This window comes from Mirounga angustirostris, unplaced genomic scaffold, assembly GCF_029215605.1.
Source record: "Mirounga angustirostris isolate CCGP_5_RB_7025 unplaced genomic scaffold, mMirAng1.0.hap1 SCAF_1, whole genome shotgun sequence".
NCBI classification, from domain to species: Eukaryota; Metazoa; Chordata; class Mammalia; order Carnivora; family Phocidae; genus Mirounga; species Mirounga angustirostris.
This window is the reverse complement of record NW_026991709.1, coordinates 202114727-202340613: the sequence shown is the minus strand read 5'-3', so window position 1 is coordinate 202340613 and position 225887 is coordinate 202114727. Positions and strand designations below refer to the sequence as shown.

At 52.5% G+C, this 225887-nt stretch overlaps 9 protein-coding genes across 40 annotated transcripts; 4 read left to right on the top strand and 5 right to left on the bottom strand.

The window, feature by feature from the left end:
- Window positions 1–41829: 41829 nt before the first annotated feature.
- Window positions 41830–75772, bottom strand: SUGP2 (SURP and G-patch domain containing 2). 12 transcript variants are annotated; one of them, XR_008505152.2, is made up of 12 exons: window positions 75652–75772; window positions 74128–74259; window positions 68746–70350; window positions 64959–65079; window positions 57516–58003; window positions 56355–56466; window positions 51558–52078; window positions 49321–49382; window positions 45378–45514; window positions 44561–44681; window positions 43926–44027; window positions 41830–43340 (listed from the first exon to the last, which is right to left on the bottom strand). XR_008505152.2 is itself a non-coding variant. In XM_045862657.2 (11 exons), the coding sequence occupies exons 1-10, from the start codon at window positions 75692–75694 to the stop codon at window positions 44561–44563; spliced, it is 3342 nt and encodes a 1113-aa protein (XP_045718613.1). In that variant the 5' UTR covers window positions 75695–75772; the 3' UTR covers window positions 41830–44027. The 12 variants fall into 12 exon arrangements, 9 of the variants coding, with proteins under 9 accessions (XP_045718613.1, XP_045718614.1, XP_045718612.1 ...); XR_010413584.1 differs by having other exon boundaries at window positions 43935–44027; XR_006788371.2 differs by having other exon boundaries at window positions 41830–42092; window positions 43156–44681.
- A 196-nt stretch (window positions 75773–75968) lies between these two features.
- ARMC6 (armadillo repeat containing 6) lies at window positions 75969–98121 on the top strand. 6 transcript variants are annotated; one of them, XM_064597474.1, is made up of 9 exons: window positions 75969–76109; window positions 82241–82414; window positions 83529–83611; window positions 87712–88285; window positions 89927–90072; window positions 91134–91265; window positions 91604–91741; window positions 92725–92967; window positions 97977–98121. In XM_064597474.1, the coding sequence occupies exons 2-8, from the start codon at window positions 82288–82290 to the stop codon at window positions 92935–92937; spliced, it is 1413 nt and encodes a 470-aa protein (XP_064453544.1). In that variant the 5' UTR covers window positions 75969–76109; window positions 82241–82287; the 3' UTR covers window positions 92938–92967; window positions 97977–98121. The 6 variants fall into 6 exon arrangements, with proteins under 6 accessions (XP_064453544.1, XP_045718622.1, XP_064453537.1 ...); XM_045862666.3 differs by lacking the exon at window positions 97977–98121 and adding an exon at window positions 95426–95640; XM_064597467.1 differs by lacking the exon at window positions 97977–98121 and adding an exon at window positions 93384–93489.
- Window positions 98122–98368: 247 nt separating this feature from the next.
- Window positions 98369–126847, top strand: SLC25A42 (solute carrier family 25 member 42). 2 transcript variants are annotated; one of them, XR_010413601.1, is made up of 9 exons: window positions 98369–98690; window positions 115481–115595; window positions 119221–119326; window positions 120916–120941; window positions 121748–121914; window positions 122299–122415; window positions 123015–123166; window positions 124583–125970; window positions 126191–126847. XR_010413601.1 is itself a non-coding variant. In XM_045862655.2 (8 exons), the coding sequence occupies exons 1-8, from the start codon at window positions 98521–98523 to the stop codon at window positions 124888–124890; spliced, it is 1161 nt and encodes a 386-aa protein (XP_045718611.2). In that variant the 5' UTR covers window positions 98369–98520; the 3' UTR covers window positions 124891–126847. The 2 variants fall into 2 exon arrangements, 1 of the variants encoding a protein (XP_045718611.2); XM_045862655.2 differs by having other exon boundaries at window positions 124583–126847.
- A 4927-nt stretch (window positions 126848–131774) lies between these two features.
- On the bottom strand, window positions 131775–148485 carry TMEM161A (transmembrane protein 161A). 5 transcript variants are annotated; one of them, XM_064597451.1, is made up of 12 exons: window positions 148380–148485; window positions 145435–145538; window positions 144680–144760; window positions 144209–144306; window positions 143942–144098; window positions 142328–142479; window positions 133611–133671; window positions 133341–133511; window positions 133145–133258; window positions 132823–132997; window positions 132647–132743; window positions 131775–132334 (listed from the first exon to the last, which is right to left on the bottom strand). In XM_064597451.1, exons 1-12 carry the CDS (start codon window positions 148380–148382, stop codon window positions 132081–132083), a joined length of 1467 nt encoding a protein of 488 aa, XP_064453521.1. In that variant the 5' UTR covers window positions 148383–148485; the 3' UTR covers window positions 131775–132080. The 5 variants fall into 5 exon arrangements, with proteins under 5 accessions (XP_064453521.1, XP_045718609.1, XP_045718610.1 ...); XM_045862653.2 differs by having other exon boundaries at window positions 133368–133511; XM_045862654.3 differs by lacking the exon at window positions 133341–133511.
- Window positions 148486–152357: 3872 nt separating this feature from the next.
- MEF2B (myocyte enhancer factor 2B) lies at window positions 152358–176245 on the bottom strand. Its single transcript, XM_064597334.1, has 11 exons — window positions 176202–176245; window positions 160285–160354; window positions 159512–159624; window positions 156334–156416; window positions 155606–155809; window positions 154531–154665; window positions 153910–154057; window positions 153607–153740; window positions 153420–153513; window positions 153122–153233; window positions 152358–152810 (listed from the first exon to the last, which is right to left on the bottom strand). Coding segments are annotated over exons 2-11 (1251 nt in total). The 5' UTR covers window positions 160287–160354; window positions 176202–176245; the 3' UTR covers window positions 152358–152584.
- BORCS8 (BLOC-1 related complex subunit 8) lies at window positions 174681–184890 on the bottom strand. Of its 3 annotated transcripts, none has more exons than XM_045862650.3 (6): window positions 184686–184890; window positions 182100–182212; window positions 181566–181630; window positions 177613–177723; window positions 176202–176277; window positions 174681–175894 (listed from the first exon to the last, which is right to left on the bottom strand). In XM_045862650.3, the coding sequence occupies exons 1-5, from the start codon at window positions 184720–184722 to the stop codon at window positions 176244–176246; spliced, it is 360 nt and encodes a 119-aa protein (XP_045718606.1). In that variant the 5' UTR covers window positions 184723–184890; the 3' UTR covers window positions 174681–175894; window positions 176202–176243. The 3 variants fall into 3 exon arrangements, with proteins under 3 accessions (XP_045718606.1, XP_045718608.1, XP_045718605.1); XM_045862652.3 differs by having other exon boundaries at window positions 174681–175844; window positions 184686–184889; XM_045862649.3 differs by having other exon boundaries at window positions 174681–175848; window positions 184686–184886.
- Window positions 184819–190800, top strand: RFXANK (regulatory factor X associated ankyrin containing protein). 9 transcript variants are annotated; one of them, XM_064597347.1, is made up of 10 exons: window positions 184819–184915; window positions 185602–185741; window positions 186231–186425; window positions 187784–187867; window positions 188036–188101; window positions 188349–188449; window positions 188626–188751; window positions 189138–189204; window positions 189579–189659; window positions 190127–190800. In XM_064597347.1, the coding sequence occupies exons 3-10, from the start codon at window positions 186239–186241 to the stop codon at window positions 190345–190347; spliced, it is 933 nt and encodes a 310-aa protein (XP_064453417.1). In that variant the 5' UTR covers window positions 184819–184915; window positions 185602–185741; window positions 186231–186238; the 3' UTR covers window positions 190348–190800. The 9 variants fall into 9 exon arrangements, with proteins under 9 accessions (XP_064453417.1, XP_064453413.1, XP_064453429.1 ...); XM_064597343.1 differs by having other exon boundaries at window positions 184833–184923; XM_064597359.1 differs by lacking the exon at window positions 185602–185741 and having other exon boundaries at window positions 184835–184915.
- Window positions 190801–190837: 37 nt separating this feature from the next.
- Window positions 190838–192291, bottom strand: NR2C2AP (nuclear receptor 2C2 associated protein). Its single transcript, XM_045862647.3, has 5 exons — window positions 191975–192291; window positions 191716–191806; window positions 191384–191489; window positions 191240–191307; window positions 190838–190978 (listed from the first exon to the last, which is right to left on the bottom strand). Exons 1-5 carry the CDS (start codon window positions 192010–192012, stop codon window positions 190862–190864), a joined length of 420 nt encoding a protein of 139 aa, XP_045718603.1. The 5' UTR covers window positions 192013–192291; the 3' UTR covers window positions 190838–190861.
- Window positions 192292–202868: 10577 nt separating this feature from the next.
- Window positions 202869–223421, top strand: NCAN (neurocan). The gene is made up of 15 exons (XM_045863834.2): window positions 202869–202941; window positions 203844–204257; window positions 207099–207273; window positions 207384–207511; window positions 208062–208355; window positions 209226–209816; window positions 210016–210501; window positions 210562–211494; window positions 215355–215471; window positions 216515–216628; window positions 217943–218101; window positions 219109–219191; window positions 221322–221466; window positions 222212–222394; window positions 222633–223421. Exons 1-15 carry the CDS (start codon window positions 202869–202871, stop codon window positions 222776–222778), a joined length of 4041 nt encoding a protein of 1346 aa, XP_045719790.2. The 3' UTR covers window positions 222779–223421.
- Window positions 223422–225887: the final 2466 nt, after the last annotated feature.

The following is a 225887-nucleotide window of genomic DNA, read 5'->3' as shown; positions in this document are numbered from 1 at the left end:
CTTCATCGTCCTGTCAGGGGTGGCCCTGACCCTCCAGGTCACTGCTGCCCGGGCTCTCACTGCCTGAGGTCATGACCTTCTGCTTTTGATGGGAGTCCCTGTCCACCTGACAGGGATTTGGGGCAGGGGCACCTCTACCGCACAGAGGTGGGTGCCTGCCCACAGTAGGTGCTCCGTGGGTGTTACCAGGAAATGAAAGAGACACAGGCTGGGAGAGAGCTAGAAGAGGCTGAGAGAGGCAAAGAGTAGGCACTTAATGAGGCTTGATCAGCGGTGCCCCGTTCAGAATCCTTCCTGACTTCCCCCCAGCTCTGATCGCCAGTTGGGGAGGGCCTTCTGCCCACCTTGTCTCCCAAGAGAGCGAAGGTAAGGATGCCACCCATGGTGGAATTATCAGTATTGCTATGTTATAGGGTCCCAAGAACCTAGGGAAGATGGAATGTTGGGGCCCAGTTCCCACCAAATGAGTGAATCCCCTGGAGGTCCTCAGGCCTGGGTTTGCCATCTCTGATCAGGGAGAGCCCTTCTTACACTTGCCAAGAGAGGGTCCTTCTCGAGATGAGCCAGGATCAGCCTCCCCAGGCCTGAGTCTACCTGTGGGACCCACTTGTCCATCTGTGGCTGTCCTTTCTCTGGACTCCTCCAAAGTCACGCAGGGCCATCGGGTTCATGGACAAAGGCGCTGCAGCTCTCCCGAACCAAGGCCTGCAGATCCCTAACGCTCGGAACCTCATGTTTGAACTTTCCGACCACCTCAGAGATTTTGCTTCTCGTCTCCTCTGTCCCATCTCCTTTCCCTCTTTTCGTTCTGTTTCCCCCTGACAAGAATCATCCATCTGGGCTGGGAGCTATCTTCAAATTACCTTTAGGTGAATTCCAGGTCATGTCGTTTCTGGAGATTTATTCCCAGGCCAAGATGGAGTTACCTTTGCCCAAGTTCTTCCCTCCACCTGGAAAGCCCTTTCTGCCGGCGTAAATTCTGCCTTGTCCTTCCAGGCTCAGCTCCACTGGCCCCTCTCTGCCTGGAAGCTTCTCTGACTATCTGGGGCTTGGAAGGGATCTCGCCGTGTTCTGCCCTGGGCCCCCATCACTTTCTCTGGGATCCCTGATCTGTATTATCTGTGTATTACTTCCATCACGGCCAGGTCTGAGCACTCTTTGGAGGGCTAGCCTATCCTGGAACCCCAAGCCCCAGTATGAGAGGAACTGCTCACCCCTGCTGGGGAAACTGAGGTTCAGGCTCAGTTTCCCCAGCTGCTTCCAACTTCATAAGGCATCTGCACAAGCAAAGGATTTGGCTTGGCTTTCAGGCCTGAAGCCACAAAACGCTTTGAACATTGTGGGGAACAAAGAAAATACCGTCTGTTCTGTGCAAAGAGTGACTTTTCCTTATTACCAAAAAAATAATTAAATAAAAAAAAAAGTAACTGGGAAAGTTGCCCACAGGACCGAGGCTTCTGGAAGCCACTCAGGGTGTGCTGAGTGCTGGCCGGCTGCAGAGCCAGGGCCAGGCAGCCATTCTGTGAGGGTGGCCAGGAGAGGGGCCCAGGCATTCTTTACTCCTTTGTGGGCAGAAGGCAACAACATGAGGGAGAGTGGGGAGTTGAATCACTTCCCTGGGCCCCCTTCAGGCCTCCAGGAGGAGTTGGGTTGGGGCTCGTCTTGAGCAGCCCTGACCTGAAGTTGGATTACTCAAGTACAAATTGAGAGAGTGGCTTTATCAGTGTGGACTTCACTTTTTTCACCTGGAGAATGGGCTGATGCTTGCAGGGCTGGGGATAGAGGGAGGAGGCAGGAGAATCCAGGTAACATGAGCAGCTCTTCACCCTCCTCTGGGTAGAGACAGGTAGGGGCCTGCCCCAAGCTGCCATTCCCACTCCAGCCTGAATCCTCTTCTGCCTAGGGATGTCCTTACAGGGTGGACAGAGGCCACCACGCCAGAGTGGCTGATAAGAAGTGACAACTTTCCCTTGGGCCTGAGAGAGGATATAAGAAAATGAACTTCCTGTCACAGAAGGGACCGAGCAGAGACTCTACAGTTTATTTGGCTCTGGGAAAGCTGCATTTGCAGAGTCGCTCTTATGCGTTAGACTCTGGCCTCTGCCTAGTTAAAGCTGACCCACCTCTGGACTGAAGCTAAATTGTCTCTCTTCCCTGGAGGGTTCCTGTCCCACCAGATCAGGGGGAGTCTGTCACTCTTTCCCAAAGCCACATGCCCAACCCTGTGGTGTGGATGACAGTGGCCACTCAGATCTGTTTATGACATGATTTGGTTACTGTCCACCTCTTCCATGGGTCTGCACCTAGAGCAAGCCTGACCTGCAGCAGCAACTCTTTAAATGTTTCAAGAAGGAGAGGATCCCCAAGCCTCAGTCTTGGTCCTTGGTGGTCTCCAGAGTCATATGACCAGCGAGTGACTCCCAGCCCTGCCTCTTACTAGCAGTGTGACCTTAAAGAAGCCTTTTCCCTCTCTGTGCCTTAGTTACCCCATCTATAAAATGGGCATAAAAATGGTACCCATTTCTGAAGTTTCCTTTAAGGATCCAACAAGTCCTTGTGTGAAAAGGGCATGACCCTGAGAGCTTAATAAATTCTGGTTGTCATAAACATTATATTTATTCTTGGCTGTCTGGGCATATGGTTTTGATCCTGAGCCAAATTCTCAAGATTTTCTTTCAGGGTTTGAAGGATCCCAACTAGGCATGAGCTTTCAAGGACAGAAATAGGTCCAACTTGGCATGATAACCTCTAAATCTTTAGCTAGGGGACCCTTATATGCTCCTCTAGCCACATTCCTCCTCTTTCTCCATGTTCCCCCAGACATGGCCAGTCACCAGACCTTAGCATCCTGAGAAGCTCCTATTCATCCCTCAAAGTCCCACCTCCAATGCCCTCTTCTCTGAGAAGCCCTCCCATGTCTCCCTCTAGACTCTCCCCAACACCCTCCCTCCTCTGACCCAACCCTGATCCTAAGGACTAGGGGGGTGTGTGTCTAGCTCTCACTCCCCCAGCCTGAAGGCACCTCAAGGGCTGGGCTGTGGCTTCTCTTGGACTTGGCATCTCCCAGCATGGAGTGGATGCATGGGGGTCATGGCATAGGAGAATTTGATGACTCAATATTGGTGATTTTTCATCACTTGAGAGACCCCACCTTAAATTCAGATCCACCTTAACTTCTGCACAAGGCCAAGGTTAATTCATTAAATAAGGAGTCCCCAGGAAGGTGTGAAGGGGCTGGGTGGGAGGGCAAGTGACACTGGGTTATAGACTTGAGCTCCCAGGAGCAGGGATAGGTGGGGGGTGGGGTTAAGCAGCACTTGAGCCCCCTCCAAACCCAAACCTGGATCTGTGGTTTGGTTCCCACAGACCTAATTACCCTCATTTGCCACATGCACTAATTACCTCTGCGGTGCCAGGTGGCTAGGCAGGGCTGCCCCACTTTTGGGAGGTAGGTCGGGGACTGATTATTTTTGGCTGTGTCGTCCTTGAAGGCTCCGCCATCCTTCTGCGTGAAGGACAGAAAGTGGGGCAGAGGGGCGCCTGGGTGGCTCAGTCGTTAAACGTCTGCGTTTGGCTCAGGTCATGATCCCGGGGTCCTGGGATCGAGCCCCGCATCGGTCTCCCTGCTCGGCGGGAAGCCTGCTTCTCCCTCTCCTAATCCCCCTGCTTGTGTTCCCTCTCTCGCTGTGTCTCTCTCTGTCAAATAAATAAATAAAATCTTAAAAAAAAAAAAGAAAAGAAAAAAGAAAGTGGGGCAGAAAAATTGTGGCCACATCAGGAGGGATAGTAGGAGATTTAGGGGTCAGGTTGGCCCAGGAGCTCCCTGAGCAGGGGGGTTTGGGCCCCAAGTCTCAGAGTCTTTGGCACCCAGCTGGACACAGCAAGACCTGGAGGGACTGAGAATCATTCAGCTCTAAGGTGCACTGCTCTGGAGGCCTGTTTTAAATGTGGCACCACTGGTGGGAGAAGGCTTGGGCGGATAGTCGGACAGGCCTGGGTGCAAATTCCGACTCCCATCAATTTGATGCATGTTACTGAACATGTGAGCTCCTCTCTTTGCACCTTTCCTGAGGGGTCAGATGGGGATAACAATTCACAAAGAATACTCTGGGCAGAAGGCACAGCATATGCAAAGGCCCTGAGGGGGGGGATGGGCTGAGTGTGTTGGAGGAACAGTGGGGGCCCAGGGGAGTCAGGAGTGAATGGGAAGAGACTAGGGGTCACTGAGGGCTAAGAAGGTCACAGGAGCCAGGTGAAATCTCATAAGTGGTGGTGCAATGTGTGAGTTTTGTCCCAGGGGTACTGGGGAGCCACGGGAGAGTTTGAAGACAGAGAGGGAGGGACATGATCAGATTTACATTGCAAGTTCCAGGGAAGGGTTTCGTTTCAGCTCTTGAGAGACAATCAGGTATCCGTACATGTGCAGAATGGGGCAGACCCTCCCTTTCTTCGAGCCTTTCCGTTTTCCCATCTGAGACAGAGTTCTGAGGTCCAGACAGCCCCAGGACACACTGGACCCTCAGCCAGGGAAACTCCCTTCCCCCCAAGCTCCCAAATTCCTACTTGGCCTCCTCTCTGCCTGCCCTCTCCTCCTACTCTCCTTCTGTGGCCTTAAAGGAACAGCTGTGGGAACAGAGAGCGGGAAGCCGTGGGGAAAGCAACATGGAGGGGCTCCGGGGGCCGTGTTCCCACTTGGTGACAGCCCACATGGGGCCGCTGGGTGCCGAATGTTCTTACAGGAACTAGGTGACTCAGATGCTGCAGCCTCCTCCCTCGGTCTGCTAGGGGAGGCCAGTCCTGGTCTGTAGGCACAGGCGAGAATCAGCATGTGTCCCTCTGTGTGGCCCCCAAACCAGCTCCAGCCTCCGCTGCAGGGATCCCCTTAACTGGATGCATTGTTCACTTCCCTCCTCTGGTACCCTCTATGGCTCTGCTGGAGGCTTCAGAGGGAGAATCTGGCTCCTCATTGCTACTGTCCTAGCAGCTGAACCCCATCTCTGAACGCTTGCCCTTAGCCCCACCACCGAGCCTTTGCACTCAGCCCCACCTATGGCCTGAAATGCCAGCTCTGACACCTTCTCCTCCAGGAAGCCTTCCCAGACTCCCTCTACCGCCCCAACCCTGACCCCACAGGATTGGGTGTGTCTGTATCCAGCTCTGTCCCCACCACAGACTGGGGGCTCCTTGGAGTCCCAGCTCAGGGCAAGGCCTCTCAGGGACCCTATTATTGCCCAGTGCAGGGAGGAACAAAGGGACCCTAGGGGATTAGGAATCTCCTTGGTCCTACCTTTAATTCCTTTTTTCCCCCACCGCAGAGAGAGCGAGCGAGCAGGGGAGCAGCAGAGGGAGAGGGAGAATCTCAATCAGGCTCGATGGCCAGCGCAGCGCCCGACACAGGGCTCGATCTCATGACCCGAGCCAAAATCAAGAGTCGGATGCTTAACCAACTAAGCCACCCAGGCTCCATTTTTATAGAAAGGGAAACTGAGGCTAAGGAGGCTTAAGCCAATTTCCCAAATTAAAAGCTGGCTAAGTGGAAAAGCCTGGCCTCAAACCTAGGTCTGAGAGACCAGACTCTGTTCTCTGCTGCTTTTGGAGGCTTATTTACCCACAGGAGGGGACAGGGAGCATTCACTTGCCTGCGGGCAGATTTGGTACAATCTGGGCTCAGCCTCCCGGGATCTGACAGCCTATCTCCATGGACGCAGCGGGGGCCTCCCTGGGGGTTTCCTTCTCTGTAAGATGGGGGTTCATCAGTTAACTCATGTTTATTGAGCACCTACTATGTGTCAGCACCGCAGAAGGCCCTGACCTCAGGGTGCTTCAGCTATCTGGTGAACAAGACAAATAGAAGACTAGGTAGGATGACTTCTGACAGCAATTTGCAAAGGAAAGAAAACCAGGCAAAGCAATAAGCAGTAAAGGCTCCTCTGATGTGGTAGTGATTCAGGGGGAACAGCATGTGCAAAGGCCCTGAGGTGGGGATGCACTCAGCTCCTTGGAGCGGCAGCCTCAAGGAAGTGGGTGTGGCTGGAACAGGGTGAGTTGGGGGGACAGGCAAGGGGTGGGCAGACCCATAGGCTGCATCACAAGGGGCCCCATGGGCCCCAGCAAAGAGTATGGACTTTATGGAGAGCCACGGGAGGCTTTTGACAGATGGACTGATTTTAAAACTTTCCTCCTCCATTGTCACGATGGAGAAGGTATCCTGGGGCTGTGCTTGACAAACAAATGACATTGTTATTAGCACTATCATTATTTCTTTGGGGATGCCCACAGGCTCTGAGTTTATATTCCTCCCAGGGCCTCAGGGAGGAAGTCCATCTCAATAACCCTCTTTCCGCCTTGTCCAGCCTTCCTTTCTCTCCCATGCATTAGCCCTGATGCTGGCCCTGGACTTATCGCTGAGATCCCAGGCCTCCAACTGGACGGAAACACCTGCTTCCCTGAGCGGCCCCATAGGAGGTCACAGAGAAGCCTGCTGCCCCCGGGCTGGGGGAGGGGGACCACTGAGGGGAAGAGAAAAGATCACACACTGGGCACCAACTGCATACACGGGGAGACACTAAGTCCAGGCTACAATCGGGGGCCTTCTACAAGGGTCTGGGGCGCCTGGGAGCACATGACCCCCGGGAGGCTCCAGGTGAGGAGGGTGAGGGACAAGAAGGCAAATGCGCACCTACAGACCTGGGAGAATGGCCACTCCCAGGGATTGCCCCGGGGGCTGGCCTGTCTCCTGGGGGCGCCTCTGAGCCCAGCTGGGAAACTGCAGTGGAGCCCCGCATCCAAGACAGGGTGCAGCTGGACACAGGGACCTGCAGGTGACACCCGCCAGCGCCCTCCACCAACTGGCAGTCATAGTGACCAGCCTCGGTCTCAGTCTCTGTGGTGTTGAGCAACATCAGGCTGGTTCAAGGGCAGGTGTCCAGGAGTCACGTGAGTGACTTGAAGGACCCTTCAAGAGCCCCCTGTAGGGGCCAAGTGGGAGAAGGGGCTGCAGGGCAGGCGGCGCTGTGACCTGCCACCACTGTGACATTTTACATTGGGGTCTCTGGGAGGTAGGTGCTGGGGGGGTGCTTACAGAGTGTGGAGGACCAAGGCCAAGTGCCTCCTCTCCACTCCCATACCTCTTTGTCCACCTGCCCACCCACCCACCCATCCATTCAGCCATTCACCACCCACCCTCCCACCCATTCACCCTCCCACCCATCCCCCCATCGGCCTGCCCTCCCACAGATGCAGGCATCATCCATGATTTACCCCCCAGCTTCTCCATCTGTGCATCTGTGCAGCTATTCTCAGTCTAGCACACTCATTCTTCAAGCCCCAACTCTGTGTCCCCTCCTCCATGCAGTCCTCCATTCTCTTCAGACAGAGCACCTGGCTCATGCCTGACCCAATGGAGCTGAGAGTGAATGTGTCTCACTTGGCCTCCCCAGACTGGGGGCTCTTTGAGGGCCTGGGGCTGAGGCTCCTTGGGAGCCCAGCAACCCCAGTGGGAGGTGGGTACTGAGGAGAAGACCAGTGATCTCTGCCCAAAGCTCATTGAGGAATCAACCAGGACTCCATGGCGGCGGCGGGGGGGGGTTCCTTTGTTATTATATATACACATGATTTGCCAGTCAAGGACCACGTTCCACACTGTTGGACACCAATCTACCCTCCTGTGTTGACAGTTTTATTTTCTGTGATTAAATTAAAAAAAAAATCAGAGGCCCCAAACTGGCATCTCTGGCTTCCAGAAAGTCCTCAAAACTCTGCTCAAATGCCACCTCCTCTAGAAGCTTCCCCTTATTACCACTCCCAATCCCCCCCCCCATACATCTTCTAGCACTTTCCATTTGTCCTCTTACTGTCTTCATAACTCCCATCACTCCCTGGCATTGTTTCATTCATATATGTATTCACTCATTCACTAGCCTTGCTGGGCGCACAGTAGGTCCTCAGTAAAGATTTGTTGAACACATGAATGTTTATGAAACTGTCACAATCCAATTATTGCTGTCATGTTTAGCAGAAAGGCCAGGCACAGGGCACCTGGGTGGCTCAGGTGGTTAAGCGTCTGCTTTCCGCTCGGGTCATGATCCCGGGGTCCTGGGATCGAGTCCCGCGTTGGGCTCCCTGCTCAGCGAAGTCTGCTTCTCTCTCTCCCTCTGCTTCTCCCCCTGCTTGTGCTCTCTCTCTCTCTCTCTCTCTCTCTGACAAATAAACAAATAAATAAAATCTTTAAAAAAAGAAAGAAAGAAAGAAAGGCCCGGCACAATATACCACAGAGAGCGGGATCAGGGCCAAGGAAGAAAAAGCAAAACCCACCCCGGAGAAGGCATTCTGGCAAGGTGAAGCGTGGGGCTCTGGGGGGTGGAGGCAGAGCACACAGCTCCTGACCTCTCTCCACGTGTGTGCATTTCCCTCGATGTCTAGCTTTATGAACAGCCGGAGGGCAAATGAACGGGAGGTGGACAGAAACTTTTCCAAGGAGTGACTCCCCAAGGTAAGGGAAAGAAGGTATCCCGGGAGGTGACAAACTGGGGTCTCTGGCCCTAGGGAAGGACCTCTGGGCCTTGCATGGCTGGGCAGTAGGGCTTGGCTGGGGCACTGGGCCAGGGGGAGAAGGGTCGCCCTCTCCCATGGCTTGAACTGACATCTATAGTTGTCCCCAAACATAAAAACGTGAGCCCTGGGGCCCCATTGGTTACATTTCCTGGTTCCTGGTCAGCATTAACACTCTCTGGACAGAGCTTTTTAAAAAAACAAAAAACAAAAACAACCCAACCTAAGCCCCTGGTGGGGACTTGTGTGGAGGTAGCAGGGGCTCCCCAGTTGTGTCCACCTACCAGCCAGGGAACAGCCAGACATGCTTCCCTGCTGGACGCTCTGAACTAATCACCCCCAAACAGGGAGGAAACCCGCTGAGGGCCATAGTCCTGTCTCCATCCTACCCTCACAAGCTGAGGGACTTGGTGCTTTTGGCCTCGGGTTGCTTGTGTGAAAAATGGGAATGAGCACAGTCTTCCAATGGCTGTGTGAAGAGTCATCATAGACAAGCAGGACTTAGCGCCGGACAGCTTGCATGCAGTAGGTGCTCAATAAATGCTGGAAACGGCTATGGTTCTTCCGGGTGTCCAAGCCCCCTGTGACCCAGCTCAGCCTTCTCTCCCGCTGTTCCCTATAGTGCATGACACCAGGTAAAGCACTGACCTCAAAACCCCCTCCCACCCCTTCCTGCCCCCACACCTTGTCGGAGCAGTGCCCTCAGTCGGAATGCCCCTTCTCCTTCCCCTCTTGCAAAACTGCTCCCCCTTTGAGGCCACTCGGTGCCTGCTCCTGAAACAGGACTGTTCTGAGCCTACTTTGAGGCTACTGGACACATCAATTATGGTAACCGTCGTCGGTTCCTAGAAGAGTGGTTCCCTCTCCTGTGAAATGGGAGTGAGAGATGCCCTCAGTCCCCGCCTCCGTGGGCTGGCCAGGACTCCGGTCGGGCTGCGTGTCCAGGGGGCTGGGCCTGGGGGGGGGCGGGGAATGCAGCAGGTGAGGGGCGGGGCCCAGGAGCAGTAGGGTGGGGTCTCAGGCCAGGGCTTGGTCAAAGCAGAGCGGGCAGTAGCCTCAGGCCATTAGCGGAAGCCGCACTACTCAGCTCTGCAAGGCTGTAAGTGGGAGGCGTTGTGGGACGGGCTGAGGGGCTGCTGAGCGGCAGGCTGCCTCTGACCTGCAAAAACAGGCTCCCTCTGTGGCCCGGCAGCCTTTGGGTGAAGTGGGCAAGGGGTAAGTACAGGGATCTTCAGCCTCTTCTCTGGTTTCCTCCCAGGCCTCCTGGCCTCCAGTGGGCCCTGCACACCAGGGCAGGGCCTCCAGGCCGGCAGGGCTGCAACGGGGCCCTCCTTCTAGCACCTGAGGGTGCTGGGGAGCCATGAAGGTGTATGAGCAGGGGAGGGGACCAGGCATGACCCTCTGGGGTGAGCCAGACCCGGGGTCTAGGGAGGAGTCCAGGTGGGGTCTGGGTGGGAACCTGGGAAACATGGGGACAGCAAACGGGATGAGCTGAAAAGTTGAGGACGAGGGACCTGAAGGAATATGGGTTTGGGACTGAGAAGCATCAGGGGCACCCCTGGTTTCAGGCTCAGGGGCCTGGAGTAGGTGAGGAGGATGGCCTGAGACCAGGGATAATTTGGGGACATGTGACACTGAGAGAGGGACATTCAGGGAACTTCAGGGCTGAGATGCTGGGTCATTTCCTGGCCTGCAGTCCTGTGGATCACATGGGGCACACAGTCAATAACTGTTTGCCGGAGGTCCTGGCCTGGGTGGGGAGGGGGAGGTGATGGCAGAGGTTTATTCAGCATTCATTGAGTCCTACTGTGTGCCAGCCCTGGGCTGAGCCTGGGATGCTACTGGGAACAGGTAGAGACCTGGGCCTGTCCCCATGGAGCAATGATCCAGTGCAGAAGATACAGTCAGAGAAATGAATGCCTAAGTATGAACAGAGCTATTTGGAAAGAAAAGAATTTGTTCTGGGGCGCCTGGGTGGCTCAGTCGTTAAGTGTCTGCCTTCCACTCAGGTCATGATCCCGGGGTCCTGGGATCGAGCCCCGCATCGAGCCCCGCATCGGGCTCCCTGCTCTGCGGAAAGCCTGCTTCTCCCTCCCCCACTCCCCCTACTTGTGTTCCCTCTCTCGCTGTGTCTCTCTCTGTCCAATAAATAAATAAAATCTTTAAAAAAAAAAAAAAAAGAAAAGAAAAGAAAAAAAATTTGTTCTATGAGAGCTTATGTCAGGGACCCAGACCTGGGCTGGGGGAGTTGGAAAAAGGGTGGCTAGAGCTAAGGGATGGAGGAACTCAGGGAAAGGGGCAGATACAGGAGAAGGTGTTCCTGTAGAGGGCGTTGCATATGCAAAGGGCCAGCGGTGGGAATGATGTACATGGCAGTGTGAACAGAGGGAGGCTTGTGTGGGGCTTGGAATGTGAGTTGGGGGTGAGGTGTCTTTGCAGGGGCAGATGTGAGGAGAGCCAGGCGAACTCCAGGCCAGGACTCAGTACCTGGAGTTGGCTTCTCAGCCCCTCCTTCTGCTACAGACCCCATTGAACTGCACGAAGGTCAGTCACACTCTCCCCTCCCATCAGCTCAAGCCTGGGTGGAGAGGGATCCTCCTTGGCTTCAGATGCCCAGTACCTGCCCCTCTCAGCTCCTCCCCACTCCAGCCAGGCTCAGAAATCTTGTCCTTGAAAGTGCCAAGCACATGCCCGCCTCCAGGCCTTTGGAGTGCCTTAGGTCTGCTTGAGACCGTGGCCAACAAGAAATGTTTCTAGAATGAGGGTGGACCAACTGGGGATGGCTGTTACTGACACGACCAGAGGGAAAACTCTCTTTTCTAAAGCTGTCACCAAGCTCCCATGGGTGAATCCCCTTTGACCTCACCACAACCTCATGGGCCCATTTTGCAGATAAAGAAACTGAGGTTCAGTATTGCCCTGGGACCTCAATCTGCTGGCTTCTCCCTCAGCCAGCCCCCTCCAACCACAGCCTGTTTCAGTATCTCCTTTCCTGGACCAACTGAGTGAACAACTCAAACATTTATTGAGTCCCTGCTCTATGTTGAGCGACCAACCTGCAGGCCCGAAGCTTGCCCTCCCAGCAGCCCACTAGAGGTGAGTAACCCGAGGCAAAAAGCAGTTTAGTGCTTGCCAAAGCGAAAACGGCTGGGAAACCAGGGGCAGGGTTTCGAAGAGGGAGTTCAACCCACACCCATTGTACAGAAGGGTAAGCTGAGGTTTGGAGAGCTGAAATGACACACCTGAGGTCACAAGCAAGACGTGCAGGGGCAGTTTTGGGGGCAAGGCTAGTCCCGTGTTCACTGCATGGAGGGGAGGGGAGGCACAGAGATCAGCGGGGCGCCGGAGGCCACAGAGCGGCAGGCAGCGAGGAATGGACTTGAACCCGGACGCGCCTGGCGGGTTCTGGTTGGCTAGACGCGGCGCACCTAGGCTGAGGATGCGCGCAGCTTGGTGTCCGGATTTCCAGGGGGCGGGTGGCGAGGTTGCGCCCGGCGGTGCAGGGCTACTCGCGTCGGGTCGGCAGAGCCACAGGGCTGGGGGAGGGGTTACCCCTTGGTGGCGGGTTAGGTGGAGCCGTACCTGGTGGGCGGGGTCTGGGCGGGGCGGAGGAAGTCTATGCGGTTGAGAATGAACTGGCGGCCAGGTTAGGCGAGCGGGTAGCGGGTGGTAGCTCGCGGATTGCGGTGTCCCCTCTGGCAACTCGAGGGAGCGGGTGTAGACGAGGCTGCCGGCCCACGTGATCCACGCACTAGGAGAGGGGGGAGGCCGCTGCCCTAAGCTCCTCTTCAGGAAAATGAGGTCGCGATCCTCATCCCCTGTCTGCCCTCCATTCCCCCTGGCCGCTCTAAGCCTGACTCCGCCTCTGACAAATAGCACGCCACGCCATGCCCAAGCCAGACGGAACCTTTGGTGCACCAGAGCTGGACCTTTCTCTGCGCCCCGGAGGCTTCAGAATAGTCAGACCACTCTCCTCTCCACCTCCTCTTCCCTCCACTCTTCCTCATTCGCTCCGCTCCAGCCACAAGCATCCCTGTTGGTCCTCGCACAGGGCAACAACATTCCCACCTCAGGACCTTTGCACGTGCTGGGCCCTCTGCCTGCAGCTCCTTCCCTCAGCTCTTCCTCCTGACTGGCTGTTCCTTCAGGTCACTCAGCTCAAATGCTGCCACCCTGGCCAAAGTAGCTCCCTCCGCCCAGTTTCAAATCTATGAGAAGAAAAAGGTTGTTGGGACAACTGGAGAGTAATACAAAAATGTATAAAGTTGGGTCCATACCTCACCGGGTATACTAGGATAATTCCTAATGGATCAGAGATGTACTTGTAAACATACATCCTACAAACACTAGAAGACAATGTGTGTGCACTCCTTTACTGTTTGGGAATGAAGAGAGCTTTCCTAATGGTTTTTCAGAGCCCAGAAGTAATAAGGGAAAGGATGTATGTGTTCGTGAATATGTAAAACAGAACAAAAGTTTTGTATGTCACCATACGTCATTATCAATGTAATATAATAGACGATGAAGTGGGAAAAATACTTGCAACTTATATTACAAAGAGTTAATATTCCTAATATATAGTTTCCAAAAACAAATAAGAAAATCAATTATACTATGTCAAAAAAAAATGGGCAAGAAATCACAGTAAATAAATGCAATTGCCTTGAAAACATGCTCTAATGAGAAATGCAAATTAAAATTACACGGAGGGCGCCTCTTTGCACCTTCTCTATCCATTCCTCCTTCCTGCTACCTGGAATGCAAATGATGGCTGGAGCTGAAGCAGCCACCTTGAGCTAAGAGACATTGGGCATGGAGGTCAAGATGGATGGATCCTGAATCTCAGAGGACTTTGTGGAACAGTCACCAGACCATCTACCTCTGAACTTTTACAAGAAAGAAATTAAATTTCCATTTTGTTTTGGGAAAAAAAATACATGGAGATAGAAGTGTGACCCTACATCCTTGGTGAGGCTGCAGAGAAACAGGTACTTTCATTCATTGCAGGTAGGAATGTAAAATAGTATAATGGCATGGTGATGGAGGGGAATGTGAAAGTATGTAACAAATCTGCACGTTCATTTACCCTTTGAACTAGCAACTCTACTTCTAGGGATCTTTCCCAAAGAGATGTGCATGAAATGCTTAGTAATAACAGAGACTGTAAACAATTTAGAGGGGATGGTGGGGTGAACGACCCATACGTCCACCCAGTGGAACACACAACTGTAAGCAACCAGAATAAGTATTCAGTATGTTATAAAGTGCAAAAAGCAAAGTAGTGAAAAGTGCACAGAATATGCTATCATTTATTGTTTATATTTTAAATGGAAATTCCATTTTTCATTTCATTCATTTCATTCATTTATTCATTTAATGAAATAAATGAGGATTTCATTAATCCTCAAAATTTAAGAGTAAGAAACAGGATGAAAGGGGCAGTCTAAAAGCTGTTTTCTCTGAGTTTACCTTGTTTTCTAAATGCAATTTTGGGATCATGCCAATGTTTTGTATGGTTATAAAACAAAATTAAGGGCGCCTGGGTGGCTCAGTCAGTTAATCGTTTGCCTTTGGCTCAGGTCATGATTCCAGGGTCCCGGGATCGTGTCCCACATCGGGCTCCCTGCTCAGCGGGGAGTCTGCTTCTCCCTCTGCCTGCCACTCTCCCTGCTTGTGCACTTTCTCTCTCTTTCTGTGTCAAATAAATAAATAAAATCTTTAAAAAATTTAAATGAGAGAGAGAAAGAAAAAAAAAAAACCAACAAAACAAAACCCTGAAATCAAAATGAGACAAATGAAACTAACTCTGGTTTTGAGTTGGTGGTTTAATGCCACAAATAGGAATTACTTCAGATGACTTTAAAATGCAGTCATCTGAACACCGTACATTCCCTGGTGAGCTTTACTCCAAGGACAAACAGAATCACTAAGAAAGCTTAAACTGTTTTTGACAATCATAGTGTTAGTAATAATATTGGTGTTGCTATTCTGAAACTATTATATTTTTTTGATAAAGCAAATAAGTAATTTTGTGAATGTCAGCAACCAAGGTTTTCAATGTTACAGGAAAGATGTACACATATAAAAGCAAGGAAGTTAAATAAAATTCTGCTATCCTAAATAACTGAATGGGAAAATCAGTAGGAACACAGAATGTATTATCTTCTAAAAAGAAAAAGCATGCTTTGTCTCAGTCCACTGAAAAGGCCTAGAAGCAATAACCAGACCTGTAGCAATGAGCCCCTTCATGCCTACTCTGGTCTTGCTTCCCGTAAAAGAAGCCAGGGCTCCTGGAAGAAGGGCCAGAAGAGCCAGGAGTATATTGTGAGACCAGAAAGCAAGGAAGCTTCTAAAGATCATCGAGGTCCTGCCGAAGGAGCAAACACTGAGGGGCTCCTGCAAGCTAAATATGGGATGAGTAAACAAGAATGAGACTGAGGACCCAAGGGATTAAAGCACATCAGATGTGATAAAAATCCATGAGTTCGTCTTGATGCTTAGAGGAAGGAGGGAGGAGGGAGGGAACAAGACAGGGAGGGAAGGAGGGATTTCCTGGGTGTCTGATGGGAGATGCTCAGAATCATCTCACGTTTCTACAGCCTGGGCCCGCGTGTGCCCGGCACTCATCAGCATTCGGAAGCAGGAGTGTTTGGTCGCTTTTGTTGTCATCCTGCAGCGTGCACAGCCAGCCTGGACCCCCTTGTATCCAGAGGACCCTGGCTTTGTCCCTCCCCACCCTGTGCCTCCAGGTGGACAAAGCAGCCTCCCGGAGCCTGAGCCCCAGGGCCCCTCCTCAGCCTGTACTGGAGAGGCCCAGAGAAGCATTGCTGGGAAGACCTTGACAAGGTCTTCCTTCTCAGGCTGAACAGGTAGAGAAGCATCTCTGAGCCTCAGTTTCCCCATCTAGGCTGGCATGACACTCAGGGTACTATGGATGTTTCCTCATTGGGGTGAGGTGGGGGTGGGGACCCCCAATGCCCCATCTTCTCCTAAATCCGGGGGTTCAGGGAGGGCCAGAGAGAAGAAGCATTCCCTTCCCTCCCCCCGGGGCAGGGGGAGGAGAGGCAGAGAGAACCACTAGGAGCTCCACAAACTAAGACCCAAAAGGAGGCATGGAGTATAACTATGACTCCCCTCAGCATTGATTAGGCACCAACCATGGCTCCCAGGCCTCCCGGCTCCCCCCACCATCCCAGTGATGACAGCAGCTGGTGTGCCTGGACCCTGCCCTGGCCCAAACCAGGTGGAGGGAGGAGGGCGGGACAGGTCACAGTGTACTATGCCTATTTTTCCAAGAAGGAAACTGAGGCTCAGAGCGGCTGGCATTGCCCCAGGGCACCATGCCAGGTGAGCGCAAGGCTAAATCCAGTGGCGGCGGGGGGAGGGGGTCTGGGCTGCACCCTCACCTTCCACCCCTACCTGCTGCTTCCCCAGGGACCCATCTCCAAACTGGGGAAGATATAAGCAGTCCACCCTGTAGCTGGGCCTCAGAAGGGGATTCTTGTCATTTCTGGTCGCTTAACTGTATCTGTCCCTCCATTCACTCTTCCATTCTACAAACATGTATCAAGGCGTCTTTACATCACAGGTTCTGGGCGGGGTGTGGGGGATATAAACATAAAAGGCAAATATATAAACAAGGAGAGGTCACATGGCAATATGTACTGAGAAGGGAATCAAACAGGAAATGGGAGATGGCCTGGAGAGCATGGGGGGGGGGCTGTTCTGAGGAAGTGACCTTTGAGCTGAGAACTGAAAGAGGGGAAAGAGTCAGACACGTCGAGAAGGGGGGAAGGGCATCCCAGCTGGAGGGACAGCACATGCAAAGGTCCTGAGGTGGAAAGGAGTTGGGCATATTTGAGGAAAGGAGCTGGGTGTGTTTGTGGAGCATCGAGGAGGGTGCTGGGGCTGGAGCAGGGTGAGCAAGGGGGAGAAGGAGGGAGAGAAGGCCAGGGAGATGGGCAGGGACTGGGCCTCCTGGCAGGGCTACAGGGAGTAGGGGGGCTCCATTCTAGGATGATGGGAGCCACAGGCGACTTTTAAGGGGTGACTTGGTGTATTTTTCAAGTTCTGAAAAGCTCCCTATGCCTGCTGAATGGAGGAGGAACTGGGTGGTGGCAGGAGGCATGAAGTGTAACTGTGGCTCCGTTCAGCATTGATTAGGCACCAACTGTGGCCCCTGGACCTTCTGGCTCCCTGACCATCCCCAGACCAAAGATGAGCTGGAGCAGCCTCTGTGGGAGAGACAGCCTGCCCGAGGGGGGATTAGGGAGTGATCCTGAGAAGTTGGCCAGGATGGGGAATGTTCAGCAGGGTGAGGGAGGAGAGGAGTCTAGGGAGACTCCTGGATGTCTGGGTGTTTGACGAAGACTGTCCTTGATTTGGGGAGACTTGGGGGGCACTGGGCGGGTTTGGGGGTGGCCTGGGAGCCTCACATCCACAAATCCCAATGGACGAAGGAAGGTGCTGGACACGGGCATGATCTTGAACATCCCCTTGGTGAAGACGTGCTGGATCTCCTGCACGGGGAATGGACACACAGCCAAGACATGCACCTTTCCCCTTGGAAGAAGGCAGAAAAGAGGAAAAAATAAAAATAGGTGGGGTCAGAGCAGGCAGGAGGCCGAGTGAGATGTTTCATCGTCCCTGCAGGAAGGAAGCGAGTTAGAGCTGGCCTGTGCCTCCCCGCCCTGCATCCTTTGGCAATGCTCTAGAAAGTCATTGCATTTTGCTGACAGGGCAAAGCTTGCTCAGCTGGCTGGCCGTTAAGACAGGCCCCCAGGGAATGTGGAGACTGTTCCGGAGTTGAGCGCTGAGTCAGACGGATCTGGTTTGGAATCCCTGTTCCTTCCCTGGTTACCTGTGTGAGCTTAGACACGGATGGCCTTTTCAAAAAATTGTTCTGGGGCAACCGGATATCCATTTGGGACAAATCGGACCTCAATCCCTACCTCGTGCTGTATACAAAATTTCAACCTTAGGCAAAGCCCTTTCTCACTGTGAGTCTCCTCGGGGAGATGGTCCCCACCTTGCAGAGCTGTTGTGCTCTTGGATCCAGTAGGCCTGTTGTGTGGTTGGAACTCAAGCAACCACTGCCATTATTATTATTATTATTAATTATTTCTTTAAAATTCTACAAGGCACACATGAGTACATGTAAAACTAGAGAAATCTGAATAAGGTCTCTTGACTGTATGAATATCAACTTCCTGGTTGTGATAATGTACGAATCACACAGGATGTTAGCGTCGGGGGAAGTGACGTGAAAGGTAACCCGGATCTCTCTGTATTCTTTTTATTTTTTTAAATAGCTTTATTGAAATATGACTCACATGCCATAAAATTCACTCTTTTAAAGGGTTCAATTCATTGTTTTTTAGTATATTCACAAAGTTATACAACCATCACCACTGTCTAATTCCAGAATATTTTCGTCACCCACAGAAACTCCATGCCCATTAGCTGTCACTTCTCATCCTCCCCTCCCCCCACCTCGTGCTAGCCACTAATCTACTTTCTGTCTCTATAGATTTGTCCATTTTGGACCTTTCCTAGAAAGGGACTCATATAATATGTGGTCTTTTATGTCTGGCTTTTTTCACTCGGCGCCATGTTTAAGATTCCTCCACATTTAGCGCGTTTCAATATTTCATTCCTTTTTTGTGGCTGAGTAATATTCCACTGCGTAGAGAGTTCACATTTTATGTGTCCATTCATTGGTTGGTAGACATTTGAATGGTTTCTACTTTTGACTTTTCTAAATAACACTGCTATGAATATTTATCTATAAGTTTTTGTGTGAGCATGTGCTTTCGTCTGTCTTAGTTTTTACAACTGCACAGGAATCTAGAATTATTTCAAAATAAAAAGTTTAATGAAAGGGAAAAAAAGAGATTTGCTGGGGCACCTGACTGGCTCAGCATGAGACTCTTGATCTCAAGGTCGTGAGTTCAAGCCCCATGTTGGGTATAGAGCTTACTTAAAAAACAAAAACAAACAGACAAAAAACAAACAAACAAAAACTTGCAACGCTGAGGGATTAAGATCCCCTATCAAAAAGAACAGAAAACAATAAATATTATTTTGTAAAGTGGGAGACAACCTTTGTGAAAATAGTAGAACACAAACAGCTATTTGAAATAGGATGATGTATGGGAGGGACCCAAGGGAACCTTCTAGGTTGACCTGGGTGGTGGTTACCCACGTGTGCCCATATAAAAAATTAACCAAACTCCACATCTAAGATTAATGCACTTTATGCATGTTCCTGGGTGTACGTCCTACCGTAATAATAGAGAAAAGATGAAAAATATAAATTTACATTTCACAACAAATTTGAAAAAATATTACAAAAAATACGAGTGGGGGCTTATGTGGTCCATTTAAGGGGAAAAAAAAAGAGGTAGATCCATAAGGATAGATGTGCACATACATTCACAACACAGTTGGTGAGCCAAACAATTTGCAGATAATATGTAAAGTAGAATCACATTTTGGTGAAATTAAAAGTATACACACATACACATTTCTGCATCTGTGTATTTATTCCTGGCAGGATACATGTCAAACTGCTCTCCAAAGGGCATAGTTGGGGTTTTCTCTTTATTCCACAGGATTCTGTAAATTTGAATTTTTCACACTGAGTATATATCATTTTTTATTGAGATGTAATTGACATGTAACATTACATTAGTTTCAGATGTACACATGATTTAATATTTGTGTATATTGTGAAATGATCACCCTAACAAGTCTAGTTAACATCCATGACCACACAGAGTTACAAAGTATTTTTACTTGTGATGAGAAACTTTAAGATCTACTCTCAGCAACTTTCAAGTGTACAATAGAGTGTTATTAACGCTAGTCACCCTGCTGGACATTCCATCCCAGGATTTCTTTATTTATAACTGGAAGCTTATACTTTTTGACTACTTTCACCCATGTTGCCCACCCCCCATTCTTGTATTTAAAATAAAATAACAAAAGGAAGCTTGGTTTGAAGAATTACCTTTTGTGGCTCCTGGGTGGTTCAGTCGATTAAGCACCTGCCTTCAGCTCAGGTCATGATCCCTGGGTCCTGAGTAAAGCCCTTCGTCGGGCTCCCTGCTCAGCGGGGAGTCTGCTTCTCCCTGCTAGTGCTTTCTCTCTCGTTCTCTCTCCCTCAAATAAATAAGCTAATTAATTGAAAAAAAAAAGAATTACCTTTTTTCCTTATAACTTGGTTCTTTCATCCACATCATGGATCAAATCTGGACCTTGGACAAGTCACCTACCCCTTTCTGGGCCTCAATTTCCTCTTCTGTAAAATGGAGAGAGATAATAGATCCTGGGAAGGCAGATTTGGATGTATTAGCCCAGCTCCTCGCCTCAAGGCTACACAAACTTTGGGGGGCTATTCCTGCTCCTTGGCTCCATCTAGGATCAGGCTGGGCTCTGCTGCATGGGACTACCAGCCTTGCCCTTCCTACATCAGGTATTGTGGGTGTGGTACGCACGTCTTATTTTTGTAAGCAGAGGAAGGAAGTATAAAAATTAAGTTTTTAAAAATGTCTTAGGTACAGCAGCTGCATGATCTCAATTTTCACTGTGCCCTCGGAGGAAGTCAGCAAGATTATCATCCTTCCTGGTGGACAGACAAGGAAACTGGGGCTCAGAGAGGTGAAGCTACTTGTCCAAACTCACACGGCCAGGGGGAGGAGCTGGGATCTGAACCTGAGCTGTCTGGGTCCAAGAGTCTGCTCAAAACCGCTTGCTATCCTTCATCTCATGAGCATTCATAGTCTGGAAAACCATCTAACTAGAGTTTAACTGGACTTGTCTCTGAGTAGAGGAATGAAAAAGCAACTGCTCTGCTTTTGGTTATTCTGCATTTCCTAAATCGTCTGCAGTAGATGTGAAGGGTTGCCTACAAGGAAAAATAAATACTTGAAAGCATTAGCAATTCTTGTCTTGGAAATGATAGGTAATTTCAGTTTATTTTTTCTTTCTGCTTATCTCATCGGTTACTTTTTCTGCAGTAGAGTCACATTACTTGGATAACAACAACAACAAAATAATGAGACCATTTTTTAGAGGCTGGAACGCAGTGCATGAAAATACCAACAGAGATTATCTCCGTGCTGAGCGATTATGGGAGAGGTTGTGACTTTTTTGGTTTGTTTTCTTTTCTGCTTCTTTGATTCTCTATCAGGAAATTGCCTAACATTTTTATAATCAGGGGAAAATGGTCACTGGGGTGGGGCAGTTACCCTGGGTGCACCCTCTTGCAGGGACCAGTCTTGAGGGTGGGTCTTGGTCCCATGCCCAGTTTGAGCTCCTGAGAGCTGATGGGTGCAGGTGGGGGTCACAGGCGCTGCAATTCCTTGGAATTGCACTGTGGATCCTGGAGCAGGAATGCTCTTTTGGAGGCTCACTACATGGAGATCAGACTCTCTCTGTCGCCACCGCCTCCCTGTGTTGGGGTGACGAAATGAAGTGATGCAGGATCCAGGAGAGGGATGTCTCCACCGGGTCCAGGGAACAGGTCAGAGTCACCCCTCCCTGCAGGCTGGGGTTCAAATCCAAAACCAAGAACCTCCCTGAGTGGCTGTTTTAGCCTCTGACAACAGAGGCTGACATGTGGCCAGCATGCAGTGGGTGTCACATTATTGCTCTCCAGAGGTGCAGAGATGGTGCCCACTTACCGCTGCAGCATAAGGATCCTGGGAAGAGCAAGTTTCTCTCTTGCAGGACATTGAAGTGGGAGCTGGTCTCAGGATGGAGCAGAAGAGGCAGACCTCGAGGAAGACATGGCCATTGTTTCTGCAGGAGCCGCTTTCCCTGCCCCGAGGTTGTTCTGCAACCAGGGATCCCTGAGCGGCGTCCCTGGCCTCGGTATGTGCACCTGCTCATGGCTTCCCATGTTTGCTCAATGTTCCTGCCCTCATGCTCTTGCAGATTCCCCTTGTCAGGGTCACCCCCACTACCTTGCCACCTACCGAACTCCTATTCATCCCTTAATACCCAGTACCTTTTTCCCGGGAAACCCTGTCTAAGCCCCCAGGCAGGGCCCAGCCCCCTACTCTGGGGGCCCCCCAGCCTCAATTCCTCCCTTTGCCTAGCCCTGACCCTGTGGGGCTGGGAGTATCTGGGTTTGATTCTGCTCTTCAGCGAGGGGGGAATCTTCAGGACTGAGGCCTTTCATGGGTCCAGAATCACTGGGCCTGGGGGCCATGCACAGAGCAGAGGCATCTGTAATATTTGTAAACAAATGATGTGAACATGAGCATAGTGGCACCAGTTCCTGGAACGACCTTTTTTTTTATTTTTATTTTTTATTATTTTTTTAAGATTTTATTTCTTTATTTGACAAAGAGAGACACATACACCCAACATGGGGCTCGAACTCACAACCTGGAGATCCAGTGACAGGCTCCACCTACTGAGCCAGCCAGGAGCCCCTCTTCAACCCATCTTTTTTTTTAATTTTTAAAAGATTTTATTTATTTGAGAGAAAGAGAGAGAGAGAGCATGCGCGCAAGAGTGGGGGAGGGGAGGGGAAAGGGCAAGGGGAGGGGCAGGGGGAGAAGGAGAAGCAGACTCCGGGCTGAGCAGGGAGCCCTGCACAGGGCTCCATTCCAGGACCCAGAGACCATGACCCAGGCTGAAGGCAGACGCTTAGCAGACTAAGCCACCTGGGTGCCCAGAACTACCTTTTTTTTTCGGGAGAAGTTCAGAACATTCATCGGTTCCAGGATCAACCTGGAGCCCTGGTGGCTCTTCCTTTTGGAGCCCAAGGGGAAAGATTTGAAGGGGAACCAGCCTGCAGACACCGTGCGTGCAGGACTGGCTGTTGGCGACTGCCCCGAGGGAAGGCCAGATGGCGGGGGCATCAAGTACCCTCCCCGACGCTGTCGTTCTGTGAGAGGCCGCTGAAGCTCTGGATCAGCACTGCCCAGCTCGGCGAAATTTCTAGGACTGAGGGCAACTGGGATCAGACCCCAACCCCAGCCCAAAGGGCCTGGTTGAGTGAATGTCTCCACGACGGTGACATAGCAAGGGGAGAGTGGGGATCCGAACAGTCCTCACATGGGGTGCCTGGGTGACTCAGTCGTTAGATGTCTGCCTTCCGCTCAGGTCATGATCCCGGGGTCCTGGGATCGAGCCCCGTGTCGGACTCCCTGCTTGGCAGGGAGCCTGCTTCTCCCTCTCCCACTCCCCCTGCTTGTGTTCCCTCTCTTGCTGTGTCTTGCTCTGTCAAATAAATAAATGAAATCTTAAAAAACAAAAAAATAAAAAAAACAGTCCTCATGCATAGGAGACCATGCCCACACCAGCAACCCCACTGCTGGGACGTGCCCCCCAGAAATGCGACACCAATGTGCCCCACAGTACCACCACTAGTCACCCTGACCAGAGACCCCCCCAAAATGCCCCTCCACGGGAGGATGGAGATACTGTCCTCCAGGCATGCCGTGAGATACTACACAGCCAGGAAAAGAGCTGGCTGCCAGCCCGCAGTCACATGGAAGGACCTAGCTGCAAAGCTACTCCCACTTATGTGAGATTCTACCCCAGGCCAAACTAATCTATGTACAACAATCAATGTGATACACCACCTGAACATCGCATGATCGCACAGCTGATGCAGAAAAAGTGCTTGACAAAATCCAACGCCCATTCAGGGTAAAAAAAAAAATTCAACAAGTAAGAGAAGGGGACTTCCTCAATATGATAAAGTGACAAGGCAAAACTCACAGGTCACATCATACTCAGTGATGAAAGACAGAAAACTTTTCCTCTAAGATCAGGAACAAGACAAGTGTCTTAGTTCATTCAGGCTGCAATAATAAAGTAGCATAGACTAGGTGGCTTATAAAAACCAGAAATTTATTTCTCATGACCTGAGCGGAAGGCAGACATCTAACGACTGAGTCACCCAGGCACCCCACGTGAGGACTGTTCGGATCCCCACTCTCCCCTTGCTATGTCACCGTCGTGGAGACATTCACTCAACCAGGCCCTTTGGGCTGGGGTTGGGGTCTGATCCCAGTTGCCCTCAGTCCTAGAAATTTCGCCGAGCTGGGCAGTGCTGATCCAGAGCTTCAGCGGCCTCTCGCAGAACGACAGCGTCGGGGGACTGGGGGGTACTTGATGCCCCCGCCATCTGGCCTTCCCTCGGGGCAGTCGCCAACAGCCAGTCCTGCACGCACGGTGTCTGCAGGCTGGTTCCCCTTCAAATCTTTCCCCTTGGGCTCCAAAAGGAAGAGCCACCAGGGCTCCAGGTTGAGCCTGGAACCGATGAATGTTCTGAACTTCTCCCGAAAAAAAAAAAAAAGGTGGTTCTGGAGGTTGGAATTCTGAGATCAGGGTACCCACACGCTCAGGTGCTGGTGACAACCCTCTTCTGGGCTGTGGACGGCCACCTTCTCGTTATATACTCACATGGCAGAAAGAGGGCAAGAGAGCCCTCTGGGACTCTTTTATAAGCCTCCGTTGGGGCTCCACCCTCATGACCACATCACCTCCCAAAGCCCTCAACTTCTCATACCAACCCATTGGGGGTTAGGATTTCAACATATGAATTTTGGGGGGACACACTCAGTCTAGAACAGGATTGTCCACTTTCCACAATTCTATTCAACTTAGTTCTAGAAGCCTTCTCCAGAGCAATTAGGCTAGAAAAAGAAATACAAGGCATCCAAGTTGGAAAAGAAGAATTATCTGTTTGCAGATGGCATGCTCTTAATGTAGAAACCCCCAAAGATTTCACCACAAAAAACCCTGGGAGAGCCAATAAACAAATTCAGCAAAGTAGCAGGATACAAGATCAACATGTAACAATCAGTTGCATTTCTATACACTAACAATGACAATCCAGGAAGGGAATTAAGAAACTAATTCTATTTATAATAGCCTCAAAAGAATGAAATACTTAGTAATGAACCTCAGAGGTGAAAGACTACACTGGAAACTACAAAATGTTGTGGAAAGAAATTAAAGAAGACATAAATAGATGGACAGACATCCCAAGTTCATAGATTGGAAAATTTAATATCATTAAGATGATAATATTACCCAAAGAGATCTACAGATTCAATGCCACCCCTATCAAAATCAAAATGACATTTTTGTTTTTTTGCAGAAATAGAAAAACCCATTCTAAAACTTATACGGAGTATATCTCAAGGGGCCTTGCATAATCAAAACACTCAAAAAGAAGAACAAAGTTGGAGGACTCAAACTTCCTGATTTCAAAACTTACTCCAGGGGCACCTGGTGGCTTAGTCGGTTAAGTGTCTGCCTTCAGCTCAGGTCATGATCCCTGGGTCCTGGGATCGAGCCCCGCATTGGGCTCCCTGCTCCACGGGGAGTCTCCCTCTGCCTGACGCTTCCCCCCCATCCCCCCACCCCACCTCATGCTCTCTCTCTGTCAAATAAATAAAATCTTTTTTTTTTAAGATTTTATTTATTTATTTGACAGAGAGAGACTCAGCGAGAAGGAACACAAGCACGGGGAGAGGGAGAGGGAGAAGCCGCCCCTAATAAAATCTTTTAAAAAACTTATTACAGGGGGGCGCCTGGGTGGCTCAGTCATTAAGCGTCTGCCTTCCGCTCAGGTCATGATCCCAGGGTCCTGGGATCGAGCCCCACATCGGGCTCCCTGCTTGGCAGGAAGCCTGCTTCTCCCTCTCCTCCCCGCTCATGCTCTTTTCTCACTATCTCTGCTATCTCTGTCTCTCTCTCTCAAATAAATATTTTATTTATTTATTTGAGACAGAGAGAATGAGAGACAGCATGAGAGGGAGGAGGGTCAGAGGGAGAAGCAGACTCCCTGCTGAGCAGGGAGCCTGATGCGGGACTCGATCCCGGGACTCCAGGATCATGACCTGAGCCGAAGGCAGTCGCTTAACCAACTGAGCCACCCAGGCGCCCTCTCTCAAATAAATAAAATCTTTATTTTATTTATTTATTTTTAAAAGATTTTATTTATTTATTTATTTGAGAGAGAGAGACTGAGAGAGAGAGCACATGAGAGGAGGGAGGGTTGGGAGGGTCAGAGGGAGAAGCAGACTCCCTGCCGAGCAGGGAGCCCGATGCAGGACTCGATCCAGGGACTCCAGGATCATGACCTGAGCCGAAGGCAGTCGCTTAACCAACTGAGCCACCCAGGTGCCCTAAATAAAATCTTTAAATAAAACAAAAAAACTTACTACAAAGCTTTAGTAATCAAAACAGTATGGTACTGACGTAAGAACAGATATGTAGACCGGTAGAATAGAATAGAGAGCCCAGAAATAAACCTTCAAATATATATTAAAATGATTTTTGATAGAGATACCAAGACTGTACAGTTCAGGGAAAAAAAGTCTTTCCAACAAATGGTGCTGGGAAAACTGGACCCCCACATGCAAAAAAAAAAAAAAGAGGGCAACCCTCTCGTGTCCCCTCCCTCTTCGGAAGCTTTGTACTATGGCTCAATAAACTTTGCTGCCCACCAAAAAAGAAAGGAAGAAGAAGAAGAAGAAGAAGAAGAAGAAGAAGAAGGAGAAGGAGAAGGAGAAGGAGAAGGAGAAGGAGAAGGAGAAGGAGAAGGAGAAGGAGAAGGAGAAGGAGAAGGAGAAGGAGAAGGAGAAGGAGAAGGAGAAGGAGAAGGAGAAGGAGAAGGAGAAGGAGAAGGAGAAGGAGAAGGAGGAGAAGGAGAAGGAGAAGGAGAAGGAGAAGGAGAAGGAGGAGAAGGAGAAGGAGAAGGAGAAGGAGAAGGAGAAGAAGAAGAAGAAGAAGAAGAAGAAGAAGAAGAAGAAGAAGAAGAAGAAGAAGGAGAAGAAGTTGTTGAACCCTTACCTCACACCATGTTTAAAAATTAACTTGAAATGAAAAAAAAAATGAACTCAAAATGGATCAGAGACCTGAACATAAGAGCTAAAAATCAGAAAACATAGGGCAAAAGCTTCACAACTTTGGATTTGGCAATGGTTCATTGGACATGAACACCAAAAGCACAGACAATAAAAGAAAAAAATATATATATATGGAATTTATCAAAACTAAGACCTTTTTTGTTTTGTTTTTTAAACATTTTTTTAAAGATTTTATTTATTTGACAGAGAGAGTGAGAGAGCACAAACAGGGGGAGCAGGAGGAGAGGGAGAAGCAGGCTCCCCGCTGAGCAGGGACCCCCCAACACAGAGCTCGATCCCATAATTTTGAATATGCAAGGCCCCTTGAGATATATTCCGTATAAGTTTTAGAATGGGTTTTTCTATTTCTGCAAAAAAAGCAAAAATGTCATTTCGATTTTGATAGGGGTGGCATTGAATCTGTAGATCCCTTTGGGTAATATTATCATCTTAATGATATTAAGGGGATGGAGGGGACTCGACACGCCCAAGCAGGGGGAGCAGCAGGCAGAGGGTGAAGCAGACTCCCTGCTGAGCAAGCACCCTGGGATCATGACCCAAGCTGAAGGCAGACACATAACCGACTGAGCCACCCACGCACCCCTAAACTAAGACCTTTTTTCCATCATAGGAAACAATCAAGCCTAAAAAGGCAACCCACAGAACGAGAGAAAATATTTGTCAATTATATATCTGATAACGGATTAATATCCAGAATATATAAGAACTCTTACAATTCAACAACAACAAGACAAACAGCCCAATTTTTAAACGGGCAAAGACACTTTTGTCAAAGCAGATGTACAAATGGCCAATAAACCCAAGAAAAGATGCGCCACATCATTAGTCATCAGGGAGATGCAAATCAAAGCCACATCACTTCACACTCATTAGGATGGTTATCATGAAAACCAAAGGGAAAACAAGCGTTAGTGAGGATGTGGAGAAATCAGAACCCTCGGGCGCTGCTGGTGGGGATGTGAAACGTACTATCATGCAGCTGCTGTGGAAAACTGTCTGGTGCTTACTGGAAGAATTAAATGTAGAATCGCTGCATGATCCAGCAACTCCATTTCTGGGTGTATCCCCAAACGAACTGACAACAGGGACTTAAAGAGAGATTTGTACTCCGGGCTCATGGCAGCATTATTTACAACAGACAAAAGGTAAAGACAACCCAAGTGTTCATTTATGGATGAATGGATAAACAAAATGTGGTGTGTATATACAGTAGAATATTAGCCTTGGAAAGGAATAAAGTTTTGATTTGGATGAATCAATATGGATGAACCTTGAGGACATTAGGCTGAGTGAAATAAACCAGCCAAAGAGGACAAATACTGTATGATCCCACTTATATAAGGTCCCTGGACTGGTCGGATTCATAGAGACAGAAAGTGGAACAGTGGTGCCAGGGCCTGGGGGATGGAAAATGGGAGTTAGTGTTCAATGGGAACAGAGTTTCAGTTTGGGAAGATGGAAAATTCTTGTGGGGGGGGGTTGCGCTTGGGTGGCTCAGTCAATTAAGCACCTGCCTTCGGCTCAGGTCATGATCCCAGGGTCCTGCTTGGGGGTAGTTTTCTTCTCCCTCTGTCTCTCCCTCTGCCTCTCACTTGTGCTCTCTCTCTCAAATAAATAATATCTTTTTTAAAAGTTCTGGGGATCGATGGTGGTGATGGTTTGTACAACCATACTTAATACCACTGAAATGTACACTTAAATGCGGTTAAGGTGGTGAATTTTATGTTCTATGTATATTTTAGCACCAAACAAAAACCTGAAAAAAGTAATAAAGAAAATAAAAAATTTAAATTTAAAAGGCAGTCACAATAATACTAGCACGCTGCGTGCTACCTGATGTGGACCTCCCAAGGCATCTTGTTACCAAGTGGGAGCACGGTCCCCTTTACTCAAGTGACAAATGCAAGGCTCAGTGACGTCCTGTGTCCTACAGTGGGTATGGGCAGTCCAGGCTAGCATGCCTCCCATGGGGGCATCATGAGGTGTCCGAGTTGTCCCCTGGCCTCCCAGAGTCTCCAACTTCTCATCTGTAAGATGAGTGCCCAGTGAGGCTGCTCAGAGGCTCAGGAGCCCAACACCTTAGGCAAGATTCTTCCATTAAATCAGTCCAACTTCTTGCAAGAAGTGTGGTTTTCCAATTTTCATCAGGCTTACAGAGCAACTAAATATCATAAAGACAGAACATTCCTAAGAGGGACTGAACTCTCTAAGACACTACCGATGCTCCTCTTTCACCCATGTGGGACTTTTAAGCTTTTTCCCATTCCTTAGGGGAGAGTTGACAAATTGCCAAAAAAAAAAAAAAAAAAAAAAAGACTGGAGAAGAATCACAACTCCTAGAAGAATCTGGAAACACCTTGAATCTAGTCTCCACTGGAAAAGGGAAGGATGCGCTTGGCAGTAGCAGGTGAAAGATTTGCACTCTCTTGTCCAAGTAGAAATGTAAGAAAGCCTTATAGAAAAAGATGGCATGCTGTACTGAGGTGTAGGGTCCAAGGGGCATCTGCTGCGGACATTCAGGGTCAGGTCCTTGACCTTGTGCAGCCCAAGGAGGTATTTCTGGCACTGCGCCCACAGCTCAGGGCTCAGAATGATGGTTTCGCAACATGTATTAGTACGTCCCAGGCTGACTCAGTCTACCCCCAGAACTTCTTGAATCTGCCCCCCCCCCCCCACAGCCCTTGGCCCAGGCCTTGCCATTTCTTGCCTGGACTGGTGCCCTGACCCCTGCTCTCCCCCGCCCCCAACTCAGGGTGCTAACAGACCCATAATAGCTGGTGAAACATCTTGCAATAGTTAGTGTATCTAACTCTACCCTTGCCCTGCCCCCATGCCTGCAAGGGCTCCCCATCACCTGAGCTCCCTGGCTGGCCTTGGAGCTCTTGCCTCTGCTGAAATATCCCCTGCTCCTTCACAGGCATCCCTCATGCCTGCCCTGCCCGCTCTCCTTCTGGCCCCCTCTGCCCAGATGCTCCCAGTCACACACCTCCGTGTTCTCCCTTTTGTGGTGGGGCACATCACAGAAGGCTTCACAGTGGAGATGGCATTCTAGGAGTGGTGTGTAGGGGTGGGGAACAGGGGAGCAGCATATTGATGATTAAAATTTATGTGTCAACTTGGTCAGGCTATGGTGCCAAGTTGTTCAGTCAAACACTAGTCTAGATGTTGCTGTGAAAACATTTACTAGATGTAGTTAACGTATCTGATCAATTGACCTTAAGGAAAAGAGGTTATCCGCCACACTCTGGGTGGGCCTTATCTAATCAGTTGAAGGACACAAGAGCAAAATCGGAGGTTTCCTAGGGAAAAAGGCATTCTCTTCAAGACTGCAACATAGAAATCCTCCCGGAGTTTCCAGCTTATTGGAAACAGATTTCAGATTTATTAGCTCCCACAATCACATGAACCAATTCCTTAAAACGAACCTCTTCATATGTATGATTTACATATACCATGTTGATTCCATCTCTCTGGAGAGCCCTGATGTAGACACCCAGGTGCCTGGCACTGGGGGGAGGTAGGGCTTGCTTTTCAGAGACAGGATTCTCTTGACAAACTGAGAGCGTCCAGAGGCAGACCTCAGCCACTTACCTTGACCTTTCCCCGGCTGGACGCAGACCAGACTTTCAGCCTCGGACGCTACCCAAGACACCTGCAGGCCAAGGACACCCATTAGAGGCCTCAGGTTTCACAGTCCCGGGCGGAGGCTGCCCCCAGGGTGCTGACCCAGCCCGCCACTCTTGACCAAAATAAACCCCGGGGAAGGTGCTTAGATCAGCCACCCCCCAAACCCCATGGCCTGATCTGGGCTGCAGATCTAGCTATTGCTGGCCCCATGGAAAGGGCCATCTGTGGCCCCAAAAGGCCTGAAACTTAGACCAATTGACTTAGAAGAACAAAAATTTCATTCTGGGGAGATCCAGGCATGAGGAAGTGATTATAGCAGCTGATAACTTTCTGCTCAGGGGGTCCTCGGGCCCCTTACGATTGGTGTAATCTCGGGCCCACGTGGTACCCTTCACAGATGAATCAGCGGGGGCAGATTCCAGCCCACTTTGCTGATTTCTAAGCCTGCGAGGTTGGATCTTTCCTCTACCCAACCCAGGTGACAATTGAGTACAGTTTAACAGGGTTCAAAATAACTAGTAAAAATTTACTGATCTCAGTCCATACCAGAGATGAGTGAAAATAAACATCCACGCAAACACCAGGACATACATGGTCATAGCAGCACTATTCACAATAGCCAGAAGGTGGAAATTAACCCAAGTGTCCACCAACAGATGAATAGATGAACACAGTGTGGCCCATCCATGCGTGGAATATTACATGGTCATGAAAAGGAATGAAGCTCGAACACACACCACCTTGTGGATGAACCTTGAAAACACTGTGCTAAGTGAGAGAAGCTGGACACAAGAGGCCACCTGTTGGAGGATCCTATTTCTGTGACATGTCCAGAACAGGCAAATCTGTGGAGACAGAAAGTAAATTAGTGATTGCCAGGGGCTGGGGCGGGGAGGGGGGGGCGGGGAGGGAGATGAGAAGTGACCGCTAATAGGGGCAGGGTTTGTCTGGGGGATAATTTAGTTTTCTAAAATTGACTGTGGTGGTGGTTGATCAAATCTGTGAATAGCCTAAAAACCACTGAATTGTATACTTTAATGGATGAATTGAATGGTATATGAATTATATCTCAATGAAGCTGTTTTTAAAAATGTTCCCCCAAATCCCCACGTTTACTGAGTATCCACTTTATACCAGGCACTGAATTGGGTGCTAGAAAAGGGCTCAGGTGGGGAGAGTCAGAAACAGATGACCACAGTGCTGGGGGGAGTTCCTCTCTTATAGCATAGAGAGGGGAAAGATGGAACATTTGTGTGGACATGTGAAGGATGGAGGAGGGCATGTGTGTGTTGGGTTTTGAAGGATGAATAGGAGTTTGCCAAGTTGAAGCTGGGGGCTGATCATGAACGCAGCTCTATCAAACCTAATAAAGAGAAGAAAATAATATAATTGAAATAATGAAAATAAAAATGAGTGCATCCTCATTCGTCTACACAAACTGAAGGAGTACATATATTGAGACATTTAGATACTTACCCGAACCACACCTCACTCATCCAGGCCAATTCCCGTGATGTTTTTCATGTCCACCACAAAGACAGTGCTATAAACAGCATTTCAATCTCTTCCTTCATTAGGAGTGTGACGAAATCAGAAATTTGGGGCCACCCACATGCCTACTTGCTGCCTATGAGGATAAACAGAAGGTCAAAGGCAGGCCTGACCTAGAACCGTCCCTAAGACCCCGCGTCCTCTCAGCTAGGCTAGATTCTTTCTGGCCTCCTTTCTCCTGGTGTGGCCAGTGCACGGCTCTGGCAGGTGGCCACAGACAGTGAGGAGGACAGACGTTCTGGTCCGAAAATAAATCGTGGCCCTGAATGGGTAAACAAGAAAGTAGGGCGGAGGAGGGGACCGGGAGGGGCCGAGGGGAAAGAAAGAATCGTGCCTTTCCCGGGAAGATGAATGCAGCCTTCAGAGGCTGGCCTCCCAGGGCTGAGCCGACAGCCACGTGCTCCGCCTCTGCTCCCAAGCGTCTGGTACCCACTGTACCTTTCCTGCTGAGTCCTGACCCCTGGACCTGACACCTCTCCCAGCGTGGATCCTGTCCTCACTCCAAGAAGCCCTTTCCTTGCACTCTCAATGTGGGCTTTGTTTTCTGCAACCTCAGGGTGGCCTTTGACCGTTCACTGAGTGCAAGGTGCTTCCTCCCTGTGACCCATTTTGCAGATGAGGAAACTGAGGAGGGGGAGAGCGGGTATTGGGGTTCGGTGTTGGGGGACTCCCGGGGTCCTCCCCAGGCCTGATGATGACGATTTTGAAGCGGGAGGTGTGTGCAAGGGTGAATGTGCCAGGACAAAAGCAGCTGAGATGACTCTATCTCAGGGACGAAGTTCCGGGTTTGGATCCTGGCTCTACCCACTCGCAGGGGATGTTCTGTTCCCTCTGGGATCAACATCTTAGCGTGTATAGGCTTCTCCCTTCTCAGCTACGTTACCCAGGCCCTGCCAATCGGTCTACTGTGGCCCTTTGGTCACTGCGATCGGTTCAGAGACAGTCATATGCCGTAGGCTGGGTCAAAAAGATGCAATCCTGGTGCTTGCACTAAAGCTATCAGAAAACAGAGCTTTTGCAATGTTGCTTGAGTAGATAAGGGTCAATTCAGAGTTGCAGGCTGCCATCTCGCCTGTGAATGGAGCTGACACAAGGACAGCAGAGCCAAGAGATGGAGAAAGATGCTGCCCCGTGAGGTCGGTTAAGTCCCTTGATCCAGCTGAGCCTGAAGCCATCATTTTCAATTCCATTAACCAGTTAGTTCCCTGTTGGTTTTATGCAGCCAAGAGTTTGCATGGATATAACCCTTATTAGTGGTGTGAGAAAGATTGTTAAACAACCTCTCTGGGCTTCAGTTTCCCATCTGTAAACAGGTTATGATTGTCTAAGATGAAAGGAGCATGTGTGGCGAGTGCCCTGTGCTGTGCCTGATGTTATAAAACTCCGATGGTATTAACAACACTCCCAGCTCAACTAGGCTCCTGTTTACTCAGACACGGGAAAGTTTTCTGAGGGACACAGTTGAGCCCAGCCATCCCCACCCACTGCAATAATCCACCAAGAACGCTGAAGACCAGAAGGATGGAGTGAGTGGACATCTCAGGTCTGGGCTCTGGGGCAATGGTCACACAATGGCTGTTCTGACACAGCTTCATTGAGACAGAGGCACCGAGGCACCGACAGAACTGCTCGGAAAATCCTTCCTGGTGAACGCACTGGGTCATTTTGCCAAGCAGCTCTCCGGTACACAGGGTCTGCGGCTCTGTTTCTCTTGGCCCACTTTGGGGCAGGAGTGGTTGTACATGGGACTGGAGGACATGACACCCTCCACCCTGGCCCCCAGCACCTGTGGCCTGCCCCTGGAGCAGAACCTGAGAGAGGATTTGCAGGTGAGTGATTTTGAAAGAAAGCTCCCAGGCAGACAGGGGCGGGGAGTTTGTGAAGTCGGTGGAGAGAGGGGAGACTAAGGAAGGTGGTGCGTCCAGTGGAGTTCCTTCGGCTCTGTCCTGCTGGGTGGTCTGGAAATGCTTCCTGCTTGAGGGGAAGGCAGCTGGGGTATTCATACCCCCACACCAACTGGCCAGGGCTGCCCTGGGGATGTCAATTCCAGCCTAGGGCAACCCTCCCACCCATTCGCACAGAGCTTGAGAGAGGATGTGTGGGTGAGTGATTTCTAAAGAGAGCTCCCAGGCAGACTGGGGCAGGGAGTTAGTGAAGTTGGTGGAGGGAGGGGAGACTAGGAAAGGGGGTGCATCCACGCATCCAGTGGAGTTCCCTGGGCTGTTGTTAAGTGGGGTTGGGGCAGCACAGTGCCCGCTTCCATTCCTGCCCTTCCACGTTGTTCTTTTAAAAGTATAAATTGAGGAAGCCAGACACAAAATGTCACATAGCGTGTGATCCTATTGATCTGAAATATCCAGAACAGGCGAATCCATAGAGACAGAAGGCAGATTAGTGGTTGCCGGGGGCTGGGGGAGGAGGGATGGGGAGTGATAGCTCATGGGCACAGGGGTTCTTTTGGGGGTGATAAAAATGTTGGGGGAGGAACTACATAGAGGTGATGATTGTACAATATTGTGACTGTCCTAAATGCCATGGGATTGTTCACTTCAAAATGGTTAATTTTAATGTTATGTGAATTTTACCACAATAAAAAAAGTATAAATAGGGCTCCACCCCTGCTGTGCTCTGAAGCCTCCCATGGCTCCCCATTGCCTCAAAACAAAATATATACTTGTCTCCCACCCCCAAACCCCCCAACCTTGACACTCTCCTGCCTCTCCCCACAGCCAGGCTCATTTGTACCTCAGGGCCTTTGCACATGCCATTCCCTTTGCCCAGCGTGCTCTTATTCATCATTCAGATCTCTCATGAAATGTCACGTCCCAGACTGGGCCCCATTACTACCCTTTCTTTGTACCTTGGATGTTTCCTTCAAATTGCTGACTGTAGTTGTGGTTTTAGATGTTAGGTAGAAAGTTCCATCAGTTAGGTGTTCCTCAAACATGTGGCAAATGAATGAATGAATGAATGAATGAATGAATGAGTGAATCAACAGATAGATGGAGGAAGGCAACAGAGAGACTCTGCCAGGGAGAAGCTGGAGAGACTTTCATGGCAGCCTGCAGACAGAGGTCCTAAAAGGAAGCGACGCTTTATCACCCAGTTGACATGGAAAGAGACTGTCTCCATCCAAATCTGGTGCTTTTCTTCCTCAGAAAAGCACAGCTGTCTCCACAACAAAGACCCACAATTGCTGCCAGTACGTGCTTCGTCATTTTTACTTCCTTTGAATACTCTTCAATGGATTTTCTTTCCAAACTGCACAGGCATGACAGGGGAGTGGGGGTGGGGAGCAGGAAGAGCCCCTGTCCTGCCCTCACCCATTTTCCCAGGTTAGAAGCCCAGTGTTCTGGTCTTCTCGGTGCTCAAACACAGCTGAGCCTCCTTGTATATGGGGGATCTGTCCACATTGTACAAAATTTCTACAAAAATCACATCACACTTTATAATGGGATTTTCTCTCCCAGGGTCTAACTGCTCTCGGTTAAATGCTCCATCCCATTTCACATCTGAAGTTCCCTTCATTTTTCCTTCCTTCCCTCTGTTTGCTTTGTCCCTAGGAGTCCGCCAGCCCAAGCAAGGCTCCTGGAAGATCTGTGGATAGGCCTCATGCTCCGGGCTGCCCTCAGTGGGTTTGCCCTCGTGAGGGAGAAGAACGAGGCTTTTAAAGACACCGGCGCAGATGGGTTGGCTGGAGTAGGGTACCACCGCTGTGGAAAATGACTTGGCACCTCCTCAAAATGTATAGAGGTACCTCATGATCCAGCAATTCCACTCCTAGGTATAGACCCCAAAGAAGTGAAAACAGATGCACTGTTCACAATCGCCAAAAGGTAGAAACTGCTCACGTGTCCATCAGTGGATGAGTGGATAAACAAAATGTGGTCCATCTATGAAGTGGAATATTATTCAGCCATAGAAAGGAATGAAACTCGGACACACACTACAACGTGGATAAACCTTGAAAACATTGGGCGCCTGGGTGGCTCAGTTGGTTGAGCGACTGCCTTCGGCTCAGGTCATGATCCTGGAGTCCCAGGATCGAGTCCTGCATCAGGCTCCCTGCTCGGCAGGGAGTCTGCTTCTCCCTCTGACCCTCCTCCCTCTCATGCTCTCTGTCTCTCATTCTCTCTGTCTCAAATAAATAAATAAATAAATAAATAAATAAATAAAAATAAAATCTTTAAAAAAAAAACAAAAAACCTTGAAAACATTATGCTCAAAGAAGCCAGACACAAAAAACCCACATGGTGTGTGATTCTATCTATATGAAATATCCGGAGCAGGCAAATCCATGGATTTAGGAAGGAGATTAGTGGTTGCCAGGGGCTGGAGAGGTTAGGAGAAATAGGGAGTGATGGCTAATGGGCACAGGGTGTCCTTTTGGGGTGATGGGAATGTTCTGGAACTGGACAGTGCTGCTGGTTGCACAACATGGGGAATGTACTACCTGCCACTGAATTGTTCCCTTTAAAATGGTTAATTTTATGTTATGTTTACATGAATTAGAAACCAAAAAATTGGGGTGATGCCCACAGAAGCCAGCAGGGAGGGGGCGTCATCCTCACCAACACAGGCAAGCGCTGGGTGTTAGCAATTCTAACATTTAGCTGGGCTTGTGGTCAGTGGGAGGGCACTTCTTCTCGGGCACTTCTCGGCTGCCTGCATTGCTGTCCTGTGAATCCCTTACACAGAAACTCTTCTAGGCTGATGCTCCAGGATGGGAGGAATATCCTCATTCTACAAATGAAGAAATCGAGGCACTAAGGGGTGAAGGGACTTTTCCAAGGTCCCCCATTGTGGCCCTTCCAGCAGATCACAGGGATTAGGTAGAGGCTTGGGACCGTTATCTGTAGCAGGAGGAGCGAGCCAATGGTAAAGCTCAGTGATAGGTCCACAGTGACTCAGGACAGTCCTCCTGGGCAGCTGACAACCGGGAGCTTTGCAGTGTCCTGCCATGGGTTCTCAGAGCCCTGGCAGGAGATACTACTATTTTCCCATTTTTTTTTTTTTAAGATTTTATTTATTTATTTGAGAGAGAGAATGAGAAAGAGAGAGCACATGAGAGGGGGGAGGGTCAGAAGGAGAAGCAGACTCCCTGCTGAGCAGGAAGCCCGATGCGGGACTCGATCCTGAGACTCCAGGATCATGACCTGAGCCGAAGGCAGTCGCTTAACCAACTGAGCCACCCAGGCGCCCTCTATTTTCCCATTTTATAAACGGGGAGATTGAGGCTCAGAGAGGCGGGTCACTCGCCGCCCGTGACACAGTACAGTGAGGACATGTTAAGACAGAGTATTCCAAACCTCAAGTTCCGCTTTGCTCTGAGCTGCCTCCGGGCAAAAAGGCAAGTCACCGAGACGTGAATGTTGAAATCTCGAAGCGGAAACCTCACTGCTCACAACAGACTTGGAACTCCAGGAACCGAGGGCAGCACTCCCACAAGTCCGACCTGAGAAATCTCTGGAGAAAACTGGAGCAAAGCAAAGCTCAGCTCATGAGGTCCCCCTCCTGGGGTCTGAGGGAAGTGGCTGGTGCCAGGTTCAGAGTGGAGCTGCGATTCCTGGGAATGTCCAAGTTCCCAGGGCCCTGAGCGTGGGCTTGGTGGGAAATAGAAACGTGCCTGTGTGTACGTCTGCCCGTGTCTGCATATGCGCACGTCTTTGAGCTTGCACAAGCACACATGTGTCTTTGGGTACGTGCACGCACGTGTGCATATGCGGCCGTGCATTTGGGCACACGTGTGTGTGTGTGCAGGGAGCTTCAAAACCAGGTAAGACCAAGTGGAAATCCTGGCGTTGAGTGTGGGTCTGGAGTCTGTCCAGGGCCTCAGTTTCTCCACTGAGAAATGGACCAGCTTCTGCTGGATGCAAGGATTAGACTCCACCAAGACCAGCAACTATCAGATGTTACGGTATACAGTCTGTGCTATGGGCTCTGAAGAGGACGCCCGTGATATCCTTTGACTCTCAAAGCAAATCCAACGCTGAGTTTATCATCCACATTTTCATAGACACTTAAATTTTTTGTCATTCTAAAATGATACAAGCAGGGGCGCCTGGGTGGCTCAGATGGTTAAGCGTCTGCCTTCGGCTCAGGTCATGATCCCAGGGTCCTGGGATCGAGTCCCGCATCAGGCTCCCGGCTCAGCGGGGAGCCTGCTTCTCCCTCTGACCCTCTCCCCTCTCATGCTGTTTCTCTCTCACTCGCTCTCTAAAAAATAAATAAAATCTTTAAAAAAAAATAAAATGATACAAGCAAAGACTTCAAACCACACAGAAATGTCTGCAGTAAATAGTGACTATTCTCACCCACGACCCAGCCCTCTTCCCAAAGGAACATCTGTTAATAGGTGGGTGTGGAGTTTTCCAGAATTCGTGACCACGAATGTACAGATTTGAGTTTGTATTTCTATTTCTATAGAGTCCAATACAGTATATTAAAATGGTGATGTAAATACTGTAGAAAAGTGGATTTTCAATTAATGGGGCCTCCTTGACTCCTCTAGCTCATACCTCATTATCCAATGTTACGGACGCAGGAAATGGAGTCCCAGAGGGCATGGAGCTTGCTCAAGGTCACCTGTCGTTACACCCCCCCAAGCTGAGACATGACTAGAGTCTACCTGTCCATCCCAAGGCAGGTCCCTTCTGTAAGGATGAGACTTTAGACATTGAACACACAGTTCACTTGTTCATGGTCCTTTCATTGAACATTCATTCGATGCAGTGCCGTGGAGGAGGCCCCGGCCCAGGTGCGACAGAGCCGGGCAACCTTAGCTCAGGGGGTCAGGGACAGGCCTCCGGAAGCCAGAGGGGCAGCCAGGCCTCTGTCTGGAGAGAGCAGGGTGGCAAGTGGGCCTTGGAGGTTGAATGGAGGTCCCACAGGCATGGTGGGGCCTGGGCGCAGGGTGAAGCGTCACCCCCATTGTTGGCCAGCTAGGTGGCTTAGGAGCCTCCTCAGTACTTGACATTCATGAGTAGGAGCTGATACCTGACTCCGGGGCTAAACTGTAAGTCCCCACCACTGGCTGGAAAGGTTGCTGCCTGCTGCAACACGGTGCCAGTCCCAGCCAGATGGGGAAACTGAGGCTGGAACAGGTGTGGAGATTTGGAAGGCTTCGAAGAACTAGTGCAGCCTGGGGCCAGGCTCTTCCTCTTTCTGGGCCTCAGTTTCCCCATGTGTACAATGGGGGGGCAGCTGGCAGAGTGATAGCTGGGCAAGAATCTGGCTCCAGCTCCAGCATTGTCACTCTCCCTCCACCCTGCAACTCTCAACCCCCCACACATGGGAGTTCCACAATTTACCCCTCTCTGGCTGACCCTAGGCCTCAACCCTTCCTCTATCAAAGGGGGTTAATCTGGGGGTGTGACCCCACCCTCCAGCTGGCAGGGGAGTGGGGCCTCGGTGCACCGTGACTGGGCTTGGGGATCCTCATGTACAAGGTCTGCTTCCCAGGAGGGGAAACAGGCTCAAAATCAGGACCAGCCCCTCCTAAACCCTCTCTCCATGAGCAGTCCTGAATTACTGCTTTTAACCCTGCAAGCCCAAGGCCTCATTTCCCTGGAAGGCAACCAAGGCTTAGAAAGTCCTACTGTTGGGCGCCTGGATGGCTCAGTCGGTTAAGCGACTGCCTTCGGCTCAGGTCATGATCCTGGAGTCCCGGGATCGAGTCCCGCATTGGGCTCCCTGCTCGGCAGGGAGCCTGCTTCTCCCTCTGACCCTCCCCCCTCTCATGTGCTCTCTCTCTCTCAAATAAATAAATAAAATCTTAAAAAAAAAAAAAAAAAAGAAAGTCCTACTGTTCCACCTGTGGAAGGTTGGCTGTGGCCTCCTCCCTGCTGGCCCATCTCTGGCCTTCAAGACCCACACCCGTGGGTGGACACCAGACAGTTCTTGGACAGAAGGGGACATCAAGACCTAGAGAGACAGGATCCCCTCTGCCCAGGCCAAACAAGGTCACCCGCAGGAAGGTCAAGGTTGGAGGGAGCTCAGAGTGGGGGAATCTGGAGGAAGCAGAGGGGTGGCAGCTGGGTCCTCATCTGAAGCAGAGCATGGGGACTGGGTCTGGAGGGGTCAGGGCCCATGCTCTGTGGTTCAGTCCACCCTGAGGGCAGAGCCTGCCTCTTCCGGGGACCACAGCCCCCCACATCGTGGAGAGACAGGCACAGCTAGAAAAACTGGGGTGCTAACAGGGTCCCCCCAAAAAACGCATGGCACAGGAATGCTGTGGAGGGAGACAGTGAGGTGGGAGATGTCAGGAGCACCGCCTTGGTCCCAGAAATTCCATTTCTAAGGCTTTATCCACAGAGAGTGTGCTGGGATGTAGGAGCCAAGGCTTGGGAACAACTTGAATGCCTCTGGGTGGGGAACTTAAATGACAGTCCATTACATATATATGTAAATTTTCTGGGGAAAATTTTTAAGTGGAAAAAAGCAACAGGCAGATGAGAATGTGCAGAATTTGCATTTTAAAGAAAGGTTACACCTAAAATATGCCTATGTATCTACACGTAAGGGATCTGAGACCTGGGCGTTGGGGGTCGGGGAGACATTTTCCCACAGAACACACTTCTGTACCTTTTGCTTTGGGCCAGGTGTTACTTATTCACAAACAGTACTAGAAATTTTTATTCCCGTGAAAAAACCGTGGAGCCCTCCAGTTGCGTGAAGACACAAGTCTCCAAGCAGCATACCGGGTGTCTTATGTTAAAAAGTTTTTATTTGAGATTATTTTCTATTTCATTTTTATGTGGGAGGGGAGAGGGGCAACTTCATGCCTCACTCTGCACATATCTGCTTTCATCATTTACAAAGAAAATGTACACGTGTTGCTTGAACGTGCATGTTTGCAAGTATTACGGACCCACGTTACGTACATGCAGAGCAAAAGCTTGCCTTAAAACCACAAGCTGCTTTCAATGTCCAGGGCGCCTTCTGCTTCTCAGGGCCCTGCGAAGGCTTCCAGGAAAGGGTGCTGGGGAGAAGGAAAGGGGAGGGGCCCTCCAGGCCCAGAAAGGCATATTTAGGTCCCAGTCCACTCTAAACAGCAAGAGAGCAGAGGAAATCTTACCTGCCAAACTAGAAGAAATCCTTCCCGGATTGCAGAACAGAAATAGAGCCTCAGGTCAAAGCCTAGATGGGTGTCCCAGGCCGAAGACTCTCGCCCCATGTGTCATCTATATGACCTTCACCGGCCCGCAGAGGTGACAAAAGGAGGTGTCGGCCAGTTAGGGGCAGCTGCTGGAGAGCCATTCCGCTCACACCCTACCTCCAGTCTCCCGAGAAGGGGTGGGAGATGAGGTGGGGTAGCTGTGGGTTCTGAGCGACTTTCTCAGGGAGGGCGCTGAAGCCCGCAGTCAGACCCCACCCCCTCGGGCTCTCATGAAAATGAAGGCAAGAGGAGGAGGTACTTGACTGGCCATAGCTCCCATCATGGTCAAATGGGTCCCTGCCACTCCTGAGCATTGTCCAGCACACAGCAGGGAAAACGGAGGCTTGGGTTCCCACATCAGCTCCTAGGGGGCCCTGTTTCATCTGCCCCTAACTGGCTGACACTCCAAACCCTTCCTGGGCCCCCTCCGCCCTGCGTCCAACAGCAGCCTGGCTCCTCCGCATCACTCTGTTCTCACGTGGAAGCCCCTGCAGGTCTGGTACGTGCCTGCTGTAGCCTTTGTCCTCATCCCTTCCCCAAAGGGCCAGAAGCTGTCGGTGGAGGAATCAGATGCAGAGTGGGCAGCACACGGGAACAGCAGGGAGCTGTGAAGATGCCCCACAGGCAGGCCCCTTCAGTCAGGGGGAGGCCCGGGTGGCCCCGGTTTAACGCTTGACAGCTGGAGCCCCGACCCTGGGAGCGGGTAAAGCCTTGAGGGGGGCATCATCAGCAGTAGGGCAGGTATCCCTGATGCTCTCAAAGGTGGGTTTTATACCCAGCAATAACCCCCTACTCAGAAGAGGACATGCTCACACCCCACGGTTGGCACGGGTCCCTGCCTGCTCTCTGGCACCCTCCAGGCTTTCCCAGCAACTGAACAGGCCCCCTGGCTGGGGAGATCAGGCAGAGAGGCCCTGGCAGGCAGAGGGCATGCCTGGGAGGCCACAGTGTGTCCAACCTTCTTCCCTGGAGGTACTTCAACATCTGTCACGTGGTCCCCGACCCGCCGCATTTTCAAAACACATCACCAGAGACGGGAAATTGGGTTTCCTCTACATTTATTGCAACTGCTAAATGATTAACAACATTCACAACTTCTTAGATTTAAAAAACAAAAACAAAACAAACAAAAAACTTCCGTTTTGTAACATCACAAATGTCTTCTAGGTTTTACCAAGGACCAAAAATGCTAAAATTCTCTATATGATTTCCAGTGTTGGAAACAAGCCAGAGACAGTAAGCACCCAAAGTGGCGAGTTAGCACTTTCCGGATGCCTGTCGTCCTCATGGAAGAGACCCTGGAACTAGAATGACAGAAAAGACACTGTGACTTTGACAAGGCTATGCAACTGCACATCGCGCTCGCACGCACACTCCCTGAGAGCAGCCTCTGCCAGGGAGCGCAAGGGCGAGCGCGGAGGGCCCGTGTGCCCTGGTCCCTGGCCAACAGCCGGTGCGAGGACGCACCACCAGGCTCCGCCCCGGCTCCCATGACGCCAGCCCCACAGGAAAAGCATCACCTGAGTGCTCACAGGACTTTCCAGGATCAAGAAGGAGGTGTTCCCTTTGACATGTGCCAAAGGCTCCCAGGGTCAGCTCAAAGTGGGATGTCCCCAGGAGGAAGAGTGGCAGGAGGCTGCGGGGACAGGGCTTATACCCTGGGAATTCTTAAAGCATTTTACTTACAGATAGAAGCGGAGAGAGCCAAGAACGAATATACTAGCACAACGTGCATATGATGGTCAGAGCTATCTATGCTGCAGAGAAAGAGCGAGAACCTACTGGGGGAGTCCACATCTTGCTCGGGGCCAATGGGGCACTCTGTCAAAGGCAGTCTGCCAAAGGGGTGTCTTTTGGCTCAGAGTTCCATCCATGCGCTCAACCCATGGCCAGCAAGGAAAGCTACTGGAAGGATTAGGAAAGAAAGGAGATGAACCTGAACCCCTACAGCTGTGGTTCCCCTATACCACACGGCCCCTGCAGGCTGCTTCGACTTTGCTGAGGCACCTCCATCATCTCCCTGGCCATAAAGATCTGCCGGGCGCCCACGCAACAGGAGCAACCAGGGGCAAGGAGAGCCTGGAGGCTCCACCGGACACGAAGAGACACAGCACAGGCCTGTGACGGTGGGTGTGGGCCCCACAAGACAAAGGGAAGATTGGCCAACACGGTAACTCACGGCTGGGGGCCCCCCCACCCGAGCTCACAGTGTCAGCAGGATCCCAAGGTCCCCAGATCTGAGTAAAGATTTAAAACTTCCACACTGCTGCTTTATGAGAAAGGCCCGAGACCCCCACGACCTGAGAACTTCGCACGTAGCTGCAAGGAGGGTGCGCCGGGGGAAGATGAAGGGCAGCCGTCACGCACCTAGAAACAGCAAGTAGCTGCCGGCCCGCCCTGCTTCTGTTCTGTACAAAGGCCCTGATAACACAATTCTTCACGCTGCCGCGCAGGCCAGGAATGAAGCCTCTTGAAGAGTTCACACCCCCAGCCGTTGGTAGAAGAGACTCCATATGTGGTTTTTAAAGAAAGCAAACTGCAGTTTGTGGATTCTAGGGAGACATGTGAATTTGAGAGAAGTTTCATCAACGTAATGATTCCTCCCCACTGAATACTGCTCTATTATCCTGTCGCTAAACTTCTATCACGTCTCTTGGGAGGCATTTAAGAGCCGAGCCTCCATAAATACCACGTTCGTGGAATCAAGTATCTCCACTTGTTCAAAGAGTTCCCATGCCCCAACCTGCAGGCTGTGGACCAGAGCGGACTTCACTAATACCGGATTACATCCCCTATTTACAGCCTGGAAGCAACGAAAAGCCACCATCTGTCATCATTTGGGCACCAAGTTTGCTAAGAGAGCACCTCTGAGAGCAAGGTTCTCTGCGACGGGAGACCCGCCCAGAGCTGGTTCCTGAGCACAAACAGGGCCCCGGTGCTTCCAAGGGCAGCACCACCTTCCTAGGGGGAGCCAGGAAAGACTTGCAGGGGACTGGCTGCCATAAGCATTTGGAAGAGGGGGAAAGGCAAAAGCAGATCGGAAATGGCGCTTTCTTTTTTCCTTTAAGAAGAAGAAAAGCCAGCGTTCGGACCCTCCACACCAGAGCTGCAGAGATGCTCGCCTCTCGTGTACACACCGAACCTACTTGGCCACTGGCTCCAGGGCAGATCCGGGGCAGAGGTGGCGCTTTAAGAGCAATTGCTGCTTCGAGCCTTAGTTTTCTCACCAATGGTTTCATCTATTCAGGGAGAGAACGATTTTGTTCATAACTGAGTTGGAAATTACAGGTGGGGAAGGCAACTAAAAAGAGGAGAAAGAAGGGGATGTTTATATGGGCCCAAGGCCCTTGAGAATGAAACGGATTTGAAGATGCTCAGAAAAAGGATGTGGCAAAGCAGCTGGCCTGTGCAGCTCCGGCTTCAGATCGCCCTCACCCTCGCAGGACACCAGGCCACTCCCTGGGCGACCTCTCTCCCCAGGACGGCCGCGGGCAGTCGAACCCAGGAGCCCCGCACCAAGGCCCGCTGTCGGGCTGCATGCTTGCGAGCTCGGGGCTCACTCCTTCAACCAAACCTGGAAGGTGAGGGGTGGGACACATCCACATCCAAACACTCTGTTACCCTCACAGAATGTTTTCGTGTGTGTGTGTGTGTTTGGTTTCATGTTTGGTTTTGGGGGGATGGGGAACTCTGACTTTTCTGGAGAAATTGTCTCTACATACCAGCACGTCAGCTTAGGCAGAATGCCCCATGCACTAGCTCACACACATACCTATTTGTTGGCCCGTTTGTGTCTGTACATCTGCATCATCCTCTGACGGAACACGTCAAATGTGTCTTCCTTGTGCTCCTGCCCGTCAGCACCTAACCCCTCCCCTTCCGACGCAGTTCCCCTAGGAGCAAAATGGAGAGTTAGCCACACCGAGCACAGAGCCTGGCCGCCAGGGGACTGGAAACGGCACAAGGCGTCAGAGTGGGACAGAGGCACGTGGGACACACAACAGGGAAAAGGAGAGGGAAAGTGAAGACACAATTCACAGCGCGGAACAAGGGGTACTCACCTGCGCAGGTGTGCGGACTTTCTGAGGCGCGTGCTCAGAAGCCCGATTACAGCAGAAAACCTCCCCCAGCAGGTGGTAAGCTCAGTTTTAAATGAAATGCCTGCTGAATGTTAATGGGGCCTAACAAACTCTGGGCCATGTTCTCCCACGCTGGCTAGCTGGCGTATGGGTTCTCAGAAAAAGGAAAGTGATTTTTATCATAACTACCTAGAATTACCACTCAGCTTTTAGGACAATAAGGAATGTGGCTGAAATGCCAGGGCCCAGAAGCCACTTAAATCGTCTGTGTGAGTGCAGCAAGGAGCCAGTATGAACACCTGCATATATAAATGATCTGCTTCTCACCTCATTTGAAGACTCCCTTTGTCAGGAAAAAAACCCTGCCAACTTTAAGCCATGTTTAACATGAGGGGAGCCAAGAAATCAGGCTGCAGATCAAAGGACTCAGAACCAGAATCCCAAAGAGAGCCTCATCTCCCCGAGCACGCTGCCCATCCCCACCCCTGGCCCCAAGCGCCTGCTGCGTACACGCTGACGGGCTCCCTGATGCCCTTCCCACAGGAGCCCAGGCCGTGGCCCTCCTTCCAGCCCATCTTCTGCAGCATCTGGAACCCCAGGTTCTTGTCAGTCAGCTTCTGCTGGGCAAAGTCAAAGTCCTTGGGTTTCTGAGGAGAGATAAGATTATGGCAAGTGGTTTGCAGCAAAGTGCCTGGAGCAAGGGTCGGCCCATGCTGCACCTGACACAGTCCAGTACCCCCACCCCCCCACTGTCTCCAATTCCTCAGACACTGGGATAAAGCCACAGGCTGCTTCCTAGCTCCCAGCAACATTCCCTGGGTAGGCTGGGGCTTCTAAAAGTGGGGAGTAGGGGCGCATGGGTGGCTCAGTCGTTAAGCATCTGCCTTTAGCTCAGGTCATGATCCCAGTGTCTTAGGATCGAGTCCCGCATCGGGCTCTCTGCTCAGCGGGGAGCCTGCTTCTCCCTCTCCCACTCCCCCTGCTTGTGTTCCCTCTCTCGCTGTGTGTCTCTGTCAAATAAATAAAATCTTAAAAAAAAAAAAAAAGGTGGGGAGTAAAGAGATGCCCCCACAGAACCAAGCCAGACCAGCCTCTCAGGCCCCAGTGTGACCACTCCCACCGTGGTGCTAAGACCATGAGGAAAACCCCATGAGGGGCTGGGGGGTCTTGGGGCCAAGGGGTTAGCAGGAAGAGCCCTAAGCGGTGGTGACCTGTGATGGCCAGAGGGTACACTCTAGGCTGGGGGTAACCAGGGCACAGGCTTGAGGCAGGAAGGCCCCTGGTGTGCAGGAGTCAGATGGGAGGCAGGGCTGACGCAGGAGGGGGCTGAACAGGCCATGAACCTGCTGTGTAGAGAGACTGTGTGAAAAACTGGCTTGCAGGGTCCTCCCTACTCCCCCACTCCATTTGGAACAAGCCTATGGGCTTCCAGAACTCTGAGCAGTGACCCCATCCTGGAAGCCTCTCTGGCAGCCCTCAGACATTGCTCAGCAAACCTGAATGACTTGTCTGTCTGTCCAACTGCCCCTTCCCAGGTCTGGGAGCTCCCCAAGGGCAGAGACTGGGTTTTTTTGTTTTGTTTTTTTTAAAGATTTTATTCATTTTTTTTTTTTTAAGATTTTATTTATTTATTTATTTATTTATTTGAGAGAGAGAGAATGAGAGACAGAGAGCATGAAGGAGGGTCAGAGGGAGAAGCAGACTCCCCGCCAAGCAGGGAGCCTGATGCGGGACTCGATCCCGGGACTCCAGGATCATGACCTGAGCCGAAGGCAGTCGCTCAACCAACTGAGCCACCCAGGCACCCAAGATTTTATTCATTTATTTGACAGAGAGAGACACAGAGAGAGCAGGAACACAAGCATGGGGAGTGGGAGAGGGAGAAGCAGGCTTCCCACGGAGCAGGGAGCCCGATGCGGGGCTTGATCCCAGGACCCTGGGATCATGACCTGAGCCGAAGGCAGAGGCTTAGCGACTGAACCACCCAGGCGCCCCCAGAGACTGGGTTTTACTGGGACTCTGGGGTCCATGTCTAGCACAAAGCAGACCTCACTGAGAGCTGGTATAGCTGGGAAGACCCTCCAGGTAGAGGAGCAAGAAGCCCTGGATAAGACGTGGGCTCAGAACCGGCTGTGGAAAGACAGGTTAAAAGGCCTGGGGGCCTCTGGAGAGCCTGCCCAGTGTGGGCAGAAAATATTTCCATTTATGGGGCGCCTGGGTGACTCAGTTAAGTGTCTGCCTTCAGCTCAGGTCATGATCCCAGGGTCCTAGGATCGAGCCCCACATCAGGTTCCCTGCTCAACAGGGAGCCTGCTTCTCCCTTTCCCTCTGCTTGCCACTTCCCTTGCTTATGTGCGCATGCTCTCTCTCTGTCAAATAAATAAATAAAACCTTAAAAATAGAAAGAAAATATTTCTATTTACTCATGCATATTCATCAGTACCCATGTCCCTACCACCTGAGCCTATTTTTAAAAGACATTTACTCAACACCGAGGACAACCTGGGTAGGCTGAGAAGGCCGCATATACTTCTGGGGAAAGGGCTCCTCCATCCTGATCAAGGCAGCTCGTGCTGGGGGGTAATGGTGAGGGTCTGAGGGTCTGAGCAGGGAACAAGTATGGGAAGGGAAGAGGGTGGGGAAGGCAAGGGAAAGGCTGGCCACAGGTCCCCAAAGGGCAGATCCGCACCCCTCCGGGAAAGCTGCTTAGCTGGAGAAAGCTGGAAGCTCTCGGCCTACAGTCACCTCATGGAGAGACTGGAGCTCGCAGGACACGGCTGCACAGCCAGTTAACATGCATTTAGTTTCATTCGTAAGGCACCTCTGAACCACAGGGTAGGAGAGACTGTCCCACGTCACAGATGTACAAATGGGAGACTCAGGAGTTACATGCCAAGATTAGGTGGCCAGGCTGAGACTGAGCCTGGCTGCCCCCTCACCCAGATCACCAGACGGGCAGCCGGGTGCCAGCACAAATTCAAACTGAGCACGTCAGTTAGGACCACGGGCTTTGGGCCCAGGCAAGTCCCCCCTCCCTGCTGTAACTGGGCTTACGCCGACCCCTCCTCTAGCCACTGAGACGACAGTGTACTTGAACAGTCTGCCACACAGGCTTTCCTCACCACGCCACGCCAGCAGAGACCTCACCTGGTTCCCGGCTCACCTCCCTGACCTCTAAGGAGCTGGGATGTCCCCACATATGTCCGAGGTGACCTCGCCCAGCCTTACCTGTCCCCACATGTTCACCTAGCTGTCTGGAGAGCACTCCATCTGCCTGATGACCTGCCCCCCACAGGGTCTCTCCATTTCAGTCAGTGGCAGCTCCGTCCTCCCAGCTGCCCGGGCAGACAACCGTGGAGGTGCCCTGGACTCGGCCTGGCCATTCCACACGTAGTCCATCGGCAAGTCCCACCGACTGCGTCCTCACCCGCCCGGCCCCTGGCTCTCCCCGGCCCCGCCGCCGATAGGCTGCTCTGAGCACCGCAGCCAAAGTGGCCACATCTTCCCCCCAAATGACCACCGCGGGTCCCCGAGGGCCTCCCCCCGAGAAGGAGCCTCACTGTGACATCTGTCTACAGGCCCCTTGTAACCCGGGGCCTCACCGCCATTACCGCCTCATCTCCCCAGCCCCGTGTGGGTGCCACAGAGGGCCACCTGTTGACACAGGACCACCCTGGGGCCTCTCCCAGGCCTCCCTGAATAAATGGCACCCCCAACCCCACATTCGCCATCTCCCCTCGACCTGCTTCTCCGTACCCAGGGCACACAGGCCACAGGAGTCTCACACAAACCTGTCCCTGTTGGAGGCTGCTGCCTCCAGGTGGGCAGACGGGGCCTGGCGCAGAGGAAGTGACCGCCAGTTAACGCGCTCGTGTGTGTGTGCACCCATCCGCGCACGGCCTTGGCTTACTAGCCAGTTAGTGTGCTCTTTTTTTTTTTTTTAAAGATTTTATTTATTTATTTGAGAGAGAGAGAATGAGAGAGAACACATGAGAGGGGGGAGGGCCAGAGGGAGAAGCAGACTCCCTGCCGAGCAGGGAGCCTGATGCGGGACTCGATCCCGGGACTCCAGGATCATGACCTGAGCCGAAGGCAGTCGCTTAACCAACTGAGCCACCCAGGCGCCCAGTTAGTGTGCTCCTTAACCATCATTACAGGCCCCTAAATCTGAACTTCTCAAGGGCCAGGACATCACCTTGTTCACCTCTCCCAACACACTGCGAGTATCAGGCCTCACCCATTTGTTAAACTAATTACTACCCTCCTGCGCTTCAGGCAACGCAAAACAGTTTCAAGAAATCCCTGAGAAGAAAGGCTGTTCCATAGGCTTTGTACATCGTGCCGGTCGGAAGTACGAGTATACTGAGTATACTGCAGTTACGAGCCACCGTGCCCTTTAAAACTCTGGCAAATTCCAACTGACTATGCCACGCGTGAGAACTGTCATGCTCACCTTCTTTTTGGACACGGGACGACCCCGAGGTCTGTCGTAGGCGATGCGAACTGGTTCATGAACTGAAAAACACAAGAAACATATCCGTACCCACACACGTCACTCAGAAGACGTGAGTGCCGCAGTTCAGGCTCGGCCGCCGGAAGGGAGCCACGGCCTGCACCACGGCCCACCGGCCTGCCTCCCAGGAATCACGGGCCCGCGGACAGAGGCGGGAACACGCGGGCCCAACTGAGGGCTGCTCGGTGGGGAAGAGCCTACTTTAACGTAGGACTTCCCGCGTGTATGACGAAGGGCTCCATGCGTGGATCGTTTTCCGTGGCTGCAAGACCCCGTTTTGTTTCAATAAACTATCTGCCATCTCCTGCCCTCCTAGTGTCTCTGCAGCAACTGATCCACTGATAAAGAGTTAAAGTCTGCAGAGAATTTTCCAGTAAAGCAACCATGCTTCTCATACAGAGCACTGAATCACATTACAGCCTTATTTTTTTTTTTTTTATTTGCGAGAGAGAGAATGAGAGACAGAGAGCATGAGAGGGCGGAGGGTCAGAGGGAGAAGCAGACTCCCCGCCGAGCAGGGAGCCCGATGCGGGACTCGATCCTGGGACTCCAGGATCATGACCTGAGCCGAAGGCAGTCGCTCAACCAACTGAGCCACCCAGGCGCCCCAGCCTTATTTTTGATGGAGAGATCAGCAGGGCTGCTTTTTTTCTCATCAACCACCCAAGGAACTGAGAGCTTCCAAAATAGAAGAAGCTCCACTTCTCCCCCTCGCGGGACATGAGGCATTCGGAGAGGCTGCCGCCATCAGCAGGAAGTTGTGATGGACGTCCGAATTGGGTACAAGAGCTGGCAACCGTGGTAACGCCAAGGTTCCCAGACACAAACCACAGGACCATTCCATCGGCAGGGGAAACGAAACTGATGCTCCTGGGTGAGTGACAGTGTCAACAATGCAGAGCAGCCAGGTGACACTAGACGGGGCACTGTTCGCCACAGCCACCTCAGAGGAAGCTGTGGTGGCAGGAAGCACAGCCCAGGCCTGGCTTTGTGGCGACACTGGGGCGGGGGGGGGGGGGGGCCATGAGGAACAACCTGGGCCATGGCCGGCCCGTCAAAAGGCCGCACATGATGCCATTCTGCCTACTGACAGTCTAGAAAATTTTGGCAGAACCACGAGGCCAGAAAACGGGGCGGGGACCACAGACAGACACAGACGTTTCTGGAAAAAGGCTCTAGCTCCGCCGCACTGGAGGAGTTTATGCCTGTACACGATCTCGCCAGAACTCCTCCAACTGTCCCCTTAAAAAGGATGCGTGTTGGGCGCCTGGGTGGCTCAGTCGTTAAGCGTCTGCCTTCAGCTCAGGTCATGGTCCCAGGGTCCTGGGATCGAGCCCCGCATCGGGCTCCCTGCTCTCCCTCTCCCACTCCCCCTACTTGTGTTCCCTCTCTTGCTGTGTCTCTCTCTGTCAAATAAATAAATAAAATCTTAAAAAAAAAAAAAGGATGCGTGCTACTGCCATTAACCGTACCTCAGGAACCTGAACCCTCCCCACAGAAGAACAGGGGATGACCTCCCATAGCCTGGGCAGTGGAGTACAGAGCACGTGGCTCCCACTAACCACTGCCCAAGACCACTGCCGCCTGTGTCCTCCCTCCTCGTCATCGCTAAGCAGGCATCAGTGCCCTGGGTCTTCTAGGGGCTCAGAAGGCTGGGTCCTCCCCAAGGTCACGGGTGGGAAACAGCGGAGATGACCAAGGCCCGTGCCCTCCACAGCCGGGGCTCCCCCACCGGACCGTGACGGAAACACCAAGCAGCATCCGACGCTAACACGCGGCTGCCACACTGACGCAGCGCGCGCCCTCGGACTGCCAGCCTCACGCCAGCCGTGAGGTGAGCTTCACGGAGCACGTGGGAGGGGTATGCAAAACCACCAGAACTAGTTTAGGTTAAAAACACAAGACCGAAGAACCTCGTGTTCTGTTGGCCCTGGGGGGATTTGGGGAGGTAACGTCCAGGTTGGTAGGTGCAGTCAGAGGCGGGAAGGGGGACAGGGACTGGCTGGTCATCTTGTGGCTAAGCCTGGGCTAAGGGCCAGTAAATTCTTCCACACAGTCAGGTGACATCAGCTGGTCTCCACAACTTTTCCTGGTCCACAACTGAGCAGCACAGTTCCTCCTTCAGTGCTAAACGGAAGCCCGTGCTCGGGAAGCCATGATGAATGTCTGGCACTCACCTTTGGGCTCCTGGATGAGGCACAGCCTCTTGGGAGCTGGAATCATGCCGACCTTTAAGGACTTGCTGCTGACTCTCTTCCGGGGGAAGCAGGCCCCCGAGGAGGCCTGTGACAGGGCAGGTGCACCAGCTGGGCCATCTTCAGCTGCCTCGCTCGGGAGGCCATCGGTGGGGGGGCTGCCCTCAGAGCCCTCGGACTTGGCCGCCCCTCCTGCTGACCTGGAGGCCCCTCTAGGAGTGGAGCCCTCTTCGCCCCCCTCCTCATCCTCCTCCTCATCCTCCTCGTCCTCCTCATCCTCCTCAGGCATCACCTCTGGGCTTTCCAGCTCAGCCTCGTGCTGCGGGGGCTCATCTTCAAACTCTCCTTCCCCTTCCATGGGATCAAGGGGGCTTTCCTGAGAATCAGCGCTCTCACCGGCGTGGAGGTTCAGTGGAGAGGATGTAAAACAAATCGATGGGCATAACTCAAATACTTTCTTTCGATAGAACTTGAAGGCTGAACTATTTTGGTCATGGAGAAACCTGGGGCAAGGATGAAAAACACTGGTGAATCAGAGTCCTCTGAACATTCATATTTACTAAATTATCCGGAAGAGATCCAACAAAGCTGGGAGTGGAACCAACAAATAACCTGACCTCTTTCTACCAACTATGGCTGATGGTGCAGCTTCACAATGAGACAGAGAAGTCCGAGGAGTAGCAGCAATTTAACAAAGGAGCCAGAACGTTAAGAGGCCCCACTGCTTTTCAGGGGAGGGCAGGAGAGGAACAAGGTATGCAGAAATGACCAAGGAATGTGCTGGAAAAAGCTCCAACACTGCAGCCAGAGATCTAACCCGGCCCTCTCCTCATCCCCTTCTAGTCTGTCACCAGCCACTCTGGGACTCCCGTGCGCTCAGGGTAACTGCCCGGTTCCTCTCACACTGCCAGGTAGGAGACTGAGGAAGGCGCGTCCCTTCTGCCCCTCATTCTGCAGTGAAGCTGAGTCAATGTGGTGGCAATACTGCCTCTCGAAGCCTCACAGTCCCACGGCCACCCTGACCCAGGGCTGTGGCTAATGTGAGAAACTGAAAACATGCACGAAGACACAAAATACATTTGGACCCAAGGAAAGAAGCCCTTGTTCTTGGCTAGAACAACAACCTCATAACGATGTCAAGTCTTCCCTAATTAAAATATTAATGCATAAGCCTCTCTCAATAAGTGCATCTTTTTTTTCTGGGTTTGAACATGATTCTAGACTTCACAGAGAAAAATAAATAGGTAAGGGTATTTGGGAGAACTCTAAACAAAATCTGTGAAGGGTTCCGGCCTTACCAGACATTACAAGGTGTATGAAGCCTCTAAGGCACAACAGTGTGGGACCAGTCCTTGGACACACGGACAGAAACACCAAGACAAAGGCCAGAAACATGGTATCTGATGAAGTCAGGGATAGAGACTGCTTAAAAATAAAAACTTAGAAAAAAAAAAAAGAAAAAAACAAAACTAAGTAATCTCTACACCCAATGTGGGGCTCCATAACCCCAAGATCAAGAGTTGTATGCCCTTCCAACTGAGCCTCTCAGGCACCCCAAAAATAAAAATCTTCAAAAAAAAAAAATTTTTTTTGAGAAAGAAAAAGTCCAAAAAACCCAATAGAAAAAAGGGCAAAGATTAAGAACTTGAGCCCTCCAAAAGACAACTAGAATGAGAAAACCAGTCATAGACCAGGAGAAGGTATCTGCAAATCATACATCTGACAAAGGACTCCTATAAACAATGTATAAAGAACCCTCAAAATTGATTAGTAAGTAAATAAATGACCCAATCAAAAAATGGACCCAAGATCCAAATGAACACTTAAGTATGGGAAGCACCCAAGTACAGTTGAAGACACTCTGCACCACTAGTCCTTGGAGAAATGAGGACCACAGTGCGACACCGCCCCCCCGCCGACCCCGCATTGGGATGCTAACATGAAAAAGCTGACACCAGCAAGTGCTGTGTGGGGAGGAACTGGAACTCTCGTCCAGGCTGCTAAAAATGCAAAATGGCACTACCACGTGGAAAGGCAACTTGGCAGTTTCTTCAAAAGTTAACGGTGGGCCCACCATGGAGCCAGCCTTTCCTCTCCTTGGTATTTCCTGGAAAGAAATAAAGACCTTATCCACAACGGCTCACAGCAGCTTTACCTATAATCGCCCCAGACTGGAAACATCTCAATGCCATCAACAGGTGATGGGTAAACAACTGGTCCAGCCACACAGTGGGATACACTCAGCAGCAAAGAGGAATGAATTGGGGATACACGCAACAAACATGGCTGATCCGAGAACTGTGCTGAATAAAGGGGCCAGACAAAAAGCAAGAAAAAGCTGCATTTACACAAAATTCAAAAAATTGCAAACTATTTACAACAAAGCTTTTTTAAAGGACAAACCTTTTTTTAAGAGACAAATGAACAGTTCACATGAAAATAAAGGACACAAGTTTATGAAAAGATGTTCAATTTCACTCGTAAGAAAAATGGAAACTAAAATTTCATGGTGGAAATAAGAAATTTCTCATGAATCCTACTGACTCTAAGACATGCCAAAAGGTGAGGGATGGGGACAGGTACTCTGGACACTGCTTTGGGAGGGGCTCTCGGGGAGGGGTATTTCCATTATTTAACAAAATTACATGTGCAATGACCTTGGACCCCACAGTCCCCCTTCTGGAAGATACATGAAGATTCTCTCCACAGAGTCATTGTGCGTAAGGCCACTGGTGGGGCCGTAAGAACAACGTGAATGCCGATAGCTGGGGAGTGACCCTGATGTGGCTGCATGTGGAGAATGACAGTGGACAAGAGAACGAGGGGACAGGTGGGACAGGCACAGGGGACTTCTGGATAGGTGGTGAAGGGAAAAAAGCAAGGTGCAAAAGTGTCTATTACATATAAAAAGTTACATGTAAGAACAAAAGGGGAAATGCACATACCCACTAGAATTGAATGAAATGGTTTCCTGTTGATGGGTGAGGGGATTCCCACTCAGAGACTTCTCTGAGCCTACCTTTTGTAATTTTTATTTTAGAACCATGCAAATGCTGAACTTATTTTTAAAATTAAATTTGAAAGGATAGAAAAAAATAGCCCTAAAACTGAATCTCTGTAGAAAAAATGAACCTGACTATACGTCAAATCGATGACATAACCACAGACAAAAACAGAATCAACTCAAACAGCATTAGAGGTATACTCTTTCTAAAGGAAAAGAAACACAAAGTCACCTTGACCTTTATTAAATACGTGTGCTGTTGGATGCAGCCATTCTCAAACTGCTCTATGAGCACTGGGCTGGGGGACAGAGTGAATCACTCCACCTAACATTACTGTACAATAATGGGGGACTCTGTGTGGGGAGGGAAGGGACAGGGCCTCCTAAGGAACATTGCTCAGAAAAGGCTGTCAGAAACGGTGACGGATAAACCCAAACCACAGCAGTGCCAGGATAATGCAGAATTCTCCTTTGGGGGAAAAAACAACAACAAAAAACCCACAATTGATGAAATGTTCCTGGCTGCCCTTAGTGGAGCTGTCCCCTTCACCGGGTCTGCCCAACTCTGAGGTGTGCTAGGCCCAGCTGGCCCCAAGGTCACCAGGCCTGTAAAAGGCAAAACCGGGCTGAGCCCCCATGAAGCTGTCAGTGCTCCCCGAGGCTGGTCTGGGTCTCATAGGAAGCAGGAGGCATGCCCAGTGCAGAACCTACTCAAGGTCCCCAACAAGCTGGAAGAACATGCTGGGTCACACCACTGGGTCCCAGAAATGCTCTAGGAAATGTGTAGTTTTCAACCGTAGTCTTAATTAGACTTAATTAGGCATGGCTCTCCAGCATGGTAGGAGCAGGGCAAGGGTCCAGAGTTCCCAGCCAACAGGAGGATACAATTTTTTTTTTTTTTTTTAAGATTTTACTTATTTATCTGAGAGAGGGAGACTGAGAGAGAGAGCACATGAGAGGGGGGAGGGTCGGGAGGGTCACAGGGAGAAGCAGATTCCCCGCCAAGCAGGGAGCCTGATGCGGGACTCGATCCAGGGACTCCAGGATCATGACCTGAGCCGAAGGCAGCCGCTTAACCAACTGAGCCACCCAGGCGCCCGGGAGGATACAATTTAAACAGCATGGGAACCCCACCTGGTTATGGCTCAGTATCAGGAACACGGGGCTCCCAGGTAGCCTCCCCCTGAAGGAGGTGAACCTGTGCCCCACAAGGCAGAGCAGGCTCCTGGTTCTGTCACCTGCAGGCTGTGTGGTGCTGACTAGGCACCCCATCTGAGGAATGGCAAGGGTAACAGCACCCCCTCCTGGCAAAAGGATGCCAGGCCCCCACTACATGGAAGTGCTTGCTGCCCACAGCTGGACCAGGACCCCATCCATCACTGCCCGGAGCACTGGTGTGACCAGGGACAGTGCACCGCCCTCCTCCTCCCCCTACCCCACACCACTCGGCATCTGCAGAGGTTCTAGGGAACCGATTAGCCTCTCTGGCTGGGTGCTCTCTCCCCCTTCCCCTGATCAAAGCCCACTTGACCTTCAAATACAGCTTAAACTTCCCTCCAGGGCAGGTTTTTTCTGATGCCCCAGAGGAGGGCAGCACCGCCCAACACCCCTAAGCAGACGCTTTCCCCTCACAGCCCTGAGCTTGGCAGAAGCGAAGCCATGACTTTTCCTCGGGTGCCTCCTGGGGCAGAAGTGTGTCTGCCAGGCCACCCCACAGGCTCTCTCTCAGGACACTCATAGAGTAAACAAATTCAAAGGGCACGATGGCTACATACCACAAGTCAGGGTTGTCAGTGCTGTTTTCTATGCTGAACTGTTCAATCTCTGGTCCCACCTGAGCAACAAATCTGGCCAGTTTCTCTGCAGTTTCCATGGTCTTCATGTCAACTACAAAACAAAGTGACTGTCACATGTCAGTTCTGAGCGGCTGCTTCCAATTTCAACTTTGGGGGGGTGGTTATGGAGACTAATTATAAAGACAACTCCTCATGTCCCCTCACTGCATCCTTGCCCTTTGCCATGGGACTCTGTAGCTCTGTCCAGCAGAAGGAGATTCTCTTCTCTCCCCCCAAAACTGGGGCTGGCCCTGGGACTCCTGCTGACTGATAGAAGGTGGCATCAGTGTGGAACCTGGGCTTCAGAGGCCTTGAGCACCTCCGCTGCCCTCCTGGAGGCCCAACCCTGTCAGGTGAACAAATCCAGGCTGGCTGCTAGGGGGCGAAAGGCATGTGGCCCAGACATCCCTGTTACCTCAGCCGATGGCCCCACACAACCAGCTGCTGCCTACCAACACATGGGTGGGCCCAGCCCAGTTCAGCAGACTTGGAGCACTGGATACCCCGTTGGAAGGCATAGCTCAGAACGGCTCTTTATACAGCAAAAGCTAGAGAATGTAGCAGTGGTGGAGACTTTGTTTCCCCTCTCCATTCCCACCTAGTGGTAAGTGCGAAGTACTGGTCGGGGGCAGGCCTGTCGCAGAGAAAAGGTAATGGCCAGAAGAAACTGCAGGTCAGCTAACCCTAAGAAAGGAAACAGACCTTGGGAAAGAAAAGGCAGAACGAGAGACGAGGGCAGCCCTACAGAAGGTATAGAGGAGCAAGAACAGAGGGAGAAATGGATGGAGGTGCTCAAAGCCCCAAGCATGGGCCCAGGGCACAACCGGGTGGCCAGCAGGAGGACCTGGTAGGGGAGCATGGTGAGTCAGCTTGACCCCTGGACAGGAGGAAGCCGGCTACAGGACTCGAGGGCCAGCCCCTCTAGGAAATAAGAGGAGAGTGCCTCCACGTGCACCTGTCCTGGCCAGGTCCCTGTTGCTCCTGCCTGCTGCACAGATGGCTCAGACCACCCAGGTCTCCCACCCCCAACCCTGAGGGACCCCTGGAGGTTGGAGAGTCGGGGCTGGGGCCCAGAAGAGGGGGATGGGAGTGAGTACCCACCGTCAGCAGATGGGCAGGGAGAGGAGGTCTGAGGGGCTTCAGAGACTCCCACTCCTGCTGGCTTGGGGGATGGGCCCGAGGCTTCTGGGCTGGGGTCCCCAGGAGAGGGTCCGGCCGGGTCAGGCGGGCAGTCCTTGGCAGTTTCATTTCCATCTGGCTGGGACAGCTTTCCCTGCAATGAACCTGGAGCCTGCCGGCCATGGTGTTTCAGTCTGGTGCCCGAGGAGAGGAGGGTCTGGGTCCCAGTGGTTGCTCTCCTCACCTTCCAGCCCCGGAGCCCTTGGGTGCGGAGCAGCCCCCGCCGCCGGCCTGGGAGGAGCCTCTTCTTGAGGCTCCGGATCGCCCGAGCATACAGCATGGCCCGGACCGCACACTCTGCCGCTGTTGGCTTTTGATCTGCTCCTGGCAAGGTGTGGCTCATCCGCTGCATTTCTGCCAGCTTCAGTTTGTAATATTTGTATTCCAGACTACTGTCATCAGACAAAAACCTACATAACAAAACAGGCACAGAAGGACATTGGTTAAAACAACACCACGTACCGAATTGTTGCTACGATCCCATTTCTCACACCCTTTCCAAGTGGCAGCCTCCCTGCCATCCGAGAGGCTCTGATCCATGGACCCCCCGGGTCCCCGTCCTGCCCACAGTAACTGCAGGGCAGTGGCAGCTCTGGTCCAGCACTGGTCAGTTCCTCCTTGGGTTTCGCCATCCCCAGCGGTGAAGGTGCTCACAACTCCTAGTAGCCTCGTAACATAATCACTGCCACAGAGACACTGCCACTCTGTCGCTTGTGGGTGCCGTTTTTGGGAGGTGACACCCTTCAAAGAGCCCAGTGAGGCGGAGTACTCAGAGACCCTGGCTTCAACTGCACCACCGAGGCCAGAGTGCCATGGCTGTGAAATCATGTGCCAGAGTCATAACGAGAACAGTACAGAGGCGCCTGGGTGGCTCAGTCGGTGGAGTGTCTGCCTTCAGCTCAGGTCATGATCCCGGGGCCCTAGGATTGAGCCCCGCATTGGGCTCCCTGCTCAGCGGGGAGCCTGCTTCTCCCCCTCCCTGCCGCTCCCCCTGCTTGTGCATGCTCTGTCAAACAAATAAATAAATAAAATCTTAAAAAAAGACCAAAAAAACAGTATAGGAAAGAGGAGGTTGAGTCCCGAGTGCCGACACAGAAAGACATCCACAATACAGCCAGAGAGGACAGCAAGCTACAGAAGAACACCAACACTGATGTGGACCACATGAATCTGCTTTGTGTACATAGATCCACGTGCATTCGCTTTTCTCAGAGTCGACATTGAAAGAATATAAAGCTAACTTAATTAGCCCTGGGGAATGGACAGTAAGGGGCATGGAGGGAACTCACACACTCTAGTCTGTTTTCCACTTCGTTAGCACCTTCTTTCAGCTCTATTAATCCTCCCCTTCTAGGGTCTGGACTTTTCTTGCCATTTCCTTCTGGCCTCATGTGGTGAATGCTTACATTCACTCCATTTCTGACAAACGTGTCCTGCGTTGCACTTTCCTCTATGTATGGCTGCAGCCGCATCCAGTGTGCAGGGCGCCCCCTGCTAGCTCCTTCTGAGAAGTTCCTAAAGTCAGTTCTCATTCCCCTTCACTCAAAAGTTACTTAGAAGCAAGTTTTATTTTGGCTGTTGTGCTAGTTTTGACTTTTATGCATCGTGGCAATCGTGTAATGTGGCCCATGTGGTTTTCCTTTCCTGGGATGTGCGGAGAGTCTCTCTGGGACCTCACACATAACAGGAGTTCGTGAATGTTCAATTTCAGTTTGTGTTCAAGAAGAAGGACTACTGTTTGGTGGGCAGGGCAGCATTTCAGGCGGCCTTCAGTCTGCCTGACGTTAAGAGGCCGCTTTCCTAGGTGCAGTTCCCGATCACCAGTGACAGGAGCCAGCTGGCTGCGTGAAGCAGGGTGCCGGCAGCACGGCGTACCGCAGGGGGCCCCTGGGGGGTAGCTCCGTGTGCAGCTCTCGATGCTGCCATCTGCGGTTAAGGTCCGGCTGGGTCTGAGGACACAGGCTGCACGCCGGCTCCGCTGCTGCCCCACGCACTCTGCCGGGCCAGCAGCAGCGTCCTGCACCCTAACGAGCAAGGGTTCCCACATAAAGGAACAGATGGTCTGGTTCTCCTGTGAAACGCAGCCCCAGCAAGGGTACCCCTCACCCAGGGCAGAAAGCGGAGTCAGCACCCAGGTGACCCAGAGCCCCAGGATACAAGCCCCTTTCCCCTGGAGAGTTCTGATGCGAAGTGCAGTCTGAGGATGTCAGTCTCCCCAAGTTCTAATGGAACACAACATTAAGAGCACAGAACATTCCCAAGCCAGCCTGCTGGGTTCAAATCCCAGCATGGCCACTTATTAGCCATGAGATTTACTGAACTTTTCTGTGCCTCAGTTCCTCTATCTGTAAGAGGGACAGACAGTAATAAATTACTTCATCATGTTGTTGTGAGGCTTGAGTTACACACTTTCCATTGTAAGAAAAATGCTTTAAATACTGTGTGGCATTCACTAACTGCTCAACAAACATTAGCACATCATCTTTACCTGTTTATGCCCATTCACTGTGTTCTAAATATTCTCTTATTTGGATGACATCTACCCATTTCAGAGAATTATATTCATGCCATGATATAGATCGATCAATTCCTCTTATATTTCTAAGTGTTGTTTATTTACACAGCTCTAAGCTACGTAGTTCAGGCATCAAGATTCCCAACTATTGGGGTGCCTGGCTGGCTCAGTTGGCTAAGCGTATGACTCGATTTCTGTTCAGGTCTTGATCTCAGGGTTGTGAGTTCGAGACCTGTGTTGGGCTCCATGATGACTGTGCCTGGTCAGTAGCCTACTCTGCCCCCTTTTATGCTTTTCTCTGTTTTGTCTGAAACGACTTTTACATACCTTTTTTTTTTTTGATAGCCTTTGCTTGGTATGTCATTTTCCATTTCTTCCCCCACTCTGTTTTATTTATCTCTGAGAGGAAGCAATAGTTGGTACTTTTAAACCCAAGTCCCTGGTAAAGGTGGCACCATTGTACTCGTTTCCTATTTGCCCTCCTTTTTTATTTTTTTTTCCCTTCCTTGCTTTTCATTGGGATGAATACATTTTCTTTTTGGCTTCACCCTCTATAGTAGTGTGGAAGTTATAAATCCCACTTCTATGTCTTTACTGGCTAATCAAATTAATATACACTTAAACTATTATTTTCTGTGTTCAGAACTAGTCACTAGCTATATCCTCACACTTTTTTTTTTGTCAGAGAGAGAGGGAGAGGGAGAGAGAGCACAAGCAGGGGGAGCGGCAGGCAGAGAGGGAGAAGCAGGCTCCCTGCTGAGCAAGAAGCCTGAATCGGAATTTGATCCCAGGACCCTAGGATCATGACCTGAGCCAAAGGCAGATACTTTAACTGACTGAGCCACGCAGGCGTCCCTATAGCCTCACTTTTAACAGGACAAGAACCTTAGTATCCATCTCTTTCCTGCTACTTACCACCTTACATTGTCTAGATTATCTGGGGTTTTAGGGTCCATGTCTGCCCCTCCACCCCAGCATCAATTATTTAGATCTTGTATTTGCTTTGAGGCCCTTGGACAATCCTGCTGGGGCCAGCCAAGAGGGATTCAAGCCCACATGCTTTCTCCTCAGTCTGTAAACATGTGGACATGGTGGGCTGTCCCTGTAGGGCATAGTCCAGCAAGGGTCAGGACCATCCCACTCTGAAGGGACAACTTAGAAGATGGGAAAAACAAAGTGACATATTCTTTCACTTCTACATCTTACATCCTTGGGACCATTCTATGGGCCTGCTGCTTTGCAATCTCTCTCATAGAGATTGGAGGAAGCTTTGCGAACGGGTGCTCCTGACAAGGAAGCAAAGCTGCAGTGGGTGTCTGCACTACTACTGTTATTTTAGGGCACCAGAAGGTGCAGGCCGCCTCAGTGAGCGGCAATGGCCAGTTCTGTCCACAAGGCCCGGCTGTGAACAAACCAGTGTTTGCTCCTCCTTGTAGGGAGGTAGAAGTCGCAAATCTCTGCTGTTCCTTGAAGGGCTGAGATAACGCAAAGCCTTCTTACGTGTTTCCTAAGGTCTGAACTTTTACTAACTAATAAAAAGAACCTAACACAGCACTGGAGCCTAGCAAGAAGGTGGTTTTCTGATGAGTGACTGAGAGGAGAGAGAGCTAAATCCTCACTTATCTTCATAGGATTTCAACAGTGATGGCTAAAACTGATAGATCAAGGAAGAGCAACACAGGCTTATCATCAAGAGATAATTTAGAAGTTTAAAATACCAAAAGAGACTGACTGCGAGGAGTAGAACTGGCATGGGAACTGGTCAAAGCGGAAACATTTTGCGTTTCTTAATTCAACTGATTTTTATAAACTACATACACGGACTCCTTTAAGAATTCTAATGTACACACCAAAGCCCTAACCTTACTAGCTTCTTATCATTCTTTCTTGGCACCACATCTTTTCCTCTGATAGTCTCTGGTAATTTCTTCTGAAGGAGTTTTCCAGGAGTCAAGTCTGAGTCCAGCTCCCTAATCTCTTCTTCATCTGGGTCTATTCTAGTCAACCGCTGGGATTTTTATTTCAACAATCAGACTTCATTTCCCAGATCTTTTTTTTTTTAATAAATGTTTTATTTATTTATTCATGAGAGTCAGAGAGGCAGAGGCAGAGGGAGAAGCAGGCTCCCTGCCTAGCAGGGAGCCCAATGCGGGACTCGATCCCAGGACCCTGGGATCATGACCTGAGCCGAAGGCAGACGCTTAACCATCTGAGCCACCCAGGCGCCCAATTTCCAAGATCTTTAACAGGTTCTTTTCCAAAAACAAAAAGCTCCTGTTTCATGGATACAATATACTATTATCCACCGAAGACTGTTAACCTCACACATATATTTTTACACTTTTTTTCTTATGTAACTCAGTCTTCTCCAGTGTCAGCTCTATTTGTTGAGTATGGTGACTTTCCTTCATGATGTTCATTTTTCTCAAATATTTGATTTCTAATTCAATGCTTATTTCTGATTTTGTACCCCACCTCCCATATGTACAACTCTGGTTATGGTTTTGTCTGTTACCACTGGCCATCAGTGATCATGAGCCTGGTTGGTCATGATGCAGAGGCACATGTCCCTCTTCTCGGGGTCCCCTTTCCCTCCAGCCCAATCACCTGGAAATTGCCCGAGCCTTTCAAGTCTGGAGAGTACTTTACCCAAGAGGGTTTGGTCTCTGCTTTCACCTGTCAATCTGAGGCTATCTAGCTTCCTTCCTTCAGCACGCACACAGATTGAGAGCAAGAACCTGGATGAGAATCTCAACTCTATCTTACTAGCTTTGCACTCTTTAGGTAAGAGGCCTCTTTGAGCCTCAAGTCTCCTATCTGTAAAATAAGGATGACAACATACCTGCCTCACAAGGTTTATGAGGATTCAGTCAGCTAGTGCTTAAATCAGAAAAGCGCCGACAATAGTACCAAGTGCAGAGAAAGCAAAAAGTGTTTGATAATAAAGTTTTCAATAAATTATGATGGAACAATTTGCTTATTGGGCTGTTTTTTTTTTTAACTTTTAAGTTATATGCCCACTCATTCTAAATATGAAAATAATACAAATGAGTCTGAGAATTCTGTAAAAATAAAACCATATAAGCTCCAACCCTTCCCCCTGGTAAATCACGCTGGTTAAGACCAAAACTCTAGTCCTGTTACGTGGCAATTTATGCCTTTCAAGCATTTTGTCAACTGGGACAGATAACCCACAGAAAGTAACCTGATGATAAAGAACGATGGCTTCCACCAGGGGCAACTCCTGCCCCCAGTGGCCAGCTTCTGGGATGGAGGATTCTACTGGCATCCAGTGTAAGGGGGAAGGCAAAGGATGCTAATAAATATCCTGCAAAGCACAGGACAGTCCCCACCAGAGGATTATCCAGTCTCAAAGGTCAATCATGCTGCAGCTGAGAAAAAGCGACAGAGATCAAAGGCCTGTAAAGTTAATTTTCTTCTTAACCCAGCAATTTCACTCCCAGATACTACCCTAATAAATGCCAGAAATGTAGACAGAAATAAACAGAAAACATTGTTCATCATAATGGTATTTACAGTAGGGAAAAACTGGAAAGAATCTAAGAACTCATCAATGGGCAATGGTTGAGTATGCTAGGGTACCTGTGTACAAAGGAAGAGCATGTACCCACTGCTAAAGGGACAGTGATGTTAGGTTTGAAACCTAGGACACACTGAGAGGGAGAACTGGTGGAGCTCTGACAGTATCTTTACCTTATTACTTTTTTCTATTTTTACAAAGAACATATGCCACTTTTATGATTTAAAAAAAAGTCAGGGGCACCTGGGTGGCTCAGCTGGTTGAGCATCTGACTCTTCGTTTTGGCTCAGGTCATGATCTCGGGGTCCTGGGATCGAGCCCTGCATTGGGCTCTGCGCTCAGTGCGGAGTCTGCTGGAAATTGTCTCCCTCTCCCTCTGTTCCTCCCCTGCTCACATGCTCTCTCTCTCTCAAATAAATAATAAAATCTTTAAAAATAAATAAATAAATCTTTAAAAAAAGTTAAAGTATGAACATTTTCCACTTGCAGCAAACCTAAACACACAAGAAAATAGGCTGCACTAAGCCATTCGCTGAAGCAGTTTGAAACAGTATACAATCAAAATCATTCTGAAAGTCTAACCAGAGAGGGATGGCTAACTAAACTCTGGCCACCTCCTCTATGGACTAATAAATGCAGCTGTCTGAAAATGTTTATGAAAGATAAAGAATACGAGCATTTTCTGGTGTTATCTAAAATGAGCAGAAAAAATAAATACATAAACCCCAAAAGAGCAGGATATATTATATCATAGTAAAATCACAGCTATATTAAACAAAAACCCAAATAGCCCTCAGTGGGCAGAGAGACTGGAAGCAAACAGGCAAAACTGGCAGTAGATGTCGGTGGGCATACAAGGGGCTTCACCCTTGTTCTCAACTTCCTCTAATAAACAAGTACTGCATTTATGCTGAAAACTTTAATTTTAAAAACTTGCTCCATTCGTGTGAAGAGGCAGTAAGGCAAAAGGAGAAGAGAGTTGAACAAACAGTAGCAGTAAGTCACGAACAACTGCTGTGACCCATCCCTTATCTTCACGTGCTCTCTGCATGCACCTCTCACCTCATCCTTAAGCCAGCACAGAGGCACGAGGGGCTCCTGGACCGGACAAGAGAAGGCCACATGGCAGGGTGGCAGCAGGGCTGGGAATTGAATGTCAGTGAACCCAACCCTCTCTCATGCTGTTCCCATTGGCTAACACCACTCCTCAAAATTAATACCTCACCCTCTGTGTTGGACACCATCAAGACACAAATTTTGCCGTGTGTTCTATGGGAGGGATTCGGAGGGCCAACATTTAAAGACCTACCAGTAAGCAGGGTCCTCCTTGAGAAGAGCTCTCTCTTTGGGAGATAGGCTGCCTCCAACAACACGAGTGACCAGCTGGTCGATTGTGTCCACCACCTTGTGATCCGCTCGCTGGGGGACTGCTGGAACACACAAGAGGGCTTTTCTGAGAAACACACTGGACCACATGGGGCTGGGATGACCAGGACGGAGTCAGAGGCTTAGGATGGAACCTAAGCAGGCACCAGTGACCAAAATCCTCATTCAAGAGAAATCAGCATTGAAAAGAGGAGAGCAGCATGGTATCCTAAAAACCAATACCCCAAATATCATCCCAAAAGACAGAACAGCATAACCACTAGAAGAGAAAGTCACAAGCTTATAGTGACTGTACAGAACAATATATGCATATATTCTACAGAAGGAAATGATATGTAGCAACTCTATTCTGCTTGTCAGGTATTGCTTAACTGGAATGTTCATATTAAGTGAAAAACATATAAAGATATAAAATGTAACTCAGTAGGGCGCCTGGGTGGCTCAGTCATTAAGCGTCTGCCTTCGGCTCAGGTCATGATCCCAGCGTCCTGGGATCGAGCCCCACATGGGGCTCCCTGCTCTGCGGGAAGCCTGCTTCTCCCTCTCCCACTCCCCCTGCTTGTGTTCCCTCTCTCGCTGTGTCTCTCTCTGTCAAATAAAGAAATAAAATCTTTAAAAAAAAAAAAGGTAACTCAGTATAAAATACATAAAAAAAAAATCTAGATTATGATTCCCAATATGAAGGAGCGAAAAAAAGATACACAAATACGGACACGTGGAGAAAAAAAGAAGGAAATATGTCAGAATGTTAATAGATATTATCTACGGGTAGATTTACCAGAGACTTCATTTTCTTTGTGCTTTATCTATAAAAAATAAATATGCATGTGTTTTATAATCAGAAAACATACATAGAGATTTGCAAAGAAAAATTCCCTAATCAAAAAAGTCAGTGGCCCTAGGATAGGTGTTCACAGAAAATATTTGCTGAATACATGAAAAGAAAAACATTTCTTGGGCGCCTGGGTGGCTCAGTTGGTTAAGCGACTGCCTTCGGCTCGGGTCATGATCCTGGAGTCCCTGGATCGAGTCCCGCATTGGGCTCCCTGCTCGGCAGGGAGCCTGCTTCTGCCTCTGACCCTCCCCCCTCTCATGTGCTCTCTCTCTCTCATTCAGTCTCAAATAAATAAATAAATAAACAAACAAACAAACAAACATTTCTTAAAGTGTAAATTTCCTTCAATATGAAGTGTGTGTTTTTTGTTTTTGTTTTTAAGTAGGGTCCAGGCCCAGTGTGGAGCCCAACAGGGGGCTTGAACTCAGGACCCTGAGATCAAGACCTGAGGCTGAGATCAAAAGTCTGATGTTTGAATGAGCCACCCAGGTGCGCCCCTCCTTAATGAGTTTCAATTTACAACGCCACTGGCAACACAGAAGAGCAGCTGGCCCTCAATTAATAAGACTGTTTAGTTTTCTGATATTTGCTAGTTTTAATTGCACAGAATGGTCTGTTTATTTAGTCATTCGATAAAAACCACTCCTGAACTGGAGAGGTCTTCCAGTTTGTTCTGTGGAGTAACTGCACTGTCCAGTCCTTGCTTATGTCTCAGTTGCAGCTTTAAACTTATTTTATTATTTTTTTTAAAGATTTTATTTATTTATTTGACAGAGAGAGACACAGCGAGAGAGGGAACACAAGCAGGGGGAGTGGGAGAGGGAGAAGCAGGCTTCCTGCAGAGCAGGGAGCCCGATGCGGGGCTCGATCCCAGGACCCTGGGATCATGACCTGAGCCGAAGGCAGACGCTTAACGACCGAGCCACCCAGGCGCCCCTTTTTAAACTTATTTTAAACCTTCAGTGTGAGCTCTTTACACCGGCTAAATGCATTCTTCAATTGTCATGCTACTGCAATTATTTCCCCTTTGAAATTCCTTTCCTTTTTTTTTTTTTTTTGTTATTGGCTCTCATCCTACAGAATTGCTGGTTTTACACAATGCTACCAAAGAATAAAAGGTTCAGAGTTGGAAGCTTTGAAAAACAACGTAATTTGTGGGTCACTGCAACCATCTCTCGAGAAGGTAACCATAAGCAAGCGTCCCAGCTTTGGCCCCACAATCCTCTTCCCCTGACCATATTCTATAGGGGGGAACTAAAAAATAAAAAATAACAATAGTGGTAACCAAAACATTCAACTGAAGATGTCATCTCCGCATTTCTGACAGTAATGCGAGCACTGGCGGGACATACCCCATGAGACACGGGCGCTCCTGCCATCTACCTGCTGTCCAGACAGCCCAGGCTTGCAGACGTCAATTACAAGGGAACCCAGCTCTGCTCAGCCTCAGAGGCCTCTAGTAAAAGGCAGCACAGTCCCACATGCAGGGAAGGGTGAGGTAATTTACGTTAGGTCAGTATCATGATGCAGCAAATGCTGCTGAAACACAGAAAAAGGCCTTTGATGATCCTATAAAAGAATAGACTGTAGTGTTTTCAGCACAGCAATACTGGTGCTATGGGTGCACCCGCATAGCAACCAAACCAGAAAATAGTGGTGGGCAACTTTAGGTTATGGGTGTTTTTCTCCTCCTTCAAACAAAGTGCTTCAGTATCATCATGACACTGACTTTCCACTCCACTATGAGGGGTGTGGGGAGGAGGGGTCCTGCTTCAGCCCTGAGCCCACTTCTGAAGGCTCCCTCTCCAGGAGTAGCTGTGGCTGCCCATCCATGGTGGGACCTACCCAGTGCCTGATGTAATCAGGGCTGCATAAGGGCGTAGAGGAGTAAAGAGATTCAAGGACAAACAAGGCTTTCCCACTTGGCTGGGGCAATGGAAGCTGAAACCTGCCTTCTGGGGAAAGGGACTTCCTCCTGAGGTAAACGGGGGGTAAGTGCTTCATCGTGAGTCACATGGGCACCACATATGCTCATGACCTCTGGGATGTCTGGGCTAGGACATGACCTCTAGGATGTCTGGGTGCTAAGAGGGAGAGAGGACACCAAACAGCCAAATGTTTATAATACTTCTGTTGTTGTTGTTTTTTTCTTAGTATTACCTCTTTCTTGGCCTTTCTGGAACCTCCCCAAAGCGGACTCCTTAACTGCAGGTTACCAGATGTACCTAATTGATCTATCGACTTTTAGCTGTTCTAGAAAAGTGAGTGGGTAGAAAGGTGCTTCTACTACCTGGGCTGACGCGGCTAATCTCTGCTGGTCCCTCAACACAGCTCAAACATGGCCTCCCCAACTCCCCTGGGCTAGGGTCTCTTCCATCCCCCTAATCCTGGCACGGGAGGAGCTGGGTTTTGAGACTTCTGTCGCTTAGGAGCCTGGGGACTCCCCAGAGACAGTGCCCAGTGTTTACTTTCCCCTCTACTAATACCTTAGGGTGGGGGGAGGGAGATGCTGTAACAAGGGCTTCTTAACCTTGGCTGCAGGATGGTACAAACCCCCCAGAAAGCACAGGCAGAATTGTGTACAAATATGTGTGCATTTTTCCTGGCAAGGGCCACAGCTTTTGATCAGATTCCCAAAGGAATCTGTGACCCAGAAATGTCTAAGGACTTCTGTGGTAGACAGAAGATTCCTAATATACGCTTTCAGAATGAATAGCAGACATGCACCCTGGCCAATATGAGTTTTCTACTAAAACTGTTCCCAGTTGGCTAAAAAACTATTGTGCAAAAATCTCAAAGAAAATAAGAAACATTACAAGAAAACATGAAAAACAAACTAATCACAATAAATAGGAACTTTCAGTGCTTTCCTTACCATCACTCAGACCACTCGGAGCCTTGGCCTGAATTTCCAGTTTGGTAGGAGGAACCATTTTCTCCTCCTCTTGGGTTGGCTCAGGTTCAGCTTTCTTGACCTGGAGCGGACACCCACTGCTGACCAGCCAGGCCTTCAGGTGATCGATGTATTCTCTCCCAAACAGAGTAGAGTCTTCGAAATTTGGAAATGCAGCAGGAGAAGGAGCTATATCTTGGAGGCCCACGGCTTCTAAGATTTTCTCCTGCCGGAAAGAAGACGCCAAGGAGAACGTCTGTCCCAAAAGGGCTAAAGATTTCCGGCAGAGAGAATTGGTGGTCTCCAGGGCAATAGCCAAGTCCAGGGGGTTACTGAGGGTCTTCATCTTGACACTCAGCTCATAGGCATTGCACGCCATGAGCAGGGGTGTTACACTCTTCAGGAGCCGGTCTTGAAGCCTCATTATGTACTTGTCAAAGGGCTTTATGATTTCAAAAAAGCAATTTTTGGTCTTCACAGCACCTTTGTCTAAAAGCATGTTTAAAAACTCGTTATCAACTCTGGGTGTTTTCAAAGCAGAGTGCTTTAAAAATTTGATAGTAAAAAAGCAAAAATCTCTGTGCTCTGGTTTTAAGGAACATTTGAACGAAGCGAGCATTTTAGCACAGGTTTCGGTTTCGAGTTCAAAGAGAGTCTGGAAAAGCTGGGAAAATTTAACATCATCTTTTATGGTATGGAATCCTGCCCATTTGATTATTTCTATCCCAAATCTTGAAAAAACGTCAGACTTATCTATGAGGTCAAAGCTCATCTTTCTTCTGGGGAGCCGAATATCCTTCAAATTGAGCCCCAAAGGGATCTGAGTGGGAAACTGGATATCTTCTGTCCCTGGGTTTGTCCCCAGGGTCACATCAGGACTTGAGGTGGTTTTCTGGATTTGGTTGGTGCCCTGAGTTTTGGGAGTAATACGATTTACAGTGGGTACTTTCTTTGTGCTCACACTTCTTAGTGTGACAAGTTTCCCGACTCCCCCTTTAGTTGGGAGTAGGCCCTGAGTCTCTCCCTTCCCTAAAAGGGCCCCTTCCTGGTCAACGATGTTTAGACCTCGGCCTCTGCCCTGGACTTGGGCACTGCCCCTGAGCACAGAGTCTGCCTCCCCTGGACGGTCCACGTCGTAATCCCGACTCTCTTTCTCCAAACACTCTTTCTCAATCAGCCTGGAGGAACCAAAGTCCCCCAGTAGTGCAGAAGGACCAAAATTATACTCCTGTGACCAAGGGGATTCTTGAGAAATGGAGTGGGCAAAGTCTTGTTCCCAAGAGCCACGGAGTGCAAATTTCCAGTCCTGAGAACGGAAATGTCCCAATTTCCGGTGGCCAAAAACCTGGTCTCGGGAATCAGGGTGGGAAAATTCCAAATCCCGGCCACACTCTTTGCGAAAGTAGTTGTCTTCACTTACAGAAGGATTGCTTGATCTGAAGGAAGGTCCTGGAAATACATCACCTCTCAGGCTTTCTCTTCCAGTGTCTCGAGGGTGGGCTACAGATCCAGCCAGAGTATATCTGCTGTCACTAGGAATGTCATCATACATATCTGCTCTGGCTCTTGGGACTGTCCTTAGAAGATCTGAAATAGATGATCCAAAGAGGAACAAAAAGGTAATTTAGACCAGAGGTTGCAAAAAGACAGTCCACACACCACCAGCCAGCAGGGGTCCTTTATTTGCCAGAATGCATTTAAAAAATTTGTGTTTGTTTCTAACATTTAAAATGTGTGTGGCTTTACTTAAAAATCTGGATTTACAAATTCTAAAAACAGAATACCTACAAGCACTGGGCCTGCATGTGCCTGGATGACAGTGCACAGAGGCTGGGCAGTGGTGCTCCTAATTCACTTGGCCTTCTTGTCCTGGCTCTGCAGGCATCTGTTTTATAAGCCCTCTTTTTGACTCAGGAAAGGGTGTCTGGTCCCCAAATAACCTGGGCTTCTTCACTACAACTGGAACACTTGTACATTTCTACTTCTAGCACACAGTAGACAGTTTCTCTGGAGGCTGCCTGCCCTCCCTCCCTCGGAGGAGAAAGTGTTAGGTCACAGTGCCACTGAGGCAGGAGCCATGTCGGACACTACACCCACCACAGCCAACCACAGCTGAGCATCTGACCCAAAGGTGGCAGACAGGCTCCCTGCAAAGGTCCACTGGGCCAACCAATCCTCTGAAAAAACAGAGACTAAAACAGATAAGAGAGAACACAGAAGCTAAACAAGCCGCAGCAAGAGAGGCCACAGTGAAAATTGAACAGTAGTAGAAATGAGAAAATAGAAATGAGAAAAATAGGAACCTGAATTTGCATTTGCTTATTCACACATAAAGAAACTCTGTAAGAAACCAGGAACATGGGAACAGCAGGCCTCAGGGAGACTTTGCAGAGTAGCTTTCTAACTTTCTAGCTTATGAATCAAAATATTACCTAGTCAAGACGTCAAATAAAAGGGAGAGAGATGCCAGGGAGTAGTAATGGGCGAAGAGACCACAAGAAGCTAAAGCTTTATATAAACCCAAATTTATTTGTTCAACAAGTACTTGCTGAGCAACTACTGTGTGTGGGCACTGCTCTAGGCAATGGAGTTATATAGCAGGGAAAGGAGACAACAAAATCCCTACTCCCCTGGATTTATCAGTTGAGGGAGCCAAACAATAAACAAAAATCCATCACATGTACAAAAGTGCCAATAAGAAATATCAAGCAGGCAAGAACATGAAGAGGGAGAGACGTTTTCAGACAGGCTGGCCAAGGAAAGCTGCTCTGACAACAATGTATTTGTGCAGAGAGGCCTGGTGTCGGGGGCCAGACTGCGCAGTTATGGGGGAAGGCTTCCAGGCAGAGGGAGCATCAGGACAAAGCCCTGAGGTAAGACTAGCAGGGAACAAGTGTAGCCAGAATGGAAGAGAGTAACAGTGGCAAAGTGGTAAGAAGGTGGCTCCTAAACTCTACTGCACACTGGAGTCCTTGGGGATCCCCAGGCATTCTGATTTAGTTAATTGGGATGGGGTGTGGCCTGGGCATTAGGGTTTTTAAAGGGTCCCCAGGGGGCTGTCTAGGTGGCTCAGTCGGCTGAGTGTCAGACTCTTGATTTTGGTTCATGATCTTAGGTTCATGAGACTGAACTCCACGTTGGGCTCCACGCTCATTGTGGATTCTGCTTGTCCCTCCCCTTCCCCCTCTGACCCTCCCCATACACATGAGCGTGCTCTCTAGCTTGCGCGCGTTCTCCCTCTCTCTCTCATAATAAATAAAAAAAAAAAAAAAAAAAAAAAAATCTTAAAGGGTCCCCAGATGATTCTAACAAGCAGCAAAGTTAAGGAACCACTATGCTAGAGGATGTGAACAGAATGGGGGTAACAGATCAAGTCAGGCCCTCAATGGGACTCTATAGTTTACTCTGAACAAGATGGAAAGCCATGAAGGGGTTCAGAGCAAAGGGGCGACCGCACAGGCTAGTGCAGGGAATTGACCACCAGGTACAAGAGTGGATATGGATGTTCCAGCAAAAAGTCCACTGGGATAATCCAGGTATTGATGGCTATTGCTGGCACGGTTAGGGCAGTAGCATTAGGAAGAGTGGTGGATGGAGTCTGCACAACGGGATTTTCAGATGCCTTGTAAAGCAATACAGACTAGAACAGACACAGTGAAAGGCCAATCGATGGACCTAGCTCTGTGACAAAGTGGTGGTTCCAGAACCATCTAGCATCCTGCTGGTTTCCTAGTACAGCTCCTACCCCCCATCTTTCTTGAGGAGACTAAGATACATATTGACATTTGAGTTTCTACATAAAAATAAACCAAGATTTAAATCTCCAGATATATATGTGTGTGTGTGTGTGTGTATATATATATACGCATAAACATATACACATAAATGTGTGTATACAAATATATCAATACGTAAGTATTTAGGATTACATAAACATATCATAGAAGAACTGAAGGATTCACAAAACACCACAGATATGATTACCTCTGAGGAGTAAGAAAGCACCTAAAGACTTTTACATTATACTCCTAACTACTGTTTTGTTTTGTTTTGTTTTTATTTATTTGCCAGAGTGCACGTGTGTGCACACAAGCAGGGGGAGCAGCAGGAGAAGCAGGCTCGCCGCTGAGCAGAGCCTGATGTGGGATCCCAGGACCCTGGGATCATGAACTGAGCTGAATGAAGGCAGATGCTTAACTGACTGAGCCACTCAGGTGCCCCATACTCCTAACTACTTCTTAATTCTTCTAATCCCTTATAATGGGAAGGTTTTTGTGTAAAAATACTCAAGCATTTTTAAAAATTCAGAATCTGAAGACAGCTTCTAGGCTTTGGTTTCTCCACATCCAAAGTACACAAGTTATCCCTGCCCCAAGCACTTAGACTCACTCAGTCAACACTGAGGAAGTTTCCTCAGTGGAAACTGGCTCAGGGGCTGGTGCAGGGAGCAGCACAGGCCCAAAAGAAGCCTGGAGGAGGCTGGCCCACCTCAAAAAAGGGAGTGCTCAGGGGCCTGGAAGAGCAATCAAATCAACCTCAAAGCCTGCAGGAGCTTCCTGGAGGAAGGCATGTGCAAGCTGGGTCTTAGTGCCCGAAAGACTTAACCAGGCTAGGCTGGGCTGGGCTGGGGAGGGATTCAAAGCACAAACAGGCAGCACAGTGTCACTGAAACATGAGCCCCAAAGGCAGGACATGAAGGCTGGGAGCCTTATGTGGCACGGTGAGGGACCTCCCTGTCATCCTGCAAACAGTGTGTGCACCATTTTTGATTCTGCCGGCGTGACATTTCAAAACTTTCCAAGGGGAATGTTTTCAGGCAAGGCCTACACCTGGCAACCTCCCATGCCCTCGTCTTGTACACATCACTATTAATTATTACCAGGTTGCTCCTGCACTTGTCTGAGGATATAACCCCGAAATGGGGAGCCTCAAGAGTCCAAGTAGGGCCTTGACCCAGCAAGGGAGGCATTAATAGATCTGTTGGGGACGCCCATTTGAGGGGAATGGAGCCAGAAGCTGAGAGACCGTTCAGGAGATTACTGCCATAATCCAGGCGAGAACTAGTAAAAGCTCAAATCTGGGAAGGGGTGGTGGGGATGGAGCCAGGAGATTGATTCAAGAACGCTTCTTTAGGTGGGGGAGGATGCCTGGGGCAGAGAAGCTTCAGATAATTACAATATCCCCTTCTGCATAATGATTTGACAGGAAGACCAAGAGATAACTTTATCTCTCCTTAACAAATAAGGAAGGTAGGATCCGAGGAGTTGAATAGTTTGCCCAAGGCATTGATATCCTCCAGCCCTTACTCTAAAAGAATGCCCAACAGCTACCCTCCCCCCAAAGAAACCAAGCGCTTTAATTCACCTTGAGCTTTAAACTGAAGAGCTTCACCTACGGCCTCACCACTGGGGTCCATGTGATATCGGTTAGCTTTTTCTTGCAATACAGCATCAAAAGTCTCCTGTGCAATTCGCCTAGCTGCCATGTTTGTCTGACCTGTAGTGAGAGGGGAAAAAAAGACACTAAGAACGACAACTAACGCTCACACAGCCTGCTCAATTTCACCTAATCCTCAACGTGATGAGACAGTAATCTATAATTCAACATGGTGCTTCAGAGGGAGGCCGCATTATTTTAAGGGGGCTTCTGCCCTCACGGAGCTCACAGGTGTGTTGGTTAGAAGGAGCACAGCAAGCACTGTGATCTTAGACAATCTATATTGCTTCTCTGAGCCCATTTCCTCAGAATCCCTATCTGTTGGGGTTTACTGGAGAACTGCAATGAAGCAACACACACAACTGAATGTAACAGCGTGGAGGGGAGGAGCATAACCCTCGCAAATGGTGGTTAGGAGAGATGCGATCTTTCCCATTTCTATTTTCCTATTTCACAGACTCGCAAAGAGGCTCTGAGAACTGACCTGCCCTCTGAGAACAGCCTCTCAACAAGTGAGCGTTGGAATCCCTGGCCAGTGACAGAGCTCGCTCTGTACCAGGTCCTCTTGTAGGAAAGGGACTCTCACAATCTCGTTTACTTCTTCTAACAACCCAGTGAAAAACGCGTTCTGTTATGAATGACATTATACAGAAGAAGAGAAAGACTCAGGCTAAGTGACCCACCCAAGGTCAGAGAGCCCAGACCGGAACCTGGAAAACAGGGCACTGGTAGTGGGGACAAAGCCCTGAAGACTGACTAGGAAACGACTGAAAGCAACGCTAAGGAACCCAGTGGCTGCGTCCTTAACCAAAATATCCCTTCCATCTTGAAACCTTCAACCTCAAGACCCAAACCTGCCCTTCCCTTCGAGCCATTTCTTATAACCATCACCCCTTTTTCTCATTCTTAAGCCCTTTTCCTGGGGCGCCCCTTGTTCTCCGCTATCGAAGGGCAGGGTCTCCCCGTCAGGCGGCTCCGGATCAAATCGAGTGACCTAACCTTTTTGCGTCTCCGTTTCCCCATCCATTGAACGGGCAGCTAATAGCGGGGGCTGCTGTGGGGACTGAACCAGGTAAAAAATGGTCAAGAGCCCAATACAGCGGTTGGCCGCAGTAATCCCCCTACGAACGGAGCCGCTCCGGGCTCGGGTGGAATGAATGAACGAATGGACCCTTTCGGGCGTGGCCCGCCTCCTACCCGCCTCCGAGAACGAAGACAAGGGGGCGTCGGGCCTGGGAGGCCGAAGACCGCCCCCCAGGCCGACCAGGCGGGGACGCGGCCGACGCACAGCCCGAGGGCCGAGCTCGCGGCGTCATCGCGGGGACCCGGGGCCCCCGGAGCGGAACCCGAGCTTCCCACCTGGGGCCCGCCCACAGACGACGCCCGGGCCCAGGCCTCACCCCGAACCCACCGCGCGCGGAGCCGCCCCCGCCGCCGCCTCAGGCTCCTCACCCGCCGCCGCCGCCGCCGCCGCCGCCGCGCGAGGCGGGGCCATGCAAATGAGCCAACGGTCTCCGCAGCGCCGCGCCGCGCAGGCGCAAGCTGCCGCCGAGCCCTGGTGCGCAGGCGCAGGCGGCCGCCGCCAAGTCCTCTTGCGCAGGCGCGTTGCTCGCTTCTCAGGGCAGACGCTCCCGAGGCGAAAGATTAATTTATTGAGGGCGGCGGAAACGGGGAGCGGCCGGAAAAAGGCGGCAAAGACGCCGCCTCTGCACACCTGTTGGCTCTCTCGGCTTTACCTGCGCTCGCGGTCACTCTTGATCACTCCGGGAGCGGTCCGTGGAGCTGAGGGAGGCCGAGGCGAGTTGGCGCCAGCGCACCTGCGCCCGTACGGTGGCCGGAAGGGACCAGAGGTGGTTCTGCCGGTGACAGTCGCGAGCCCCACCCTTTCCCCACGAGGCTGCGAAAACCGGGTGAGAAGCGGCGGCCGCGGAGTTCCCTCGCGCGGGGAGGGGAGTGGGCGCCGCGGGGTCGGGCTGGTGACTGTGGCGCCGCCCTCGGGGATTTGGTTTTGGGGAATGACTCTTACAGAAGCTGCCAGGGGACAAAATCCCCCATTTCCCTGGCCTCGGCTTTCTTTTCATTCATTTATTCATCCATTCATAACCTATGTACTGAGTGCCTGCTGCATATCTGGTTGCATCCTGGGCAGGGGGGAAGGTGGTGAACAAAGTTGACTGAGCCCCAGTTCTTGTGGAGGTTAAACTTAATTGGGGAGGAGGCTAGACAGTAAAAGGAGGTAAAATAGATGAACATGTCGCTCCAGGTAGATATAGTATTCAAAAAGGATTATGCGAAAGGAGGGGGGTCTGCTTTAACCATATGGTTATTAAGAGCATCCCTTGGGTGGCTGGGAAGGATGAGAAAGAGGTGGGAAAGCTCTGCTGAGAAGGTCTAGGTAAGAGACCTAGGTGAGGTCCACGTAGAAAAAGTGCTGGTAAGTAGACTGGATTTTGTTGAGAGGGTTGGGACGCCAGTGCAGGATTTTGAGCAGTGAGGTCTCTGTGATTTCGAGTTTCTCCCTGCCTGCTGAGTGGAGAATAGAGGTACAGTGTGTGGCAGGGAGGAAGCCACCTATAGGGAGGATTGTGCCTGAACCAGGGTGGGTGTGTCGGGTGGAGGAAGATGAGTCATTGGAGTCCCTGCCATGTCAGGGCACCGTTTTCTTGGTGAGTGGAACCCTGGCTTAGAAAGGGAAACCAGCTGTCATTTGGGGTCTTGCTAACTCCCTTTCTTTCCTCCAGCACACCTTCGACCCATCATGGGGACTGGTAATGCTGTTTTCCCCCTTTCCTAGCCTGGACTGTTCCCAGGTGGCTCCCAGATGACCATTCCTAGGCACCGTCCTTCTCATGAACTCCAGATATGTACTTTCATTCTGTCACCTAGCCCTATGCCCAACCTAAGGCCCAGCTTGCCTTAGAGGTAGTCCCAGAGCCGGACATTGATCTCCCGAGCTCAGGACTGGGCAGGGGGAGCCAAGGCCAGAGAGCGCATACAGGTTCTAAGTGGTCAGGGAAGGCACCCAGGAGGAGGTGGCCTGGAAGAGCTAGCAGGAACTCTACAGAGAACCCAGGTGGAGGGCAAGTGTTAATGAAGTAAAGTGGCATGATGACCAGGCCTCTTACTGCTTGTGTGATCTCTGACAGGTTCTTCCCCTCTCTGAGCTTCAGATTTCCCATCCGTAAAATAGGTATAATTGACATTCGCCTTTAGGACTGGGCCTCTGTGACAGGGTGGCCACTCACTGTTGACCCACTCAGATCTGAAGCATGGTCAGGGTGGTGGGAGCATCATTTGGTAGCAGGGTCAGGAACAGAGTCCCTCCGACAGTCCCAGCTGGGAAGTTCCTGCCCCTCAGAACTGGTCAGAAACACCTGCACACACATACCAGCCTGGGTGCCTCACTGAGAAGCTCTTAATTGACACAGAAAATCCTTACTCTTTTCCTTCACCTTTGACCATGGAAATCCTTAGCAACCCCTAAATGGATCCTTGTTGTTCTGGGGCAGAAAGAATTAGGGGAGCTACCTGCAAGGGAGCAAGGTATGGTGTTTGATGCCCTTATGCCTCTCCCCCAAATTGAACTGGTTGAATTACCTCTAAGCAACAAAAGGAACAATAGCTAATGTTTATTGAGCTCTTACTCTGTGCCAAATCCTATTTAAGCACTTTATAGGGATTAACTGGTTGAATTTTCACGACAGCCCTATGAGGTAGATTCTCTTTGTTTATCCCCATGTCACACAAGAGAGAGTTGACCAACAGGTTAAGTGGAGGGCCTGGGATTCAAGTCCCCCCTGCTGGCCCCAGAGCCTGTCCTCCTCCCTGAAAACATCTGCACAAACACAGATGGAATATTCACATCCTGTGCCACCTTCAGAAACAGAAGCGCAGGCTTGAGTGGCCTGTTGCCCATACAGCCCAAATTTGCCTTCGGATTTTTGCCACATTCCCCTCCCGCTGTCCTAGTACTCCCTGTGCCTTTGTTCCCCTAACATTTTCTGTGATGCACGATTCTATAACAGACCTGGGACCAGGAAAAATAATTGTTTTCAAAGACAGCATTAGGACAATGGAGAAAGTTGGTCATGGAGTGTATATTAGAAAATAGTAATGTATCATTGTTAAATTTCCTGTGTTAAATTTTAGTTGCACATTGGATGTGTGAGAATGTCCTTCGGAGATTCATGTTGACGTCTTTAGGAGGGAAGGATCTGATTCCTGGAGCATACTCTCACATGACGTGTGTGCAGGAACACATACTCTCACAGAGATTAACCTGGCAAAATGTTAACAACTGGCAAAGTTAGAAGGAAATAGGTGTTCTTTGTACTATTCCGAAACTTTATTATAAATTTAGAAAGTGATGTATTTTAATGGAAACGAAAAAGTATTACCGCAATAAACAAAATAGATATAATAAAAGAAGCAAAATGAAAATAGTTGTTAACCCCTGTTAGGCTCTGGGCCTGAGGCCTGTTTCCCTCTTCGTTAAAAAGAGAGAGTGGTACGGTTGCCGGGGGGGCTCAGTCGGTTAAGCAGCTGACTCTTGATTTCTGCTCAGGTCTTGATCTCAGGGTCGTGGGTTCAAGCCCCACGTTGGGCTCCACTCTGGGCATGGAGACTATTTAAAATAAAAATAAATAAATAAAATAAAAATAAATAAAAATAAATAAAAAGTACACGTTCAGTGCCTCAGTCACACTAGCTATATTTCAACTGCTAAAACCCACGTAGATGGCACAGATAGAGAATATTCCATCATCACAGAAAGTTCTATTGGATGCATGGTCAGATTGGGTTTGAGTTTTTGGGAAGATGATTTCACAGGTGCATTTCACTCTTGTCTGGAGGCAGGTGGTGTTGGCTTTCTATTCTGGTGATGTGAAATCACGCAGTGGACGAGGGTACTGTCCCCTCATTGTCAGGTTCCCCATCAGTTTTGCTCCTTACGGTTTTGCAGCCTGTGGGGATTGTCATCTAAATCTGCCCAGTTATGGATAATCAGTTGGAATTCATCTACAAAACAGAACTTTTCCTCTTCCCCTCTTTATAATCTGGTAATTATGTGAGGGAAGTAGAATGAATGCTGTATTCTTTATTTGCCAGTTTTCAGCAAAATGAGCAGGGTGTGTTTTAGTACTATTATGAACGCATAGATTTTGTTATTTATTGTGTTTTGTTTGGTTTTGTTGTTTTGTTTTAGTGCTCATCTGTCACTTGGGCCCATGGGCGTCTCTTAGGGTCTGCTCCAAGTCCTTTGACTTAACCCTGATGGTTTTTAGAAGCTTCCTTGCTTTCTGGTCTGAGCAGATGCTCCTGGCTCAGCTTCTCTGGCCTGTTTTCTTCTCAGTTGTAGAATCAGCCATTCCTCCAGGAGTCCTCTCTTCTTTGTTGGGAAAATGATACTTAGAGGCCATTGGTGGTGTTCGGGGTGTTCACTACTGCTGTGGTGTTATTTCCTCTAGGCATTTTCAGCTGATAGCATTAGAAAAATTGGTTCTTGGGGCGCCTGGGTGGCACAGTCGTTAAGCGTCTGCCTTCGGCTCAGGTCATGATCCCGGGGTCCTGGGATCGAGCCCCGCATCGGGCTCCCTGCTCTGCGGGAGGCCTGCCTCTCCCTCTCCCATTCCCCCTGCTTGTGTTCCCTCTCTCGCTGTGTCTCTCTCTGTCAAATAAATAAATAAAATCTTTAAAAAAAAAAGAAAAGAAAAATTGGTTCTTTGTTTGACTAAGAAAAAATCCATCCATGAGTTTGTACGGATAATTCCAGTTCAAATTTAGTTCTGAGTTTTTACTTTTTGGATTTTTTTGTGTGTATTAGAATCTTTTTTTCTTTTGTGCTAGTTCCTAATGAGATAAACAATATTACTTATTTGCTATATCCACAGTGGCTTCCAAATAATATTACTATTATCATTTCCAATAACATGATTACTAAAAACTGTTGAAGATTTTCTTTTACAGTTCTTTCTATTCTTATTGTACATCCCAGTAGGAATATATGGTTCTATCACTGTATTTTATTTTATTTTATTTTTTAAAGATTTTATTTATTTATTTGACAGAGAGAGACAGCGACAGCAGGAACACAAGCAGGGGGAGTGGGAGAGGGAGAAGCAGGCTTCCCGCTGAGCAGGGAGCCCGATGCAGGGTTCGATCCCAGGACCCTGGGATCATGACCTGAGCCGAAGGCAGATGCTTAACGACTGAGCCACCCAGGTGCCCCTCTATCACTGTATTTTAAACTCTGCATAGATATATTGTTAGATTCATGGGTTTCATTTTACTCTTGATTTTTAGGGATTGCTTTCATTTTTATTTTCGTTTATGTTGATTTATTCCTTTTCCTAACCACATAAAGCATTTACATGGGTTCTAAACTTAAAACCATGGGGCGCCTGGGTAGCTCAGTTGGTTAAGCGACTGCCTTCGGCTCAGGTCATGATCCTGGAGTGCCAGGATCGAGTCCCGCATTGGGCTCCCTGCTCGGCAGGGAGTCTGCTTCTCCCTCTGACCCTCCTCCCTCTCATGCTCTCTGTCTCAAATAAATAAATAAAATCTTAAAAAAAAATAAAATAAAATAAAAATAAATAAACTTAAAACCATGAAACAGAGGGGGCGCCTGGGTGGCTCAGTTGGTTAATCGTCTGCCTTCGGCTCAGGTCATGATCCCAAAGTCCTAGGATCGAGCCCCACATCAGGCTCCCTTCTCAGTGGGGAGTCTGCTTCTCACTTCTCTTCCTCTGCCCCTCTCCCCCGACTTGTGTTTTGTTTTGTTTGTTTTTAAGATTTTATTTATTTATTCATAAGAGACAGAGAGAGAGAGAGGCAGAGGGAGAAGCAGGCTCCCCGCTGAGCAGGGAGCCCGATGCAGGACTCGATCCCAGGACCCTGGGATCATGACCTGAGCCGAAGGCAGATGCTTAACCATCTGAGCCACCCAGGCGCCCCCGGCTTGTGTTTTATATCTCTCTCTGTCTCAAATAAATAAATAAAATCTCCAAACAACAACAACAACATGGGATGCCTGGGTAACTCAGTCGGTTAAGCGTCTGCTTTCGGCTCAGGTTATGATCCCAGGGTCCTGGGATCGAGCCCTGTGCTCAGCGGGGAGCCTGCTTCTCCCTCTGCCTGCCGTCCCCCTGCTTGTTCTCTCTCTCTCTGACAAATAAATAAATAAAATCCTTTAAAAAAAAAAAAAAACAGCAACCATGAAACAAGTTATATTTGGAGAGAATAATCCAGCTTCTCGTCCTGTCCTCACCACCCTTTTCCCTACTTCCCCTCATGGTAAGTATTTCTATTAGTTTTTAATTTCGCTTACCATTTTATTTATTATTCTTTTTTTAAAGATTTTATTTATTTATTTGACAGAGAGAGACACAGCGAGAGAGGGAACACAAGCAGGGGGAGTGGGAGAGGGAGAAGCAGGCTTTCCGCTGTGCAGAGAGCCCGACGCGGGGCTCGATCCCAGGACTCTGGGATCATGACCTGAGCCGAAGGCAGATGCTTAACGACTGAGCCACCCAGGCGCCCCTATTAATTTTTATCTTAAAACTTTTATTGGTATAATAGCATACCACTGTAAGTAGTTTTATTACATAGTTAACTATGAAATACCTAACTATATGATAAAATACCATATAGTTATAGTATTACATGTTACAACAAATATTGCATGTTGTAAATAACACTTTACATAAAATGTGGCATTATAACCGTGTTTCATTATGGTCATGTAACAACATATAACATGTAATATTGTTAAAGTATTATTTTATCCTTTTTTTTTTTAACTAGAAGGACACATATTAACATCTTCTCTTTCTTAGATAAAATGTAAACCACCTGCCCTCTTCTACACTTTTAGAAGCTCTGCAGATGGTGGGGTATCAGCCTTCTCTGTGACCCAGGTTGTTAGAATTTTTCCTGGGAGGTCCTAGGCTTTGGCCCCTGGTAGCTCTTCCCTAAGTGATAGCCAGGCTCGCAGTTGTCCTCTCACCCTCAATGAAGCTTTCTTCCTACCTTGATTTCTCAGTTTGAGAGTGTCTCTCAGGCAGGCACCTGCCACCCCATGCACAGGAGATGGAAATGGCCTCCAAGCGTATCACCCAGGAGACTTTCGATGCAGCCGTTCGTGAAAACATTGAAGAGTTCGAGATGGGGTCAGAGGACGCAGTAAAAGAGGCCGTGGAACAGTTTGAATCACAAGGTAGGGCACTGTGGCTCTGTCCCAGCTCTGGTCTGACTCTTTGCCCAAAAGTCACTTCCAGTCCACAGCTCTTAACGTGCAAGAATGATTTCCTGCCATGGCTCTCTCTTGCCTGGCGTGGCAGCCCTGGGCCCCGTCGCCCTGTCTGCGTTCTGCCCTGAGCAGGCTGGCTACCTTCTCCCACTTTGTTCTTGTCCTCCCTCTACTTGCCTTGACCCCCCACCCAGACATCTGCAGGGCTGAATCCTTCAAGGTGGGTCTCATTTTAATTGCCACTTCCTTGAAGAGGTTTTCCTGACTACCTCCCAAGAAACAGGGCCACCTACCTCCCTGCCTCACCTACACTCCAGCTTGAGTTCATGGAGGCAGAAGGGGGTGTTGGTCACCAGCCTGTGGAAACACCAGCCTATGGGGGACAGTGGTTAAGAGGGGACTATTTATTTACAGTGGTGTGGGCAGGGTTAGGAGACCTCCCCGGCCCCACAACAGGCCATGGCTGGGGGTGGGGAGTCATCTGGCAGAGGCAGAGGCAGGGAGATGGGAATAAATATCCCACCCTCCCATTTCTTCTAATCTGAAGTCCTCTTCCCCATTGGTCAAGCCCGGTCAGACTTGAGAGGGCAAGGGAGCTCAGGGGCCCAGCCTCAGAGGTCAGAGGCTGGTGTCCCCGGCACAGAGTGGGATATAGGATATAGATACTGGCCAGGGACTGGAGGAGTACCCAGATGTGTCTTGTGCAGTGGAGGCTTCCCTAGGGGTGCCAGGGAGGGTGGGGGTGCAGCCAGGTGGTATGTGCAGCCAGGGTGGTATTCTACCTAGCCCACCAGGTAGAGTGTGTCTCGCCACAGTGATGACCTGCAGCCTCACTACTGCTCTGCTCCCAGTGGTTGGACAGGGCCAAGGGGCAAAGACAACCCCTCCATATCCTACATCCCTTGTATGAATGTGGCTGCTGGGCCCTGGCAGGGAAGGGTTGGGATGGGGAGCTGGGCAGACCCCCCAAAGGCCTCCAGAGTGGGGTGGTCCCAGGAGAAGGGATGTGAGGTATGTTCTGGCAGGCCTGTGGGGATGATGGCTGTCACTTGTTTCCTGACCTCTCCCCCGCCCCCCACAGGGGTTGATCTGACCAACATTATAAAGCTGGCACCCAGAGCCTCTGCAGATGGATCCCAGGAGCCTACACACGACATCCTACAGGTAGGAAGGGGTGGCCCATGTGGGCATGGCTGACCTTACACATGTCATTCCACGCACATCACTGTTTAACAGTCTGTTAGGGGCACCTTTCCACTGGTTCCCAGATGACAGATGCAGGTTCTGAAGGGCAGGCACCCAGCGTGTACATGGGAGCCTGAGCTTGCAGCCAGGGCTCCCTGAGTCCATATCTGAGAGCCCTTTTGGGATGGACAGTGCTCAGGTTGTCCCCGGTGTTGGCAGCCTTGGGACAGAGGGCACCATGGAGGAGCCTCCTAACCACTAAGTTTTCTCAGAGATGGACAGGAATTACAGAAAGAGAGTGGAATCACAATAAGGCTGTCACCTGTTGAGCACTGACTATTCACCAGCACATTATATAGCCTGCCCCTTTAGCACTAAAACTGGCCTGTGAGGTAGGTGGTGTCATCTCTTACTTACTGATGGGGTAACAGAGGCCCAGAGCCTACCCTCACTCTCCAGCACACAAACAAGGAAGGTAAAGGTCACAGGGGTTAAATGCTATTGGTAAAAAGGCAAAGGCTGTGGTGTTTATTGAGAATTGACTGTGGAGTCAGTTCTGGGCAAGGTGCTTTCTTTGTGCTATCTCAGTTATTCTCCCAAAGACCCCTGCAAGGTGGGGATTATTATTCCCATTTTACAGATGGGTAATCCAAAGAGAAAAAAATGATCTACCTGACAGCAAGAGAGAGTAAAGTGATAAAAGAGGAAGTTGGAGAACACAGCCCTAGGTATGAACCCAGCTCTGCCTAAGGCAAGGTATTTACTTCTCTCTGCTCTCAGGGTCCTCACCATCTCCTGCCTCATGGAGGTTTTGAGAAAATTATCTCCTTGTTTTAACTTATTTGCTAGTAAGAAAGGAGTTTGTTGTCTTGGCAGTTTTTTTATTGGGTTGTTCATCTTGTTTTTATTGATTTGTAGATGCTCTTTACATATGAAGGGTCTCAGTAACAATAGTCTTTCGTAACTGAGTACTTCTTAAGTGCTCAGCATTGTGTTAAATTCTTTTTTTTTTCTTTTTTAAGATTTTATTTATTTATTTGACAGAGAGAGACACAGCGAGAGAGGGAACACAAGCAGGGGGAGTGGGAGAGGGAGAAGCAGGCTTCCTGCAGAGCAGGGAGCCCGATGCGGGGCTCGATCCCAGGACCCTGGGGTCATAACCTGAGCCGAAGGCAGACGCTTAACGACTGAGCCACCCAGGCACCCCAGCATTGTGTTAAATTCTTAAAACATGGGACACCTGGGTGGCTCAGTCTAAGGTTAAGCATCTGCCTTCGGCTCAGGTCATGGTCCCAGGATCCTGAGATCAAGCCCCGCATCGGTTTCCTTGCTCAGCGGGGAGCCTGCTTCTCCCTCTGCCTGCCGCTCTCACTGCTTTTGCTCGTTCACTCTCTCTCTGACAAATAAATAAATAAAATCTTTAAAAAAATAAAAAAATAAATAAAACATATTATCTCAATCTGTTGTTAGCCCATTTTGCTGATCAGGAATCTGAGGCTCCCTAAAGATAAATGACTCACTTGTGGTCACAGCCAGTGAGGGGCAGAGCTGGGACCCAGACCCAGGTCCCTCTCCCAGGGAAATCAAGCTGGGAACAGCTCTGCTGTCTTCTACCAGCAGTACAGAAAACTCCTTTTGTTCACAACCTTTGCTTTTTTATTCTTCTTAATTCGACTTTTAAATTTTATTTTTCATTACTGAAGAACAACGTGAACATGTTCTTGGCATAAAAGATTCAAGCAATACTCAAGCATTTATAGCAAAATCTGAAAGTCCCTGTCTCGTCTCTCCCACCAAACACCTTCTTTCCCTTCCCGTGTGGGAGGCGCCACACACATTGGGTTTCACATCCTCCCAGCCTTACTCTCACCTTGCAGTTGAACCAGCCCCTTCTCATTCCACGGCGGCATTGACCTCTGCTGCCGTGGCTCCGACGTGTGAACAGTGCTTATCTGTAGGAGAAAGATTCAACTCTGTGATGCCTTTTGAAATGAGTCTACCAGAGTCAGGAAATTTGTTGCACACAGACTTGTAGAAAAAAAAAACAAAACAAGAAGTCTTGGAACTCTCTAAGGAGAAGGTGAGCTGGACTGGTTTTATGTGTGAGGAGTTTCAAATCCAAGCCGTCAGTCACAGAGAAAGTGACCCCCGGGTTGGTGGACAAAGCCCCCATCACCATGCTGAGTTGTCGCAGGTGGAACACAGCTGACTCTGCCACCTTCACTTTAGCGACTGTCCTCTCCTCAGCCACTCCTGGGGTCTGGGGTCTCAGGCAGCACCTAGGGACTGTGAAGACCACCATCTTAGCCAGCCAGCACAGAGACTTGCCTTCCTGATGCCATCCAGGACAAGAGGAGATTCCCCACAAACTGGATGGAGACGAGTGTGTGGATTGTGGCCATTATCTTTTCTTCTCTTACCTGACTAAACCCAGAGTGTTACAACTCCAGCACTGTGCGTCTTAACGGCACTTGGGCCATTTGGGCCAGCTTTTTAGGTTTCTTGCCAGGTTCCTGCTCAAATGCTACGTCCTCTGTTTTTGGTTTATGGTAAAATATAACACAAATTCACCATCTTAACCATTTCTAAGTGGATGGTTCAGTGACACGAAGTATATTCACGTTGTTGCGCAACCATCCCCATCATCCATTTCCAGGACTTTCTCATCTTCCCAAACTGAAACTCTGTGCCCATTAAACACTAACTTCCTATTCCCCTCCCCTAACCCCTTTCACCCACAGTTCTACTTCCTGCCTCTGTGAATGTGACTCCTCTAGGGACTCCTATAAGTGGAATCACAGAGTATTTGTCCTTTTGTGGCTGGCTTCTTTCACTCAGCATAATGTCCTCAGGCTTCATCCATGTTGGAGCTTGGGTCAGAATTGTGGTCCTTGTTGTGGCTGAATAATATTCCATCGCGTGGATGGACCCCATTCTGTTTATCCATTCATCCATGAATGGAAAGTTGGGTTGCTTCCAGCCTTTGTCTACTAGAATTAATGCTGCTGTGAACACGGATATACAGACATCTCTTTAAGACTGCTTTCAGTTCTTCTGGGTATATGCTTGGAAGTGGGATTGCTGGATCATGTGGTAATTCCATATTTACTTTTTCGAGCATTTCCCTAATGACTAGCAATGTGGACCATCCTTTTGTCTGCCTAGTGGCCACCAGTGTATTTTCTTTGGCAAATGTCCATTCAAGGCACATTCTCTGCTTTTAGCCTATTAATATTCTGTGTCATTGCAACATAGACTCAGTTAAGTCCAGCTCAGGGACGGTGAGCCAACAGGCATCCTTGCCATTCCGGGCAGTGGTGGCTAAATCACAGCCCTCTGGCTTGGGTTGATGGCATCTGTAGAGCTGCCCTCCCTGGGGCCTGGGACCAGTGATTTCGTAAGCCCCAGGAGGCTTGGGTTCATCTTGGGCCCATTGCTGAAGGCAGGTCTGGAGCATGGAATTGAACGGCAGCTAGACTTGGATGCCCTTTTCAAATTGTTTCCTCTCGTTATTACTGTTTTTCCCCCCAGGGACTTTGAATTGAATTTGGGTAGATCAATAGTGTGTGTGGTGTGATTTCATTTGGCAGATAAATATTTGTGGAATGAATGAGAGAGAAACAGGAGGCATCTGTATGGGCCGGTCTGGCAAAGGTAACTTTCACCTTCCTTGGAGAGGTGGCCACTGGAGGGTATGTCGATTAGTTTTAGTTGCATAGTAAGCAACCCAAAACAACAGCCATTTTCTTGTACCTTATGGTTCGGCTGGGTGAACTGAGCTCAGCCAGATGGTTCCGAGGGTCTGGCTTGGAGCATCTTGCCATGGCAGCTAGGGCTGGAGCGTTGACTGTGTCTGCACTCACGTGTGTGGCTCCATGGAGGGACCCTGAGAGAGCTGGGTCTCTCCATCTCTCTGTGGCCTCTGAAGCTCGAAGCTCCTAGTGTGGAAGCTACCACGGCTGGACTGAATTTCCACCACAGGCCTAAATCCCAGGAGAGGGAATGTCACGGGGGCAGCCCTGTCACTGTGGAACCTCTTTGGGCTGAGCTGACACTGAAGTTTCTCCCGTGTCCTCTAGGCCCTGGATGACCTGCAGGAGTCCGTGGCCCGCTCTCGCCCCCAGGAGGTGTCCGCGCACCTTGCCCGCTTTTTTGAGCAGTGCAAGCAGCATGAGGCTTGCCGCTTCCTGGCAGCCCAGAAGGGGGCCTACCCCATCCTTCTCGCCGCCTGGAGGCTTGCTATAGCAAGTGACCAGGGCCTCCTGCTCCAGGCCCTCAACGCCCTGTCAGCCCTGACCGATGGCCAGCCCGATCTCCTAGACACCCAGGGCCTGCAGCTGCTGGTGGTCACACTGGCCCAGAATGCTGACGCAGCCGATCTGACCTGTTCTGGGATCCGCTGTGTGTGCCATGCCAGCCTGAAGCACGAGCAGAATCGGCAGAGCCTGGTGAAGGCCGGTGTGCTGCCCCTGCTGACCGGTGCCATCACCCGGCATGGTCACTGTGCTGACGTGGTCACGGAGGCCTGCTGGGCCCTCCGAGTCATGACCTTCGACGATGATATCCGTGTGCCCTTTGGCCATGCCCACGACCATGCCAAGATGATTGTGCAGGAGAATGGAGGCTTGAAGGTGCTCATTGAGGCCACCAAAGGTAGGAGCAGGTGTGAGAATGAGAGTTGGGTTTTAGGACTGCTTCAGGCATGGCTGGCTCCAGGCTCCACTTGCCTCTTTTGGCTTACTACCACCCACATGGCAGCCCTGGTGGAATAGTGTCCTTACTTCTGGTTGCTCTAGGAGAGTTCCAAGCCAGGGCTCATTGGCCAAGACCAGATCTTGTGCCCATCTCTAAAGCCATTTGAGGAAGGGGCTTGGCTCTGTGCACCCACACAGACTGAGAGCACACGGAAAGGAGAGCTCCCCAAAGGGACAAATAAGGGTGTTTCCCAAAGATGGGGGAGTGTGGCTGGTCCCCGGTAGAGGTTTACACTTTGGTTCATACTTAGCCTCAAATTGTTATGCACGTACATGTTCCTGACTGGGATGACCAAGGCAAGCCAGCCATAGGAGCTCACAGCGCTGATGTTCAGACCTGAAATTCCCTGCCCCCTGTCCACTGTACCCACCAGAAAAGGCCTGACTCTGGTCTGGTGCACAGAAGGTGCTAGAAGAATGAGTTCTTCCCAGCCTGCCTGTGGCTCTGGCTCTATAGCTAGGCTTGTTTGTGTGACTCTGGCCCTGTCTTCCGGAGAGGCAGGCCTGCCTCAGTCTCATACCTCTGGAGAGGGTGAAAACAGGCCCAGCCATCTGCGAAGTCGAGCTGCTTCTCTGAGGGGGAGTTTACATCTTTCTCGTTTGTTGACAGAGCTCCTGTCCATCAGGGTTCTACCAGAGAAGCAGAACCGGGGGTGGGGGGGGTGGGGTGTGTGTGTGTGTGTGTGTGTGTGTGTCAAGGAATTGGCTCATGTGCCCAAGGGGCTGGTGAGTCTGAAATCCATGGAGCAGGCTTGGGCAGGAGCCAACACCACAGTCCTCAGGTGAGCTTCTTCCTCTTCAGGAAGACCTCAGTTTCCCTCTTAAGGCCTTCAGCTGACTGGATGAGGCCCACACTCAGACCATCAAGGGTCATCTTGAAGTTAGCTGATCATAGATGTCACTACATCTAGAGAATACCTCCCCCCAGTATTAGTGCTCATGGCATTGCTGGGGGCTGCACTCTGACCAGGGGGCCATACCAGCTGACTGTCACAGAGCTCTGTATAAATTAGGGTTGTTCACTCCCCCCCACCCTTCCACCCCGGCCACCCCCCATGTGAGCCTCAGTGCAGGCCTCTCCTCCCTGGGGCCTCTAAGCTTCGTCTTCGGCATCTGTGTTCAATTTTGCCCAGGTCAACTCTATCCATATGTCCCTCTACGGTTTCTGGGTTTCCCGTTGCACTTAGAAAGGTCATTCCCACCCCAAGAACATAAAAATAGTTTGGATGTTTTATTATAGCACTATTATGGTTTTCTTTTTTTAGTTGAGCTCATCAGTTGGTCTGGAATTTATCTGGGACACCGCGTGGGGGAGGGCGAGTTCGCGTGTCTTCTCCTGCGGCCAGCAGGGAGCACTGCAGGCCCGGGCGGCCCTGGTGTTCAGTGGGGCTCTCCTGGTGCGTGTGGCCGCCCTGCCTGGCAGAAGGGCCCCGCTTCCCAGGTGGAACAGGATTTGTACCAGGACCGCTGGCTTCTGGTTCCAAGCTGGGACTGGTTCTCTCCCTGTCCTGCCCCCAGTGGTTCCTCTCCCTCTCCACAGCATTCTCTGACAACCCCAGTGTCCTGAGTGAGCTCTGCAGCACCCTATCCCGCCTGGCCGTCCGCAACGAGTTCTGCCAGGAGGTCGTCGACCTTGGGGGCCTCGGTGTCCTGGTGGCCCTACTGGCCACCTGCAGTGACCACCAGGTGGGTGTCCAGAGCCGTCTTAGGGTGTGAAGCGCCCCTCACTTGGATTTCGATTTGTCATTTCTCTCAATGCCACAGGAAGGTTCCAGACTTCCCAGTGAACTCTGCCCCCTTGAGCCCCAGCCACCCAGACAAGCTTGAATCAGAACATACCGGCCCTGTCTGCTGACCCTGGAAGCAAAGTGCAGTTTTCACTCCTCATTGACCCCAGGGCAGGAAGTAAAGTTTTGGGAGAAAACAAATCCACCCACCCTGTCTTACTATCCTTTAACACCTTTGTATTTTCTACCAGCAGTGGGAGGAACGTGAGTGGGTGTTGACAGGGGCTGGCCCAGCCCCCAGCTCAGGGGTGTGACGCTTGAGTGAGACAAATCCTTAGTGCCTTGGTTTCCCCATCCATAAAATGGGGCAGGGACCCCTATTCATTATTCTTTCATTTAACAGCCACTTAATCCCCTCTCTACATGCCTGACTTAGGGCGGGAGTACCTCCCCGTCCTTTGGCAGCAATGGTCCTATTGCCCCCAACCCCAGAAAGCTGTATTTGAACCGGCTTAAGCTCATGAGGGAATGCATTTTGTTTGTACTCCTGGACAGTCGGGGGTGGGTGGAGGCTTGGTTTCCCTCCCACCGCTTTCTCTTTCTCTTTCACAGCTCTGCCCCTCACTGGGGCGGTCAGCAGTCCCAGCAGCATCTGGTCAGCTGTCCTCAGCTCAGGACCTGGGGACTCAGCTATGGCCAGGGGACCCTGGGCTTTGATTCCTGGCCTGAGTCGCATGCCCCCTCCGTGTGTGAGGGGTGGGTGTCAAGGCTGTCCAAATGCCTGGGCTGGGCACAGGTGGACTAATCCACAGGGTCCACCTCCCTGAGCCTCTCCTGCCATCACAGGCTGCCCGCATGCCCCAGGGTGGCCCCACCTGTTGTTCAGACAGCGGAACAACAGACCCTCCCTCAAGACTCGGCCCCCCCCCCCCTTACAAACCAGCAACCAAGCAGTTAGTGTCTGGCACAGCGCAGGAGGACGAGCTAGCCAGAGCTGACCCCCACCTTACCCTCCTGTAGGACCTTGTGAAGCAAGTGTTGAGTGCCCTGTGGGCCATTGCAGGCAACGATGATGTGAAGGACGCCATTATCCGTGCTGGCGGGACAGAGTCCATCATAGCCGCCATGACCCAGCACCTGGCCAGCCCCCAGGTACCTACCCCAGGCAGGGGGCGCAAGAGGTGGGGCACAGTGGCTGGAGTCCCAAATCAGTATCTGGGTTCACCTGGTGCTCTTCCCCATTTCCTCAAGCAGGGCTAGGGCTGGGGTGGGGCCCGCGAGAGGCCTCGGTGGAGACCGTCCCCCCTAAGAGCGTGGTTGAGGTTTTTATCATTCCTCTTATTACTGATCTGGTATATACACGGGCTGGCAGCGGTCTCTCCAGGGGAAACTGCAGGGCACTCACCTGGGGAATTAACAGTGGCAGCCACGGCAGGCCCTCTGGGTGATGGGCATCTGACTGTCTCCGCCATCCCTGTGACCCCCCACAGGTCTGCGAGCAGAGCTGTGCGGCCCTGTGCGTCCTAGCCCTGCGAAAGCCAGAGAACAGCCGGGTCATCATGGAGGGCGGCGGGGCCCTGGTCGCACTGCAGGCCATGAAGGCGCACCCGCGAGAGGCTAGAGTACAGGTGGGCCTGTGGGCAGGAGGGCGGGGCAGGACCCAGGCCCTCCCTGTCCCCATCCCCATCCCAGCCCTCTCAAAGTCTTTTTCCTTCCCAGCCCCCGAAGGTATCTACTTCCCATCCGTGAAAATGCACCCAGTTCTCTCCATAGCTGTCTTCCTCTTCCTTTGCTCTTCCAGTGTTGATTTTTTTCCTCTCCTAACAGTTCCTTCAGAAGGATAGGAAGAGGAGGAGGAGATGGGAGGAGAGCAGGTGGAGATCTGCTGGGACTTTTGGAAGATTCCCTGCTATCCATGGGCTGCCTCCCCCACTCCCACCTCGCACACCCTCCCAGCACAGGGGCCTCCTTGCTGGTCCTCAGACACACCAGGCTCTGTCCCACTAGGGGTCTTCGCTCCTGATGGTGTCTCCTCTGGAACACTGCTCTTGGCTCACCCATCACCTTACCCATTCCTCACCACCCTGGCTGGGCAGTCCCTCACACCCTCACACCTCACCTACTATTTGTCTTCTAGTCTCCCAATGGTGGGGTGCTTTGTGGCACCCACACATGGCAGATAAACAGGGCACAGATGTTGGTGAACGAGTGATGATGTAATTGACAGGTGGGCCCTGTGCACAACCCCCTCTTCCCCACTGTCTCTCTGCCCTCCTTTCCTGGGGCCCCTGCCCAGGCTCTTGCCAGCCACAGGGGAATCTTGCTCTGAGACTGAGGGTCCCACACTTGAGGGATTAGCCACACCTGCCAAGCACTTGACTGCCTGAGCTTCAGTTTCCTCGCCTGGGAGTTGGGGGAATTAGCCCTGCTTCCCAGGGTGACTGAGAGGATAAAGTGGGGAGATGAATCTAGCCTCATGAGTCACAGTGTAAGCACCTACCGTATGTTGGTTGTGATCACCTTTGCCCGTTATGTTATGATGGGGGCCCTGAGGTCAGAGTGGACCCCACCCACCAGTGCACAGCCCCTCACCTTCAGTTCTTCCTCCCAGAAACAGGCCTGCATGCTGATCCGTAACCTGGTGGCCCGCAGCCAGGCCTTCTCACAGCCCATCCTGGACCTGGGGGCTGAGGCACTCATCTTGCGGGCCCGTGCCACCCACCGTGACTGCGAGGACGTGGCCAAGGCTGCCCTGCGGGACCTTGGCTGCCATGTCGAGCTGCGAGAGCTGTGGACTGGCCAGAAGGGCAACCTGGCGCCGTGACCTCAGGTTCAGTCTGGGCCATGGCTCTGGGTGAGTTATGTGACTCAGGAACAGGGAGGAGGTCCGTGTCCTGCTACTCTAGTCCCTGGATTCCAACCCCACTCAGTGAGGGGTGTTTTCTGATGGGTACCAGGTACAGGCTAGGGTGGGAAGGGAGCATTGGTGAAACATTTACACAGCAGAAAGCAGCCCCTGGGTCCTGGCCTCCCTTCACCTTATTCTCCGGGCCGGCTGACAGCATTGGCGTTACCCATCCTGCCCTCCCACCACCACCCCGTGCCCTTTCCTACCAGAAGGGCCTCCTTAGTATTGCTTGGGGGCAAAGTGCTAACTGAAATGTGGGGTCCACGCCGGCCGGTCTCACAGGAGGTTGGGTCCACCCCGCTTCGGCTCCTACAAGTCTGTTTTCTCCCCTGCTCATCTCTCACTTGTAATATGGCTTGTAGGTGCCTTGCTCTGCTGGACGGAGGGCAGGGACCAAGCTCTTCTGCCTCCAGGGGTCCCAGGCCCGCCAGTACTGCCCAGTAATAAAAGACTCTGTTAGTTGAACAATGGAGGGATCTCTTCCATAGCGCGGTGGAGTATGGGTGCTGCCTCCAGTGGCCTCAGAGAATGGGAGAGGGGCAGACGTCTGGGGAGGCCATGGGGTCGCTGAGGAAAGCAAAGGGGTTTTGAGAACAGCCTGGGATATATGATCTGCTGTTACTCCCAGACAGCCAGTCTGCTGGGGCCATGGTTCACACCTGGGGCCTTGGCCCCAAGGCCATTGTTTCTGATTATATCTCACTCAGCTCTGTGGCCTTGAGCTAGTGATGTAATCTCTCTGAGCCTTGATTTGATCCTCTGTGAAATGGGGAGAGGGGAAATAGAACCCGCTCTGAGGGGTGTGCAAGCAGAGCTGGGCACATGGGAGGCACCCGATTGTCTTAGCTTCACCACCTCCATTCACCCTAGAAGGACTATCCTGTACTTGTCTGCCTGGCTGCTTGAGGTCATAGCTCGCCAGGTGGCTTGGGCAGCCTGCCTTCCTTCTTGAGCCTCAGTTTCCCATCTATAGTATGGACATCACTGTTGCTGCCCCAAATACCCCCACTGTCCCCCCAAAGTGTTCTGGGGGTCCCTAGGCAGCTGTGCCTGGCAAACCCCAGTGCTCCTCTGCATTACACTGCATTTACATGACTTGGGGGTCATGTCGGGGTCACCTGCCAGCTTGTGCATCCCATGTGGCCCAGTCAGGGTTGGGTAACTTCAAGAGTCCTGGTGGGCTCCAGGCACGGTACCTGACCTCTCCAGCCCACACACTGGGAGCCCCTCACCTCTTTTGGAACACCCAGCCCACTGCTTGTCATTCATCTCCCCTAGCTTGAGGAGGGCCTGAATTTTGTCCTTGATATCAGCTCAAGCCCTTTCCTAGAAGCCTCCTAATTTCCATGGCTAATGTGAATAGCTGGCGGGGGTGGTAGCATCACCCTGGTCCTAACTCCCTGTGGTGGCAAATTGTTCCCTACTCCTGGCTGGGAGGGCCTTGCCAGCTCAGGGGGGCTGACATGAACCTCTGACCCGGTCATCCCCCACCGGGAACTCACCCAGTATGTAGAAGGATCTTGCACCTGCTTCAGGCTGCCTTGCCTTGACTTCTGCCACCCATGTGACCTCAGGGTAGTCTGTACGCCCTGTGAGCCTCATGTATCATCATCTGTCTTGTGGGAGGTGGGTGGTGCCAGCCCATTTCTGGGGAAGCCTGAGGTGTTCTTCCTGTAATTCCTGCCCCAGCTCTGCTCTCGATCTGCCCAAGGCTCCCCATTGCCCTCTCCATAAAACCAACTGTCCTCCAGGCCCTGCCCACCTCCCAGCCTCATGTTCCCTACATTGTCTTCTAGTTGTCTTTCTAGCCACATCAGCTTCCCCCCCGTAAGGCCTTTGCACATGCTGTCCTTGCCTGAAGCACCTCTCCCCCAGCCCTCCCCATGGCTGGTTCCTCCCTGGCACAAGGTTCTAGCTCACATGTTGCCTCCATGGGGGAGATCCCCTTCTGTTGCCCTTCACTGGTGCCCTGGTCCCATCACCTCTGTGCTGTGTCACTGAGCTCTGAGCCTATGCTGGTGTGCTTTTGTGTTTGTCCTCTACTGCCCATGAGTTGCATGTAGGCAGGCTCCTGTCTCCCTGCTCTGCTCCAGGTTCCTGTAAATGTTTTTGAATATACACCTAAATAATAAAGGGGTGGTTTGGAGGGAAGGCCTAGTGCTCTGCTCCCCTGAGCTCCTGGCCAGCCTTCCTACAGCTGCAGGCTGCTCTGGGGAGGCAGGGCTCCAGCTTATCAGTCCTTTCCACCTTAATCCGAAGAATGGGGCTTCGTCAGTGGGCGTGGCTCAGGGGCTGTTTGGAAATCCACAGGGTTTGCAGGCATATCATTGAGGTTGGCCAAGCCTGGGTTCCAGTCCCTGCTCTGCCACCTCAGGTGAACCTCAGCCTCCTCTCCTGAAAACAGATTAAGTGGATTGCTACACAGGACCACAGCCCCCAGCAAGGCCCACGGCCCCTCTCTGAGTGCTTGCCATCCTCGTTGATGACATGGAAACCGGCGCCCGGGAGAAAACCGCTGCAAGGGAGGGGCCCGCACATTCAGGCTGTGCCCGTACCGTGCAGCCTCTCTGAGTCTCTGGGAGGCTGAGTAAAACTGCCTTGAAACCAGCTGGGCGTGGTTGACATCACTGTTGCCTTCAGCAGGTATCCCTCCAGCCAGGGAAGGACCCAGGGTCCTGGCTTATGAACACATCTTTGAGAGGCAGGGCCTACAAACCCCATTTTCCAGATGAGAAATAGACTCGCCAGCCTTTGAGGGGCCTCCGTGGGATGAGAACCCAGCTTGGCCTGCCTCCACGCCCCTCCTCTCTTGCCAGCGTTGCTAACCTGACCTTGGGCAAATGGCTCTCTGGCCTCTGTTGATTAAGCCCTGTCACTCTGCCCAGGCCTGGCTCATAGCCATCATGTCAGATGATTCCAGGGATCCCCGAGAGGTAGAGGAGACTGGGGGGCAGAGAGACAGTGTCCTGCCCAGAGCCAGCCAGGCTGACACGGAAGAGCTGGGATCCCAGGCACCCTGGCCAGGCACAGCTGAAGTGCCCACAGTGGGAGTGTCAGTTGCTGATGCCAAGGGGCATTACTGGCCATTGTTGGAAAGGCAGCAGGGAGCTTGGCCGGCGCCAGCATGCTGACAAGCAAACAGAGGCCAGAGCCCAGGCATTGCCTTTGGCACCCTCAGGAAAGGCAGCCTGGTGTTGGGCTGCTGCCTGACCCTTGCCTCAGTTGGCACTGTCCCTAGGGGTACCCTGGGACCTTCCAGGAGCTTGCTGCCTCCCTCCCAGGGCCTGGCAGGTGGGTGCTGTGAGTAGGGACTTCTGTAGCATAAATATCTCCCTCTCTGGGTGGCAAACCCCACCCATAGTTGGTCTATGTCCACATCCCATGAAGCGCTATTTACAGAAAGGGAAACAGGCCCGGAGAACAGTTTATCCATCACCAACACTCAGCAAGTGCTGGCTGTGGACCAGCGAAGTTGTGAGTGTTTTAACTTCCATTCATCTCGTTAGTGCTGCCTTCAACCCTGGGAGGTAGTTGGAGAAACTAAGTCAGAGAACTTGAGTCACTTGCTGAAGGTCTGGTGGCCAGCAAGTAAAAAACAGCAGAGATTCAAACCCGGCTTCCGGCCCTTTCAGCAAGGAACACTTGTAGTATGAGGATCAGTTTTCTCATCTGCAGAGTAGGTGCTGTCCCCTACCCCCACCACCTGGAAATTCGGTCCTGAGATGGTATTTGGCCCAGTAAGGACCTGACACCCATTGTGTGTTTAGTGGACCTCAGTGTCCTCTTGTCCAGAGAGCAGAATGGAGACCAGGGCCTGGAAGTTGGCTGGGGAGCAAACCTGGGAAGCGGGGAGGTACGGGAGAGAGGCCCAGGTGGGAATATCATGGGAATATTGTGAGTCAGATGGTGGCCTCAGGCTAGTGACATCAACAGTGTGAGCCTCAGTGTTTTCCCTGTCCTCCATAGTCCTCCATATAGTCCTCCATACCGGGAGCCCTTCGAGATGTTGTGGATTAAGCACAGGGGGCTTGCCCAGCCCTGAAATGTGAACCCTTATTAAGGCCTAGCTTCGGTTTGCTCCCTCCCAGCATTCCCTGGTTCTGAACTTGATCTCCACCAACCCTAGCCAGTGCCTAGAGGAAATAAGAGCCAGTATCTGGGAACATTTGTAACCCTCTCCGCGCTGGAGATTAAGAGAGTGCACTTGGTGAGTCAGAGTCAGTGAGTGGACTTGGGAGGAGTGCCAGTGACACAGAGGGGCACTGGATGGCAGGTGTCTTCTCTAAACTGCTGGCATCTGTCTGCAAAGAATCCCATGAACTTCACCTCACGGAGAAGCTGAGGCTCACAGGTCAGATGGTCCCGCAGAGAGTCAAATGCTTTCACCAGAAGGTCAAGGCAAGGGCTAGGATATAAGTTCTCCCAGGGGAGCAGCCCAAAAGAGGAAAGATCAAGGTGTAGGGATCATTGTCCCTGAGGAAACCGATCCACAACCATTGCCCAAGGTTATGTAGTGGGCCAGTGGCTGGACATGGATTTGACCCAGATCACTCAGGCCCCTGGTGGCTCTTTTCTGACACTGTCTTACCCCACTTCCAAACAGCAGGCTGCTCTAAATGCACCTCCAGATTCAGCCACTTGAAGCGCTGTGGGCGAGGAGCTAGACCTCTCTGCACTCTGGTTTCTGTAAAATATGGCCAGTGGTCGCTTTGACCTCATGAGATAGTGGTTAGTTTTCGGTTGATTCACAAAAGGCTTATCCGGGAGGAGGCCGGTTGGGGATGTCACTGGATCCCGTAAAGGAGAAAGCTTGAAATCAGAAAAGTCCAACACTTCCAGAAAGCCACAAAGCTCATGGGTAGGATTCCACCTGTTTCCACATCTTCACAACCTGGAGCTTCAGAGGACGAGCCTGAGTGACCTCAGAGAGTCTGCCTTCTCCGTGTCTTTGGCAGGGAAATAGCGGGGAGTGAAGGAATGTAAAATTATCCGGGAGTCTTTCAGCTGCGATGGCCCATGTTCACAGCCAGAGTTGGAGGTCCTGTTTCTACGCGGCGAGGTCCAAGGGCCAGCCTCTACGACACAGCACCAGAGTACCCCGCCCGGGGCGTCTGCGGCCGCCTTGGGCCGCCGCACTCCCGGCCAAACTCAGCACCTTGCGCTCTCCTGCCTTGCCCGGAGGCACACCGCTCACGGCCCCTGCGACCGGCCGCAGGGCCTGTCCGTCTTCGGCGTCGCAGCCAATCCTCATCGCCCTCTAGGCTACGCCCTCCGTTCTCGCGCCAGCCGCGCCAGCCACTTCGGAGCCCTGCCCTTGCCCCCCAGGGATTGGTCGTCAGGGCTGCTCGTCTTCTGCCAGAGCTCCAATCCTCGCCTACCTCCCGGCCCTCGCCTCCCAGCACCTCGCACCCCGCGGGACCGCCTCTGGGATGAAAAACCTCACCCAATAGCCCGCCTCTACCCTTCAGTGATTGGCTCTAGGGGCTGCCCGTCTGTTTCATGCCAATCAATCTCTGTGTTCCCCAACGCCGATTGGCCAGCGTGCAGCCAATCGGAGCGTGGCGTGAACCCCTCCCGCAGCGCGCGCTGGGGGTGCGCGAGGCGGGGCCGTGGTGGCCCGAGGCGGCAGCAGCGGCGGTGGTGGTGGTGAGGGCGACGCGTCCTAGCTGGTAAGGGGGAGCAGAGGGCGCGGGGTGGCGCAGGCGTCCGGGGGCCCGCGCCCCTCGGGCCGAGCCAGGGCGAGGCACGGTCTTGTCGTGGGTCCTGGGGCGGGGGCGGGCGAGGCAGGGCGTGACAGCTGCGTCGCAGGGGTAGGGAGAGGTTAAAGCCCTCCCGTACACCCCGCGTCTGGTGCTCCTTGGGGACCCTCCCAGCCGGATCTGAACCCTCACGGTCAGTCCACACACGCCTGACACCACGTCCCTTCTTGTTGACAACACCCCCCACCCATACACCTGAGACTGTCCACCTCGCTGACATCCCCCACACCTCTGGGGCCGTGTCCCCAGGCGCTCGGCACAATTGGATCTTCACACCCACACGCACTTGAGTCCATGTCCCCACCAATATTCTCCCCCACACACCTGCCACCGCCCCCGCACTCATGGATACCCCCCACATCACCTAAAATTGTTCCTCTTGATGAAACCTCCACACCCAGAGCCATGCACCCCCACCTCTGCCACTGGGCGTACACCCCCTCCACCCATGCCTGAGCCTATGATGCCGAACTCGTGGCCCCCCACTCACACCTGGGCCGGGTTATATCCCCTCACTGATTTTGCTCACATCCAGGTCTGTTCCCCTCTCTTGCTTCCTCCCTTCAGCCACTTGGGTCAGGGCCCTCAGGGCTCTCCCCCACCCCTCCACCTGCCCTGTGCCTTTCCAGGCCCTCTCTCCATGACACACCCCCAGTCTGTCCCCCACCCGTACTTTCTTACATGTGTACCTATATTTGTGCCTCTCTGTTATCCTTGAACCGCACCCCCCCCCCAGGTTCCCCAACATTCACCCGAGCCTAGCTCTCTCAGGATAACTGCACCCTCCCCCACCCAAAAGAAAAGCCCACCCAGAGGTTATCTTTTCATTTATGACAGTCTGTAAAGTGATTTCCAGGCTTACAATAATCCCTTTGGCCAGGCGAAACCAGAATTATCTCCATTTTACCAGCAACAAAACCTAAAGAGACTTGAACTGGGGAGGCAGAGCCCATCCCTCCCTGAGCATTGCTGACCCTTCTCTGTAGACCTTCCCCATTTTTGCCCATCTGTTGTGCTTATCTCTGAGGGGCTGGCAGGAGAGGGGACCCCCTCCTTCCCTGCAGCTGTTCCTCAGGAGTCACGACTAAAGTCCGGAAAGACTGAGCTGGAAGGGGCGGCCCCTGAACGTTGCTGTAGCACGTGTCTCTGTGTCCTGGGGCTGGGTGGGGGTGGGGACACTGCAGGAGCGGGACTTCAACACCTTGGGTGCCTCCAGTGGCACCCAAGGGAGGTGCCAGCTCCCAGCCTCTGGCCCCAGCTCTTGCAGACCGAAGCCCCTTGCTGACCCTCAAGAACTCCTGGTGCCCTTAAAGCCGATAAACCTAGAGAGTAAGGAAACACTCTTCAGAGTGAGGAGAGCTAATGTTAACAGCCACCTAGAGCCAAACTGTAAAACTGGAGCCTGGTGAGGTGCTGGGAATAATAATTTTTCTGGAACTTCAGAAGTTCCCTGGAGTATGATTTGCAAGTGTGCAGCATAGAAGAAGACGGTAGCTTTGTTGTGGAAAAGTAATAACGTGGTGCGGTTTCCTGTAAGGTTTGCATAGCACCTCTTACCCCCCTCTGTCTCTCCCACCAGAATGTGCCAAAGGGTCATGTCACCGTCACCTTCTCCTGTAGAAACTAAAGCCAATGGGGTTTTCTGCCCACATTCAAAAGGAGTCATTTAAAATGTGTGTGTTTATGTATGTGCCTGTGTATGTAGATGTAGGTGTATACATACACACGTTCATATGTACACGTACTCACGTTTTATATACTACAAATGTATACACGTTACATATATATACATATGCAAATATGTAAACTTTGATAAGGTAATTGATGTACATGGTAAAAAAAAAAAGTACAAAAGGACATACAGTGAAAACCAAGCAGGTTTGTCTGCACCCAGTACCCTTCTGGAAGCATCCATTGTTAACTTGCCCCATTTCCTTCCAGAGATAGTCTATGGCTTGGGGGGAGGGGATGTATATCCCCCACCTCTTTTAAGCCCCTGTTAAATTTACATGAGATTTTTATCAAATGGGTGTGCCAGAGTTACAGCCAGTCCCTTACTGACGACTGCTGAAGTTGTCACTCATATTTTCTCCTACAAACTGAGGTGAAATGAATAGATGGTCGCATGCATGAGCAAATATGCAATGAACGTGTGTGGGGCTGGAGCCCAGATACTTACGAAACCTGGTCTTCGGGGAGTTTCCTAGGAGTGGCCAGGCCAAAGGGTATGTCCATTGAAATGGTTAATGTTCCTCCAGAGAGTTTGTGCTGCCATCAGTTTTCTCTCAGCTGTGAAACTGGATTGCTTATTTCCTCTCCCAGCGGCCAGAACAGTTACTATCAAGTGTCCTGGTTTCTCCAATCTGATAGGTAAAGCGCAGCCCGAGAGATCTTTTGAACACCACTTCTGGGCTTTCTATTCAACTCTTGTGTTCTGGCCTGTGCAGTGGTGATTAAACATTGTATCTCTGTTTCTCTTCCCCAGTTGGACTAAAGTTCAGTCCAAGGAATATTTGAGTCCCTCCTCTGTGGAGCTCTGGAGGAAACCTTGGGTTTGGGGGGCGGGGGCGTTCCTTGCAAGAGAGAGACATGGGCATTGGCCATAGTCCTGGGAGGGGAGGTTTAAAAAGTTGGCTGTTACTAAGTTTTTGTTTTTCCACTTGGATCCGGCAAAAGAATTTGACTGTCAGTTGAGATTGTGATAAATCAGATGTTAAATCTTTTGGGGAAGTTGTCCGCTATTTCCCACTATTGGTGCCAGGTGGAGGGCATCATCAGACTGAGGTCAGGCCTTTTCCTACCTGTCATCCTGTTCTGGTTCTTCTGTTTTGGCACTTGGTTAGACACTAGAGGAATACTGAGATGATCGGAACTATTAGCTTGATTGGGTTTTGCAAACCAGCTCTTTTAAAAATGCATTATATTCTTTATTTGAAGTGCGAGATACTTGTTAATAAAAAGTTTATAATGTGCACGTGAGAAGAGAGTGTAAAGGATAACAAAGCTAACACTTAGCTGAAGAAGTAGAACATGGCCCCCAGCAGCCCCTCCCTGGTCACTGCGCTATTTTAAAAATATGCTTGTCAACGTTTGTTTTCTTCCCTGAGTACCTTTTGCTGCAGCTGAGTGCTTGGATTCCAGGGTCTCAGCAAAGATCAGCAGAAGCCGGGTTTTCTGTCAGAGCTGTGTCAGTAGGGCGGCCTGAGAGGTCCGGGGCGGGGAGGGGGGGAGGGGGGTGACCTCAGGGCCATGGGCAGGTCACCAGCCAGTACCAGGAGCGTTGTCTTAGACTCCAAGTCCTGTTAGTGTCCTGGGGCTGCTGTAACAATCAAGGCGTTAGCAGGTGCTAGAGATGGAATGTCTCTATCCCCTTAAAATTCGTATGTTGAGAGCTAATCCCCAACGTGATGGCATTAGGAGGTGGAGCCTTGAGGAGGTGATTAGGTCATGAAGGTGGAGCCCTCCTGAATGGGATTAATGCCCCTATAAAAGAGGCCCTCACCCCTTCTGCTTTGTGAGCCACAGCAAGAAGGCATCTGTGGACCAGGGAGAGGGCTCTCACCAGACACCCAGTCTGCTGGCGCCTTGATCATGGACTTCCCAGCCTCCAGAACCGTGAGACATAGGTTTCTGTTGTCTAGACGCCACCCGGTCTACAGTCTTCTGTCACTGGCCAAAACGGTCTAAGACTGCAGGGTCATTTCCTACTGGGGGTCTGAGGGAGAATCTTACTGGGCCCTCTCCTGCTTTGGTAGCTGTTGGCAGTCCTTGGGGTTTGGGCTTTTGCAGCCACATCGTCCCATTCTCTGCCTCCATCTTCACACCCACGTCCTTCCCGGTGTGTTTTTCTTCTTACAAGGACACCCATCATGGGATTTAGGGCCCACCATAAATTCAGTATGATCTCATCTCAATATCCTTAACTCATTTCGCCTGCAGAGACCCTCTTTCCAAATATGGTGACCTTCTGAGGTTCTGGAGGGCCATGAACTTTGGTGGGGGACACCATTTAACCCCTCCAGCTGTGAAGCCAGAAATTCTGCCAGGATGTTATTCAAAGAAGTGCTTGTCTAGCCACCTCTGCTGTTTCAGGCAAAACAGGGCTGGTAGTGTTGGAGAGTGCAGCGCCTCATTCACCTGCCGTCCTACTGGAAGGTGGAGGCATCTACCCAGAGCTAGCAAGGACCCAGGCAAGTGAATGTATGTGTATGTTTTGCTCTTTGCCCTCCCTTGGCATGTGCTTACCGAACTGTGAGCTTGGTCCTAGATCATCCCAGTTTATAGAGGGTCACCAAGGGGAGAACATAAGGGGAGCCAAGATGGATGTAGGTCAGCCAGAATCCAGACCCCTGTCCCTTAAGCAAGTCACTGGTGGCACTCATGCTTTCTGCCACTGCTAGACGTGGGCGTCTGTAAGCCACAGCGAAACACCACCACGGTGCCTGGAGCCTGGGTGACCATACCGTTCTTCTACAGTCTGTAAACACCTGTGGGACAGGGACAGGTGCAGAGGAGGCAGAAACACTGGGGCTCAGAAGGGTAGGGGACGCAGATCTCACCAAGTGATTGGGGCTCTGTAATTGATGAGTTCTAGCAGAGGATTGGGATGCTAACTCAGGGAGGGGAAGGTTCTTAGAGATCTGAAGCCAGCAAGGAGTTAGCTAGATGGCAAAGAATTATAAGCAAAGGGAACAAGAGAGCCTGGGTATTTTTAGGCCCAAGGCACTGAGCTTGAGAGGAGATTGAGGGACCTGGTCCATGGAGCCCATGACAGGCACAGGAGGGGACTCACCTCGAGGCTGCTGCCAGCAAGGCATGGTCACCATGCCTGAGCTTAGAGCCCATAGCAGCCTGTGCTTGCTTCCCCAGCACAGGGGACCAGGACCAGGACAGGAGACACCTTGTGACCAGTTGCAAGCCTTCCCTGATGAAATGTGCCCGTGGAGCGCTCCCGACAGATAACAGTCATCACTGTTATTCCATCTCTAGGTCACGTGCCTTTGCCATGGGATGAGTGGAAAAAGAGAATATATGTTTCTTTTTTTTTTTAAGATTTTATTTATTTGTCAGAGAGAGAGAGCACAGGCAGGGGGAGCGGCAGGCAGAGGGAGAAGCAGACTCCCCACTGAGCAGGGAGCAGGGCTGGCGGGCCTGGCTTCTGGCGCCACAGGCAGACAGGACCCATTACTGGTCAGGCCTTAGCCAGTGGCTGGTCTAGCCTTGGGCTGGCAAGGGGGCATGTAGGAGCCAGGCCTTGAAGAAGGGATAGGTTTGGGGGCTGTGAGCAGCCCCTTTGGCCTGGAGCACACGGGTCAAAGCCAGGCGTCGGCTAGCCTGAATATCAGAGTGGGAGACATCGCCGCCCGCTGTCCCGGACAGGGGCGCTCGCATCGGCAGGCGCTTGGCCCCGTTGTCAGGTGGGGGCAGCAGGGCGCCGCCAGCCGGCTTCTGTTTAACACTCTGGGGAGATGAACCTGGAGAAAGCGGGTGGAGGGATGCTAGACACCCAAGACCAATGCTTAGCTCTTTCAGAGGCCCTGGCGTGGGGGATGCAGGCTGAACGGTGAGATCTAGGAACTGGTGAGGCCTGCTCAGTAGGGCCGGGTGGTGTGAGATGGGCTCCATCCCAGCTCCGTCTGACTCCTTCTTATAAGGCAGAATGATACTTACCCACACCCATGACCCACTTGAGCATTGCCACCCCGGGAATATAGTAACGGATGGAAACGGAGGCCTGGGGAGGTTTAGTAACATGGCCAAGGTCACAAGCTGGACCCCATCTTCCCATAACACCAGCATGGTGTGACTGGGAGCCTGTACATGCTCCTACTTGGGGAATTAGGCAGACAGGCTAGAAGTACGTTTCTGCTGCCATGGGAAGGGTGCTTGAAGGGCCAAAAGACAGATGGCAAAAGCCCCTGTTGGCAGTTATATGTCTCTGACTGCTTGCTAAGCAAGGACCCTGAGCATAGCCCAGGCCATTGCCCTCCACGGACACCCGCGCCCCCCAGCCCAGCAGGGGAAGCCAGTGGAAAGTGGCCCCGTCTCGTGCAGCAGGGAACCATAGAGTGCTCAATATAGGGCAGAGCAACTAAGTTTTGGGAGGGGAGGCCAGGACATTTAGGAAGGGCTTTGAAGAATGCGGAGGAGTTTGCCAGGCACAGGGTGGACAGACTACAGCCAAAGCAAAACTTGGTATGTCCAAAAAATTAATTACCTCATCCAGCAAATAACTGAGTAGATGCAAGCACTGTGCTAGGCTCCCCGTGGCGAAAACACAAGACTTTTGGGGTGAGGGCTTTACACAAGTGCACCCTCTTATCAGAGGGCTGTGAGTAGTGTTGAGGGCCTTGGTTTGTTGTAGGTCACCCAAGTGCAGTTGGTAACAGGTGTCAGCAGCCCTGTGTTGCAAGAACCCGGGACAGTGATTGACAGTAGGATGTTCTGCATCTTGCAGGACGCGAATGCCTGAGTGTCTGACCCGTAGAGACGGCAGCACAAGGTTGCAGAGGCCAGTTGGTCTGAAAGGCCCAAGTAGAAGGGAGTGCAGCAGGGAGAGACGCGCAACAGCTGGTCGGGTCTGGGTTAACCGGCACAGCCATTATGTAAGATGCTACCGCTCTCTTAATAGCAGAAGTTAATGCCCATTAACTGGAAAAGAAAACAGCCTTTATCAACAGGCAGATAGGATGTTAATTGGCTTCCGTTTACTGAGAGATTACAGGATCTGTTCCGGGACTGCTTGTAAACTCCATCAACTGAGAAACGCCCCCGTTTGTGCAAACATTTCCTCCGTCCCGCGGGCTGGCACATGCAGCACTCACCAGCAGGAATGGTGGCCCCGGCCAGGGAGCTTCTGAGGGAGTCAGGCGTGTGTGTGTGTATCAGGATGGATGCACACGGGGAGCTGCTGCAGCGGGGGTGCTCACAGACTGGGCTACTTAAGATCCCAGAACCGCAGGTGCCCGTTTCCTAGACAATGCTGTTCAGTATGTTAGGTTGTGGAATTGCCCTCCATCCTGCTTTGCTTTGCTTCGCTTCGCTTTTTGATGAGTGGAAAGATTGCTTGAACAGAAATATGATATGAAAAAATGAATTTTTGTTCATTGGGGCTGGTCTGTGACTGCTGCCTGCTGGTGGCATGTGGGGCAGAGATAGCCCACTGCACTTGACCCCTCGTTCTTAACCCTGCTGCTGGGGAAGACTCTGGCACCTGAATCCCAGTTCATGGGTACCTGTTAAAGGTACCTCCAGAGAACATACTGGGGCTGGGCCCACTGCGGCCATTGTCCATGGTTGGAAATGCAGCCCAGGGCTGGAAGAATGTTCGGGAAACACATGGGTCAGGGCTCTGGGGGAGGTGCAGGGGACAGAAACCCATCTCAAACTGGCTGAACTGGAATGGGAACTTTGTGGGCTCCGGGGTGGGAAAAGTCTAAGTGCTTCTGGCACCTTCCATGTTCTTTGGTAGCTCCCAGGTTCTTCTAGCACCACTGGGCCTCAGGACACCCCAGCTCAGCAGACATCCATCCCCCCCTCCCCCTGGTCTTGGCTCTGTGTCACTGCCCTCAGGGCCTACCTGCTTTCCCTCCTGAGAGAAAGAGGACTTCTCTGGCCCAGTGGCTCCTTCAAAACTCCCAGTCTTTGGGTCTGGTGCACCAAACTGAGGGCCACCTGGGTCACCCTGGAGTCAAGGGAAGGGTCAGCTCCCCCTTCTCCAAGGTGGCAGAGGCAGAGTGTGTGGCTGCCCAGTGTGCTATCTCCAGAAGGGGCCAGATGTCCACTGCACGTGTGGCCTGCCTTCTAGGAGCTTAGACATCTCCTCTGGGCTTTTGGTCATTGCCAAAATCATCAGCAGGTGTTCTTCACAGGTGAGGAGGAAGGTGAGCAATAGTGAGCAGTGTGTCTTGTCCCTCTGGTGCCAGTAGGGTCCCCTGGGAGTTAAGAAGACAGTGCTCAGGCTCACGGTCAGCTGGCCTGGGAGAGGCTGGCAGCTTTGGGGTTTTTCTTTTTTAATGTTTAAACTTGTTTTGTTGTGGTATAAGTTTTGTACAGTAAAGTGAGTGACTCCTGTACAGCTCAAGGAACTTTTCCACGTGTGTTCACATGTGAGACCAGATCAAGATACAGAGCGTTTCAAGCCCCCAGCTGGCTCCTCCACGACCCTTCCCTCTCCTACCTCCCAAAGCTAACCCTGGTCTGGTCTTTATCACTGCTGATGCTTTATTGTCTGTGCTGGATTTTTTTTTTTTTTTTTAAGATTTTATTTATTTATTTGACAGAGACATAGCGAGAGCAGGAACACAAGCCAGGGGAGTGGGAGAGGGAGAAGCAGGCTTCCTGCAGAGCAGGGAGCCCGATGTGGGGCTCAATCCCAGGACCCTGGGATCATGACCTGAGCCGAAGGCAGACGCTTAACGACTGAGCCACCCAGGCGCCCTGTGCTGGATTTTTTTTTTTTTTAAGATTTTATTTATTTATTCATGAGAGACCGAGAGAGAGACAGAGGCAGAGGGAGAAGCAGGCTCCCCGCGGAGCAGGGAGCCCGATGCGGGACTCAATCCCAGGACCCTGGGATCATGACCTGAGTGGAAGGCAGATGCTTAACCGACTGAGCCACCCAGGCGTCCCTGGATTTTTTTTTAATTGTGATAAAATATATATAATGTAAAAGGTACCGTCTTCAACTTTGCTTTGTGTGTAGTTCATTGACGTTAAGTGCATTCACATTGGTGTGCAACCATCACCACCATCCCTCTCCAGAACTTTTCCATCTTCCCAAACTGAAACTCGGTCCCCATTAAACCCTAACTCCCCGCTCCCCTCCCTCAGTCCCTGGCACCCACTGTTCTGGTTTCTGTCTCTATGAATATGAGGACTCTAGAGACCTCATATAAGCGGAATTAAATATCCGTCTTTTTGTGACTCGTTCATTTCACTTAGCATGATGTCCTCAAGGTTCATCCATGGTGTAGCATGTGTCAGAATGTCCTTCCTCCTTAAAGCTCAGTGACATGCCACTGTATGGACAGACCAGGTTGTGTTACTGTGTTTGGATTAGACTCATTCGGTACACAGTCTTTCACGTTGGCTTCTCGTTCTCCACTATTATGTCTGAGGCTTGTCCCTGTCGTTGCATGTGGCAGCAGCTTGTCCTTCTCTGTTGTTGTGTGGCACCCGGTCGTGTGACTGTACCACGTGCGAGAACTCATTCTGTGGGTGGCCGTCTGGGTGGTGTTCACAGAAGGTGCTCGACACCACTGTGAGATAGGACGTTCAGAGTTCCCAGATGAGGTCTCAGGGTCTCCAACACTGAGAGGCACTAGGGGAGACGTGGGGGGATCATCCTGGCTGGGGTCCAGAGGTGGAAGCACCAGCAGGGGTGTTGTGGGGTGGGGGTGTTTTTGCTCTCCCATGAGCAGAGCCTTAGATGGCCTGCCGTGCACTCAGCCTGAGCTGGCTCCAGCCTTGGGGGTCCCCTTTCTCACTGCTCTGGCCACCCGGGGTGCTCCTTCCCACCACTCCCACCCTGTGCATTCCTCAGGAAGCCTTCCCAGACCCCAGGACAGACCCTGCCCTGCATCTCTCCACCACAGAGCCCCACTCAGCAGCATCCCTGTGGGCCATTTGCCCACACTCCCCAGGCCATCTCCCCCACCCACCGCGGTGCCACCTCCCCAGAGTGTGTACTCAGCAGGCACACAGTTCATCGGACTCAACCCCAGAGGGGTGTAAATACTGGACCAGAGCAGGCCGGTCCTTAAGGCTCCCCTTTCTAGAACCATCCCTCCAAGTGTCAGGACAAGAGGATTCTAGAACCTTTAGCCCCCACTCACAGGCTCCCAGTCTGGCCAAGCCCTGGCCCTGCCCAGCAGCACCATTCCAACTTGTGTGGCCTCCTCTTACTGGGAACAAAGGAGTGAATTCCCTTTGGTGCCCCCTGCCCAGTCACTGGGTAACCCAGGGTGCCCTGGGGGAGACTAGGGCCGGGGGTGGGTCCCACAAGCCAGAGCAACATGGTGAGCAAGTGGAGTGGAGAGAAGACATGGGAGCAACAAGGACCAGGATGATGAGCAGCAGAGCTGGGCCTCAGACAGGAGCTTGCACCTGGCCCTGCACCACCTGCCCGTGTACCACCCTGCCTCACCTTTGCGTCTGCTGAATCGGTCTTGGGGCCCTCAGGCACACATTAACACCTGTCCTTTAGCACACCTGGTCCAGCTCCTGCAGCTGCTGGGATCCTTTGGACTACCCCTTGTCATCTGCGTGGGGTCAGTCCCCCCATTGCCCTCCTCCCCTCCCCCACTCCCCTACCAAACCTGCCCCCCCACCTGCGGTAGGCAGAGGACATCTCAGCCTGTGGCCCGCGTTGGAAGATTGGAGCAGCAAGGAAGTAACAGAACATCTTGTTTTAACCCAGAGCATAAAGTGGTCATCCACAGGGTCATTACTGATCTGAATTAATGGCTGAAGAAGTAAATCAGTTGGGGAGAAGAGACCATAGTTCTTGTGTAAGAATTCCTAGTCATGTATGTCAATTCTCCCACTCTGGGAGGGGAGCTTAACTCCTGTCACACACACACACACCCCCATCCCAGGGGGCACTGGTTCCAAGAGAAGAGTCTGGAACAGGGTTGCTCAGCAGGGGGACAGACAGCTGGCCGACCCCACCTTAACCCAGAGGTCCAAGTCAGTCTCACCTGGATTAAGTCTGTGCTCTCAGGTATAATGTCATGAGGAGGGCTCACCTCTCCTCACCTCTGACATCTTCCCGAGCCCACACAACCCCAAGCTCATGGTGAGAAAACACCTCAGACAGATGCGCTCGGGGCACGAGGGGGTGGGATTCTGGGGCAGAAAAGGGTGACTGGGGGAATAACTGGCCAAACCGAACGAAGCCTGGAGTTCTGTGGACAGTCATGTTGGAACAGGCGTAATAACAGTCGCCGACCAGGCCAGCCCAGGCCCTTCACGGCCAACACCTCAGGCCAGGCTCCCTTTTCGTGGTCGCCCTTCTTGACTCTTCAGGCCGTGGCACTGGAGGGTCTCAAGAGGCCCTTGCTTCTTATTTTTCTGTTTTATCAGGTACCACCGCATGTCACTATTCTCTGCCCCTAATTCACCTCCACTGCCAGGGAACCAGAGCCTCGGAGGCCCTGAGCAACGTTTCATGTGAGTCCCCACGTGCAGAAGGTGGGGCAGCCGGGGTTCGTCCCAGTCAGACCTTCTGTCTGCGTTTCAAAATGCGTTTCAAATGCCCAGCCTGCTCGTGTGCCTCATTATCTTAGGTTGTGTCCAGGATACTAGATTTTTCAAATTATGCAAGTCCCAGGGTATCAACTCCCAGACATGATTTATGCTGGCTTCTTCCAGGCTTGTGGGAACCAGCAGACCAGGGCTATCTTCCAAGTTCAAGACTGGAAGTTCTCAGGCCTCCAGACATCAGGCCTTGGTTCCTCAGGGACCTCTTCCCATACCTTCCTTCTGCCAGGTGCCGGCCCACAGCAGGAACTGCTTACCCAGGGCCCCACCTTGGTGATGCGGACTCTGACTTCTGTCCCTGCAGAATGCCCTGCCGGCCCTTGGCTGCCTCTTCCAGGCTCACGTCCCATGGTCAGAGCCTTGGGCCCCTTGGATTGCAGCCCAGGAACCCATGCTGTCCCTTTAGGTCTGGGACGCTTCTCTGAACAGGTTGTCCATGTTCTGTGTTAAAAGTTGCCCTCGGGGGACGATTGGGGCAGCCAGACCTTCCACTCTGCCTTCCCTACCCTGCTGTTCCTTCAGGTTAAGCAAAGTCTTAAGGGGCATGTGGTTCTCTAGGAGAACCGTTCAGGATGAAAGGGGTCCAGGGCTCCATGGAGAAGGATATGGCCATGACTTTGGAGTCCTGCGTCAAGGTTGGAGTTCCCTCTGCCCTTGGTCTGACCCAAGTTTTTCCGTGTTGCATCAGCAAAGTGAAGAGATAAACCAGTGACCATGACACCCCTAATGGGTAGTGGCAGCGATGATCACCATAGTGGTCTCCAGCAGAGGACTCGTGCTACCGTAACTTCCCCATCGGTAAAGCAGCACCCATATCGGTGGTGAAGGCTGGCTGGATTAGCAAGCACGGTGGCAGAGGGATTTAATAAAACCGCCATGGTGTCATTGTGTGTAGCGTCTGCCTTCACCCTGTCTCAGCCCGTGTGCAGAGCCACAGATGGGCCCTTGGTGAAGGCCTCAGCCTGACGTCCCTCTCCCTGCCAAGAAGGGCACTAGTCTCCCCCACAAACCAGAAGCCCCACTCCCTTGCACAGGGCTCCCATGGCTGCCAGCGCCCTTCCCCAGCCCAAGACACTATGCCCCTGGCTTGGAGGCCCCAAGTGGACAAGGAGGAGCCAGATCAGCCCACCAGCCCGCCCCTCAACAGCCACAGACATCTGAAATGTGTTTCTCCGAAACCTCTGGCACATCCAGAAGCTCGTGGTTTTCATAAGGCATTTTTTTTCTTTAGCCTTTTTTTTTTTTTTGTAAAGATTTTTCATTTATTTATTTGACAGAGAGAGACACAGCGAGAGAGGGAACACAAACAGGGGGAGTGGAAGAGGGAGAAGCAGGCTCCCCCCCACCCCCACCCCCCAAGGAAGGAGCCCGATGCGGGGCTCGATCCCAGGACCCTGGGACCATGACCTGAGCTGAAGGTAGACGCTTAACAACTGAGCCACCCAGGCGCCCCTTTCTTTAGCTTTTTATTTTGAAATAATTTTAGGCTTACAGAACAGTGGTAGAAATCCTAAGAGTTCCAGTAGACACTTCGTCCAGCTGCCCCCCATGTTAGCATCATTCAGGATACAGTCATGTGGCCTAGAAAATAGGCACTGACGCCATGGGGCGGCTCCCCTCCAGCCTGGACCGTGGCCCCCCCCAGAGCTTCCCCTAACGTGCTCCTTCTGGTCCAGGCCCTCACGTTGCACTCGTCATCCTATGTGCCTCGTGTCCCCTGACCCATGATGGCTCCTCGGCCTTTCCATCATCGTCCACAGCCTCTGGACTTGTGCTGAGAACTGCTGGGTCTGGCGTTGTGGAGCATCCCTCCGGGTGGTCTGTGCGCTGCTTCCTCATTAGCCTGAAGCCTGCACCTTTGGGAGGAATCCCGCTGAAGGCACGTGTCCGTCCTGGGGCACCATGTGGGGGGAGGCGAGCTGCCGGTGGGCCCTGTCGCCGGTGGTGTTGACCTTAATCACTTCGTCAAGATGGGGTCTGCTCATTAGTGACAGGCTGAGTGGCCTTCCCCCGTGGGGATGTGAGTCACGTGCTCCCTCTGTCCCTTCGCTGGGAGCCTCAGCGGCCCCTGAGTCCTCATGTTCATGTATTGGGGAGCACACGTTCCAAGGCATTTGCCAGACCCCCCCCAAGAGGTGCCACCCCCAGCCTCCCTCCTTGCCCCTCCCACCTCATGCACACTTCATTACTGCCTCCGTACTTGCAAACAGCCCTTCACTCAGGGTTCCACCTGCCTTTCTCCATTACGAGCACAGTCGGGCATCTGTCTTCTTTTTTTTTTTTTGTCATATTTTAAAGTAGTCTCCTGGTCACCTGGCTGCTTCTTTGCCCTTTTTTTTGGCTTGAGTTGGTTTTGTTTTGTTACTGATTTGAAAGAGCGAAGAGCTCTTTGTTACTTAGAGAACTTAGCATTTGGCCTGAGGGACAAACACCAGGTCCTCCCCCCCCCCCCCCAGCTCCCCCAGGGCGAGGATCTCCTCTCCACCCTGTGAGCCTTGGAGCGCTGCCAGGAGGCGCTGGACCCAGGTGAGTGGCTGGCAGCCTGAGACTGCCCACTCTCCGGCGCTGGGGGGCCCTAGGCCCCCCTTCCCTAAAAAGGGCCCTTAGCCTTAGTGTCCCGTGGCTGCCTTGACAAGTCCCCACAGACCAGAGGCCTGAGGCAACACAATTTTAGTCTCTGAATTCTGGAGGTTAAAAGGTCAAAACTGAGGTGTGGGTGGCCAGCAGTCTCTGAAGGCTCCAGGGCAGGCTCCTGTCTGTACCAGCTACTGACTCCCGGGGGTCCCCGGCTTGTGGCCACATCACCCCAGTCTCTGCCTCCGGTCACATGGCCGTCCTGTCTGTCTCCTCTTCTGTCTGATCAGATCGAGTTGGATGGCGGGATGATCCAGGACTGTCTCATGTCGCGATCCCTTCCTTAATTACATCTGCAAAGACCCTTTTGCAGTCGCACTGGAATCCAATCATAAGTTGTGGGTGGAGACGTCTCTGGGGGGCTCCCGTGACTTGCTCTGGGCACTTTGTCTCCTGCAGTGACACGGTGTCGTAGGTGTGACGGCTCTGTGTGGCGACGTCATTTCTGTCCGCATCCACCACGCCGAGGCCCCCTCGTGAATGGTCTGCATTGAGTTCCCGCAGCAGGTCCCGGAGCCAAACAGCTGAGGGAAGAAAGGTCCACCAGGCTGGACAGGCAGCCCCCTCTGCACCTGCACAGTCTGCCCAACGCAGAGCACCGCCCGCCGGTCTCAAACCGGCTCTTGTCTCTTGGGGAGCTCGGAGCAGGAGTTGGAGGGAGGGTGAGGCCACAGAGCAGAGCCGCGTGAGGCTGGGACCAAAGGGTTGGATGCTTTCTCAGGAAGGCACTTTTCACAGAATGTGTCCACATTCAACGTGCCCACGCCCCCAACACAGCCCTGAGGAAGGCTGCACCATCCGTCTGCATGCCTGGATGTGGGGACTGTCCCCTGGGGCCCATAGCATTGGGGATGGTGCTGAGTCACAGCTGTCCACGCTGCGGGTGGGGTGAAACAGTCTCCGTGCCCCCCACAAGCTGATACCCCAGCAGCTGGCTCGGAAAGTTCCCTAGGGCCTAGTTTCTCATTGTGGGTTTGTGAACAGTTTGGCATTTATATAAAAATTGGCAAAGGTAACATTTCCCCTACACCCCACACACCTAATTTCCCCTGCTAATAACACTTCACTTTGGTACGTTCGTCACAACTAATGAGCAAATACTGATAGATGACTAATTAAAGGCCATAGTTTATTCAGATTTCCTCAGTTTTCCCTAATATCCCTTTCTCGTCGCCAAATCCCACCTGACATCTAGTCGTCACGTCTCCTTAGGCTCTTCTGGGCTGAGACTGTTTCTCGGACTTTCTTGTTTTCGATGACCCTGACAGTTTTGAGAACTCCCCCTATTCCAGAGCAAAGCAGCTACACAAATTATTTGGGATTCTTCTGCCTGGGAGATTGCCTCTTCCCATTTATTTATGAATTCAATCATGTCTTTTTTTTTTTTTTAAGATTTTTTTTTTTTTAAAGATTTATTTTTTATTTACTTGACAGAGAGAGACACAGTGAGAGAGGGAACACAAGCAGGGGGAGTGGGAGAGGGAGAAGCAGGCTTCCCGCGGAGCAGGGAGCCCGATGTAGGGCTCTATCCCAGGACCCTGGGATCATGACCTGAGCCGAAGGCAGACACCTAACAACTGAGCCACCCAGGTGCCCCAGATTTTAAGTAATCTCCACACCTAACGTGTGGCTCAAACTCACAACCCTGAGCTCAAGAGTCACATGCTCCACTGACTGAGCCAGCCAGGCTCCCCTAATCATTTATTTCTAACTGTGGACTTGTGGATATTTATTTTATACCTTGGGCTATAATCCAGTGCTTGTTGCTCAGAGCGTTCCGGCTTTGGCCACTGGCAGCTCTGTGATTCTCCTCCCTCTCCCATTGTCACACCCGCATTGGTTTGGTTCCTCCCTGGCACCTCAGGGTGCTCTGGGCTCATTCCTCCCCTGTCTTAGAAGCAGCCATTCCTCCTGGAGCCAGGGCCCAGTTGAGATGGGAAACAGCAGCAGAGGACAAGTGGAGGGGAATCCTGTTTGTGCTTTCTAGGGCCTTCTGCCCCGGCATTGACGTGGGGTCCCCAGGAGGACCTGGAGGGCAGGAGGGGCCTTCACAGACCGCTCAGGGGATGTCTGCATCATTTGCATCATTTTACAGGAAAGTGCATCGATTTATTGGATAATCTTAAAGCACGGGAACCGAGACCCCCAGGAACCCCAGTGCACAGTTGGCATCTTGGTGACACTCGTCCTTCATCCTTTTTTCTGTCTATTCTCCTCACTGTGGTTTGCTGAGCTTTCCTGAGCTTTGTGGGTACTTCCACCTAGAGATTAAATGGAGGTTTCCAGGGAGGAATCCTCAAATATTAGGACTCTTTACTGTAAGCTTGGCCAGAAAGATTGGGCAAACTTGCAGTAGGAAAGAGAGTAATTTTCTAAGTGTTTCTTTGGATAGATATTCAGGTCCAAGCTGACAAAAGCCCAGTGGGTGCTTGGGTCCAGGCAGGTGGGGCCACCTCTGCCTCCTGCTGTGTGACCTTCAGAGGTGGCTTCACCTCTCTGAGCCCATCTGCCAGGTGGTACTGGGTTAAAAAAAAAACAACAGACAACTCAGAGACCTGTTTGTGATGATCAAGTCAGAGAGCCGATGAGAAGGGCTTTTGGCAGTGATTAAGCGATCTGCGCTGGGGACTGCCATTCGGATGCAGGTGCCCGCGTCCTTCCCCTGCAGGGAAACAAGCCAGGCTGGGAAGAGCACCCTGCTAGGGCAGTTCTGGCTTCGGGTGACTCAGGGATGAGTCACAGGCCTGAGGCGGGTCGGGTTGGCCCTCCTCTCGCCAGGTCTCACCGTACCCCCTCTCTCCCAGGACTGAGTCTCCTGCCGCCCAGAGCTGGCCTGGAATGGGTAATGGTGTGAAGGAGAGTACGGCGCGTGTGCGTGAGGATGCCGAGGCCATCCTGCCCTCACCCGTCAATTCCAAGGCAAGTACCCTGCCTCCCCGATGGGTGTTTTCCTGAGGTCCCTTTTCTGTGTTCCTGCACCCCATGGCAAATTGCCCCCCCACACACACACACACACTGGGTGGAGCTGTGTTGGTGTGAGGCCATTGGCAGAGGGGGGTGCAGGAGGTTGGCCTCCTTCTGTTCCATTTAAAGTCCCGTTTGTGATGTGGATCCAGTCTGCCCAGCCACTTGGTAAGAAGCCAGAACCTTGCCCAAATTTGGCTAGGAAGTCAAAAGGTGTCCTTGAACTCCTTTTCTCGCTGGGATTTGTGAGCACGTCACGGGCGGGCGCTTGCATGCAGGGTGTGCTCTCGGCTCCCAGTCTCCTCTCTCAGGTTCATCTCTGATTCCACCCTTCTCTCGGAGAAAAGGTATATTCCCTTTGAAAGAAATGGGGTCAGCCCTGTCCTCGTTCACCGAAGAAGCCGGTAGAAGCTCTTCTGGCTGAACCTGGAGCACAGACTGACCCAGCCCCACGCAGAAACCCCGCGCCGGGGCCCACGGGCCATTCTCAAAGTCCACGGGGTCAAAGGCCGAAGCGGCATCATTCTCCGGCCTTCCCCAGCTTTCCTCAAATTCTGGGGCACCCTGGGAAGCACCAGATGGGCAGGAGGACTGGTTTGTAGGGTCAGCGTGTGGGGCCACCGTCGCCATGCTGGGGGTGGATGCGCGGGAGCAAGGCCAAACCCCAGAGCGCGCACATCTGTCCCTCATGGTGTAGCGAACTCCCCAGCCCCTGGCGGGCGGGCTGAATCCCACCGAGCGGACGTGCCCAGCCACGGACCCGGTGCCCGTCGTGCTCTGGGACGCAGCCAGTGCTGGTTTTCCGCTACACTGGCCCGCGCGGCCGCCATCAGTCTTGGTTCGCTCAGCCAGCCTGATGGGGGGAGCCTACTGTGTCAGGTCCCATGTCTTTGGTGAAGGAGCTGAGCATCTTCTCGTGGCGTTCACAGCCCGCGGGGCTCCTGTCTGTGGATCGCCCGCTCGCTCTCTACTGGGCCATCTGGCTCGTTCTGCGCTTGCGCGCGCTCTCCATCTAACACATATGGCGCACCTGGCCGTTCCGTGACGCTGGCGTCGAGCTCTTCAAAGAATCAGCCGGCCCTGGTCACTTAAGAGTCACTGGGAGCGTTGGCCAAAGGCGGCGGCCGCCTCGTCCGGCGAGCACAGGGGTTGGGCTCGCGGCACATCCCCGGAGTGCCACATCCTGAGTGAGGTTTAAGGACACGAGTGCCCGGCCCGTGAGCGCGAGCACCGCAGGCTGCCCGGAAAGCTGCCTAGTAAAGGCCGTGGAAGGGGCGCCTCGGCTTCGCCTCTAGAGCAGCAGGGACCGTCCGTGGGGTGCGCCCTCGCCTCCCAGCGGTGCACAAGGTGAACCGTCATCACGCTGACCCCCAGAGGAGGTTGGGACCCGGTTGGGCCTCGGAGCTGGTGCCGGGAACACCGCCGAACCTTTTGGCGCCTGACATCCACACTTCACAAAGCGGGTGGAGCCAGACCTCCAGAACCTTGCTGTGCGATCCAGAAAAGGCAGGGGTCCCCCAGTGACAGGCTTCCGTGCAGGAAGAAGCTGGAATCCAGAGGTGAAGCTCCACTTCAGAAACTTAGGAGGGAAAACACTGCCATGGGAAATCGCTTCTCTGGGGAGGGGAGGGCCCGGCTGCTGGAGGAAGTCCTGGGGACATTAAGGGAAAGGAGCTGAAGCCCCCCAGGGACAGGGCCGGGTTGTAGGGCATCACAGCCCCAGGGAGCACCTAGACCCAGCCAGGAGACAGCACGTCAGTGTGTCAGAGGCGAGGAAAGGAGGATCAGAGAGGCCATCAGTCACTGCAAGCAATCGGGACAGAGCCCAAATTCAGGCCAGGTGTGCGGACGGGCTTGGAGCCCAGCCCTTCACCCCTGATCCACCCGCTGAGCTGAGCAAACCTGGGGAGTGGCCCTGGACCCCATCATGCCCACTCAGACCCAGGCTGCCAGTTGTACCCCCCAAATGCCCCTTATCCGTCCCCTAGTCCTAGCCCCCATCTCTCCACCCTGAGCTTCTGCATGCACTGCCTCCTCTCTGGTTACAGTTAAAATGGCCTGTCTACTTTCTGTGCGTTTCCATTTCTCTTTGGGTAAACACCAGCCTGCTTGCTGAGCCCCCAGGTTCCTTGGAGTCCAGCCCCCACCCTCCTTTCATCTCCTCTCTCCTCCCTATGCCCCCTTCCTTTTGCTGTGTCAACCACCCTGCCTTTCTTGTGGTCCCCCAGGACTCCCGGCTTTTTCTCACCTGGGCTGCTGGGTTTTCCATTCCTCCCCTTCTTATATGATCTCTCTCTCTCTCTCTCTCTCTCACACGTGCACACACACACACACACACACAAACATATCCCAGTTAGCTGCACCTCATCTTTCAACCTCAGCCCCTCACCCCCGACCCCATGTTCTCCCAGGACCCTAAGGCCCCTCCTTACAGCCATCCTGGATTGGTGACTCGACACATTTTAATGTAATGTAATTTAATTTATTTATTTATTTGAGAGCGAGAGCTTGAGCAGGAGGAAGATCAGAGGGAGAGGGACAAGCAGACTCTGTACTGAGTGCGGAGCCCGATGTGGGGCTTGATCTCAGGACCCTGAGATCATGACCTGAGCCAAAATCAAGGTCAACACTTAACCGCCTGAGCCACCCCGGTGCCCCTACATGTTTGTCTAAAGCTTTAGTTCATGTCTGGCTCTCCCTGTGGACTGGCAGCCCCAGGGGCAGGGAGGTGTTGTACCCACTTCCCTACCCACACACACTGTGTCCCAAGGCCCCTCAGGGCACCTGGTTCCTGTCAGACTCTAGGGACTCCTGGGATCACTGACCTGCCCCTCACCGTCCTTCCTCACTGTGGAGCCAGGGAAGATGGGAGCCCCTCCCGTCCCCAGTGCTCCCCGTGATTGCTTGGCGAGAGTTCTGTGGCTGAGTCAGCTGGGGAAACAGAGACTCCAGCCTGATGAATAGGTGACTTCTTGTGTGACTCCTCACGGGGAGCGTCGAGAAGACTCGGGAAAGTGCTGGCTCCGAGGCTGGCCTCGTGATGCAGGCCGGCCACCATCACCGCCACCCTCACCTTGGTGGGATAAAGAACCACAGATGCCGGCCACCGCGGGCCTGATGGAAAGTTGTGGAATGGGGTCACACGGACACAGGGTCTGCTTGCTCGACACCGGCCTGATCCCCAGACCACAGGGGCCCTTGTCCAGTGCACACAGGCAGTGGGCACAGCCAGAGTCTGCACTTGGTGGGGGGGTGACCCTTCTGTTTGGGGTCAGTCCTGCCCTAGGCTGTCTCTGAGAAGTTGGAAACTCATGGGACAGCCCCGCCAGTGGGTCACCTCTCATGCGGATGGTCCCTGTCCCCCAGGAAGGTTTTCACTATGTCCCACCCAGGTTCTGTGGCTGGTGGACTCATGACAGCCTGCCCTGGGCCCAGCAGAGCTGTGATGCTTGCACAGTTTTGCCTTTTACAGCCCTCGAGGGGACAGAAGGAAGATGCTCCTCCTGGGGGCGGTCGCCAGCAGAGCCGACCCCTGTCCCTGTCTCTCTCCTGACAGACTGTATTCTGTGTTTTCTTGCAGAGTGATCACAGGCAAGTTCTCAGCTCCCTCCTGTCTGGGGCCCTGGCCGGTGCTCTTGCTAAAACGGCGGTAGCTCCCCTGGACCGAACCAAAATCATCTTCCAAGGTAAATGCTCTCTGTCCGTCTGTCCTGTGTGATGGAGATGCTTCCTGGCAGTCCCCCCTCCTCCACAGCCGCCAATCTGCACTGCAAATTGGCTTTAAAAAATGCCTCTTTAAAATCGACTTAGAAACTCTGTTAGCATCCCAGGGCTGCCATCACAAAGTACCACAAACCAAGCAGCTTACTTTCTAGAGGCCAGAAGTCTGAAATCGAGGTGCCAGCTGGGTCGGTTCATTTTGCAGACTCTAGGGGAGGAGCCCTCCTTGCCTCTTCCAGCGCCCCGGGCTCCAGGCATCTCTGGCTTATGGTCACAGCGCCCCAGTCTCTGCTTTCCCCTCCGTGTCTGTGTCTTCTCCTCTTAGAAGGACACTTGTCATTGGATTTAGGGCCCACTCCACTCCAGTATGACCTCATCTTAATTTAATTACATCTGCAAAGACCTGTTTCCCAATAAAGTCACCTTCACTTGTACTGGGCTCAAGGACACAGACATATCCTTTGGGGACCATCACGCTCCCTCCTTCGGTTGAGCAGCCACAGGGTCCCCTGAGATGAGGCCTTTCTGTCCCACGGACAGTGACCAGTGCCTACAAGAGGGCAGTCACAAGCTGGGACCCCTGCCCCTCCACTGTTTGGGAGGAAGGGACTGCAGATTCAAGCCAGGCCGTCCCCCTTGCACGAGCTGGTCCCTTAGCCTCCCTGTGCCTCCGTTTCCCCATCCACAAAACAGGATGTTAATATCAACCTCTGTAAGGAGCGAGCCGGCGTGGGAAAGGGCGTGCGGCTGGGCACCCGCCTCCCCATGTGTCGGCAGCCTTGTCACCTGGAGCGAATGCAAAGCGTAGTACCCTGCAGGGAGCTGGGCTTAGCTCTGGTGGCCTCAGTGTGTATACACGTCCGCACAGATGCGGGTGCGAGGGTGTCCTGGGAGCGCGGCAGACACTCCGCAACGCTGCGGGAGCGAGGAGAGGGAGGCTGCAAGACCACGATCCCTGCTGGCCGCAGCGGCTCGGGGGGTGGGGGGGCTGCCAGCGGAGCGCGCGTGGCATCGGGGAGCGAGGTGGCCGCCAGCGAGGGTGGGAGAGGCTGGTCGGGGCGCCACTCCCACACCTGTGGGAAGAAAGGGCGGGCTCTCGGCGGCGAACACGCCTGGGCCTTGTTCTGAGAGGCCCAGGCCCTTCAGTTCCTCTGCACGGCTGGTGGCTAGGAGGCCTTTCTCGAAGGGGTTTGGTTGAATTGGGGTCCAGCCGGGTGCGGGGTGCTGAGTGTCAACCCCAAGAGGCACAGGCCTCTGCAGAGACCCTCACTTTTCCCGGGAGGGAGGTGGCAGCTCAGCTCCCCTGCCTGGGGATAAGTTGACGTACTGGGGGCCCTGGGCCCCGGGGTGCGGGGTGCAGCAGGTGAGGAGGTTCCCTAGAGGAGGGCAACCGTGATCGGGAATGCCCTGCACGTCGGCCCCTGGCGGGGGAGCCTCCACAGTGCCTGTTCTCACTCCCCGTGCTCAGACCCGACCCCTGCATTAGGGCTCCCATAGACCCAGGTCCCGTCCTTCACATCTAATGGTCTCTGTTGTGTTTGTTTGTTTTTTGCAGTGTCTTCAAAAAGATTTTCTGCCAAGGTAAGCCACTAGGTCACCAACTCCTGGCTCTGGGGCCATCACCATGTGCCCTGCTAGGCTGACAGGAGGTGGTGGAGGCACACGGCCCAGGGGTGGAGGGAGAGGCTTTTCAACGTGTTTTTTCCCTCTGGTTCCCCCACAAGCCAGTTCCCCGAGCTGCCAGGGGACCGAGGCCTCCCGCACCAGGCCCCTTGGCACCCCAAGCTCTGCCTGGATGTAGTCCACTCTGGCCTCATCCTTGGGGTGGGGAGAGGACTTGGAGTTATAAACCCATGATTTCACATTTGATTCATTTCTTTTAAAGATTTTATTTATTTGTTAGAGAGAGAGAAAGTGCAAATGCAAGAGCAGGGGGAGGGGGAGGGACGGAGGGAGAAACAGGCTTCCCGCTGAGCAGGGAGCCTGATGCGGGGCTTGATCCCAGGACCCTGGGATCATGACCTGCGCCAAAGGCAGACACTTAACCAACTGAGCCACCCAGACGTCCCACATTTGATTCATTTTTAAACAGAGAGCAGGCATTACCTTCTTGGGAAAAGATAAAGAATATCTTTAGAAGCTAGACTACCAGACAGACCAATCAAACACCCTCTGTGTGGGGCTGTCACCTGCAAACCTGGTTTGCCCTGGCTCACTTTACTGTTCGTAAGGTTAGGGGACTAGGGAGAGAGGGGTCCCCACATGGGGCCCAGAGAATATGGGGGAGGCAAGGTGTGGTGGGATCGATAATGTGGGCCCCAGTCACAGTTCACCGCGGAGCAGGGAGAGGGGCAGGCAAGGGCATTGACCGTGCCCCTCCCCCCCAGGAGGCCTTTAGGCTCCTCTACTTCACCTACCTCAACGAGGGCTTCTTCAGCCTGTGGCGCGGGAACTCGGCCACCATGGTGCGCGTGGTGCCCTACGCCGCCATCCAGTTCAGCGCCCACGAGGAGTACAAGCGCATCCTAGGCCGCTACTACGGCTTCCGCGGAGAGTGAGTGCCCGCCCCCAGCCGCCCCCCAAAACCCTCTCGGCTCTACCCCATCACCTGCCCTCCTGTCTTCCGTACGCTCACCATGGCAGAAGTCCTGTCCTTTGCCTGCTCTTCCCTCAGAACCTAAGTCCCAGCAGGACCCGTGATCCCAGCCGTGCCCCCCAGAGTCTGAGGGAAGGAGCGCTTCATTCACTCACCCACACAAGCCGACGGGAAGGAAAGGCAGCCATGGGAACCTCAAAATGACATCCACTCAAGAGACCCCATCGCTCGGCCATGAGGAAGCCAGCCCCTGGCCATTCCTTGGTTCTCCCCACTGGCCGAGACCTGTGGGCACCCCAAATCTTGAGGGGGGTCTCACTTTCTCTCCGCCCCCTCTTTCAGAGCCCTGCCGCCTGGGCCCCGCCTCCTTGCGGGCGCACTGGCTGGAACGACCGCTGCTTCTCTGACCTACCCCCTGGACCTGGTCCGAGCCAGGATGGCCGTGACCCCAAAAGAAATGTGAGTTCCTGGGCCAGGCGTGCCATTCTGCAGCTGCCCCAGAAAAGCAGTAATTGTTCTTTCACCCTAAGGGTCAGCTTCTACTTATATCGAACCGAAAGTCTTCCTTTTTTTTTTTAAGATTTATCCATCCATTTTTAGAGAGAGATTAGGGTGGGGGCAGGGGCTGAGGGAGAGGGAGAGAGAATCCCAGGCAGACTCCACACTGAGCGGGGAGCCTGACGCGGGTCTGATCCCGACCCCGAGATCATGACCGGAGCCGAAACCAAGAGTCGGATGTTTAACCGACTGCGCCCCCCAGGCGCCCCCCAAAGTCTTCATTTTGAATTAGCACAGATAGGTTACAAATGCCTGTGGTTAAGACAAGGGCCTTTCCCCCAGTGATCTGGCAGCGAAGGTGGGATACGGCCTGAGGCACGCATTGCCCCCCCTCTCCGGTGCCAAGGCTTTTGCGACGCGGTTGTGTTCCTTAAAGCAAGCACCCGCATCTAGTCCCCAGCCCGCCGGACTCCGGGAGGGGGCTGAGCTTCAGTTGAGGCCGGCAACCCCTCTTCGTGCCCACGGCCCACGGCCCACCCGCTCGTCCCTCTGCCCTGCAGGTACAGCAACATCTTTCATGTCTTCATCCGTATCTCCCGAGAAGAGGGCCTGAAGACCCTCTACCACGGATTCACGCCCACCGTGCTGGGGGTCATTCCCTACGCGGGGCTGAGTTTCTTCACCTATGAGACGCTCAAGAGCCTGCACAGAGGTAAGGAGCCGGGAGCGCGGGCCGCATAGACTCAGAGGCGGGCCACTGAGGTCCCTGCGCTGGGAGGGACGGGCTCCCGGCCAAGGTCCAAATCAGAATGAGACAGACACCGAGCCGCCACGGAGGCAGCTGGACTCCCAACCTCCCGTGCCGAGTTTTAAGACCAGCTTGGTGAAGTCCTGAGTGTCACCAAGCACAGTGGCAGCCCCTTGTGCCCAGAGCAGCCCGGTACAGCCTAGCTGGAAGAGGAAGAGCCCTCTCCGGTGGTAGTAATTTTGAGAAACTCAGTGCAGGAAAGCACAGAGAACCGTATACTGCTGCCCGAACCTGCTGCCCCGGGCGACCAGGTGTCAACAGTGTTCCAAGATGGTTTTTGTTAAAGAAAGCACATGTTCCAGGTGACTCTGAGGTCCTGTGTTCCCCGCCTCCAGCCCCACTCCCTCTGCGGGGCCCCAGGCCGCCTCTGAGTCCATCCCACCGCCTTATCCAAGGTCTGTCCCATTGTCCTTTTTTTTTTTTTTAAAGATTTTATTTATTTACTTGAGAGAGAGAATGAGAGAGAGAGAGCGCACGAGAGGGGGGAGGGTCAGAGGCAGAAGCAGACTTCCCGCCAAGCAGGGAGCCCGATGCGGGACTCGATCCCGGGTCTCCAGGATCATGACCTGAGCCGAAGGCAGTCGCTTAACCGACTGAGCCACCCAGGCACCCTGTCCCATTGTCCTTTGAGCGGTGGAGTGGGCCTCCCCTGCTGGGGGGGCCCTTACGTGTTTCCAGGTTGTCAGTGATCCGCAGACACCCCGGAGCGCCTCCCTGCATGTTGGGTGTGAGTCCCAGGTTTTGGGATTTACTCCACTTGCTGCTCTCCCCAGCCCTGTGCCCACTCACCCACCCCACTCGGGTGCAGGTGGATTCCTTTGTGTTCGGCCGGTGTGCCGAGTGAAGAGTGCGGTCTCACTGGGGTCAGTGCCTCGCGTTAAATAGACAAGCACACATTTTTAAAGAACCCTGTTGTTTGGTTGCTGCGCCCTCCTCCATCCCGCCCACATGTCCTGTCCTGGCAGCTGCTTGCCTCACCACGCCCCTGCATCCCTGCAGAGGGTGCCCGCGGAGCAGGCTTGGGGGGGGCGGTGGAGAGGGCTGCAGACGGGAACAAGAGTGATTAGACGTGAGCTCGCTCTGGCTGGTGGGACTTGGTTAAATGACTATTAGTGCATTTCTGCCTTTTTAAAAACTTCTCTTCTCAAAAGGAATGGCAGGGAGGTGAGGAGGCGGGGGCGGGAAGGCCCCGGGGAGCCAGGGGGTCTGGATCCAAAGCAGTGAAGGAGTGTGAGCAGCAGGTGCGGGGCGGATTCAGCACGGGGTGCGTGCCTGCCCCCGGCCACATGCTTACGCGGCCCCTCTGTCCCTCGCCCGCAGAGTACAGCGGCCGCCCGCAGCCCTACCCCTTCGAGCGCATGATATTTGGGGCCTGTGCCGGCCTCATCGGGCAGTCGGCCTCGTACCCGCTGGACGTGGTGCGGCGGCGCATGCAGACGGCTGGGGTCATGGGTCACCCGCACGCCTCCATCATGCACACGCTGCGTGCCATCGTGCGGGAGGAGGGCGCCGTGCGTGGCCTCTACAAGGGCCTGAGCATGAACTGGCTCAAGGGCCCCATCGCCGTGGGCATCAGCTTCACCACCTTCGACCTCATGCAGATCCTGCTGCGGCACCTGCAGAGCTAGGGCCTCTGAGGGCCGGCAGCTCTCGAGACGGGGAACCGAGCGTCCACGTGCGGCCGGTGGACCACTGACCCCTTTTGTTTTCTGAGCCTGTGGAGTGACGGCGTAATCGGTTCCACCCTGGGAACCACGTCGTCGGAGCACCTTGTAGAACAAGCTGGGGGGCCTGGCCTCGGTCCCCAAAGCCAGCGGCCCTTGAAGTGCAATGTTGGGACTGGTGGGCGGGGCTCTCGCGCTCTCCCCAGCCCTCCTCCCCAGGGCTGGCCCTGCCTCCTGGAGAGCTTGCCCCAAATACCCTGAGCTGGGAGTGACCAGCGCCACCTCCTGGCGCTCTGTGACCTTGGACGTGCTCCTGGTTCTAGTGACCCCATGCCCACTGGGCCCAGAGCCCGACTCCGCCTGCCCCTGTGCCCACAGAGGGGAGGGAGCCCCACGGTGTACAGAGAGGCACCTCCGGGCCCTGGTGAGGTAGGGCTAGCCTCCTGCTCAGCTGCGGCTAGAAAAACAGCCTCTTGCCCCACCCCCACCCCCACCCCACCTGTCCTGCCTTTGTCACTTCCCAGGTGACATGACTCCTGTGTCACCAGAGCCTCCTGCTCGGGAACAGCCTTCTCCCAAGAGCATTATTTGGATCCTGGACTCCGTGGCCAAAGTAGGGCCCCAGGAGTGGGTCTTCCCCTCTGTTGCCTACCCACCCAGTGTGTAATGTTCCCAGGAGGGTCACGCCTCCTCCAGGCAGCAGGGTGTGAGGAATCGCCATGGGTTTGGGTGTGAGTCCTAACCTGGAGGCATCTGCTGAGAACTGGGGACCCAGGTCACCTCCTCTGGGCCAGGAAGCTCCCATCCCTGTCCACAGGCCGCACCAACAGAGGCCAGGCCTCAGGCCCTAACCCTCGGCGCCTAGGCACAGCGGCTCCTGGGGGGGCCTGTGGCATCTTGCATGTCCCTGGCTCCCCACCTGAGCAGGTGCTTGGCCAGGACTGAGGGCAGTTGAAGGCACAAAGGGTGGTCTGATTGCCGTGAAGAGAGTGCTTGGAGGCGACTGACAGCCTTGATCCTCCCAAAGTGGGAGCCCCTGAGACGGTATGTAGCCTGGGGGTGGGAATTGGGGTACCCTAGGGCACCCCCAGGGAGCGGATCTCATGGAGAAGTCCCCTGGGGTCTGCCAGGTGTCACAGGGACGCATAAACGCCCATTTCCGAATGACGTGTGGAATTTCTTGATTTCTTTTGGTTTTGCTTTTCAATCTGGCTGCCCCTGGGTCTCGTCACCGTAAACCCTGACCGGCCCCATCTGGTTCCAGGCGGAGAGTGACGGGGGGTGACCAGATCGCTCCACAGCCACCCTGCGTGAAAGGGTCTGAGAGGGCGTGTTTGCCCCACGCACATTTCCAGTCGTGACTTTCATTTCTCCCTTGCGTTCTGTCCCATTACTGTTCTTACCTTGGACCTGCGGGTGTGAAGATCCCTCTCTGTCCTTCCTTGCATGTGTCCACCGGCCGGCCTGAGGCTCGTCCCCAGGGTCCCATGGCTGTTCTGTTGGGGGGGCGTCCCACCTCCTCTGCCGGCCTTGCCCAGTGCCCAGGGCTCAGGGCCCAGAGAGGCAGGAGAGGCAGGGACCCCTCACAGGGAGATGGGCTGGGGGGCCACCCCCGGCAGGTGAGACCAAATGAATGGTTGGGCGGCACCCTTCTCTGAGCCGCAGAGCGGAGGGCCCCCAGGTCCTGCTGGCCCTGCTGTGCCTCCTCGAGGTGGCTCTCAGCCGAGTGAACCTCAGCAGCAACCCCCCCCAGCCCTGCACACAGTTGGGCGGTGCCCTCCACGGCTACACCCCTCCCACTGGTGTCCATCCTGATCTGGAGTTCCATTTTGATGCCATGAAGACACTTTGTTTATATATAATGTTTATATATTTTAAAGATTTGTGCCAAGAGAGTATATTTAATAAAAATTAAAATGACGTTTTTTTCTGTCCTTCTTCGGCTCTAACCCCCAACCTCCACCCCCTGTGAACCAAAAACAGGGTTAGGGTTGAGGTTATTTTGACAGATTTTTTAATATATTCTTGAATATACTTTTTTTTTTTTTAAGTAGGCCCCACGCCCAATGTGGGGTTGAGCTCAAGACCCTGAGGTCAAGAGTCGCTTGCTCAGAGTACCTGGATGACTCAGTCGGTTAAGCGTCCGGCTCTTGGTTTCGACTCTTGGTTCCGGCTCAGGTGGTGATCTCAAGGTTGTGGGATTGAGCCCTGTCTCAGGCTCTGTGCTGGGCCTGCAGCCTGCTTGGGAGGCTCTCTCTGCCCCACCCCTACCTCTCCCTCTCTGAGAATAAGAAAAAAGAGCCGCGTACTCTATGCACTGAGCCAGCCAGGCACCCCCCTTGAATAAGCCTTTTTAATGTGTTTCTTGTTTGAATTATTACTACATACAGGTCTTCTAGAAAACTCCAGCTGCACAAAAGGGTTGTGGTGAGAAGGTCGGCCTGCCAGTTCCCTCCGCCAAGGTGTCTTCTTTTACCAGTTTCTCACGTGTCCTTCTGGAGACATCCTGTGCATAAACACTTGTCCCTTCTGAGGACATACGGGGCGAGCCACGTCACCAGTCGGAATGGGTTGCATCCTGCCGCAGCGAGCAGGGCCGCCAAGTCCTGTTGTTTGTCTCCCGTGCCCTGCCCGCCTGTCGAGTGCCAGGGCCTCCCCACTTCGGCCGGTTGAGGCGTTAGGAGCGAGTGTGGCTGTCTGCGGGGGCCCGAGATCGAGGCCACCAGAGGTCTCACGGTGGCCATGCAGACTTGCTTCCGCCACAGCCCATCTCCTGGACCAACTTGTAGGGCCGCCCCAACCAGAGGCGGGAAGTGGGAGCCTCCACATGCCAGGGGAGGGGCGACTGGGTGAGCGCGTGCGCCTCGTGGGCGGGCGCTGTCTGCAGGGGGCGGTGCTTCAGTACGTTCTGCCCCGCGGGGCGGAGCCGCTTGCCTGCTGCTTTCATCCCACCGGATTCGTACACCTTGGCTCCTTGTGTGTATGGTTTGTCTCATTGTTTAGGAACAGTTGGGTGTTTCCCCGGGGTGGTGGCCTGTGATGACATCTACCCATCCTTTATTGATGGCCATCGGGATTATCAGTGATCTGTTGCCATGACAACGTGGTAGCGGCTCCCGGGGCCTGCCCAGCTTGCTCTCCCGTCCTACCGATTTCTGGGCAGTCCCAGCCCCTGAGCCTGGGAGGGTGGGGATCAACTCCCCATTTCCCCCCAATCACCATGGCATCCCGTAAAATATAGAGGTGGGCACGTGACTCCATTTGGGCCCAAGACAGCAGAGATGTTTGCTAAGCACTTCCAGGGAGAGCTTCTGGAAGCACCCTCCATCTCTCCCACTGGCCCTAAGGGAAGAAACACCAGCACAGGCAATTGTTGGGACTATCCTGTGTTCACAAGATAGGAAGCGATCCCAGGGTGAAGCTGACACCACAGAAAATGGAGCAGAGATGAAGAAAGGAGTTGGATTATTGGTGACATTGTCTGGGCTGCTGGATCCAGCTTTGCCTGAAGCTTTCAGCTGCCTCTCAACTTCCGGCAATAGGAGTGGCTTTATTCTGTTTATTGAAGACAATTAGGGTTGAGCTTCCTGGCACTTTCTGAAACAGATCTTGTATGTGCCTCTTTGCATTCATGCACGAGTGTGTGGTGTTCCAGGAACAAACTGCTAAGTAAAGATCAGGGACTGTGTTCGCTGCGCAGCCAGTGCCCCTCCCTAAGCCCAGCTGCTTTTGGCTGTAAGCCGCTCAACCCGGTCTGGGGGCCTCCCCCGAGGAGCGTGACCCGACACCCCAGGAGCGGCCCTCGGCCAATGGCTGTGGACAGCCCCTCACCACTGGAGTGGGTCACTCAAGTGAGATCCACACTGTCCCCCGAGGCCCCCAACAGGACCAAGCCCAGGTTTTCCGCTTAGTCACCTGTTCATTGGCACCCCCACAGGGCTCCTCCCTATTTCATGTCTCTGCCCCCAAAGAGTCTCCCTGGGGTGAGCTCCCAGGTAAACCATGGGCCCTGAGTCCTCATGACAGGGTCATCTTTGGGGGGGGGGGGAATCTATCCAGAGTAGAATACAAATGCCAGATATTCCTGTAAGGAGATGGTAGCATTTTTTAAAAAAGATTTATTCATTTATTTGAGAGAGAGAGAGCGTGCACATGCATGAGCAGGGCAAGGGGCTGAGGGAGAGAGAAAATCCTTGAGCGGACTCCCCGCTGAGCCGAGCCAGATCTCAGGACCCTGAGACCATGACCTGAGCCGAAACCAAGAGTTGGCCACTTCACCAACTGAGCCACCCAGGCGCCCCGACGGGAGCATTTATAGCGCATACCCTCGCTGTCTTGAGTTTCCTGCGGCCGCCATAACAGAGCACCGTCCTGGGGGCTGAAAACCAGTTTATTCCGTTTATAGTTCTGGAGACCAGAAGTGCAAAACCAAGGTGTCAGCAGGTTTGATTCCTTCCGAGGCCATGAGGGAAGGGTCTGTTCAGGCCTCTCGGCTTGCAGCTGGTCAGACGGCTGTCTTCACATTGTCTTCCCTCTGGGCATGTCTGTGTCCAATTTTCTTATAATGAAGAAAAAAAGAAAAAAAAAATTTCTTCCTGTAAGTCCTGCTGGATCAGGGCCCATCTTAATGACTTCATTTTAACCTAATCACCTCTTTAAAGACTCAGTATCCACATATAGTTCCATCCTGAGATCCCAGGGGTTAGGACCTCAACATAGAATTTGGGGAGAACATAATTCAGCATGGGAACGTAATTCCCCTCACCAACAGCCGGTCACCAGCCTTGTAGATCTTCACGATTCTGACAGGGAAGCAGCAGGGCGGCCAGGGGCTGGGTGGTGACCAGGCGGCCACAGGGGAAGAGACAGCAAGGTCAGGATGCCCGAGGGCTTGACCAGGTGGAGGTCCCAGGGACCTGGACGAGAGTGGATCTGAGGCGCGAGGTGTGTGGGTGCATCTTGGGTCCCGCTTATGGTTTGTGTCTTTTTTTCCACTGGTTTTTTCCTTTGCTCACTTCTCTGGAGTTGAAAGTTTGACTTGTCATTGGATTTTTTTTCTTTCTTTTTCTCTTTTTCTTTCTTTCTTTCTCTCTCCTTCCTTCCTTCTTTCTTTCTTTTCTTTTTCTCTTTCTTTCTTCTTTCTTTCTTTCTTTCTTCTTTCTTTCTTTCTTTCTTTCTTCTTTCTTTCTTTCTTTCTTTCTTTCTTTCTTTCTTTCTTTCTTTCTTTCTTTCTTTCTTTCTTTCTTTCTTTCTTTCTTTCTTTCTTTCCTCTCTCTCTCAAGATTTTATTTATTTATTAGAGAGAGAGCACAAACAGGGAGACCAGCAGAGGGACAAGCAGACTCCCCACTGAGCAGGGAGTGCGACGCATGGCTCCATCCCAGGAGCCCGGGATCACAACCTGAGCCCCCCCAGGCGCCCTGATACCTCTGTTTCTTGTAACACAGGGCTTCTGGGCCTGGGGACCGCTGACATCTGGGCACCTCAGGGTGCCCAGCAGCATTCTTGGCCTCCACCCCCCCCCCAGATGCAGTAGCGTCCCTGTCCCCCTCAGTCGTGACAACCAAAACTATCTCCAGAAAAATGTCTCCAGACACTGACTAGTGTTCCTTTGGGGCAGAATCATCCCCTCCTGTGCGGAAGCGCCCATGGGTGGTGATGATCACTGATGCCACTTAACGGAAATGTAATACTGCCCCTGAAAACACAGCACCCTGACCAGCCCCTTCTATCTTCCCGATTTTCTCTGATTGTGGTTCCACCTTGTTTCTCTCATTTTTTTTTTTTTTAACTGTGAAATGTGTCCCAAAGGGAACATGTAAGATGTCTGTGGTTTAAGCCACGGCAGTGAGAGCCAGTGGCCGTCCAGGGGGCGCCGCACCCCATCGCCTCCGCTGCGCCTGGCACGGTGCCACTCACACTCTTGCTTTTCTTTGCGCGTCTCCACCTTCCTCTGTGTCCCTGAACCCCAGGGTGTTGTGCTCTGAGAGCAGAGAGCACGCATGGCCCTGGCTGAGCAAGCAAAGGGCCAGGTGACCAGAGGCACCACCGCTGCGGCGGATGCCGGTGCAGGGGTGAGGGGGGCTCCGGTTTCAGGGATCCCTGGGGTACCGGCCACAGTGTGGAATGGGCAGAACTGGGAGACAACGCTCCGTCATCTCCTGATTCCAGGTGTGACCCGTTCTGTCCTGGCGGGGAGCTGGTCTTCATTGTGGAACTTCCCAGACACATGCCTTGGGATGGGGCTCTTGTCCTGCAGCGCCTGGAAGCTTGGGGTCCCTCTCTGCTCCAGTGCCTCTTCCCAGAACTCTCTTTCTTTGGAAGATTCTTCTGGGCCAGTTCTCTGATTTCCTTGGCACCCACCCCCACCCCTTTGTTTTCCATCTTTTATCATTTTGTTTGTCCTGCAAGATTTCTTTTTTTTTAAGATTTTATTCCTTTGACAGAGAGAGACCAAGCTAGAGAAGGGACACAAGCAGGGGGAGTGGGAGAGGGAGAAGCAGGCTTCCCGCGGAGCAGGGTTGGGATCATGACCTGAGCCAAAGGCAGACCCCCTACGGCTGAGCCACCCAGGCACCCCCTCCTGCAAGATTTCTACAACTTATCTGTCATTTCCATCTCCCTCCCTTCTCATCCTTGAGGCGCCTCCCTGCGCTCTTCCCCACCCTCTTCTCCTTACCACCCTCTCAGCCCGGAACCCCTCTTCCTCCTGCCCCCCCTTCACTTCTTGCTCCCAGGCCTTTGCTTACTGTCTGGATCGCCCTGTGCTCTTCTGGGTCATTCCCTTCACTCAGCACCAAACGCCAACATGCAGAAAGCCACCTCCCGAACCACTCCAATCCTGATAGTAGAAATCAGCCTGTTCTTTTATTTGTTCAGAAGAATGACCCGCGACCTCTGTCTCAAATGCGGGGGAGGCAGGGCATGCAATCCGAGAACAGTGGCTCTGGGTCCGGGGCAACAGTTTGGAGGCAGAAGCGTGGGATCCGAGGGGCCAGGGCTCAGGCACTGCGGTGAAGTGGGCGGGCCCAGCAGGTGCTGCGGGGGCTCCCGGGCCCACCTTGCACCTGAGGACACAGGCACACACGGAGGAGGCGGTCCTTAAGCCGCTAGCTCAGGCCGGGACCTTGGGGCCCAGGGACGTCTGCAGGCGGCTAGGAGCCCGCCAGCTGCCGGTGGAAGTAGAGGCCGAAGAGGCTGGAGAGCAGTTGGCAGGCTGCGGTCCACCAGATGAGGAAGGTGAGGACCGCGCGGAGGAAGAGGGGCGTGAGCAGGCTGCCCAGCGCCCCAGCGATCCGGGCCGCCGTCTGCTGGGCCTCATCCTCCCCGGGGCCCCCCAGGCGATCCTGGGCTGAGGACCGGGCGGGGGACAGCATGGGGACCGGGCCCGGGCCCCAGGAGTAGCCGCCTGTGGGAAGCGGAGGGTGGAGGGAGGGATGGGTAGAGGTGCAGGCGGGGTTTGACCTCTGGGACCCCCGCCTAGCCCTAGGCTCCACCTCCTACCCCCGCCACCACCCCAAACTCTATCTCCTGCCCCCACCCCAACTTCGGGCCCCGCCTCCTACTCTCCCTTCCTCCGGGCCCTCCAGGCTCCCCCCCCCCCCCCAGTATTACCAAGTCCCGCCCTGGCGCCACCTCGCTCGCCTCCATCCCCACCCGACGTCGCTCCCCGCCGCCCCGACCTCCCCGCACCAGGCCCCCGCCCCGTGCCGCTCCTCACCCAGCGTCTTGAGCAGCAGCGTGCAGCTGAGGGTGAGGATGAGCGGCGTCAGGTACTGGAGGCTCACCACTGTCACGTAGCAGTAGACTCGCACCACCTGGTAGGCCGGTAGCCGTGACTACGTGGGGGGGGGGGGGCTCCGCCCCATGTTCCCTCCCACCCTTCGGTGCCCATACCCGCCTCTGGATCTCACGGGCCTCTATGCGGCCGGCCTCCCGCCGCAGCTGCTCCACACGGGCCTTGGCCAGGCACAGGTAGGCCTGCAGGTGGGGCCTGGTCACCGCCAGCCTCAGCAGGCACAAGGCCACCAGCAGCCAGAGGCGCAATGAGTCGAAGGCTGAGTCAGACAGCCTGTTGGGGAGGGGAGTGAGGGGGCTAGGGAGGCCGCCCCTGCTGCAGGATCTCCCCCAGGATCCAAGGCTCCTCCCTGAGCCTCAGAGACTGGGGTACACAGAAGGGCCCCCACTGCTCTCCCTCCCACCCACCCCCCATGCGCACAGGGAGAAGGGCACCTCCCCCAGGGGTGCCTGGTGCAGGAAGTCCCGTGCAATGGGTTTGGTCCAGAGCCACAGGATGATCAGAGGGGAGAGGAAGCTGGTATGCAGAAGGAACCTAGGAACAAGGGCACAGAAGAGTGAGGCCCCGGGCACCCACCATCCCCCTAGCCTCTCCTTTAGAGTCCCACCCCCCGCACCACCACCCATCTGGCAGTCTGCATAACTGCAGCATGGGCCGGTCTTCCGACATGCTCAGTGCGTCCAGGTGTGTCTGAGCCAGCCGCAGGCCTGGAAAGGTGAGGAAGGCACCCAGCATGGATCCCACAAATGCCAACCCTATGCGGATGGCCAGCTTGACCAGAGGGAGCCTGGGGGAGAAGAGAAGGGCCAGGAGGCCCCAAAGCCCGTCAGCGAGCCCCCTACAAGTCCCAGACTGCCCTTGCCCCACCTCACTTCCCAGGACTCACGCCCAGTCCCAGCCCTGTGTCTTCAGAAGTGGCTGCAAGTTCTGGGTCAGACTGGCCAGGCCTGGGGAAGACAAGGAGAGCGCAGTGTTTAAGAGACCCCTGGAGCCTCAGCGTCTGCTCTGCCCCCCTACCAGATAGACTTTTGCTCCCCAGGTAGGAATACACCAGTGGGAGCCGGGCCCAGGGCCAGGCAAAAGGAAAACTTTTGTTGTGCTCTGATTACGTGTTTTTTTGTTTTGGTTACGTTTTTTTTGTTTTTTGTTTTAAAGAATAGGAAAATGTACCAGGCAGACACCCTTGATTGGACTGGGAGAAAGGGGCGGGGGGCGGTGGACCACTGCGTCTGAGCTTCCTGGATTATACCAGGATTCCAGAGGGGCATGAAGGACTCCCATAGGTTAAAGCCAAAGTCCTGGAAAGAATCCTCAGTTCAGGCCCTCGGATTTTCCATAGAGTAAAAGCAAATAAAAATGAGCTCACAACCCAAATCACCAAACACACCAGGGAACAAATCACCATAAAGCAGGGGGGAAAAAAAAAGACAAGTTTAGACCCTACTGACTACAGAAATTTTGCAGGTGTTATCATGTGTGAAATTATTGAGGAAAATAAAAGGTGGATCACAGAACAGGCAACATGAGGCTACCTCAGATGACCAGATATATTTGCAAAGGAACCAATGAAGCTCTTCCAAAGGGAAAATACAATTATTGAAATGATAGGTTGTTAAATGGCATATTCAAAACAGCAAAGGAGGAATGAATGAATTGGATCTGAAGAAATCACTCAGATTCCAACTCAGAAAGATAAAATGTAGGAAATATGAAGGGAGATTAAGAGATAAGGAGGACAGAATAGAAAGTCCAGCATAAGTCAAATAAGAGCCCCAGAGAGAGAAGGGAAGAGAGAATGAAGGAGGAGAGGAGATTTGGAATAGAATAGTTGAAAAGACTGTGGAATGAATGACACACACAAAGTATATCAAACCAGAATAATACAAAGAAATCCATACCTAGACACTGTAGCGAAACTGGAACACCAAAAACAAAGAGATCGTAAAGCAGCCAGGGATTTAAGATAGATCATCTATAGAGGAAAGACAATTAGACTGGCAGCCAATGTCAACAGTAATCACAGAAAAAGAACAAAAAGAAGGTGAAAAGGTAAGATGGTAGAAACAATGCCAAATATGTCGGTGATAATAAATGTAAGTGGGTTAAACTTTGAAGTTAAATGACAGAGACTGTCAGACTTGAAAATATCTAGCTGTGTGGTGGTTGTTTTTTTAAAGATTTTATTTGTTTATTTGACAGAGAGAAACACAGCGAGAGAGGGAACACAAGCAGGGGGAGCGGGAGAGGGAGAAGCAGGCTTCCCGCAGAGCAGGGAGCCCAGTGCGGGGCTCGATCCCAGGACCCCGAGCCGAAGGCAGATGCTCAATGACTGAGCCACCCAGGCGCCCCAGCTGTATGTTTTTTAAAGGAGACATACCTCAACACAAGGTTCCTGTATGGTTGAGAGAAAAGGGATGTTAAAAAGATATGACAGATACTAATCAAAAGAAAGGTGGTATTGTATATTTGAGAGTTGCTAAAAGTAGATCTTAAAAGTTTTCATCAGAAGAAAAAAAGTTGTATATGTATGGTGGTGGATGTTAAGCAGATTTATTGTGGTGATTGTTTTGTAATACATACAAATATTGAATCATTATATTGTATACCTAAAACTAAAAATGTTATATGTCAATTATATCTCAACTTAAAAAAAAAAAAAGCTGAAAAGTCTATATTACGACCAGATAAACTAGAGTAAGACAGAAGTATTATTAGAATCAGAAGTGGTCAATATACCATGATAAAATGGTTGATTCACCAAGTATATATAGAAATTCTATACTTGTAATCACCTTGTCAATTAGCCACAAAACATACAAAGAAAACACTGACTAAGGCGCCTGGGTGGCTCAGTCAGTTAAGCATCCAACTCTTGATTTCGGTTCAGGTCATGATCTCAAGGTTGTGAGATCGAGCCCCGCACCGGGCTCAGCACTGGGCATGGAGCTTGCTTGGGATTCTCTCACTCCCTCTCTTTTTGCCCCTTCCCCTCTCTAAAAAAAAAAAAAAAGAAAGAAAAAGAAAGAAATCACAATGGAAACTTAAAAATACCCAGAACTGCCTGATAATGAAAATTACAAGTCAAAACATAAGAAGTGGACAAAAGTGGGACTTAGTATATAGCCTTCATGCTAGAAATGCTAGAAAGAGAAATAGAAGCTGAAAATTAGTGAGCTAAATAGCCAACTAAGAAATTGAAAACAAGGGGTGCCTGGGTGGCTCAGTCATTAAGTGTCTGCCTTCGGCTCAGGTCGTGATCCCAGGGTCCTGGGATCGAGCCCCGCATCAGGCTCCCTGCTCAGCGGGAAGCCTGCTTCTCCCTCTCCCACTCCCCCTGCTTGTGTTCCCTCTCTCACTGTGTCTCTCTCTGTCAAATAAATAAATAAAATCTTTAAAAAAAAAAAAGTGGGGGGGCGCCTGGGTGGCTCAGTTGGTTAAGTGACTGCCTTCGGCTCAGGTCATGATCCTGGAGTCCCTGGATCGAGTCCCTGCATCGGGCTCCCTGTTTGGCAGGGAGTCTGCTTCTCCCTCTGACCCTCCTCCTCTCATGCTCTCTGTCTCTCATTCTCTGTCTCTCAAATAAATAAATAAATAAATAATCTTAAAAAAAAAAAAGTGGGGTGCCTGGGTGGCTCAGTCATTGAGCGTCTGCCTTTGGCTCAGGTCATGATCCCAGGGTCCTGGGATCGAGCCCCGCATCGGGCTCCCTGCTCCATGGGAAGCCTGCTTCTCCCTCTCCCACTTCCCCTGCTTGTGTTCCCTCTCTTGCTGTCTCTCTCTCTCTCTGTCAAATAAATAAAATCTTTAAAAAAAAAAAAAAAAAGAAATTGGAAACAAGAAAAAGAAGCCTACCAGAATAGTGCTATAAAAGCCAGAGGTCCTAGCCACACAAAAAAGATTGGAAAAGATGAAACAAAAACCAAAAGAACCCACAATTCACTAAAAATACAATTGTACAACAAGGTTATCCCATGGAAAACACTCAGTTTGATCCCTACCTCATAAGACAGTAGTGAACGACCAGGAGCTTAAGGGCTTATGTGAAAGGCAAAATTGAAATATTGTGTTGGAAAATATAAAATGGCTTTCTGATTGTGGGGAATATCTTCAACACAAAAATCAACTAAAATAAGGAACTGCTATTCATCAAAAGAAACCAGAGGGGAGGGCTGCAACTGTATTCAGTGGCTGAGCCCAAAAAAGTGTGGTGTGTGCATGTGCAGAGAATAATGCAAACATGGCTAAATGAATCTAGGTCAAGGGCATATGGGAGTTCATTAGAGGATTCTTCCAACCATTCTGCAGGTTTGGAATTTTTCAAAATAAAACATTTGAGGACAATTTTTTTTAAGATTTTATTTTTAAGGGGCGCCTCGGTTGGCTCAGTTGTTAAGCGTCTGCCTTTGGCTCAGGTCATGATCCCAGGGTCCTGGGATCGAGCCCCACATCGGGCTCCCTGCTCAGCGGGAAGCCTGCTTCTCCCTCTCCCGCTCCCCCTGCTTGTGTTCCCTCTCTTGCTGTGTCTCTCTCTGTCAAATAAATAAATAAAGCCTTAAAAAAAAAAAGATTTTATTTTTAAGCAATCTCTACACCCAACATGGGGCTCGAACTCACAGCCCCGAGATCGAGAGTCACATGCTCCACCGACTGAGCCAGACAGATGCCCCATAATTTTTTTTAAAAGATTTTATTTATTTATTTGAGAGAGAGAGAGCACAAGAAGGGGGGAGGGTCAGAGGGAGAAGCAGACTCCCCACTGAGCAGGGAGCCCGATGTGGGACTCGATCCCAGGACTCCAGGATCATGACCCGAGCCGAAGGCAGTCGCCTAACCAACTGAGCCACCCAGGCGCCCTCCCCACAATTTTTTTAAGAGGCAAAAAAAAAAACCACAAAGAAAGTGAAAAGCCCTGCCACAAATTTGAAGATACACTGCCCCCCATTTTAACTTCTTTAAAATTGAGATACACATGACCATTGATGGCATGCAATAGTTTAAGTAACAGTGCTTTTAATCTCTTTTCTGTGGTTCAGGAAATAATGGTGTGTCAGATTTGATAGGAGGAAGTAGGTGCCACACATGTAACAAAGGATCAGTTCCCACAATATATAAAGAAACCCTACAAATCAACAAGAAAAAAAAATGGTAAAGATATACAGCCCAGAAAAGCTACATAACGTTGGATTTGGTGATGATGTCAGATCTAGCACTGGACATATGAGCCACAAAAGAAAATATAGACAAATTGGACTCATGGAAATTTTAAAAAATTTGTACATCAAAAGATAATACTAATGGAGTAAAAAGGTAACCCACAGAATGGGAAAAAAATTTGCAAATCATATATCTGATAAGGGATGAATATCCCGAATATATACACAGAACTCCTAAAACTCATCACCAAAAAAAAAAAAAAAACCAGGTTCAAAAATAGGCAAAGGAAGCACCTGGCTGGCTTGGTTGGTGGGACATGTGACTCTTGATCTCGGGGTCATAAGTTTGAGCCCTGCATTGGGTGTAGAGATTACTTAAAAATAAAATCTTTGGGGGTACCTGGGTGGCTTAGTTGTTAGGCATCTGCCTTCGGCTCAGGTCATGACCCCAGGGTCCTGGGATCGAGCCCCGCATCGGGCTCCCTGCTCCGCGGGAAGCCTGCTTCTCCCTCTCCCACTCCCCCGGCTTGTGTTCCCTCTCTCGCTGTGTCTCTCTCTGTCAAATAAATAAATAAAATCTTTTAAAAAAATAAAATCTTTGTAAAAGAAAAAAAAAAATAGACAATTTCTCCAAAGAAGATATACAGATGACCAACAAGCATATGAAGATGTGCTCGGGCACCTGGGTGGCTCAGTCGTTAGGCGCCTGCCTTCGGTTCAGGTCATGATCCCAGGGTCCTGGGATTGAGCCCCGCATCAGGCTCCCTGCTTGGTAGGAGGCCTGCTTCTCCCTCTCCCACTCCCCCTGCTTGTGTTCCTGCTCTCACTATCTCTCTCTGTCAAATAAATAAAATCTTTAAAAAAAAAAAAAGATGTGCTCAACATCACTCATCATCGGGGAAACACAAATAAAAACCACAATGAGATACCACCTCACACCCACTAGGATGGTCACTCTTGAGGAAAAAGAAAAGGAAGATAACACATGTTGGCGAGGATGTGGGGAAGCTGGAACCCTTGTGGTAAGAATGTAAAATGGTGCAGCCACCCAAGAAAACAGTTTGGTGACTCCTCAAAAAATTAAACATAGAATTACTACATAATCCAGCAATTCCACCCAAAGAATTAAAAGCACGGACTTGTACACCCATGTTCATAGCAACACCGTCCACAGTAGCTGAAACAAAGGAGCAACATAAATGTCCATCAGTACATGAATGGATGAACAAAATGGGATATATTCATGCAAAGGGAATATTATTCAGCCTTAAAAAGGAAGGAAATTTGAACATAGGCTACAACATGGATGAACCTTAAGGATGTTACGCTGAATGAAATAAGCCAGCACTGGAAGACAGATCCTGCATGACTGCCCTCATATACAGCGTCTCGGGTGGTCAGATTCATAGAGACAAAAAGTAGGATGGTGGGCGCCAGGGGCTGGGGGGTGGGGGTAAATGGAGAGTCAGTGTTTAATGGGGACAGAGTTTCAGATTTGCAAGGTGAAAAGGGGGGAATGGATGGTGGTGATGGTCGCACAAGGTGAATGTGCTTAATGCCACTGAACACTTAAAAACAATAAAATGGTAAATGTTATGTGTATTTTACCACAATAAAAAAAAAATGGAGGAAAAAAACACATACAGCCTCAAAGAAAAATGAGCAACAACATGAACAAACTCTTCGAAGAAGAGGAAATGAGAATCATGAATAAACAGGAAAAGCTGCTCAGCCTCCCAGGTAATCAGAGCAATGCACGTTAAGACCACTAAAGGTATCGTTTTCCACTGCCGGGCGGGCAAAAGTCAAGCACTTTCTGTAGACCTCAACTTACCTACACCTGGCTGTGCCCCTGTAAGGTTCACCACCCCACCTTACAAGCAGGGAGGTGAGGCAGGGGGCTGTTGCAAGGTCACCCACGCTTGCCCAGGGTGGCTGGGACTCGGTGGGCGGCCTGAGTCCAGGGTCCACACTCGGAACCGCAGGCTGCATGGCTGGTGGGTGTGGCACCCAGATGGCACCAGAGCCAAGAGAACTGCTCTGAAAAATGCTGAGGCACCATCTTATGAAGGTGAACACGTCCACCTTGTCCCCAGATCCTGTGCGCAAAAGAAATGCCTACACGTGCGTATGAGGAAACATGTACAAGAATGTTCCCTATAGCAACTGCGAGAAAAGCTCAAATCTGGAAACCACCTAGATGTCCAGCAACAGAATAGACAAGTGGCCTCACCAGAGAACGTCATTCATCTGTGAGAAGAGATGAACAAAAGCTGCCCAGACCAACACGGCCTCGTTCTGTAAACAATACCAAAAAGACCGAAAAGCACCAGTTGGCTGATTACACACTGGCTGCCACCATCTGCAACAGTGAGCAAACTGTATGATGAATTCTTTAGGGACAGAAACATATGTGATGAAACTACTTTTTACAAAGGCACAGGAATGGGGCGCCCGAGTGGCTCAGTCGCTTAAGAATCCGACTCTTGGGGGCGCTTGGGTGGCTCAGTCGTTGGGCGTCTGCCTTCGGCTCAGGTCATGATCCCAGGATCCTGGGATCGAGCCCCGCGTCTGGCTCCCTGCACGGCGGGAAGCCTGCTTCTCCCTCTCCCTCTCCCACTCCCCCTGCTTGTGTTCCTGCTCTCGCTCTCTCTCTCTGTCAAATAAATGGGTGGAATCTTTAAAAATTTAATTAATTAATTAATTAATTAATTAAATTAAAAAAAAGAATCTGACTTTTGGTCTCAGCTTGGGTCTTGATCTCAGGGTTGTGAAGTTTAAGCCTTACGCTGGGCTCCACACTGGGCGTGGGGTCTACTTAAAAAAAAAAAAGCAAAAGAATGATAAACACAAGATTTGAGAGACTGGTTGGGGCTGTGAGTAGGAGTGGAAGGTGGTGGGATTGGAAACGAGCACCAGAGACATGCACGAACATTGGGAATGTTCCAGTTCTCATTTAAGAAGTTTGTTACATTATTATTTTGCTTTGTAATTTACATACACATGTTCTATACATATGCATATATATAATATATATCAAACATTATATAATCCTAAAAATTGAAAAGCAGGGGGCGCGTGGGTGGCTCAGTCGTTAAGCGTCTACCTTCAGCTCAGGTCATGATCCCAGGGTCCTGGGATCGAGCCCCGCATCGGGCTCCCTGCTCAGCGGGAAGCCTGCTTCTCCCTCTCCCACTACCCCTGCTTGTGTTCCCTCTCTCGCTGTGTCTCTCTCTGTCAAATAAATAAATAAAATATATATTTTTTTAAATTGAAAAGCAGGGAGAATTGGTGAAGATAAAGCTCAAGGATTTGCTCTTTATCCAAAGACCACTAGAATCTGGTATCAGAGAAGTGATGTGATCCAAGTTATATTTTTAAAGATCATCCAAAGAATAAATAAACTCAAAAGAAAAATGGGAAACTAAGAAAAATATTTCCAACTACTATCACACACAAAGCCTAATGTCTCTAATATATAAAGAGCTCCTACAAATCAATAAAAGGGTCAACAACTCAGTAGAAAACTGGGCAAAAGAACAGACCTTTTCTGGAAGGCAGATAGAAATGAATTGTCCACATAGGAAAAGATGCTCAACCTCGCTTATATTTTCACCCATCAGGTTACCCAAGGAAAAAAAAAAAAAGTCTGAGGAAACACACTGGAGAGAATGTGGGGAAATAGGCACTTCATTAATCTTTTCCTAAATGGCAATTTACAACATTATCAAAATTACAAATGCACTTTCTCGCACAGGGCTGCATGTGCAGGGCTATTCCCATACGACACTGTTGTAACACAACGTGGTTTTGAACAACATTTAATAGTGAAAGACTTAGATGTCCAGAAGTAGGGGACTGGTTAAATAATCATGGAACTTCCATAAAATGAAATACTATGTGGGTATTACAAACAAATAAACCAACCCGCACTGTATGTAGCATCAAGGGACAACCCCCAAATTAATGTTTTTAAGGGAAAAAGACAAGGTGGAGAGCCATAAACACTACCGTTTTATGGGGAAAAAGGAAAGTGGTCTCCCAGTTTTCCTCTTGGAAGGAGAGCTAATCAGGGTGGGTGATTTTTACTCTATGTAGTCTCTTGTACTTTATGAATGTTGTGCCATTTACCCATTTCCTTCACCAAGTTAAATTAGAATGGGTAAATATTAAATCATTATGGCTGCCGGGGACAGGGCAGATGGGGGGCACAGAAGTGCCCTGCGAAGAACTGCAGCTGCAGGCAGCTCTCAGAGGCAGCGAGACCAGATATCCTCTTGCCCCAAAGCCCCAGGAGATGCGCAGGGCAGCAAGCAGCCACAGAGACTGCTCAGGCCCAAGGAGTACCTCCCCCTTCACCCATTATGTGCTGGTGGAACGAGCCACTCAACCCCACTTCCATGAGGGAGTGATCCGCGTGGTGACCCCGTGCCCCAAACGCCGCACATACCTGGCTCCAGGCCCAGCTCGAGAGTCTCCTCCTGGACCACCTGCACCAGCATGGCCAGGAGCAGGAAGAGGAAGGCAAAGGTGAGGCAGACAGAGCGTTCGCCCCCCTCCTCTGCACTGAAGTACAACCGGGTCACCACCAGGAACATCTTGCTGGGCACAGGGCTAAGGAAGCCCTGAGCAGCTGCAGTGCCCCACTCCCAGCCAGGGACTCCCCCAGCTCCAGAACCCAAACACCGGTGTTGGGGTTTGGAGTCTCGGGGAGCAGGGCGGTGACCACGGAGAAGAGTGAGCCGCCGAACAAGCCCAGGACACAAGGTCCAGCACTGCTCACGCCTCTGTCAGCAGGTTTGCGGGGTGTGGGTGGCAGGAGGACCTGGGCCTCCGGCTCGGCCTCAGCACGCTACCTGTGGCCCTTTCTTTCTTTCTTTTCTTTAATTCTTCCTTCCTTCCTTCCTTCCATTTATTTATTTTAGAGACAGCAAGTGGGGGGAGGAGCAGAGGAGGAGGGAGGGGAAGGGGGAAAGAATCTCAGGCAGACTCCATGCCAAGCTCAGAGCCCAAATCAGGGGGTTCCATCCCACAACACTGAGACCATGACCGCAGCTGAAACCAAGAATTGGCCACTCAACCAAATGAGCCACCCAGGCACCCCTACCTGTGGCCATTTCTCCCCAAAAGAGCCAGCACGTCTGTCTCTTCAGGAGGTCTGGCCTCCCTGACCCACCTAGCCTGGCTGCATTCACAGCAGGTGAATTTCTGGCTCCTCTAAGAAGCTATCAGAGATACGAGGGCTGTATCTCGAATCTGTCCTCAAAGAGACCCACGGCGCTTTCCAGACCAGTGTGGGCTTCTAGATGGACTTTTCTTCACAAGCCCATCCCACAAGGGCATTTTCTCAGACTTGGGTTCTCAATGTCAGAGGTTTGCCTCTGCTCCCTGGGCAGCTTCATAAAAAAACATAGCAGAGGGGCACCTAGGTGGCTCAGTCGGTTAAGCATCTGCCTTGGGCTCAGGTCATGATCCCGGGGTCCTGGGATCGAGCCCCACATCGGGCTCCCAGCTCCGCGGGAAGCCTGCTTTTCCCTCTCCCTCTGCCTGCCACTCTCCCTGCTTGTTCTCTCTCTCTGTGTCAAATAAATAAACAAACAAATAAAATCTCTTTTAAAAAATTAAAAATGATTTAAAAAAAAACAAACAAAAAAACATAGCAGAGGGGGCATCTCTTTTCCTGCCCCTGCATCTGGGCTGGTGACTTGCTTTGACCAAGAGAATGGACAGGGATGGGGGTGGACCAACTACCTGCAAAGCCTTAGGAGGCCCACAGCACCCCTTCTTCCTTGCTGGTATTTCTGCTACCAGGAGGAAGCTTGGCTTGGCCTGCTGGAAGGTGGGCCCTCTTAGAGCAGAGATAAGGCGGCTGGGCTGAGCCCACCCCAGGAGGAGAGGGAATAAAATAGTGACCATTTTACACCACCCAGTTTGGGGGAGTTTTGTGGGACAGCAGACGATAGCTGATATGCCAATTTGGGGACAGGGGATAAAGGAAAGCTCGAGTCCCGCTCCCACATGCCTCCCTACTCCCTGACCCGCTGGGCAGCCTGAGGAAGGATACACAGAGAAGGCGACGGTGAGCAGACACCAGACCACGGCGATGTTGGTCTCCTTGGCCGGGCCCAGCACATAGTAGTAGGCCTCTGTGAAGACATACACGCCACCCGAGTACACGGCGAAGTCCACGAACCACTGGTACTCCAGGAAGAAGCGCAGGACTGCGGGGAGCACGCAGCTCAGTCCGCAGCCCAGCGCAGGACAGCCCCCTCACCAATGCTGCCGGGTGTGGGCTGAGGGTGGGACGTCGGGGACTCAGCCGGGCTGTTACCGAGGGCATCAACCGCTGTGAGGGGGCAGGTCTCCAGCTGGAAAGGGGCATCTCGGGGCACAGACAAGGGCTTTTCTTCACTATAGCCATTGGCCCACCTGTTGGGGAGGGGGGGGGAGGTGGTCAGGGGAGGGGGAATGCATCCTCTGTTCTCTCCTCCCCAGCCAGACATGGCGGCCAGCCCCACACCAGCCTGGAAGGTTCCACCGTGCCACCCTCAGAGCACAGGAGGAGCTGGTTTGGGAGTTACCTTCTCCCCAGCCTGGGTCTCCGCACACCAGGCTGCAGACGCCGCTCACAGGGATGGCTCAGAGCAAACTTCCAATAAGCAATAAGCTTTAGCTGTCAGTCCAAGACAACCAATGAATGACAGTGACATCTCAACCTGGGGTGTCCACCACTCTCCTAGGTGCCCAGAACTGCATGCTCCTGGAAGGGGAGCGGCTCCCCTAAGGCTGGGGGCTCACTCACCGCTCCTTCCGGCCTCTGGGCCTCGGCTTTCCCTCCAGAGCCCGAAGCTCTTCCTCAGTAGGGTGCTTGTATCGGAAGAGACTGAGGGCAAAGACGGGAAGTCAGGAAAGCTCCCGCGGCGTGGAGGGCTCAAGGCAGTGAATCCTCAAACCCAGGACTGGAGTCAGGGGGAGAGCTGGACCCGAAATGCATGGGGACAGGATGGGCAGGGGCCATGCAAGGCCAGGGGAAGGCCTGGGGGGTGGGCTGGGGGTTTGCTGGGGGGGAGTGCACTGAGAAGCTACGGGCAGAGGGCAGGGTGGCCCGGAGTCCCGGACACCCCTGAATCTGTTGGCTATCTCTTCTGGCGGAGCAGGCGTGTGCATTGTTCTGAAGGGAAAGTTCACAGTTTCCACCAGGTCTCAGAAAGGGTCCGAGATCCGAACAGGGACAAAAAGCACTGCAGGGAACAGATCTACAGCAAGAGGAGTGTGGAAGGGGGGGGTTAGATTGCTGGAAGCAGGAGTAGGGGAAAGCAGCTGCTCTTCCCAGTGTGGAAAGGCAGTCTCATGGGTGTGCGTACCCCTGTCAAAACTGATCCAACTGTGTGCCTCAGATATTTGCAGTTTATTGTATGTCAGTTATATCTGAAGAGTTGTTTTTTCTTTAAAAAAACTAAACACTCTTTGGAGGGCACGCGGCGGGGTTTGGAGGAAGCAGAGGGGGCGGGGCCCGGTGGGGCTCCTCCCACCGCCCGGGGCGGGGCTGAGGCTCACCTGCCATTGCAGAGCAACCAGCGGGCGAAGGAGCAGTGTGGCGCCAGCCTGTGCATGAGGGTGGCGGTGAGCAGGGTCACCACCAGCTGCACTCCCAGGACCGCCTGCGGGGAGGGGACATGAAGGGCAGTGCCTGCCAGAAGGTCACAAGCTCCGTGCCTCGGAACTCAGGCTATTTATAGAGAGGCTGGGGCCAGGTTAGGGAGGGAGGGCCTCCGGGGCTCCAGCGGCATCTTGAAGGAGGGGCCTGGGGTGGGCTCAGCCTCAACCCTGGGAGCCCCTGCTGTGTGTGGATTCCCGCACTCCCTACCACCACCACCCAGCTGGGGTGTGGGGTGGCGGAGAGCACACGCTGGGGTTCACTTCTGGCCTTTGCTATGGATTTCAGGTATTCATCTCCCTGAGGCCTCAGTTTCCCCATCTGGAAATGGGGCGCTGCCTGTTTTGTTTCATGTGCTGTCAAGACCACCATCCGGACCTACAAGGAGCACAGCCAGTGAAAGAGGCTCCCCTCCCACGGTCCCACCCACACATCATAGTTCCCCCTGGCAGCTCAGTCTCGTCTTTCCCACCGGAAATTAGCCTGATGATCCCATCGCCCTCTCCTCCTCCCTCCCTGGGTAATCAACCTCCTTGGAAAGCCTATTTCTGGCCACTACCAGTTTCAGGACAAAGACTTACACATATGAGTGGGATAAGTTTTTAAATTAGGAATTTCTCACTAAGTTCTACATAACAAACTTTTTACCAATTCATAACACGTTTTCATATATTAGTTTTAAAACGTTTTAGAAGAAATGCTTTTGGTAATCAGTCTGAAGCTGGGTTTTCCTGCTTCAATGCAGTAAATACCAATTTGGTATCAGTAATTATGTAATTATATAAAATTATGTGCTCAGGAGCGCTGTCGACTAGTATTATGATGTTATAATTAACAACTAAAGTGAAATAAAGATTACTTTAATATTAAAATTAATTATTAAAATTATCCTTTAATCAGGCAAGAATATGCTAACTTTAATAGGAAAAGCTCTAGTGTGATGGGTATCGGGCCAACACAGTAATTCAGAATGACTGCTGAGAAATCCATCATTAAGATAACTAACAGGATATTTTCTCTATGCCTGTAACTTGTAAACCAGAAACATTTTCTCAGTAATGAGGTCGGTGCACTATCTTTCTGGTCTTTAAATCTCACTAATCTGTTCTCACTGCTCGCCCTCCCTAACCCCCAAGTGCAGACTGGCTATTGGTCACTAAAGACCGTGGGTACGGTCTTGGTCAGGGAACACCTTCCAAGCCCAGTGAGGCGGGTCTCCGAGGGCCCAGGCCTCCTCCTAGGATCCTCTTCAGCCCCTTCCCACACCCCAGAGCCTCCCATTGGCGCCTCTCCAGACATCAGATCCTGGGGCTCCCCTGCTGACTTTCTTCTTCCCTCCATGGCCTCCACCCTGTGACTCAATCTCCTGCTAGGTTTTTAAACACCGACGGCCCAGCATGACCCCAGCACAGCAGCACCTCTAGCCTGGACCTCTATGCTTTGCACACCATCATCTCAGGAGGCCCCAGTACCCGCCTGTCACTCCCACGGACACAGCATTCGGCCCTTTCCAGCGAGTCATGAGGTCAGTCAATATCCAACTCCTTTTCGCAGTCTGCAACGCCTGGAGGGCCCAGCTCAAGACACCCTGCCTCACTGCCCGACTCTCTAGGTAGCCCTCCCTGCGTCAAACTACTGGGTCTCAGAGGCCCTTCTAGATCCTTGAGCTCTCCATTGCAGACCCCTATCACCCTCTGACACCTCCCAGGGAGGGGACTGTTGTTCAAACTTCGGTCCCAGCACCTAGGAGAGGAAGGACAGAAGGAAGGAAGGAGAGAGGGAGGGAAGAATGAGCAAAGAGGAAGGGGAGGAGAAGGGAAGGAGGGAAGAAAGAAAAGCATCCCTCCACCTGAGGCTCTTGAGGTCGGTCCAGGGATGTTTTTCAAGCCTCACCCCCCAGCAGCCTCTGGTCTTGAGGTCCTGGCTCTGCAGATTTCCAGAGATATCTGGAGCCTCCCATCGGACCACGTCCCTTTCCTGCTCAAAGTCTTTCCCTGGACCTACAATCCGAGAATAGGAGAATCCTGCTACCTGCTAACAGCAATGAGACTTTCCTCCATCCTGTTCTCAAGAACCCTTCCTCTCATCTCCCATTGCTTCCGGCACCCAGGCCTGGAACCACGTCCACTTTTCATGTTCAGGTGCACTTCCAACGCCCGTCCTTGGGGAATCCTCCAGGCAGGGTCGGGTCGTCCTCCAGGGCCCCTCCCTCTGCCCAGTCCGAACATTTAGGGGTTGGGACTTCCCGCTCTCGCCCCGCAGTGGCCAGGCTAAGTCTGAAGAATAAACTCAATAGGTTGGACCCAGAGCCGCGTGAGACCTGAAGGTTCCAACTTGTGCTGTCTCCAATTCTGGGACCCTCGCCCTCCCCGAGGCTATCCACATCCCCTTGGCCTGGCTCCTCCTCTCAGGGCTCTCCCTGGCCCTTCCACACACCTCAATACACGCAGCGACCCCATGCTTCCACAGGACCCACGTCGCCAGCGTGGGCTCCAGAGGGACCCCCAACCTCCCCAGCGAGGATCCGTACGTTCCCAGTCCCCTCCGCGGGGCTGCGACCCCTCGGCAGGACCCCAGGCCCCTAGAGGGCCCCCAGGGATTTTCCAGAATTCCCGAACGCTCAGGGGCCTCCAGTCCCCTAGACAGAACCCCCAACCCCCACGTAGGTCCCACAGGGAGACTGAACCCAGAGAGAGACACACGGCCCTCAGCGCGACCCAGAGTCCCTCAGAGCTCTCAATCCCCACAAAGGGATCCCAGTCCCCTCGGTGTCTCCCTGGACCCCCTCAGCGGAACCTCCTGCCCTTCAGGCAAGGCCCCCCCATGTGGCTGGCTGCCGGCTCACCATGTCGCCGGCGGGAGCGCGGTCGACCAACCTGAGGCTCCGGGCACCTCGCAGGAGTACAGCCAATCAGAGCCCGATTCTGTTCTGACAAACAGCCCCTAAGACCAATCGTCAGGCTTGCAGCTGGAGCACACCACGAGGGACACGAGGTCGCTCGCGTTGCATGCCGGAAGTTGTAGTTCGAAGACGCTCGGCAAGCTCAGATGTCGGTTGAGTCAGGACTCTCTGGTACCCTGTGGCTGTCCTCTCTGAGATTCAGTCTCCTAGCATCCGCACCTATTGCGCAGGTCTGAGGCAAATACATTCATTTATCCACGCACTGCCTCCCGCTGGAGAGTTCTGAGTGTGGAACTCCCCCTGATCAAGAACATTCGGTGGCTCCCACTGACTAGACTCCCAAGTGCTCAGACTGAATTCTTACACCTCTACCTGACTTCAGTCGGCCGCCAGCACTATCGTACACACTGTAATACAGCTTGCCACTGGCCATGCTCTCTCATACCTCCAGGCCCCTGTAAATGCTATCTTTCATCTTGGAATACCTCCTTTCTCAATCTTTTTCGTTTAGCAAAGCCTTATTCATCTCTATCAGCCAGGACTCTGAACACACACACACACACACACACACATACACTAACTCAAATGGGCTCTAGCAAAAAAAGGGGGAATTTTTGTGACAAAAAACTCTTAAAAGCATAGTGAGCTTCAGGCATGTCTAGATCAAGGACAAAAAAACGTCAGTCTCAAGAATCTGATGTTTTGAGTTTCGAGGCTTGGAGGAAAGGGCTTCTAGCATGGGTACCTAAGTTTTGCCATCTGCATTTTTATGGATAAAGTGTGTCTGCCTGAATGTGGACATATATGTGGGTGTGATTAGATGTCTGAGGTTTTTTTTAATTAAAAAAAAAAGATTTTAGGGCGCCTGGGTGGCTCAGTTGGTTAAGCGACTGCTTTCGGCTCAGGTCATGATCCTGGAGTCCCTGGATCGAGTCCCGCATCGGGCTCCCTGCTCAGCAGGGAGTCTTCTTCTCCCTCTGCCCCTCCCCCCTCTCATGTGCTCTCTCTCATTCTCTCTCTCTCAAATAAATAAATAAAATCTTTAAAAAAAATCTATTAAAAAAAAGATTTTATTTATTTTTTTGTGAGACAGAGCAAGTGAGAGAGAGCCCGAGCTGGGGGGGAGGGGCAGAGGGAGAGGAACAAGCCGACTTCCCGCTGAGCAGGGAGCCCAGTGTGGCGCTTGATCCCAGGACCCAGAGATCATGACCTGAGCCCAGACGCTTAACTGACTGAGCCACCCAGGCACCCCAGATGTCTGAGGGTTTTTATGGGGCCTGTGAGTGGGGCCTGTATAGTTGATTACCTTGTCTCTGTGGGTGTTTTTGTCTTTGTTTATGAGCACATGTGGATGTCTGTTTGCAGGGGATTCACTGTGGCTTGGTCTTCTGGACTCAGAGTGTCCCCTGGAGAGAGGATGGGTGACAGTGGTGGTGAGGGTCACTGGGATTTCCCTGGACCAACATGGGGGCCATGAGCCAATCTATGAATCCATGAGGGATCCAGGGAAGCTGGGATTTGGGGAGGGTGTCAGAGAAAGGGACCGAGAAAGAAAGGAGAGGCATTTGCTGCAGGTCCACTGCATACCAGGCTGGGGAGGTGGCGTGGTTGATTCATGTGCTCCTTCCAGTATGCTGAGGTGGCAGGACAATCGTCTCCATTTCACTGATGAAGACACTGAGGCTCTGGGAGGCCCAAATCTCTACGGCACACCTTGACCTCTCCTCCTGCACCCAGGGCTTATGAGTTTAGGTGTCACAGCGGCGCCCATGTGGTGAACCACAGGAAATTCACACGTCCTCATCTCAGGAGGTCCTCATCTTCCCTCCCGCAACTCCTCATCCTCCAGGTTATCCACAAGCTCTGGAGTTGGCCTTGACTCCTCTCTCGCCCATACCTGATCTGTCAGCCCCTCCTGATGATGGTTCCACCTTCCAAGTGTGGCCAGTCTCACCAACCCCACAACCTCCACCCAATCAACTTCCATCATGTCTCCCCTGCAGTCCCCGGCTCCCCGATCTCTGGCTTCCACCCCTACACCTCACCTCAGCCCACACAGTCTATTTTCCCCCAGAGCAGCTTAACACTTAGCCAGACAATGTCCCTCCTCTGTTCTAAAATGGACACTCCTCACTCTCTATTCTACGTTGGATGTGCATGTTGTCTGTTCCACATTGGACGTTCCTTGTTCTCCATTCTCCACTGGACGAATCCACATTCTCTGTCCTGCATTGGGTACTCCATGGTCCCTGATCCTCAAGACACTCCCTATGTCTGTCTGCATTAACAGCCCAGCCTCTCTGACTACACTGAAGTCCACACTCTCTCTCCACATTGACCATTCCACCATCTCTGTGTGTATGATGCTCTTGAAAATGCATCTCTCATACCTCCAGGCCCCTGTATATGTATACATCATACACACAGACTTCCATGACTGCATTTGTGCCACAATTCCCATGATGCTTTCAACCAGTGACTGAGCTCCTGGGAGACTCAGGGTCCCTCTGATGGTGACAATAGCCCTGACTGACATCACCACGGTGTCCTTAGAAAGGCTGGTAGAGGACACTTTCACGCAACCCTCGCTGCTCCACCCCCCCACACACACCCCCACAGAGTCAGCAGGTGCAGAGCTAGAGTTTGGACCAAAGGTGTTTCCAGAAGCCAGTAGCCTGCTCACTGACCTTTCATGTCCTGGGGGACACCCCAAGCTCTACAGTGTAATTATACATATGCAGGCAACATGTGACACAGACCTTTCTGAGTCCCCAGGCTCAGACCCTGAAAACATGGGGTGAAGCCCCTGAAAGCCAAGAGGGATTTTATTTTTTTTAATTACTATTTCTATTTTGTTTTTTACTTTTGAGCGGGGAGTGCAGAATCCAAAGCACACTATTGGGCACCACCTAATGGATGATGGCGAAAGTGCAGTCTCCCAGGATGGGCATGCAGAACCATACCCACCCGCCCGTGCCCCCACCTCCCAATCTTTGAAAGCAGCCGACATTTTTAAGAACCCGACACGGGGTGCTTAACCTGTGGGCACTAACTTCAGGGACTGGCCTGGCTTCTTGTCCCCTATGAGGGTGAGATCCAGAGGCTAAGAAGGGACCCTCTCCAGCCTTGCCTCCATTTCACCCCACCAAGGCTTGGGACTGGAAGTATTTCTAGGGGGGCTCACGGCAGGGGACATGGTGGGTGACAGGGGCAGACGGAGTAGAGGGGTGGGGGCAGCTGAGGAGCTCGGAAAGGTCAGGGATCAGATCTGAGTGTTATAAACATCCCACAAGACCACCTTGGGGAGTGACTGGACAGGAGAAGCAGATGGAGCTCCCTCTGGCTCCTGGACACCCAAGTCTGCCCTCAGGATGCCCGCCAGAGTGGGGGGAGTTTGTGCCCCCCCACAAGTGGGTAGATAAACGGCCGGCTCCCTCCTGCCTCTGGTGGATCGAAATTGCTGGGTCAAGGGATCAAGGGATATGCCCATTAAAAGATGAATGGTGTAGTGACTGCCCCATTGAACAATGTTCAAGATTCCCAGCTGCTTCTTGCTGCAAGTGATTGCAACCCAGCCTGGAAACTTCCGCTTGAGCACACGACTTGACATCCTCAGGAGGTGGTAGCCCAGCCTCTCACCCCTGAAGCGGAAGCACTTTAGGTGCGTGCTCTAAGCGCTCCCCCAGGGCCCCCAGGGGCGGAGGAGGTGGGCAGCGCTGCCCACGAAGTCACCTGCTCGCTGCTGCCCCCTGCAGGGCTCTTCCCCGGCACGGCCCTACCCCTCAACTGCCTTCCTCCGGGATACCCACCTTTGAATCCTAGTCTCAGGATAGGATTCTGAAGGGGGTACTCCAAACCGAGACAAGGCAAGACAGACCTCTTGGGAAGAGATGGGAGGACCCGGACGTGGTGGTGGTTCTGAGTAGCGACAGATAGTTTCGTCCATGGACACCACGCGTGTTTTATTGGTGGATACACACACAGGAAAGGGAGAAAGGAGCGCCCCCGACTGTGGATCTGAACTCCAGGCCCTCACTTTGGAGGGACGTTAACTGCTGGCTCTTCTCTAATGACGCGGGGAGGGAGACTGGGACCCCACGTGCCCTCGCCCCGTGTGGGAGGAAGGACCCATGCCACCCCTGGGTCCACTACCGAGCCCAGCCGTCGGCAGTGGGCAGACGGCGTAGGGGGGGTCCGGGCCGTAGGGGCTCTGCCAGGGGCCGGGACAGGAGCAAGGGATAGGGGAAAGTCTTGGGAAAGTCGCCGGGGCCCCCAGGGGCTGGCGAGAGGCGCTCGGACTTGATGCTGACTGGGGGGGTTGGTGGGGAGGCGCCACGGGCGGGGGGACCCTCCTCACTCAGGCTTCGGCTCCCACTGCAGGGAGAGAGAGAGAGAGAGAGAAGGAGGGTTGTGAGCTCAGCGAGGAAGGGAGGAAAGCCAGGGAGGTGGTATGGCTTGGGCAAAGGCTCGGCGGGAGGACCTTGGGAAAGGAGGGGGTGGCGGTCCCTCTTGGGGTTTCCAAAATAGCCACCCATCCCACCAAGAACAGACGGGAGGGGCTGAGTGTAGAACCAGGAGTGGCCACCAGAGGTCAGCAGTGGCTAGGGGCTTCGGAAGACTTGGAGGGACCCCCACAAGGACCCGAAATACGGAGGGGAGAGAGGAGGGGCAATTGGGGCACTTACCTGGGCTGGGGAGGGGCGGCTGGGGGCCCATCACCCCTGGAATGCTGCCAGGGGGCCAGGGTGGGGGGCTGCAGCAGGCCAGGGGGCGGAGGTGGGTCTCCCAGGCCATAATCTGGGGGGTAGGAGGAATAAACTGAGGCCCTGACCTCAGGGAGCCCCTTGCCCAAGCTTGACCTATCCCACCAGCCAGTTTTCAGTCCTGGTGGGTGGGGAAATGCTGACCACCCCCCCACCCCTCACCCCCAGCAGGCAGGTGTATGGATGTCTCCCATGGCAGGGAACATGGGGGGGTGCATACCTGGGGGGCCTGCAGGGAGGAAGGGGAAACTCCCGAGTGGGGGTCCCGGAGCTGTGGCAGAGCATGGACTCTGTAGGCTACCATAGAGGCCTCTCTGTGGGGAGACAGGGTAAAGGGGAAACTGAGGCCCATACCCAGGCCATCCTGCCCTCCCCCAACAGCCCTGCTACACCTTCCCCTCACTCACTGAGGTGCTCAGTCCCCCTCGGGCCCCCGACAGGCTAGCAGGCAGGTCTGGCCTCCGCCCATCTGCTGCCAGGTACAGGGGTGGTGGTGTCTTGCTGGCAAGGTGGCTCGGTGAGAAGAGAGGGTGTGCCAGGCCTGAGGAGCAGGAAACCCCCAGAGAGAGGGCATGTGGCCATGTAATCTAATGAGGTCTGAGGTCCAGAGGTAATACACACAGACAAGCAGTGCCTGAGCCAAGATCCCTCTACAAGCCCCCCTTGCATTCCCACTCCCTTTTGCCCCAGGGCCTGTGGCCCATGCTCACCTGGGGGCCCAGCTTTGGGGGCTGCTGGCCGGAAAGGGGATGGGCGGCTCTGGGCGGGGAGGGCCTCCCCAAGCCCACTGGGGTCGCAGCCTGGTGGGGGCAGGGCCCCATATACCATGTCCGGGCTGGGCATAGTAGGGGCTGCTGGCTGAGGGCAGAGAGGACGGGATTGGTTGGAGGAACATGGAGATGAGGACATCAAATCCAAGACAGAAAATCAGGGGCCAGCCTCCACCTCTGGAATCCCTTGCTACTCCTCCCTCTGGCCTAACCCCACATGATGGAAGGAGCCTTTGTCTGGTGCTGTCACTCACTGACAGGCCCAGAGCTAAGACTTCTTGCTCAGCATGGGGTTGGCACTGAGGGGGCTTCCCAGGGTGTTTGATGAATCAAAGAAATAAAGGAGGAAGAAATGGCTGTCCACTGAACTCTTATTCATCCTTCAAAACCCCAACTATAATGCCCACTCCTCCCGGAAACCTTCCCTTCCCACCTAGGCAGAGACCTGCTCCCTAACTCTAGGCTTCTTGGCCTTAGATCCTTGTCTGAGTCTCAGCCTTGACCACTTGGGCCTAGGAGGTGAGGGAGGGTCCCTTCGTGGTGGTGCAGGAAGTCACTTACATAGAGCCGGGGCCGGGGCAAGGCTGGGTCACCCCCGTCACCTGCCAACCTTCGCAGCTTCTCTCCTGGCCCGTCAGGCCCTTCATCTGGCTCCAGCTCTGGTCCATCGAGGCCCACACCCCTCCGCTTCAGTGTCTGTGGGGAGGGGAGACAACAGGATGACCCTCCCCCGATCCTAGCCAGGGAACCTGGTTCTATGGGAGAGGGAAGAGATCTACCCTGCCCAGCTCTGTGGGTGGATCGGAGTGCAGGCACAGCCTGTTCCAGCCAAATCCCATTGATCAAAAACCCTAGTGAGTTATCGTCTAGCAAATTCCAAATGTGTGTGAGAGAGGGACTATCCTGCCCTGGGACCAGAGAGGCCCAGGTCACACAGTGGGGGCCAAGATCCAGTGGCCCTGCTGGCACTGTCCTAACACTCCTCCTGAATACAACCCTGCTACCTCTGTTCCGCACTGGAGTGCAGCCTCCGTGCCTGGAGTGCAGTAGGTGTTTCATAAATGTTGGAGGACAACCTTCTAGGCTTTCCTGAGCTGCTTCCCCCAGGACCTGCACACTCCTGGAGCCCTGCCTCTCCTTTGACAGCTTCTCCCCCACCCTCCTGAAACATTAGGGGTCACCACGGGCAGCCCTAGGCCTGCTGGTCTCTCCATCTCCATCTCTGGGGCTTCAGCTTCCCATCTTGGGAAAAGATTCCCATGTCCAAAGGGAAGTGATCTCGCCCAGCCTGAGTGGCGCGTGTAGGGGACGAATCAGCTAGTGCCTGGCTGCTTCTGTCTCTTTCTCCTGGGGACACAGCAGCTCAGACAAAAACACTCCGGGCCCTCAGTGAGGTCTGCTTGCTCTCTGCCCTCACCAAACAGGGGACAGGATTCAGTGAGATGAAGTGTGTGCGGGGCACACAGTGGATGTTTTTATCTCTACTGTGGGGGCAGCTGCCCCTCGGAGGGACCCCACATTGCCTCCAACCTGCTTTTACCAGCAGTAAAGCCAGGTTGCAACACTCGTCTTTTGTGCCAGGAGTCCCTAGGCTCGGAGCAGGCGCAGGGCGCTGGGAGGAGTGCCCCAGGGGTACCTCAAGGATGTCGGTGTTGGTGCGGCTCTCGTGGGGCTCACTGTACTCCGTGTACTTCAGGAGCACGCGGTCCATGTCCGTGCTGGCATACTGGAAGAGGCGGTTGGCGCTGTTGAAGATGATGAGGGCGATCTCACAATCGCAGAGCACGCTCAGCTCATAGGCCTTCTTCATCAGCCCGAACTTCCGCTTAGTAAATGTCACCTGGAGCCGGGACGCACAGACGGGGTGGGAGAAGACATGGATTGGGGGTGGCAAGGAGGAGATGGAGGGGCCTCACTGTTCCCTGAGCATGCCTCAAGATTCTGTGCCTTGTGCATGCTGTCCTTCCTGGCTGCTCCCCTACTTCTCACCTCTCAACCCGGCCAACTCCTATTGGTGGTTCAAAACCTTGTCCAAATGTCCTCTCCTTTGGGAAGTTTTCCTGGGTCTCCAGGACAGGGCCCACATTCCTTCTCTGAGCTTCCTCAGTTCTGTGCCTCCCTCTGGACCAGCCCTCTGAGTTGGGTGGGTTTGTGTCAAACTTCATCTCTCCCGTGACTGGGGCTCCAGTCGTCAGGGAGAATAAATGAATAAATCATCATGAAGATGAGCAAATGCTACATATCAAACTCCGGACTCCCCATGCCCTTGCAGCTCCCCCAAATGGACAGGCCTTTGCCCAGGCTGGGTCTGCTGCCAAGAACACCTTTCCCCCAGCCACTGTTCCCCCACCCCAGTGAACTCACCTGCCGATTCCTTTGGTCCAGAATGCGGGAGATCTGGATTTTTTTCCTCCCCATTGTGCCAGGCTGGTTGGAGCGAACTTGGCCTTGCGGGGAAGGAAAAGAGGACAGAGTGGGTGGATGGAAAGTGAGACCGGACACCCAGCCTCCCTTCTGTCTTCCACCTGCCCCTGCCAAGCTCTGAGGGGGAGATGATGGGGGGAAATCAAGGCAGGCTGGGTCCCCCCCACAATCCCCACTCTCAGCTGGCCCCAGATGCAGTAGATGCTCAGTGAACACCTTTGGACCAATTCCACATGAAGAGAAGGCTAATCGAGGGCAAAGGATCGGGGTACAGATGCCCCACCCCTGCCTCCAAAACAAAACAAGCTGGTAATTGTGGCACCTCGGGGGAGCCTGACCTTCCTAAGCCCCTGTGTGTGTGCAGTGGGGATAACAGTGTCACGCACAGCCCGGTGTTGTTGGGAGATAAAGTGAGCTAACCCACGTGCAGCATTCAGATCCATCCAGCACACAGAAGATGCTACATATGCACTGCTGTTCCGAATACTAGCAACAGCCTAAAAGCCCTTGACGGGCCAGGTTGGATGGACATCTGATGCCGATACCTGGCGGCGCTCAGGAAACATCGCTCACTGAATCACTGATCTTGAGCCACTGGAAAAAAAAGTTTTAAAAGCCTGGTACGCCGCACATCGGACACCTTTAAGCCATTCAATTCAAAACAGCTCCCCAACAAGCAAGATCAAGGGCTGCGGTTATAAGAAAACATATATTTAAAAATTGCATTGAGAGTAGAAAAGACTAGAAGGAAATGAGCAAGATAGGAGTCACTGCTGGGTGGAAATTTATGGGTGAATTTTTCCCCCTTTGTAAAAAATTTAGATGCAATTTGCACCACCCAAAAATCACCATTTTAAAGCGTGCGATTCAGTGGCACTTAGTGCGTTCACACTGCTGTACAACCATTGCCTCCAGCTAGCTCCAGAAAGTTTTCATCCCCCAAAAAGGAGACCCCATGTGTATTAGCATTCACTCCCCATCCTGCCTCCCCAGACCCTGGCAACCACAGATCTGCCATCACTACGGACGTGTGCGTTCTAGAGGTTTCATGTAAATGGAAACGTACAATGTGGGACCTTTGGTGTCTTTTTTTTTCCTTCCCTTTTTGATTATCTGAATTTTCTAACTTTCCCCTCTCAGTGATTATAGATTATATCCATTTAAAAAGAATTGGGGCGGGTGCCTGGGTGGCTCAGTTGGTTAAGCGACTGCCTTCGGCTCAGGTCATGATCCTGGAGTCCCTGGATCGAGTCCCGCATCAGGCTCCCTGCTCGGCGGGGAGTCTGCTTCTCCCTCTGACCCTCTCCCCTCTCATGTGCTCTCTCTCATTCTCTCTCTCACAAATAAATAAATAAAATCTTTAAAAAAAAAAAAAAAAAGAATTGGGGCGGGTGCCTGGGTGGCTCAGTTGGTTAAGCGACTGCCTTCGGCTCAGGTCATGATCCTGGAGTCCCGGGATCGAGTCCCGCATCGGGCTCCCTGCTCGGCGGGGAGTCTACTTCTCCCTCTGACCCTCCTCCCTCTCATGCTCTCTGTCTCTCATTCTCTCTGTCTCAAATAAATAAATAAAATCTTTTTTAAAAATTATAAAAAAAAAAGAATTGGGGCGCCTGGGTGGCTCAGTTGGTTAAGTGTATGCCTTTGGCTCAGGTCATGATCCTGGGGTCCTGGGATCGAGCCCTGCACCAGGCTCCCTGCTCATCAGGAAGCCTGCTTCTCCGTCTGACCCTCACCCTGCTTGTGCTCTATCTCTGTCAAATAAATAAATAAATAAAATCTTAAAAAAAATAAAAAGAATAACAGGGGGGACCTGGGGGCTCAGTCAGTTGAGCATTTGACTTTTGATTTTAGCTTGGGTTCTGATCTCAGGGTCCTGGGATTGAGCCCTGCAGGGGGTTCCAGGTTCAGCGGGGAGTCTGCTTGAGGATTTTCTCTCCTTCTCCCTCTGTCCCTCCCCTCTCTCTTTCTCTCTCTCTCTCTCTCAAATGGACAAATGAATCTTTAAAAAATAAAAAGAATAACAGGTGGGAGTAGGTCAGGACACCCTGAAAAGACCTCAAACTTAGAGCTCACCACTGGGGTTTGGGCCTGAGGTCTGCTTGAGAGAAACCCTGGACCCTTCTCCTGAGGACCTTGGATCTCCCTGGAGGCGTGCTCAAGGGTGAGAATGGACTTGTGGAGGACAGCATGTCCCCAAGATATGCAGCATGTCGGGTCCAGGTCTTCCCCAGCTCTCCCCTTGCAGGGCTCTTTGGAATGAAGGAGTCACGTTGCCCACCGTGTAGCATTCATCCCACTGTACAGACAGCCACCCCAAGGCATCCAAGACCCTTCCACCAAGTCTATGACCACATGACCTCCCGGCCCCTCTCATGTCACAGGTGACTGAGGCTTCAGGTGAGTGGCCTGCCCAGGGTCAGGTGGGCCTGCAGTCAGGTCCCAGACAGCCTCTGACCACTGGGCAATCCTCAGCAAGGAGGCCTCTCCCTAGGCCTCAGTGTGCTGTTCTGTGAAGGGGCTGGGTATGAAATGCAAAGCACCTGACACAAGGCCTGGGAATGAGCTCTTGGGAAGTGTAGGAAAATGTGGGTCCATCTCCAGGAGCAACCATACCTGCTTCCCAGACTCCAGCTCCAGGGGTTTGGGTGGGACCCCCCCACCCACTGTTCCAGAGTCCCAGGGCCCAGGATGTTAGACACTGTCGTATTTGGCTTGCTGTGTGACCCCAGGTGTGCCCTCCACTCTCTCTGGTCTGGGTCTCTGAGCAGTCATAACTATGCAGAGCCAGGACCCACGGGAGCCCCAGCCCTGGCCCCCCAGCTCCAGCTTGACTTGCTAAATTTAACTTTCCGGGCTAATTTTAATCCCTGGCCGGAATCGGGTGCGTTCCCACGGCTGGGACGTGTTGCCCCCGCCCTGACAGATCCCTCGGGACAGAAGGGGGGCACTGGTCCGGAGGTCCTGGTGCCAAGGTGACTCCGGAAATGCCCCCATGCCTGGCGTCCCATGGGAACATGGGACTCAGACACGAATTTCCAGGCCTGGAAGATCTGAATCTGGACCCTTCTCAATCTGTCCCCAGTTTAGACAAGGACATCTTGGCCAGGGCAAGGCTCACATAATGAGGGAGCCCCATGAGCCAGAAGGTGGGGGTGGTTCTCTCTGAACTGAGACCCAAGAGCCGAGACAGGAAGTGAGTTCCAGGTAGAAGGAGGAGCAGGTCCAAAGGCCCTGAAGAAGGACGAGACACAGTAATGAGGCTGGAGCAAGGAGTCCAGGGGTAGAGGCCACAGAGACAAGGCCATTGAGCGATCTACCCAACATACAGCTCTGATCATACCCCATTCTTGCTCACACCCTCTTCATGGCTCCCCTCTGCCCTCAGGAGAAATTTCTAGTCCCCAGCCTGGCATTTGAGGTCCTGCCCCAATCAGCCCCTGCCAATCTTAATCTACCTTCAACAAAATGACTCTGCCTGGAAAGCCCTTTTTTTGGCCAACTCCTATTCACCCTTCAAAACCCAGCTCAAAAAATTAATTCCTCTAGGAAGCCCTCCTTGCCCTCACTCTGGACTCCTACAGCTCCCGAATTTCCCCTCCAGTTTTGACCCCATGGGGCCAGGGGTGTGTATATACAGCTCTGTCTCCCTCAGACTGGAAGCCCCTCAGGACCAGATTTAGTGAATGGAGCAGGTCAAGAGAGACTCTGAACTGCCCCCAGCTTCCCTCAACAACTTCCTCTCAGACTCCCCCAGCTGACTCCCTACCCAGAAATACATGGGCATGCAAATCCAGTCACTCAGCGTTGACCTGTCTCAAGCCCAGGTGTGAAGGGCCAGCCAAGGAATGCGGAGGCGGAAGGCCCAGAGTGTGCATATATATTTGTACTCACATGCAAATCCCCACTGAGCCGCAGACAGACCCGGTGGCCTGTTCTCCAGATGTTGGCGTGATCGGAACTGCTGGGGGGAGGTGACAGCACATGCTGAATGTGCCAGGCACGAGGGGGGAGGCCTCTTCTGTGCACACATCCCCCCTCCACCCCCACGCTATCCAGCCAGAAAGCAGAGAGTTTGTGGCGTCTGTCCAGCAGAGAAGCAAAGAAATGGGCCCATTGACCCGAGAACGGAGCGGGGAAGAAGGGCCAGGAGAAATCCAAGAGGGCATCTCAGAGGAGGAAGCATGTAGTTGGGCCTTGATGGACAGGTTGGATTGGGGGTCTGAGCAGATGGGAAGGGGGTGGGCATTTGAAGCTGAGAGTCCAGTACCTCCCTACCCTTTTCTTCATACCCTCATACTTAGCATATACTAAATATCCACCATGTGCCAACTCCTTCAATAAGCTGATCACAAAGGAAGTAGAAAGTTTAAGTAGACCAATGACCACAGAAGATTAGAAAAGTGACTCAAGACCTACCATTAAAAGGACAGCAGGCCCACATGGTTTTACGGCTTTTATCAAACCTCAAAGGAGAGGGAAATGCAATGTTACTGAAACTAACCCAGACCTTTGCAAGCAATGAGAATTGCCCAAGTCATTTTTACAAAAACTCCTTTATGTCAGAACCCGACTAAGTCCAGAGAGAGAGATGTATTTTTTTTTAAAGATTTTATTTATTTATTTGGCAGAGAGAGACAAAGCGAGAGAAGGAACACAAGCAGGGGGAATGGGAGAGGGAGAAGCAGGCTTCCCGCTGAGCAGGGAGCCCGATGCGGGGCTCAATCCCAGGACCCTGAGATCATGATCTGAGCCGAAGGCAGACGCTGAACGACTGAGCCACCCAGGCGCCCCAGAGAGAGAGATGTATTGACCATGAAAGGGTCAATGTGAACCAGAGATTTCAGGGAAGATCTCCTGAAGAGGTGAGATTGGAGCTGAGACCTGGAACACATGAAAGAGACAGCCAAGCAAGGGAAGAGCCAGTCATGGAAGATTTTGTGGGGGTGAGGGGTATTCCTGGCAGGGGGATCTCCAAGGGCAAAGATCTGGAGCAATCAGAAGTTTGGTATTTTATTTTTATTTTTTAAGATTTTATTAATTTATTTGTCAGAGAGAGAGAGAGAGCACAAGCAGGGGGAGCGGCAGGCAGAGGGAGAAGCAGGCTCCCCGCTGAGCAGGGAGCCCAATGCAGGACTCGATCCCAGGATCCTGGGATCATGACCTGAGCCGAAGGCAGAAGCTTAACCGACTGAGCCACCCAGGCGTCCCAGGAGTTTGGTACTTTAAAGAAATCACAGAAGACTGTACGGGCAGACAGTATGACAGTGGGAAGAGGGGAGAGGGATGAAGGATGGTGGTAGGGAAGATTGTGAGGGTCGGATCACATAAGGCCACAGTGAAGACTGTGGGCTTTACTCTGAGGTCAACGAGGAGCCATGGAGAGTTTGGGGTCGGGGGGGTCGGGATATAATTTTACAGTTTGAAAAATCCCCTTGTATTCTCTTACATGGCTGGTGGGAGGGGAAAGAGGCAGAGCCACTCAGGAAAACCAACTGGTGTCTCCTAAAGGTGAATCCATCTTCCCTATGACCCAGCGATCTCTCTCCTCAGTATTCACCCAAGAGAGATGGGTCCATATTTTACCAAAGGACACAGATAAGAGTGTTTTCAGTAGCTTCATTCATCCTTGCCCCAAGCTGGAACCCACCCAAATGCCCTCCATGGGAGAATTGGCTAATACTCTCTACTAGACTCTATGATAGGACTACTACCTAGCACAGTAAAAGGATGCACTCCAGCTCCATGCAACCACACAGGTGCTGGACTCAACAGCGGGGACGCGCTGTGTAATCCCATTTATGTGAAGTTCCAGAAGAGGCGAAATTCCCTTTTACAGTGATGAGGGTCAGCACAGTGGCCACCCCGGGCAGGCACTGTGACAGGGCAGCAGGACTTGCAGGGGCTGCTCCCCAGCCCAGAGTCCAAGGACTCATACGTGTTTCATTTGTGCAAATGTGTTAGCCCTACTCCGATGATTTGTGCCTTTTTCTATGATTTATCTCAGTCAAAAGATTTTTTTTAAAAAGCTTCCTCTGCTCAGGGTTGCCGGTGACAGGGAGAGGCTGGGGCAGGTGTCCAGGTGGGAGATGTGAGGCCTGAACTGGGACGGGGCGGGGGGTAGAAGTGGAAGAATCGCTTGGCAACGAAAGAGCCTGGATCCACTGGTGGCATATGTGAGGGGTGGGAGAAGAGCCTAGATTCCAGGCCTGAGCATTGTGCAGGGAAAGAACTGAGGACAAAGGAAGGTTTCCTGAGTGCCTGGAGCACCATAAACTCTCAACGGCTGTACCTGTGCTCACTAAGTCAATCAACAAACACCTCTGGGGTCCTTCAGGCCATAGACTGTCACCTCTTTGACCTGGTGAGGTCTTTTAGCATCTTGGTGATGGAGATACTACAGGAACTGGAAAGAATGTCACCCTCCCACTGACCCTTCACCATTGCTTTCTCCCTGTCTGAGGACTCAGTTTTCTCACTTGTAAATGGGGGTAAGAATCCTTCTCCCCCACCAGCTGGGGAGGACGGGGTGGTGGATGGCTCTGCTGACCTTGTCTTCTTGCCTTCCAGAAGCCAGAAGGAAGAAGGGCCGGGCCTGGGGACTGGGGGCGCTGAGTCAGCATGCCATCTTGCAAGACCACAGCGACACACACAGCGACACGCTGGGTGATATCAAGCCCCCACTTCCTCCCCCATAAAATGGGTCACAGAATTCTGACCTCAAAGGCCTTGCAGTGAGAGTTTGAGAGAAAAGACCAGGAGCCAGTCAAGTTCCCCTTCTTGGCTCCCAGTGGGGCTTAAATGGGGGGACAAGTGGCACAGTCACACTGCCGGACCCCGGAGCCCAGAGGCCACAGCTTGGCAGGGCACCCGGACAGGGAAAGGAGGGGAGGAAAGGAGAAGTGAGAGGCAGGTGGGTGGTGGTGGGGAGGGGGAGGGGAGGGCCCACGGGGACGCGGCGAAGCGGGGAGGGGGCGCTGCTCCTGGGCGGCTGCAGCGAATCAAGCCTGCAACCTCGCCTCACGCAACCCAGGAGGTGGTTTCATCACCTGTTCCCCAAGTACCTCATTACAGGCGACAGGAAGAGCCCCTTGGAAAGCTGGGACCCTCCCCTTCCTCTCTCTTGAGGGCTCAAGCTATTCCGACCCCAGCTGCCAGCGACCCTCCCCCCCAGCAGGGGCCCTGGGCCTGCCTCCTACCCTGGGGGCCAGGGGAGATGGTGCCCCAAGTGGGGGGCCTCTGTGGGTGACCTAGGGGCTGGCTCAGCCCACAGTAGGCCCCAAGGGCAGGTGGGCTCTGGCAGTGACTCTGGTGTGGCCAAACTTGTGTGGGCCTCAGTTTCCTCCTCCAGGAAATGGGGAGAGTCAGGGCTGCCTTGCTGAGCTGGGGTTGGGGGTGCTGGGGCTTCACAGTAGGTGTTCTGTACTCCTCCTTCCCCTGTGCATCAAGCTTTCATGGTCACATGGTCACCTCTACTCAGCCCTGGGAGGTGCCCAGATCAGGCAAGGGCCCTAGGCAGACTAGGCAGGGGGTTTAAGGAATTAGGGGGACGAGAAGAAAGCCCATTCCTCAAATGGAAAGATGAGGGTAGGGAGATGCCCCACACGAGGAGTCCCCCAAACAATGCAGAGCCCCTCAAAATGCACAGATGCTTAAAACAAACATAGATCTCCCGGACACATGGATCACCCTCAAACACATGTGGATCCCTCCATACAAAAGTCCCCAAAAGACATGCGGTCCAAAATACACACAGACCCCCCAAACCCATGCAGCTTTCCAAACACACATATCCCCAAAACACACTCAGAGCACCCTGCACATGTAGACCCCCAAATACACACAGACCTCTCCAGACACACGCTGAGCCCCCAACACATACCAATTCCCCAAATGCACCAGACTCCCAAATACACGCAGACACTCCCAAACATACCATGCCCCCCAAACACATGCATGTCCGTTGTCCTTAGACCCTCAGACACAGGTAGGGCCCCCAGACCTACAGTGGTAATAATGCCCAACCCTCTGGCTTCTGGAGCCAGAGTGGTCAGCAGCTCCAGGGGAGGGTCGGGGGTTGGGGAGACTGTGGGAAGTGAACACCTGGGGTGGGTCACATATCTGGGCACTTCATGGGGCTCACAGGCTACACCGGAGCAGGTGGCAGGGGATTGTAGGGATCTTTTTTTTTTTTTTAAAGATTTTATTTATTTATTTGAGAGAGAGAGAATGAGAGAGAGTGAGCACATGAGAGGGGGGAGGGTCAGAGGGAGAAGCAGATTCCCTGCTAAGCGGGGAGCCCAATGCGGGACTCGATTCAGGGACTCCAGGATCATGACCTGAGCCGAAGGCAGTCGCTTAACCAACTGAGCCACCCAGGCGCCTGGATTGTAGGGATCTTTGTGGTGATCCTGGGAACTGTAGGGGTCTGAGGGATGAGGTGTGTCACCCATATACAGCTCTGAATCCCCAGAAACTGAGAATGTTCCAGTTGGAGAAGACCCCTTAGGGATCCCTTGTCCATGAGTCCCTCTGATACCCATGGGGAAACTGAGGCCCAGTGGGGTCCCTCAGACTTCCCCTCCCCAGGTTTGCTCCTAGGAGGGCTCACTGTGGCCATGTCCTGAGAGGCCAGGGCTGTAGCTGTGGGCCTGGCCAGACCAGGGTTCAATTCCTGGCTCCAACGCACATTCATTGCCTGACATGCTCTGAGCCTTAGTTTCCCCATTTGTACTGCGAGTCCCTGGGAGTTCCCCAGGCGCCCACCTACCTGTCCCTCCTCTTTAGAAAGGCCTTATCTACCAGCAAATTCTAGTACACCTTCTGCCCCTTTTCGGGCATCTGACACAGTAGTCCCACACAGACCTGCCACATTCCCACCACTGGGCCTTTGCCCAGGCTGGCCTTTCCCCTGGTCCACCACCCTTACCAGGCTTGCCCAGGTCTGAGGAGCTGCTCCATGTCCTTCGAGGCCAAGCAGAAATCCCTTTTTCTGGAGGCACCAATTTTCCCAGGGGAGGGTCATCTCTCCCTGAGGCACTTAACCCCACTGGAAATTTTCTGTGTTTCTTTGCTACTTTGACAATCATGCTGTCTCACTACAATGTCCACTCGGTGAGGGCAGGGGTGGAAGCTCCCCAGTGCCCGGCACACAGTAGGCCCCCAATCACCCTTCCTTGAGTGAATGAGCAAACTGCTTAATCAATGGAAGAAACATGGACAACTGGTTCAGTTTTCTTTTAAAGACCTGTGGCCCACAAAACAAATTTGAGCCCTGCCCCCTTCCAGTTGGAGACCCCTGCTCTGAACAGCCACCAGCACAACAGCCAAGTGGATGGTGCTCATGCTCCTTTCCGGCCCAGGGACTGACCCTCCGTAGGTCCCACTGTCCATCCAGGAAGGAAATCATGTCCCTCATCTGCCAAGAAGGCCAGTTTCTCTGACACAGCTACTGCAAACAGAAGCCCACTACCCCATGCCACCTCCCTGAAGGGTTTGGGACCCGGACCCCTGGAGCTGGGAGAGACTCTACATTCAGAACCCAACCCTGCTGTCCCAGGTTGGAGCTCAGGGCCACCCATGGCACCCAGTGATGTCCCCCGAGCCATAGGGGCAACTGCAGGGATGGCCCAAGATTCCCCTCTCTTTGTTCCAGAGAAAGATATCCCTGTGGGACCCCCAGAAACTCATCCCCTGAGGCCAGGGCCTCCCTGCTTGGGAAATTAGCACATCTGTCAGCACTGGGCGGAAGGGACTCGGCCCACGGCCCAGCAGACCCAAGACGTAGCCATCCGAAGATGGGGACCTTGGGCATCCGTGGTCTCCACTCTCTTCCCCCAGAAATGTCTGAGAGCACACCAGATGCAGGGGACATAGGGGCAGGGAGTGGACAGACCCAGCCCTGTGGGAGCGGTGACAATAGACACATAATCATGGCAGAGACAGAGACCTTCAAGGAAGAAATTCAACAGAGGGAAGCAGGAGGGGTGGGTGGCAGGGGAGGGAGCTGGTTTGGAGAGAGGGGTCAGAAGGGCCTTTCTGAAAAGGGGGTCCTCAAGGACGAGAGGACACCAGCCATGTCGGGATGTGGGGGAAGACTGCCTGGTGGAAGAAATGGCAGGTGCAAAGGACCTGAGGTGGGAACATGCTGGTCAGCTTCCAAGTGCAGGGGGAGCCAGTGTGACTAAAGCAGGGGGAGCCGATGGAGACAGAGGAGGGCAGGGAGGCCACATGGGGCCTCAGGGGTGGAGATGAGAGGGTGGGCTGTAGAGCAATGGGGAGCCATGGAGGGTGTACAAGGAGGTGAGAGCTGTGGTCTGATTCAGGATTTTCAGAAGACCCCATGGCTGCTGTGGGGAGAAGCCCTATTGGGGGGAGGCCAGGACAGCATTTGGTGAGAGACAGTGGGGGCTGTGGGTGTGGAAAGTGGACAGAGGCAGGCCTGTGCCCGCAGCCTGTGACTCCTTGTGCCAACGGGCCTCAACTGCTCCCTGCTGAGGGCCCTGCCTTGATCCCGGGTGAACCTGGACCTGGCGAAGAGCAGGCCAGGAAAGTGGACAGCCCTGAGGTCTCCTTGGCCCTGATAGAGGGTGGGGTGGGGATGGGCCTAGACGGGGCTCACAGGGACTTCCACTCGGTCACAGTTCGGATGGCACCTCCTATTACTGAGGACCTACTGTCTGCCCAGGCCCACATGCTACCTCCTTTACACACAGAACCTGCCTGACCCACAAAGAGCCCAGTGAAGTGGAGATCACTGTCCCCATTTTACACAAGAGGAAGCAGTCTTCCCCGGGGCCACACAGCGAGACCCCCCAGATTCTCACTCTAGCCTCGCTTGTACCCCAGGGCTGTCCTGCTGCACCCCCAAATCACTGCCCTTGCACAGTCTGGGAAGTGAGTCTGGGGCATTGTTGGGGTCCAAGACACTCATTCTTGGGCCAGAGAGGTGACAGGGCAGTCTCACATCTCCCAAGATACAGGCCCAGGGAGACCCTCTTCTGGGGGTTGAGAAACAGGACCCAACCTCTGTGTGCATCCCACAGGGATTCAAGGACCAGGGTTGGGGTGAGCTCTCTGACCCCAAATGGGATTCCAGTGTATGATAAATCCTCTCTGAAAAATGACATCTGTCTTCAGGTGTCTATGCTCCACATATCCGAAGGCCAGACCCCTAACATTTCTACATTAATTGCATCTGAGTCGGGGTAAAAAATAATTTTAATTCCCTTTCCCTTTCTTAATTTGCATTTTCCAGATGTCTGCCTGGTTGGGTAATGATTTAACAAAATATCATTAGTTGGAGGTGGAATGTAAAACCGAGCTCAACTTGCTCAGGTCACAGGGGCAGCTGCAGAGCTCAGAGAGGGGCAGTGATCTGTCTGAAGTCACACAGCGAGAGGAGAGAGAAGACTGGGCCCCTCGTTCCTGGCTTTGTTGTCTCTGGATGGCAGAGGGGCAGCCTTGAGCCCATACTTTCTCTGAGGAGACTGGATGTCTCCATCTGGCCTCAGTCTTCCCTCCTGCAAAGTGGGCACTCCAGACCAGATAAATAGCTTCCAGCTCTTGTAGGTGAGACCCCCCTGGCCCTCAATGTTCTAAAATTTCATTCCCTGGAAGTCAAGATCCACTCCTTGACTCAGACAGGCAGTGGGAGGCAGGCATGGGGACAGGATGGAGGAAGGCTGACTTCTCCCAAAGTCCTTTTGACCTTTGCAATTAAACCCCACACACTTGTCCTTCCCAGTCTAAATACTGTTTTGAACCCAGTTTCTGTCACTCCAATAGTCTGAGAGTTCTCATTACTGGATGCCAAATGTCCAGAGGTCCTGACCTTCCTGGGTGAGGATTTTGGGGCAGGCCAGGCATGGCCTCAGCTATTTCTGACTTCCAAGTCTGCAACAAGGGGACTGAGGATAACCAGGTAGATCAGTCAGCCATGTCTGCAGCCCTGGACCCTGGGAGGGTGGGGGGCGGGGGGCGGGTAGGGGGAGCATGACTGTGAAGGTAACACAGCCACCAGCTTGTCGTGTGCTGACAATCTCAGAGGGCTGTGACTATTGTTCCTGTACCCATCTCCCCGATGGGGAAACTGAGGCACAGGGAAGCGGGTGACCCAGGCAGCTGTGCCACCGCCCCCACCCAGGGCTCCATACCTCCTATCCTGCCCCCAAGCTTCACAGGCACCCCGTGGGCCCAGCTGAGGCCCCACACTCACTGCCTGAAGCTCAAACCCCACAGGGCAGGTAAGGGTCATGGCAGTCACAGGCACACATGGATAGTCATGCCACATGCAGGTGTGGGGCAGTGACACACAAGGGCAAAGTCATAGCAAGGCACTGGGGTGTGTACAAGGGCCTGGAGGATGTGCCAAGGGGTGCATCCCCAGAGAGGGGCACACTCCAGCTCACAGACCAGACACACAGCTCACAGACAAGTAACAGGGGCCAATGGCCCCACAACTTGGGACACACAATTCGCCAAATGACATCAAAACCCTCAGACACATGCCCCTTGGACACACAACCTCTCAGAAACACAACCCTTGGACTCGCAACCCTTTGGACATACCCTTCCCCTCAGACTCACACCCTTTGGACACAACCGCTCAGGACACACATCTCAGGCTCACATCCTAGGACGCACGTCTCTTAGACACACAACTCTCCAACGCACGGCAGCACCCTTGGACTTCCAAACCCAACCCTAACCACAGGTGCCGTTCAAATGACACCACACAAACCTCGGCCCGACGCGACACGCACCTGCTGGGCCTGGGGCCCTCTGGACGCTCGCGGACCAGGCTCGCAGCTGCAACACAGAGCTCGGAGCGCGGGGCGGCCACAGGTGCCTTCGAACGGGCGGCCCCGCCCCCAGGGAGCTGATTGGTTGGGGTGGGGGTCATTTGCATATGGGCCGTGATGGGCAGGCACTTGGGCGTGGCCCCGCCCCGGGAGTTCTAGGGACCCGGACTCAGAGCCCGGAAGACGCTGAAATGAGGAGGGCGTATAATGAAGAGAGGGGACCAGGGCGGGGGCTGGATCACACCCGCCAGACTGCCCCCGCCCTCACTGCGTGCCCTGACCTTAGTACTGTGACCCTGACGCTAATTCGGACCCTGTCTCTAGTTCGGATCACTGCTAGCCCCAACCCTAGACTTACTCTAAACTGAGTGAAATATAACTCTGACCCAAGACCCTGAAGGCCCCAGGGACGGAGCCCTTCCGGAAGCCAACACTGATCCTTGCTCTCACCCAAATGGAGGGACTGTTGCTCTGGGGTCGCCGATGTGGGCTTGCTCGTATGTGCCCCCTGTGGCTGGATGCTTGCTTGCCTCCCGTGTCTCCACAGGAGGGCAACAGACCCCTCTGGCTGCTGGGTGTCCTCCTCCACTTGAAAGGTCAGCTGTGTGCAGGGGATGTGGCTTCCAGGACTAGACCCCAGTCCGAACCCCTGTATCCACTCCCTCCCTGGGATCCCAGCACCACCCAGCAGAGGGCCAGGTCCAGAAAGGAAATCAGAACAGGATTGGTGCGTGAATCAATGTGAATAGAACTACAGAATGAAGATGATTTTGGACTGTGTAATCCTAGAGAAGGCAGAGCTGCCACACACTCCCCCAGCTCTGGGGAGCCAGGGAGGGCTTCCCAGAAAAGGGAGCATTTTACTGGGCCTTGAAGCATGAATAGGAGTTTGCCACTGGGAGAAGGGTTTTCCAAGAGGCAACAGCACTTGCAAAAGTGTAGAGGCAGAGTGCAGAGCATTCTTTGGTGGGGGAGATGAGGGAGACGAAGCCAGAGCAGTAGGCAGAAGCAGACTGGGCTGGGCATCCACAGAGAGGCTCGAGATGGAGAGGAAGGGGTCGATTTAGGGCAGATAAAGTGGGAGAGCAGGTGGGTTGCAACGGCTGCCTGGTATCCACCTTCTTGGAAGACAACAGGAGATGGCTAGACTCCTGGACTCTGTGGGAAGCATGCAGAGATGTGGGGGGGGACACTGAGGCAGGGAACTGGGGTTCTGGGAGGCCTCTCCCCAAACCTCAATCTACCCATCTGTGACATGGGCAGTTTGGATCCCTAGTCTGGGCAAAGCTTTCATCTTTGGACATAAGCTAGGGTTCACATTGTCAGAAGGTAGGGACCAGGGGTCCTGCCTCTGCCCCCACTACACTGCCCCCACAATGCCCAACGCCAAACACTCAGATGTCCCAAGGACACACCAGAGCCCAGGCTAGGATGGGGGCTTCTGCCTTGGCTCCAAAGCACAGAACAAGGCTTGGGGAGCGTGCAGGTGGCTGGGGAGCCCCGGGCCCCCCGAGGGCTGCTCTATTTACCCGTGGCTGCCCGCCCGCCTCTGATGCAACAGGCAGGCTCTGGTTACGTGAGGGCAGCAGCTGGAGCAGCTCTGGGAGTAACCAGGGCATGTCGGGAAGGGTCTGCCTGAGCTGAGCTGGCTGGGTCTACCCCCATGCATCCCACCCACTGCCCCCTCCCACCACTAGGGCTTCCCTCCTATGTTCCTGCCCCTGCTCCCCCCACCACCACCACTCATGTTCCACAGCCCCTTCCCATTCTGGCCAATTCCACCTTCTATGACTCACACTGTTTTCTGTAACAGCCCCTTCTTTTTGTCTTTACCCCAGTTCCTGTCCTATACCCTTCATCCCCCAGCAGGGCAGGCAAAGTCTCAACCTTAGTCTTCTCAGATGAGGGGACACCCTTAGTTGCTGGAGTATGAGGTTGGAGAGTGGAAGGGAGGGTTGGGGGGAGGAGTAGAAAGGGCCATAGAGGGTGATTTGGGAAGGGGCCTGGAGGATGGGGGATGTGTGCACAGGTGGAGGTAGGGTGAGAAGGTAGGAAGGAATGGAAAAGCTGCCTCTCCCTCCTCCAGATCCCCTCCCACAATGTCAGAATGGGAAGGCTTTGAAGGACCCTCCATGGCAAGTATAGTGTGGTCCAGTAGATAGGGCCTCAGGGTTAGAGAGCCTAGGTCCCCATCCCAGTTCCCATTGCCACTCACTGCATGACCTCAGGCTGGTCACTGCACCACTGTGAGCCTGTTCGCTCATGTGAAAAATGGGGACAATAGCAGCCCCTCCTCCTGGAGGCTGGAATCATTTCGAGGCCCACCTTCAATGCCCCCTCCTCCCATCTGGGGTTCCTCTATCCCCATTCCTCCTCCCAGCCCATCACTGACCCAGGCGGTTGGGGATGTCTGTGCCTGATTCAGTTTCCCCCATCATGGAGGCTCCTCCAGGCCGGGTCCCGTGTGTGGTGGCACCAAAGGGGTGTATCCAAGGGTTTCTTGAAGAACTAGAGAGCCCTGGAGAGGGTCTGAGTGATGGAGGGGCATGGGGACCAAGCTGAGGCAACCAAAGACTTCGCTGGGGGATGTGGCAGAGCTAGGAAGGAATTTCCAGGGGTAGAACCGTCTGGGGGTATAGAGCAGGCCCGAAATAAAAAACAGAACTTGGATTGGGGCTAAGGACAAAAAGCCAAAACTGAAGTCTCAGTCCCATCCTGACCACTGTGGGCCAACTGGAGGCAAGTCACTGTTCTCTTGAGCCTCCTTTTACCCCATCCACAGATTTGAAAGAGGCTGGAGTGGCCTCACAATTCACCCAGAGCTGAGATCCTTTCCAGGTCATCCCTACCCTCATGCGTGCTAGGTTCCAGCTTGAATGCCTCATGGGACAAGGAGCTCACTGCCTCTCTCCCAGCTACCCCCAATTCCTATCTCTGGGGCTGTCCTGGGAGCAAATCCTACTGAGTCGGGTCTCAGAATGCCCACACCTCCGCCTTGGCAAGGAGGGGAGGCTGCCAGCAGAGCCCAGGAGCAAGCACATGGGGGTAGGTGCGAGGTCCTGCTGGGTAAACAGGCCTCATGGAACCTTAGTTCACGCTCTGAAAAATGGGAGCAAGGACGTATGGGGTGAAAAAGAGCAGGGGATCACAATGCACCCAGCAGGAACAGCCAGGAATGCGGACAATGACCACTTGGGAGGCCCACTGGGCTGACCAAGTCTTTGCCTCTTGCGCCCCCTGGTGGCCAGCGGGTGTGAACGTTCTCTAGGTGGGAGTGGGAGACGGACGTGCAAATGAAATGCAAATAAACCAGCGACACAGGGAGCCCCCCGGGGCCGGGAGCGTGAGGGGTCTTCAGGCCAGAGTCCTGCTCTTTGAATGGAGAACACTATGAGTCATTAGCTGAGATCGCACGGAGGGACTGTGGGTGATGGGGAGCCCTGGGATGGTCTGGGGCACACCACGGATGCTCCCGCCTAGGTCACAGGGCAGGAGCAAGCCCTCGGGAGCCCCTGGAATATATGCAATTAACTTACTTAGCTGCCTGTCTGTCCTGCCCGTCTGACCCCTAGGTCTGACAAGGCTGGCCTGTCTTGCTCACCAGGGCATCCCTGGGCAGGGCCTGGCCCACAGAGGGCAGGCAAGGTTTGCTGGACAAATGGCTGCTTGACGGACAGGTGGAAGGACAGTCAGACAAGAAGCGCCTTCAGAGTGGGCAAACAGGGAGAGTGACTCTGGGGGATGCCACACACCAGTCAAGGCCACTAATGGGGTGGACTTAAGGATCCTTCCTCCCTGCAAAACTGAGCTGGGGCTGTGTGGAGGCAGGATGGTGGACTGAGGCCCCTAATACACCCTAGAAAGGGGAAAGAACTGACCTATTTCCTGGCTGTGGGAGGTAGTCCTTCCGCACCTCCTGTGTTCATGAACCCCGTTCTAGGCCCTCAGGCTCCTCCACAACACTGACACCCCACCAGGACCCTCTCTCCCCTAGGGTGCCCCTGACTCTTGGCACCCCTCTCTTCCAACCAGAGCAGTGGGCCTGTGACTCACCCTGACTCTACCCCAAATAACTCCATTCTGCTCCCCCTGGTATCTGGTGCTAGACACTGCAATGACACACAGCTGACCTTGGAGCATGACCTTCCAGCCCTGACAGTCATAGTGGTCAGTGTGGGCCCTCCTGTAGTCAGCAGAAATGGACTCAGAGCAATTTTGGCAAATACAGTAAGTTGGAGACCAAGGATACTGAGGAATCGAGTTTTGCTGGTGTCGGATACAGCTAGGTCTAGGACCCCATGAGTGTTCTTGGTCTCCCCTTCTATCTGCCTAGTCAACAACCCTAATGGGAAGGCGGTGACTTCCCCGTGCTTCCCAGCAAAATTTCTGGGTGAGACCTCTCCCTGGGTCACACGCTCATCTCCACCCAATCTCGGTCACCTGGGAGAGGGTGGCTCTGATTGGCCAATGAAAGGTAGCTTTTCCATATGGCCCGAGTCTGGGGTGGGCATTTCTGCTCAAGACAGAATGTGGGCCATGTAGGCAGGTACACAAATGCCCCCTTCAGCCTGCAGAGAAGGTCCAGCCCAGCCTTCCTTGTCCAGGTGGAGAAAGGGAGGACGAGAGAGACCCAGCTCTGGGCCCCATGTCACACAGCATGTCAGAGACAGGGCTGGGACTAAGCCAGATGAGTCCACTGTGTGACCTTGTACAGCTCATGCCACCTCTTGAAGACTCTGCTCCCATTTGTATTTGGGGGTGACACCTGCCTTACAAGGCTGCCTGAGGATGAAGGATGAAAAGATGACCCTTGCAAAAGCCCCAGCATAGTGCTGGGCACACAGTGAGTGGCTGATCAGGTTTAACAGGGTGGCAGTTACTGGGCTGAGGGGCCATGGCCATGACCGTGTCCATGATTGACAGGGGGCAGGCAGGTGTCCAGGGGCAGCAAAGCCTTATCTCTAGACATTCACAGAGGGGCCCAAAGGCTCTGGGCAGAAGAGGAATGTGCTGGCCACACTTACTCGGTCTTCAGTCCCTGCCGGATCCCAGAGTTGTGTCCAAAGGCCCGGCTTTAGTTGGGCTGGGGGATGAGGGTCAGGGAGAGGTGTGAGACCCCCAGGGCTGCAAGGTCACCCTGATGAGGCATCACCTGAGGCAGGAGCCTGGGTGGGACGGAGAAGTGAAACCCAGGGCTTGGAGGGACTGCGTAGGACTCCCACTTCTGGTCAAGGGTGGTGACCCCGCCTCACCTCTCTGAGACTGTTTCCTCTTCTATAAAAGGGAACCGTGCGTACAGGCCCAGGACTGGAAAGGCAGGTGTAAGTCAGAAGCCGGGGAGACTGCAACTAGACCCTATAAAGGCCACCAATCACCCTGTGGGGCGCAGTATTGGGGGAAAAGTGGGGATGGAAGACTCTGAGAGGGACAGTGGGCAGCAATTCTGAAGAGGAAGGGACCAGGGTCTGTAGGGACACAGGCAGGATCCAGAGGAGCCACAGAGCGTTTTATTCCGAGGGGCTGCAGCAGAAGAGGGACAGTAGAAGACACGGGTGTCGGAAGGGCAGCATCCTTGAGGCTGGATGGTGGGAGGGACCAGGGCAAAGACATGGGCGGAGGAAGATGATGGCCCAGGGCTGGTGGGCAACCCTGTGCAGGCCACTGGGGTGGGCTATTGACCCTCTTGGCAGGCTCCCCAGCTCCAGGCCCTCCGGATGCCCCCTAGGTGATCCCACAGCCTGTGGGACTCCCCAGTACCCCCAGAGAGCTAAACGTAGCATCCAGCAGCTGTTCATGAAGTCCTCATGACGCACGGGCAGGAGCTCTGCTGCCTCTCGGCTCTGGGGAGGCGCTGTTGCTCTGGGGCTGTGAAGGCCTGGTCCCCACCCCAGCCCTCTGAGAGTACCATCACAGTGCCTGGCAAATGAGCAGGGCTTTGAGAGCTACAAGAGTAAGGGCTAGAAAGTCCCTCAGGGGCCTCCCATCTGCAGGGGTCTGCCCTCCACGGGCACAGAAGAGCAACATGCGCGGCCTTCCTGGGCGCTGTGCTCTCCTCACGCGGTCAGCCACACTCCTGGTGTTGATGCCTCCCTGCAGGCCTCTCCCCTCGGCTTTTGGGCCTGGCCACGTGGCTGGCCTTGACAAATGGAACAGCTGCAAGGTGAACGTCGTGCACGCCGGGGCTGCTCTCTTTGGCACCCGGTCCCCAGAGAAGCCTGGGCTGGCGTGCCCAGGAGGCCGTGCCCAGGAGGACTGGACCCCCAGCAGCCAGACAGCACTGGTCAAGATTCAGATGTGACAGCAAGGCCGCCTCTGACTGTGCAGCCCCAGCAAACTCTGATGAGTGCCAGATGGCGGCCTCCAGGTCAGCCCGGCCAACCTGCCCAGCGGGGCCCAGCCCACGTTGGAGAACTGAGAGCAGGCCCACGACTGGTGTGTAGGCCCCTAAGTTCTGGGAGAGTCTGTCATGCAGCAGTAGCTGACAGCTACAACACACAGCACTGGGCGCAGCACCCTCTGCTGCCTGACGAGCCTCTCTGACAGAAGGGACAAGCAGAGACTGGAGAGGGGAGGGACTTTCTCAGGGTCACACAGCAGGTCGGCAATGGGGCGAAGATTCCTGAGCTGGGTGGGTAACCGCCACGCTGGGCTCTGCCTGAGAGAATGTGTGTGAGTGGAGCAAGCAGCAGGCACGTGGCAGGCTAGGAGAAACATGGGATCCCCTTTCTGTCTTGGCAGGGGGAACTTGGGGTTGGGACAGGGCCTGTGGCCTGGATAAGGGGCAGGAAGATGGCAGAAAAGAGCACGAGGGAGAAGGGCTGATGACGTCCTGAGCAGCAGAGGGCTCAAGGTCCCTACCACCCTGAAGCCTCCCACTGATGAAAGCATCCTACAAGCCCAGGGAGAAAGCCCAAGTGGTTAGACAAGCAGGTCCCTTTTGGGACACAGAGAGGGTGGGTTAGTTCAGAGCATGGAGGACAGAGGCTCACGACCCCACTTGGCACTGACCTGCGTCAGAGGGGCCAAAGCACCTCCAAGTCTCTTCTGGGATCAGGCTGAGGAGGGTGGGGGTGGTTCCTCAGGGCTGGAACAAAACATGAGCAGCGTCCTTGAGGCCAAAGTCAGAGGCCAGTCGGGCCTGCTCACTTAGGCTGGAGATGGGACTGGAGGGTGATCCAGACCCTTGGCCTCAGCCTTCAGGGCATCCTCTGTAAAAATGGGACCAGCCACCCACTTCAGAGGTCATGGTGGGGACTCATGCAGGACCGGGCCCTTCAAACCCACACAGAGAAGGGGGAGCAGCACCTCACACTGCTATGGCCTTTTTCAGAAGCACCTGCCTTTTCACAGCAGCAGGCCCAAGCGAGGCCTTCGAAAGCGCTCGGGACACGGTGAATGAAAAGTCAGGGCGATGGCTTTTCGCAGCCCTACTGTGCATAGGGTGCCGTGCGTGACACTACACAGTAAACTCTTGTCCGGATGGCTGTCACCGACCTGTGACACAACGAACCCAGAGAAATGCACGCGATGCTACCCTCAGAGAGAAACGGCGGCACGCCCATTCTTACACATCCACAAGGCTTTTTTTGTTTTTGACAATTCTTGTGTCTCAGTTTTCAGAAACAGTGACACAGATTTTTTTTTCTTTCTAAATGTCTGGTGGGGAACAGGCATGCCAGAACCCCTAAACTGAAGGAGCCAGACACATCTCAAAGTCGGGTTCCAGCTCACAGCACGTGCCCGTGTGTTCAAATGCATGTTTATTACGTTAGCGTGAAAATGAAAACAAAAACTCTCTCCCCCGTGTGCAAGGACTGCAAGTGCTTTTCATTTTGAGGCCATCTGGTGCTCGGTCTGAAGCCTCCTTCAGCTCTGGGGCCCTCCCTGCTGCCGGCAAGGCCCCTGCCCACCCCGCTGGCGCCCCCTTGCTCCCCAGCTCTGGCCACACCCACCTCCTAGATGTTCCTCCAACACCAGCCCCAGATCACCAGCCCCAAGGCCTCTGACCTCACCGCTGTCCAACCTGGAACACCCTCCCCAGGGCACCTCTGTCTGCATGGTGTTCAGGCCTCTGCTCCCACCTCCCTTTTCTTCCTTCATGCATCTGAAGTGCTCTTGTCTGTTCCGTGTTTACCTGGTCGCTGTGTGCCTCCCCGTGAGACCATGAGCACGTGGGTGTTGGTCACTGCCGTGTCCCCAGTCCCCAGCCCAGGGCTGGGCCCACAGCAGAGCTCAGGACTAGGTGCTGAGTGGCTGAACTCTCCCACTACAGATGCCAAAGGACGAGAGGAAGCCACCAGACACCATGAGATGAGGAAAGGGAGCTAAGGAGTGAGAAGCAGCAGTTCCTGGCTGAGCAGCAAAGGTCCTTACAGCGAGGAGGCTGAGAGCAGCAGGAGGGGGCGGTCCCCGGAGCTACCTGTGGCCCTGGGCGGCAGCGTTCATGTGGTCCCGGATGCTGATGGCCTGTTTGAGAAGACCCTCCACGCTGCGGAAGTAGATGCTGCTGTCGACGAGGTTCTTCACGGCGCTGAAATGGGAGGATGGACCCAGTCGGCGCCACGCCTGCTTTACCCTCCCCTGCCCACGCGTGCGGGTGTATCCTCCCAAATGGAGGTTGGTGGGGGGCCTGCACGGGCTCAGGGCTCAGCAGGCACCTGGGGGATGCTATGGTCCTCCTGGAGGGCTTATCATGGGCTTCAAGTTTCAATTTCCCTGCCGTGCCTAGATGATATCCATCCAACAGAGCACATGATGGCCAGATGCAACTTTTTTTAAAGTTTTTATTTATTTATTCACTTAAGTAATCTCTACACCTAACACAGGGCTCGAACTCATGACCCCGAGATCAAGGATCACATGCTCTTTCTCCTGAGGCAGCCAGGCACCCCAGATGCAACTTTTACATCCCTGCTGCTAGATCAACTAATCTTTTTTTGTTTGGTTGGTTGGGTTTTTTTGTAAAGATTTTATTTATTATTGGAGAGAGAGAGAGACAGCACAAGCAGGGGGAATGGCAGAGGGAGAGACAGAAGCAGGCCCCCCGCTGAGCAGGGAGCCCAATGTGGGATTGGATCCCAGGACCCTGGGATCATGACCTCAGCCAAAGGTAGATGCTTAACCAACAGAGCTGCCCAGGTGCCCCTAGATCACTTAATGTTTTGAAGAAGCTATAAGCATGTAAAGATAACCTCAAAGACATCTTGCTTTCCTCTTAGATAACCTATTCCTGCCTCTGAAGGAAGCTTATCAACTCAACTATGAAAAGCTCTGGAGGCGAGTTTGGAGGGAACTAGAATAATTCACCACCGTTTGGGAGGGGGGGCACCACGGCAAAGCTGTGCTAACCTCGTGTTGGTACCACATTGATGAATGTCTAAGGAAAATGGCCTTTCCAAAGGCACTACAGGAAAATGTTTACCAGGCCACTCAGGGCCTTGCTAATGTCAGCAAGTCACCTGTGTAACATCTGCAGTAAAAATAAAAGTGTCATTTTAAAGCCTTTCTAGGGCGCCTGGGTGGCTCAGTTGGTTAAGCGACTGCCTTCGGCTCAGGTCATGATCCTGGAGTCCCGGGACCGAGTCCCGCATCAGGCTCCCTGCTCGGCGGGGAGTCTGCTTCTCCCTCTGGCCCTACCCCCTCTCATGTGCTCTCTGTCTCTCTCATTCTCTCTGTCTCAAATAAATAAATAAATCTTTAAAAAAAAAAAAATTAAATAAATAAATAAATAAATAAAGCCCTTCTAATAAAGACCAAGAAATCACTCACTCCCATTTATTATCAGCCAGGGACCTGCTGGAAAATGGCCAGGAGATCAAAGCGGGAGTGGGGGCAGGGAGGAGCCTTGGCTGTCACCTGCTCTGTTAGCTTGCTCATCTTAGCACCACCAAATGCAGTCAGCTTTTCTGTTTACCCACCTTGATAAAAAGCTCGCTATTATAAGTTCCCTACTGAATAGTTTACCCCAATTTAATACCTTTAAATTTTACACCAACTGTTAACACTGTGTAAAGCATTTTGAACAACTAAAAGATAAGGGCTCTTTCGTGTCCGTAAAGGAAACCTGGTCTCTTAGCATAGAGAAATTTGCATCTCCCTCAAGAGAAGTGCTCAGAGTACACTGGCCTCCTGCCTAGCTCAGCATGGCCCAGTGGAACTTTCTGGAACATGGTAGATACATTCTTTATCCACTGACTTGGCTGCTAAGCACCTGAAATATGGTTATGTGAGACAGAGGAGATGAATCTTTTATTTCATTTTGCTGCATTAAAATTTTAAGTGTGAACAATCACCCTTAGCCTGGACTCCTGCACTAGACGGGGCAGCTAGAAGAACCGGGAGAAAGTTCGGACTCTGACGTGTTCTTCCTTTAACCTGGGCCTCGCTAGCGAGCTCACAGCTGTCCAGAAGCTGTCTGGCAGCTGTTTGGCAGACGTGAGACAGAAACTCCTCTACTTCTTTTCTACTCTTCCTTGAGCTAATTAAGGAGGGTATCTGAGGCCACCATCCTCAAGAAACTGCCATCTGTCCCAGTGGAGGGGCCAAGGCTGCTAATGGCAGAACACTCAGCTCAGTGCCCCTGGCAGCAGGACTTCCTGTCAAGGAACCTTCACCCACACAACAGAAACAGGCAGGCCAAGCCCACGGTGCCACAGATGAGAACTGCTGGGGTGTCTGGCCTCCACCAAAATGACTTAGCCAGCACAAAGGGCAAGCGGCACTTCTAAATAAAACTGCCAGACTCCCGAGGCAAGCAGAACAAGCCAGGACATTAAGTATAGTCAGGGGAACCAACAGAAGAGCAGGAGGCAAGCCCTGCAAAGGTGCAATGATGAAAAGAAACGCTGACTACCGCTTTTTACTCTCTCACACACCTTTCCCTTAGCGGGGGCGGGACGGGGAGGATCTGAAGATTTAGCAAAAGCTAAACACAAACTAAGAAGAATAAGAATAGGGCGCCTGGGTGGCTCAGCTGGTTAAGCGACTGCCTTCCGCTCGGGTCATGATCCTGGAGTCCCGGGATCAAGTCCCGCATCGGGCTCCCTGCTCAGCGAGGAGTCTGCTTCTCCCTCTGACCCTCCCCCCCTCATGCTCTCTCTCTCTCTCTCTCTCTCTCTCATTCTCTCTCTCTCAAATAAATAAATAAAATCTTAAAAAAAAAAAAAGAAGAAGAATAAATGGTCCACCCACGTTCATAGCAGCACTGTCCACGGTAGCTAAAGCATGGAAGCCACCCAAATATCCACTGACAGATGCCTACGATGTGGTGCCCCTATGCAATGGGATGCCATTTGACCTTCAAGAGGAAGGACATTCTGACACAGGCTGCCACATAGGGAGACCTGGGGGACAGCATGCTGAGGGACAGGAGATGGACACAAAAGACAAATACTGTAAGACTCCAATTGTGTGAGGTCCCTAGAATGGTCAGATTCATAAATAGGAAACAGAATGGTGGATGCCAGGTGCTAGGAGAGAGGGGAAGGTGAGTTAGTGTTTAACAGGGAGAATTTCAGATTTGCCAGATGAAAAAAATTCTGGAAATGGATGGTGGTGATGGCTGTACAGCATTACGAATGTATTTAATACCACTGAACTGTACACTTAAAAATGGTCAAAGTGATAAATTTTATGTGTATGTTACACAATAAAAAAAACTGGAGGGGCGACTCGCTGGCTCACTCAGTGGAGCTTGCAGCTCTTGACCTCAGGGTCATGAGTTCGAGCCCCACATTGGGTGTGGAGCCTACTTAAAATTAAAAAAATAAAATGGAAAGAAATCAAAATTTAAGGGGCACCTGGGTGGCTCAGTCCATTAAGAGTCTGCCTTCGGCTCAGGTTCATGATCCCAGAGTCCTGGGATCGAGTCCCACATCAGGCTCCCTACTCAGTGGGGAGTCTCTCACTCTCCCTCTGCACCCCCCGCACTTGTGCTCTCTAATAAATAAATAAAATCTTAAAATAAATAAATAAACATTTAAAAATAAACAGTCATATTTGTGCTTTGGACCTCCCCGCAAACTGCTGTTCATCCCACTGGCCAGTCTGTGGTCCTGGCTGTGGGAGGGAAGTACCCCTTGAGGCACCAGCTCCCGGCCCAGTTGGCACCTCCCCGAAACCGTTATCACCCCTTCCTATGACACATGCGGAGGGGCTCAGCTCCCTGAAGAAGCCTGCCTGAGGCACGTGCGGGTTGGGCCGATGGTGAGAAGCACAGGCCTGGGCTGGAACCTGCTGTGTGGCCAGGTAAGTCGAGATCCACATGCCTCAACTCAGGTGCATTCAGCAGGGCAAGATTCACTGGGCAGCTGGCTGAGGTGCCCCAGAATGCCCAAGAGGTGCCCCCGGCAGTGGGGAGGCTTCAGTGCTCACCTGCAGGCATACTCCACTGTGTAAATGGCTCCCTGGCTCTGCTCCTCCCACCGCTGCATGTCGGCCTATGGCGGATAGGAAGCTGTCATCAAGGGGGCTGCCACCTCCACCCTCCCAGTTCTCTGGGACGGAGCACCTCATCACCCATCACTGTGGCCAGAGACCAGCCACCTCCATTCTGATCTTCGCTCCTACAGATCCCCTCCCCCACCAGTCTGGGCTTTCTCTGAACACCTGGCTACCGTGCTTCAGAGCCTCTGCACCGGCTGTTCCCTCTGCCTGGCACATCTTTCCCTCAGGTCCACATGCAGCTGCCTCCTTCTCACTACACAGGTCACAACAAATGCACATCCTGCGTCCCCTTCTCCCAAGTCTGTCCACCCATGGCCCCAACCTGTCTCAGTGACCTCGTGCCTCCTTGCCAGGGTCCCAGCCTTGACTCCTCCCCCAACAGCCCCAGCTCCACATAGCAGGTCCTGGCTCATGACGTGAGGACTCTAGGGGAGGGCAGGGGAAGGGGCAAGTGGAGCTCACCTTATGCTGAGCCAGCTCGGGCAGAGAGCGGCGCACATGCTCCTGCAGCCGGTATAGGGCCACGGACGGCTCGTTGGCCAGGACATAGACGCTCTCAGTGAACTTGTCTGTGACTGGATTGAAAATCAACAGTTGGGCGTAGGTGGGGGGGGGGATGGCAGAACAAGGGGAAGGGCAGCAGAGACACGGGGACAAAGCATAAGACTCTTGACTGCTTAATCCATGAGTCCAGCTAGGCAGTGAGGACTGTCCGGTGTCCCACCCAGGAGCTAGGTCACCTGTGGCCCCGGTGATAGGTGGAAGGAGATGGTCACAGAAAAGGCCTCATTTATCATGATGTTAACACATCCAGTGGACTCATGATTTTCCCCTCCCAAGCCCACCTGTAGTAGACACTGCTTCCGTCCACTTGGACCCTTTTCACATTCCTTTTATCCCAAGGAATGAATCTGAGATTCTTCTTCAGAGAGTCCCACCAGTTACTGGACCTGAAAATGCCTGGAAGCTTAGATCCCTGGATGGCCTTCAGCCATCAAAGGGTATTAAATCATGTCCCATACCTTTTGTTGGGATAATGTGGAGGTATAACTCATCCTTCTGAGTTCTCCTGAAGGATCAGGCTAAGAATTTTACCTGACAGCACTCCTTGCTCAGCTTCCTCCCTATCCTGTTTCTCTCTCTTCCCTCATCCATTCTTCCCACTACACTGCCCTCACTGGTCTGGGTATGGCCACCTCCCACCTGAATACCAGGTTCAGTCAGCTCCTCCCTGGTCTCCCTGCTTCCCCTCTGCCAACAGTCCAATCTCCACACAACAGATAAAGTGAGCTCCTAATGAACCTATCAGATATGTCCCTCCCTTGTCTGAAATCCTCCCATGGCTCCCATCGACCACAGCATAAAATCACCTAACTTACTGTGGTCCATAAGGCTCTATATTCTGCCTGCTGTTGACCTCCCTGCCCTCCTCACCCTCCACCCAAGACACAATGACCTCCTGGCTGTTCCTTGAACACCCCAGTACTGTCCAAAAGAACTTTCTGAGATGATAGAAAGGTTCTATAGTGTCCAATAACATAGGCACTAGGCACATATGGCCACTGAGCACTTGAAATGTGGCTAATATGACTCACAAACTGAATTTTATTTTATTATTTTTTTTAAATCTTCATTCCAGTATAGTCCACATACAGTGTCATATTAGTTGCAGGTGTACTAATGTAGTGATTCAACAATTCTATACATTACTCGGTGCTCACCCTATGAATTTTAAATTTTACCTAATTTTAATTAAATTAAATACCCACAAATATCGTGACCAGGAGCTGCCGTATTGCTGCACAGCTCTGAACACTTTGCCACCTCAGTGCCTTTGCACCTGCTGTTCTGACACTGACTCGCCCTTCTCTCACTGGCTTCTTTTCATCCCTCCTGTCTCAGCTCAAATGTCACCTACTGGGCAAGGCCTTCCCTGATCACCAAGCTTAATCAGATGTCCCTTCCACCTCATTCTCAACCTTCAGCACCTTGTTCATTTCTCTTACACTTTATTAGGTTACCTGTTTACAAGAAAAAAAAAAATCAAAGCTTGGATTCTTGAGGGCAGGAGAGTCTCTGAGCCTCAGTTTCCTCATCTGTAAAAACAGTGATAATAGCACCCACTCAAGGTTTGTTACAGAGATGGACCCCATGCTATTGCCCAGTACAGAGCGGTGGACAAGAGAGAGAACGCTGGTGTGTCCGGGATTCAAAGGAGGCTGTGCATGAGTCTGGCCAGTGTCAGTCTGTCTAGCTCACTACCGCGCCCTCAGTGGGGCAGAGCCCATCCTGCAACCTCTAAACTGTATGTACTCTAATCCTCCTAGTCCTCATTTTGAAAATGTACATAACAGCTTACCCTTCTGTGTTGTTGCAAAGAAGGTGGAATGAAATGTACTTGTGCCTTCTAAATAATCAACTAGAAATAACGTGTGATAAAATAAAAACCTTTATGACTTAAAAATAGTTTGTGGCAGGGGCGCCTGGGTGGCTCAGTCATTAAGCATCTGCCTTCGGCTCAGGTCATGATCCCAGGGTCCTGGGATCGAGCCCCGCATCGCGCTCCCTGCTCCGTGGGAGGCCTGCTTCTCCCTCTCCCACTCCCCCTGCTTACGTTCCCTCTCTCGCTGTGTCTCTGTCAAATAAATAAGTAAACTCTTTTTAAAAAATAGTTTGTGGCACTTTGTAATTTGTAAACACCTTGACTCACAAATATTTAAACGTAAACCCAGTCAAATGCGTAAACATATTAGGGAATAATACGCACAGCGACTGCCAAGTCCCAGGCGTTCTTCTAATGCATTACAAACATCAGGTCATTGAATTCTCACAACAAACCTAGGGGGGACCGGGAGAGACTACCATACACCCCATTTTACAGATGACAAAACCGAGGCACGGAGACTTTCTAAAGGTTTTAAAACTAGTCAACGGCCGAGCCAGGATTCAATGGTGGTTCAATTAGTTCCCCCGCATGCTCCCTCCAAGCCTTTGTCCCCTCCTGCCCTGTCGGGTCACCCTTCCGCCCAGCCCGAAGCTCTGCACCACCTTTCTTTCCCTTGAGCTGCATCTCCGGTTCCTCCATAGCTACCGCGGACCGATCCGAAGACCGGAAGCAGAAGTTCGGCTCTGGGGAAGGCTACCTAAACCTCCCCCTGTGAAACCAGACGCTGCGCCACTCTAGTTCCGGTGTCAATTGACCTTCCTTCCCCAGTCCTTTCTGAGTACTCAGACTGGAGAGAAGCCGTGAGTGAGAGACTGGGGAAGGAGGCACACCGGTAGGCGGGTGAGGAAGGGGCGGAGAACCCCTGAAGCTCCAGAAGGGACACCTAGGCAGGGAGGGGCAAGGGCGCCCTCCTTTCCCGAACTCCCTTTTCCGGGGGCAGACGAATTGGGGAAATGGTTCCAAACATTGCCCACTTCGGGCTGCTTTAAACGGCCTTTCTGTACCCTCCTGCTGCCATCAGATTCTTACACATGCTCATAAGCCTCCAGGACCGCAAAGGGGGCATTGTTGTGGACGGGTGCAACGGCAGTGTCGCCCCTTTAAATCCCTGACGCCCCGACTGCTCCCCGCCCACCGTCTTCCGACTGGAGAAAGCCCCACCCATCCGGCCTCAACGGGAGCCTAGCGGCACCCTTTGGAAAAACCTGTGGGCGGAGCTGGGGGGGAGTGACGGAAGACAGGCGCAATGAAATCCTCAGGGCCCTCTGAGGCTCCACCCATCCTTCCTGACCCGGCCGGGCTCCCTCCGGAGATGCCGGGGCAAGAACGCGCAAGCGCAACAGCACTGCTTGGGCCCCAGCGGAAAGCACGCCCCTCCCTCAAGTCTTAAAGGGCCAGAAGCAGCTTCTACAGCTCTCGCCTTTAGGCACTTTTGGGGAGGCAGGGTGCGCAGGCGCAGTGGGAGAGCTCTGGGGTGGGGGTAGCGGTCGCGTATCAAGTTGCTCTCTGTCCCGGCAGAAGAAACCAGGACGGTGAGGGTCCAGGTTCTAGCTTGCTCCCTCCTGTATCAGTTGGAGGAGAAAAGTTTGTGAATTGGGCCCCCAAGTTTTGGGGGACCCGGGCTTGCGGCGTGGGGTGACAGAGGAAGCTCTTTAGAGGTGAGTGGACCTCCTGATCTGTTTGGAAGAGGCCGATGGGGATGGGACCAATCACATCTTTGTTGAGCACTGACTCATTCTGGGGACCCCCCCCAAAAAAATAACTACAGAGAACGTTTATTAAGCTCTGCCCGTGTATAAGGCCCCCAGCTTAGCTGTTTACAAGCATGATTTTAGACCTCACTTCCCTATTTTATTAATGAGCAAACTGAGGCTCAGAGAAGTTAAGTCATGTGCCCAAGTTCTCTGCCTATAAGTGGAGGGATTTGAACCCAGGTAGTTGACCCCATTTTATGTAAAGCATGTTGTATATGTCCTGGTGAGGGGGGCGGAGGAGTGGGCCTGAAAAGCAGCTGGACTCTGGTTTTTACTTCCCAGCTGAGCTAGAGTTTAGCCACCGTCACTGTGCAAAATTGGGTATGCCGTTGGTGCCTACTTAATAGGAGTTGCTGAGAATTATTCTCTCTCCCCTTTCGGTGCTTCCACCAGCTTCCCCCATGGAGCCCACCCAGCCTGCAGAGGACCTCAGTGTGACCCAGCAGCTCCCCATCCCAGAATTTGGGGACCCTGAAGACCCTGGGGATGAGGCCCCCGATGGCTCAGATACTGTGGTGCTCAGTCTTTTCCCCTGCACCCTGGAGCCTGGGAATCCTGAACCGGATGCTGGTGCCTCCTCACCTCAGGGTAGGTAGGATATTTCCCCTGGACGACTCCCTGTCTGGGATGCAAGAACAGTGGAATGTCAGGCCCAAGATAGGATCTCTGTCTTTATGTTCCACTACCTGGAATGTGTCTTCTCTCTCACCCAATGACAGATTGCTTTTATACATACACACACACATACACACGTATGAATAGAGGATGGCTAAATCCACATGACATAAAAGTTACTATTTTAAGCAGACTTGCACACAGTTCAATGGCAGTAAGTACATTCACGATGCGTGTAACCCACACCTCTATCTATTATTCCAGACCATTTCCATCACCCCAAAAGGAAACCCAATCCCCATTAGTAGTCACTCTCCATCCCTCCTCCCCTGCCTCTGTCAACAGTAATCTACTTTCTGTCTCTATGGATTTGCCTGTCCTAGACGTCTCATATAAATGAATCATACAACATGTCTTTTGCGTCTGGCTTCTTTTGCTCAGCATGATGGTTTTTTGTTTTGTTTTAAGTTTTATTTATTTAATCTCTACATCTCACCTGGGGCTTGAACCCACAAGCCCGAGATCAAGAGTCACATGCTCCTCTGACCGAGCCAGCCAGGCACCCCTCAGCGTGGTGTTTTTGAGGTTCATTCGCATTACAGCATGTGTCAGTGCTTCTTTACTTTTTATGACCTGATAATAGTCCATCCCGGACGACATTTTGCTTATCCATTCATCCACTGATGGACACTAGGGTTGTTCCTCTTTTGGCAATCGTGACTAGTATTGCTGTACACATGGGTACAGATACAAGTTGTTGTCTGAGCGGTTGATTTCAGCTCTTTGGGGTAGATACCTAGGAGTGGAATTGCTGGGTCAGATGGTGATTCTGTTGACCCTATTAAGGACCCAAGGATTTCTTTTGACTAGAATCCTTGAACATGTCGAATTCAGTACCTCCTGGGGCCTTGGTCCCTGCTGTTCCCTCTATGTGGAAAGTTCTCACACCTCTTCCCAGGGCTGACCAAGCTTCAACTGACCAAGCTCTCAGTTGGTGTCCTCTCCTCAGAGTGGCCCTCCCTGACCACCTTGTCTAAAATGGACTCACCCCCTGCCCTCCCCTCTTTCCACTCTCTTCTACTACCTGCTTTTTATAGCTCCTGAACACTTATTTCTCTATTTCTGTCTGACCGCCCCCCCCTTTGAGGGCAGGGACTATGTCTCGTTTGCCCAGAATGTCACCAGGTGTAGAGAAGAAAGGCTCACCAGGAGGGCAGAGTGAGTGAATGGGGGAGGGAGGCACTGTCTTTGGTAGCTTCAGGCCCCCAAGACTTGTCTGAAGCCCCAGAAACATACTGAGAGGAAACTGAGGCCGTTCCTTTCTCTTCCAGGAGGCAGCTCCCTGAAGCACTCAACAACCCTCACCAACCGGCAGCGGGGGAACGAGGTTTCGGCCCTGCCAGCCACCCTGGACTGTAAGTGAGCCTCTGGTTACCCACCCCCACCCTCCCCCGGCCTCCCTAAGTAGCAGGGCAGGGGCAGTAGGAGTGGCAGGGGCTGAGAGGAACAACTTTGGATGGGGTAAATTGAGGCACGGAGCGGGGACGGGACAGGTGAGGACTCTGGCTCTCTCTGGCCCCTAGCCCTGTCCATCCACCAGCTTGCGGCCCAAGGGGAGCTGAGCCAGCTGAAGGAACATCTGAGGAAAGGTGTGTGTCCACACGAGTACGCTGGTGTATCCATACCTGTCTGACCACACATGTTGGGGTATGCATGTGGGTCCTGAAATGACCTGAGGCTCCACTTATGCTCACCTATCTACACGTTTGAGCATGTCCACACATGTAACCCCCCCAGCCCACGTCTGACCCCAGCCGCCCACCCTGTCCCTGCTCCCGCAGCACTGGGGAGAGGGGGCAGGGGTGCATCCCAGTGGTACCACCCCCCTCCTGCCAGGCGACAACCTCATCAACAAGCCGGACGAGCATGGCTTCACCCCCCTCATCTGGGCCTCTGCCTTCGGAGAAATCGAGACTGTCCGCTTCTTGCTTGAGTGGGTGCGTCCCAGCCCAGCTCAGGGCTTCCCAGGGACTTGAGGGCGGGCTGGGGTCTGAGTCAGCTGGTGCCATGTCTGTAAGATGGGGCCGCGATGGGTACCCCAGGATTCCAAGGGATGCCCTCACCCGTCCCATCGCCACTCCCTCTGCTCCCCGCTCCCCCCACCCCACTGCAGGGTGCTGACCCCCACATCCTGGCCAAGGAGCGGGAAAGTGCCCTGTCACTGGCCAGCATGGGCGGCTACACAGACATTGTGGGGCTGCTGCTCGAGCGTGACGTGGACATCAACATCTATGACTGGGTGAGGCACCAGCCACTGGCCCTGCGCACCTGTCAGGGTACCAGGCCTGTTATAGGTGCTGAGAACACAAGACAGACCCATCCCTCGCAGAGCTCCTAGTTTAGGGGGTTGGAAGAGGAAGACGGTACATAAGCAGTCAGCTGAAATGTGAATACCGCTGTGATAGCAGACACACAGGCAACTGCAAGGGCCTGGAGGTGGCTTACATAGCCAAGGGAAGTCAAGGAGGGCTTCCTGAAAGAAGGGGTATCTAAGCTGAGACCTAAAGGAGGAATTAGACCAGGTGATGAGTAGGAGGAGGAACCACATTAAATTAGAGGGTTGGGGGTGTTCTGAGAATCTGGAAAAGACAGAATGTTGGTTGCCTTTGCTCCTGCCCTTAACAGAATGGAGGGACACCACTGTTGTATGCTGTGCGTGGGAACCATGTGAAGTGCGTAGAAGCCTTGTTGGGTAAGTGGGAGTAGCAGCTGGAATCCTGAGGGCCAGGGAGGCGTCCAAGCTCTGCTTGAACAGCTCTTAGGATGCGTGGTCACTATCTGCTTTTCCCAGAGGACTGATCTGGGGACAGGAGATGGTGGGATAGTACAAGGGTCTAGCTAACCGGGTTGAACACCCACACCCTCCAGGCCTCAGGGACCCTGCAGATGGGGATTCTATTGGCCACATTCTTTGGAGAGCTCAGGTTCTCATCCAAGCCCACACGGGCAACCAGCAGGCCTGTGGCTGTACTGTGAGGGATCACTGGACCTCCCAAATCGCCATGCCCCATCCTGGGCTCCCAGTCCCCCACCTCCACCCCCCTGTACACCTGCTTTGCTTTGCAGCCCGAGGAGCTGATCTCACCACGGAGGCTGACTCTGGCTATACCCCAATGGATCTTGCCGTGGCCCTGGGATATCGGAAAGGTCAGCCTGAGACATGGGGCAGTGACAGTGTGCTGTAGGTAGGGTGACCGCAGGTACACAGGACATGCCTCTCGGATGTGTCAGATGCTAGCAGTGAGAGCGTTCATGTTAGCAAACATCTAGCGCCACAGTGTACCTGGCCTGGGCACATGCAGGAGGCCGATGTGGGTCAGCGACTGGATTCACGATGGGATACACACAGGCGCTGGGAGGCCCAAAGGAAGCTCTGGCCCAGCCCCATGATAGGTGGGAATCAGGGAGGGCTTCCTGGAGGCCCAAGGGAAGGGAGGGAGGATGGTGTCCAGGCTGGAGGAACAGTATACACAGGCCTGGCAGGATGAGGATGCCAAGGAGGGGCTGAGCCACAGTGCACAGGCTCATTGAGGCTAGCCCTCTCTGTGGCAGGAGGTGGGTGTGAGTGGGGACCATAGGCAGACCCCAGTTTGATTCTCCACTTCCCCCTTCAGCTTCCCCATCTACGAAATGGAGAGATCCTAATAGAACCAAACCCTTGGGGTCATGGAGGGATTCCTTTGAGTTTTATCCCACTTGGGACAGAAATCATTCCTCACGGCCCCTCTCATCCTTTAATAAAAGTCACAAGTCACCAGTTTTGTTTGATAAAGATTGTTTTTATGACTCTAAAAAGCCTCCAAAAGTGCTTTTTTACAAACCATGGGGAAGTTGAGTTTCCTGGCTTGGGTGCCTCAATCTTCCCAGATGTACTCTGGGGAGAGTCTGGATTTCCCCATGTATGAAGTACGTCCTCCATCCATGTCCCAGGGCCTGGAGATCCTTCTTTGTGCCCCGAGAGGCAGGGTGCAGTTCTCATGGTGGGATACCCCAGCTCATCCCCCAGGAAAGTGTACAATTTGGCCGGTGCCCCTGCAGTCTCCATTGGATTCATGGCCCACCTTTCCCCTGTCCTGTTTCCAGTGCAACAGGTGATCGAGAACCACATCCTCAAACTCTTCCAGAGCAACCTGGTGCCCGCAGATCCTGAGTGAAGACTGCCTACTGGGGACTCAGATACTCAGGGAACAAAACAATTGACCTAGAACTAGCTTCAGAGGCAGCTCCTGGACAGACAGTGGGAGGAGATCCTTCCCAGGAGGAACCAATAAACCTTCTGTGTGCATAACTTGAAGGACTTCACTGTGCTTCCCCAAGGGTCTCCTGGAGGAGTCAGCTACCCAGTGGCCTCACACCCTCTCCCCCAGCACCCGCAGGTGGTAGATGACTACTCGGCCAAAAAAGTCAGTGGCGTCCTCAAGCGTCATCTTCAGCTGGTCCACCTCAGCAGCGGGCACAGGGAAGGTGTGAGCACAGGCAGTCAAGGGAAATAGGTAGCTCATCACTTCCCATCCGCCAGCCCCAGCTCAGACACCACCAGTATGCTGGGTGAGCCAGCACACTGAGCCCCTCTGAAGCTCTCACACAGAACAGGTTACCATCAGCTCATTTTACAGATGAAGCAATGGAGGCCCAGAGCCACTTGCTCAAGGTCACCAGGATCCACAGCCTTCAGAGGCACAGACCACCCCCCCCACCCCTCCACCCCAGAGGCCCAGGCAGGATATCTGAAGGGAGTTGTTGTCTTCAGGGTAGAAGTCCACAATCTTGCAAAGAGCCTCACTCCCCTGGGAACCTGCAGCCGGGAAAGGGGCAGGCTGTGAGGCTGGGGTTCTCCTCCCAAACCCCCACCTTCCAGAGCCTTCCAGTACCTTCCAGGTGGCCCCGGCGACTGGAGAAGCCCCCCTGGAACTGGATTTGCAGCTGGGAGACACGGATGCGCTGGGGAAACTCTAGTATCACCCACTGGGAGGGGCCCTGGAAGCAGACAGGGAAACTGAGGCTCACAATCACTTGCTCAGAGCCCTGCTATACCTGTCTCATTCACACAGACGATGGTGGTGGGAGAGGGGGCTGTTGGCACACGTTCCCTCCGTGGCCAACTTGACTCCCCAGCTGGAGTTCTCCTTAGCTCTCAAGGCACCCTGGACCCCTGAATCTGATTCACGGGAGTGGGTGGAGGATCCAGGGAGAGGTGCCTCACCTGGTCCGAGTTCCAGCACGTCTCCTCATTCTGGTCGAACAGATGCTTCTTTCCAAACTGCCGGGTGTTGCGATTCAGCACTGAACTCACCCTGGAAGCACCAGAATCCCGGAGAAACGAGGAGCTGAACCCAGCGCCGAGGCCCCGCCCACCAGAGGGCCCGCCCCCTCCTCACCTCCAGCTTCCCCCGGCACCCCCAGCTATGTCAACCCGGGGCTCAAGGGCCACGTCCGCCGCTGCCCGGCGGCCAGGTTCTCACCTGCTCACTGTCTCTGGACAAACCAAAGAGTGGGTCATTTCGGCTCCACAAAGCCTCCCACGGCTCAGAGCTGACTTCAGCCGGTGTTCGAATCCCGGCGCCAACGCAGCCGCAGCGGCGTGAACTTGACCACGCCTGAGTCTGCAAGGGTTTCAGAGAAACTGCCAGTGACCCGAGGCCAGACTTTAACAGCAGGTCCAAGGAAGGGAAACAGGTTTCCTGTGGGTTTGCTCAGGCTCCGAACCTCAGTCTCTACGAACAGCTCGGAGAACCAAAGCGAGACCCGGAACCACGAGGACACCGCGCAGGCGCAATGTCACTCAGCCCCGCCCAGCCTGCGCTCTCGGGGCAGGATGTAATTTGAGCCCCGCCCCTCCGTGCCCGCCTCTTAAAGGGCCTTCATCCAGTGATTAAGTTTCCGTTGGAGCTGGAGGTCGAAGGCAGGCACCAAAAACATTGTGTGCGGAGTGTATGTGGGGCGCAGTCTCTGGTGCCTGTGGGTATAGAGCACTGGTTTTGGAGTCTGAGAGACTTCCTAGAATGATGTCTCCCTACCTGGGGAAGTCTGCCAAATCCATTCTGTAACTGCGGATGCTGCCTCGCACTTCACTGCCTCCCAGGGACCAAAGGAAGAGCCGAGGAAGACGCCACGATTTTGCCTGTACAGCGAGTCTTCATCAGCCTCCCGTGTCCCAGCTGGAACACAGGAGGCTTAGCCTCCAAATCTTTCTTCCTAGTAAATGCTGCCTGGGACAGGCTTCATGGAGGGGGGCAGGTGAAGTGGGATTTGAAGGATGAACAGGGGTTTGCCAAACCAGATTGCACAAAGGCTAAAAATTTGGTTCACTGATTCACTAAACGACTCGCTCCCTACTGCTCAGCCCAGTGCTGGGTGGTGCTGGGGACTGTGAGGGGCCTCGGTTCCAGCCCCCCACCTGAGGAGCCCCCGGTTTGGGTAAGACACAGCTAGACACACACACTCCCAGACCCATGTGGCCAGGGCTGAGCCAGAAGGAGAATAGGGCTGGGAGACCAGGGGCTCTACCTGGAGGGAGGGTGTCGTGGGAGAGGGGATATTGTGTCTGTACTTTAATGGGTAGGCAGGAATTTATCAGGGTAAGAAAAATGGGGGTAGATTTGTCCAGGCCGGGAGAACAGCATAAGTAAAGGCCTGGTTGGGTGAAAGACCATGGTTTTGAATAAAATATATGGAGCAAGATCCTGCTGAGCCTGAAGATGTTTGAGAAAGGGCAGGACACCATCCCATCTGCATGAATGGAGGGTTCTGAGACTGATCAGCCACTGGCAGGAGGCTGCAGTTTCCTGGCTTTAGCTGAATGGTCTAGAATCCAGCCCCTTTCTTCAAGGGCTAGGGGAATGGTTCTCTTGGCATCCTACTAGCATCGTCCCAAGCCCACTCCAGGACGGCGGCGTAGGGGGGGCTGGCTGGGAAACTGGGACACTAGCGGAAGGGCCGCCCCACCAGCCCCTGCCTGCCAGGACTTCCTGCATTCAGTCATGGCCTGGTGCCATCTAGACCTGGCTCTGTTGGTCTCAGGGCTGGGGCAAGGACTGCGGGTGGCAGAAAAGACCTCTCTATTCCCAGAGGAAAGTGGGAAGAGCATGGACCCTGGAGGGCCCAGATTTGGTTCAAATCCTGGATAGGTCACTCACTCACTGACCATGTGATCTTGGACAAGCATGTTGACCACTCTGAGCCTCAGTTTCCTCATCTGTGAAATGGAGGGAATTCTATTTATAGGACTGCTGGAGAACTCAGGGGACTCTGTGGGCTGACACACAACAACAGTGTCCGGCCTTTGTTAAGAGCCCGTCCTGTGTTTGACCTGAAGCCACATTCTGTCTCCATCCACTGGTTCATCAAACCTGCGGTACTGGTCCATGTCACCTCCATTTTACAGCTGAGGATAGAGCCAATGTCCCCCAGGAAAGATGCATGGCCCTAGGGCCCCCCATGCCCCTCTTGGTCTTGGCATGGAGCCACCTTGCCCACTGGGATGAGGCCAGCTCAGTACCCTCTTCCCGCCTCCTCACCCCACTGGCGCCAGGGCATGAAAGAACCTCCTGTTTCTCCAGGGAATTAGCAGCTCTAAGCTCCCAGCAGGGCAGCCAAAAGTGGTCCATTCATTTTCCTGAGTGAGGAGAGACTAGGCACTCCCTCCCTCTTCACCCAGGGGATGGAGCAGAGGAAGCTCTGGAAGAGCCAGGAGCTGCCACTCCAGTTCACTGAGGGAAACTGAGGCACAGAAAAGCAAAGTCATTTTGCTAAGGTTATCCAGGGGTGACCAGGATTCAAACCTATCTGGCTCTGGAGGTCTCTCCACTGGGCTGAGTTTTGCATTTGTCAAAAGAAGAAACAGTCTCAGAGAGAGTCAGGTCTTTGCTGAAGTCACACAGCAAGTATGGGTCAGCAAAGTCTCTCTCTGGGGATGCAGCCCCACCCGTGGCAAAAAAACAGGTCCAACTTCCCATGTGTTTGTCATGGCGGAGCAGGGTACGGAAAGGCCTTCAGAAAGCTTCAAGCCTTGGTTTCCCCCTGGGGGATAAGTGTAATGATTGCTTCAGCTTGGAGAGTACGTAGGGGTGGATGTGATGGTTCCCAGGCCAGCAGCCCCCAGCGGGGCAGGTCCAAGTGTGATTTATCTGCCAGGGTCTGCCTGGGTCCAACAGGGCCCGCCTCAGAATAGACAGATGCACGCTAGCTTCCAGATGGACTTGTCCGTCCTGGCAGGGTGCGAGCCTGGGAGCCTGGGAGCCTGGGGAAGTGGGGGTGACAGTAGGAGTGGGAGGGTGTGGCCCTGCGTGAAGGGACTGGAGTGAGCTCACCGGGGAACCCCCCGGAGCCACAGCTGCGTGTGTTGAATGGTGAGCACAAGTGGCAGAGCTCTGAGATGGATCTCGGGAGGACTAAACGTCTCCATGTGGGTGCCAGGAGTGCCCAGTGATCTTAGTTGGGTGCTGGCTGTCTGGAGGTGCACCCATGCCTATAAACAGGGTTGGAGGTGAACAATGTGGGGCAAATGTACCTGTTGGTGGCTGCGGGGACAGCTAAGGTGCAGTGCGTGTATTTGAGTGTAAACGGACTAGAGGTGCGGCTGTGAGTTTGGTTGTGCAACCCACATGGCTTGGGTGTGACCAAATGAGGTTGTATGTGGTCTGTGCGACGTATATGTGGTCTTGCCTCATGTGGTTGCATATAAGCCCCCTGTGCTGTCTGGGATGTGATGTGGGTTAGGGGTTCGTTGGTGACATTGTGTGACACGTGTGAATGTGGCTGCTTGTGTCATGTCCGTGTGTCATCTTGGGCATGTTAAGAGGCACTTTGGAGGGCTACTGTCCACCCCTGAGACCCAGCTCTCCTGGAAGGTCCAAGCTCCCAGCTCCTGCTCTGGCCCACCAGCCCCCTCCCCTGCTTCCTCCCTCAACTCACTCCAGCCCCTGGCCTGGGCCCCAGTGTGGGGGGTACAGAGAAGGCACTCAGGGCTGGCAGGGTGGCTCACCCAATCCCAGTGCAGGCCTATAAATAGCTCTTTGAGCCCAGCAGATTCCCAGGCAAGGTTGCCTCATTCAAGCCCCCAGCAACAGCCGCCCCCCCCCCACCTCCCCTGGGCCCCAGGCCAGCCCCTCTAAGCTCCGTCTTGGCACTGGCCAGTGGGACCTGGGGGTGGAGAGGAAGGGGTGTAGAGAGGTGGGGGCAGTCAGGGGTGAGGGTCAGCTTGGCTCTGAGGCCATGAACCTAGGCTCCCACTTGGTCCATACCCATACTGTACAACCTCAGGCAGGTGGTCCCATGCCTCTGAGCCTCAGTTTCTCCCAGCTGGAAAATGGGCAAAACATAAGAGCAGCCCCCATCTTATGTGTTTACTTCCCATTTCATTCTCTCAGCAACCCTGTAAGACAGGGACTCTTAATTATCCTCCTTTTAGCTAGGGTAACCGAGGCACAGAAAGACAAAATGGCTGGCCCAGAGTCATTCTATTAGGAGTGGAAAAGAGGGGTTTTGAATCCTGAACTTGTGGAGGCAAAGCTGCTTGGATCCCTTGCATGTCACACAATCACACCCAGACCCCCGACCCCCCCACCCTAATGCTGCCATAATCACCCTTCACACCAGCCTGTCAACTACAGACACTCATATCAGCGTGACCCCTGACCTCCATCTCTCCTCTGTGATGAGGACTGAACAGTAAGCATAGCTCCCCAGTGTGTCACTTTGGCCCCTGGGGCCACCACTCACCCACTCCTGGACCAGCCGACTGGGTCCACGTGCATTAGACAAGGACCTGTACCAATGCCTAGGGGCAACATTTCTCCCCTAGGGTCCTTCCTCAACCTTCACTCATCTCCACCCCCTCTTTGCTCTTTGGTACTTTTGCCGAAACCATCTTGTCACCTATTTGTCTGTTCCCCCATCAGCCTGAGAACCCCCCCCCCACACACACACACTCATACTCACACATGTGGGACATGGTGTGAATTGCAGACTCTCTGTCCAGTACATCCCATTCTAAGCACTGAGAGACTAAGACTCGAAGGAAAGGTGGGGGAAGGGCTGACCTCTTTAAACTTTTGATCCCCCTCATTTCCGTTTTTCATTGTGGCAAAATACACCAGAACACAAAATTTACCATTTTCAAGTGTACAATTTAGTAGCATTAATTATATTCGCATGATGGTGCAACGATCACCGCTATCTAGTTCTAGAACACTTTCGTCCCAAAAGGAAACCCAGTACACATTTGCAATCATTCTCCATTCCCCCTCCCCCAGCCCCTGGGAATCACTAATCTACTTTCTGTCTCTGGATGTGTCTGTTCTAAACATGTCATATAAATTGAACCATACTGTGGTCTTTTGCGTCTGGCTTCTTTCACTCAGCATGCTTTCAAGGTTCATCTGTGATGTAGCATGTAGCAGGGCTTCCTTCCTTTTTATGGCTGAATAATATTCCTTTGTATGGATCTAGACTTCTTAAGGTTGAAGTCTCCCTGCAAAGACCCTGCCCAAAGCAAAAATATTCCTGGGACAACAGTACCTACTCCACAGCTGGTGCTCTATAAATGCCCACTAGATAAAGGAATGAATGAAAGAATGATACATTCAGGCTGCAGCTGGTGGAAACAGCTGTGGGCTGTGACAAGCCTGGGCTCCAACGCTGCGAGTCTCTTACCAGCTATGTGACCCAGGAATCTTTCTATCCTCTCTGAGCCTCAGCCTATACGTGGGATAAAACAGCAATTGTAGCCAAAACTCCTTCAAGTGCGAGCCTGGAAAGTCAGGCAGGCCAGGGTTGGAATCCAAGCTCTGCCCTTCCTCTCTGCGCTACCTTGGAAGCTACTTCGTCTCCCTGAAGCTCAGTTTCCACATCTGTAAGATGGGACAGACCTCACCATGGGGCGTCTGGGAACATTTAATGTGACTCCTGGGGCAAATGGGCGAATGGGCGAGAGATCAGACACTGTCTTCCCCGGGTGGGGTGAGAGGTGAAAGAAGTGGGGAGGAGGTTTTAGGTAGGGGGAGCCCCCCCCCTCTCGCGCAGCCGGAGGCCTCCAGGAGGCAGGGGCGCATGCGCAGAGCAGCCCCGCGGCCCCTTTATAAGCGCTGAAGCGGCTCTGGGGCGAACGGAGCGCAGGGCGCAGGGGCTGGACCCGGCGCGAGCAAGCGGAGCCGGAGCGTCCTTTGTGCCGCGCGACCGCCCCGGGATGCGTCCGAGCTAGGAGTCAGGTGGGGGGGTCCGTCGTGGGGAGGGGGCCGCGTTGAGGGAGAGGTCCTCGCGATTAGAGACAGAGCACGAAATTGGGGAGGGGGCCTGGGATCAGAGAGAAGCCCCCAGAACAGGGAGGGGGGCTCAGAGGGGGGAGGGGAGACCCAGATTGGGGAGAGAACGCAAACTGGGAGGGCGCTTGAGAATGTCAGGGGGACTCGGATTTGGGGGTCAGTTCCCGGGTTGTCCTGGGAATGAGGAGACAATCCCAAGGTGGGGAGGGGGCCGGGCTGGGGGTGGGTCTCAGAATTGGGGAGGGGGCACTGGGAACCAAGGCTAAGGGAGGGCACCCCGACTTTAGAAAGAAGAAGAGGATACCCAGATGCTATATGGGGGGCTCCAGAACTGGGCATCCCAGGGTCTGAGCTGAGACACCCCAGGATTTTAAGTGGGGATTCCCAATTTGCAGATGAATGGAGGAATCCAGGCTGGACTGCAGCGGGGAGGGGGGCCCTCCAGATTAGCCTGAGTCCAATAGAAGGGGGTCTTCCTTGAGTGTGAACGGCCATGGAAAAGGGGCGCCCTACAGTCTCCCTCTCCTTTTGGCCCAGGTCCTGTCACCACATCCTGATTCAGGGAGGAGGCTCTGGGGGGCTCCATCCCAAGGTGGTGCCTGTTGTTCCCTTGGATCTGGAGTTGGGGTGGTGTCCGTTCTCCCAGAGAGCACACTGGGTCTCCCAGGTGAATGCTGGGTGTGAGTCCCCAGAAGCCCCCAGTTAGGATCCCCAGGACACATGAGGGGCACCCAGTCCCAAGAGGGGGGCCGCTCCCAGCACCTCCACATCTGACCGTGTCCTCACAGAGAGACACAGACACTTGCCTCACCCCTTCAGTTCGATCTGCCCACATAGACTCTTATGGAAGTACTGGCTTGGTTTGGGGCCACAGGCACTAGGAAGTAGGGGGCTGGGACCCCAGGCCCGGCCTAGGCAGGAGCGACCCCCATTTCTGTGCACGGGGCTTTGTTCCTCTCAGCAGCATTAATGGGAGACAGCCAGGATGAAGAGAGGGTTGGCGCTGGGCCCCAGCGGGGGACGTGGGGGAAGGGCAGAGAGGGAGGGGTGGGCAGATCGTGGGACCTCAGAACCCAGCAGCTTCGCTGGCTCCTGGACATTCCCAAATGGAAGGTGCCCCCGCCCCAGGAGGTGGGGGCTTTGTGTGTGTGTGTCTGTGTGTCTACCTCATGCTGAGAGAGGTTGTGTGCCCATGGAGGGTCTGGGTTCCTCTGTGAGTCTAATGTGACTGAGGTTGTGTCTTTGTCAGGAAACTTATGCCGGGGGCCACATCACCAGGTGGCAAAATGATGTGTGCCTGCCAGTCACCAAGGCCACATTTATCCAGCCTCTTCTGTGCCAGGGGCTGGCATCACCATGTGTGAGTGTGTGTGAGGAACTGTGTCTGACGGTATGGCCTCATCGAGGGGTTTATGTGGAGAGCCTGAGACTGTGGGTGTGTGTCTTTGTGCAGAAGACGTGCTGCCTGCCTTGTAAGTGCCCATATTGTCTCTCTTTGTTAATGTCACTGTGAATTCGAGTGTGCGTGTGTGTCTCCCAGGCTCTGAGTCTGGGGTGTGTGGCTGCATGTACAGAAAGGGGGTCCTCTCCATGTGATTGGCAGTGTGGACCCTGAGCCTGGGGGTGTGTGGGATATGGTCTGCGTGCAGAGTCGGGGAGCTAATGGGGGAGACGTTGGGGCTCAGGTCCCCAAGCGGCAGCCTGAGATGGTTTACTGAGCCTGGCTTCCGTTCTCCTCTGAGAAGTTCCATGATCATGCCCATGCACACGAATATGCCCAGACTCCAAAGCTAGAAACACACACATGTGCTCATGGCCCCTGCGGAGGGGCACTTGGACCCACACATCCAGAGACCACAGTGGGTCTCCTATGCTCCACTCAGTGCACAGAGCTGCTGCAGACCGATGCACACATCCACACATCACAGGGCACAAGTTCACATCCTTGCCTGGACACAGCATCCCGACGCACACCTAGGAACACACAAAAACGCCTGCTGGCAAACTCACCCACATTCAGTCCCCACTAAGACAGGAGGTGGGTATGAGGGGGGGACGAACACACACACACACACACACACACACACACTCCTTCCGGGCCGCCCCTCCTCCAAGGCCCCACAGGCCCCTGTTTGCATATGCATGAGGCTCATGCATTATTCACCAGGGGGCGAGTCCCAGACAGCTGCATAAATGCTCACCTCTGGCTGCTCTGGGGAGGAGGTATTTTAAGAGAAGGTGTGTGGGTGTGTGAGGGTGCAAGTGGAGGGAATAGAGTGCATCTGGGAGAGTGTGTGTGCATGTGGGAGGGTGCACCTGAAACTGTCGCTGTGTTGGATCACCTCTGTACATTTGCGTGTGTACATGAGGCTTTGTATACAAAAAGCTGATTTTTAATTTGACATTTCTAGCACTTCACAAGTCTTAGCTTGTTCCATCCTCACCATAACCATGAGGTACATGCTGGGTGATCCCCATTTTACAGGTGGCGAAACAGGCGTAGAGGATGAAGCGGCATGTCTAGGATCATACAATATATGGAAAGTAGAGGCAGAGCCTTTTTTCTTTTTTTTGCCTTTTTTTTAAAATGTAATCTCTACACCTACCGTGGGGCTTGAACTCATGACCCCAAGATCAAGAGTCACATGCTCCTCCAACTGAGCCAGCCAGGCACCCCTGGATGTAGTCTGTGCTTTTAGCCATACAGTGTGTGTGTGTGTGTGTGTGTGTGTGTTCGTGTTCGTGTTCTCTGAACTTGCCCCCTCCTAAGGCCCTCTTGGGGCAGGTGCAGCGCAGAGTCCTGCCCCACCCGCTAATACCTTGCCAGGCCTTGACCAACCATCAGGGGACCCCACACTTGTTCAAGGTTCCAAGGTGGAGAAATGAGGACAGCCTGGAATGGAAACAGAAGTTGCTGAGGTTTACGGGTTGGTAATTGGGGGCACCATCCCAGGGTCTGGCCTCTGCCCTGCTGTGCAGCCCTAGGCAAACCACTAACCCTCTCTGGGCCAGAGGCGCTGCCAGAGGAAGGCAAGGAGACCAAGTGTGCAGTGTCCCCGCATTGTCTCCCTAGAGTTCAGCACCACGGATAGGTCCCTGGCTGGCCTCCCAGTAGGGCCTCTGGGAGCTGGGAAAGGGCACTGGGGGTGGGATGAGCTGTCCTCCACAGCCCCGTTCTGGCTCTATCTACACTCCCCTTCTCAGGGCTATTCTTTTAATGGGGTAAGGGTGCAAGATCTGGGTTTATAGAGGATGCTCTAACTTGCCATCTGTCCATACCTCCTGAGCCCCAATAAGGGGAGTGGTACAGAGGGCTGGGAGACATTGGGGAGGGACTGCCGCTCCAGGGTTTCTGGTCTCTGGAAGAATGTGAAGCCTGGGAGGGCACTGCTGTGTCCCAGTGCCTGGACTGGGCCTTACTTATAGTTGGCACTCAATAATTGTCCATTTTATGCCTGAAGGCCACAACCCCTAGAGAAGGCTGGACCCACAACTTGAGTTTCTCTGTGGACCTAGGAGGCATCTTTGCTAGGCGGTATGAAGTCAGGAAGAGGGTGAGGTGGGCAGGGGTGAGGCCCCTTCCTCCAGCTGGGACTTGGCAGCTTCTCAAAAATCCCAGAAACCAAGAATAGAATCTTGGCGACAACCAAATCCTGGAATTGAAGCTGAGAATCGTGTCAGTCAGCAAACCCAGATTAAAGGCTGGGTTGGAGGCCAGCCTACTGTCAGGACTGGGGACCCCAGGCAGACTGGGACTGGTTGCTGCCTTCTAGGAGCCCCCAGTCTTATGGGCAAGGCCAACCTGAAAAATTGGATTTTTATCTTGGCTGTGTTAAGGTCAATAATAATAATAACAGCAGCTCAGGGGAGCCTGGCTGGCTCAGTTGGAAGAGCATGTGGCTCTTGATCTTGTGGTCATGAGTTCGAGTCCCATTTGGGTATAGAAATCACTTTAAAAATAATTATTTTATTTTTTTAAAGTTTTATTTATTTTAGAGAGAGAGAACATGAGTGGGGGTGGGGAGGGGCAGAGGGAGAGGGAGAAGCTGATTCCCCACTGAGCAAGGAGCCTGACATGGGGCCCAATCCCAGGACCCCGAGATCATGACCCAAGCCAAAAGCAGACACTTAACCAACTGAGCCACCCAGGCACCCCAAATAAATAAGTTTTTAAAATAATAATAACAGGGGTGCCTGGGTGGCTCAGACGGTTAAGCATCTGCCTTCGTCTCGGGTCATGATCCCAGGGTCCTGGGATCGAGCCCCACATCGGGCTCCCTGCTGGGTGGGGAGCCTGTTTCTCCCTCTCCCTCTGCCTGCTTCTTCTCCTGCTTGTACACACTCTCTCTCTCTGTCAAAAATAAATAAAATCTTAAAAAAATAATAATAATAACAACAGCTCAAACTTACTCCTTCATGCCAGGCAAGTGTAGGCATTTTATTATTTATTTTATTTTTATTATTTTTTTGTTTATTTATTTATTTTAAAGATTTTATTTATTTATTTGACAGAGAGAGAGAGAACGAGCGAGTGCACACAAGCAGGGGGGAGCGGCAGGCAGAGGGAGAGGGAGAAGCAGGCTCCCTGCGGAGCTTGATCGGGGCTTGATCCCAGGACCCTGGGATCATGACCTGAGCCGAAGGTAGATGCTTAACCGACTGAGCCACCCAGGTGCCCCAGTTCTAGGCATTTTGTACGTATTGACTATGCTTACACATCTATTCCTTCCAACTACCTGATGTTACCCCTATCTAAGCTACAAAGAAACCAAGGCACAGAGAAGCTAATCTACTTTTTCCAGGTCACACAGCAAGGAACAGGCAGAGAGACAACTCCTGGTCTGATTCACTCCAGCACCCATGCTTCTGACTGTGACTTGACTGTTGGGATTCTGAAGTCAGCTGGTCCTGGGTTTAGATCCTGGCTCAGCCCTTGCTTGCTGACTGTGTGACCTTGAGTGACATGCTAGCCTCCCATGCTAGCCCCAGTTTCCAGATCTGTAGAGTGGGGGACTTGGCCCTCGCACACTGATTGTCTGGGAGGGTTATACTCACTCCCATTCTCCCTCTCTCTCCATCTTGTTCCAGGTCCAGGATGGGGGCCGTGTCTGTCTGGGCCTCGGGCCTCCTGATGTTCCAGGTGCTGCTGTTTGTGGCTGGGGAACAGAGTGAGTTGGCTTGTAGGGTGGGAGAGGTTGGGTTCTGGGGTAATAACAAGATGGGGAAGCTTTTTAACTCTAGAGCCTTCTCCTGCTGGCTCTCTGGCTTGGTCTGGAGAATAAAATGAGAATAGATGAAAAAGGTCTTTGAACAGTCAAAAGTGAACAAGACACCTGAGAGGTTATTTTTAGTCATTGCCAGTGGAGGCTGGAGGTTCCTGCCTCTCACTGTTTTGCTGAGATGAGCTGGAGAGAGAGAGGGAAAAAAAATTATAATAGTGCAGAGATTGATTAGTGATGCCTGCCATGGGTGGGGCAATAGAAATAAGGTCTGTGTGACTTTCCTTGGCATCTCCCCAGCAATGGCTAAAAGCCCAGGCATTAGAAATCCTCCTGATTTGCTCTGTGGTCTTAGGCAAGTACAATGATGTGTCTGAGACTCAGTTTCCTCAACTCCCCCAAAACACGATAAGACATGGCTACCTCTGCCTATGGTTATGAAAATCAAATGAGCTGATTGCTATGTATAAAGTGACCCTTATATAGAAGGTACTCCGCAAACACAAACATTTCTAATGTCTTCCTCTTACTTAACTTTTGGGGAAACTGTGACTCAGAGAAGGATAGTGACTTTCTCATGGCCACACAGTGAGTCAGTGACAGAGAGTCAAATCCCTGGCAGCCAAGATCTGGATTTTGAGTGGAGGCAGAACTGTGATGGGATCTGACCCTATTACTCCTCTTTTGCTCACAGACTGGGGTGCACATCACAGATCCGTTGACTGCATTATGATGTTGTAGGCAACTTCCCTCTCTGGCTTCAGTCTCCCTATCTGTAAAGTGAGGGAGAGAGCAGTCTCTGCTGGTCCTTGTCTTTGAGTCAGGTCCTCTTTCCACATTCTCCACTCCAGGCACCCAGGACGTCTCTGCTGCTGCCTCTGCCACCATCGACAAGGGGCTCCACATGCAGAAGGTGGGGTCGGGGTTGGTTCGAGCTGCGTTGGCAGAGCTGGTAGCCCTGCCCTGTCTCTTCACCCTGCGGCCATGGCCAGGTGCAGCCCGAGAAGCCCCTCGGATCAAGTGGACCAAGGTGCGGACTGCATCGGGCCAGCGGCAGGACTTGCCCATCCTGGTGGCCAAGGACAATGTGGTTCGAGTGGCCAAGGGCTGGCAGGGACGTGTGTCACTGCCTGCCTACCCCCGGCACCGGGCCAACGCGACGCTGCTACTGGGACCACTGAGGGCCAGCGACTCTGGACTCTACCGCTGCCAGGTGGTGAGAGGCATCGAGGATGAGCAGGACCTGGTGCCCCTGGAGGTGACAGGTAAGTTGAGGGCAGGGGAGAGGACAAGGTTGGGAGGGGGAGGGGCTGAGCCAGAAGCTCAGCCACAGAATGTCACCTTAGAGATCACTCCCTGAACAATGATTCCCTTTCGATTCTTCTTCTTGTTCTTCTTTTTTAAGATTTTATTTATTTATTTGACAGAGAGAGACACAGTAAGAGAGGGAACACAAGCAGGGGGAGTGAGAGAGAGAGAAGCAGGCTTCCCGGCGGAGCAAGGAGCCTGATGCAGGGCTCGATCCCAGGACCCTGGGATCATGACCTGAGCTGAAGGCAGACACTTAATGACTGAGCCACCCAGGCGCCCCCCTTTCGATTCTTCTGATAAAGTCCCAAAGAAAGTCTCCTCCAGGACTACCCTTTCTTTTTTTAAAAGATTTTATTTTATTTATTTGAGGCAGAGAGAGGGAGAGCACAAGAGGGGGTAGGGTAAGAGGGAGAAGCAGTCCCCCCGATGCGGGACTTGATCCCGGGACTCCAGGATCATGACCTGGGCTGAAGGCAGTCGCTTAACCAACTGAGCCACCCAGGCGCCCCAGGTCTACCCTTTCTATAACACTTCTCTCTTACCTAAGAGAGAGCAACTTCTGGCTCAGTCTCTTGTGGGCCACCATATTTTACAGGCTTTTACAACTTTAAGTCCCTTTCATGGTTACCTACTTTCCCATAAGACAAAGGATATTGACTTTCTATCTGAAATAGGAATATAAATTTCCTTTTACAATAATTTTTTAATACAATAAAATAAATTTATGTTTTAAAGAGTGAGGTTTTCTTTTAAAGTCGATTGAAAAAATATATTAAGTAAATAACGTACTCAAATACCTGTTTAACCAACTCCTGTATTAAATTCCTTCTGTTGAAATATCCAGTGTTTCTCTTTTCCTAACTGATCAAGGTGAACAAAACAAAAAATTTTTTTGATTATTAAAGCAAAGTCCGGGATGCCTGGGTGGCTCAGTTGGTTAAGTGACTGCCTTTGGCTCGGGTCATGATCCTGGAGTCCCGGGATCTAGTCCCGCTTCGGGCTCCCTGTTCAGCAGGGAGTCTGCTTCTCCCTCTGACCCTCCCCTCTCCATGCTCTCTCTATCTCATTCTCTCTCTCAAATAAATAAATAAAATCTTTTTAAAAAAATAAAAATAGGGGCGCCTGGGTGGCTCAGTCGTTAAGCGTCTGCCTTCGGCTCAGGTCGTGATCCCAGGGTCCTGGGATCGAGCCCCGCGTCGGGCTCCCTGCTCGGCAGGAAGCCTGCTTCTCCCTCTCCTGCTCCCCCTGCTTGTGTTCCCTCTCTCGCTGTGTCTCTCTCTGTCAAATAAATAAATAAAATCTTAAATAAATAAATAAATAAATAAATAAATAAATAAATAAATATAAATAAAAATAAAGCAAAGTCCTAGAATAGGGTGTGGCACAGTAGATGCACAAAAGGTAATTGACAAAGGACTCAGTGAATGATTGTTGTGTGGAAAACATCCTGTGGATTCTTGCTGGGAAGTTGATTTCCCTTAACCTTTGTTGGCCATGGGCAAGTCCCTGCACCCCCAGTCTTCCCCCACCCACAGTATCTCACTGCATATTTTATGGAGTCAGCCAACTATCCCTTTTCCAAAGCCTTGCTGATCAAAACTGATAAAGCTTGAAGAAAACTGGTAAATGATAAAGGAAGTAAATTCCTCCTCTGGGCTTGTTCAATTGATTCATTCAATTAACCATTTATTGAGCACCTACTATATGCTAGTCTGGTGCTGGGGATGTTATCATAACTGAGATGCAACTGTTGCCTTCCAGAAGCTCTGATAAAATAGAATGTTTCATTCCTTTGTCTTGCTCAGACATTTCTTTCATCCCTAAATCAGAATTTCAGTAACAGTGAGCCCATTATTGATGTTTCACATCCTGACTTGCATGTCACCTCCTCCAGGAAGTCTTCCATGACTCCACCAGGCTGAGCGAGAAACACTTGATCTCCCATTGCCCCCTGGGCTTCCTCTGTCAGTGCATGTACTTAATCCTCTTTCTTTTTTTTTTTTTTTAATTTTATTTTTAAGTAATTTCCACACCCAATGTGGGGCTTGAACTCACAACCCCGAGGTCAAGTTGCATGCTCAACCAACTGAGCCAGCCAGGTGCCGCAGCATGTACTTACTTCTTAAAAGGTGGAATTTCTCTCCCTCTTCTCCATGCCTCCTGTCACCTCCAGGGTCTAAACCTGGGCATGGAGAGTGCTATCTTTGGAGTCAGATCATCCCGGATATGAGTTTTGGCTGTGCCTCATACTGGCTGTGTGGAACTGGCCATGTCCCTTAACTTCTCTTAGGCTTAGTTTTCTCCTCTGGAAATGGGAATAATCATAGTGTCGTTGTAAGATTTCAATGAGATCATACTTATAAATGCTTTTTTTTTTTAAGATTATTTATTTATTTATTTGAGAGAATGAGATAGAGAGAGCATGAGAGGGGGGAGGGTCAGAGGGAGAAGCAGGCTCCCCGCCGAGCAGGGAGCCCGATGCGGGACTCAATCCCGGGACTCCAGGTACATGACCTGAGCCGAAGGCAGTCGCCCAACCAATTGAGCCACCCAGGCGCCCCACTTATAAATGCTTTTTACATGGTAAACATTTGACAAATTGTAGTCCTTTATGGCCATTGTTATCAGTTTCCTTATTGAAAAATGGGGGCATATCAGTCTGGCATGGTACAGGGCAGCATAGGGGAGCAGGTCTATTATTATCAAACCCGGGGAAGGGGCATTCTGCAAGAGGGAGGTCTGTTCTTGAAGATTCCAGCATACATCAGCCCCTATCCTGGATGTTCCCCCCACAGGTGTTGTGTTCCACTACCGGGCAGCTCAGGATCGCTATGCACTGACCTTCGCAGAGGCCCAGGAGGCCTGCCGTCTCAGCTCAGCCACCATTGCAGCCCCACGGCACCTGCAGGCTGCCTTTGAAGATGGCTTTGACAACTGTGATGCGGGGTGGCTCTCTGACCGCACTGTTCGGTGAGGGGGTACACAGGGTTGGGATATGGAGACCTAGCCTCTGGGGAAAGATGGTCACTGGGGGCCCCAGGCACACACATTTGAGAGGGATCCTCTCCTTGTCTTATCAGGTATCCTATCACCCAGTCCCGTCCTGGTTGCTATGGCGACCGTAGCAGCCTTCCAGGGGTGAGGAGCTATGGCAGGCGTGACCCACAGGAACTCTACGATGTGTATTGCTTTGCCCGTGAGCTGGGGGGTAAGTCTGGGGCTGGCAGGACACCCCCACCGCACTTCCCTGAGCCCCGGTTACCTCCCCAACCCCCATGCCTCCTTAGGGCTCTCTTAAGTCTCATCCCTCTCTAAAGCTGCAGCCAATATCTGGGCTCACCCTTCTCTGAGCTTTCCTTCTCTCCGGGAGCCCCTCTCCTTCCCTGTGCCCCTTCCTTCCCTCTCTTTGAGACCCTGTCCCTTCTCTGAGCCTCTCCCCCTCCCTGGCCCCTCTGCCTTTTCCTACCCTCCTCTTCGTCTCTGAGGGCCCCTCGCCAAGCCCCTCCGTTTCTCTGAAGCCCAACAGACTCCAGGGCCTGAGTTACCTTATTCGTAAAAAGAAGCTAAGGCCCTCCTCTTAGCACTGCGTGAGAGGCAAAGACTTCGACGGGTCGGGGTGAGCACAGCTGTGGCTGTCGCCGCCTGGTTTAGCCACCACCCAAACCCGGCCAGGCTGGGGTTTAGAGTGGGACCCCCTTCCCGGGCTCCGGGGGAGGATCCCCCAGGCCCGCGTGACGTTCGCCCGCGCCTTCCCGCAGGCGAAGTCTTCTATGTGGGCCCGGCCCGCCGCCTGACACTGGCCGGCGCGCGTGCCCAGTGCCGCCGCCAGGGCGCCGCGCTAGCCTCGGTGGGACAGCTGCACTTGGCCTGGCACGAGGGCCTGGACCAGTGCGACCCGGGCTGGCTGGCCGACGGCAGCGTGCGCTACCCGATCCAGACGCCGCGCCGGCGCTGCGGGGGCCCAGCCCCGGGCGTGCGCACAGTCTACCGTTTCGCCAACCGCACCGGCTTCCCGGCGCCCGGAGAGCGCTTCGATGCCTACTGCTTCCGAGGTGCGTGTGAGGGCACGCCCCGAGGTTACACACCCCGGTCAAGGCCACGCCCCTGGGAATTTTGCTTTCTAGTGGAGGCGGAGCCCAGACGGAGGAGAGACCCCTGGAAACAAGCTCTGCGATAAGCCACGCCCTCGGGTGGAGGCCACGCCCCTGATGCTGGCCTTTCCCTAGGAGCCCCGCCCTGGGGGTAGGACCGCGGCCGGAGAAAGCCAAGCTCTGGCGGGAAAGTTCTGTTTAGGGGGTGGGCTATATCTCTTGAGGTCGCTGAATGACACGCTCCTGGGTGGAGCATATTTTAGCTGGAGGCTTGTGCATAAGTATCCCCTGGGGAGGAAGTGCTGCCTTGATGAGCCATGGCCCCTGGGCAAGGCCACACCCCCAGGGACTAGGGAGGACCCTAGTCCTTGGAGTGGGACCAAAGCTTCAGAAGCTGCAAACCTGACTCCAAGGACCTAAGTCTAATGTGCAAGGGGGGGAAAATTCCCTTTGTAGGAAGGCCACACTCATTAGGAGCTTCCTCTTCCTAGAGGGGGAGCCACCGCTCAGGCCTGATCTGCTCCCATGGGAATTGGCCACTGCCTGAGCTTTACCCAGGAACCAAGCTGTCTCTTGACCCCTTACTATGACCAGTTGACTGACCTTGACAGTGGGCCCTAGCCTGAATAGTGGGAGTGATAACTTCGCACCTCCCTCTCTCAGTCTGGGGGATCCCAGGAACCACCCAGAAGTTTCAGACAGAGGGGCACAGAGAGACAGAGATATACAGAAGGTCTGTGCTACAGCATACTTGGAGTGGGGGTAGACTTCAGGTGGAACTTCCCAGCCAGCCCCTGGACCTGACACAACCTTTTCGGCTTTCTCCCACAGCTCATCACCCTACACCACATCAACATGGAGACCCAGAGACCCCCTCGTCTGGGGATGAGGGGGAGATTCTGTCTGCAGAAGGGCCCCCAGCCCAAGAACTGGAGCCCAGCACTAGGGAGGAGACAATCACCCCTGACTTCCAGGAGCCTCTCGGGTCCAGTGGGGACGAAGAACCTCTGATCTTGGCAGGAAAGCAGGAGTCTCAGGAGACCCCCAGCCCTGCCCCTGGAGGCTTCACGCTAGTCTCAAGGCCCTCCCTGGAGGCTGAAGAGGTGTGGCTGAGCACAGCGGCCCCCAGCCCTAGCAGCCCTAGCACTGCAGTGGGCACAAACACAGAGGCAACTCCAACTGGCCCCATACCCAGGAGGAGGGGACGCTTTAAAGGGTTGAACGGGCGCCACTTCCAGCAGCAGGAACCCCAGCAAGGCCTGGAGATGGGGCTTGAGGCCAGCACCCAGCCCCCGACTCCAGAGGCTGCTGGGAATCACGTGGAGCTTCCGCTGGCCACGGGAGCCACAGATGCCTCAGGGAGTAGCCAGAGCCAAAGCCCCTGGGCCGTGCTGACCAACGAGGTGGATGTGCCTGAAGCTGGTGAGTGGGGTCCCAGGGGGGAGGTGCGACCCGCCTGGGGGTGTGACGGGGACGCGGGAAGAGGCTCCACATCCCAGCTGGGTCCCCAGGCCTCACCTAGCCTCCGAAGCCCCCTCTTCCTTGGGCCTGGAGCCAAGGGGACTCAACGGAAGGAACTGCTAAGAGATCATTCGAATTACTCTTGTTGATATTGTTGCAGGTTCCCCTGGTGGCAGGAGCCCCCCAGAGCCCTGGCTGTGGCCCCCAACTGTGGTCCCACCTAGCATCCCAGGCCCCAGCAGGGTCCTTGGCCTGACACTAGAGGAAGCCAAGGGCCCCAGTGTGAGGCCAGCCACTCCTGACCTGCCCTTGTCCCCCTCAGAGGCCACCGTCCTGGCACCCAGCCCCTCAGAAGGGCCCAGCACTGCCTCCTGGGAGGTATCCCCCATGGTCTCTTCCCCAGACCTACCTCTCATGGCCATGCTGCGGGCCCCAAAACTGTGGCTACAACCACACCCTACGTCCCTCCCCACGCAGGCCGACAGCGTCACGGGGCATAGTGAGGCCATGGCCGCTGGCCCACCCTCTCCCGCCTCAGAGACTGAGGCTGTCCCCCAGGACCCCATCCATCTAGAGGTGCATTCCCTGTCCCTCTCCTCAGTCCCAACAGGACAGGGTAGAGAGGCCACATCCCCAACAGTTGGCAGCCACAGAGCAGGACGTCCAGTAGCTTCTTCGCGGACAGCCACAGACACACAAGCTGGAGCCAGTCCTCACCATCCCAGGGCAAACTTCGGAGAAACCGGGGGGACCAGCCCTACTGGGCTCAGCAAAGCTGAGCTCCCCAGATCCAGCCCACAAGCGTCTGTGGACAAGAGTGTGGCAGAAGATTTCACCCCCACTGAGACAGCCACTGAGCCCACAGGAGTGAGAGACATCTCAGAGTCTGGGTCTGGGGTCGTCAGCACAGCGGAAAGCTCCAGTTCCAGCTCGCAGGCCACTGTGGACGAGGCACAGGGCACATGGCCCTCACTGCACAGTGAAGGGCTGGACTCCCGCCCTCCATCTGCACCCTCAGGGGGCCCCAGAGTTCTCTTAATTCCTGGGGTCACCCCGAGTTCAGAGCCTTGGGCTGCTATAAATGGAGAAGCCATGTTGGGGCCCACAGATTCTACAGCCACACTGGACGCCAGTGATGCTGGTGGGATTTGGGAACATGGATCCCACGGGGTTGAGGGAACCGAAAGCCCCACCTTGAGCCCTCAAGTGGCTGTGGATTCAAGCATGGCGATGTCCCTCTTGTCCCTGGAACAGGGGGACAAGGTTGGGGTCCTGGCCATGTCCACAGTGGCCTCCTCAAGCTCCCAACCCCATCCAGAACCGGAGGGCCAGACGGTGACCCCGGGAACCCTGGGAGCCTTGGCCCCTTCACATGACAGCAGCCCCCAGAAGGAGCCTGTTTTTCCTTCTTGGACACCGACGGCTGTCAGCGTTGACAAGCCTGCCTCAGTTTCCTCAGGAGAGCCTACAGTGCCGGGAGACTCCCCCAGCACCCCTCCGCCTGCCTCCCTGGGCCTGGAGGAGTTTGAGCTGGAGGTCCTGGCAGGGAGCCCAGGTGTGGAGGGCTTCTGGGAGGAGGCAGCGAGTGGAGAAGAGCCGACCCTGCCAGGGACCCCTGCAAATGGGAGTGCGGAAGAGGGTGAGTTCAAAGCTTGTGACTTCGTCCAGCCCACTGTGGCCAGGGCTTGGGGACAAGGGGCTGGGGAGCGCAGCGCTGGGAGGGAGGGTTATTCATGGGGCCCCCCGGGGGAGTTTCTAACAGGGGATGATGTTGGAGGTGGGAGCTCCCTAGGCAGAGTTGAATTGCGGAAAGTGTGTTCCTGGAAGAGGCACCATCTGGGCAAAGGCCAGGAGGTGAAGTTGGACCTTTGTTTTAATGCACAGTGAGTAATGGGGGAATAATGAGGCAGTGGATGGAGTTTGAGTTGGGGGATGAGTCCAGTCAACAAATCATGCCCATGTCCACGCTGAGCCCGACAGTTCTGTGAGATACTGGGGTCTGGCCTTCAGGGACACCTCAGTCTGGGAAGACAGAGCTGGACACACACACGCCCAGGTGGGGCTGGAGGGTGGCAGGAAGGGCTTTTTGTTCAAGTGGGAATTGCAAGTGGAATTCAGTGGTGCGGATGGGATCGTGGGGGCCCCTGAGCCACAGGGAAAATGGGTACTGGGAAGAGACAGGAGGGGTGGGTATCCGCCCCATTTTATAGAGAGCAAAAGAAAGCTTAGGGAAGTATGCTTGCCTCCTAGTCAGTGGCCAGACTTCAATCAGAGCCCAAGTCTGTGGAAGCCTTAACCGCCCTCTGTCCAGTGGAGTCGGAGAAAGCCTAATGCCCTGTTCTGGGGCCAGGTCTGCCCGCCAGCTCAGCCTGCAGATGCTGGCACTTTTTTTTTTTCTTTTTGGTCAATTGAGCTTTAAAAAAAAAGAAGCAGCAGCTAATTAAAAGACACTTTTTCTGAGTTGCAAAACACCCTTATTAACACAATTGGGTTTACACTTGCTCCTTTTTTTGAAGGCAAAGTGTGGCGACGCTGCAAATAGTGGATGCAGGGTTTCATCTTCCCCTCTCTGTCACCTCTGGGCTGTGTCCAGGACTGCATCCTCTTTTCTCAGATGCCCAAGAGGCAAGCGGATTCTGGGCAGGGGCGCAAGCATCAATAAAGGCTGATGCTTCTTGGTGCCTGCTGCATGCTTGGCTTGCTCTGAGCACTTTGCTGGACTCAATTTGGTTAATCCTTATAATGTCCATGTGGAACAAGTCCTAGCAAGATCCTCACCTTACAGAAGGAGAGACTGAGGCACAGGGAAGTCAGGTGACTTGAGCGGAATCATGCAGCTGAGGAGTGTAAATGATAAGATTGGAATCCAGGCCATCTGACAACAGTGTGTCTTCAACACTAGGTTGTACAATGCATATTTCACTGGTATCAGAAACAAACACCCAGGGTCTTGGGGAAGCGGTGAGCTCACCCAGGGAAGGAGTAGAGAAGAGACTGGTGGTGGGAGATGGGCAGAGGGAAGGAGGCTCAAAGCCAAAGGAGCTAGAGAAGGGGATGCTCAGAGAGGTAGGAGGGAAAACCATGGATAGGGGTGCTAAGAAAAGTGCTTTGGGTGTAGCCCCCAAGACCGCAGCTGCGTCTGTCTTGGACTCTGTTGGTTTCTTGGCTCCAGACTGAAGGCAGCAGCAGCCTGGGTGGAGGGAGGCAGCCAGCGCTGGGGGAGACCCAAGCGCCTACCCGCCCGCCCGCTTGTAGCAGAAATGCTAATGAAGCCAAAAATAAACGTGGCACCAGTGAGCGACTGAGTCACCGCCAGCCCGTGGGTAGGTGTCGGCAGCTCAGGGCACCTGGTGGGGCTCACGCGTCCCAGCGCCTGGCAGCCCCATGCGTGTGCACACACGTGCTGGGGTGGTACCAGGGACGGATACAGCCAGCCACAGGCCCCTCTGGCCATCCATGGGGACACATGCCATCACCCCGCGGACAGGTGTCAGCCATTGCAGAAGGGTCAGCAGCTACTTCCATTCAGCTAACAAGCAATTAGTGAGTGCCTGCTGTGTTTCAGGCCCCATCTGGAGACCAAGTCCCTTGTCCCCTGGAAGCTGACATTCTAGGGCGACATTCTAGAACTTTCCCAATCATGGAAATGTTCCTGGAGCTGTGCTGTCTAATATGGTAGCAACCGGCCACGTGTGGTGACTGAGTCCTTGAAATGTGGTTCGTGTGACTGAGAAACTGCATTTTTACTTTTATTCCAATTTAGTTTAAACTTAAATAACTATATGTGGCTGCCACGTGGCGCACCGCTGCTCTGGGGGAAGGCACAGATAGGTAACAATGATCCTAGTAAATAAGCAAATTATATTGGAGGTTAGAAAGTGATATGGGCAAAAGAGAAAAGTAAAGCAAAGGGTGGGGGATGCCAGTGGGAGTTTTCTAGTTGTGGAAGGGAGGGCTCAGAAAGGCCTCTCTAACCAGATGAAATTTGAGCAAGCCGGAAGGAGGTGAGGCAAGAGCCATGCAGAGATCTAGGGGAAGAGCATTCCAGGCAGAGGGAATGACCTGTACAAAGACCCTGAGGTAGACCCCTGCCTGGCATGTAGTAGGAACAGCAAGGCCAGTGTGGCTGGAGCAGAGTGAGCCAGGGGAAGAGAGGAGGAGGTCGGGCAGGGAGATGTTGGGAAAAATCACACAGGGCCCTGTGGGCTGCAGTGAGGACTTTGGCTTTTCCTCTGAGGGTAATGGGGAGCCATGGAGGGACCTAGGCAGAGGAGGGACATGACCTGACTCAGGTTTACATAAGCTATCTCTGGCGGCTATGGGGAGAACAGCCTGTGGAAGGTGACAGCAGAGATCAGACCAGGAAGGAAGCAACTGCTTATTACCATCTCAGTTTCTTGTGAGGCCCTGGACCAGGCAAAAACAGAAACAAATTCTAGGTTATAGGGGCCAGAGAGGGCCTTAAACTGGACTTCCAGAGCCTTGGGAGGCCAGTGTTGGTTCTTGTACTGTTCTGCTGTGTGACTTTAAGCCAGGCCCTGCTCTTCTCTGGGCGATGGTTCTAGTATCTGCAGTGGAAGATGGCATGCTGCCCTGACAAGGGATGGGGGTCTGCCTGGGATAGGATAAGAATTCTTGCTCTGCTCCTCCCAGGCCCCAGGGTGGAGACCACCCACCAAGGCATCTGGGCCTCGGAGAGGCAGAGGGGAGACTTAGCTGCCTCCAGGGAAACCCAACTGATGGGGGGAAATGGTGGGGGAGGGAGACAAGGACACATATTCCTCAATGCTCCGTGAGTGTCTAGTCCATACCGAGCAATGCTGAGACCCCTCAAGATGCCTCAGGTTGATAGAGATGTGGCATTATGGTCGGGACTGGGAGAGGGATGAATTGTTTTTATTTCTATTTTGTAGGTGAGGCAACTGAAATTCAGAGAAGTAATTTGTCCAGAGTCCCTAGTGAGTGGCAGAGCCAGGGATTAAACTAACCTCTCTGATTCCAGAGCCCATGGTTATAACTATTATAATCCACCACCTCTCTATACTATAACCACTGAGGTTGCATCAAAAAAGATTGAGCCACCAGAATGAGGGAGGTGATGATTCCCACTATTGCTAGTGTTGCTCATACCCCACTTGGGACCTTATGTCCACCTCTGTGCTCCAAACTTCGAGAAGTACAATGACCATCAGGGCATGTCCAGAAGAGAGGGACAAGTCAGGGAGGCACTTACACCCATGTTCCAGGAGACTTCCAAAAAGAAGCTTCAGGAAGCCCATTGCGGTTCAGTCAGTTTGCATAAGCAGAGTGGCCCACAGATGCTCTGAGGGGAGTAAGCTCCTCATCACAGGAGTGTGCAAGAGGAAATTGGTAGCTGCCTACTGGAAGTTATAGAGGGGACTCCACAGGGAGGGTTTGGGGGAGTCTTAGGTCTGGATTCTGGGAAGGCAGACAACACGGTGGCCTGCCTCCTCTGCACACTGCCTGTCCACCCTGCAGCTCCCTTGGATCCATGCGAAAACAACCCTTGCCTGCATGGAGGCAGCTGTAAAGTCAACGGCACCATGTATGGCTGTAGCTGTGACCAGGGCTTCGCCGGGGAGAACTGTGAGATTGGTGAGTGCCCCAGACTCAGGATCGGAACCTAGACTTGCTTGAATCCGAGCCCTGATGTCTACCCCAGTGGACATCGCATGAGGACTCAGGGATAACAAAATGCTGGCTTCAGGTGCTCCCTTTCACCTCCCCCTGTCCTTGGATCCAGTAAATCAGCCCCGAAGAGCTGAACCAGCACCAAGCAGCTGAGCTTTCATCCTGGGGACCAAGGGTCAGGTGCGCTGCCTCCCATTACTACCAGGTAGGGATGAGAAGGGAAGACCAATCATAAGGCTCAGACTCCTCCTAGACCCAAGGGGGCTCTTCTTAGCCACAAAGCCCAACACAGGAACTATGACAAATTATGAAACTTTAACAATAAATATAAATGATGTCAGTCTTGAGCTCTGCACATTACCTCACTGACTTCACAACCACACTACTAATTATAGAATTATAACAATAAATATAAACAAGGTGATTTCTTGAGCTCTTCCATTGACCCTCCACTTACAACCACCCTTGAGAAGGTGCTATTTTTATCGTCACTTCGAAAAAATGAAAATGAGTACCAGGGAGGGGAAGTGACTTGCCCAAGTCATACAAATCTCAGGCACCGTCTACACAGGAATTGTTAGGAGAGCTCAAATGATATCTAGCTCCACCTACAAACAGCATCCTGCCTCTGCGCATGTCCTTGCAAATGCCCTGGAACTCGGTGTCCCTAAGTTCCACATTCCGAAAAGATCTCCATCTTCGACATTCTGTGAGTCTGTTTGCCAGAGTATAACCTTCAGTGTTCTGAAGTCCAGTGGAACATGCCACACACCCTGGCTCTCGGGCTGGCCTAGGGGCATGTGCTCTCATTAATGGTAATTCATGTTAATTGTGTGAGGTTCCACCCCCTTGACCTCCAGAGTCATTGGGCCAGCTGTGCAGACCACCGTTGCTTTACTCAGGGGCCAGGATAGATGGTAGGATCATGACCTCATCTTCTGCCTGGTTCCTTGTGGGCACTGGGTGCTGTGGGGAGGCTGACCTCTGACTCAGTCCCACCCCTCTAGATATTGATGAGTGCGTCTCCAGCCCCTGTAAGAATGGAGGCACCTGCATTGACGAGGTCAACACGTTCGTCTGCCTTTGCCTCCCCAGCTATGGGGGCAGCCTCTGCGAGAAAGGTGAGTCTCTTTCAAGACCCCGGAAATAGTACCAAGAGTGGGGCTGGTTGCGGGGCCGCACGCGCTCCGCCCATGCTTCTGGTCTCCATCTCTGTTTCTCTGGCCGTGGGTTGAACAGATGACAAATTGTTGTTTGGGGATAAAACTCACATAACATGGAATTAACCTTGGAGTGTACAATTCATTGGCATTCGGTACATTCCCGATGTTGTGCAACCACCACCTCCAGCCATTTTCGTCACCCCGGAAAGGAATCCTGTATCCATGAGCAGTCACTCCCCATCCTCCTCCCTTAGCCCCTGGCAGCCACTACTCTACTTTGTTTCTATGGATTTGCCTGTTCTAGACGTTTCATATAAATGGAATCCTTCACTGTGTGTCATTTTGTGTCTGCTTTCTTTCACTCAGCATGATGTTTTCAACATTTATCTACATTGTCGTGTGAATCAGGGCTCCATTCTTTTTTATGGCTGAGTAATATTCCATTGTAGGGATCGACCACGTTCTCTTTATCTGTTCATCACTTGGTGGATATTTGGGTTGTTTCCCCCTTGTGGTTAATGTGAATAGTGCTGCTGTGAACATTCATGTATAAGTTTTCGTTTGGACACCAGTTTCCTTTTTTCTCGCCCCATTTTTTTGGTTATACCTGGCTGGAATGGCTGGGTCACACGGCAATTCTGTGTTTAACGTTTTGACTGTTTTCCACAGTGGCTGCACCATTTTACGTTCCCACTGGCAATGTACAAGAGTTCCAATTTCTCCACATCCTCGCCAATGCTTGTTATTTTCCTTTTTAATTTTTTTAAAAATTTTGGCCACCCTAGTGGGTGTGAGATGGTGTCCCGTGGTGGTTCTGATTTGCATTTCCTAATGACTAATGATGTTGAGCATCTTTTCATGTGTTTATTGGCCATTTGTATATCTCTTTGGGAGAAATGTCTCTCCAAGCTTTTTGCCAGGAGAGAAATTTTAGGCCACCCTGAGATCCATTTCCTGAGTTCCTGGGGCCGCACAGAGGGTGCAGCCAGATCAGAGAAGGAGACATCAGGGTTGGGATGAGAGGGGTGGGTGTGATGATCTCCGGTTGAATGTCTTCCTGCAACGGAGAAAGAAGGGAATATGGGAGGGGAGAGATGACCGGGGTTGGGGGGGGGCAGAGCTTCTGGGGGATGAGGACAGGAAGAGGGGTGATCTGGCCTCCCAGTGACCTTGGGTTTGGCCCTTTCTCTGGTGAATTGGCTGTGCTCATGGTCAGCAGGGCGGGGCTTGGTGCAAGGCCAGTCTCCCTCACACTCCCATCCCACCTCCCAGACACGGAGGGCTGTGACCACGGCTGGCACAAGTTCCAAGGCCACTGCTACCGCTACTTTGCCCATCGACGGGCGTGGGAGGACGCCGAGAGGGACTGCCGCCGCCGGGCTGGCCACCTGACCAGCATCCACTCACCTGAGGAACACAGCTTCATTAACAGTAGGGACTCTGGGGTGGGGAGGGTGGCCCTTTGCCAGTCCCTTTACTAGGGCATCCCCTAGGGTCCTGAAGACGCCACCTTTCTGAAGCTGTGTTCATTAATGCGAGCCCTGACCCCTTTAATTCATGTGTCCATTTATCCACTTGTTATTTCATCTATTCACTTCATTCATTCATTCACCAAATATTTACTGAGTATGTACCAGGCACCGTTCCAGGCACTGGGACACAGCAGTAAGACACAGATTGTCCTGTCCTCAGGGATTGATATTCTTGTGGGGGCTATAGGCAAACAAATAAATACCTAATTACATAAGTCTACACTATAATTTAGCTGGTCCTAAGTGCACAAATGACAAATAAAACAGAGCCAGGGGAAAGAGGGCAATGAAGAGGCATCTGGGATGTGGGGGATGAAATGAGGATGGAGCTCTGCAGAAATCTAGAAAAAGAACGCTGCATCAATTAAATCTGGCATTTATTGATTTATTCATTATCTCCATGCCATTTGCTCATCCATCCAATTATTCACATTTCCCCCATCCCATCCCCTGTTAATTCCTTCATTTGTTAATTCCCTGGTTCCCTTGTTGTTGTTGTTGTTTTTTTTCCCCCCTCAGTGTAATCAAACACATGCTTATCCTCAATGACACTCAGTGACTAATGCCCTCACTTGGTCACCTGCCTGCCCTGTCCAGCCCCACCTGCTGGCTCTCCTATCCCTTACTTTCCTTTTCTGCAAAGATCTGACGTGTCTCTGTTTATTCCTTCCTCTGGCTTTGTTTAAGCCACAAATCGTGGCAAGACTGGAGCCTAATTCCAGTCTTTTTCATGCCTCCCCCACCCTTCCATTCTCATCTGCATGGGAAGCGAGGGGAGCGAGCCCACACAGAGGCTGGGGGAAGGGCTGGGGTCCTCCCTTCCCATACCTTCCACCACTCCTCCAGCCTATACCCGAGGCTGGGGGCAGGGTGGGAACTCAGCCTTCAGGATGCCCCACCTCACAGGCTTTGGGCGTGAAAACACGTGGATCGGCCTGAATGACAGGATCGTGGAGAGGGATTTCCAGTGGACGGACAACACAGGGCTGGTGAGTGGCAGGAGCCAGGCTTGGGTCTCCCTAGAAAAGTGGGATGGGTATGAGCCACGTGGGCTCTGTGGTCTGGCCTGACTTTACCCTCTTGTGCAAATCCACCATAGGTCCTTGTGGGTCTGAGATTCTGGAGTTGGTTGGCAAAGGAGCTTCAGCAAAGCCCCAGATCACCCTTGACTTCCCAGCCCTGTAAACATCTGGTCTACCCAGTGGCTGAGGTTATAAACCTAGGACCAGGGCCTGAGTCCTCCTCTTGCTCACTGCCGTGTCCTTCAGCCGTGGACTCTGAGATATTCCCATTGCCCTACAGCCTCCCTTATCAATCACTGGGACCCCTGAAGCGGCCCCCCAACCCCCTCCCCAACACGCACACTTGCTACCTACACTCCTGCCCCTCCACCTGGCAGCCGGGGAACTTTTAAAAAAATGTGGTGAAATTCACATAATATAAAATTAATCATTTTAAAGTTTTCTTTTTTACATTTTTTATTTAAGTCATCTCCACACCCAACGTGGGGATCGAACTCATGACCCTGAGAGCAAGCGTTGCACGCTCTTCTGACTGAGTCAGCCAGGCGCCCCCCAAATTAATCATTTCAAAGTGTACAATTCAGTGGCATTTAGTACCTTCACAGTGTTGTGCAACCGTCACCTCGACCTAGTTCCAGAATATTTTCATCACCCCAAAAGGAAAACCTATATACATGGGGACCTTCTAAAAATCATACATCAGATCAGGATTCTCCCTGCTTCAAGTCCTCTCAGACTCTCAATTGTTGTCAAGATAAAAACCCACCTCTTCCTGCTGTAGAAAACAGTCTGGCGGTCCCTTAGAAAGTTAAAGTCAAACAGGATTGCCACATGACCCAGAAACTTCGCTCCTAGGTAGATACCCCAAAGAAGTGAAAGCAGATACTCAAACAGATATTTGTACCCTCAGGTCCACAGCAGTACTATTCACAACAGCCAAACGGTGGAAACAACCCAAATGTCCATCAGCAGATGAATGGGTGAACAAAATGTGGACACTATTCAGATGCAAAGCTGCTACGTGCTACAATGTGCATGAAACTTGAAAACATTATGCTCAATGAAACAAGCCAGACATAAAAGTCACACATATTGTATGACATATGATTCCATTTACATGAAATATCTAAAATAGGCAATTTCGTAGAGACAGAACGTAGATCAGTGGTTGCCTGGGGCTTGGGGCAGGACCGAATGGGGAGTGATTGCTAATAAGGACAGAGTTTTTGTCTGAAGGGATGAGAAAGTACTGGGGATAGACAGTGGTGAGAGTTGTACAATGTTGGGAATCGTATTAATGCCAATGAACTGGACACTTAAAAATGGCTAAAATGGTAAATTTTATGTGATATGTATTATACCTCAGTTTAAAAGAATCCATCTTGGGGGACCTGGGTGGCTCAGTCGTTAGGCGTCTGCCTTCGGCTCAGGTCATGATCCCAGGGGCCTGGGATCGAGCCCCGCCTGGGCTCCCTGCTCCGCGGGCAGCCTGCTTCTCCCTCTCCCACTCCCCCTGCTTGTGTTCCCTCTCTCACTGGGTCTCTCTCTGTCACATAGATAAATAAAATCTTAAAATAAAATAAAAGAATCCATCTCCTCTACTGCAAGAACTGGCCCTAGGCCACCCACCCACCACACCCCAACTCCATCTAGAAGCTCCAGCCCCACTGGCCTCCGTTCTCTTCCTCAAACAGGGTAAGCCCTGTCTTGCCTCTGGGCCTTTGCACTAGCTGTTCTCTCTGCTTGGAATTCTGTTCCCTGCCTGCATCATTTCTATCCTTGAGTCTTCAGCTGTCCCCTTGCCTCCTCAGGGAGTCCCTCCGGGACCTCTGTTCAACTATTTATATTACAGTGACCCATGTGGAAAACAGACTGTCAGGGAGAAAGGAAGGAGGTAGGAGGGCCAAGGAAGAGGGCACTGCCATCTCACAGCCAAAGGTGGGGTGACTCTGAGTGCAGTGGGGGCCACCATCAGGCAGAATGGTGCCCATTGTGTAGATGGGAACACTGAGTCCTTAAAGTTTGAGTGGTCTGGCCAGGGGAGTCCTGCACTAGGCAATGACAGAGCCTTTGACCCCCTGCTCCCCATTCCTGCAGCAATATGAGAACTGGCGGGAGAACCAGCCTGACAATTTCTTTGCGGGCGGGGAGGACTGTGTGGTGATGGTTGCACACGAGAGCGGGCGCTGGAACGATGTTCCCTGCAACTACAACCTCCCATACGTCTGTAAGAAGGGAACAGGTATGCTGCTCCTCGCCCCACCACTTCTCTTCTGCATCTCACACTCACTGGTTCCTTGTTTTATTTCAGTTTGTAAATGTAAGTCAGCCCTGCCCACTTTTCACTACAGCACTGTGTAAGAGTGCCTGTTTTTTCCCACTTTTGCCAACTCTGTGTTCCCAAACTTTTTGTTCTTTGTTCATCTAAGTGGGGAAAAAGATAGTATCTACTTGTTATGGTCATTTGCATGTCTTTAAGGATGAGAATAACCAACTGTTCATATGTCAATAAGCTATTTGTAGGTGTTTATTTTCCTGGGACCTGCTAGTTCATCTCCTCTGCATAACTTTCTATAGGTTTGTTGGTCTTATTGATTTGTAAGAACTCTTTACATATTAAGAGAACACTTATAAGCATTCTCATGTCCGCCTTTCTCTGATACTTTTGTTTATTCTTACTTATGTTTCTTTGCCAGTTTTCATGTACTTTCTTCTTTTCATTTGCTCAAATTTATTCTTGTCTCCCATCTGCTTCATTGCCACCATGCATAAGAATTGAGGAGGGTGGGATGTGTCCAGGAGGTTTCTGCCCCTAAGGAGCTCCCAGTTTGGATAGAGGAGACAGACACAGTCGTATCTGGTCGTGCAGGGTCACAGCTGGGCAAGGGGCAGGACTTGCTGAGGGGTATATTATTCCCCCAAAGAGAGGAAACCATTTCAGCCCCAGATGTGGCCACTTCCCTAACTGGTGGTTCTTCTGTCTCCAGTACTGTGTGGTCCCCCTCCGGCAGTGCAGAACGCCTCACCCATTGGTGCTCGCAAGGCCAAGTATAACGTCCATGCCACTGTCCGGTATCAATGTGATGAAGGATTTACCCAGCACCACGTGGCTGTCATCCGATGCCGGAGCAATGGCAAGTGGGATCAGCCCCAGATCGTCTGCACCAAACGTAAGTGGCTGTCCCCAGACACCTCAACACAAGTTTCCAGCTATTTGTAGTCTCCAATTAAAACATCTTACTACACATTTTGATCTGCCTGATAATACAGCCTTGTGGATAAGTGAGAACTTACCAGCCTGCCTGGTGTTTCCTTCACTTCTCCTCCCCCTGAAAAGGCCCGCTGCATCAGGCCACCCTCCTCTCACCACCTCTTGCCACTTCCTTGTCCTCCCTCATTTCCCTGCAGCCAGACGGTCCCATCGGATGCGGCGACACCATCACCACCACCAGCACCACCACCAGCATCACCACCACAAATCGCGCAAGGAACGCAGAAAACACAAGAGACACCCAGTGGAGGACTGGGAGAAGGAAGAAGGGAATTTCTGCTGAAGAACCAGGCAAAAGGAAGCACAACCCCTTTCCCACACCTTCTCTGGAGCCTTCACCTGGGGAGACAGAGCCCAGAGAAAAACAAGAGGGTCTGGAATCCCCTGAGCCCCAAACCACATCCCCCCTCCATAACCCTTTGTAAAAAGCTCCTCTCTCCTCTTTCTTATATACACATGGTCCACTTGGCAGGCAAAGCCAGGTGTCTGAAAAGTCAGTTCTAGTCAGGCTGAACTCTGGGAGCATCTCCCAGTGAAGGGAAGCACATTATGGCAAAGATCATTCTTTGCACTGGTTAAGTCTTGTGTTGGCGAGGCTGACTACCACTTGTTGAAATAAGGCTTTGATGAGGGTGCAAGAGTGTCTGTTTGGATTCACATTAAGGAATTGCTTATCACACCAGACATGCAGGCTTAGTAAACCATCAGAGGTCCTAAATGCAGGCTGAAGCTTTTAGTTAAGGTCGTTGGTTTTGGGAGTTGAAAGCACACTGCTTGAACTTGACAGTTGCTCTTCCTTCACCCTGGACTTCAGCCCAAGCTCCGTCTTTGGTCTTGGGGGAATAAATGGAGTGTGGAACTCCTATGTATTGAATTTTAGGAATGTTTTAGAACAACCTCCTTCTGTGCCCTCAGAGTTAGGGGTCAGAATAGTCAGAGCAATAATGGGCAATGGAGGGAAGGTGTATTGCTTACCCTCCCAGGTCGAGTCCAGTGCTGAGATTTGGTGGTTCTGTATGTGTGGTGAATCTCTCTCTCACACACACAGATGAGAGGATGTTTAGGGCTTGATGAGCCCAGATTTCTTCCCCCTCCATCTCTCAGGGAGACAAAGAACCTCCTTCCTGGACCAAGGAGGTGCCAAGTTTTCTAGCTCAGTGCCCATACCCGTCCCTCAAGAGACATCAGTAGTGCCCCTGCCCTGGGTCCCGCTCCTACTCCTGCCCCATCCCTGTCTCCATTCATTGCCTGGCGGACTAGAAACGCTTAAAACTTGAAGTAGTGACATCTACCTGCGGTTATGTTGTAGAGAAATGCACAGTGTTAAAACCGAAACACACACACATACACATGAACACACACACACACACATTTTTCTCTCGTCGTTTTTAAAAATCTTTTAAGTGGGAAAGAACTAACTAAATCTGTTCCCCCAAATCTGCAACCTATAAAAGAACTTTCCAGGCCAAAGGCCAGGATTCACTTCCCTGATCTCTGGCAGGAAAAACCTACAGCTTATCCTCTATATTTTGTCCACTCTCAACTCCTCTATTCTGGGAAAAATCTGTGGATTTGTGTTAAAAACCAAATGGGGAATGACCCTCTGCAGGAAGAAAAATAAGCAAACATATGGTTCAAGGGTTCAGTAGAGAAAGAAATGTGTTCATTGAGCCTATGTTCCTCCTGGGAAGTAATAATCATAGTTGACAACTATGGAGTCTATACTGTGCTAAGGACTCACACACTTATCTCCTTGAATCTTCTCAACAGCCCGGTGATTTTGGAACCATTATTTCCCCATTTTACACATGACAAAACTGAGGCTCAGATAAGAGAAAGGCACTGGTTTGAAGTCACAGCCAAGACAGGAGCAAGGATTTGGTCCTTCCTCTGTGACTCCAAACACTGCTCTTTACTTTGGGGGAAAGGGTTGAAACATAATTGCACTCTCTCACATCCATAGGCAGGCTTAGGAAAAGATTGAGAAGTGCAAGCTAGACCCTTATCCTTGACCGTGGTCATCAGTCTTCCCTGCTACAGACATTATCCGCTGTTCCACCTTACAGTTATAGAGAAAGCCCAGGGATGTACATTTGCCTTCTTGCTTTGATAATTTTTTTTGGTTAAAAAATATAATAACACATCTTCAGTAATTCATGTCATAAAATGATTTTCCTTGGGGGGTGGTGCTGGGGATGCAACTTTTTTGGGGGGGTCTTGGTTTATGCTCCCTGCCCGTGGCCCCCTTAGTCCCTTGCTCTGCCTCCACCCCAGCTCCATGGTGGGAGGGGGCTCTGGTCTTTTCTAAAGTGGGTGGTTTGTCTTTTAGTCTTTCCCTTTGGGATGTGCGTGTGTGTTTGCGTGTGCCGCGTAGGTGGCATGCGTGTGAGTGTGTGTGCGTGTGAACAGCTTCAGGTTCTGCTGGTTTTGCTGTGAGCTGCAGTGTTCTGTGGGTCTGTGGTATCTGACACTGTGGACATTAATGTACTTCTTGGACATTTTAATAAAATTTTTTAACAGTTCAACCTGTCTGTCACCTCCTGAGACCTTTCTTCATTTATTCACTCAGCACGTACTTACTGAGCAACTGTTATGAGCCGTGTACTGTGTTGGGTGCTGGAGAGATAATGGTGAACAAGACAGACATGGCCCCTGGGAGGTGGTCAAGGAAGCCTTCCTCGAGGAGGTGGATGGAATCTAAAGGAGGAGTAGTGTTAACTAGATGAGAAGAGGAAGAAAAGAAGACAATTGCAGGCAGAGGGAAGAGCAAAGGCAAATATCCTCTTGCAGAAAGGATGTGCTTTATTTGAGAAACAGCAAGGAATCTGTAGTGGCTGGAGCAGAGTGATAGAGGTAGATAGTGGAAGGAAATGAGGTCAGAGACGCAGAGGATGGACCACTCAGGGCCATAGAGGCTGTAGTGAGGAGTTTAGGCTTTATTTAAAAAGAAATAATGGCAAAAACAAAACAAAAAGCAAAGCAAAACAAAAAATATAAACAAGGTCAAAAGGTAAATGCCAAGCTTGGGAACAATTTTTCAAATCAGAGAGCGAGGACTTGTCTTAATACATAAAGAGCTCCTACAAACTAATGGGGAAAAAAGACTGATAATCCAATAGCCAAATAAGCAAAGTCTATGAATAAAAAGTTGACAGAAAAAGAAATACAGATGCTCTTAAACTACAACATATACTCAACAAAATAATACACATTTTGCAAGGACGCCAGGATGAATAAAGAGCATATTTAAAAAGAGAATCGAATAAATTTAACAAGAGAGGGGACTTGCATTGATCAATGATGACAACATACCCAAACTGCGAATGATTTATGACTTCCTCACCCACCTGCACCTAAGGTCAAAGTGGAGGATGTTTGTTCAGCCTCACACA

Coding starts and splice junctions, on each gene's coding strand:
- NR2C2AP (XM_045862647.3), bottom strand. CDS start 192,012: ATGACCCACTCTTTGGTTTGTCCAGAGACAGTGAGCAG. Junction 191,308..191,383: donor TCGCCGGGGCCACCTGGAAG/GTACTGGAAGGC, acceptor TCCCGGCTGCAG/GTTCCCAGGGGAGTGAGGCT. Junction 190,979..191,239: donor AAGACAACAACTCCCTTCAG/ATATCCTGCCTG, acceptor GCCTGTGCTCAC/ACCTTCCCTGTGCCCGCTGC.
- SUGP2 (XM_045862657.2), bottom strand. CDS start 75,694: ATGGCCCCGCCTCGCGCGGCGGCGGCGGCGGCGGCGGCGGCGG. Junction 70,351..74,127: donor TCTTCAGTTTAAAGCTCAAG/GTGAATTAAAGC, acceptor CATCTATTTCAG/ATCTTCTAAGGACAGTCCCA. Junction 56,467..57,515: donor TCCCTGCCCATCTGCTGACG/GTGGGTACTCAC, acceptor TTTGTTTTGTAG/TTGACATGAAGACCATGGAA.
- TMEM161A (XM_064597451.1), bottom strand. Junction 144,761..145,434: donor TGGTTGCTCTGCAATGGCAG/GTGAGCCTCAGC, acceptor CTTTGCCCTCAG/TCTCTTCCGATACAAGCACC. Junction 144,307..144,679: donor CCCAGAGGCCGGAAGGAGCG/GTGAGTGAGCCC, acceptor CCTCCCCAACAG/GTGGGCCAATGGCTATAGTG.
- ARMC6 (XM_064597474.1), top strand. CDS start 82,288: ATGGAAATGGCCTCCAAGCGTATCACCCAGGAGACTTTCGATGCAGCC. Junction 88,286..89,926: donor GCTCATTGAGGCCACCAAAG/GTAGGAGCAGGT, acceptor CCCTCTCCACAG/CATTCTCTGACAACCCCAGT. Junction 90,073..91,133: donor CCACCTGCAGTGACCACCAG/GTGGGTGTCCAG, acceptor ACCCTCCTGTAG/GACCTTGTGAAGCAAGTGTT.
- RFXANK (XM_064597347.1), top strand. CDS start 186,239: ATGGAGCCCACCCAGCCTGCAGAGGACCTCAGTGTGACCCAGCAGCTC. Junction 188,102..188,348: donor GAAGGAACATCTGAGGAAAG/GTGTGTGTCCAC, acceptor CCCTCCTGCCAG/GCGACAACCTCATCAACAAG. Junction 188,752..189,137: donor ACATCAACATCTATGACTGG/GTGAGGCACCAG, acceptor TGCCCTTAACAG/AATGGAGGGACACCACTGTT.
- SLC25A42 (XM_045862655.2), top strand. CDS start 98,521: ATGCCAATCAATCTCTGTGTTCCCCAACGCCGATTGGCCAGCGTGCAG. Junction 121,915..122,298: donor TACTACGGCTTCCGCGGAGA/GTGAGTGCCCGC, acceptor CCCCTCTTTCAG/AGCCCTGCCGCCTGGGCCCC. Junction 122,416..123,014: donor GCCGTGACCCCAAAAGAAAT/GTGAGTTCCTGG, acceptor TCTGCCCTGCAG/GTACAGCAACATCTTTCATG.
- NCAN (XM_045863834.2), top strand. CDS start 202,869: ATGGGGGCCGTGTCTGTCTGGGCCTCGGGCCTCCTGATGTTCCAGGTG. Junction 211,495..215,354: donor AAATGGGAGTGCGGAAGAGG/GTGAGTTCAAAG, acceptor TCCACCCTGCAG/CTCCCTTGGATCCATGCGAA. Junction 218,102..219,108: donor GGAACACAGCTTCATTAACA/GTAGGGACTCTG, acceptor CCCACCTCACAG/GCTTTGGGCGTGAAAACACG.
- MEF2B (XM_064597334.1), bottom strand. Junction 156,417..159,511: donor TCATGGGGCTCCCTCATTAT/GTGAGCCTTGCC, acceptor CTTCCCCGCAAG/GCCAAGTTCGCTCCAACCAG. Junction 154,666..155,605: donor CCAACACCGACATCCTTGAG/GTACCCCTGGGG, acceptor CCCTCCCCACAG/ACACTGAAGCGGAGGGGTGT.
- BORCS8 (XM_045862650.3), bottom strand. CDS start 184,722: ATGGAGGAACCGGAGATGCAGCTCAAGGGAAAGAAAG. Junction 181,631..182,099: donor CCGAGCTGGCTCAGCATAAG/GTGAGCTCCACT, acceptor TATCCGCCATAG/GCCGACATGCAGCGGTGGGA. Junction 177,724..181,565: donor ACAGTGGAGTATGCCTGCAG/GTGAGCACTGAA, acceptor CTCCCATTTCAG/CGCCGTGAAGAACCTCGTCG.